Source organism: Cryptomeria japonica, chromosome 2 (assembly GCF_030272615.1).
Source record: "Cryptomeria japonica chromosome 2, Sugi_1.0, whole genome shotgun sequence".
Classification (NCBI taxonomy): Eukaryota; Viridiplantae; Streptophyta; class Pinopsida; order Cupressales; family Cupressaceae; genus Cryptomeria; species Cryptomeria japonica.
The window spans coordinates 106,136,282-106,424,639 of NC_081406.1; the positions used below are offsets into that span (position 1 = coordinate 106,136,282).

The 288,358-nt window shown below is 36.1% G+C and overlaps 8 protein-coding genes across 8 annotated transcripts; all 8 read right to left on the minus strand.

Moving 5' to 3' along the window:
- Positions 1-56,472: 56,472 nt before the first annotated feature.
- Positions 56,473-57,226, minus strand: LOC131859385 (putative germin-like protein 2-1). The gene is made up of 2 exons (XM_059213050.1): positions 57,100-57,226; positions 56,473-57,005 (listed from the first exon to the last, which is right to left on the minus strand). Exons 1-2 carry the CDS (start codon positions 57,224-57,226, stop codon positions 56,473-56,475), a joined length of 660 nt encoding a protein of 219 aa, XP_059069033.1.
- Positions 57,227-71,235: 14,009 nt separating this feature from the next.
- LOC131859386 (putative germin-like protein 2-1) lies at positions 71,236-71,989 on the minus strand. Its single transcript, XM_059213052.1, has 2 exons — positions 71,863-71,989; positions 71,236-71,768 (listed from the first exon to the last, which is right to left on the minus strand). Exons 1-2 carry the CDS (start codon positions 71,987-71,989, stop codon positions 71,236-71,238), a joined length of 660 nt encoding a protein of 219 aa, XP_059069035.1.
- Positions 71,990-86,002: 14,013 nt separating this feature from the next.
- LOC131859387 (putative germin-like protein 2-1) lies at positions 86,003-86,756 on the minus strand. The gene is made up of 2 exons (XM_059213055.1): positions 86,630-86,756; positions 86,003-86,535 (listed from the first exon to the last, which is right to left on the minus strand). The coding sequence occupies exons 1-2, from the start codon at positions 86,754-86,756 to the stop codon at positions 86,003-86,005; spliced, it is 660 nt and encodes a 219-aa protein (XP_059069038.1).
- A 14,005-nt stretch (positions 86,757-100,761) lies between these two features.
- Positions 100,762-101,515, minus strand: LOC131859389 (putative germin-like protein 2-1). Its single transcript, XM_059213064.1, has 2 exons — positions 101,389-101,515; positions 100,762-101,294 (listed from the first exon to the last, which is right to left on the minus strand). Exons 1-2 carry the CDS (start codon positions 101,513-101,515, stop codon positions 100,762-100,764), a joined length of 660 nt encoding a protein of 219 aa, XP_059069047.1.
- Positions 101,516-115,500: 13,985 nt separating this feature from the next.
- On the minus strand, positions 115,501-116,254 carry LOC131859391 (putative germin-like protein 2-1). Its single transcript, XM_059213069.1, has 2 exons — positions 116,128-116,254; positions 115,501-116,033 (listed from the first exon to the last, which is right to left on the minus strand). The coding sequence occupies exons 1-2, from the start codon at positions 116,252-116,254 to the stop codon at positions 115,501-115,503; spliced, it is 660 nt and encodes a 219-aa protein (XP_059069052.1).
- Positions 116,255-130,259: 14,005 nt separating this feature from the next.
- Positions 130,260-131,013, minus strand: LOC131859395 (putative germin-like protein 2-1). The gene is made up of 2 exons (XM_059213076.1): positions 130,887-131,013; positions 130,260-130,792 (listed from the first exon to the last, which is right to left on the minus strand). Exons 1-2 carry the CDS (start codon positions 131,011-131,013, stop codon positions 130,260-130,262), a joined length of 660 nt encoding a protein of 219 aa, XP_059069059.1.
- Positions 131,014-145,014: 14,001 nt separating this feature from the next.
- Positions 145,015-145,768, minus strand: LOC131054280 (putative germin-like protein 2-1). Its single transcript, XM_057988757.1, has 2 exons — positions 145,642-145,768; positions 145,015-145,547 (listed from the first exon to the last, which is right to left on the minus strand). Exons 1-2 carry the CDS (start codon positions 145,766-145,768, stop codon positions 145,015-145,017), a joined length of 660 nt encoding a protein of 219 aa, XP_057844740.1.
- A 14,034-nt stretch (positions 145,769-159,802) lies between these two features.
- On the minus strand, positions 159,803-235,920 carry LOC131054278 (putative germin-like protein 2-1). Its single transcript, XM_057988755.2, has 3 exons — positions 235,862-235,920; positions 160,430-160,497; positions 159,803-160,335 (listed from the first exon to the last, which is right to left on the minus strand). Exons 1-3 carry the CDS (start codon positions 235,918-235,920, stop codon positions 159,803-159,805), a joined length of 660 nt encoding a protein of 219 aa, XP_057844738.2.
- Positions 235,921-288,358: the final 52,438 nt, after the last annotated feature.

The window sequence follows — 288,358 nt, forward strand, 5'->3', positions numbered from 1 at the left end:
AATCACTGAGTTCAATGCAGATAAAACTGGACACCATAATAATATAGCGAAGCATTTTTTGAAAGTTCCTCAAAGGGGTGGCTCCAGGTTACCTAAGTATCCCAACAAGAATCACATGCTTCCCCACATCCATGATGTTATGTTACTGTTACACCGAGTTAGAGGTTCAGCTAAGGCCTATAGCTTTGATGATTGGATTTACTGTTATGTGCAACTGGTGTTGGAAAGAAAGCAGTATCTTCACTAGGCAAAGCTTATTACCGACTCCATGAGGGAACAACTGAGCATGGCAAAGAAGTTCAAGAAAAATTTCTTTATTTCCTCGTATTTGATATATTGCCTGGCATGTGTTAAAGAAATAGTGGGAATACCTAGGTAGCTTGCTGAGGGAGATGTTTCTATGTATGACTTTTACCCCATGATAAAAAAAGATAATGCATTGCAATATTTTAGGAGAGTACATAATGCTTTCCTGGGAGATTTGTGTTATGAGTTAAAGAACATGAAAACTAAGAGGATGTCTAAAGATGCCTAGGCATTAGTGAAAATATTTGGTAGTTTCTTTGTTCAATTTTATCATTTTTGTTATATAAGGGTAGGTGGTTTTAAAGAAGAGCCTTTCAGACTTCCTCGTTTTTGTTAAGATTGTTTTGTTCTTGCTGAGATATGTAGATAGTTATCTATTGTAATTAAGAAATCTCAACCCAGAGATAAATGGGAGGATCATTTTCCTATTCAATTAGGCATTATATCTTGCAGTTCAATGTCAGATGTGTTGAGCATAGGGGTTGACTTGAAGAATTTCAATTTTACACTGTATCATGAAAGAAAGGGCTTTGATAATAAAGATTTCTCATGAAGTATTGGTTTGATGCTGCACCTTCCAATCCCACACCTGTAGGAATTTTGGGAAGATTGTAACGATGAGCTTGAAGTATTCAAAAGAGTGAACATGAGAATGGTTCTGGAACTGGTAGTTTCACTACAAGTGAAACTTGATATAAGTGGGATCAAAGAGGATTATCTAGAGCTCTTTGAACCTGGATATCTAGACTGAGCTGAACCTGAAATGTCTTGCATTAATTGGGATGTGGAAGAAGAGGATGATATATAGATTAAAACAAAGAGAGTCTTGGAAAGAACTGCAGATTGGGTTAATAAGAGAAGAGTAATGAAAATAGGCATCAAGATTGATCCTGCAAGAGATAGTGAGGTTGCTCTACATCCCCCAAAATGTTTTTCTAACCCCACTTCTATGCCTGTTCATGCAGGTAAATATAAGAAGTCATCTCACACCAAGCACAAGCCTAATCCATCTCTGGACTTTTCTGCTCCTCCATATACAAGGTCATGGAGTGTTGCGCAGAAGAAAAAGTACCAGGTCAAAGACATAGAGGCAAAAGACAAAATCCTTGATACTGAGCAGATTTTCGAAGCCGAGGACCTTAGCAGAAACATTGTCAACACCATGGATTCTCATGCGATCACTGTAGCCATGACACCACCACCTAAAGTGACTGGAGGAACAGCTAGTTTAAGTGCAACTCCTAAATTGCTAACCACTTCAGTAAGCAAGAAACGGAATTTCATTCTAGTGTCCATCCCAATTCAAGACATGGTGGTTAAATACACGGAGAAAGGTTCCAAACAGAAGAAGTTCAAAACAACTGCCAGATTGGATGCTGATGAAAAGACTGGGAGGTGGGTTGCCGATGTCACTTCCTATAAGCCCAAAGATGAGAATAAGGAAGTAAATGCAGAGGATTTTGAGCTCACCAAAGTTGATCTCGGGAATATGAGCAAGGATTCAGATAATCAACTTTTCCAAGTATCGGCCAAGAAGATGCTCACCAGGTCAGAAAAAGATGGATAGGAGAAAAGAGAGCTGATACGACATATCAAGATTCTAGCTCAGTTCATTGATAGCATAGGCTATTTTGGAGCACTTTCTATATCGCATGCTTCAAAAAAATTTGACCCCAATTCATCATAGAACAAGATACTAATGAATCAATTTCAGCAAGCTAAGAGCATCATAGGGGCCATAGAGAAATGGATTGAAGGAGTGATTAGAGATGGTGAAAAATATATCACAAGCTCGAGGAAGCTATGCGATGAGATGCAAAACCTCACTATGGAGATTCAGAATGAGATTGTGCCATGAGAAAAAGAAGAGAATAAATGGGAAAATGTATTACCCATGCTCACCCAGATAGAGGAATACAGAGTTGCAAAGTTTTTAGCAGAAAACTCAATTAAATTGGTAACTGATGAGTGCCAGCTCTTCATGGTGAAGAAAACTATAGCATGGCGGGTAACTACATTCAAGTCTGTGATTTCTGATGCCAAGACTTCCATTTATGAGCTTCAAGAGCTTCAAAGTAGTTTGGTCATTGACAATAAAGTGGTTAACCCAGACCATGATTGGCAACTGGGACTCAGTGGACTGAACACGCAGGACGCAATAAAGGCATTTAGGCTGCACATGGAGAAAGTTAAGGCCAAAGGAAACTTCACTCCTGAAGATATAACATGAATCGCCCAAATTAAGTCCATGACATTAATTGGTAACGATCAGTTACCTAATCATGCCGAGAAAATGGTGAAACATAGATGGGAGAAAGAAGCCGCAAAAGTAAAGATCAATGCCATGAAAAATTCGAGTCACTCTATAATTTAGGAGCTTATAACAGCCCACGATGCCCAGAAACATGGAGAAGAGGATGATGATAGAGAAGAGGCATAGCATGATGCTAATGCTTTGTTTTTTATTTTATATGTTTTTCATAATCTTGCAATGACTTTGGGACATCTGTTCCCTAAATACTCTGTTGGTTTTTATAACTGTCATAGAGGAGGTTGAGTTTTCAGGGAGACCTCCTATGTTCTTTAAAAAGCTACTATAAATTAGATGAAGAAGGATAGAGAAGGGGTTAGAATGGTAGACTTAGATTTTAGAAATTTCAATTTTTGTTGGAAAGAAGTGATCAAGTCTTTCAGAATCTGAACTTGGAAAGAACTTATGTGTGTATTGTTAGGTCTTTGTTGCATGAAATATATATAAGATCATATGCATTTTGAGGTAGAAAATATTTGGGTTCGAATCCATGGAGTGGTATTTGTTTGCAAATTTTAGTCTAATAAAAATATCTATGATTACCTTTCTGATGGTGGATGTTCATACTAGTATGGAGCTTCTTTCCGTGTTGTTTACAAAGATTTTCAGCTGAAGAGAGACTTTGCTTTTCTTGTCTATTTTGAAGAAGTGCTGAAATCAGTGTTATTAAACTGTGCTTTGATTTCTTCTAATATTCGTAGTAAAGAATCTTGTAGAAAGTTATTTTGAATTATTTTACATATTACCTGGCCTCTCATCTAAGAATCAAGTAGGCAGCCTTACGTGCTTTAAGGTTAAAATCATATCAATTTATTTAGTTAGATTATTCCCTAAATAACTAATGGAGGGAGTTGTACCTATCTAAAATTCAGAGGGAAGTGATGTATGCCACACTTGCCCAATTGTTTAGTTGAACTTTTGTCTTTCAAAGGGGGTAACTGGTGTAGAAGCACCTAGACATCAAGACATCGCAGGAGATCTTGAGGGATATTTTAAATTTAAGATTTTAATCCATATGTTTGGATATGATATTCAATGTAATAAAATCAAATGTAATGCCTAAGGGCAAACAAAATTGTAAAATTGTCATTTAGTTGTCATTTTAAGAGTCATGTGATGTGTTTTGTAAAGCCATGAAGTCATTTATTCAAAAGGGTAAAAGTTGTCAACTTGACAATAAAATGTTGTCAAGCAAAGTTGCAAAAATGCAACAAAAGTTGAAAAGGGGTTAAAAGTTGGTTATGAGAGGTAGTTGTAAGGTCAAAACTGACCAAGAGTCTATAAAAATTAATTTTATGGTCGTTCCAAATCATAAAGGAAATAAAGGAAAGAAAGGAGAACATTTTGATACATTTTGGTGTATTCTATTATTGCTATTTTGATTGGCTTTCCAGTTTTTATGTTGGTTCTAGGTCTTGCACGACCATGTATGACCTGGAAACCTTTGTAAATGTATAATGAATGGTTAGATATGTGAAATACCTTTCTTTTCCATTTGGTTTGGAGTGATTATGTTTCTAAATGAAGAAATTATGGAAGTTTTGGTGAAAGTTGTTGTTTGCAGATTTGAGGTTTCCTGAGAACGGTCATGTTGCAGAATATGGTACAGGTTCATATGAAAGTTTTATGACCTCTAAATAGATTCATTGGAAATATATGTGAATCTTCTTTTGTTTCCTTTTTTTTTGAGTCATTTTTTTTTTATATTTGTAGAAGTTATGAAGATTTTGGTGAAAACTGGTTTTAAACTATCCTCAATGGAGTTGCAGGCAATGATTTGAAATTATCTCATGATTTAGCAATGGAAAAATTTAGTGGATTACATATTCTGAATCTATATTCATATATATTTCATATTAAATTGGTTTGGTGTTATTTGGTTATGTTTTGTGAAAGATATTTGATGCCATAGGCGGACTGGGCATGCACATGCTTTGTTTGGGAACAACAGTATTGGGTCTCGGTACAGAGGCCATAACTTCTAATCTAACCATTGGATTCTCCTAAGTTTTGGATATGTTTTAAGAAGTATAGTTATATACATTTTCACCAAAGGGATCTTTGAAATAATATCTGGGTCAAAAGTTATGAATGACAGAATACAGGTCTATGACTGGGAACTTTAAAGATTGAAGTGTGAACCATGAATATGGGTTATTGCATTAAGTTGATATTAATGAAGAGATGATTGAAAGAAGTTGTTATTTTGCCTCTAAAGAATGATTTTAAATGGATATTTATATTTTAATATGCAGATAGGGTCGAAGTCTTTGTTCCCTCTGCATCAGTAACAGAGCTTAGAATTAATTCAATTTAAAGAAAGATAAAATCTGTTCACTAACAGATTTTTGGCGACTTTGCTGGGGATCAACATCAATATTCAATAGATCAACAGTACATGAGTGTTAGAACTGAAACTCATAGCCAATAGTATCAACAATATTGCTTTGTTTTGGAAAGAGAAAAAGAAAAAGGTGGACGGTTGAGAAGAATTACCATAACCCAAGAACGTTGTTGTGATTGAAAGTGTTTTTTAGAGACCCTAGAAGAAATAGCATTGGATTCTCGTCCTTATACCAGATCACAAAGGAGAGAGGGAGTTGTTGATAGTTGTTTTAAAGAACTAAAAGAGTTATCATTTTCCATAAATTTCACTCCCAAGAGGAATGCTAAAAGTAGACCTTCTTCTCCTACTAAAGCTACTCCCAAAGTTCCTCTCTCTTCTAGCCATTGGCAAGCATTAACGCTTTCTGGAAATCAAGCACCTCCTCTTGTAACTATTTACCCTATTTTCATCATGGCCCAGTCGTGGGGTGCCACAGTCCGACCTCTTTCTCTTGGTGCTCATAATCCTATTCCAAAAGGGGCTAGGGATGTTTTACCTAAGTTCAATGGAGATGGGAAAATCTCAGTTGAAGAACATTTGAATTACTTTAATGTAGCTATTGGGATATTGGCAGTGCAACACAAGGATGTGGATGTCAGGCTTTTCACTCAAACCCTAACCAAGGGAGCAACAAATTGGTTTAGTCATCTGCAGGCAGGATCAGTAACTGATTGGCAAAGAATGAAAACTGCTTTTGAGAAATGGTTTAAGAGTATTGATGATGAACACTCACTTTTAGCTCAGTTCACACAAATGAAGAAGGAGATTCATAAGCCAATGAGAGATTATGTAGCTAGATATAATAAGATTATTCATAAAATTCCCCAGGCTAAAAGACCAACTGCTGATAACCAACAATGTTTCTTTATCAACTCTATGTCTCCTGATGTTGGTTTCCAACTCAGAATGAATAGACCAGCTGACCTTGACACTGCAAAAAACAAGACTATAGAGCTTGAAGATGATTTAATAATAGCTAGGAAGTGGAGAAAAGATGTTCAAATTCCTCAAGGTAAATCTCAAGCTTCCACCTCTTTGACTAATCCAGTTGTTCAAAGATTAGTCAATGATATGATTGCCTTAAAAAGGCAAATCCCGAAAACTAGAGGTTCTTACCCACAACCATATTAAGATATAAGTAGAAAACAACCAAACTAGTTTAATTATGGAAGAACTTTGCAACTTCCCGCTGCTCCGCAAAGATTGCAAATAGAGGCTGCTCTTGATAATGGTACTATGTGCTCTTTTCACCTTACCTCAGATCATGATGGGTATTCTTGTCTTGATATGATAAGGCATGTCCAAATGGGAAGCACTAAGGATGGACTCCGAGAATTCATTGGAGAAGAGAAGATTCAAGAAGTACCTGGTGACTCTGGATCCTTTTACCTTGAATATGAATCAGATTCAGAAAGAGGTGGAAATATTTTGGTAACTCTTGAAGACCCTGCATGTACAATTCTTACAAGGAATCAACGAACCTTCCAGCCTGCTCCTATTGCGAACTCTATTGGAACCAATTTCAGGAGTAAGGATCCCACAAGTAATGATTCTTCCTTTCATGCAAAGACTCCTAAAATTAAGATTTTACAAAGGAATATTGAAAATAAAAATAATTCTGCTCTCTCTTCCTCCTTTGACATAATTGAATTTTGCAAAGCTTCAACTGTTCAACTTTCCACTGCCGAATATTTGAAATTGAACCCGAGGGTATTAGACAAGTTGGTCAAATATGTAAAGGGAGATCCTATCTCAGAGTCCTTAGTGCATAAGTGTGGGGTTGATAATGATTTGTTTGTTGTTGAAAAATCTACATCTACTTCTTGCCCTCCCACTGATTCAATTAACCCCTATGCCTTTCACAATGTTGAACATAAGCTTGACACTGAAGTTCTGAAGCCCGAACCTTTTTATATCTCCCTTCTCCTGAATGGTCAGAAGCTTAGCAACTGTATTATAGATTCAAGGGCGTCAGATAACATAATGTCGTCATCTGTTGCTAGACCTTTAGGTTTAACACTTACTAAAATATTTGGGAGATGTTACTCAATGGATGGGAAGCAGGTCCCTCTCATTGGGCAGGTAAAGAATGCTCAGGCAGTGCTTGCAGCACATCCTGATAAAAGAGTAAAACTGACCATTTTGGTTGCTAATATTCTTGCGAGTTACGAAATGCTTTTAAGTAGGACTTTCTGTAAAGATCTTGGAGGAGAAATTAAAATGGATTGGTTAGAAGCTATCATTCCACTAGGGAAACAAAACGTCAAACTTGAATATGAACTGAAAAATAAATATATAGTATTTCCTTCTGATAACCCCAAAGCCCAAATTCTATTCCAAGAGTGTGAATTTGGAAATTATCTCATTCTTGCACTTGATAAAGAAGAATTAGAAGAAGCAGTTGATAAACAAGACGAATTGTGGCAAATGGAATTTGATGAAAGCTGTGCCAACTCTGGTTCAGGAGCAGGCATAGTTCTTCTTTCCCCTAAAGGTAATGTTTTCCCTTGTTCCTTTAAATTAGATTTCAAGAATACAAATAACACAACAGAATATGGGCATTACTTTTAGGGTTGAATGAAGCCAAATATAAGGGTATAAAATTGCTTAGAGTTAAAGGTGATGCGGAATTGATTGTTAAACAGGTAAGAAATGTTTATTTTGTTAAGAATGATACACTAAAACATTATAGAAATAGAGTTTGGGATGAGATAGAGTTTTTTGATGCTTTCTTGATTGAAGCCATACCAAGCGAGAAAAACACTAGGGCAAATTCATTGGTCATTTTAGCTTCTCTCTTGTTACCACACCCAGATTTTAAGAATGATTCTTATAGGATTGAAATGATTTATAGGCCTAGTGTCCCTGACAATGTGAATCATTGGCAAGTATTTGATACAGATGCTCATTTAAAGATTTCATGGTGTGTACCTGTTCCTTTGTCCAATCATATTTTGAGGGTTCTGAAGATATGTGTGAAGAATTTTGCCCGGATCCTGGTATTGATTTTGATAAGAATTTCATCTAGCTTAAGGGAAACAAAATCCCAAAATGTTTGGTGACTCTAGAGAGGATTTTCACCTGTAATGATGTGTTCACTGGAAAGAAAGTTCTTGATAATGATAGTAAGGTGGGTTGTGAAAAGATCAATCTGGGAGATGAATCTACCCCTAGATTGGTAACCATCGGCAGATGTTGTTCTTCTAAAGAGAAATGAATTCTCATTGAGTTATTGAGAGAATACATTGACGTATTCGCTTGGTCATATGAATATTTGAAGGAATTTAGGAGTGGACAGTTTCAACATCAAATTCCATTAAAGCCTGGTGTTTCTCCTTTTAGACAAAAACTAAGAAATTTCAATCCCATGATGGTAGACACAATTTTCAAGGAGGTAGATAAAATGCTTAAAGCCAAAATTATATATCCAATTCATCACTCTACTTGGGTGGCCAACATAGTACCTGTGAGGAAGAAAAATGGGGAAATTTGGATTTGTGTAGATTTTCACAATTTGAACCAAGCAAGTCTTAAGGATAACTATGCTTTACCCAATATGGACCATATTTTGTAGACAGTAGCTGGGTCAGAAATGATGTCAATGTTAGACAGTTTTTCTGGTTACAATCAAATTAGTGTTGTAGAGAATGAACAACACAAGACAACATTCATCACGCCATGGGGAACTTTTGCATATAATTGTATGCCATTTGGATTGATTAATGTCGGAGCAAATTTTCAAAGGGCCATGGATTCTTCTTTTAGGGATTATCGTGATAGAATTATTGTTGTTTACCTAGATGACTTGACCGTGTTTTCTAAAGATAGAAAGAATCATCTCAAAGATCTGAGGGCAGTTCTACAATGTTGTCGAGAACATGGTATCTCTTTGAATCCAAAAAAGTCAGTTTTCTGTGTAACTCAGGGCAAATTATTGGGGCATATCATTTCGAAGGAGGGTGTCAAGATTGATCTAGAAAGAGTCAATGCAATCCAACACCTCAACTTGCCTTCAAACCGAACTGGAGTAAGGTCATTTTTTGGTCAGGTAAATTTCTTGAGAAGGTCTATACCTAAATTTGCAGAAACTACTAAGCACATCATCAGCTTACTGAGTGAGAAGTTTCCTTTTAAATGGACTAATGAAGCCAAAGAAGTGTTTAAAAATATCAAGAGTTCAGTTGCCAATGCGCCAACCCTCATCAACCCAGATTTTAAAAAGAATTTTGTCATATATTGTTATACCTTAGAACATACAATGTCGGGAATGTTATTACAGGTAGATGAATCTGGGACTGAAGTGCCTATAGCATTCACGAGTGTCCCTCTTAAGAAACATGAGCTTAAGTATTCACTCTCATAAAAACAAGTCTTTGTCATGGTTAAAGCAGTTAAGCAATTCAGGTATTACATTCTGCATTCTCACTCTGTGGTCTTTGTTCTAGATTTTGCAATGAAAATTATTTTGACTCAGCAGGAAGTCAGACTCAATAAAAGAGCGACATGGGTAACCAAAATTGAGGAATTTGATATTTATATTCATCATACAAAGATGGCTAAAGGACAAAGCTTATGCAAATTAATAGTAGAAAATAAGATGGAGACTGAAAAAGAGCCACCATTATCTCTGTTCATTGGGTTGCAAGATACATGGTTTTCTGATGTAGCTTATTATTTGACCTATGGCAGTTGCCCGAGTTATTTGTCAACTAAAGAACAAAGGAATCTCAAATTTAAAGAAGCTAAGTGTGTTATTTGGCAAGACATTTTGTACAAAAAAGGCTTGGGTGGTACCTATTTGAGGTGTGTAGATAAGCCTAAACAACAAAAGCTTCTAGAGGTTTATGATGATGAAGCCTACGGTGGACAGTTCTCATCCTCAGTAACCGCTTTTAAGATTTTAAGAAATTTCTTTTATTCGCTTGGTATGTTTCATGATGCATTATCTTTTTGTACTTGACATAAAGAGGGATGAATCTTATCAGGATTAAATTGCATGCCACCATAACAACTCTTCAAGAATTCAACTTGTATGGGCTCATTAGAAAATGGTTTCTTTTGATATATATAGTCTTCATCATCACTTTCACTGTCACTTTCCAACTTTCCTTTGTACCAAACCATTGTCAGAATTCGATCTTTCAGACAGAGTCGCCAACCTTCATTCTGAAGAGGGTACCTTAAAATTTCTAAGGAACAAACCACACTAGTATTTCTCTCCCTAGTAGAGTTGCTAAAAATCTGTTGGTAAACAGATTTGTCACTACGATCATTTATTTGAAATTGACCCTATTTGCCCAATGAGCAGTGTCAAACGTTCCAATAGTTGGAAAGATTGGAGTGAAACCACAATCTTCCTCTGCGTTTGAGAGGGGCAACTCCCTCGTATGATAGGGATGTTTAGGATTTTTGTGTACTTTTAACCTGAAAGTACATCAAGGAGGAAACATAGAACTGAAACAAGATTAATAATAGAAACCCTACTAGAAGACATACGAATACCAAGTAGGATTTCATAAATGTTAACAATTACAACAGGGGTTACCACCAAATAGGTTAGTCATGCAACGATGATGAAAGAATTACAATAAACCTCAACACATGAAGATATAGGTTGTACTAGCACATGCAAGTCAAGATACCATGAAATTATGTGTTTCATCAATAGATTTTGCCAATACATAAAGGGATTACTAATTCAACATACAAGAAATTAGTGACAATAACTCATGAATACATTTAAGACACACGAACTCAATGCATTCTTCATGATTCTTTTTAAAAATATTCAAGTTCAAAAACCCCTTAGTACAAAGGTATGAACATCAAAAGATCTCACTTAGTTTCTCTACAAAATTCTACAGAGTTTTCCCACTCAATAAGAGTCTCCCCCCTTTACAATGCAAAAGCCTTGTATTTATAGGCTTGTAGGATAACTACCTTATAACCAACTTCAATCCTAAGTTAATAACTAGCTCTTTTCTGCATAATTTTCAATGATTTAATAACTTACACGTTTATCCACAAAAGAAGTCAACTTTCTAACCTTTGGTTACAATAAGCGACCTAAGTCACTTTTTACAAAAAGAATTTCAAACCCATTACATTGAAGAAATAATTACTTGTTGATTTTGTCAAGGTGTCCTCTATGTCTTCATCTGCATCTTTATCTTTGTAACTATTTCATCATAAACTCTCTGCTTACACTACGGAGCGTAGCTACATACTAGAAAATGTCAGACACTCATAGCTTTACACTCATTATCTGCACATTTGTATGAAATCCTTTGCATCTCCTTTCATCGAATTTTATTTTTGCAAGCATCCTTTCATGTTTGATGGATAACAATACTTCACTTTAGCCTGAGCTCCGAGGATGTTGACATAAGTTGTAGAATGAGCTATACACTTACTAATTTTGCTTCCATGAAGGTTTTTTTTAAACTTTTCAACCTTCAGTTTGATATTAATGTAAAATATGCATGCACCAAGAGACCATGTCTACACATATTGAAACATTTTAGGCCGATAACCTTCAATTCTTTGTCTCCCCTCTTTGAAAGAGCCATACACTGCAGGCTTGAAAGCTATCACATTGGAAATTGCATCATGACATGATTTTATTGTAAAGATATTGTTTGGCTATCATAAATTTTCCCACACTCATGCTTTGAATAGAAAATTCAAGTCCAGCAAGCTTATTAAGGTCCCTCCATCCCTTTCAACATTTCACACTATAACATGTTATCATCCTCATGTGTTTCTTTCTCTATTTTTGTCATAGTTGGTTTCACCCGTTTGATATCAGCCTATATTCTTCAACATCTTTCATTTGTACCAAAAGTTTTCGAAACATGCCAAGGGAGAAAATAAATCTCACATATCATGTGTAGGAGATCCCATGTCAAATAGAACATTGTGGTCGACCTCACTCAATTACTACCTTTTGAAATTATGTATTGTACGGAATGCCACTATTATCTATCAAATATATCACCTTCTAACATGCTCACACAAATCCTTTAAAATGTTGTTTGTGTATAGCTAAAACCCGAGTCTTGGCTTTCTCAAATTAATAACACGTCCATTTTCCTTCGAGTGGTCGTCAATGGATTATCTCTCATCCATGATGGATTATGAAAGGCTATGGAATTTTGACTCTCAATTTGCTAAGAGGTCATTACCTCTCAAAACTTAAATGATGGCATGTCGATTTGTAATTAAAGGTTCTAAGCCGAGCCTTTACCTTGGTGTTCATATGGAATTCCATAGCTCGCCATTATAATCAAGAAGTATCTCCTTTGCCATGTGGATGCAAACTGCGTACTTGGTGTATACAGGAAAGGAGGGAAGCGAGATTTATGAAATGGATGTTACACCTGCCAATTCCAGTTGCTTGATAGTTTCTATAGCATTTACAATCATTGCATTATGAGATGAGATTTATCCAAGGCATTCTGTAAAACAGTTATTGTGCAAGCATTATATCAAACAATTCATGTTCATTGTCTGTGCTTCCACGACGTCTATTGTCTATACTTTCATATTCTGCCTGAGCATTCTGTCAAATGCCACGTGCATTGCCAATCCAGCCACATTCTTTGAAGCATTCTGTCAGATAGTTGACTTGCCTTGGCTATGCCTCCACATTTTGCATACATGTCTACCGGAGCAGTTGCGACTACAACATCTGACGAAATTACTATATCCTTTATGGTTTGATGAATGTTCATACCATGATCAAAAGCTCCCATTTTGACACATACCGAAATGATGCTTGCAAAGGTCGCGGAATTCGGCTATACACCTACCGATTGCATTAGCTTGAAATTTTTTAATGTCTTTTAATAGATGCATTTCATGCCTCCCCTGCAATCATTGCCTTCAATGGGGTGACATCTCTGAGGAGCATTCTATTGAAACAAATCGCATGCATACTCTTCTCTCCACCTTTTGCATTAAGCGTTATGTTAAACAGTTTGCGTGCAATTTCTTATTCTACCATATTTTACATGCATGTATGAAATGCAAACTCCATAAAACCTTAACTAGATCCACTTCCCCTGCTACGAGACAAACCATGAGGAAAGCGCCACCCCTCTGATTGGTTCTTCAACTAGATAAAATCACAATGTTGTTGGCTATCAACCTGGAATGTCTATTAGGTGGGATGGTGACTCTCTATCTTTATCTATTACTAGGGTGTAGCTAATGATACTGTCAATGCCTCTGTCACCGTGGAATAGGTAGACTGGTGGCTGGGAAAGAAGCTAGAACCAACACCTCAGGTGCCGCATATCTTTCAGTCACAGAGACCTATTTAGAAGACTAGTAGCATATGCTATAGATTTAGCTCTCTTACTCCACCTCGCATCCTGGCCACCTTAGAATCTATCACCGTGAATGATGATAAAAGAACCCCTATATCAGTTCCATAATATGTCGCCTCCTTAGGGATCCAATCCATCACTAATAGTAAGAAATTGGTTCCTATATCTTCAGTGGTTAAATCCTTTATGGTATCCAATCCCTCAAAACAATTCACCCACCGTGTCTTATTCCGAGTAGTGATTTCAAGAATTGAATTGATTAAATTTGGATATTCACCGTTCGTTGTATACTTAATGCTAGAGACAGTTTTCCGGGCGTATGATATCATTTTTTTTTGGTACTGATCACAACGTTCTCTATCATCCTCTATTGCCTGCTAAAATAATATATTATCATGCCCTTGACCCGATTGTAGGTGCACCTTAGGAACTTAAGACATGAGATTCCATATTGCAGTCACTAGGCGAATATTGATGCACCAGCATCACCATATAAGATGGATCCATGTTTGGTGAGGGCAAGGACCCAGATGGATAGAACTCTCTTGTTCATCACCTACCTGAGCATACTTTCATTCAATTTGGATAGGCCACTCTCTAAGTGAGCGTGCCTGCACAGCAAGGCGGCACTCCGTCCGGTAGAGCTCTCGGGCAATTAACATACATCAAGGCGTCCCTCCTTCATGCTGATGTAAAATATGTGGAGAGATAAATTGTTGCATTGCAGATTTGCATTGCTACTCATTTTGTCTTTTCTTACATAAATCCACCAGACTGCATTTTATTTGTACATTTTCTTTTTAATTCTTATGGAGAAGGTTAAGAATGCTCCAAAATGGAGCATTTCTAACCTTCTTGACGAAGCGGGCCCATACAATGTTAGGAAATAAGGTTAGATATGTTCTATTCTCGAGCATTCTTATCTTTTTTTTCCTTTTTGAGGTTAGGAATATGGGTTAAAAATGCTCGAAAACGGAGCATCTTTAACCATTTGTTTCAAAGACTATGATCTCGACCTCTAGAAACAATCGAATACATAGCAGAATAAATGAGAAACGAAAATAATGTTTTTAGACAACTTTTTCCCTCAAATTACCACAATATTAAAATAATTTAAAATATTAAATTATCTTTTGAAAAATAATTTAAATATTTTAAATTTAATGCCCAAACTTAGGAAAGATGACCATATCTTCCAAACGGTAAGGATTTAAGCTCTAAAATGTGAAACACATATTGATGGTAGGTAAATGAGAAAAGATCATAATTTATTCCTCATGGTGATACCTAGGATGAGATATTTTCATCATTTTTGGGCGAGGGACATCAAAATTTGAAAATTGAAAATATGACAAACTATGAACTAGGTTCAAGCGAAAATTGGCCACATGACACAAAATGATGCTTAGAACATTTCTATAAAATGATTTCCCTCAATTCTTGGTAATTTCCAAAATTAATCCAATTTTGTTATATTTTGACTGGAAACAACCTTGAATCACGTGGTCATTGCTTACGCATAAACACCTATTGGATCTTCATTCAACATTGAGACTGATTTGAAGTTCCAATTTTAGGTATGCCAAATATGGGGTCAACAAGTTCACATCACATTCTTAGATAGTCGGCAAATTCACATTACATTTAATCGATTACTTATTTGAAATTGGCTTATTATTCATCGAGTGATATTTGGCATGGCAATAAGTCATCACATTCTTAAATAGTAGGAAAATTCACATTACATTTAATTAATTACTAATATGACAATGGCTTATTATTAATTGAGTGATCTTTGGCATGGCAATAAGTCGTCGATTTTAGGTTTCTAAATATATGCATGACAAAATTTTATGAAAGATATTTCATACTCTTCTATTGAAGCCTTGACACTTATAGGATATTATAATTTAGACTAGGTAGGTTGTGGAGATGAGAGAAAAATCTACTGAAGTTTGTGGTTTTACATTTTATTTTGGTGCAATTTCATGGTTTATCGAGAAGCAACCTACTATTTCCTTCTCAACTACAAATGAAGAATGTGTAGCCCTAGATTGGTTGCTTCTTTCCTCTAGACGTTGAAGAAGGTTAATGACCACGGTAAGCATATGGAGGAGGCTCACTATTAATCAATGTACAAGTGCTCATTCATACATATATAAAGCTATGAATATTTTCATAAGCTATATTGTCTTCTCTATTGTTCATGGTCTTGTGTCTTCTTTTAAATACAATCATGTGTAAATTAAACACCATCAAAGATTCTAATTAATTATTTCTTGAGAATGGCTCATGGGAATTTTATTTCAAGTAAGGAAGAGAATTTTTCACCGTTATTTTGTTTACCATTGCATAGATCTCCATTATTATGATCTCACATTTCACATTACACAAAAATAGCTTGAATGTTTTTCCCTTAGTCTACGTGTGTGATAATTGATCATTTAAGAAGGTGTAGTAACCATTTTAATTCTTTTCTAATATAATTCATGGAATTGGCCTCATAAATTAAATATCACTCTAATCAGTTTCTTGTCATGCTCTATCAAATTCATTTACGTTGTAATTCCCACATTTAATCATGTGCACATGGACATAAAATTCTAAAAAACAAAAATAATTCTCAAATAGAATATTAATCGCGCTACTTCACCTTAAAGGTTGGAAAATAGTGCATAGATTAAGGTGATCCATACAAGCCATGCCCAAACACTAATATGTTAACAAATCTCAAACTACTACCTCAATAATAAAAAGTTTGACAATTGTACAATTGATTTTCTAGAGTTCACATTACATTCTTAAATAGTAGGTCTACATATCTTTAGTATTTTATGGTCAATCTGATTTCTTCTCTTAGATTATAGCACAATATAATAGGCTTATATTTGCCATGCATTCATCTAATATCCTATGTGTCATTCTTCTATATTGAAATATGCATAATATAACTGCAAGCCATAGTCAAATTAATCCCATTAGAATGAGTCATAGATGTGTTAATCTAGTTTCATTTTTACATCCAATAGGTTGTAATACCATCTAGATCTCTAGAGAATACTTAAATCAAATTTATGCATCTAAATTAACATACCTAAACACTAAAAAATTTCTACTCTTACTATATATACGCTATCAGCCAATAATGTTACCCTTATATCAATAAATGTACTAGATATTGAAATTCCCTAGTTTTAGTTTGTCTCTTCAACTTCAAATTGTCCTCTTGTGAAATTTTGTATGAATTATAAGAGATATAAGATTTATTTCTAGGATCTTGTGAGTCTAGCTTTATCTATTAATTTCATGCTGGGATTTATTAGAATTTATTTTGATTGGAAAATTTTTAAATTATTCGTATATCCAAATTCTCTTACAACATGAGCACATTCTTTAAATGCATATGAATATACAAATAGTTCTCTATTTATTAAGTTCAAATTAATTTATTGGTGACACTTAGCTATCCTATATTTACCCAAGTAATAATTCTATACATTAAGGCCTTAGAGAAAAAATATCGAGAAAAAACATCGATTGACCTAGTGAATATTTCATTTCTCCTTCTTATCATTTTGGTTAAAATAATTTGCTCTTTTACATTGATCCTCTTCCCACCTTTCACACTGAAACTATGCTTGATAATAGCTAAGCGAAGGGAGGGTGGATGACTTCAGCTAGCATTTTTTGAAAGAAAAATTAAATAATTTTTTTAAATTTTTTTTTAACTTATATTGTTTAAATCCTTTAATTGCCAACCTTGTAAGAGGATATTTTGGGGGCCTAATAAGTAGCTACATGTGATCTCTTTACCCTAAATGATTTTTGTCACTTGTCTTTGATTTAAAACAGAGTATTTTCAACATAAATTTTGCCATCATTGAGTTTTACCACTTGTCTTTGATTTAAATCACTAATGTCTTTCTTCTCTTTTTATTCTCATTTGGAATTTAGACGATACATAGATAAATAAAAGGTGGTAACTTTCTTAAAGCATAGAGTGTAAAATCCTAGCATATGGTCTCAAATTATATCTCTTTTATTTATCTGTCTTCAGTGATATTTACTTTATTTTATTTCTATTTGTTGATGATTGATCTACTCTAAGTACAAGGTATTGTTGCACTAAACAGAGAAAATAATTGTAAGGGTAAATAGTAACCTTCTGAGAAAAGGTATATCTATAGAGGAAAACCATATAATTTAGGTTTATAGAGAAAAAAAAATCCATTTTAAGAGTTGGAAAAATTATTAGTGTCCATAGAAGACCATTAAATATTATTCTAGAATAGTTTCAAAGACTCAAGATAGATAAATGGGATGAATATAAAGAGGATGAGTGAGATGAAGTTGTTGAGTTGATTTACCTCAAGGAGGGCGGACGTATTGAATATTACAATATGGGAGGAGAAGAGTTGGGAGACAAGCATAAAGCTAGTGAATTGTGTTACCCCAAGGAAGGAAAGACATTCAAGACTACAATGCAAGATTATAATAAAAGGAAAGCAACCTATCACGATAAGAGGCCAATTTTTTAAAAAATAAAAATATTTGGATGTGAAGCGTTTATGCACCCAAATAATAAGATCAAACTGGATGAATTCGATACGACATTTTTTAGTTCATCTATCTTGTCTATGATTTTCAAAATGAAGGATACAAGTGGCATCATCCTAGCATGGAATAAATCAAGTATGAACTTTCGCAAGAGTATGTGAAAGTGTGTTACTAAATTCATGTTTCATGGAAGAAATGAGAAGCCTATACGATAACTAGTGACTAGAGAGCATAACTCAAGAGGAATGGATTGAGTACATAAAATATTTTTTATATACTTGTGACTACTATATAATTGTTTTCTCATTTCAATTGTTCTGGAAAAATCATGATTGAACCATTAGTACAAACAATCTACTCGTCAATAGACATATATTCTAGTCTCCAAGGTCCTCGATTTAATTATATATTTACAGTCTCTAAAATTCCTTATATTAATGTTAGAATAATCCATTTCCTTTGTATTTCATGAACTTGCCCATTTAATTTACAACACAATATTCATTACTTCAAAAATAGGATGTACACACATCCTCTCATAACTAAGAGTGATTAGAAATATCAATCTTCCTATTTACTACATAGCCTAATTGGACCAAACTAGTTGAGCCACACCATAATGAATCTATTTCTTTCATATTCTCAATATTGGGCTTGGCATAAGCATAAGGAAACAAAGGCAACAAGTTTCCCCACTTGAAGGGCATTGTAGATCTCATATTCTCCACAATATCTTTCAATAATCTTTTCTTGAGATTATCATAGTGCATTATTGAATGCATATTGTAGGGAGTCATCTTGATGTATGTCCCATGATGACTTTTCTACTTTGGTTGTGATGTATAATATATTTCTACACAATGAATTTCTTTGTGATATTTCACTTCCAACATCTTGTAATATTGGAAAACTTCAGAAGTAACCTATTAAAAATTATTTCAAGTGACCAACAACAAAAATACACTACATCCATACATGTATATATATTTTTAATTACAATTTGCTCTTATATAATAGGAGAAAAATGAATAAGCATTCAACTACACAAAATTTTCCATTGTATTATTTTTCTGCTAAAGTTAGTTACAAAGTGATAGGGTCAATATCGCTTGAAATGAAAGTAAAATCATGATATCTTTAAAACAGATTAAAGGCATAAATCCTAAACCTCTTTTATTTAATATTCAATATTAAGAAGTATAGAGAATAAGGAGTAGAACAAAATTGAGATAGAACCCATAATTGTCTCATCGATGCTTGATATGAGGACCAAGGTACAAAAATAAAAGGCCCTAGGTATCAAAGATCCATATATGATGAGGAGCCCACTCACAAAATATTTTCTAATATAAAAAAATCTATATATGCCCAAAACTTTCAAAAGACTCTAACTAGTATAAAGGTATAGACAATGAGATAACCATTTACAAAATCATCTCTACAACGTAAAATTTAAATAATCACATGATATTGACCCTACAACAAACTAGGGATAGACTTAATTTAGATAGAACATAAGGGGTGAAAAGGTAAGATAGAAAATCTTCTACTACTGAGCTGCTTGAGATTAGAACCAGATACAAATTCCCCATGATTTCTACACAAGAATGTTTTGAAATAACAAAATAGTGTACATATCAAACCTTTATTCCAAAATAGAGCATATATCAAACCCTTGTGCCTAGGTTGCATAGAGTCCTTCGTTGGATCCAAGGGTGGTGCGGAAATGCTTTCAATAGTGCTCAACAAGATGATTCTTGAGAAAGACTACTGCCTTTAAAACATCCACCATATTTGTCACTTAGCAGTATGCCCAATTCCTCCTTATGGGTTTTAATGGAAATAGCCAAAACTTGATCTTTATCCGCGTGAATTACCATCCCTATTGTCGTGTAAAAATTATTAAAACTAGACTACTTTCCAAATTGCAAGTCGAAGAAGAGATCACGCACCAAAGCTTTACCTTTTTTCATGTCATACTTCTCTAAAGATTCATAAAAATATTGTCCAGGATATGGCTATGCTCTACAAAGCCAATTGCAATTTGAACCACTTGACAATAAATTTGAATGTGGTTATTAAATTAGGAAAATAAACAAGGAACAAGTTGGGACATGGATACCAATTTGGACAAGGTGATCTCCAAGATATCTTCCCTAATTAAAACTTGAATTGCGTGCTCCACCCTATGACAGTGCACTTTAAACACCGATTTGATAATTTGTCATGTGATAACTCCAGATTCATGGTATTCAAATTTGAAAATAGGAATGGGCATCCCTTTGTTGAGATATCAACACTCTATTTTGAATAGTTACAAAGAAAAATGACCAAGCACTCGAATAGAGAAAAAGATGTAAAAATGATTGCAAGGCACAAAAAAGAGACAAATAATAACAATAGAATGGAGAAATAGGAGACTAAACAAAGATAAAAGGGCCATAAATAACTCAAAAAAAATTCACTTGTTAGACAATAATGACTGTAATTTCACAGAGATCGATTTTCACAATCAAATAAATGTTTCATAAGAAATATCTTTATGAAATTTTAAGGTTTTTCATATAGTTTTTCGAATACTGACACTAGGTCCACAATTTTTATTCCCTTTTTTATATTTAATTATACCAACACTACATGGAACAACCATATTCCTCCTAGTTTCTTTCTATCAAGCATCTCTCATTCTGAAATTCTAATGTGTTTGTTGGTTTTTCCCCTTTTTCCGCCCAACAGTAAGAAAGGATGATTCTAATATATATAGTCTTCCAATTTTATCTTCCATGGTTCTTCATTTTGGCCATTTAAATTTTCATCTTTAAATTGTCTTCTTCAACCATTGATCCCACATGAATCTAAAATATCATGTTAAATGACCAGAATACATCACTCTAATATCAATTGTTGGTGTTTAGATAGACTAAATCAAACAATAATATTAAATATAATGCAAAATAAAAAAAGGAAAAATGAGCAATTCACTACAATACAAATTTAACGTGTGTTCAATGAATGCAAGATACATCCATAGAGAAATAGTCATCCGCTTTCTTTTTTATTATGTAGTGAAGAGAAAATTACATTCTCATAGCTTTTCACATTCCACGACCACTTATTTATCAAGTACTTTTTGTAGTTCACAAAGGTCAATTTATATACTAAAATAATAGTAGACTCTTATATTAAATAATGGGTAATTATTTCTTTGGGGATACTTCCATCAAGCCCCCAACTAAGGATGTTGCCCCAGGAAACCCTTGTTGGGACTAGTGCCCCCAAATTACTACCATGGAGATTTACTAATAGCCGCATACTAAAATTTAAACCCAACAACATGATTAGTATAATACAATATTGTTTAATATAATACAATAGTTTTGAATTCTAGATCAATAACCTTCTCAAGATTTCTTAGCATACAATCTTGACCTTTTTCTCCTCAAATATGAGAGGAATTTGGTTGCAGATGATTATTGGAAGTCATTCTCTAACTCACGAGCATTCTTTTATTCTAGCTTCCCATAGATTTCTCTCAGGTTCTCTAAATTTTATAAGATATTTTTAAATATTCAATATGAAAGAGGAGTTTATGAGAGATTGGAAAACACAAAAAGTCCAAAATATTGACCTTATTTGTTGAACCCATTTACGTTAGTCTCATCGTTAACTTGTATTCAACCATAGTATTAATATTTTTTTTTGTAGTTAAATTATTGAATGGGTCAACTCCCTTTAGATTAGATTGAAAAATATTGACAGAACAAGTTTTTGTCCTGGATTGAACTAGGTGAGGCTACAAACAAGGAGCCCCCTCCCTACTCAAAATCCCTAAGGAATAAAGATCCATTAACAAGTTACGGATAAACCCTACATTCTAGCCTTATCTTTAGAGTGTGATCTAAGAAGTATGTCACAGCTAATGTCTTGTTTTTACCTCCTTTGTCATGCTTCCCTTTTACAACCTGCCAAATCTCTTCCATCTCCACATCCCCAGCCTAAATGTGCCCATCATTAGTTTGATCTTCATTCCCACTACCTCTCAAAGACACTAATTCTTTATGCTCTAACTGTTGGAACGCAAGAGGATTCTCTATTTGCCTCACATTCAAATTTTGGCCAGCATTATCAGCCAAGACTCGATAGAAAAGGGGCCTTATCCAATTCAATGAAAGCATCCATTCCACTCTTATACAACACCTCGCCTTTATCCTCAAGAAATGGAGAGCAATGAAAAACTTTCCCCCCTCCTTTTTGAACATTGAGCAACAATATGTCCAGTTTGAAAATATCTTCTACACCTGAAATGAATACCCTCATAGTCTAAGGACTGCACCCAAAAGCATTTCAATGTTTTGAATGGAATATCTTCAGGGAGATTCTCAGTGCCATCCACATCCACAAGAATCTGTGCATAAGTAAAGTGCATAAGATTTGACGAGCCCTCATTCACCAATAAGAAACTACTCAAAGAGTTCCGCAAGAAGGTTTTTGATGGTTTCAACTTAAGCATTTGATTACCCTTCTAGCTCCAATGGTAGTCTCAAAGCACCTTATTTCTGTCTTTCACATTTTTAGAAATAACAATGAAGAAACCTCAATCACATGGATAGATTTGAACACATCCTTCCACAATGAGTTCCCAGTTCTCGGAGATATATTTGTGCAGATCTCTAAGGCTTGGCCAAATAATTCTGAAATTCCTAATCAAGCCTAACTTGGAAAAACCTTCTCATTATGTTCCACCTCCTCTTCAACACCACCTGCAAGTTCCACACAAACTGATTTTGGAGGGGAAAGCATGTATCTTTAGTGATTATTGCCCCATTCCTCCCCATAGCCCATCTTAAGAACCCCTACCCTCCACTAGAAGAAGATGCCAGGTCAAGGGAGAAACCATTAGGGCATTCAAACAATGATTGGGAAGGTAAAATTTCCCGTCCCTTTTAATAATGGCATCCCTTCTATTCTAATGATCTCAGACACCAGCTTCCAAGGCCCCTATTATAACCCACATCCCTAAACCTCAGCGCTCCATTCTTCTCATCCATCCAAACATAGGAATTGACCATCCCACATGGGCAATCATGACCCATGGGCATCCTATCACTATGCATCTCAATCTGCGACACATCTAAATCTCCATTTTTTGGATAAACCCAAGCAATGAGGGATTTTTTATTTCCATTTTTGAAAAAGCCCTATTTTAAGAGTTGCGTATTTCCAGAGTATGATTCACCACAAAAGGAGAAACCATTGAGGTGTGCACATAGATGATTGGAGAGGCCTTTTTTTGGAATTAGGGATCACTGAGAGAGGGTGTGAATCAGTGATCGACCGGAAATTAAAGCCGCAAACTTATTCTTTATCCACCGATTAACAATGCATAACAAATATGAACATAAACATGCAACAACAAAAGTACAACTCCACAACACCGGAATTTTTACGTGCAAACCTGGAAAGGGAAAAACCACGGTGGGGTTGGAACACACAATATTAGTATACTATGGAAATGAGTACATAAATATTATATAGATGGGGAATGCACTTGCATTCAGGCTCACTGCCTAGAGCTTATTTCTCAATTACAATTGCCTAGAAGGCTACAACGTTCAAGAAATGCTCACTACCTTACAATTTGACTACAAAGTGAGTTTCTAATGAAATGAACTCTTAGAAAGCATCTGACGATGCAAAATTGAGTTTCGGTTAGGCTCTATATCACTGATTGTCTTTTCTCTATTGATTACTATATTTCGGTCTCAGTCAGTTACCGGTTGACCTGAAAGGAAAATGCACACGTGAAACTGTGCTCAATCACATCAGAATTGTTCATCAAACACTTAACACACCCTAACACACCAAAAATCAACCACTATAATGATCTTATATATTCAGTCTCACCACAAAAATTATTTCCTTCAAGTTGGCTCCAAGAGATGTAACGTGTAGATGAAGTTGGCTCCAATCTCAAATATACCATAGCACCGGACTAAAATATTACAACCACATGCTTCCAATAGGTCCTACCAAACACCGAGATCAAAAAAATAATCACCACAAACACCATAAACACTAGAGATGATTTTGGATCAACACATTACCAAGATACCTTGTTCTATCGGTTAACTGTTTACCGGTTACCTCCATCTTCCAGATAAGCTAAGTCATGACTATCGAATTGAATCACTATGAAGAGTTCACATCAATGATAAACCTAAACAACTAATCAACCACCAGAAGTCTCCTCAAATCACCGAATGAGTGTAAATTTCCAACACCCTTCCCATCCTTTCTCGAAGTGACTCTGAAGCCATTCCTACAACTAGACTAGAAGCTCTTGTTAAAATCAGCATCCCAGCACGTCATGAATCTCTGCTCACATGCCCAAACTGAGGCATTGGCCTTTCCATTTGGGAAACCACAAACAATGGATGCTCATTCAACACATTAATATGCTTGGATCTCCAACTATCGACAAAACCCTAGCAAGGGTAGGTCCTCAAAACCTTAGTATTAATAAATTTACCACATAAAGACATTTATTATTAAGCACAAGTTGTACTTTAATTTCCCATTCATGATAGTTAAAAGGTGTTTCAAATACATAGATCATTACTGTGAATTCATACTTTAATTAGAGAACTATCTGTAGAAAGGAAGTATAGAAGTTGTCTGTAAAAAGGAAGTCTAGAAATAAAGTGTGGAAGGAATATGGCATCAAATAAAGCATGGAACAATCATGCCCAAGCTTGATTTAGAATTAGGTTCCCCCTAGATTGTGGTTATTTATATTTTATTGCATAGGCTTACCCAATTAGAATGAAAAGTACCACTTTTTTAATTATATCAAAATTTTATGACTTGAACTCAAAAAATAAACACTTAAGTTGTCTTTCAATTATAAGTATTTGAATAAATATATTATAATTTATTTTTGTTGTTTTAATTACACTAAAAAAAATTCAAATTATTTTCCAAGTAATAAAGGAACTAAACCCTTTGTGCTTAGTTTCTAGCACCCAATTCACCTGCTAAAAATTTACCACAAATAATGTAACTCTGATTTAGTTCCATCTTGATGCCTTATAAAATGCCTTGAAGATTAAACCCTTCCCTAGCTATCAAAAAACTATGATTTTTAAATAATAATTCTCTAAAATATAGAAATAAAGCTACAAATAGCTCCTATAAGACAACAAATTCCTCCTAATAGTATGACAGGACAAAGACATCATTGTAGTTTCTCACTACAAGATATTCATGTCAAAAAAATTATACACAACAATAAAAAACCTCACATGCCTCTATAAAATGCATACAAAGAAATTCAAGGCCAACAAAAACCTCCATGCACCTACAGCCTAAAGATACTAACACTACTATACGAAGAAGCTTATGCCTTAAAAAACCCTATGGTTGCTAATGCCAAGAATGTGGTAGGAAAAAAGGCCCTCAAATATTACATGATTACCACCCAACCTTACATGGAGTGGGGAAAATAGTACAAAGAAAACCCTCACAACCTCTATAACAAAAATTGCAACTTTATTTCATTGTAAATTCTCTTCACATGTAATACAAAGAAAACATTTTTTTATAATAATGCAAACTAGAAATGTTTTTAATATTAAATATATAAAACCAGCCTAACCTTAAAATAATTAGTTTGTATTTGATACCAAGTCAGAAACCAAGATCCTTCTATCAAAATAGTTGCACAAGTTCGAGGGTAAGAGATGGACAATTGTGCACCTCACAAGTTATTAGATATGAAAGTATGCAAACTAGAAAATGAAAATATAGATAAATATAATTTAACTCCTAATTTATTAATCATAATAGATGTACATATTATTTTGCAGAGGAGAGCAATCAACACCTTGAATGTTAGCATGCAACTCCACGCAACTAAAAACTCCAGGAGATCAATAACAGAGTAATCCAAAAAAATACTGAGCTTTTGAAAGCTCCTACTTAGTTTTTTGGCTAGTGTTTCTTATTTCCATTGTTCTTTTTGTGGTTAGACTTGCTGGGGCACGTCCCCTGTTTTTGTTGTTGTTTAGCAGTTGGTTAGTTTCTGGTTAACACTTAATTAATGGATGGATTTGGGTTTCGGATCCCTGTAAAACTCATTTATCTTAATCAAAAGCATTACCGGTTGGCTAGTCTTGAAATTGGAAATAAGTGGTAATTTTTGTGTGTAAAGATATGCGCAGAAAAGTTTGACTTTGTATGTTTTTTCCTTTTCTCTTGAAGACATGGCACTTGTAAGATATTTTGATTTATATTGGGTACCTATTGTGAAGATGAAACAAATTCTACTAAATTATATTGGGTACCTATTGTGAAGATGAAAGAAATTCTACTAAATTTTATCTATCTTATTTATGAGACCATTTTATGTTGTGGCAAAAATCAACATACTATTGAATTCTCAATTATGGACAATGAATATCTAGTAGAAAGTGATGTAGATAAAGAAATAGATTTCTAATAATCGGTAAATTTATCACCCCAACGAAATCAAATAGGAACTATTAGCTCTCCAAATCATTCTCTACAATCCTACATATTGCATACAAAACCTCCAGCCATAGTCCCATTGTCAACCTAGGTTATTGAATCAAAATCATAATAAGAATGTAGGAAATTGAGATCCAAAAATTATGGTAGGTTCTCCCTTCATAGATTTATCCTATTCTAATCCTAGAAGGGAATTCCCTCAATTTCTTGTAGGACAATTTCAGAGAAATAATATGCATACAATGTGGCTTGAAAAAAGGCTTCGGCTTTCACATATGAAGCACAAAAAATAAAATCACCAAACTTCACAATAAAAAAAGCAAATGAAATATATAAAAAAGGGTAATAATACGTATAGAAACAAATATTTCTTGGAAGTAAAACTGAGAAAATAGTTATAACATACCTTTTTGTGAACTACTTTGTGTATGCGGGAAAAGCGGGTTGATAGAACTCAAAATGTGAAAAACGGAGCTCTAGGGAGCCTTGCTCACACACTCATAGGACTTTTTGCTCACACACTCAACTTCCCAAGGTTGGTCCCATGGTTCTCTATCTTACACAGTCCCTCAAACCAATGTTTTTTCTCTCAGATTACTGAGAAAAATGGTTTAGGGATGGCAAATGCAAGAATGAGAGATGTTTTTTATTGATTTAATATGAGATGCATCCTATGCTATGCATGATTCTAGAAATGCAATAAACTAACTATAAGATGACAAGGTTAGTAGCAATACTATCCTGGCATACTATATTAGTTCAATGATTTAAGCTAATGATAATATAAAGTATTCTAAACATGCATATTTAGACTAATTCCTAGTTAAAAGAGAGGCTAAAATGATGAGCATAAATGGTATATGAAAGTTGGAATGTATTTGAGCATAAGTATGATACTACAGACTTGGATTTTTTTAAATGGAGGAATGAGAGCTCTATTTATAGCAAAAATAGGGCAATGGATGGTCAGGATTGAAAAAGTTGATCAAGGGTTGAGTTTGAAAGTTGGGAATCCATGTTTGCAATTTGCACCAATGAAATGATGATAATTGTCAACATAGGGTTGGGTTGAGAGAAGGGGTTGGAGGCATTAAATGCCTGAGAAGACCTTATGGTTATCTAGAGGGTAAGGGTCAAGCCTAAGTTAAGATTACCCATTGGATTAAGAGTTAATCCAAGGATAAACTTTTGTGCAAATGATTAAGGAATAACCATGGTCAAAGCAATGAATGCTTGAAGAGACCCTTGGGTTGGATGAAGGTTAAGTTAGGCAAAAAGTCTCTAACCATGTAAGAGGGTTGAATTAACCATTAATGGTTTGGGAGACTTTGGAAAATTAAGTGGTTGAAGACTTGAAGCCTTTAATGGCTATCAAAGACTTTAAGGTTTTGAGAAGTGACTTCCCTTTGCTTAGGGATGTGACAAAGTTTAGAAGTTGGGTTAGCTTAATTTAGAAGTGATTAGAAGGGTCTAGAAGAAATTTAGGAATAGGTTTTAGAATGCAAGTGGGAGATGTAGGAAAATGCAAGTGGATGGAGGGATAATAGGATTTAATTGAAATAAAGTTAATTTAATTCAATTTGGTTGTAATCTGGGGAAATTAAATAAATTAGATTTATTCAATTTAGGATAACTATTTAATTAAATTTGAATTTAATTAAAAGTGGATAGGGGGGATTTAATTGAATAAAATGATTTATTCATTGAGTATAGTGAATTTAATTGAGTAATTTACTTAATTAAAATAGAGGAATGCGGGTAATTTAATTAAATTGGATTTAATTAAATAGAGAAATGAACATAAAATATTTATTTAGGAATATGGTCATTTTTATACGTCTACATTTTGCCCCTCTTTGAAGTGACGTGTGTGCACATGTTATTTCAAAGAAAATGATGTTTTATCGTGATTTATGATCAAATGGAATTTTTGCTTTTATGATTTTCAAGTCGTGCCCTAGATTTGATTTGATGCGTGATGCCCCCTCGGGAGATGAATCAATATTTTGACAATTTTGATTGGATTTTATGATTTGTGTTTGGTGTGTATGATTGTGTCTATGTGAAATTTTGAAATTGATTCATTTCTCGATAATTTACATGTTTTAGGGTATAAGGGAGACCGCGAGCAAATTACATGCCCAGTTCCCTAACCCTAATTTCATTTTTCTCCTATAAAAGGGGAAAAGTGGTTTGATTTGATTCATTTGTGCATTGTTGACTTTGGAGAAAGAGAATTTGGAGAGAAGTCAAAATGCCTATTTCGTATTCTAGGCATCGTTTTGAGGGCGTTCGGAGGTACCGAAGACCTACCACATATGGACCACCAGTAAGTCAACACTTTTGACCCTTTTTTATTTTTTATTTTGTCATTTTTGGTCACTTTTTGATTTTTGAAATTCGGTTTTAGCAGTTTAGCGTGTCAAAGTTGCAATTTAGTACATATGAAAATTTAGGTAGCGCATAAAGTTTGAATTTTAGGGCTGCATCCGAAACAAAATAGTGTAGCGTATAGAAGTTCTCGGTTAGCTCATTGAAGGAAAGTAGCACATGTCGAACGTAGGGTAGCACGTAAGGTTAACAAGATAGTGTGTGAGTAAGACCTAGCACATAGGGGTCACAGGGGTTCGCATGGGTAAGGGGTTTTAGTGCGTAGGGTAGACCTAGCGCATAGGGTCAAATAGGTAGCATCAGCAAGGTATAGGTTAGCGCATAAATAGGTTTTAGCACATAGGGTAGGTTGGGTGGCACATTGGGGAAAAAGGATAGCCCGTAGAGGTATTCTAGCGCATAGGGTAAATAGATTAGCGCATGGAGAAAACAGCATAGTGCATGGGTGTATTGTAGCGCATTAGGAAAAATTTTGTGCGATGGGGTGATTTGTGAAATTGTTGTGTTTTGCTGTCATGGTTTTTATTGATTTGTCCAATATGATTGTTTGATATAACTTGTTTTGATTTGCGATATTTCAAGTTATGCATAGATATTAATGTGTTGGTTTGATCAAAGCATGATTTGTTTTTGCACTTTGTTTCAAGTTCAATGTGTGAAGCCTGATTTGTGTTACAAGCTGATATGGGTTGGAAACTTGAGTTGTTTTACAAGCTGATATGGGTAGGAAACTTGAGTTGTTTTACAAGTTTATGTGATTTGGAGACTTGAGTTGTGTTACAATTTTTGATATGGTTTTTGATAACTTGAGTTGTTTTACAAGCTGATATGAAATGATAGGATGTTGAACTTGATGTAGATGAGCAATTTGTTTCATGTTGTTGATGTGATTTTGATTTTGATATCATTGTTTTGATGTGGAAAACTGATATTGGACTTGTTTTGCTAGTTGATAAGAGCGATTGGGCATGGTTCAGTCGCGTGAGCGATTTCCTAGGCCTTGGACTTTGATACCACGGTTGACACAAGCCGACCTAGATATTATTGAGAGATGCGGGTTGACATCCCTATTGGATATGCCTCGGTTCACTGTGAACAGGGGGTTACTTACAACGTTCACAGAGAGGTGGCACAGCGACACGAACACCTTCCACTTTGCCATGGGTGAGATGACAGTCACGCTAGAGGACTGTTACAGGATTTTGTGCATACTAGTAGTAGGTTCACTACTACCTTATGAGCAGTTGGAGGAGGGTGGCACAGAGGCACTTCATCGTATATTCCATGATGAGACAGTATGTGGATATGAGATCCCTTGGTAGGAGTTCCTGGACTTGGATTATGCACCGCTTCCATCAGTACTGGCAGGGTTTATAGGTGGATTCCTTTGTCCTGATCGCAGGTTAAAGGGATTCTCTGTGGGATGGGGGCTGGTGTTAGAGGACATGGTTACACAAGGCCATAGGTTTGCATGGGGATCAGCTATGCTAGCCCATCTGTACAGGGACTTGCATGAGGGGGTATACCTAGGTTACGGTAGTTTGTCAGCTGGCGTGATGCTCTTACAGGTATGGTGCTGGGAGCACATTTTGATAGCCAGGCCATTAGCAGATAGAGATAGGCCCGTTGGACATGCCTATGCCTATGGGTATAGGGGTCTAGTTGTCTAGCGGAAGCTGGGCAAACTAGAGCATTGGAGGAGAGTTTTAGATGACATTGATACGGTCACATGGCGACTGTATACAATGTGTGAGGTGTGGACGGAGGATGGGCTGGAGATGCCCTATGTGTTTATGATGAGATACCTGATTGGGAGGACCATATTTGTTACTGAGAGGTTCATGGTGACCAGAGTTTTGCGACAATTTGGTCGACAGCAGGGTATACCTTAAGGGGCCTGTTTATATGCACGGCGAAGGCAGGACATACCAGATTGGGGTCCAACGATTGATAGTGCGGTGGCTGTGGAGGAGTTTGTCGGTTTGGCCGGCCAGATATGGGATTATGCCCCAGAGATTTTGGATGCGGGCATGACAGATGAGTTTGCGAGATTGTTCGCTGTGGAGGCAGTGGCGAGGATTTCAGATCTAGAGGAGATGTGACTGGCATTTGATGATGATGATGATGGGGGAGGTGGAGATGACGAGGATGATGGAGATGGTGGAGGAGGACGATGAGGGAGAGGAGATAGAGGGAGGAGGTGAGATAGAGGGAGGAGAGGAGATAGAGGTTTGGAGAGAGCAGTTAGATGGGAAGTGATGGATAGGGGGAGAGGCAGTTTGGCCATTGGAGCAGGTGGAGAGGGGAGGATGGGAGAGGTTCTAGCTATAGTGGGGGGGACGGATGAGGTGATACGGCCAGCTCAGAGGAGGAGGACGGACGTGCTCCCACCTCCAGCACTGAGGACAGGCAGAGTTAGAGGGGATGCCCTTACACAGGTACCACTACAAGTTCGGATCCCCACTCATGTTGAGGATGCATAGATTCGGACCCTATAGGTGACTATACAGTAGCTGCAACCATAGGTATTGACCTATTAGCGGCAAATTGCGCAGTTGACCACTGAGCGAGACACGGAGATAGAGTGGCGGGGTCGAGCAGAGGAGCTTGTAGCGAGCGTACAGAGAGCAGCAGCGGGTGGTCTAATGAGAGACACCCTAAGAGAGCTATCTTTGAGATCTCAGGAGGTGGAGTACTACCATCGGCACTATGAGGCTATGGTACCTAGGAATCGCCGAGTACAGAGCTTCACACAATCGAGATCTAGTCGATCTCAAGATACTAGGTCGCGGTCCGAGAGCCGAGGTGTGACAGGGCCATCAAGACAGGATCCCCCTAGAGATCTAGGGGTGGGGACATCTGGAGCTAGACCATCTCCATCAGGGGACAGTCATACTTGAGAGACATGGTCTTTGTTGTATTTTGATCATTGTATTCTTTGTACTGGACACAGAGATGATAGATTTTGTACATTTTGATCATTTTTGGAGAGATATATATATATATACGACATCATTATCTTTGATCATGTGGTGTGTTATATGGATGTATGTGCTTATGTGTTCTTTTCTTTACCTTATGATGATGCAATGCTTAAATATATGATATAACGTATGATGCAGGATGTATGCTTTGATATGTTTGTGAGATGTATCTTGAAAATGAGATGTATGATTTTATGCTGTGAGATGTATCTTGAAAATGAGATGTATGAGAATGATATGTAACTAAGTGTAAAATGATATGCAACTAATTGTAAAATGATATGCAACTATGTTAAAATGATATGCAACTAATTGTTTTTTTGGTAGCATCCTCATTCTATATTTGCCATCCGATATAGCCATATGTTGTTTTCTTTCTTTGTAGGTATCATCATTGAGCATTGATTTGTTTAGGATATGTTGAAAATTTATACAAGCACAATGGTATAATTGAACCATAATGACCTAAGAAAAATTTACATGATATTTGATTTTGCAAGATAGCACAAGCATCAAGGTATAATTGAACCAGGACGACCTGAGTGCGGATTGCGTAAACAGACAAGATTAAATCATTTGTATGCATGAAGTGGAATCATGCCTTTAGTGATATTCGATGTATCACGTCTCGAGGCAAGTATCCACACAGTACAAGTGATCGCCTCCTAGACAAAAGACTAAGAAAATATTGGAGTTTCCCCATGATCTCTAGCTATGAAGCATTTTAGTGAGAAAAGGGAGAAAATCCAATAATTTAAAAAGTTCAATAATGCAAAAATAGTCAAGATTTTATGTGATAATGCAACATGTAGTACTTCAGAAAATCATCCATCCTTGGTTTTTTTTGTGTTTCTTTTTTTTACTTTGCGATGAAGTGTAGTTTTGGTTGTTGGTTGCAATGCTTCTGAATTTTGCAAATAGTTTTGATGTTTTGAATGTTTGCAAGTTTTGACGATTTATTGCCCCTAGCTGAGTGTGCCTCTTGATGTGAATATGTACAGTGATTTCCAAGCCATGGTGGAATGTGGTAAGAGGATATATATGGATAAACCAAGATAGTGACTATGCTAAGTATGTCCTGAATGGATATGTGCTAAGTTTTGGGTGATGGCTGATAGTGTTTTAAGGATACGGATAAAATGGTATGGAGATAGATAGAGGAGCCGTTCTTTCACAATAGCGCCTGTTACCAGGTTTTCACTAGTTGCTTTTATTGTACTTTGTTATTTGCTTTTTCTGGATTTTTTTTTTTTTTTTTCTTGTTTTGGCTTTTTCCATGCATTAGGCTACTTAAGTGTAGTACTTCTTTAGATGGATGTTGTTAGTTGGTTCATCGAGCACATCTTATTCTGAAGTTGTTAGTTGATAGGCACTTGATCCATAGACTGATATGATGACATAGGGACCCAACCAGTTAGGTTCAAACTTCCCTTTCTTTTCTCGATCTTGCTGATTTCTTAGATTTTCTTTGAGGACTAGGTCACCAACTTTGAAGTTGCGAGGGATGACCTTGTGGTTGTAGCTCCGGCACATGTGTTGTTGATATGCTTTGAGATGAGTGTAAGCATGTTGATGTCTTTCATCTAATAGTTTGAGTTCTTGCAGTCAGTTAACTCGATACTCTTCATCTGGGATTAAACCTTTCAAAGAGACTCTGAGAGATGGGATTTCTACCTCTAGGGGTAAAATGGCTTCTAATCCATATACCAATGAGTATGGTGTTGCTTCTGTAGGTGTACGGATGCTAGTTCTATATGCCCAAAGTGTTGGATTAAGTTGTACATGCCAATCTTTGCCTGCATCATTCACTGTTTTCTTTAGGATTTTTAGTATTGTCTTGTTAGATGCTTCTGCTTGACCATTTCCCTGTGGGTAGTATGGAGTAGAGAACCGATGTTGGATTTTGAATTTTTCACATAGTTCTTGTACATCTTGTTTTTTGAAAGGCCGTCCATTATCTGTGATGATTGAACTTGGAATACCATATCTGCAAATTAGATAATTTAGGATAAAAGAGGCAATTTGTTTCCCAGTTACTATGGTCATGGGAACTGCTTCTATCCACTTGGTAAAGTATTATGTTGCAGTTATAATGAACTTATGTCCATTTGAAGATGAAGGATGAATTTTGCCAACTAAGTCTAGTCCCCACTAATAAAAGGGCCAGGATGTCATGAATGGTTGTAGTTCCTGTGTTGGTGCATGTATCAGATTGCCATGGATTTGGCATTTAGGACATTTCCTAGTGAAGTGATATGAATCTTTCTCCATTGTAGGCTAGTAGTATCCCATCCTTAGAAGCTTTTTAGCAAGAGTAGTCCCACTTGAATGTGTTCCACAAATACCTTCGTGAAGCTCGCGTAAAGCAGAATCAGAATCATTACGATCAAGGCAACGAAGAAGAGTACCATCTAGACCTCGATGATACAAAGTATTAGTGGTAAGGGTATAACAGGCAGCTTGCTGAGTAAAGTTATGTTTTTGGTTTCTGGATAGGTTAATGGGTAAGATATTGTTCTTAAGGTAGTCATATATTGGTCCATATAACAGAGAATCTGAACCAGTCAAGGCATAGATAACATGGGATTCAGAGTGGTCATAAGCTGGGGAGAACAGTTGCTCTACCAGGAACTCATAATGACTTTTTTGCTCTGTAATTTGTAGTAATGAAGCGATAGTAGCCATGGCATCGGCTGCTTTGTTGTTCAACCTTGGTATTTGCTCGAAGGTGATATGCATAAAATAGTGTTTGAAGTCATCCACCATTCGCTTGTAGGGTAGCAGCTTGTCATCTTTTGTTTGATAGTTGTTGTTGATTTGATTGACAACTAGTTGTGAGTCACCGTAAACCTTTAACTCTATGATTTTCCATTCAATGGCCATTTTGATGCCTATAACCAATGCCTCGTATTCAGCCACATTATTTGTGCATGGGAACATAAGCCTATATGATCTTGGTATAGTGTGTCCTTCAAGAGTGATGAATAGAATGCCAGCACCTGAACCATGTTGTGTGTAGGATCCATCAAAGTATAGGGTCCATTGTTTGGTAGAGACAACAAGAATGTCCCTATCTGGAAATTCAATCTCCATAGTTTGTTTTCCTGGTAGCGGTGCTTCAACTAGTTGATCTGCAATTGCTTGTCCTTTGATTGCTCATCTTTCTATGTATTGGATGTCGAATTCACTGAGAATCATGACCCATTTAGCCAATCTTCCTATAAGAGCTGCCTTGTTGAGTAGATATTTGAGAGGATCAATTTTTGCCACTAGCTTAATTGTGTGTGCTAGCATATAATGTCGGAACTTCTGAGATGTGAAGACCACTGTTAGGCAAGCCTTTTCAATGAATGTATAGTTGAGTTCATAGCCATTCAATGTCCTATTGATATAGTATATGGCTCGTTCGTTCCCTTGTTGATCTTCTTGTGCCAATAGTGCCCCCAACGATATATCTATTGTTGAGATATAGAGGATAAGTGGCTTTTCTGCGACTAGTTGTACCAAAACTGGTGGATTCATCAGGTACTATTTGATTTGGTAAAAAGATTCTGCACATTTGGTCTCCCATCTGAATGGTACATTTTTGTGTAGTAAATGGTTAAATGGTAGACTTTTATCTGCTAGCTGAGCGATGAATCCCCTGATTGATTGAAGTCATCCTTGTAGAGATCTGAGTTGACTAATATTTTTTGGTGGTGGCATTTCTATAATGGCTTGTACTTTTGCTGGATCTACTTTGATACCTTTAGCTGAGACTATGTAGCCTAGTAACTTGCCTGATGTAACCCCGAAGACACACTTCTTAGGGTTGAGTTTGACTTGGAATTTCTCCAATCGATCAAAGATCTTTGTCAGGATGTTGAGATGTTCCACTCTAGTGAAGGATTTATCTAGTAAATCATCCACATAATCTTCCATAAATGTGTGCATCATCTCATGAAAGATTGTTGTCATTGCTCTTTGATAAGTGGTCCCTGCATTCTTTAAGCCAAAAGGCATAACATTCTAATAGTACGTTCCCCAAGGACAAGTGAACGCGGTTTTATCTTGATCTTCTGGGGCTATTTTGATTTGATTATAGCCTGAGAAACTGTCCATTAGTGAGAGCATTGTATGGCCTGTTGTGAGGTCTATAATTATGTCGATACTGGGCAGAGGAAAGTCGTCTTTTGGACAAGCTTTGTTGACATCTCTGAAGTTGGTGCATATTCTGATACTACCATCTAGTTTTGATACTAGAATGATGTTGGAAATCCACTCTGCATAATCAATGGGTCGGATGAATCCGACATCTAATAGTTTCTTTAGTTCAGTTTTGACCATGAGTGCCACCTGTGGATTCATCTTTCGTAGCTTTTGTTTGACTAGTTTAACTCCTGAAGAGATGGACAAGTGATGCATGATTAAGTGTGGATCTACTCCGGGCATATCAACATACAACCAAGCAAAGTTAATTTGTTGTTCTTTAAAGAAAATGATGAATGCTGATCTTTCTTCCTCTGTCAGAGATTCTGCAAGGTGTATGTTTCTGACTGCTTCTGTGGTACCAATGTTGATTGATTGAGTGGGCTCAATCAATATGGGTGATCGCTCATGAAAGTGCTCAGGAAGAGTGTCAAGTCTCCCATCGTTAGGTGCCTTAAAAAGGTTTTCACCCTCAGATGCATCCTTTATTTTTACTTTTTTGTGATATAGAGCTGCCATTGATTGGTTTTCAGCATCAAATCTTTTATTTGGTTTATTTTTGTGACTGAGAGACTTGGCACTCCTTGATTGGTAGACATCGTTACTTTGTTCACTGGTAGAGCCTATTTCTAGATTTACGGTACATAGGTAGTGGATAATAGATTCATCATCTGGAAAAATTGGTATATCATGGATTTCGGGTTCATCCCAGTTGATGAGGTCAAGAAAGACAAGCGGTAAGGTATCATTTGGTGGATTAAGTTCTGCTACTGTAAGTGTCAAGACAAAGATTTCATCGTGATTATTCTTGGTTGTAAAGAAGTTCAGGATTTTGTTGAGGTCTTCGATGGTATTATCTTCTGTATAGACTTGTTCATAATGTTTTTGTTCGCTTTCCTTGGCATCATAGATGTTCTGTGGTCCAAATTTAAGAGGTCTATCTTTTGTGTTATGCTCTTCCTGAGAAAGGGATATGGTGTCAGTATCATTAGGGATATCTGTAGTAGCATTTGAGCAGGTACCCCATTCATATTCATTGAAATCAGTCTCTGAGGCATCATCCCAGATTCTATCAGTGCTGTAAACTAGTATGTTGTATGGTGAAAATAAATCTTTGATGATGGATACCATTTTGATAGTTTTTGTTGATTCGGTGTCAGATCCTGCTTCTACTTTTTGTATTTGTTCATAGACTGTGCTTCCTCGGGGAGGAATAATGGTATCCGGAGATGATATTATTTGTTCTTGAGATATTGGTGTTTGAATATGAGCTACTGCTGCAGATATGGCCTTCTTGTGGCTTAGAAGCTTTCCTTGATGTAACTTTTGTTCTTGACGTTCCCATGCCTTGTGGATTATTTCAGCTGACTCAAAGAGTGCTTCCTGCCATAGTTCTTCTTTGTACTTCTTCTTTACTTTCCATTGAGGTTTTGCAGTTATGTGGGGCGACTTTCTTAATAGGAAAGTGAGCTTACAACCCAATCCTATTTTGTCTCTATTGGGTTATGAAGGAAGATCTATGGGTTTAGTGACTCCTTCTTTGCGTTTCCCAATAGGTCCTTTACCATCATATCCCATTTGTTGCATGATTAAGTATCCTTTTCCATATAGGTGTGTAGGTAGAACAATGTCCAAAGCAGCTGCTCTGTTATCTTCTTCCTCATCTTTGTATAACCAGCTAAGAATATCCTTATCTTCTGATTCATGTGCTAGAGTTCCCAATTGGATGAAGGTACCATCTAATTTGGTGATAGGCTGAGTGACCAGATGTGTTGATGTAGTAGGCAATCCATGAGATCTGGGTGATGTTGGCAATTTGGCCAAACATAAAGGCTCCAAAGAGTATTCTCCCATGCCTTGGTCTTTGATTTGCATTTGTTGCTTGAAATCTCTAGATAATGAGTTGGGCTTTGTTGTTTGTAGATCTAATGTTGAAGATCGCTGCTTTTCTCTATTATGAGGAACCAAACTGTCTTGGGCTGCCCCCATTGCGTTGCAATGTTGAAATGGATTGTGATCAGCAAATATGGATATTTCTTGTCCGTCATAAAGAAATTTGACACACTGGTGATACGTAGAGGGTACTGGTTGCATTTCATGTATCCAGGGTCGCCCTAACAAAATATTGTAGGTGAGATCTATATCTAAGACCTGACACATAGTATCTTTTTGCACTAGTCCCACTTGAATAGGTAACATCACGGTTCCTTTAGAGGACCTTTCCTTATCATCATATGCCTTTATGGTAATCTTCTTGCAGGGATCTATAGTCTCTTTCGAGAAGCCTAATGCATGGATAAGCTTTAAAGTACATATATTAAGTCCGGCTCCTCCATCTAGTAAGACTCTTTTTACTCAGTGTTTGCAAACAATGACTTCGATATGGAGAGGAGTGTTATGCCGATGACTCAAGGAAGCATTGTCATGCTCTAAGAAGGTGAGGTTATAAGGTCTGGTCATATGGGCGACCATGGCTTGAAATATGTCTGTATCTAGATTTTGAGGTACATTGGTTTCCAATAGCGCTTGTTCCAATATGTCTTTGTGCTTCGGTCATAGTTTCAGCAATTCTAGTATAGATATCTGAGCTGGAGTTTTGCATAGTTGGCTAACCAAGTCATATTGGATTTTTGGTATAGTAGTTATAGGCGCAGTATGCCCTTTTAAGACATATTTTTGAGTTCGGGTTGTCACATTGATAGATTCATGATCACGTTGATCTCGGATGGTGATGACATTTAGTTGATGATCTTCAGCTGATATGTGATTTATGGTGTTGTTGTAGATATGGTTGATACGAGCTCTACATGTATCATCCGAGGTTGAAGCTCCATCTTTGTTGTAATTTGGGAGAGGATTTTTAAAGGCTCCATGATCACCATTTGTTTTGAGACCATCTACTGTTAAGTCACCTTGATCAATTATGTCTTGCACAATGTGTTTCAATCTCATGCAATCGTTCATCTGATGACCCTTATTACGATGGAAATCACAATAGTGTGAATCATTCCACCAAGGTGGTTTGATTTGGGGTTCATAGTTGCTGATCGCAGGTAAGGAGAGAATTTTGTTTGCTAGAAGTTCTCTAAATGCTGATTCTAGTGATTGCCCCAGTGGTGTGAAGATACGCTTTTGGAAATTATTCGTGTTGTTGCATGAATTGTTGCTAGGTCCTCGATTCATGTTTTTGCTTTGAGTATCATTGGTGTTGTTTGTGTTGAGTTGTCCTTGATCAATGTTTGGTGCATATGTGCTAGTATTTGGATTAGCATTTTTAGGATTTTTCGTAGTCTGAGGATTTCCAGATAATGCAAGCACTGGTTGCTTAGATTTGAGATCATGTGAGTCATTGTTGCCTTTGTTTTTGTGTCGAGTCCAAAAATGAGATTTGTCTAAGTTGTTGTTGTTCTGGTTATTGTAGTTTGATGAGTTTGTTCCTTCCTTGTAGAATTTGAGTGTTCCCTTTTTGACACATGCTTCCTCTACTTGAATGCCATTTTCAATCAATTTAGCGAAAGATGGTATGCATTGAAGTTTTAGCCTGTAACTCATTTCAACATTCAAGTTGTCGATGAAGATCTTCATTTTCTCCTTTTTAGGAATATCTCAAGGATATCTGGATACCATACATCGCCAGTGTTGAAGGAATATCATGAATGTTTCGTTGTTCTTTTGTTTAGTGTTGCAAACATCTAGCATGGTTATGGCATGTTGGATGTTATAGGAGTATTGGGTTATGAATTTATTAACCAATTCATCAAATGATCAGACAGGTGGTATAATTTTGGATAGCCATTCCATTGTTTGTCCTCCCAGGCTTCTTGGGAATAACCACATCAGATAGGTGTCATCATGAGAAAACTCAAGACTCATGGTACAGAATTCTCTGACATGATCACGGGGATCACTTTTTCCATCGTATTTGTCAAATTTAGGCACATCTGAGTTTGGAGGAAAAGGGATCATGTGCACTATCCTGTCGAAAGGATAAGGGCAGATTTCGTTTAAAGAGTACCGTACTATTGTCCCTTGTTGCATGTCCTGTATTTGCCTTTGTAACATTTTCATTTGTTGAGTAAGGGCAGCCAAAGGTTCATTGTCTTGTCAAGGGAAAAGTTCTTCCCTTGAATTAGTTCTCAGCTAAAAAGGTGTGTTAAATGGTATATTTTGCTCTGGAGTTTCTAGCTCAAGTATACGCATTTATGGTATACGTTGTTCTAGAATGTGTTGTTCAAGGTTATGAGTTTCCTCTTCTCTTTGTTGTTCTTGATATGCATATTGTCCAGATCTGGTTCTAAAGATGTTTGTGTCTAAATCTTCAGGAAGTTTAACGCCTTTACTTGTGAGCATGAGCAAATATTTTTCTTTGTCATTTTCCATAAGCCTTTCTACAAGCTTTTGGAATGAAGGGTTTTCTTGACATTCCTAAAAAAGCGCTTTAGAAATTTCAGTCTCTTCTAGGTGTGGACCTTCAAAAGGATTTGACAACCTTCGATTCATACTAGACTCTGCATGTGTCTTGCTTTGTTGGTTTCTTTGAGAGCGAGTAATAGGCATTTTAGTAGAAACTTTCAGTGACGAAGGGGACAAAATTCTCGTTGATATGTTTCTTGGGGGTGGGTGGTTCTGGTCGAGATGTGTTATAAGTGATACACTCGTGGGGCAAGAATGTCGGATTGATCTTTCCTCCGCGGTTTATGATTTGATTAAAAGCGGACTTTTGACAATATGCCCTTGTTTTTAAAGGCTCTTTGTCAAATTTGTTGGATTTGTTTTGGATATAACGTTTGAGGTGATGAAGGAATACCCAATGAGATTTGAAGAGTTGACGATTGATGTATAAAAACTTATTTCTCTTGATAAATTTGGAAAAACTAGGTTGTTGTTTCTTCAACATGATGTTACGATAAAGGTACTTTCTTCTCAAAATATGGGGATTAGTCATGCATGAGTGATCAATGGTTTCCTTTGATTGGTTTGGATTCAGTTGATCTTGTTTGAAAAATTTCAAGTCCTACTCTATCAAAATGAAGGTTTAGATGCTCCTTCACGACAAAGTGTATCAAATGATATGGATAAAAGCCTCTTGATATGGAGACTTCATTTGACAACCTGAAATTTTTAAACAAGTGTTTTTGAGATGAAATCTGTAAGATGGTAAAGGATTATATTGATTCTTATAATGAGGTTTCCGGATTATGATAAGATAGATATGTTTTACCATGCGATTAGTTTTGAATTTTTACAACGTTTGTTTTGACACAAATTTAGCTCAAGAAATAGCTTTTAACGGTTTGTTTTCGCTACTCCACTTTGATGAAAAATGTTGTTGATAAAAAGAGGCTTCTGAAAATGTTTTCAAAAAATTTTAAAATTCCTCACTGTTTTGCCCCCTGTCTATATGTTTTTGGTCATGCGCTAAAATAGAGATGAAATGCACTACCAAAATTACTCCATGTGCTAAAAGAATGACCACACGTGCTAGGCTGCCCCCAGACATGCGCTAAAGTTTTGTTTGTTCAAAAATTTGTTTTTTGCTTGTTTAAAAAGTTACGCGCTAACCTAGGTCTGTGAAATGCTAACTTTTAAACCTGATGCGCTAATGTTTGGTTGCTACGCGCTAAGCTGATGCTTCCACATGCTAGACTGTTTTTGTGATGCGCTAAATGTTGTAACACTGTTTTGATTTTGGGATAAAACGCTACTGTTCGGAACAGACGCGCTAATTGGATGGTTTGATGCACTAACTGAAATACCCTATGCGCTAAGGAGTTGTCCTCATGCACTAATCTGCCCTGCTTTTTCCTTCAATTGGTTTTTCTACAAATTTTGGTTTTGATTGCAAGTTTTTCAATCTAGATGGATGATTTTCTGAAGTAATAAATGTAAGCACAACACAAAAAGTACAACCATTTTGCCTAATCTAACAAAAAGTGTATGTTCTACGAGGATGTTTTCAAATCCCCAATGTTTCAACAGGTTTGGATATGAATAATACACTTCAGAAAGACTCTTAATTCAAAGGTCATAAATAACATCATAGCCCACTAGTCTTGATACTCCGTCAGCTCAAACAGTCATGTCACCCCCTAGAGGGCACCCATTTTTTTGCCTTTTGCCAAAAATTAACTCAAAGTGAATCACTTCATAGTTGAGTAGTTATCTTGGGAGATATATGGTGAGTAATCTTGGGGGCGGATTCTTCCCCACCCTTGCACTATGATGTTATAAATGTTTGGTTATTGACTCGGTTCAAAGTTTCTATTTCTATGGCTCGTAATCAGGCTTCATGTTTAGCGGTCAGTGATAAACTCCCTTGGGAGGCTTCCCAACCTTTAGAACAAAGGCTTTACATATCTCGAGGATACTGGGGGAAGGCTAATCACTACGCGCAACTATTGAAAAGGACTTTCGTCACTTTTCACTTTTGATTATAGTGGGTTCGAATACTTGGCGTCAAAGTTGTTCCCCACTTAGGTCGTTCCCTTCACACCGGCCATAAACGGCTTTAAGAGTTGATTTCAACTCCTCGAAAAGGGAGGTCTGCTAAAGGATGTAAATGCTTTGAAGGAAAGAAAGATTTTTAAGAGAGGTCTGGTTTTTTGGATCACCTAGTTAAGGGGAAAGCATATACCTTCCTCTTTCGATTCAAGGCAATCACAAATTCTTTTTAAACCTTCAATTCAGTGATTTTCTAACCTCTACTGGGAGATGTTGCTCCAAGAAAAGCATGTTGTTTCTTTTAGTTCCTCAAAGCAATGATTATTTAATCTAAGGAAATAACCGAGTCAACAAAGCAAAAGGTTCGATTTGGTTAACAAATAAAAATTGTAAACAAAAGGGGAATAACTTCTCTCTTTAATTGCAACAAAGCTTTTTGAGGTGAGGTTCTTTCCTTTGCAAAATTTCAAAAGTGAATCCTTTTATGCACCAAAGGATGGTGAGGTTCTTTTTATAGCTCTATTTTTGCAAAAAGAAAATTTTTGTGTTGTTCATTTTAGAGCTTAAAATGAAGGTTTTCTCCTATGAAAGCAAGAAAATTTTTGATAGTGGTTCTTTTTATAGCCCAAAAACAAGGTGAGTTCAATTTTAAGAAAAGAAAATCAAATTTTAAACTAACCTAGATAAGTTAGTAAAAATCTAACTATCTTAATCCGAAGATGAAGCTCCTATCTGCAATGAAGTTTTAAGAGACCTACAAAATAACCAGTTAGATACCTCGATGGACTTCTACAAGTCTAATTTCGAACTTTCGGTTACAATGTTTGTTTTTCTTATTTCGGCCTGTGATGCGCTACAGAACAAACTATACGCGCTACAAAATCACAGTAACGCGCTAAAATAAGCCAGTGATGTGCTATACTGTCCTCGGGATGCGCTACTCTGTGCACCCCAAACACTGCTCTATTTTTCCCCCACGCTGAAACCTACAAGAAAAATTAGTAATCTTATGTGCTAATAAATGGACTTGAAGCACTAGATTACGGACTCCACGCGCTGAACAGTGAACCGAATGCACTAGGCTATTAACTGGATGCGCTAAACAGTTAACTCAACGTGCTAATTCATTTTTTCCGCGTGCCTGCAAAAGTGGATATATTTCAAAACCGATTAGATACGTGGATTTGAGCCCCACGGTGGGCGCCAGAAATGTATGCGGGAAAAGCCGGTCAATAGAACTCATAATGCAAAAAATGGAGCTCTAGGGATCCTTGCTCACACACTCTCAGGAATTCTTGGTGCAAGCTATGGAGTAATGAAGTATCACTCAGCTTCCCAAGGTTGGTCCCATGGTTCTCTATCTTACACGGTCCCTCAAACCAATGTTTTTGCTCTTAGATTACTGAGCAAAATGGTTTAGGGATGGCAAATGCAAGAACGAGAGATGTTTTTTATTGATTTAATATGAGATGCATCCTAAGCTATGCATGATTCTAGAAATGCAATAAACTAACTATAAGATGACAAGGTTAGTAGCAATACTATCCTGGCATACTATATTAGTTCAATGATTTAAGCTAATGATAATTGTAGACACCTAAAATTGTCATGTCTAATTAAATAAATATTTTATTTATTTAATTATCTAAGCTTAATTCTTCTATTAATTAAATAAATCTTTATTTATTTAATTAATTCATTTATCCTCTTCTAGCCTTATTTCTCATTTAAATAAATACATTTATTTATTTAAATTATCCTTTTCCTAAATTAAATAAATATCTTATTTATTTAATTGATCCCACTTCTTCTATTAATTAAATAAATTTTTATTTATTTAATTAATTCATTAACCTTTTCTACCTATGACACATGTCATTCATCTCTTAATTCATACACTACCTACCCCTCTCACTATTTTACTATTTCTTCTACCTACCCTCTAATCCTAGCCGACCTCCTTTTTACACCTCTCAATCTTATCCCTCCATTTCATATAGTGTCTTCTATTTAAGGAGATGCTTTCTTCATTATCAAACCCTAATCAAGCATTCTAATGACTTAATGCCCTAATGATCCTAATGAGCTAACAACTTGATCAATTGGCTACACTACGATCCTACTTGCAACCACATTCCGTTCTTTGTTGAGCTCTTGTGCACATAAAATCTGAAAGCAAATATATCAAGCAAGATCAATGGAGATAGGAAGAATGGAGATCAAAACCCTATTGGACATGTGATGGTATAATCTTTGTGATTTCATGTGATTTGCATTGTCTTAGGTAATCTTCATATGTTATGGTGGATCTTTGTTGATTGTTAGGCTAGGGTTTGGTGGTTGAATTCATTTAGCCTTTCAATATTGTTATTATTGTTATCCATTTTCACCATACACATTTTGGCACGCCCGGTGGGACTCTTGTCCCTTTGCATTTAACCTTTTTGTTGCAGATTTTGCGTTTTTGAAGTTGCAGATCGGACATTTTTCGACGACATTTTAGGTTTTTCCGCGTCTAAGAACTTTCGGATCGCGTCTCTGATTTTCAGGAGCGTCTGCGGATACTGGAGTCACGTCTGTGTTTTTGACAAGTTTTATTTTGCAGGTCTCAGATAGGAACATCTGTGTTTTATAACCGCGTCTGTGTTGTTTCTGATCACGTCTGTGTCCGAGAAGGGCGTCTGTGATTTTTGACTGTGTCTGTGAGTCACAGAACCGCGTCTGTGTCATACAGGCGCATCTGTGTCATACAGGCGCATCTGTGTCGTGGGTAACAGCGTCTGTGTTTTGAATGTTTCGGAATTTTCAAATTTTCATTGATTCGATTTTCGGATTTCGTACTTAGGGTTTCAGATCTGGTTTATTTTTGGACTAACCCTTTCAGATCTAGCTAACTAAGTTTGTGCAGCTTGTTTTGGAAGCAAAAATGTTTTGGTTGAAGGCCCCTCTTTCACAAAGTCTTTTGGGTTTCTAAAATTTACCTAACTTGTGTGCTTGCAGGAAGGGGTGATCATTTGAAACAACCCAAACTACTAACAAATTTTGTTGCAAGTCCTTGGCTAGGGTTTTGAAATTTTGTTGTGTGCCTTGTTTTTATAGACTAGAAAACACTTCCATTGGTGCACTAAAATTGAATCATTGTCTTTTGTGTCTTGAGCAATAGGCTCTTTTTGTTTAATCTTTAGAGGGCCTGTCTTCCCGTGTGGTCATTAGGACTACTAGTGAGAAGAGAACGACCCAAGTGGTAGTGAGGAAAACCCACCTCATCCAAACCACTATAATCAAATGTATTCATGGTGAAAACTATGAATAATGTGTGCTGATTAGTTCATACCGACACTATGTCTCCCCATAAACCCGTTTGATCAAATTTATTTGATCATTTGTAGGGCGTAACCCCTACCGGCTGGGAGCCTTCTGTATTTACAGAGCTGAAAGTGCCGCATGTATGGCCACATGAGCGGATGCCCTTACTAGCACCTTTTTGTTTTAGAAGCCCAAATCCTTCTAGTTGTTGGGGTAGGAGGTCGAACCTCTGGTAGCGGCCCACACACATACGGTTCTTAGTAGAGATACAAAGTTTGCCATGGGGAGTTTTCATGGAGACTGATGCTTGGCTGACCCAAGAAGTGAGTGCCGAGGGTGGAGCCAGTGAGGTCAAGCATCTAAGTATCTGCTCTGAATAGTGTAGCCTCGGGGGTAAAACCCTATGTGGGATCAACAACTATTGTCTTGGCCAGCCATAAGAATTGTGCTTGTCTTATGTTAAACATTCAAAACATTCAAGACCAAACAAAAAAACATTGTGTCTTTTGTGTCTTCAAGTGTATGCAAAACATTTTACATCAAACAACACACTTTTGGAGTCTAAACACTTGCAAACATTGAGTCCTCATCAACATTGTGTCCTCTTGTCACGAAAAACAGTCAAACAGTCGGATTTGGTCACAACAAAACAACTTCACAGATTGGAAAAATTGCACAAAGTTTACAGAAACGCGTCTGTGTCTGTTTTAACCGCGTCTGAGTCATCTAAGCGCGTCTGTGAAGGGTATAATAGCGTCTGTGTGTCTAGCAGCGTCTGTGTCGAACAGAGACACGTCTGTGTCTGGGAATCGCGTCTGTGAAGTATACAGAAGCGTCTGTGTCCAGGATTGAAAATTTTTACAGTCCGGCAAACAAGAGAAATCAGTTTCGGAATACTTGAGCTTCCTAGGTTGTTTCTTCAGGTTTCATCTAGCATTCAACCTGTCTCTGGGTCTCATACAGTCCATCATTGCTTCACATCTCATTTTACATTCATACTTGTCTAAACTTGGGTCAAAAGGTCACTTGCTTGTCCTCATCATACTTTGTCAACACACTACATACAACAACACTTTGCTAAGTGGTCCCTCATCAAGGTTTCTTACCTTTGGGTCTCATTTGGTCTTACTTAGAGTCAAGGTCAACTTACCTCATCAAGAGAAACTATCCTCTCTTTGGAAGTCACACCTACTCTACTACATACATACTTGGTCTTACACTTTGGACATTTGCAAGTACACCTCAGATTTATTTACACTCCATACAACTCTTGGTCTTCCATACTCTTTCCATTTTTCATCTAGTCTCTCACATCTTGGTCAAACACCTAGTTCATGGTTGAAACCCATCTTCAAAAATCTAGGAGAAAAGGTAAAGAAGCTCAAGAGTCCGCAAACATGAGTTCTTATGAGTATGACAATGATTTATTTTTCAATCCTGAGCACACTACACTGCCTGACATGGATGTTTATAGACACATTCCAAATGTGGAAAACGCAGACACTACAAACAACAAGGCTACACACAATAACAATGTGGACAACTTTTCAATACAATCAGCAGATGTAGAAGAATCCATAATGAATCCTCATTTCAATAGATTGGTTGAAGAGATAATGAAGAGGGATAGACAATACTTCTTACACATGATGGCACAAAGTGGAGCCAAAATACCTCATGACTTTGACATGTCTCAACTTATGGAAAACCGACCCTCGCAACAAACTCACTCCAACATGGATCAAAGGAGACCCAATAGTGGAGGAAATAGAGGACCGCATATGGTACCTGAATCACCATCAGCTTTGCTTCAAAAACCAGAAATCCCACATACACATGGTCAAACATATGATACTTACCTTCGAAGACCATTATGGAAGTCTTATGCAGATAGATATGCTCAATCACATGCTCAAGCTATGGATCAATCAAAACAAGTGGACATTCAAAGGCATGCTCAAAATTTGGACACAAGGAAACCTCATGTCAAATTTGGGGGCAACACAATAGAACATGACGTGCCTATAGAATATGGTATATATGCACAAAATAGATATGGGGTTCCTCAACATGAAGCTATACCAAGTGCTCCCTATATGCCGCATCAATATAAACCTCCTCCATATGAACATGTCTATGATCAATATCATCCATACATGCAACAAGCTCCTCCTCAAATTGGTGTCTCAAACATGGGGTATGCTACAAGAAATCAATCGCCACCTAAGAATAATTTGGAGCAACAAATCAGAGATTTACAAAAGAAAATGGAGGACATGAGTACACTAAAACCAACATACACTATGAGAGACATATGTCCTTATCCATTTGATAAGAGCATTCCAATGCCTCCATTCCCTACACACTTTGTGACGCCAAAATTTGACAAGTATAGAGGAAAAGGAGACCCCAAGGCACACATACGATAATTTTTCACAGCTTGCATAGAGGTAGCGGCAGAAGAAACATATTTGATGAGGTTGTTCCTGCAAAGCTTAGGCGATCAAGCTATGGAATGGTTCTCTCAATTACCTCCTGGTATTAAGTCATGGGGTGACTTAGCAGAGGCATTTATTTAGCATTTCTCCTACAATATTGAGACAGATATCTCAGTCACTACTTTGTACAATACTAAGCAAAAGGAGGGAGAATCTTTTGCGTCATTTTTACAAAGATGGAGAAATCTAGCTAGCAGATGCTCTTGTGAAATTCCATAGAAACAAATGGTAGAAATGTTCACTCAAAACGTTAACAAGGATATTGGCTATGATCTAAGGAAAGCTTGTTTGTCCACCTTCAAGGATGTTATTGAAAAGGGTTTAGCAACAGAAAAGGTCTTAATTGAACAAGGAGTCATTAAAATATTCAAGGAAAACAAAGATGACTTTAAAGGAAAAGACAAGCCAAGATTTTGGAATAAAAACAAGAACACAGTCAATGATGGTGTTGTTGATGCCAATACAGTGAGACCCAAGTTCATCTTTTCAGGATCAAGTTCTACAAACAATCAAGTGAATACTCAAACAACTTCTAGACCACGAAGGAAGTACACCCCATTGGGAGAACCACTTGAATCAGTCTTCAAAAAGCTAGTGGCAAACAAAGTGATCACAGTTCCAGATTTTCCTCCATATGAACCAAAGGTCAAACCAAATTGGTGGAATGATGATGAGTATTGTGAGTTTCATAAGAGCAAGGGTCATAAGACAGGAAATTGCCATCGACTGAAGAACATTGTGCAAGATCTCATTGATAGAGGTGACATTGAGATATAGGGACACTCATCCAATCAAGAACATGAGATGTTTAAGGAACCATTCCCAAAGCATGACAAGGGAAAAGCCAAAGTCACAGATGATCAAGCCAACTATACTAGAGCACCTTACAACTATGATTCAACTATCAATCATATCTCGATGGACAATCATATCTCTACTATTACCATCAAGAACAAAAATCCTGAGAATCCTCCTCAGAGACCCAAGATTGTTCTAAGAGGTGTTGGATCTTCTTCCGAACCTACCTCTGAATGTCCTATTACAACTCATCGAGGTAAGATTACGTTGCCAGGTGCCTCCACTAAAAATACGGCTTCTTCATCAACCAAACCTGAGTATGACCTTGTAGAACAGTTAGGGAAGACACCCGCGCTCATCTCCATCCTTGAGCTCCTACGTATATCCCCCGCTCATAAAGCTATTCTTGACAAAAGCTTGAGAGACACTGTCGTTCCTACTGATCTGAACGTGGACCAATTTCAAGCCATGGTGGGATACCTTTCCATTCCACATTCCCTTACATTCACAGAAGCTGATGACGCCTTTGTAAGTCAGCCACATAATGCACCTTTACATGTTGAAGCCTTCATACACAAACATCGAATAAAATGAGTCTTGATAGATGGAGGAGTAGGTCTAAACATTTGTACATTGAGCACTATTAAACAATTGGGATATTCCGACAAAGCTGTGAATTCTACAAACAAAATCACCATCAAGGCATATGACAATGAAGAGCGTTCATCCAAGGGCACAGTCACCTTACCTCTCAGAGTTGGGCCAGTTACAAAGGATGTGGTTTGTCAAGTCCTAGACATCAATCTCACATACAACATACTCTTGGGACGCCCATGGATTCATGAAATGAGTGCAGTCCCATCTACATATCACCGATGTATCAAGTTTCCACACAATGGAGTTGAAGTGACCGTCAAAGAGGATCCAAATCCATTCATATATTGCAACAATCTACGACCTAGATCAGAAATAACAATCCCAGTCAATCGCGATGCTGTTCCTTCATCGGCATATGTGGATCCTTAATCCTTAAAAGCTTCTACATCCAAACAAGCAGAGCTAAAAGAAAAGTTCAAGATTAAAGACCTAGGATGTGGTGAGTATATATTTCATGTTGACCAACTCCCATTATCTCCTAAGGTATTCTATCAACAAGAACAACCTACAAACAATTTTCAATGCCAAGGAATTGGGTGTGAACCACCTAGTGTTGTGGCTACTAAGTCTGAATGCAAATCTCCTCTAGCAGTGCAAGCAACTCTTGATATCAATAGTCCTAAGAGTGGTTCCAACAAAGAATCTACTGAGTCTATCGCCAACCCTCTGGAGAACTCACATAGCCTTACCATTTCATTCACTCCTTCCATTTCCACTCCACTTCCAGACTTGGATCAACAAGAATCACAAAAGCCCTCACTCATTGGGGATCAAAAATCAAGCGTTGAAAAGAAAAATCTAAAAGTCACTAATAAAGAAAAGTCCTTTAGTCCAAATCAAAATCAAAAGCTATTGGACTCTGCAAAAATCAAAGTCAAGGATAAAACTCCTATGAAGCAAAAAGAGCAAGAGATGATCTCCCCTAATATCAAAATAACTGGGGGCAAAAATTCTACAACTGCAAGTCAAAAAGCACACATGTTGATCTTAAGTCTCCATCATGCTATCCTACTTTCACTTCTTTTCACAATCATAAGCCTTCATCACTCATCCACTTGTTCCACACATCCATCCCCTTTTGGTGATACATCACGGACCTTGAATGGAGCTTCCTCGAAGGACTTTGCTATTAGTGATGCCCAAACTTCTTCAGGTGACACGCATACAGACCTGTGTAGTCCACACACTAGTAATTCTATCTCAATTCCTTCATCAAGGAAGACAGACACTCAAGCTACACATCATTCAGTCAAGGAACAGTGCATTGATTTTGGAGGGGAAAGCATGTAGCTTTAGTGATTATTGCCCCATTCCTCCCCATAGCCTATCTTAAGAACCCCTACCCTCCACCAAAGGAAGATGCCAAGTCAAGGGAGAAACCATTAGGGAATTCAAACCAATCATTGGGAAGGCAACATTTCCCATCCCATTCAATAATGGCACCCCTTCTATTCTAATGATCTAGTCTATCTAAAGAACCCCTACCCTCCACCCAAGGAAGACGCCAAGTCAAGGGAGAACCCATTAGGGCATTCAAACCAATCATTGGGAAGGCAACATTTCTTGTCCCATTCAATAATGGCATCCCATCTCTTCTATAAATAAAGCTACAAATAGCTCCTATAAGATAACAAATTCCTCCTGTTAGTACGACAGGACAGATACATCATTGTAGCTCATAGGTCTAGTCTATATTTTTTTTTGTGAATGTGTATCAACCTCTATCGTCCACAATATATATATATATATATATATATATATATATATATATATATATATATATATATATATATATATATATATATATATATATATATATCTATATATAGATATATATATATATATAGATATATATATATATATATATATATATATATATATATATATATATATATATATATAGATATATTACCATTGCGGTCACTTACAATAGAGTCATATGTGAAAATTTTTGTTAACTTCAAGTCGTTCTAGTAGAATAAGTCACTAGCAACATGGAAAGTTTCTCACTACAAGATATTGATATCAAAAATTTCATACACAACGATAACAAAACCTTACATGCCTCTATAAAATATGTACAAAGAAATGGAAGGCCAACTAAAACCTCCATGCACCTACAACCTAAAGATACTAAAACTACTATACGAAGAAGCTTATGGATTAAAAAACCTTATGGTTGCTAATGCCAAGAATGTGGTGGGAAAAAAGTTCCTTAAATATTACATGATTACCACCCAACCTTACATAGAGTGAGGAAAATGCTACAAAGAAAACCCTCGCAACCTTTATAAAAAAAATTGCAATTTTATTTCATTGTAAATTCTCTTCACATGTAATACAAAGAAAACATGTCTTTATAATAATGCAAACTAGAATAGTTTTTAATATTAAATATATAAAACCAGCCTAACCTTAAAATAATTAGTTAGTATTTGATACCAAGTCAGAAACCAAGATCCTTCTATCAAAATAGTTGCACAAGTTAGAGGGTAAAAGATGGACAATTGTGTACCTCACAAGTTATTAGATATGAAAGCATGCAAACTAGAAAATGAAAATATAGATAAATATGATTTAACTCCTAATTTATTAATCATAATAGATGTACAAAATTATTTTTCAAAGGAGAGCAATCAACACCTTGAATGTTAGGATGCAACTCCACGCAAATAAAAACAAAAAAACCGCAACTTAATAAGGTTATCTCATAACAAGGAAAAATCCAAGAGAGAATATATCGTTGAATGCTCTACTCTAACATTACCGGTTAAAGAAAAAATCCAAGAGAGAATATATTTGTGGCCTACATTGGGTTTAAAATGGCTATCTGTGGTAGATTCAAGAAAGTCTAGCTGGAAAGTGATTCGCTAAATATAATCAACTTCTTAATTAAAAAGACTATCCCAACCTGGACGATTAATCATTTAATGCGGGAGTGTTTTGATATGATTGCTGAATTTGAGCGAATTCAAATTTTGCAAGTTTTTAGAGAGGGTAACAAGTCTGCAGACCACGTGGAAAATCTTGGTGTTGCTAGAGATGATGAAAAGTGGTGGTGGGAAGGGGATTCCTTTCCATTTAAGTTGTGTGAATTGGTGAGGGGGGATGCCGAAAATCTCTCTCCGTATGACAACTTTTCACATGTGTAAAGCTATTCATATAAATCTATGGTGGTGACCTTTCCTATGGGTCTAGTTTGTTATCATCTTTCTGAAGCCTAGTTAAATAGTGTTACTAATAAAATGTAGAGAGGCAACAATCTTATGGGGGGAGACAAGAACAAATTGGAAGAGTCTTTAGGCGAGCTTTGGGAGAAAAATTAAGAGGTCTATAGGGAAGTTGGTGACAGAGGTATGGAACCTTTTTATCAGAAAACTCCATGGTCAGAACCACCAGCTCATGGATTTCTTTGTTAGAAATTGGAATAATGGGGTTCTAATTGTGTATGGGGCGGAGTTCAGGATTCATCAACCCTTCATCATTGAGATTTCTAGGCTTAGCATGGAGGGTAAAAAATTCTATTGGGAGAGAAAAAATTCAGACGAAGCCCTCTCAATCTTCTACGATAAAAAGAGTGACCGAAGCAGAGTCAAGAAGAACGAGGATGGAGGCTACAATCGAAAGGACCTTCTGAAGATCTGAGCAGATATAGCGAAATTTATTGTGAGGTACATAACCCTTGATGGCCACTATGCTAGTATATTTTCCTATCATTTTACTATTCTGAACCACTTGAGGCATGATAAAATATTTTCAATTCCATTTTATTTGTTGTCATCTCTGTAGAATTCCATCCATAAGAATTTTGAGAATGAGGAAAACCCAGTTCTACATGAGGGTTTAATCCTCCTGGTTGTGGAGTTTTCTAGGGCTCGTAAGGTTAGACCCTCCCCAGCTCAGAGAAACCCTAAACCCTTGGCCAACTAGGAGGTGCATGATATTTCACATACGGAGTTTGGCAAGGCGGAGGGCAGAGTTTCTATGGATTGGAATGACATCCATGTTTCGGATGATTCAGAGTATAAGACCTCAGAGGATGAGGGTCCCCCACAAAAGCCCACACCTGGCACAAATATTAGTGGGAAAAATCTACCTACATGGGTAGCAAAAATGTTGAAATCCCATCTGTCTCATCTCCAAAATCTCGGCCCCCAAAACCGTAAAAAACAAAAACTGGAAAAAAAGGTAGAGATTCAAGGAAAAGGGGAAAATGAAATATGACTTGATATTCCCCTTAATGTGGACCCCAATGAGATTAAATGTGACTAAATGTATGTTGACAAGCTTCTGGCCAATTTCTTGGTTAACCAGGAGAAATGCTTTTGATGGGTGTTTGATGAAATTTATTTACTAAAAAAGGGGATCAAGGATATTGTGGACTCTTTCACGGAGAATCTGACACCTGATAAAACTGACAAACTCCTGAAGTTGTCCCAAAAAATCTTGTAAGCCATTAAGGTCATGAAGACAAAATTGAGAACATGAGGCTAGGATTGATAGGTTGGAGGATGAAATCTAGGATTTAAAGAGTAAGCTTAAGGGTCTGGTGGAATATAGTAAGGAGGCGATGTATAACAGTGTCAAAGGCCTCAAAAGAGTCAACGAGGAAATCCCCTTACAGAAAGCTCACGTGACCAGATCTGTACTATCCTCAGACATTAACCGCGAAAAGGGAATCCAAGATATGCAGGCATCTACGAGGCCCACTACCAGGACTAGGACCAAAAAACAGGAAAGAGGCAGTTCGAGGTTCATCATTAAAGAACTCCAGGAGATCAATAACAAAGAAATCCAGAAAAATACTGAGCTTTTGAAAGCGCCTACTTAGTTTTTTGGCTGGTGTTTCTTGTTTCCATTGTGCTTTTTGTGGTTAGACTTGCTGGGCCGTGTCCCCTGTTTTGTTGTTGTTTAGCAGTTGGTTAGTTTCTAGTTAACTCTGAATTAATGGATGGATTTGGGTTTCGGATCCCCGTAAAACTCGTTTATCTTAATCAAAAGCATTACCGATTGGGTAGTCTTGCAATTGGAAATAAGTGGTAATGTTTTTTTGTGTAAAGATATGCGTAGAAAAGTTTGACTTTGTATGTTTTTTCCTTTTCTCTTGAAGACATGGCACTTGTAAGATATTTTGATTTAAATTGGGTACCTATTGTGAAGATGAGAGAAATTCTACTAAATTTTATCTATCTTATTTATTAGACCATTTTATGTTGTGGCAGAAATCAACGTACTATTGAGTTCTCAATTATGGACAATGAATATCTAGTAGAAAGTGATGTAGATAAAGAAATAGATTTCTAATAATCGGTAAATTTGTCACCCCAATGAAATCAAATACGAACTATTAGCTCTCCAAACCATTCTCTGCAACTCTACATGTTGCATACAAAACCTCCGGCCATAGTCCCATTGTCAACCTAGGTTACTGAATCAAAATCATAATAAGAATGTAGGAAATTGAGATCCAAAAATTATGGTAGGTTCTCCCTTCATAGATTTATCCTATTCTAATCCTAGAAGGGAAATCCCTTGATTTCATGTAGGAGATTTCAAGAGAAATAATATCCATGCAATGTGGCTTGAAAAAAGCCTTCGGCTTTCACATATGAAGCACAAAAAATAAAATCACTAAACTTCACAATAAAAAAAGCAAATGAAATATATATAAAAAAGGTAACAATACGTATAGAAACAAATATTTCCTGGAAGTAAAACTGAGAAAATAGTTATAACATACCTTTATGTGAACCACTTTGCATAATGCATATACATGTATAAATTACATTTAAATTAATACTAACCTTTATACATTTCATCAACTCAAGATCACTAAGGATTTCTAATTGCCGATATCAATCAAATCATGGTCGAAAGGAAAATACAACTTACGCTTACGCTAACAAGAAATAGTAGATGTTTGATGGAAATGATTTGATAAAAGGGAAACAAGATTGATGCCTTCCTAAATTGTAAATAAAGATAAAACGTGACAACAAATAGAGACCGATGTAAACCTTATGTATAAGGAAATAGAAATACAAATTTAAGCCAAAAAACTAAGAAACATTCAACATTTAATTCCACTTCATTATTCATTATGCATATAGAGATAAGTGATAGTTTACATTGAATGTATTTAGTTCAAACACGATAACTACTAGATATGTAAGGGGACATCCAAAAGTGAATGAATCATAATTAGCAATGCAGTTTCATTTCTAAGTCTTGACAATTGAAATCCTCATCTTTTAAGCATTTAAACATAAATTAGCTTCTCCCCTAGAAAAATCACAACCGGCCTACACAAAACAAACTAAAACAACCTATGTGCACAATATCTTACATCCACACATATGTATATTTTCAATTACAAATCAATCTCATGGCATACGACAGGACAATAATTAATAGAGTTCAAGTACACAAGGTTGCCTCCTATATTATTTTAGAGGGAAAAAGTAGTTGCAAAATGAAAGCTGCATAATTTGAAGATATTTTGGATTTGATATGTTATCGTAGCTTCTAATTACTATAAGAATAATTGGACATGATTATTCTCAAGAGAAAACACATAAAAATAAACAACATTGGTGATTCCATGAAGGCAAGAGCAGTATGACGTGTTCGTGTTGAAAGGTCAAGAGTCGCGAAGAACTTGACATTTTACCCGCAGTAGATACAAATTAATTGCTAGTCATTTGTTATTTTGGTAGCCTGGCAGGCCATTTGTACGAATTATTATCTTGGAATGATAAATAAAGAATGCGAGTTTGAGGGTGTGGGAGCCATATTACACGAACTTGTCCTGAATGGAATCGACAATTGTTTGATCGCTTCGGAAGGCCTTCGTCAATACAGAAACTGGGATAGCAGGATTCGCTGCAAAGAGAGAATTGGCAGAAACCTGAACTCCAGGATTCTGGCTGCTCAAGGCAGCGATGGCCACTGCATTTCGATGTCCCACATTCTGTTGGAAGTGCAGCAATCCCTTGGGAAACACAAACACGTCTCCTTTCATTAACATCTTGCTGTAAAACTTGTTTGTAGTATCGATGAAGCCCACAGAGAGGTGGCCTTCAAGCAAAACCAAGATTTCAGTGGCTCTTGGATGGGTGTGAGGAGGATTAATTCCACCCACAGCGAAGTCAATGCGGACCAACGATATCCCCAGTGTGTTAAGCCCCGCAATCTGGTTAACGTTCGCCGCTGTTACGTTAGAGCCTACAGCGTTGCTTGTATCTCCTTCTCGTCCCAGACCTCGGAAGAAGAAGTCCTCCGATGAAACCACTTTCGAGTCCTTGCAAGAGAAGCCGTTCACCAAAACTGCACATGTATTCATATTCGGTTAGTAATTTTACATGCACACACAGAGCTGAATTCAGCTAAGAAAGAAAGAAAGAATCAAAGAAATCTGTACCTTGGCCTTGCCTATCTGCAACACAGAAATCTTGCAAGGAGTCGGGATCTGCTCCCATCACATGCTCGCTGCAACAACATATAAATACACACAGGAAAATGAAGCTTAAGCGCAACCAGCTTGCCATTTCTTAATTCGCACAAGAGTTTATCAACACGAACACTCAGAGAGAGAGAGAGAGAGGGGCGTGAATTTGATTGAACTGCAAATCATGACATAACATTATATAGTGCAAATTTTGAACGAGATATACATAGTCAGGACGGCAACAGCGCGTAAATCCTTTTAATATCAATTAAACACCGAATCCATTCAAACTACCCCTAGATGAGTAGCTTCGTTACGATATTATCAGGGCAACTTTTAAAATTCAATTTGCCAAGAGGAGAATAAGTCCAAAATTTACGAATTTTGTCTATTGTCTTTGTTAAGACTTGATTTGTTTGCTCTTGGTGAAGAATTCACAGTGAGAAGCGATCAACCTTTGATCAGCAGTCCGCGTCTGTTTCTTAGTTTATATCTATTTAAAATAACTGCAATTTTGTATTAATTAAAATCCCACGATTGGTGGCTTCTTGGCTCAATATTAGAGGTCATTCAAACATGTAGAGAGATATCATCGCTCATAAACAAACGACTTTAAACTATTTTCTTGCTTCATTGATAAATCTATAATATCTGATTACAGGGCAGCGGCAGAGGTCAATTTCAAGCGTATGTAGAATATTTTGAAAATAAACGTGTACCACTGATCTAATCTCTGCGTTTACCGTTTTCACTACTCTTTATTGAATTGGCTGATCGGTACGGTGTCTTTGGTTTGCTTTGACTCACCTCATCACTGAAAATTGATTAGCATATTAGGTCACGTTGCTTCACCCCCAAAGGATGGGAAAAGAGCACATACCCTAGGCCTAGGTTAGGGTGATGCACTAAATCCATGCTTAAACACTGCTATGTTCACATCGCTCAAACCACATACAAACACTGAGCCGAAGTTCACATCACATTCTTAAATAGTAGGCAAATTCACATTACATTTAATCGATTACTAATATGACAATGGCTTATTATTAATCGAGTGATCTTTGGCATGCAAATAAGTCATCACATTCTTAAATTGTAGGCAAATTCACATTACATTTCATTGATTACTAATCTGACAATGGCTTATTATTAATCGAGTGAATTTTGGCATGGCAATAAGTCGTCGATTTTAGGTTTCTAAATATATGCATGACAAAATTTAATCAAAGATGTTCCATACTCTTCTCTTGAAGACTTGACACTTACAGGATATTATAATTTAGATTTAGACTAGGTAGGTTGTGGAGATGAGAGAAAATCTACTGAAGTTTATGGTTTTACAATTAATTTTTGTGTAATTTCATGGTGTATCAAGAGGCAACCTACCGTATCCTTCTCAATTACAAATGAAGAATATTCTAGCCCTAGATTGGTCGCTTCTTGCCCCTAAACCTTGAAGAATGTTAATGACGACGTTAAGCATACGAAGGAGGCTCAATATTAATCAATGTACAAGTGCTCATTCATACATATATAAAGCTATGAATATTTTCATAAGCTATATTGTCTTCTCTATTGTTCATGGTCTTGTGCTTTCTTTTAAATACAATCATGTGTAATTCAAAGACCATCAAATATTCTAATTAATTGTTTCTTGAGAATGGCTCATGGGAACTTTATTTCAAGTAAGGAAGAGAATTTTTCACCGTTATTTTGTTTACCATTGCATAGATCTCCATTATTATGATCTCATATTTCACATTACACAAAAATTGCTTGAATTTTTTTCCCTCGGTCTACAAGTGTGATAATTGATCATTTAAGAAGGTGTAGGAACCATTTTAATTCTTTTCTAATATAATTCATAGAATTGGCCTCGTAAATTAAATATCGCTCTAATCAGTTTCTTGTCATGCTCTGTCAAATTCATTCACGTTGCAATTCCCACATTTAATCATGTGCACATGGACACAAAATTCTAAAAAAACAAAAATGATTCTCAAATAGCATATTAATCATGCTACTTCACCTCAAAGATGGGGAAACAATGCATAGATTAGGGTGATGCATACAAGCCATGCCTAAACACTAATATGTTCACAAAGCTCAAACTACTACCTCAATAATAAAAAAATTTACAATTGTACAAATGCTTTGCCAGAGTTCACATTACATTCCTAAACAGTAGTTCTAGACAGCTTTAGTATTTTATAGTCAATCCGATTTCTTGTCTTAGATTATAGCACAATATAATAGGTTTATAGTTTTCATGCATTCATCTAATATCCTATGTGTCATTCTTCTATATTGAAATATGGATAATATAAGCAAGCCTTAGTCAAATTAATCCCATTATAATGAGTCATAGATGTGTTAATCTAGTTTCATTTTTACATCCAATAGGTTCTAATAGCATCTAGATCTCTAGAGAATACTTAAATCGAATTTATGCATCTAAATTAACATACCTAAACACTAAATTTTCTACTCTTACTATATATACCCTATCAGCCAATAATGTTACCCTTATATCAATAAATGTACTAGATATTGAAATTCCCTAGGTTTAGTTTGTCTCTTCAACTTCAAATTGTTTTTTTGTGAAATTTTGTATGAATTATAAGAGATATAAGATTTGTTTCTAGGATCTCGCGAGTCTAGCTTTATCTATTAATTTCATGCTGGGATTTATTAGAATTTTTTTTTATTGGTAAATTTTCAAATTATTCATATATCCAAATTATTTTACAACACGAGCACATTCTTAAAGTGCATATAAATATACAAATAGCTCCCTATTTATTAAGTTCGCATTAATTTATTGGTGACGCATAGCTGTCCTATATCTACCCAAGCAATAATTCTATACATTAAGGCCTTAGAGAAAAGAATTCGATTGACCTAGTGAATATTTCATTTCTCCTTCTTATCATTCTGGTTAAAAGAAGTTGCTCTTTTACATTGACCCTCTTCCCACATTTCACACTACAACTATGCTCGATAATTCCCAAGCAAAGGGAGGGTGGATGACCTCAGCTAGCATTTTTTGAAAGAAAAATTAAATAATTTTTTTTTTAAAAAAATTTAATGTATATTTTTTAAATCCTTCAAGTGCCAACCCTGTAAGAGGATATTTTGGGGGCCTAATAAGTACCTACACGTGGTCTCTTTGCCGTAATTTATTTTTGTCACTTGTCTTTGACTTAAAACACGGTATTTTCTACATCAATTTTTCCATCATTGATTTTTGCCACTTGTCTTTGATTTAAAACACTAATGTCTGTCTTCTCTTTTTATTCTCATTTGGCATTCAGATGATACATAGAGAAATAAAAGGGCGGTAACTTGCTTAAAGCATAGAGTGTAAAATCCTAGCATATCGTCTCAAATTATATTTCTTTTATTTATCTGTCTCGGGTGATATTTACTTTATTTTATTTCTATGTGTTGATGACTGATCTACTCTAGGTACAAGGTATTGTTGCACTAAATAGAGAAAATAATGGTAAGGGTAAATAGTAACCTTCTGAGAAAAGGTATATTTATAGAGGAAAACCATAGAATTTAAGTTTATAGCCAAGGAATAAGCTTGTTACAACACAAAACAAAAAAATCTAATCCCTTTTAAGAGTTGTAAAAATTATTAGTGTCCATAGAAGACCATTAAATATTATCCTCCAAGATTTTCAAAGAATAGAGATAGATAAATGGGATGAATATGAAGAGGATGAGTGAGATGAAGTTGTCGAGTCGATTTACCTCGAGGAGGGCAGACGTATTGAACATTACAATATGGGAGGAGAAGAGTTGGGAGACTGGCATAAAGCTAGTGAATTGTGTTACCCCGAGGAAGGAAAGATATTCAAGACAACAACAATGCAAGAGTAGAAGAGTTTGAAGATTGTAATAAAAGGAATGCAACCTATCACGATAAGAGGCCAATTTTTAAAAAAATTAAAATATTTGGATGTGAAGCGTTTGTGCACCCAAATAATAAGATCAAACAAGATGAATTCGATACGACATTTTTTAGTTCATCTATCTTGTCTATGATTGTCAAAATAAAGGATACAAGTGGCATCATCCTAGAAGGGAATAAATCGAGTAAGAACTTTTGTAAGAGTATGTGAAAGTGTAAGACTAAATTCATTTTTCATGGAAGAAATGAGAAGCCTATACGATAACTAGTGACTAGAGAGCATAAAATGTTTTTGATACACTCGTGACTATTATATAATTGTTTGCTCATTTTAATTATTCCAGAAAAAAAAAAATCATGATTGAACAATTAGTATAAATAGTCTACTCGTCAGTAGATATATATTATAGTCTCCAAGGTCCTTGATTTAATTATATATGGATAGTCTCTAAAACTCCTTGTATTAATGTTAGAATACTCCATTTCCTTTGCATTTCATGAACTTGCCCGTTTAATTTACAACACATTATTCATTACTTCAAAAATAGGATGTGCACGCATTCTCTGACACCTAAGAGTGATTAGAAATATCAATCTTCCTATTTACTGGATAGCCTAATTGGACCAAACTGGTTGAGCCACACCGTAATGAATCTATTTCTTTCATATTCTCCATATTGGGCTTGCCATAAGCATAAGGAAACAAAGGCTACAAGTTTGCCTACTTGAAGAGCATCGTAGATCTCATATTCTACACAATATTTTTCAATGATCTTTTCTTGAGATTAGCATTGTGCATTATTGCATGCAGATTGTAGAGAGTCATCTTGATGTATGTCACATGATGAATTTTCTACTTTCGTTGTGATGCATAATATATTTCTACACAATGAATCTCTTTGTGATATTTCACTTCCAACATCTTGTAATATTGGAAAACTTCACAAGTAACCTATTAAAAAATATTTCAAGTGACCAACAACAAAAATACGCTACATCCATACATGTATATATATTTTTAATTACAATTTGGTATTATAGAATAAGAGAAAAATGAATAAGCATTCAACTACACAAAATTTTCCACTGTATCATTTTTCTGCTAATGTTAGTTACATAGTGATAGGGTCAATATCGCTTGAATTGAAAGTAAAATGGTGATATCCTTAAAAAAAATTAAAGGGATAAATCCTAAACCCTTTCTATTTAATATTCAATATTAAGAAGTATAGTGAATAAGGAGTAGAACGGAATTGACATAGAACCCATAACTGTCTCAACGATGATTGATATGAGGACCAAAGTACAAAAATAAAAGGCCCTAGTTATCAGAGAGCCATATAAGATGAGGATCCCATTCACAAAATATTCTCTAATACAAGAAAATCTATATATGTCCAAAACATTCAACAGACTCTAACTAGTATAAAGGTATAGACAATGAGATGCCCATTTAAAAAATCATCTCTACAATAATAAAATTTAAATAATCACATGATATTGACCCTACAGCAAACTAGAGATAGATTTATTTTAGATAGAACACGAGGGGCCAAAATGTAAGAGAGAAAAACTTCTACTACTGAGCTGCTTGAGATTAGAACCAGATACAAATTCCCCATGATTTCTACACAAGAATGTTTTGAAACAATGGAATAGTGTACATATCAAGCCTTTATTCCAAAACAAAGCATATATCAAACCCTCATGCCTAAGCTGTATAGAGTCCTTCATTGGAGCCAATTGTGGTGCGAAGATGCTTTCAGTAGTGCTCAGCAAGATGATCCTTGAAAAAGACTACTGCCTTTAAAACATCCACCATATTTATCACTTAGCAGTATGCCTAATTCCGCCTTATAGGCTTTAATGGCAATAGCCAAAACTTGATCTTTATACACATAGATTACCATTCCTATTGCCGTGTAAACATAATAAAAACTAGACTACTTTCCTAATCACAAGTTAGAGAAGAGATGACCCAGCAGAGCTTTACCTTTTTTCATGCCATACTTCTCTATGGATTCATAAAGAATAGTGTCCAGGATAGGACTATGCTTTACAAAGCCAATTGCAATTTGAACCACTTGACAATAAACTTGAATGTGGTAATTAAATTAGAAAATAAAACAAGGAACAAGTTGGGACGTGGATACCAATTTGGACAAGGCTATCTCCAAGATATCTTCCCTAGTAAAAACTTGAATTGCATGCTCAGCCCTATGACAGTGCACGTTAAACACTGATTTGATAATCTGTCATGTGATAACTCCAGATTCATGGTATTCTGATTTCTAAAAAGGAATGTGTGTCCCTTTGTTGAAATATCCACACTCTATTTAGAATAGTTACAAAGAAAAATGACCAAGCACTCGAAAGGAGAACAAGATGTAAAAGTGATTGCAGGGCACAAAAAAGAAAAATAATAACAATAGAATGGACAAATAGGAGACTAAATAAAGAAAAAAGGGCCATAAATAACTCAAAAAAAATTCACTTGTTAGACAATAATGACTGTAATTTCACAGAGATCGATTTTCACAATCAAATAAATGTTTCATAAAAAATACCTTTACGAAATTTGAGGGTTTTTCGTGTAGCTTTTCCGATACCGACATTAGGTCCACAATTTTTATTTCCTTTTTTATATTTAAATCTACCAACACTACTTGGAACAACAATATTCCTCCTAGTTCCTTTCTATCAAGCATCTCTCATTCTGAAATTCTCATGTGTTTGTTGGTTTTTTCCCTTTTCCGCCCAACAGTAAGAAAGGATGATTCTAATAGATATAGTCTTCCAGTTTTATCTTCCATGGTTCTTCATTTTGGCCATTTAAATTTTCATCTCTAAATTGTCTTCTTCCACCATTGATCCCACATGAATCTGAAATATCATGATAAATGACCAAACTACATCACTCTAATATCAGTTGTTGGTGTTTAGGTAGACCAAAGCAAACAATAATATTAAATATGATGCAAAATAAAAAAGGAAAAGGGAGAAATTCACTACAATACAAATGTAACGTGTGTTCAATAAATGTAGGATACATCCATGGAGAAATAGCCATCCGCTTTCTTTCTATTATGTAATGAAGAGAAAAATACATTCTCATAGCTTTTCACATTCCACGACCACTTATTTATCAAGTCCTTTTTGTAGTTCACAAAGGTCAATTTATATACTAAAATAATAGTAGACTCTTTTAATAAATAATGGGTAATTATTTCTTTGGGGGCACTTCCATCGATCCCCCAACTAAGGATGTTTCCCCAAGAAACCCTTGTTGGGACTAGTGCCCCCAAATTACTACAATGGAGATTTATTAATAGCCGTATACTAAAATTTAAACCCAACAACATCATTAGTATAATACAATAGTGTTGAATTTCTGGATCAATAACCTTCTCAAGATTTCTTAGCATACAATCTTGACCTCTTCCTCCTCAGATATGATAGGAATTTTGTTGTAGATGATTATTGGAAATCATTCTCTAACTCGTGTCCATTATTTTATTCTAGCTTCCCATAGATTTCTCTCAGCCTCTCTAAATTTTATAAGATATTTTTAAATATTCAATATGAAAGAGGAGTTTATGAGAAATTGGAAAACACAAACAATCCAAAATCTTGACCTTATTTGTTGAACCATTTTACTTTAGTCTCATCGTCAACATGTATTCAACCATAGTATTAATATATATTTTTTGTAGTTAAATTGTTGGATGGGCCAGCTCCCTTTAGATTAGGTTGACAATCATTGACAAAACGGGTTTTTGTCCTCGACTGAACTAGGTGAGGCTACAAACAAGGAGCGCCCTCCCTTCTCAAAATCCCTAAGGAACAAAGACCCATTAACAGGTCAGGGCTAAACCCTACATTCTAGCCCTATCTTTGGAGTGAGATCTAAGAAGCATGTGACAGCTAATATCTTGTTTGTACCTCCTTTCTCATGCTTCTCTTTCACAACCTGCCAAATCTCCTCCATCTAGACATCCCCAGCCTAAATGTGCCCATCTTCAATTTGATCTTCATTCCCGCTACCTCTCAAAGACACTAATTCTTTAGGCTCTAACTGTTGCAACACAAGAGGATTCTCTATTTGCCTCACATTCAGATTTTGACCAGCATTATCAACCAAGACTCAATAGAAAGGGGGCCTTATCCAATTCAATGAAAGCATCCATTCCACTCTTATACAACACCTCGCTTTTATCCATCAAGTAATGGAGAGCAGTGACAAGCTTTCCCCCCCTCCTTTTTGAACATTGAGCAACAATATGTCTAGCTTGAAAATATCTTCTGCACCTGAAATGGATACCCTCATAGTCTAAGGATTACACCCAAAAACATTTCGATATTTTGATAGGAATCTATTCAAGGAGATTCTCAGTGCCATCAACATCCACAAGAATCTAGGCATAAGTAAAGTGCTTAAGATTTGACGAGCCCTCATCCACCAATAAGAAACTACTCAAAGACCTCCCCAAGAAGGTTTGTCATTGTTTCAACGTAAGCATTTGATTATCCTCCTAGCTCCAATTGTGGTCTCAAAGCACCTTATTTATGTCTTTCACATTTTTAGAAACAACAACAAAGAAACCTCGAGCACGTGGATAGATTTGAACACATCCATCAACAATGAGTTCTCAGTTCTCAAAGATATATTTGTGAAGATCTATAAGGCTTGTCCAAATAACTCTTAAATTCTTAATCAACCCTAACCCAAAAAAACCTTGTCATTGTGTTCAACCTCCTCTTCAACACCACCTGCAAGTTCCACACAAATTGATTTTGGAGGGGAAAGCATGTAGCTTTAGTGATTATTGCCCCATTCCTCCCCATAGCCTATCTTAAGAACCCCTACCCTCCACCAAAGGAAGATGCCAAGTCAAGGGAGAAACCATTAGGGAATTCAAACCAATCATTGGGAAGGCAACATTTCCCATCCCATTCAATAATGGCACCCCCTCTATTCTAATGATCTAGTCTATCTAAAGAACCCCTACCCTCCACCCAAGGAAGACGCCAAGTCAAGGGAGAACCCATTAGGGCATTCAAACCAATCATTGGGAAGGCAACATTTCTTGTCCCATTCAATAATGGCATCCCATCTCTTCTATAAATAAAGCTACAAATAGCTCCTATAAGATAACAAATTCCTCCTGTTAGTACGACAGGACAAATACATCATTGTAGTTCATAGGTCTAGTCTATATTTTTTTTTGTGAATGTGTATCAACCTCTATCGTCCACAATATATATATATATATATATATATATATATATATATATATATATATATATTACCATTGCGGTCACTTACAATAGAGTCATATGTGAAACCTTTTCTTAACTTCAAGTCGTTCTAGTAGAATAAGTCACTAGCAACATGGAAAGTTTCTCACTACAAGATATTGATATCAAAAATTTCATACACAACGATAACAAAACCTTACATGCCTCTATAAAATATGTACAAAGAAATGGAAGGCCAACTAAAACCTCCATGCACCTACAACCTAAAGATACTAAAACTACTATACGAAGAAGCTTATGGATTAAAAAACCTTATGGTTGCTAATGCCAAGAATGTGGTGGGAAAAAGTTCCTTAAATATTACATGATTACCACCCAACCTTACATAGAGTGAGGAAAATGCTACAAAGAAAACCCTCCCAACCTTTATAAGAAAAATTGCAATTTTATTTCATTGTAAATTCTCTTCACATGTAATACAAAGAAAACATGTCTTTATAATAATGCAAACTAGAATAGTTTTTAATATTAAATATATAAAACCAGCCTAACCTTAAAATAATTAGTTAGTATTTGATACCAAGTCAGAAACCAAGATCCTTCTATCAAAATAGTTGCACAAGTTAGAGGGTAAAAGATGGACAATTGTGTACCTCACAAGTTATTAGATATGAAAGCATGCAAACTAGAAAATGAAAATATAGATAAATATGATTTAACTCCTAATTTATTAATCATAATAGATGTACAAAATTATTTTTCAAAGGAGAGCAATCAACACCTTGAATGTTAGGATGCAACTCCACGCAAACAAAAACAAAAAAACCGCAACTTAATAAGGTTATCTCATAAAAAGGAAAAATCCAAGAGAGAATATATCGTTGAATGCTCTACTCTAACATTACCGGTTAAAGAAAAAATCCAAGAGAGAATATATTTGTGGCCTACATTGCTTTTAAAATGGCTATCTGTGGTAGATTCAAGAAAGTCTAGCTAGAAAGTGATTCGCTAAATATAATCAACTTCTTAATTAAAAAGACTATCCCAACCTGGACGATTAATCATTTAATGCGGGAGTGTTTTGATATGATTGCTGAATTTGAGCCAATTCAAATTTTGCAAGTTTTTAGAGAGGGTAACAAGTCTGCAGACCACGTGGAAAATCTTGGTGTTGCTAGAGATGATGAAAAGTGGTGGTGGGAAGGGGATTCCTTTCCATTTAAGTTGTGTGAATTGGTGAGGGGGGATGCCGAAAATCTCTCTCCGTATGACAACTTTTCACATGTGTAAAGCTATTCATATAAATCTATGGTGGTGACCTTTCCTATGGGTCTAGTTTGTTATCATCTGCCTGAAGCCTAGTTAAATAGTGTTACTAATAAAATGTAGAGAGGCAACAATCTTATGGGGGGAGACAAGAACAAATTGGAAGAGTCTTTAGGCGAGCTTTGGGAGAAAAATTAAGAGGTCTATAGGGAAGCTGGTGACAGAGGTATGGAACCTTTTTATCAGAAAACTCCATGGTCAGAACCACCAGCTCATGGATTTCTTTTTTTGAAATTGGAATAATGGGGTTCTAATTGTGTATGGGGCGGAGTTCAGGATTCATGAACCCTTCATCATTGAGATTTCTAGGCTTAGCATGGAGGGTAAAAAATTCTATTGGGAGAGAAAAAATTCAGACGAAGCCCTCTCAATCTTCTACGATAAAAAGAGTGACCGAAGCAGAGTCAAGAAGAACGAGGATGGAGGCTACAATCGAAAGGACCTTCTGAAGCTCTGAGCAGATATAGCGAAATTTATTGTGAGGTACATAACCCTTGATGGCCACTATGCTAGTATATTTTCCTATCATTTTACTATTCTGAACCACTTGAGGCATGATAAAATATTTTCAATTCCATTTTATTTGTTGTCATATCTTGAGAATTCCATCCATAAGAATTTTGAGAATGAGGAAAACCCAGTTCTGCATGAGGGTTTAATCCTCCTGGTTGTGGAGTTTTCTAGGGCTCGTAAGGTTAGACCCTCCCCAGCTCAGAGAAACCCTAAACCCTTGGCCAACTAGGAGGTGCATGATATTTCACATACGGAGTTTGGCAAGGCGGAGGGCAGAGTTTCTATGGATTGGAATGACATCCATGTTTCGGATGATTCAGAGTATAAGACCTCAGAGGATGAGGGTCCCCCACAAAATCCCACACCTGGCACAAATATTAGTGGGAAAAATCTACCTACATGGGCAGCAAAAATTTTGAAATCCCATCTGTCTCATCCCCAAAATCTCGGCCCCCAAAACCGTAAAAAACAAAAACTGGAAAAAAAGGTAGAGATTCAAGGAAAAGGGGAAAATGAAATATGACTTGATATTCCCCTTAATGTGGACCCCAATGAGATTAAATGTGACTAAATGTATGTTGACAAGCTTCTGGCCAATTTCTTGGTTAACCAGGAGAAATGCTTTTGATGGGTGTTTGATGAAATTTATTTACTAAAAAAGGGGATCAAGGATATTGTGGACTCTTTCACGGAGAATCTGACGCCTGATAAAACTGACAAACTCCTGAAGTTGTCCCAAAAAATCTTGTAAGCCATTAAGGTCATGAAGACAAAATTGAGAACATGAGACTAGGATTGATAGGTTGGAGGATGAAATCTAGGATTTAAAGAGTAAGCTTAAGGGTCTGGTGGAATATAGTAAGGAGGCGATGTATAACAGTGTCAAAGGCCTCAAAAGAGTCAACGAGGAAATCCCCTTACAGAAAGCTCACGTGACCAGATCTGTACTATCCTCAGACATTAACCGCGAAAAGGGAATCCAAGATATGCAGGCATCTACGGGGCCCACTACCAGGACTAGGACCAAAAAACAGGAAAGAGGCAGTTCGAGGTTCATCATTAAAGAACTCCAGGAGATCAATAACAAAGAAATCCAGAAAAATACTGAGCTTTTGAAAGCGCCTACTTAGTTTTTTGGCTGGTGTTTCTTGTTTCCATTGTGCTTTTTGTGGTTAGACTTGCTGGGCCGTGTCCCCTGTTTTGTTGTTGTTTAGCAGTTGGTTAGTTTCTAGTTAACTCTGAATTAATGGATGGATTTGGGTTTCGGATCCCCGTAAAACTCGTTTATCTTAATCAAAAGCATTACCGATTGGGTAGTCTTGCAATTGGAAATAAGTGGTAATGTTTTTTTGTGTAAAGATATGCGTAGAAAAGTTTGACTTTGTATGTTTTTTCCTTTTCTCTTGAAGACATGGCACTTGTAAGATATTTTGATTTAAATTGGGTACCTATTGTGAAGATGAGAGAAATTCTACTAAATTTTATCTATCTTATTTATTAGACCATTTTATGTTGTGGCAGAAATCAACGTACTATTGAGTTCTCAATTATGGACAATGAATATCTAGTAGAAAGTGATGTAGATAAAGAAATAGATTTCTAATAATCGGTAAATTTGTCACCCCAATGAAATCAAATACGAACTATTAGCTCTCCAAACCATTCTCTGCAACTCTACATGTTGCATACAAAACCTCCGGCCATAGTCCCATTGTCAACCTAGGTTACTGAATCAAAATCATAATAAGAATGTAGGAAATTGAGATCCAAAAATTATGGTAGGTTCTCCCTTCATAGATTTATCCTATTCTAATCCTAGAAGGGAAATCCCTTGATTTCATGTAGGAGATTTCAAGAGAAATAATATCCATGCAATGTGGCTTGAAAAAAGCCTTCGGCTTTCACATATGAAGCACAAAAAATAAAATCACTAAACTTCACAATAAAAAAAGCAAATGAAATATATATAAAAAAGGTAACAATACGTATAGAAACAAATATTTCCTGGAAGTAAAACTGAGAAAATAGTTATAACATACCTTTATGTGAACCACTTTGCATAATGCATATACATGTATAAATTACATTTAAATTAATACTAACCTTTATACATTTCATCAACTCAAGATCACTAAGGATTTCTAATTGCCGATATCGATCAAATCATGGTCGAAAGGAAAATACAACTTACGCTTACGCTAACAAGAAATAGTAGATGTTTGATGGAAATGATTTGATAAAAGGGAAACAAGATTGATGCCTTCCTAAATTGTAAATAAAGATAAAACGTGACAACAAATAGAGACCGATGTAAACCTTATGTATAAGGAAATAGAAATACAAATTTAAGCCAAAAAACTAAGAAACATTCAACATTTAATTCCACTTCATTATTCATTATGCATATAGAGATAAGTGATAGTTTACATTGAATGTATTTAGTTCAAACACGATAACTACTAGATATGTAAGGGGACATCCAAAAGTGAATGAATCATAATTAGCAATGCAGTTTCATTTCTAAGTCTTGACAATTGAAATCCTCATCTTTTAAGCATTTAAACATAAATTAGCTTCTCCCCTAGAAAAATCACAACCGGCCTACACAAAACAAACTAAAACAACCTATGTGCACAATATCTTACATCCACACATATGTATATTTTCAATTACAAATCAATCTCATGGCATACGACAGGACAATAATTAATAGAGTTCAAGTACACAAGGTTGCCTCCTATATTATTTTAGAGGGAAAAAGTAGTTGCAAAATGAAAGCTGCATAATTTGAAGATATTTTGGATTTGATATGTTATCGTAGCTTCTAATTACTATAAGAATAATTGGACATGATTATTCTCAAGAGAAAACACATAAAAATAAACAACATTGGTGATTCCATGAAGGCAAGAGCAGTATGACGTGTTCGTGTTGAAAGGTCAAGAGTCGCGAAGAACTTGACATTTTACCCGCAGTAGATACAAATTAATTGCTAGTCATTTGTTATTTTGGTAGCCTGGCAGGCCATTTGTACGAATTATTATCTTGGAATGATAAATAAAGAATGCGAGTTTGAGGGTGTGGGAGCCATATTACACGAACTTGTCCTGAATGGAATCGACAATTGTTTGATCGCTTCGGAAGGCCTTCGTCAATACAGAAACTGGGATAGCAGGATTCGCTGCAAAGAGAGAATTGGCAGAAACCTGAACTCCAGGATTCTGGCTGCTCAAGGCAGCGATGGCCACTGCATTTCGATGTCCCACATTCTGTTGGAAGTGCAGCAATCCCTTGGGAAACACAAACACGTCTCCTTTCATTAACATCTTGCTGTAAAACTTGTTTGTAGTATCGATGAAGCCCACAGAGAGGTGGCCTTCAAGCAAAACCAAGATTTCAGTGGCTCTTGGATGGGTGTGAGGAGGATTAATTCCACCCACAGCGAAGTCAATGCGGACCAACGATATCCCCAGTGTGTTAAGCCCCGCAATCTGGTTAACGTTCGCCGCTGTTACGTTAGAGCCTACAGCGTTGCTTGTATCTCCTTCTCGTCCCAGACCTCGGAAGAAGAAGTCCTCCGATGAAACCACTTTCGAGTCCTTGCAAGAGAAGCCGTTCACCAAAACTGCACATGTATTCATATTCGGTTAGTAATTTTACATGCACACACAGAGCTGAATTCAGCTAAGAAAGAAAGAAAGAATCAAAGAAATCTGTACCTTGGCCTTGCCTATCTGCAACACAGAAATCTTGCAAGGAGTCGGGATCTGCTCCCATCACATGCTCGCTGCAACAACATATAAATACACACAGGAAAATGAAGCTTAAGCGCAACCAGCTTGCCATTTCTTAATTCGCACAAGAGTTTATCAACACGAACACTCAGAGAGAGAGAGAGAGAGGGGCGTGAATTTGATTGAACTGCAAATCATGACATAACATTATATAGTGCAAATTTTGAACGAGATATACATAGTCAGGACGGCAACAGCGCGTAAATCCTTTTAATATCAATTAAACACCGAATCCATTCAAACTACCCCTAGATGAGTAGCTTCGTTACGATATTATCAGGGCAACTTTTAAAATTCAATTTGCCAAGAGGAGAATAAGTCCAAAATTTACGAATTTTGTCTATTGTCTTTGTTAAGACTTGATTTGTTTGCTCTTGGTGAAGAATTCACAGTGAGAAGCGATCAACCTTTGATCAGCAGTCCGCGTCTGTTTCTTAGTTTATATCTATTTAAAATAACTGCAATTTTGTATTAATTAAAATCCCACGATTGGTGGCTTCTTGGCTCAATATTAGAGGTCATTCAAACATGTAGAGAGATATCATCGCTCATAAACAAACGACTTTAAACTATTTTCTTGCTTCATTGATAAATCTATAATATCTGATTACAGGGCAGCGGCAGAGGTCAATTTCAAGCGTATGTAGAATATTTTGAAAATAAACGTGTACCACTGATCTAATCTCTGCGTTTACCGTTTTCACTACTCTTTATTGAATTGGCTGATCGGTACGGTGTCTTTGGTTTGCTTTGACTCACCTCATCACTGAAAATTGATTAGCATATTAGGTCACGTTGCTTCACCCCCAAAGGATGGGAAAAGAGCACATACCCTAGGCCTAGGTTAGGGTGATGCACTAAATCCATGCTTAAACACTGCTATGTTCACATCGCTCAAACCACATACAAACACTGAGCCGAAGTTCACATCACATTCTTAAATAGTAGGCAAATTCACATTACATTTAATCGATTACTAATATGACAATGGCTTATTATTAATCGAGTGATCTTTGGCATGCAAATAAGTCATCACATTCTTAAATTGTAGGCAAATTCACATTACATTTCATTGATTACTAATCTGACAATGGCTTATTATTAATCGAGTGAATTTTGGCATGGCAATAAGTCGTCGATTTTAGGTTTCTAAATATATGCATGACAAAATTTAATCAAAGATGTTCCATACTCTTCTCTTGAAGACTTGACACTTACAGGATATTATAATTTAGATTTAGACTAGGTAGGTTGTGGAGATGAGAGAAAATCTACTGAAGTTTATGGTTTTACAATTAATTTTTGTGTAATTTCATGGTGTATCAAGAGGCAACCTACCGTATCCTTCTCAATTACAAATGAAGAATATTCTAGCCCTAGATTGGTCGCTTCTTGCCCCTAAACCTTGAAGAATGTTAATGACGACGTTAAGCATACGAAGGAGGCTCAATATTAATCAATGTACAAGTGCTCATTCATACATATATAAAGCTATGAATATTTTCATAAGCTATATTGTCTTCTCTATTGTTCATGGTCTTGTGCTTTCTTTTAAATACAATCATGTGTAATTCAAAGACCATCAAATATTCTAATTAATTGTTTCTTGAGAATGGCTCATGGGAACTTTATTTCAAGTAAGGAAGAGAATTTTTCACCGTTATTTTGTTTACCATTGCATAGATCTCCATTATTATGATCTCATATTTCACATTACACAAAAATTGCTTGAATTTTTTTCCCTCGGTCTACAAGTGTGATAATTGATCATTTAAGAAGGTGTAGGAACCATTTTAATTCTTTTCTAATATAATTCATAGAATTGGCCTCGTAAATTAAATATCGCTCTAATCAGTTTCTTGTCATGCTCTGTCAAATTCATTCACGTTGCAATTCCCACATTTAATCATGTGCACATGGACACAAAATTCTAAAAAAACAAAAATGATTCTCAAATAGCATATTAATCATGCTACTTCACCTCAAAGATGGGGAAACAATGCATAGATTAGGGTGATGCATACAAGCCATGCCTAAACACTAATATGTTCACAAAGCTCAAACTACTACCTCAATAATAAAAAAATTTACAATTGTACAAATGCTTTGCCAGAGTTCACATTACATTCCTAAACAGTAGTTCTAGACAGCTTTAGTATTTTATAGTCAATCCGATTTCTTGTCTTAGATTATAGCACAATATAATAGGTTTATAGTTTTCATGCATTCATCTAATATCCTATGTGTCATTCTTCTATATTGAAATATGGATAATATAAGCAAGCCTTAGTCAAATTAATCCCATTATAATGAGTCATAGATGTGTTAATCTAGTTTCATTTTTACATCCAATAGGTTCTAATAGCATCTAGATCTCTAGAGAATACTTAAATCGAATTTATGCATCTAAATTAACATACCTAAACACTAAATTTTCTACTCTTACTATATATACCCTATCAGCCAATAATGTTACCCTTATATCAATAAATGTACTAGATATTGAAATTCCCTAGGTTTAGTTTGTCTCTTCAACTTCAAATTGTTTTTTTGTGAAATTTTGTATGAATTATAAGAGATATAAGATTTGTTTCTAGGATCTCGCGAGTCTAGCTTTATCTATTAATTTCATGCTGGGATTTATTAGAATTTTTTTTTATTGGTAAATTTTCAAATTATTCATATATCCAAATTATTTTACAACACGAGCACATTCTTAAAGTGCATATAAATATACAAATAGCTCCCTATTTATTAAGTTCGCATTAATTTATTGGTGACGCATAGCTGTCCTATATCTACCCAAGCAATAATTCTATACATTAAGGCCTTAGAGAAAAGAATTCGATTGACCTAGTGAATATTTCATTTCTCCTTCTTATCATTCTGGTTAAAAGAAGTTGCTCTTTTACATTGACCCTCTTCCCACATTTCACACTACAACTATGCTCGATAATTCCCAAGCAAAGGGAGGGTGGATGACCTCAGCTAGCATTTTTTGAAAGAAAAATTAAATAATTTTTTTTTAAAAAAAATTTAATGTATATTTTTTAAATCCTTCAAGTGCCAACCCTGTAAGAGGATATTTTGGGGGCCTAATAAGTACCTACACGTGGTCTCTTTGCCGTAATTTATTTTTGTCACTTGTCTTTGACTTAAAACACGGTATTTTCTACATCAATTTTTCCATCATTGATTTTTGCCACTTGTCTTTGATTTAAAACACTAATGTCTGTCTTCTCTTTTTATTCTCATTTGGCATTCAGATGATACATAGAGAAATAAAAGGGCGGTAACTTGCTTAAAGCATAGAGTGTAAAATCCTAGCATATCGTCTCAAATTATATTTCTTTTATTTATCTGTCTCGGGTGATATTTACTTTATTTTATTTCTATGTGTTGATGACTGATCTACTCTAGGTACAAGGTATTGTTGCACTAAATAGAGAAAATAATGGTAAGGGTAAATAGTAACCTTCTGAGAAAAGGTATATTTATAGAGGAAAACCATAGAATTTAAGTTTATAGCCAAGGAATAAGCTTGTTACAACACAAAACAAAAAAATCTAATCCCTTTTAAGAGTTGTAAAAATTATTAGTGTCCATAGAAGACCATTAAATATTATCCTCCAAGATTTTCAAAGAATAGAGATAGATAAATGGGATGAATATGAAGAGGATGAGTGAGATGAAGTTGTCGAGTCGATTTACCTCGAGGAGGGCAGACGTATTGAACATTACAATATGGGAGGAGAAGAGTTGGGAGACTGGCATAAAGCTAGTGAATTGTGTTACCCCGAGGAAGGAAAGATATTCAAGACAACAACAATGCAAGAGTAGAAGAGTTTGAAGATTGTAATAAAAGGAATGCAACCTATCACGATAAGAGGCCAATTTTTAAAAAAATTAAAATATTTGGATGTGAAGCGTTTGTGCACCCAAATAATAAGATCAAACAAGATGAATTCGATACGACATTTTTTAGTTCATCTATCTTGTCTATGATTGTCAAAATAAAGGATACAAGTGGCATCATCCTAGAAGGGAATAAATCGAGTAAGAACTTTTGTAAGAGTATGTGAAAGTGTAAGACTAAATTCATTTTTCATGGAAGAAATGAGAAGCCTATACGATAACTAGTGACTAGAGAGCATAAAATGTTTTTGATACACTCGTGACTATTATATAATTGTTTGCTCATTTTAATTATTCCAGAAAAAAAAAAATCATGATTGAACAATTAGTATAAATAGTCTACTCGTCAGTAGATATATATTATAGTCTCCAAGGTCCTTGATTTAATTATATATGGATAGTCTCTAAAACTCCTTGTATTAATGTTAGAATACTCCATTTCCTTTGCATTTCATGAACTTGCCCGTTTAATTTACAACACATTATTCATTACTTCAAAAATAGGATGTGCACGCATTCTCTGACACCTAAGAGTGATTAGAAATATCAATCTTCCTATTTACTGGATAGCCTAATTGGACCAAACTGGTTGAGCCACACCGTAATGAATCTATTTCTTTCATATTCTCCATATTGGGCTTGCCATAAGCATAAGGAAACAAAGGCTACAAGTTTGCCTACTTGAAGAGCATCGTAGATCTCATATTCTACACAATATTTTTCAATGATCTTTTCTTGAGATTAGCATTGTGCATTATTGCATGCAGATTGTAGAGAGTCATCTTGATGTATGTCACATGATGAATTTTCTACTTTCGTTGTGATGCATAATATATTTCTACACAATGAATCTCTTTGTGATATTTCACTTCCAACATCTTGTAATATTGGAAAACTTCACAAGTAACCTATTAAAAAATATTTCAAGTGACCAACAACAAAAATACGCTACATCCATACATGTATATATATTTTTAATTACAATTTGGTATTATAGAATAAGAGAAAAATGAATAAGCATTCAACTACACAAAATTTTCCACTGTATCATTTTTCTGCTAATGTTAGTTACATAGTGATAGGGTCAATATCGCTTGAATTGAAAGTAAAATGGTGATATCCTTAAAAAAAATTAAAGGGATAAATCCTAAACCCTTTCTATTTAATATTCAATATTAAGAAGTATAGTGAATAAGGAGTAGAACGGAATTGACATAGAACCCATAACTGTCTCAACGATGATTGATATGAGGACCAAAGTACAAAAATAAAAGGCCCTAGTTATCAGAGAGCCATATAAGATGAGGATCCCATTCACAAAATATTCTCTAATACAAGAAAATCTATATATGTCCAAAACATTCAACAGACTCTAACTAGTATAAAGGTATAGACAATGAGATGCCCATTTAAAAAATCATCTCTACAATAATAAAATTTAAATAATCACATGATATTGACCCTACAGCAAACTAGAGATAGATTTATTTTAGATAGAACACGAGGGGCCAAAATGTAAGAGAGAAAAACTTCTACTACTGAGCTGCTTGAGATTAGAACCAGATACAAATTCCCCATGATTTCTACACAAGAATGTTTTGAAACAATGGAATAGTGTACATATCAAGCCTTTATTCCAAAACAAAGCATATATCAAACCCTCATGCCTAAGCTGTATAGAGTCCTTCATTGGAGCCAATTGTGGTGCGAAGATGCTTTCAGTAGTGCTCAGCAAGATGATCCTTGAAAAAGACTACTGCCTTTAAAACATCCACCATATTTATCACTTAGCAGTATGCCTAATTCCGCCTTATAGGCTTTAATGGCAATAGCCAAAACTTGATCTTTATACACATAGATTACCATTCCTATTGCCGTGTAAACATAATAAAAACTAGACTACTTTCCTAATCACAAGTTAGAGAAGAGATGACCCAGCAGAGCTTTACCTTTTTTCATGCCATACTTCTCTATGGATTCATAAAGAATAGTGTCCAGGATAGGACTATGCTTTACAAAGCCAATTGCAATTTGAACCACTTGACAATAAACTTGAATGTGGTAATTAAATTAGAAAATAAAACAAGGAACAAGTTGGGACGTGGATACCAATTTGGACAAGGCTATCTCCAAGATATCTTCCCTAGTAAAAACTTGAATTGCATGCTCAGCCCTATGACAGTGCACGTTAAACACTGATTTGATAATCTGTCATGTGATAACTCCAGATTCATGGTATTCTGATTTCTAAAAAGGAATGTGTGTCCCTTTGTTGAAATATCCACACTCTATTTAGAATAGTTACAAAGAAAAATGACCAAGCACTCGAAAGGAGAACAAGATGTAAAAGTGATTGCAGGGCACAAAAAAGAAAAATAATAACAATAGAATGGACAAATAGGAGACTAAATAAAGAAAAAAGGGCCATAAATAACTCAAAAAAAATTCACTTGTTAGACAATAATGACTGTAATTTCACAGAGATCGATTTTCACAATCAAATAAATGTTTCATAAAAAATACCTTTACGAAATTTGAGGGTTTTTCGTGTAGCTTTTCCGATACCGACATTAGGTCCACAATTTTTATTTCCTTTTTTATATTTAAATCTACCAACACTACTTGGAACAACAATATTCCTCCTAGTTCCTTTCTATCAAGCATCTCTCATTCTGAAATTCTCATGTGTTTGTTGGTTTTTTCCCTTTTCCGCCCAACAGTAAGAAAGGATGATTCTAATAGATATAGTCTTCCAGTTTTATCTTCCATGGTTCTTCATTTTGGCCATTTAAATTTTCATCTCTAAATTGTCTTCTTCCACCATTGATCCCACATGAATCTGAAATATCATGATAAATGACCAAACTACATCACTCTAATATCAGTTGTTGGTGTTTAGGTAGACCAAAGCAAACAATAATATTAAATATGATGCAAAATAAAAAAGGAAAAGGGAGAAATTCACTACAATACAAATGTAACGTGTGTTCAATAAATGTAGGATACATCCATGGAGAAATAGCCATCCGCTTTCTTTCTATTATGTAATGAAGAGAAAAATACATTCTCATAGCTTTTCACATTCCACGACCACTTATTTATCAAGTCCTTTTTGTAGTTCACAAAGGTCAATTTATATACTAAAATAATAGTAGACTCTTTTAATAAATAATGGGTAATTATTTCTTTGGGGGCACTTCCATCGATCCCCCAACTAAGGATGTTTCCCCAAGAAACCCTTGTTGGGACTAGTGCCCCCAAATTACTACAATGGAGATTTATTAATAGCCGTATACTAAAATTTAAACCCAACAACATCATTAGTATAATACAATAGTGTTGAATTTCTGGATCAATAACCTTCTCAAGATTTCTTAGCATACAATCTTGACCTCTTCCTCCTCAGATATGATAGGAATTTTGTTGTAGATGATTATTGGAAATCATTCTCTAACTCGTGTCCATTATTTTATTCTAGCTTCCCATAGATTTCTCTCAGCCTCTCTAAATTTTATAAGATATTTTTAAATATTCAATATGAAAGAGGAGTTTATGAGAAATTGGAAAACACAAACAATCCAAAATCTTGACCTTATTTGTTGAACCATTTTACTTTAGTCTCATCGTCAACATGTATTCAACCATAGTATTAATATATATTTTTTGTAGTTAAATTGTTGGATGGGCCAGCTCCCTTTAGATTAGGTTGACAATCATTGACAAAACGGGTTTTTGTCCTCGACTGAACTAGGTGAGGCTACAAACAAGGAGCGCCCTCCCTTCTCAAAATCCCTAAGGAACAAAGACCCATTAACAGGTCAGGGCTAAACCCTACATTCTAGCCCTATCTTTGGAGTGAGATCTAAGAAGCATGTGACAGCTAATATCTTGTTTGTACCTCCTTTCTCATGCTTCTCTTTCACAACCTGCCAAATCTCCTCCATCTAGACATCCCCAGCCTAAATGTGCCCATCTTCAATTTGATCTTCATTCCCGCTACCTCTCAAAGACACTAATTCTTTAGGCTCTAACTGTTGCAACACAAGAGGATTCTCTATTTGCCTCACATTCAGATTTTGACCAGCATTATCAACCAAGACTCAATAGAAAGGGGGCCTTATCCAATTCAATGAAAGCATCCATTCCACTCTTATACAACACCTCGCTTTTATCCATCAAGTAATGGAGAGCAGTGACAAGCTTTCCCCCCCTCCTTTTTGAACATTGAGCAACAATATGTCTAGCTTGAAAATATCTTCTGCACCTGAAATGGATACCCTCATAGTCTAAGGATTACACCCAAAAACATTTCGATATTTTGATAGGAATCTATTCAAGGAGATTCTCAGTGCCATCAACATCCACAAGAATCTAGGCATAAGTAAAGTGCTTAAGATTTGACGAGCCCTCATCCACCAATAAGAAACTACTCAAAGACCTCCCCAAGAAGGTTTGTCATTGTTTCAACGTAAGCATTTGATTATCCTCCTAGCTCCAATTGTGGTCTCAAAGCACCTTATTTATGTCTTTCACATTTTTAGAAACAACAACAAAGAAACCTCGAGCACGTGGATAGATTTGAACACATCCATCAACAATGAGTTCTCAGTTCTCAAAGATATATTTGTGAAGATCTATAAGGCTTGTCCAAATAACTCTTAAATTCTTAATCAACCCTAACCCAAAAAAACCTTGTCATTGTGTTCAACCTCCTCTTCAACACCACCTGCAAGTTCCACACAAATTGATTTTGGAGGGGAAAGCATGTAGCTTTAGTGATTATTGCCCCATTCCTCCCCATAGCCTATCTTAAGAACCCCTACCCTCCACCAAAGGAAGATGCCAAGTCAAGGGAGAAACCATTAGGGAATTCAAACCAATCATTGGGAAGGCAACATTTCCCATCCCATTCAATAATGGCACCCCCTCTATTCTAATGATCTAGTCTATCTAAAGAACCCCTACCCTCCACCCAAGGAAGACGCCAAGTCAAGGGAGAACCCATTAGGGCATTCAAACCAATCATTGGGAAGGCAACATTTCTTGTCCCATTCAATAATGGCATCCCATCTCTTCTATAAATAAAGCTACAAATAGCTCCTATAAGATAACAAATTCCTCCTGTTAGTACGACAGGACAAATACATCATTGTAGTTCATAGGTCTAGTCTATATTTTTTTTTGTGAATGTGTATCAACCTCTATCGTCCACAATATATATATATATATATATATATATATATATATATATATATATATATATATATTACCATTGCGGTCACTTACAATAGAGTCATATGTGAAACCTTTTCTTAACTTCAAGTCGTTCTAGTAGAATAAGTCACTAGCAACATGGAAAGTTTCTCACTACAAGATATTGATATCAAAAATTTCATACACAACGATAACAAAACCTTACATGCCTCTATAAAATATGTACAAAGAAATGGAAGGCCAACTAAAACCTCCATGCACCTACAACCTAAAGATACTAAAACTACTATACGAAGAAGCTTATGGATTAAAAAACCTTATGGTTGCTAATGCCAAGAATGTGGTGGGAAAAAGTTCCTTAAATATTACATGATTACCACCCAACCTTACATAGAGTGAGGAAAATGCTACAAAGAAAACCCTCCCAACCTTTATAAGAAAAATTGCAATTTTATTTCATTGTAAATTCTCTTCACATGTAATACAAAGAAAACATGTCTTTATAATAATGCAAACTAGAATAGTTTTTAATATTAAATATATAAAACCAGCCTAACCTTAAAATAATTAGTTAGTATTTGATACCAAGTCAGAAACCAAGATCCTTCTATCAAAATAGTTGCACAAGTTAGAGGGTAAAAGATGGACAATTGTGTACCTCACAAGTTATTAGATATGAAAGCATGCAAACTAGAAAATGAAAATATAGATAAATATGATTTAACTCCTAATTTATTAATCATAATAGATGTACAAAATTATTTTTCAAAGGAGAGCAATCAACACCTTGAATGTTAGGATGCAACTCCACGCAAACAAAAACAAAAAAACCGCAACTTAATAAGGTTATCTCATAAAAAGGAAAAATCCAAGAGAGAATATATCGTTGAATGCTCTACTCTAACATTACCGGTTAAAGAAAAAATCCAAGAGAGAATATATTTGTGGCCTACATTGCTTTTAAAATGGCTATCTGTGGTAGATTCAAGAAAGTCTAGCTAGAAAGTGATTCGCTAAATATAATCAACTTCTTAATTAAAAAGACTATCCCAACCTGGACGATTAATCATTTAATGCGGGAGTGTTTTGATATGATTGCTGAATTTGAGCCAATTCAAATTTTGCAAGTTTTTAGAGAGGGTAACAAGTCTGCAGACCACGTGGAAAATCTTGGTGTTGCTAGAGATGATGAAAAGTGGTGGTGGGAAGGGGATTCCTTTCCATTTAAGTTGTGTGAATTGGTGAGGGGGGATGCCGAAAATCTCTCTCCGTATGACAACTTTTCACATGTGTAAAGCTATTCATATAAATCTATGGTGGTGACCTTTCCTATGGGTCTAGTTTGTTATCATCTGCCTGAAGCCTAGTTAAATAGTGTTACTAATAAAATGTAGAGAGGCAACAATCTTATGGGGGGAGACAAGAACAAATTGGAAGAGTCTTTAGGCGAGCTTTGGGAGAAAAATTAAGAGGTCTATAGGGAAGCTGGTGACAGAGGTATGGAACCTTTTTATCAGAAAACTCCATGGTCAGAACCACCAGCTCATGGATTTCTTTTTTTGAAATTGGAATAATGGGGTTCTAATTGTGTATGGGGCGGAGTTCAGGATTCATGAACCCTTCATCATTGAGATTTCTAGGCTTAGCATGGAGGGTAAAAAATTCTATTGGGAGAGAAAAAATTCAGACGAAGCCCTCTCAATCTTCTACGATAAAAAGAGTGACCGAAGCAGAGTCAAGAAGAACGAGGATGGAGGCTACAATCGAAAGGACCTTCTGAAGCTCTGAGCAGATATAGCGAAATTTATTGTGAGGTACATAACCCTTGATGGCCACTATGCTAGTATATTTTCCTATCATTTTACTATTCTGAACCACTTGAGGCATGATAAAATATTTTCAATTCCATTTTATTTGTTGTCATATCTTGAGAATTCCATCCATAAGAATTTTGAGAATGAGGAAAACCCAGTTCTGCATGAGGGTTTAATCCTCCTGGTTGTGGAGTTTTCTAGGGCTCGTAAGGTTAGACCCTCCCCAGCTCAGAGAAACCCTAAACCCTTGGCCAACTAGGAGGTGCATGATATTTCACATACGGAGTTTGGCAAGGCGGAGGGCAGAGTTTCTATGGATTGGAATGACATCCATGTTTCGGATGATTCAGAGTATAAGACCTCAGAGGATGAGGGTCCCCCACAAAAGCCCACACCTGGCACAAATATTAGTGGGAAAAATCTACCTACATGGGCAGCAAAAATTTTGAAATCCCATCTGTCTCATCCCCAAAATCTCGGCCCCCAAAACCGTAAAAAACAAAAACTGGAAAAAAAGGTAGAGATTCAAGGAAAAGGGGAAAATGAAATATGACTTGATATTCCCCTTAATGTGGACCCCAATGAGATTAAATGTGACTAAATGTATGTTGACAAGCTTCTGGCCAATTTCTTGGTTAACCAGGAGAAATGCTTTTGATGGGTGTTTGATGAAATTTATTTACTAAAAAAGGGGATCAAGGATATTGTGGACTCTTTCACGGAGAATCTGACGCCTGATAAAACTGACAAACTCCTAAAGTTGTCCCAAAAAATCTTGTAAGCCATTAAGGTCATGAAGACAAAATTGAGAACATGAGACTAGGATTGATAGGTTGGAGGATGAAATCTAGGATTTAAAGAGTAAGCTTAAGGGTCTGGTGGAATATAGTAAGGAGGCGATGTATAACAGTGTCAAAGGCCTCAAAAGAGTCAACGAGGAAATCCCCTTACAGAAAGCTCACGTGACCAGATCTGTACTATCCTCAGACATTAACCGCGAAAAGGGAATCCAAGATATGCAGGCATCTACGGGGCCCACTACCAGGACTAGGACCAAAAAACAGGAAAGAGGCAGTTCGAGGTTCATCATTAAAGAACTCCAGGAGATCAATAACAAAGAAATCCAGAAAAATACTGAGCTTTTGAAAGCGCCTACTTAGTTTTTTGGCTGGTGTTTCTTGTTTCCATTGTGCTTTTTGTGGTTAGACTTGCTGGGCCGTGTCCCCTGTTTTGTTGTTGTTTAGCAGTTGGTTAGTTTCTAGTTAACTCTGAATTAATGGATGGATTTGGGTTTCGGATCCCCGTAAAACTCGTTTATCTTAATCAAAAGCATTACCGATTGGGTAGTCTTGCAATTGGAAATAAGTGGTAATGTTTTTTTGTGTAAAGATATGCGTAGAAAAGTTTGACTTTGTATGTTTTTTCCTTTTCTCTTGAAGACATGGCACTTGTAAGATATTTTGATTTAAATTGGGTACCTATTGTGAAGATGAGAGAAATTCTACTAAATTTTATCTATCTTATTTATTAGACCATTTTATGTTGTGGCAGAAATCAACGTACTATTGAGTTCTCAATTATGGACAATGAATATCTAGTAGAAAGTGATGTAGATAAAGAAATAGATTTCTAATAATCGGTAAATTTGTCACCCCAATGAAATCAAATACGAACTATTAGCTCTCCAAACCATTCTCTGCAACTCTACATGTTGCATACAAAACCTCCGGCCATAGTCCCATTGTCAACCTAGGTTACTGAATCAAAATCATAATAAGAATGTAGGAAATTGAGATCCAAAAATTATGGTAGGTTCTCCCTTCATAGATTTATCCTATTCTAATCCTAGAAGGGAAATCCCTTGATTTCATGTAGGAGATTTCAAGAGAAATAATATCCATGCAATGTGGCTTGAAAAAAGCCTTCGGCTTTCACATATGAAGCACAAAAAATAAAATCACTAAACTTCACAATAAAAAAAGCAAATGAAATATATATAAAAAAGGTAACAATACGTATAGAAACAAATATTTCCTGGAAGTAAAACTGAGAAAATAGTTATAACATACCTTTATGTGAACCACTTTGCATAATGCATATACATGTATAAATTACATTTAAATTAATACTAACCTTTATACATTTCATCAACTCAAGATCACTAAGGATTTCTAATTGCCGATATCGATCAAATCATGGTCGAAAGGAAAATACAACTTACGCTTACGCTAACAAGAAATAGTAGATGTTTGATGGAAATGATTTGATAAAAGGGAAACAAGATTGATGCCTTCCTAAATTGTAAATAAAGATAAAACGTGACAACAAATAGAGACCGATGTAAACCTTATGTATAAGGAAATAGAAATACAAATTTAAGCCAAAAAACTAAGAAACATTCAACATTTAATTCCACTTCATTATTCATTATGCATATAGAGATAAGTGATAGTTTACATTGAATGTATTTAGTTCAAACACGATAACTACTAGATATGTAAGGGGACATCCAAAAGTGAATGAATCATAATTAGCAATGCAGTTTCATTTCTAAGTCTTGACAATTGAAATCCTCATCTTTTAAGCATTTAAACATAAATTAGCTTCTCCCCTAGAAAAATCACAACCGGCCTACACAAAACAAACTAAAACAACCTATGTGCACAATATCTTACATCCACACATATGTATATTTTCAATTACAAATCAATCTCATGGCATACGACAGGACAATAATTAATAGAGTTCAAGTACACAAGGTTGCCTCCTATATTATTTTAGAGGGAAAAAGTAGTTGCAAAATGAAAGCTGCATAATTTGAAGATATTTTGGATTTGATATGTTATCGTAGCTTCTAATTACTATAAGAATAATTGGACATGATTATTCTCAAGAGAAAACACATAAAAATAAACAACATTGGTGATTCCATGAAGGCAAGAGCAGTATGACGTGTTCGTGTTGAAAGGTCAAGAGTCGCGAAGAACTTGACATTTTACCCGCAGTAGATACAAATTAATTGCTAGTCATTTGTTATTTTGGTAGCCTGGCAGGCCATTTGTACGAATTATTATCTTGGAATGATAAATAAAGAATGCGAGTTTGAGGGTGTGGGAGCCATATTACACGAACTTGTCCTGAATGGAATCGACAATTGTTTGATCGCTTCGGAAGGCCTTCGTCAATACAGAAACTGGGATAGCAGGATTCGCTGCAAAGAGAGAATTGGCAGAAACCTGAACTCCAGGATTCTGGCTGCTCAAGGCAGCGATGGCCACTGCATTTCGATGTCCCACATTCTGTTGGAAGTGCAGCAATCCCTTGGGAAACACAAACACGTCTCCTTTCATTAACATCTTGCTGTAAAACTTGTTTGTAGTATCGATGAAGCCCACAGAGAGGTGGCCTTCAAGCAAAACCAAGATTTCAGTGGCTCTTGGATGGGTGTGAGGAGGATTAATTCCACCCACAGCGAAGTCAATGCGGACCAACGATATCCCCAGTGTGTTAAGCCCCGCAATCTGGTTAACGTTCGCCGCTGTTACGTTAGAGCCTACAGCGTTGCTTGTATCTCCTTCTCGTCCCAGACCTCGGAAGAAGAAGTCCTCCGATGAAACCACTTTCGAGTCCTTGCAAGAGAAGCCGTTCACCAAAACTGCACATGTATTCATATTCGGTTAGTAATTTTACATGCACACACAGAGCTGAATTCAGCTAAGAAAGAAAGAAAGAATCAAAGAAATCTGTACCTTGGCCTTGCCTATCTGCAACACAGAAATCTTGCAAGGAGTCGGGATCTGCTCCCATCACATGCTCGCTGCAACAACATATAAATACACACAGGAAAATGAAGCTTAAGCGCAACCAGCTTGCCATTTCTTAATTCGCACAAGAGTTTATCAACACGAACACTCAGAGAGAGAGAGAGAGAGGGGCGTGAATTTGATTGAACTGCAAATCATGACATAACATTATATAGTGCAAATTTTGAACGAGATATACATAGTCAGGACGGCAACAGCGCGTAAATCCTTTTAATATCAATTAAACACCGAATCCATTCAAACTACCCCTAGATGAGTAGCTTCGTTACGATATTATCAGGGCAACTTTTAAAATTCAATTTGCCAAGAGGAGAATAAGTCCAAAATTTACGAATTTTGTCTATTGTCTTTGTTAAGACTTGATTTGTTTGCTCTTGGTGAAGAATTCACAGTGAGAAGCGATCAACCTTTGATCAGCAGTCCGCGTCTGTTTCTTAGTTTATATCTATTTAAAATAACTGCAATTTTGTATTAATTAAAATCCCACGATTGGTGGCTTCTTGGCTCAATATTAGAGGTCATTCAAACATGTAGAGAGATATCATCGCTCATAAACAAACGACTTTAAACTATTTTCTTGCTTCATTGATAAATCTATAATATCTGATTACAGGGCAGCGGCAGAGGTCAATTTCAAGCGTATGTAGAATATTTTGAAAATAAACGTGTACCACTGATCTAATCTCTGCGTTTACCGTTTTCACTACTCTTTATTGAATTGGCTGATCGGTACGGTGTCTTTGGTTTGCTTTGACTCACCTCATCACTGAAAATTGATTAGCATATTAGGTCACGTTGCTTCACCCCCAAAGGATGGGAAAAGAGCACATACCCTAGGCCTAGGTTAGGGTGATGCACTAAATCCATGCTTAAACACTGCTATGTTCACATCGCTCAAACCACATACAAACACTGAGCCGAAGTTCACATCACATTCTTAAATAGTAGGCAAATTCACATTACATTTAATCGATTACTAATATGACAATGGCTTATTATTAATCGAGTGATCTTTGGCATGCAAATAAGTCATCACATTCTTAAATTGTAGGCAAATTCACATTACATTTCATTGATTACTAATCTGACAATGGCTTATTATTAATCGAGTGAATTTTGGCATGGCAATAAGTCGTCGATTTTAGGTTTCTAAATATATGCATGACAAAATTTAATCAAAGATGTTCCATACTCTTCTCTTGAAGACTTGACACTTACAGGATATTATAATTTAGATTTAGACTAGGTAGGTTGTGGAGATGAGAGAAAATCTACTGAAGTTTATGGTTTTACAATTAATTTTTGTGTAATTTCATGGTGTATCAAGAGGCAACCTACCGTATCCTTCTCAATTACAAATGAAGAATATTCTAGCCCTAGATTGGTCGCTTCTTGCCCCTAAACCTTGAAGAATGTTAATGACGACGTTAAGCATACGAAGGAGGCTCAATATTAATCAATGTACAAGTGCTCATTCATACATATATAAAGCTATGAATATTTTCATAAGCTATATTGTCTTCTCTATTGTTCATGGTCTTGTGCTTTCTTTTAAATACAATCATGTGTAATTCAAAGACCATCAAATATTCTAATTAATTGTTTCTTGAGAATGGCTCATGGGAACTTTATTTCAAGTAAGGAAGAGAATTTTTCACCGTTATTTTGTTTACCATTGCATAGATCTCCATTATTATGATCTCATATTTCACATTACACAAAAATTGCTTGAATTTTTTTCCCTCGGTCTACAAGTGTGATAATTGATCATTTAAGAAGGTGTAGGAACCATTTTAATTCTTTTCTAATATAATTCATAGAATTGGCCTCGTAAATTAAATATCGCTCTAATCAGTTTCTTGTCATGCTCTGTCAAATTCATTCACGTTGCAATTCCCACATTTAATCATGTGCACATGGACACAAAATTCTAAAAAAACAAAAATGATTCTCAAATAGCATATTAATCATGCTACTTCACCTCAAAGATGGGGAAACAATGCATAGATTAGGGTGATGCATACAAGCCATGCCTAAACACTAATATGTTCACAAAGCTCAAACTACTACCTCAATAATAAAAAAATTTACAATTGTACAAATGCTTTGCCAGAGTTCACATTACATTCCTAAACAGTAGTTCTAGACAGCTTTAGTATTTTATAGTCAATCCGATTTCTTGTCTTAGATTATAGCACAATATAATAGGTTTATAGTTTTCATGCATTCATCTAATATCCTATGTGTCATTCTTCTATATTGAAATATGGATAATATAAGCAAGCCTTAGTCAAATTAATCCCATTATAATGAGTCATAGATGTGTTAATCTAGTTTCATTTTTACATCCAATAGGTTCTAATAGCATCTAGATCTCTAGAGAATACTTAAATCGAATTTATGCATCTAAATTAACATACCTAAACACTAAATTTTCTACTCTTACTATATATACCCTATCAGCCAATAATGTTACCCTTATATCAATAAATGTACTAGATATTGAAATTCCCTAGGTTTAGTTTGTCTCTTCAACTTCAAATTGTTTTTTTGTGAAATTTTGTATGAATTATAAGAGATATAAGATTTGTTTCTAGGATCTCGCGAGTCTAGCTTTATCTATTAATTTCATGCTGGGATTTATTAGAATTTTTTTTTATTGGTAAATTTTCAAATTATTCATATATCCAAATTATTTTACAACACGAGCACATTCTTAAAGTGCATATAAATATACAAATAGCTCCCTATTTATTAAGTTCGCATTAATTTATTGGTGACGCATAGCTGTCCTATATCTACCCAAGCAATAATTCTATACATTAAGGCCTTAGAGAAAAGAATTCGATTGACCTAGTGAATATTTCATTTCTCCTTCTTATCATTCTGGTTAAAAGAAGTTGCTCTTTTACATTGACCCTCTTCCCACATTTCACACTACAACTATGCTCGATAATTCCCAAGCAAAGGGAGGGTGGATGACCTCAGCTAGCATTTTTTGAAAGAAAAATTAAATAATTTTTTTTTAAAAAAAATTTAATGTATATTTTTTAAATCCTTCAAGTGCCAACCCTGTAAGAGGATATTTTGGGGGCCTAATAAGTACCTACACGTGGTCTCTTTGCCGTAATTTATTTTTGTCACTTGTCTTTGACTTAAAACACGGTATTTTCTACATCAATTTTTCCATCATTGATTTTTGCCACTTGTCTTTGATTTAAAACACTAATGTCTGTCTTCTCTTTTTATTCTCATTTGGCATTCAGATGATACATAGAGAAATAAAAGGGCGGTAACTTGCTTAAAGCATAGAGTGTAAAATCCTAGCATATCGTCTCAAATTATATTTCTTTTATTTATCTGTCTCGGGTGATATTTACTTTATTTTATTTCTATGTGTTGATGACTGATCTACTCTAGGTACAAGGTATTGTTGCACTAAATAGAGAAAATAATGGTAAGGGTAAATAGTAACCTTCTGAGAAAAGGTATATTTATAGAGGAAAACCATAGAATTTAAGTTTATAGCCAAGGAATAAGCTTGTTACAACACAAAACAAAAAAATCTAATCCCTTTTAAGAGTTGTAAAAATTATTAGTGTCCATAGAAGACCATTAAATATTATCCTCCAAGATTTTCAAAGAATAGAGATAGATAAATGGGATGAATATGAAGAGGATGAGTGAGATGAAGTTGTCGAGTCGATTTACCTCGAGGAGGGCAGACGTATTGAACATTACAATATGGGAGGAGAAGAGTTGGGAGACTGGCATAAAGCTAGTGAATTGTGTTACCCCGAGGAAGGAAAGATATTCAAGACAACAACAATGCAAGAGTAGAAGAGTTTGAAGATTGTAATAAAAGGAATGCAACCTATCACGATAAGAGGCCAATTTTTAAAAAAATTAAAATATTTGGATGTGAAGCGTTTGTGCACCCAAATAATAAGATCAAACAAGATGAATTCGATACGACATTTTTTAGTTCATCTATCTTGTCTATGATTGTCAAAATAAAGGATACAAGTGGCATCATCCTAGAAGGGAATAAATCGAGTAAGAACTTTTGTAAGAGTATGTGAAAGTGTAAGACTAAATTCATTTTTCATGGAAGAAATGAGAAGCCTATACGATAACTAGTGACTAGAGAGCATAAAATGTTTTTGATACACTCGTGACTATTATATAATTGTTTGCTCATTTTAATTATTCCAGAAAAAAAAAAATCATGATTGAACAATTAGTATAAATAGTCTACTCGTCAGTAGATATATATTATAGTCTCCAAGGTCCTTGATTTAATTATATATGGATAGTCTCTAAAACTCCTTGTATTAATGTTAGAATACTCCATTTCCTTTGCATTTCATGAACTTGCCCGTTTAATTTACAACACATTATTCATTACTTCAAAAATAGGATGTGCACGCATTCTCTGACACCTAAGAGTGATTAGAAATATCAATCTTCCTATTTACTGGATAGCCTAATTGGACCAAACTGGTTGAGCCACACCGTAATGAATCTATTTCTTTCATATTCTCCATATTGGGCTTGCCATAAGCATAAGGAAACAAAGGCTACAAGTTTGCCTACTTGAAGAGCATCGTAGATCTCATATTCTACACAATATTTTTCAATGATCTTTTCTTGAGATTAGCATTGTGCATTATTGCATGCAGATTGTAGAGAGTCATCTTGATGTATGTCACATGATGAATTTTCTACTTTCGTTGTGATGCATAATATATTTCTACACAATGAATCTCTTTGTGATATTTCACTTCCAACATCTTGTAATATTGGAAAACTTCACAAGTAACCTATTAAAAAATATTTCAAGTGACCAACAACAAAAATACGCTACATCCATACATGTATATATATTTTTAATTACAATTTGGTATTATAGAATAAGAGAAAAATGAATAAGCATTCAACTACACAAAATTTTCCACTGTATCATTTTTCTGCTAATGTTAGTTACATAGTGATAGGGTCAATATCGCTTGAATTGAAAGTAAAATGGTGATATCCTTAAAAAAAATTAAAGGGATAAATCCTAAACCCTTTCTATTTAATATTCAATATTAAGAAGTATAGTGAATAAGGAGTAGAACGGAATTGACATAGAACCCATAACTGTCTCAACGATGATTGATATGAGGACCAAAGTACAAAAATAAAAGGCCCTAGTTATCAGAGAGCCATATAAGATGAGGATCCCATTCACAAAATATTCTCTAATACAAGAAAATCTATATATGTCCAAAACATTCAACAGACTCTAACTAGTATAAAGGTATAGACAATGAGATGCCCATTTAAAAAATCATCTCTACAATAATAAAATTTAAATAATCACATGATATTGACCCTACAGCAAACTAGAGATAGATTTATTTTAGATAGAACACGAGGGGCCAAAATGTAAGAGAGAAAAACTTCTACTACTGAGCTGCTTGAGATTAGAACCAGATACAAATTCCCCATGATTTCTACACAAGAATGTTTTGAAACAATGGAATAGTGTACATATCAAGCCTTTATTCCAAAACAAAGCATATATCAAACCCTCATGCCTAAGCTGTATAGAGTCCTTCATTGGAGCCAATTGTGGTGCGAAGATGCTTTCAGTAGTGCTCAGCAAGATGATCCTTGAAAAAGACTACTGCCTTTAAAACATCCACCATATTTATCACTTAGCAGTATGCCTAATTCCGCCTTATAGGCTTTAATGGCAATAGCCAAAACTTGATCTTTATACACATAGATTACCATTCCTATTGCCGTGTAAACATAATAAAAACTAGACTACTTTCCTAATCACAAGTTAGAGAAGAGATGACCCAGCAGAGCTTTACCTTTTTTCATGCCATACTTCTCTATGGATTCATAAAGAATAGTGTCCAGGATAGGACTATGCTTTACAAAGCCAATTGCAATTTGAACCACTTGACAATAAACTTGAATGTGGTAATTAAATTAGAAAATAAAACAAGGAACAAGTTGGGACGTGGATACCAATTTGGACAAGGCTATCTCCAAGATATCTTCCCTAGTAAAAACTTGAATTGCATGCTCAGCCCTATGACAGTGCACGTTAAACACTGATTTGATAATCTGTCATGTGATAACTCCAGATTCATGGTATTCTGATTTCTAAAAAGGAATGTGTGTCCCTTTGTTGAAATATCCACACTCTATTTAGAATAGTTACAAAGAAAAATGACCAAGCACTCGAAAGGAGAACAAGATGTAAAAGTGATTGCAGGGCACAAAAAAGAAAAATAATAACAATAGAATGGACAAATAGGAGACTAAATAAAGAAAAAAGGGCCATAAATAACTCAAAAAAAATTCACTTGTTAGACAATAATGACTGTAATTTCACAGAGATCGATTTTCACAATCAAATAAATGTTTCATAAAAAATACCTTTACGAAATTTGAGGGTTTTTCGTGTAGCTTTTCCGATACCGACATTAGGTCCACAATTTTTATTTCCTTTTTTATATTTAAATCTACCAACACTACTTGGAACAACAATATTCCTCCTAGTTCCTTTCTATCAAGCATCTCTCATTCTGAAATTCTCATGTGTTTGTTGGTTTTTTCCCTTTTCCGCCCAACAGTAAGAAAGGATGATTCTAATAGATATAGTCTTCCAGTTTTATCTTCCATGGTTCTTCATTTTGGCCATTTAAATTTTCATCTCTAAATTGTCTTCTTCCACCATTGATCCCACATGAATCTGAAATATCATGATAAATGACCAAACTACATCACTCTAATATCAGTTGTTGGTGTTTAGGTAGACCAAAGCAAACAATAATATTAAATATGATGCAAAATAAAAAAGGAAAAGGGAGAAATTCACTACAATACAAATGTAACGTGTGTTCAATAAATGTAGGATACATCCATGGAGAAATAGCCATCCGCTTTCTTTCTATTATGTAATGAAGAGAAAAATACATTCTCATAGCTTTTCACATTCCACGACCACTTATTTATCAAGTCCTTTTTGTAGTTCACAAAGGTCAATTTATATACTAAAATAATAGTAGACTCTTTTAATAAATAATGGGTAATTATTTCTTTGGGGGCACTTCCATCGATCCCCCAACTAAGGACGTTTCCCCAAGAAACCCTTGTTGGGACTAGTGCCCCCAAATTACTACAATGGAGATTTATTAATAGCCGTATACTAAAATTTAAACCCAACAACATCATTAGTATAATACAATAGTGTTGAATTTCTGGATCAATAACCTTCTCAAGATTGCTTAGCATACAATCTTGACCTTTTTCTCCTCAGATATGATAGGAATTTTGTTGTAGATGATTATTGGAAATCATTCTCTAACTCGTGTCCATTATTTTATTCTAGCTTCCCATAGATTTCTCTCAGCCTCTCTAAATTTTATAAGATATTTTTAAATATTCAATATGAAAGAGGAGTTTATGAGAAATTGGAAAACACAAACAATCCAAAATCTTGACCTTATTTGTTGAACCATTTTACTTTAGTCTCATCGTCAACATGTATTCAACCATAGTATTAATATATATTTTTTGTAGTTAAATTGTTGGATGGGCCAGCTCCCTTTAGATTAGGTTGACAATGATTGACAAAACGGGTTTTTGTCCTCGACTGAACTAGGTGAGGCTACAAACAAGGAGCGCCCTCCCTTCTCAAAATCCCTAAGGAACAAAGACCCATTAATAGGTCAGGGCTAAACCCTACATTCTAGCCCTATCTTTGGAGTGAGATCTAAGAAGCATGTGACAGCTAATATCTTGTTTGTACCTCCTTTCTCATGCTTCTCTTTCACAACCTGCCAAATCTCCTCCATCTAGACATCCCCAGCCTAAATGTGCCCATCTTCAATTTGATCTTCATTCCCACTACCTCTCAAAGGCACTAATTCTTTAGGCTCTAACTGTTGCAACACAAGAGGATTCTCTATTTGCCTCACATTCAGATTTTGACCAGCATTATCAACCAAGACTCAATAGAAAGGGGGCCTTATCCAATTCAATGAAAGCATCCATTCCACTCTTATACAACACCTCGCTTTTATCCATCAAGTAATGGAGAGCAGTGACAAGCTTTCCCCCCCTCCTTTTTGAACATTGAGCAACAATATGTCTAGCTTGAAAATATCTTCTGCACCTGAAATGGATACCCTCATAGTCTAAGGATTACACCCAAAAACATTTCGATATTTTGATAGGAATCTCTTCAAGGAGATTCTCAGTGCCATCAACATCCACAAGAATCTAGGCATAAGTAAAGTGCTTAAGATTTGACGAGCCCTCATCCACCAATAAGAAACTACTCAAAGACCTCCCCAAGAAGGTTTGTCATTGTTTCAACGTAAGCATTTGATTATCCTCCTAGCTCCAATTGTGGTCTCAAAGCACCTTATTTATGTCTTTCACATTTTTAGAAACAACAACAAAGAAACCTCGAGCACGTGGATAGATTTGAACACATCCATCAACAATGAGTTCCCAGTTCTCAAAGATATATTTGTGAAGATCTATAAGGCTTGTCCAAATAACTCTTAAATTCTTAATCAACCCTAACCCAAAAAAACCTTGTCATTGTGTTCAACCTCCTCTTCAACACCACCTGCAAGTTCCACACAAATTGATTTTGGAGGGGAAAGCATGTAGCTTTAGTGATTATTGCCCCATTCCTCCCCATAGCCTATCTTAAGAACCCCTACCCTCCACCAAAGGAAGATGCCAAGTCAAGGGAGAAACCATTAGGGAATTCAAACCAATCATTGGGAAGGCAACATTTCCCATCCCATTCAATAATGACACCCCTTCTATTCTAATGATCTAGCCTATCTAAAGAACCCCTACCCTCCACCCAAGGAAGACGCCAAGTCAAGGGAGAACCCATTAGGGCATTCAAACCAATCATTGGGAAGGCAACATTTCTTGTCCCATTCAATAATGGCATCCCATCTCTTCTATAAATAAAGATACAAATAGCTCCTATAAGATAACAAATTCCTCCTGTTAGTACGACAGGACAAATACATCATTGTAGTTCATAGGTCTAGTCTATATTTTTTTTTGTGAATGTGTATCAACCTCTATCGTCCACAATATATATATATATATATATATATATATATATATATATATATATATTACCATTGCGGTCACTTACAATAGAGTCATATGTGAAACCTTTTCTTAACTTCAAGTCGTTCTAGTAGAATAAGTCACTAGCAACATGGAAAGTTTCTCACTACAAGATATTGATATCAAAAATTTCATACACAACGATAACAAAACCTTACATGCCTCTATAAAATATGTACAAAGAAATGGAAGGCCAACTAAAACCTCCATGCACCTACAACCTAAAGATACTAAAACTACTATACGAAGAAGCTTATGGATTAAAAAACCTTATGGTTGCTAATGCCAAGAATGTGGTGGGAAAAAGTTCCTTAAATATTACATGATTACCACCCAACCTTACATAGAGTGAGGAAAATGCTACAAAGAAAACCCTCCCAACCTTTATAAGAAAAATTGCAATTTTATTTCATTGTAAATTCTCTTCACATGTAATACAAAGAAAACATGTCTTTATAATAATGCAAACTAGAATAGTTTTTAATATTAAATATATAAAACCAGCCTAACCTTAAAATAATTAGTTAGTATTTGATACCAAGTCAGAAACCAAGATCCTTCTATCAAAATAGTTGCACAAGTTAGAGGGTAAAAGATGGACAATTGTGTACCTCACAAGTTATTAGATATGAAAGCATGCAAACTAGAAAATGAAAATATAGATAAATATGATTTAACTCCTAATTTATTAATCATAATAGATGTACAAAATTATTTTTCAAAGGAGAGCAATCAACACCTTGAATGTTAGGATGCAACTCCACGCAAACAAAAACAAAAAAACCGCAACTTAATAAGGTTATCTCATAAAAAGGAAAAATCCAAGAGAGAATATATCGTTGAATGCTCTACTCTAACATTACCGGTTAAAGAAAAAATCCAAGAGAGAATATATTTGTGGCCTACATTGCTTTTAAAATGGCTATCTGTGGTAGATTCAAGAAAGTCTAGCTAGAAAGTGATTCGCTAAATATAATCAACTTCTTAATTAAAAAGACTATCCCAACCTGGACGATTAATCATTTAATGCGGGAGTGTTTTGATATGATTGCTGAATTTGAGCCAATTCAAATTTTGCAAGTTTTTAGAGAGGGTAACAAGTCTGCAGACCACGTGGAAAATCTTGGTGTTGCTAGAGATGATGAAAAGTGGTGGTGGGAAGGGGATTCCTTTCCATTTAAGTTGTGTGAATTGGTGAGGGGGGATGCCGAAAATCTCTCTCCGTATGACAACTTTTCACATGTGTAAAGCTATTCATATAAATCTATGGTGGTGACCTTTCCTATGGGTCTAGTTTGTTATCATCTGCCTGAAGCCTAGTTAAATAGTGTTACTAATAAAATGTAGAGAGGCAACAATCTTATGGGGGGAGACAAGAACAAATTGGAAGAGTCTTTAGGCGAGCTTTGGGAGAAAAATTAAGAGGTCTATAGGGAAGCTGGTGACAGAGGTATGGAACCTTTTTATCAGAAAACTCCATGGTCAGAACCACCAGCTCATGGATTTCTTTTTTTGAAATTGGAATAATGGGGTTCTAATTGTGTATGGGGCGGAGTTCAGGATTCATGAACCCTTCATCATTGAGATTTCTAGGCTTAGCATGGAGGGTAAAAAATTCTATTGGGAGAGAAAAAATTCAGACGAAGCCCTCTCAATCTTCTACGATAAAAAGAGTGACCGAAGCAGAGTCAAGAAGAACGAGGATGGAGGCTACAATCGAAAGGACCTTCTGAAGCTCTGAGCAGATATAGCGAAATTTATTGTGAGGTACATAACCCTTGATGGCCACTATGCTAGTATATTTTCCTATCATTTTACTATTCTGAACCACTTGAGGCATGATAAAATATTTTCAATTCCATTTTATTTGTTGTCATATCTTGAGAATTCCATCCATAAGAATTTTGAGAATGAGGAAAACCCAGTTCTGCATGAGGGTTTAATCCTCCTGGTTGTGGAGTTTTCTAGGGCTCGTAAGGTTAGACCCTCCCCAGCTCAGAGAAACCCTAAACCCTTGGCCAACTAGGAGGTGCATGATATTTCACATACGGAGTTTGGCAAGGCGGAGGGCAGAGTTTCTATGGATTGGAATGACATCCATGTTTCGGATGATTCAGAGTATAAGACCTCAGAGGATGAGGGTCCCCCACAAAAGCCCACACCTGGCACAAATATTAGTGGGAAAAATCTACCTACATGGGCAGCAAAAATTTTGAAATCCCATCTGTCTCATCCCCAAAATCTCGGCCCCCAAAACCGTAAAAAACAAAAACTGGAAAAAAAGGTAGAGATTCAAGGAAAAGGGGAAAATGAAATATGACTTGATATTCCCCTTAATGTGGACCCCAATGAGATTAAATGTGACTAAATGTATGTTGACAAGCTTCTGGCCAATTTCTTGGTTAACCAGGAGAAATGCTTTTGATGGGTGTTTGATGAAATTTATTTACTAAAAAAGGGGATCAAGGATATTGTGGACTCTTTCACGGAGAATCTGACGCCTGATAAAACTGACAAACTCCTAAAGTTGTCCCAAAAAATCTTGTAAGCCATTAAGGTCATGAAGACAAAATTGAGAACATGAGACTAGGATTGATAGGTTGGAGGATGAAATCTAGGATTTAAAGAGTAAGCTTAAGGGTCTGGTGGAATATAGTAAGGAGGCGATGTATAACAGTGTCAAAGGCCTCAAAAGAGTCAACGAGGAAATCCCCTTACAGAAAGCTCACGTGACCAGATCTGTACTATCCTCAGACATTAACCGCGAAAAGGGAATCCAAGATATGCAGGCATCTACGGGGCCCACTACCAGGACTAGGACCAAAAAACAGGAAAGAGGCAGTTCGAGGTTCATCATTAAAGAACTCCAGGAGATCAATAACAAAGAAATCCAGAAAAATACTGAGCTTTTGAAAGCGCCTACTTAGTTTTTTGGCTGGTGTTTCTTGTTTCCATTGTGCTTTTTGTGGTTAGACTTGCTGGGCCGTGTCCCCTGTTTTGTTGTTGTTTAGCAGTTGGTTAGTTTCTAGTTAACTCTGAATTAATGGATGGATTTGGGTTTCGGATCCCCGTAAAACTCGTTTATCTTAATCAAAAGCATTACCGATTGGGTAGTCTTGCAATTGGAAATAAGTGGTAATGTTTTTTTGTGTAAAGATATGCGTAGAAAAGTTTGACTTTGTATGTTTTTTCCTTTTCTCTTGAAGACATGGCACTTGTAAGATATTTTGATTTAAATTGGGTACCTATTGTGAAGATGAGAGAAATTCTACTAAATTTTATCTATCTTATTTATTAGACCATTTTATGTTGTGGCAAAAATCAACGTACTATTGAGTTCTCAATTATGGACAATGAATATCTAGTAGAAAGTGATGTAGATAAAGAAATAGATTTCTAATAATCGGTAAATTTGTCACCCCAATGAAATCAAATACGAACTATTAGCTCTCCAAACCATTCTCTGCAACTCTACATGTTGCATACAAAACCTCCGGCCATAGTCCCATTGTCAACCTAGGTTACTGAATCAAAATCATAATAAGAATGTAGGAAATTGAGATCCAAAAATTATGGTAGGTTCTCCCTTCATAGATTTATCCTATTCTAATCCTAGAAGGGAAATCCCTTGATTTCATGTAGGAGATTTCAAGAGAAATAATATCCATGCAATGTGGCTTGAAAAAAGCCTTCGGCTTTCACATATGAAGCACAAAAAATAAAATCACTAAACTTCACAATAAAAAAAGCAAATGAAATATATATAAAAAAGGTAACAATACGTATAGAAACAAATATTTCCTGGAAGTAAAACTGAGAAAATAGTTATAACATACCTTTATGTGAACCACTTTGCATAATGCATATACATGTATAAATTACATTTAAATTAATACTAACCTTTATACATTTCATCAACTCAAGATCACTAAGGATTTCTAATTGCCGATATCAATCAAATCATGGTCTAAAGGAAAATACAACTTACGCTTACGCTAACAAGAAATAGTAGATGTTTGATGGAAATGATTTGATAAAAGGGAAACAAGATTGATGCCTTCCTAAATTGTAAATAAAGATAAAACGTGACAACAAATAGAGACCGATGTAAACCTTATGTATAAGGAAATAGAAATACAAATTTAAGCCAAAAAACTAAGAAACATTCAACATTTAATTCCACTTCAATATTCATTATGCATATAGAGATAAGTGATAGTTTACATTGAATGTATTTAGTTCAAACACGATAACTACTAGATATGTAAGGGGACATCCAAAAGTGAATGAATCATAATTAGCAATGCAGTTTCATATCTAAGTCTTGACAATTGAAATCCTCATCTTTTAAGCATTTAAACATAAATTAGCTTCTCCCCTAGAAAAATCACAACCGGCCTACACAAAACAAACTAAAACAACCTATGTGCACAATATCTTACATCCACACATATGTATATTTTCAATTACAAATCAATCTCATGGCATACGACAGGACAATAATTAATAGAGTTCAAGTACACAAGGTTGCCTCCTATATTATTTTAGAGGGAAAAAGTAGTTGCAAAATGAAAGCTGCATAATTTGAAGATATTTTGGATTTGATATGTTATCGTAGCTTCTAATTACTATAAGAATAATTGGACATGATTATTCTCAAGAGAAAACACATAAAAATAAACAACATTGGTGATTCCATGAAGGCAAGAGCAGTATGACGTGTTCGTGTTGAAAGGTCAAGAGTCGCGAAGAACTTGACATTTTACCCGCAGTAGATACAAATTAATTGCTAGTCATTTGTTATTTTGGTAGCCTGGCAGGCCATTTGTACGAATTATTATCTTGGAATGATAAATAAAGAATGCGAGTTTGAGGGTGTGGGAGCCATATTACACGAACTTGTCCTGAATGGAATCGACAATTGTTTGATCGCTTCGGAAGGCCTTCGTCAATACAGAAACTGGGATAGCAGGATTCGCTGCAAAGAGAGAATTGGCAGAAACCTGAACTCCAGGATTCTGGCTGCTCAAGGCAGCGATGGCCACTGCATTTCGATGTCCCACATTCTGTTGGAAGTGCAGCAATCCCTTGGGAAACACAAACACGTCTCCTTTCATTAACATCTTGCTGTAAAACTTGTTTGTAGTATCGATGAAGCCCACAGAGAGGTGGCCTTCAAGCAAAACCAAGATTTCAGTGGCTCTTGGATGGGTGTGAGGAGGATTAATTCCACCCACAGCGAAGTCAATGCGGACCAACGATATCCCCAGTGTGTTAAGCCCCGCAATCTGGTTAACGTTCGCCGCTGTTACGTTAGAGCCTACAGCGTTGCTTGTATCTCCTTCTCGTCCCAGACCTCGGAAGAAGAAGTCCTCCGATGAAACCACTTTCGAGTCCTTGCAAGAGAAGCCGTTCACCAAAACTGCACATGTATTCATATTCGGTTAGTAATTTTACATGCACACACAGAGCTGAATTCAGCTAAGAAAGAAAGAAAGAATCAAAGAAATCTGTACCTTGGCCTTGCCTATCTGCAACACAGAAATCTTGCAAGGAGTCGGGATCTGCTCCCATCACATGCTCGCTGCAACAACATATAAATACACACAGGAAAATGAAGCTTAAGCGCAACCAGCTTGCCATTTCTTAATTCGCACAAGAGTTTATCAACACGAACACTCAGAGAGAGAGAGAGAGAGGGGCGTGAATTTGATTGAACTGCAAATCATGACATAACATTATATAGTGCAAATTTTGAACGAGATATACATAGTCAGGACGGCAACAGCGCGTAAATCCTTTTAATATCAATTAAACACCGAATCCATTCAAACTACCCCTAGATGAGTAGCTTCGTTACGATATTATCAGGGCAACTTTTAAAATTCAATTTGCCAAGAGGAGAATAAGTCCAAAATTTACGAATTTTGTCTATTGTCTTTGTTAAGACTTGATTTGTTTGCTCTTGGTGAAGAATTCACAGTGAGAAGCGATCAACCTTTGATCAGCAGTCCGCGTCTGTTTCTTAGTTTATATCTATTTAAAATAACTGCAATTTTGTATTAATTAAAATCCCACGATTGGTGGCTTCTTGGCTCAATATTAGAGGTCATTCAAACATGTAGAGAGATATCATCGCTCATAAACAAACGACTTTAAACTATTTTCTTGCTTCATTGATAAATCTATAATATCTGATTACAGGGCAGCGGCAGAGGTCAATTTCAAGCGTATGTAGAATATTTTGAAAATAAACGTGTACCACTGATCTAATCTCTGCGTTTACCGTTTTCACTACTCTTTATTGAATTGGCTGATCGGTACGGTGTCTTTGGTTTGCTTTGACTCACCTCATCACTGAAAATTGATTAGCATATTAGGTCACGTTGCTTCACCCCCAAAGGATGGGAAAAGAGCACATACCCTAGGCCTAGGTTAGGGTGATGCACTAAATCCATGCTTAAACACTGCTATGTTCACATCGCTCAAACCACATACAAACACTGAGCCGAAGTTCACATCACATTCTTAAATAGTAGGCAAATTCACATTACATTTAATCGATTACTAATATGACAATGGCTTATTATTAATCGAGTGATCTTTGGCATGCAAATAAGTCATCACATTCTTAAATTGTAGGCAAATTCACATTACATTTCATTGATTACTAATCTGACAATGGCTTATTATTAATCGAGTGAATTTTGGCATGGCAATAAGTCGTCGATTTTAGGTTTCTAAATATATGCATGACAAAATTTAATCAAAGATGTTCCATACTCTTCTCTTGAAGACTTGACACTTACAGGATATTATAATTTAGATTTAGACTAGGTAGGTTGTGGAGATGAGAGAAAATCTACTGAAGTTTATGGTTTTACAATTAATTTTTGTGTAATTTCATGGTGTATCAAGAGGCAACCTACCGTATCCTTCTCAATTACAAATGAAGAATATTCTAGCCCTAGATTGGTCGCTTCTTGCCCCTAAACCTTGAAGAATGTTAATGACGACGTTAAGCATACGAAGGAGGCTCAATATTAATCAATGTACAAGTGCTCATTCATACATATATAAAGCTATGAATATTTTCATAAGCTATATTGTCTTCTCTATTGTTCATGGTCTTGTGCTTTCTTTTAAATACAATCATGTGTAATTCAAAGACCATCAAATATTCTAATTAATTGTTTCTTGAGAATGGCTCATGGGAATTTTATTTCAAGTAAGGAAGAGAATTTTTCACCGTTATTTTGTTTACCATTGCATAGATCTCCATTATTATGATCTCATATTTCACATTACACAAAAATTGCTTGAATTTTTTTCCCTCGGTCTACAAGTGTGATAATTGATCATTTAAGAAGGTGTAGGAACCATTTTAATTCTTTTCTAATATAATTCATAGAATTGGCCTCGTAAATTAAATATCGCTCTAATCAGTTTCTTGTCATGCTCTGTCAAATTCATTCACGTTGCAATTCCCACATTTAATCATGTGCACATGGACACAAAATTCTAAAAAAACAAAAATGATTCTCAAATAGCATATTAATCGTGCTACTTCACCTCAAAGATGGGGAAACAATGCATAGATTAGGGTGATGCATACAAGCCATGCCTAAACACTAATATGTTCACAAAGCTCAAACTACTACCTCAATAATAAAAAAATTGACAATTGTACAAATGCTTTGCCAGAGTTCACATTACATTCCTAAACAGTAGTTCTAGACAGCTTTAGTATTTTATAGTCAATCCGATTTCTTGTCTTAGATTATAGCACAATATAATAGGTTTATAGTTTTCATGCATTCATCTAATATCCTATGTGTCATTCTTCTATATTGAAATATGGATAATATAAGCAAGCCTTAGTCAAATTAATCCCATTATAATGAGTCATAGATGTGTTAATCTAGTTTCATTTTTACATCCAATAGGTTCTAATAGCATCTAGATCTCTAGAGAATACTTAAATCGAATTTATGCATCTAAATTAACATACCTAAACACTAAATTTTCTACTCTTACTATATATACCCTATCAGCCAATAATGTTACCCTTATATCAATAAATGTACTAGATATTGAAATTCCCTAGGTTTAGTTTGTCTCTTCAACTTCAAATTGTTTTTTTGTGAAATTTTGTATGAATTATAAGAGATATAAGATTTGTTTCTAGGATCTCGCGAGTCTAGCTTTATCTATTAATTTCATGCTGGGATTTATTAGAATTTTTTTTTATTGGTAAATTTTCAAATTATTCATATATCCAAATTATTTTACAACACGAGCACATTCTTAAAGTGCATATAAATATACAAATAGCTCCCTATTTATTAAGTTCGCATTAATTTATTGGTGACGCATAGCTGTCCTATATCTACCCAAGCAATAATTCTATACATTAAGGCCTTAGAGAAAAGAATTCGATTGACCTAGTGAATATTTCATTTCTCCTTCTTATCATTCTGGTTAAAAGAAGTTGCTCTTTTACATTGACCCTCTTCCCACATTTCACACTACAACTATGCTCGATAATTCCCAAGCAAAGGGAGGGTGGATGACCTCAGCTAGCATTTTTTGAAAGAAAAATTAAATAATTTTTTTTTAAAAAAAATTTAATGTATATTTTTTAAATCCTTCAAGTGCCAACCCTGTAAGAGGATATTTTGGGGGCCTAATAAGTACCTACACGTGGTCTCTTTGCCGTAATTTATTTTTGTCACTTGTCTTTGACTTAAAACACGGTATTTTCTACATCAATTTTTCCATCATTGATTTTTGCCACTTGTCTTTGATTTAAAACACTAATGTCTGTCTTCTCTTTTTATTCTCATTTGGCATTCAGATGATACATAGAGAAATAAAAGGGCGGTAACTTGCTTAAAGCATAGAGTGTAAAATCCTAGCATATCGTCTCAAATTATATTTCTTTTATTTATCTGTCTCGGGTGATATTTACTTTATTTTATTTCTATGTGTTGATGACTGATCTACTCTAGGTACAAGGTATTGTTGCACTAAATAGAGAAAATAATGGTAAGGGTAAATAGTAACCTTCTGAGAAAAGGTATATTTATAGAGGAAAACCATAGAATTTAAGTTTATAGCCAAGGAATAAGCTTGTTACAACACAAAACAAAAAAATCTAATCCCTTTTAAGAGTTGTAAAAATTATTAGTGTCCATAGAAGACCATTAAATATTATCCTCCAAGATTTTCAAAGAATAGAGATAGATAAATGGGATGAATATGAAGAGGATGAGTGAGATGAAGTTGTCGAGTCGATTTACCTCGAGGAGGGCAGACGTATTGAACATTACAATATGGGAGGAGAAGAGTTGGGAGACTGGCATAAAGCTAGTGAATTGTGTTACCCCGAGGAAGGAAAGATATTCAAGACAACAACAATGCAAGAGTAGAAGAGTTTGAAGATTGTAATAAAAGGAATGCAACCTATCACGATAAGAGGCCAATTTTTAAAAAAATTAAAATATTTGGATGTGAAGCGTTTGTGCACCCAAATAATAAGATCAAACAAGATGAATTCGATACGACATTTTTTAGTTCATCTATCTTGTCTATGATTGTCAAAATAAAGGATACAAGTGGCATCATCCTAGAAGGGAATAAATCGAGTAAGAACTTTTGTAAGAGTATGTGAAAGTGTAAGACTAAATTCATTTTTCATGGAAGAAATGAGAAGCCTATACGATAACTAGTGACTAGAGAGCATAAAATGTTTTTGATACACTCGTGACTATTATATAATTGTTTGCTCATTTTAATTATTCCAGAAAAAAAAAAATCATGATTGAACAATTAGTATAAATAGTCTACTCGTCAGTAGATATATATTATAGTCTCCAAGGTCCTTGATTTAATTATATATGGATAGTCTCTAAAACTCCTTGTATTAATGTTAGAATACTCCATTTCCTTTGCATTTCATGAACTTGCCCGTTTAATTTACAACACATTATTCATTACTTCAAAAATAGGATGTGCACGCATTCTCTGACACCTAAGAGTGATTAGAAATATCAATCTTCCTATTTACTGGATAGCCTAATTGGACCAAACTGGTTGAGCCACACCGTAATGAATCTATTTCTTTCATATTCTCCATATTGGGCTTGCCATAAGCATAAGGAAACAAAGGCTACAAGTTTGCCTACTTGAAGAGCATCGTAGATCTCATATTCTACACAATATTTTTCAATGATCTTTTCTTGAGATTAGCATTGTGCATTATTGCATGCAGATTGTAGAGAGTCATCTTGATGTATGTCACATGATGAATTTTCTACTTTCGTTGTGATGCATAATATATTTCTACACAATGAATCTCTTTGTGATATTTCACTTCCAACATCTTGTAATATTGGAAAACTTCACAAGTAACCTATTAAAAAATATTTCAAGTGACCAACAACAAAAATACGCTACATCCATACATGTATATATATTTTTAATTACAATTTGGTATTATAGAATAAGAGAAAAATGAATAAGCATTCAACTACACAAAATTTTCCACTGTATCATTTTTCTGCTAATGTTAGTTACATAGTGATAGGGTCAATATCGCTTGAATTGAAAGTAAAATGGTGATATCCTTAAAAAAAATTAAAGGGATAAATCCTAAACCCTTTCTATTTAATATTCAATATTAAGAAGTATAGTGAATAAGGAGTAGAACGGAATTGACATAGAACCCATAACTGTCTCAACGATGATTGATATGAGGACCAAAGTACAAAAATAAAAGGCCCTAGTTATCAGAGAGCCATATAAGATGAGGATCCCATTCACAAAATATTCTCTAATACAAGAAAATCTATATATGTCCAAAACATTCAACAGACTCTAACTAGTATAAAGGTATAGACAATGAGATGCCCATTTAAAAAATCATCTCTACAATAATAAAATTTAAATAATCACATGATATTGACCCTACAGCAAACTAGAGATAGATTTATTTTAGATAGAACACGAGGGGCCAAAATGTAAGAGAGAAAAACTTCTACTACTGAGCTGCTTGAGATTAGAACCAGATACAAATTCCCCATGATTTCTACACAAGAATGTTTTGAAACAATGGAATAGTGTACATATCAAGCCTTTATTCCAAAACAAAGCATATATCAAACCCTCATGCCTAAGCTGTATAGAGTCCTTCATTGGAGCCAATTGTGGTGCGAAGATGCTTTCAGTAGTGCTCAGCAAGATGATCCTTGAAAAAGACTACTGCCTTTAAAACATCCACCATATTTATCACTTAGCAGTATGCCTAATTCCGCCTTATAGGCTTTAATGGCAATAGCCAAAACTTGATCTTTATACACATAGATTACCATTCCTATTGCCGTGTAAACATAATAAAAACTAGACTACTTTCCTAATCACAAGTTAGAGAAGAGATGACCCAGCAGAGCTTTACCTTTTTTCATGCCATACTTCTCTATGGATTCATAAAGAATAGTGTCCAGGATAGGACTATGCTTTACAAAGCCAATTGCAATTTGAACCACTTGACAATAAACTTGAATGTGGTAATTAAATTAGAAAATAAAACAAGGAACAAGTTGGGACGTGGATACCAATTTGGACAAGGCTATCTCCAAGATATCTTCCCTAGTAAAAACTTGAATTGCATGCTCAGCCCTATGACAGTGCACGTTAAACACTGATTTGATAATCTGTCATGTGATAACTCCAGATTCATGGTATTCTGATTTCTAAAAAGGAATGTGTGTCCCTTTGTTGAAATATCCACACTCTATTTAGAATAGTTACAAAGAAAAATGACCAAGCACTCGAAAGGAGAACAAGATGTAAAAGTGATTGCAGGGCACAAAAAAGAAAAATAATAACAATAGAATGGACAAATAGGAGACTAAATAAAGAAAAAAGGGCCATAAATAACTCAAAAAAAATTCACTTGTTAGACAATAATGACTGTAATTTCACAGAGATCGATTTTCACAATCAAATAAATGTTTCATAAAAAATACCTTTACGAAATTTGAGGGTTTTTCGTGTAGCTTTTCCGATACCGACATTAGGTCCACAATTTTTATTTCCTTTTTTATATTTAAATCTACCAACACTACTTGGAACAACAATATTCCTCCTAGTTCCTTTCTATCAAGCATCTCTCATTCTGAAATTCTCATGTGTTTGTTGGTTTTTTCCCTTTTCCGCCCAACAGTAAGAAAGGATGATTCTAATAGATATAGTCTTCCAGTTTTATCTTCCATGGTTCTTCATTTTGGCCATTTAAATTTTCATCTCTAAATTGTCTTCTTCCACCATTGATCCCACATGAATCTGAAATATCATGATAAATGACCAAACTACATCACTCTAATATCAGTTGTTGGTGTTTAGGTAGACCAAAGCAAACAATAATATTAAATATGATGCAAAATAAAAAAGGAAAAGGGAGAAATTCACTACAATACAAATGTAACGTGTGTTCAATAAATGTAGGATACATCCATGGAGAAATAGCCATCCGCTTTCTTTCTATTATGTAATGAAGAGAAAAATACATTCTCATAGCTTTTCACATTCCACGACCACTTATTTATCAAGTCCTTTTTGTAGTTCACAAAGGTCAATTTATATACTAAAATAATAGTAGACTCTTTTAATAAATAATGGGTAATTATTTCTTTGGGGGCACTTCCATCGATCCCCCAACTAAGGATGTTTCCCCAAGAAACCCTTGTTGGGACTAGTGCCCCCAAATTACTACAATGGAGATTTATTAATAGCCGTATACTAAAATTTAAACCCAACAACATCATTAGTATAATACAATAGTGTTGAATTTCTGGATCAATAACCTTCTCAAGATTTCTTAGCATACAATCTTGACCTCTTCCTCCTCAGATATGATAGGAATTTTGTTGTAGATGATTATTGGAAATCATTCTCTAACTCGTGTCCATTATTTTATTCTAGCTTCCCATAGATTTCTCTCAGCCTCTCTAAATTTTATAAGATATTTTTAAATATTCAATATGAAAGAGGAGTTTATGAGAAATTGGAAAACACAAACAATCCAAAATCTTGACCTTATTTGTTGAACCATTTTACTTTAGTCTCATCGTCAACATGTATTCAACCATAGTATTAATATATATTTTTTGTAGTTAAATTGTTGGATGGGCCAGCTCCCTTTAGATTAGGTTGACAATCATTGACAAAACGGGTTTTTGTCCTCGACTGAACTAGGTGAGGCTACAAACAAGGAGCGCCCTCCCTTCTCAAAATCCCTAAGGAACAAAGACCCATTAACAGGTCAGGGCTAAACCCTACATTCTAGCCCTATCTTTGGAGTGAGATCTAAGAAGCATGTGACAGCTAATATCTTGTTTGTACCTCCTTTCTCATGCTTCTCTTTCACAACCTGCCAAATCTCCTCCATCTAGACATCCCCAGCCTAAATGTGCCCATCTTCAATTTGATCTTCATTCCCGCTACCTCTCAAAGGCACTAATTCTTTAGGCTCTAACTGTTGCAACACAAGAGGATTCTCTATTTGCCTCACATTCAGATTTTGACCAGCATTATCAACCAAGACTCAATAGAAAGGGGGCCTTATCCAATTCAATGAAAGCATCCATTCCACTCTTATACAACACCTCGCTTTTATCCATCAAGTAATGGAGAGCAGTGACAAGCTTTCCCCCCCTCCTTTTTGAACATTGAGCAACAATATGTCTAGCTTGAAAATATCTTCTGCACCTGAAATGGATACCCTCATAGTCTAAGGATTACACCCAAAAACATTTCGATATTTTGATAGGAATCTATTCAAGGAGATTCTCAGTGCCATCAACATCCACAAGAATCTAGGCATAAGTAAAGTGCTTAAGATTTGACGAGCCCTCATCCACCAATAAGAAACTACTCAAAGACCTCCCCAAGAAGGTTTGTCATTGTTTCAACGTAAGCATTTGATTATCCTCCTAGCTCCAATTGTGGTCTCAAAGCACCTTATTTATGTCTTTCACATTTTTAGAAACAACAACAAAGAAACCTCGAGCACGTGGATAGATTTGAACACATCCATCAACAATGAGTTCTCAGTTCTCAAAGATATATTTGTGAAGATCTATAAGGCTTGTCCAAATAACTCTTAAATTCTTAATCAACCCTAACCCAAAAAAACCTTGTCATTGTGTTCAACCTCCTCTTCAACACCACCTGCAAGTTCCACACAAATTGATTTTGGAGGGGAAAGCATGTAGCTTTAGTGATTATTGCCCCATTCCTCCCCATAGCCTATCTTAAGAACCCCTACCCTCCACCAAAGGAAGATGCCAAGTCAAGGGAGAAACCATTAGGGAATTCAAACCAATCATTGGGAAGGCAACATTTCCCATCCCATTCAATAATGGCACCCCCTCTATTCTAATGATCTAGTCTATCTAAAGAACCCCTACCCTCCACCCAAGGAAGACGCCAAGTCAAGGGAGAACCCATTAGGGCATTCAAACCAATCATTGGGAAGGCAACATTTCTTGTCCCATTCAATAATGGCATCCCATCTCTTCTATAAATAAAGCTACAAATAGCTCCTATAAGATAACAAATTCCTCCTGTTAGTACGACAGGACAAATACATCATTGTAGTTCATAGGTCTAGTCTATATTTTTTTTTGTGAATGTGTATCAACCTCTATCGTCCACAATATATATATATATATATATATATATTACCATTGCGGTCACTTACAATAGAGTCATATGTGAAACCTTTTCTTAACTTCAAGTCGTTCTAGTAGAATAAGTCACTAGCAACATGGAAAGTTTCTCACTACAAGATATTGATATCAAAAATTTCATACACAACGATAACAAAACCTTACATGCCTCTATAAAATATGTACAAAGAAATGGAAGGCCAACTAAAACCTCCATGCACCTACAACCTAAAGATACTAAAACTACTATACGAAGAAGCTTATGGATTAAAAAACCTTATGGTTGCTAATGCCAAGAATGTGGTGGGAAAAAGTTCCTTAAATATTACATGATTACCACCCAACCTTACATAGAGTGAGGAAAATGCTACAAAGAAAACCCTCCCAACCTTTATAAGAAAAATTGCAATTTTATTTCATTGTAAATTCTCTTCACATGTAATACAAAGAAAACATGTCTTTATAATAATGCAAACTAGAATAGTTTTTAATATTAAATATATAAAACCAGCCTAACCTTAAAATAATTAGTTAGTATTTGATACCAAGTCAGAAACCAAGATCCTTCTATCAAAATAGTTGCACAAGTTAGAGGGTAAAAGATGGACAATTGTGTACCTCACAAGTTATTAGATATGAAAGCATGCAAACTAGAAAATGAAAATATAGATAAATATGATTTAACTCCTAATTTATTAATCATAATAGATGTACAAAATTATTTTTCAAAGGAGAGCAATCAACACCTTGAATGTTAGGATGCAACTCCACGCAAACAAAAACAAAAAAACCGCAACTTAATAAGGTTATCTCATAAAAAGGAAAAATCCAAGAGAGAATATATCGTTGAATGCTCTACTCTAACATTACCGGTTAAAGAAAAAATCCAAGAGAGAATATATTTGTGGCCTACATTGCTTTTAAAATGGCTATCTGTGGTAGATTCAAGAAAGTCTAGCTAGAAAGTGATTCGCTAAATATAATCAACTTCTTAATTAAAAAGACTATCCCAACCTGGACGATTAATCATTTAATGCGGGAGTGTTTTGATATGATTGCTGAATTTGAGCCAATTCAAATTTTGCAAGTTTTTAGAGAGGGTAACAAGTCTGCAGACCACGTGGAAAATCTTGGTGTTGCTAGAGATGATGAAAAGTGGTGGTGGGAAGGGGATTCCTTTCCATTTAAGTTGTGTGAATTGGTGAGGGGGGATGCCGAAAATCTCTCTCCGTATGACAACTTTTCACATGTGTAAAGCTATTCATATAAATCTATGGTGGTGACCTTTCCTATGGGTCTAGTTTGTTATCATCTGCCTGAAGCCTAGTTAAATAGTGTTACTAATAAAATGTAGAGAGGCAACAATCTTATGGGGGGAGACAAGAACAAATTGGAAGAGTCTTTAGGCGAGCTTTGGGAGAAAAATTAAGAGGTCTATAGGGAAGCTGGTGACAGAGGTATGGAACCTTTTTATCAGAAAACTCCATGGTCAGAACCACCAGCTCATGGATTTCTTTTTTTGAAATTGGAATAATGGGGTTCTAATTGTGTATGGGGCGGAGTTCAGGATTCATGAACCCTTCATCATTGAGATTTCTAGGCTTAGCATGGAGGGTAAAAAATTCTATTGGGAGAGAAAAAATTCAGACGAAGCCCTCTCAATCTTCTACGATAAAAAGAGTGACCGAAGCAGAGTCAAGAAGAACGAGGATGGAGGCTACAATCGAAAGGACCTTCTGAAGCTCTGAGCAGATATAGCGAAATTTATTGTGAGGTACATAACCCTTGATGGCCACTATGCTAGTATATTTTCCTATCATTTTACTATTCTGAACCACTTGAGGCATGATAAAATATTTTCAATTCCATTTTATTTGTTGTCATATCTTGAGAATTCCATCCATAAGAATTTTGAGAATGAGGAAAACCCAGTTCTGCATGAGGGTTTAATCCTCCTGGTTGTGGAGTTTTCTAGGGCTCGTAAGGTTAGACCCTCCCCAGCTCAGAGAAACCCTAAACCCTTGGCCAACTAGGAGGTGCATGATATTTCACATACGGAGTTTGGCAAGGCGGAGGGCAGAGTTTCTATGGATTGGAATGACATCCATGTTTCGGATGATTCAGAGTATAAGACCTCAGAGGATGAGGGTCCCCCACAAAAGCCCACACCTGGCACAAATATTAGTGGGAAAAATCTACCTACATGGGCAGCAAAAATTTTGAAATCCCATCTGTCTCATCCCCAAAATCTCGGCCCCCAAAACCGTAAAAAACAAAAACTGGAAAAAAAGGTAGAGATTCAAGGAAAAGGGGAAAATGAAATATGACTTGATATTCCCCTTAATGTGGACCCCAATGAGATTAAATGTGACTAAATGTATGTTGACAAGCTTCTGGCCAATTTCTTGGTTAACCAGGAGAAATGCTTTTGATGGGTGTTTGATGAAATTTATTTACTAAAAAAGGGGATCAAGGATATTGTGGACTCTTTCACGGAGAATCTGACGCCTGATAAAACTGACAAACTCCTAAAGTTGTCCCAAAAAATCTTGTAAGCCATTAAGGTCATGAAGACAAAATTGAGAACATGAGACTAGGATTGATAGGTTGGAGGATGAAATCTAGGATTTAAAGAGTAAGCTTAAGGGTCTGGTGGAATATAGTAAGGAGGCGATGTATAACAGTGTCAAAGGCCTCAAAAGAGTCAACGAGGAAATCCCCTTACAGAAAGCTCACGTGACCAGATCTGTACTATCCTCAGACATTAACCGCGAAAAGGGAATCCAAGATATGCAGGCATCTACGGGGCCCACTACCAGGACTAGGACCAAAAAACAGGAAAGAGGCAGTTCGAGGTTCATCATTAAAGAACTCCAGGAGATCAATAACAAAGAAATCCAGAAAAATACTGAGCTTTTGAAAGCGCCTACTTAGTTTTTTGGCTGGTGTTTCTTGTTTCCATTGTGCTTTTTGTGGTTAGACTTGCTGGGCCGTGTCCCCTGTTTTGTTGTTGTTTAGCAGTTGGTTAGTTTCTAGTTAACTCTGAATTAATGGATGGATTTGGGTTTCGGATCCCCGTAAAACTCGTTTATCTTAATCAAAAGCATTACCGATTGGGTAGTCTTGCAATTGGAAATAAGTGGTAATGTTTTTTTGTGTAAAGATATGCGTAGAAAAGTTTGACTTTGTATGTTTTTTCCTTTTCTCTTGAAGACATGGCACTTGTAAGATATTTTGATTTAAATTGGGTACCTATTGTGAAGATGAGAGAAATTCTACTAAATTTTATCTATCTTATTTATTAGACCATTTTATGTTGTGGCAGAAATCAACGTACTATTGAGTTCTCAATTATGGACAATGAATATCTAGTAGAAAGTGATGTAGATAAAGAAATAGATTTCTAATAATCGGTAAATTTGTCACCCCAATGAAATCAAATACGAACTATTAGCTCTCCAAACCATTCTCTGCAACTCTACATGTTGCATACAAAACCTCCGGCCATAGTCCCATTGTCAACCTAGGTTACTGAATCAAAATCATAATAAGAATGTAGGAAATTGAGATCCAAAAATTATGGTAGGTTCTCCCTTCATAGATTTATCCTATTCTAATCCTAGAAGGGAAATCCCTTGATTTCATGTAGGAGATTTCAAGAGAAATAATATCCATGCAATGTGGCTTGAAAAAAGCCTTCGGCTTTCACATATGAAGCACAAAAAATAAAATCACTAAACTTCACAATAAAAAAAGCAAATGAAATATATATAAAAAAGGTAACAATACGTATAGAAACAAATATTTCCTGGAAGTAAAACTGAGAAAATAGTTATAACATACCTTTATGTGAACCACTTTGCATAATGCATATACATGTATAAATTACATTTAAATTAATACTAACCTTTATACATTTCATCAACTCAAGATCACTAAGGATTTCTAATTGCCGATATCGATCAAATCATGGTCGAAAGGAAAATACAACTTACGCTTACGCTAACAAGAAATAGTAGATGTTTGATGGAAATGATTTGATAAAAGGGAAACAAGATTGATGCCTTCCTAAATTGTAAATAAAGATAAAACGTGACAACAAATAGAGACCGATGTAAACCTTATGTATAAGGAAATAGAAATACAAATTTAAGCCAAAAAACTAAGAAACATTCAACATTTAATTCCACTTCATTATTCATTATGCATATAGAGATAAGTGATAGTTTACATTGAATGTATTTAGTTCAAACACGATAACTACTAGATATGTAAGGGGACATCCAAAAGTGAATGAATCATAATTAGCAATGCAGTTTCATTTCTAAGTCTTGACAATTGAAATCCTCATCTTTTAAGCATTTAAACATAAATTAGCTTCTCCCCTAGAAAAATCACAACCGGCCTACACAAAACAAACTAAAACAACCTATGTGCACAATATCTTACATCCACACATATGTATATTTTCAATTACAAATCAATCTCATGGCATACGACAGGACAATAATTAATAGAGTTCAAGTACACAAGGTTGCCTCCTATATTATTTTAGAGGGAAAAAGTAGTTGCAAAATGAAAGCTGCATAATTTGAAGATATTTTGGATTTGATATGTTATCGTAGCTTCTAATTACTATAAGAATAATTGGACATGATTATTCTCAAGAGAAAACACATAAAAATAAACAACATTGGTGATTCCATGAAGGCAAGAGCAGTATGACGTGTTCGTGTTGAAAGGTCAAGAGTCGCGAAGAACTTGACATTTTACCCGCAGTAGATACAAATTAATTGCTAGTCATTTGTTATTTTGGTAGCCTGGCAGGCCATTTGTACGAATTATTATCTTGGAATGATAAATAAAGAATGCGAGTTTGAGGGTGTGGGAGCCATATTACACGAACTTGTCCTGAATGGAATCGACAATTGTTTGATCGCTTCGGAAGGCCTTCGTCAATACAGAAACTGGGATAGCAGGATTCGCTGCAAAGAGAGAATTGGCAGAAACCTGAACTCCAGGATTCTGGCTGCTCAAGGCAGCGATGGCCACTGCATTTCGATGTCCCACATTCTGTTGGAAGTGCAGCAATCCCTTGGGAAACACAAACACGTCTCCTTTCATTAACATCTTGCTGTAAAACTTGTTTGTAGTATCGATGAAGCCCACAGAGAGGTGGCCTTCAAGCAAAACCAAGATTTCAGTGGCTCTTGGATGGGTGTGAGGAGGATTAATTCCACCCACAGCGAAGTCAATGCGGACCAACGATATCCCCAGTGTGTTAAGCCCCGCAATCTGGTTAACGTTCGCCGCTGTTACGTTAGAGCCTACAGCGTTGCTTGTATCTCCTTCTCGTCCCAGACCTCGGAAGAAGAAGTCCTCCGATGAAACCACTTTCGAGTCCTTGCAAGAGAAGCCGTTCACCAAAACTGCACATGTATTCATATTCGGTTAGTAATTTTACATGCACACACAGAGCTGAATTCAGCTAAGAAAGAAAGAAAGAATCAAAGAAATCTGTACCTTGGCCTTGCCTATCTGCAACACAGAAATCTTGCAAGGAGTCGGGATCTGCTCCCATCACATGCTCGCTGCAACAACATATAAATACACACAGGAAAATGAAGCTTAAGCGCAACCAGCTTGCCATTTCTTAATTCGCACAAGAGTTTATCAACACGAACACTCAGAGAGAGAGAGAGAGAGGGGCGTGAATTTGATTGAACTGCAAATCATGACATAACATTATATAGTGCAAATTTTGAACGAGATATACATAGTCAGGACGGCAACAGCGCGTAAATCCTTTTAATATCAATTAAACACCGAATCCATTCAAACTACCCCTAGATGAGTAGCTTCGTTACGATATTATCAGGGCAACTTTTAAAATTCAATTTGCCAAGAGGAGAATAAGTCCAAAATTTACGAATTTTGTCTATTGTCTTTGTTAAGACTTGATTTGTTTGCTCTTGGTGAAGAATTCACAGTGAGAAGCGATCAACCTTTGATCAGCAGTCCGCGTCTGTTTCTTAGTTTATATCTATTTAAAATAACTGCAATTTTGTATTAATTAAAATCCCACGATTGGTGGCTTCTTGGCTCAATATTAGAGGTCATTCAAACATGTAGAGAGATATCATCGCTCATAAACAAACGACTTTAAACTATTTTCTTGCTTCATTGATAAATCTATAATATCTGATTACAGGGCAGCGGCAGAGGTCAATTTCAAGCGTATGTAGAATATTTTGAAAATAAACGTGTACCACTGATCTAATCTCTGCGTTTACCGTTTTCACTACTCTTTATTGAATTGGCTGATCGGTACGGTGTCTTTGGTTTGCTTTGACTCACCTCATCACTGAAAATTGATTAGCATATTAGGTCACGTTGCTTCACCCCCAAAGGATGGGAAAAGAGCACATACCCTAGGCCTAGGTTAGGGTGATGCACTAAATCCATGCTTAAACACTGCTATGTTCACATCGCTCAAACCACATACAAACACTGAGCCGAAGTTCACATCACATTCTTAAATAGTAGGCAAATTCACATTACATTTAATCGATTACTAATATGACAATGGCTTATTATTAATCGAGTGATCTTTGGCATGCAAATAAGTCATCACATTCTTAAATTGTAGGCAAATTCACATTACATTTCATTGATTACTAATCTGACAATGGCTTATTATTAATCGAGTGAATTTTGGCATGGCAATAAGTCGTCGATTTTAGGTTTCTAAATATATGCATGACAAAATTTAATCAAAGATGTTCCATACTCTTCTCTTGAAGACTTGACACTTACAGGATATTATAATTTAGATTTAGACTAGGTAGGTTGTGGAGATGAGAGAAAATCTACTGAAGTTTATGGTTTTACAATTAATTTTTGTGTAATTTCATGGTGTATCAAGAGGCAACCTACCGTATCCTTCTCAATTACAAATGAAGAATATTCTAGCCCTAGATTGGTCGCTTCTTGCCCCTAAACCTTGAAGAATGTTAATGACGACGTTAAGCATACGAAGGAGGCTCAATATTAATCAATGTACAAGTGCTCATTCATACATATATAAAGCTATGAATATTTTCATAAGCTATATTGTCTTCTCTATTGTTCATGGTCTTGTGCTTTCTTTTAAATACAATCATGTGTAATTCAAAGACCATCAAATATTCTAATTAATTGTTTCTTGAGAATGGCTCATGGGAACTTTATTTCAAGTAAGGAAGAGAATTTTTCACCGTTATTTTGTTTACCATTGCATAGATCTCCATTATTATGATCTCATATTTCACATTACACAAAAATTGCTTGAATTTTTTTCCCTCGGTCTACAAGTGTGATAATTGATCATTTAAGAAGGTGTAGGAACCATTTTAATTCTTTTCTAATATAATTCATAGAATTGGCCTCGTAAATTAAATATCGCTCTAATCAGTTTCTTGTCATGCTCTGTCAAATTCATTCACGTTGCAATTCCCACATTTAATCATGTGCACATGGACACAAAATTCTAAAAAAACAAAAATGATTCTCAAATAGCATATTAATCATGCTACTTCACCTCAAAGATGGGGAAACAATGCATAGATTAGGGTGATGCATACAAGCCATGCCTAAACACTAATATGTTCACAAAGCTCAAACTACTACCTCAATAATAAAAAAATTTACAATTGTACAAATGCTTTGCCAGAGTTCACATTACATTCCTAAACAGTAGTTCTAGACAGCTTTAGTATTTTATAGTCAATCCGATTTCTTGTCTTAGATTATAGCACAATATAATAGGTTTATAGTTTTCATGCATTCATCTAATATCCTATGTGTCATTCTTCTATATTGAAATATGGATAATATAAGCAAGCCTTAGTCAAATTAATCCCATTATAATGAGTCATAGATGTGTTAATCTAGTTTCATTTTTACATCCAATAGGTTCTAATAGCATCTAGATCTCTAGAGAATACTTAAATCGAATTTATGCATCTAAATTAACATACCTAAACACTAAATTTTCTACTCTTACTATATATACCCTATCAGCCAATAATGTTACCCTTATATCAATAAATGTACTAGATATTGAAATTCCCTAGGTTTAGTTTGTCTCTTCAACTTCAAATTGTTTTTTTGTGAAATTTTGTATGAATTATAAGAGATATAAGATTTGTTTCTAGGATCTCGCGAGTCTAGCTTTATCTATTAATTTCATGCTGGGATTTATTAGAATTTTTTTTTATTGGTAAATTTTCAAATTATTCATATATCCAAATTATTTTACAACACGAGCACATTCTTAAAGTGCATATAAATATACAAATAGCTCCCTATTTATTAAGTTCGCATTAATTTATTGGTGACGCATAGCTGTCCTATATCTACCCAAGCAATAATTCTATACATTAAGGCCTTAGAGAAAAGAATTCGATTGACCTAGTGAATATTTCATTTCTCCTTCTTATCATTCTGGTTAAAAGAAGTTGCTCTTTTACATTGACCCTCTTCCCACATTTCACACTACAACTATGCTCGATAATTCCCAAGCAAAGGGAGGGTGGATGACCTCAGCTAGCATTTTTTGAAAGAAAAATTAAATAATTTTTTTTTAAAAAAAATTTAATGTATATTTTTTAAATCCTTCAAGTGCCAACCCTGTAAGAGGATATTTTGGGGGCCTAATAAGTACCTACACGTGGTCTCTTTGCCGTAATTTATTTTTGTCACTTGTCTTTGACTTAAAACACGGTATTTTCTACATCAATTTTTCCATCATTGATTTTTGCCACTTGTCTTTGATTTAAAACACTAATGTCTGTCTTCTCTTTTTATTCTCATTTGGCATTCAGATGATACATAGAGAAATAAAAGGGCGGTAACTTGCTTAAAGCATAGAGTGTAAAATCCTAGCATATCGTCTCAAATTATATTTCTTTTATTTATCTGTCTCGGGTGATATTTACTTTATTTTATTTCTATGTGTTGATGACTGATCTACTCTAGGTACAAGGTATTGTTGCACTAAATAGAGAAAATAATGGTAAGGGTAAATAGTAACCTTCTGAGAAAAGGTATATTTATAGAGGAAAACCATAGAATTTAAGTTTATAGCCAAGGAATAAGCTTGTTACAACACAAAACAAAAAAATCTAATCCCTTTTAAGAGTTGTAAAAATTATTAGTGTCCATAGAAGACCATTAAATATTATCCTCCAAGATTTTCAAAGAATAGAGATAGATAAATGGGATGAATATGAAGAGGATGAGTGAGATGAAGTTGTCGAGTCGATTTACCTCGAGGAGGGCAGACGTATTGAACATTACAATATGGGAGGAGAAGAGTTGGGAGACTGGCATAAAGCTAGTGAATTGTGTTACCCCGAGGAAGGAAAGATATTCAAGACAACAACAATGCAAGAGTAGAAGAGTTTGAAGATTGTAATAAAAGGAATGCAACCTATCACGATAAGAGGCCAATTTTTAAAAAAATTAAAATATTTGGATGTGAAGCGTTTGTGCACCCAAATAATAAGATCAAACAAGATGAATTCGATACGACATTTTTTAGTTCATCTATCTTGTCTATGATTGTCAAAATAAAGGATACAAGTGGCATCATCCTAGAAGGGAATAAATCGAGTAAGAACTTTTGTAAGAGTATGTGAAAGTGTAAGACTAAATTCATTTTTCATGGAAGAAATGAGAAGCCTATACGATAACTAGTGACTAGAGAGCATAAAATGTTTTTGATACACTCGTGACTATTATATAATTGTTTGCTCATTTTAATTATTCCAGAAAAAAAAAAATCATGATTGAACAATTAGTATAAATAGTCTACTCGTCAGTAGATATATATTATAGTCTCCAAGGTCCTTGATTTAATTATATATGGATAGTCTCTAAAACTCCTTGTATTAATGTTAGAATACTCCATTTCCTTTGCATTTCATGAACTTGCCCGTTTAATTTACAACACATTATTCATTACTTCAAAAATAGGATGTGCACGCATTCTCTGACACCTAAGAGTGATTAGAAATATCAATCTTCCTATTTACTGGATAGCCTAATTGGACCAAACTGGTTGAGCCACACCGTAATGAATCTATTTCTTTCATATTCTCCATATTGGGCTTGCCATAAGCATAAGGAAACAAAGGCTACAAGTTTGCCTACTTGAAGAGCATCGTAGATCTCATATTCTACACAATATTTTTCAATGATCTTTTCTTGAGATTAGCATTGTGCATTATTGCATGCAGATTGTAGAGAGTCATCTTGATGTATGTCACATGATGAATTTTCTACTTTCGTTGTGATGCATAATATATTTCTACACAATGAATCTCTTTGTGATATTTCACTTCCAACATCTTGTAATATTGGAAAACTTCACAAGTAACCTATTAAAAAATATTTCAAGTGACCAACAACAAAAATACGCTACATCCATACATGTATATATATTTTTAATTACAATTTGGTATTATAGAATAAGAGAAAAATGAATAAGCATTCAACTACACAAAATTTTCCACTGTATCATTTTTCTGCTAATGTTAGTTACATAGTGATAGGGTCAATATCGCTTGAATTGAAAGTAAAATGGTGATATCCTTAAAAAAAATTAAAGGGATAAATCCTAAACCCTTTCTATTTAATATTCAATATTAAGAAGTATAGTGAATAAGGAGTAGAACGGAATTGACATAGAACCCATAACTGTCTCAACGATGATTGATATGAGGACCAAAGTACAAAAATAAAAGGCCCTAGTTATCAGAGAGCCATATAAGATGAGGATCCCATTCACAAAATATTCTCTAATACAAGAAAATCTATATATGTCCAAAACATTCAACAGACTCTAACTAGTATAAAGGTATAGACAATGAGATGCCCATTTAAAAAATCATCTCTACAATAATAAAATTTAAATAATCACATGATATTGACCCTACAGCAAACTAGAGATAGATTTATTTTAGATAGAACACGAGGGGCCAAAATGTAAGAGAGAAAAACTTCTACTACTGAGCTGCTTGAGATTAGAACCAGATACAAATTCCCCATGATTTCTACACAAGAATGTTTTGAAACAATGGAATAGTGTACATATCAAGCCTTTATTCCAAAACAAAGCATATATCAAACCCTCATGCCTAAGCTGTATAGAGTCCTTCATTGGAGCCAATTGTGGTGCGAAGATGCTTTCAGTAGTGCTCAGCAAGATGATCCTTGAAAAAGACTACTGCCTTTAAAACATCCACCATATTTATCACTTAGCAGTATGCCTAATTCCGCCTTATAGGCTTTAATGGCAATAGCCAAAACTTGATCTTTATACACATAGATTACCATTCCTATTGCCGTGTAAACATAATAAAAACTAGACTACTTTCCTAATCACAAGTTAGAGAAGAGATGACCCAGCAGAGCTTTACCTTTTTTCATGCCATACTTCTCTATGGATTCATAAAGAATAGTGTCCAGGATAGGACTATGCTTTACAAAGCCAATTGCAATTTGAACCACTTGACAATAAACTTGAATGTGGTAATTAAATTAGAAAATAAAACAAGGAACAAGTTGGGACGTGGATACCAATTTGGACAAGGCTATCTCCAAGATATCTTCCCTAGTAAAAACTTGAATTGCATGCTCAGCCCTATGACAGTGCACGTTAAACACTGATTTGATAATCTGTCATGTGATAACTCCAGATTCATGGTATTCTGATTTCTAAAAAGGAATGTGTGTCCCTTTGTTGAAATATCCACACTCTATTTAGAATAGTTACAAAGAAAAATGACCAAGCACTCGAAAGGAGAACAAGATGTAAAAGTGATTGCAGGGCACAAAAAAGAAAAATAATAACAATAGAATGGACAAATAGGAGACTAAATAAAGAAAAAAGGGCCATAAATAACTCAAAAAAAATTCACTTGTTAGACAATAATGACTGTAATTTCACAGAGATCGATTTTCACAATCAAATAAATGTTTCATAAAAAATACCTTTACGAAATTTGAGGGTTTTTCGTGTAGCTTTTCCGATACCGACATTAGGTCCACAATTTTTATTTCCTTTTTTATATTTAAATCTACCAACACTACTTGGAACAACAATATTCCTCCTAGTTCCTTTCTATCAAGCATCTCTCATTCTGAAATTCTCATGTGTTTGTTGGTTTTTTCCCTTTTCCGCCCAACAGTAAGAAAGGATGATTCTAATAGATATAGTCTTCCAGTTTTATCTTCCATGGTTCTTCATTTTGGCCATTTAAATTTTCATCTCTAAATTGTCTTCTTCCACCATTGATCCCACATGAATCTGAAATATCATGATAAATGACCAAACTACATCACTCTAATATCAGTTGTTGGTGTTTAGGTAGACCAAAGCAAACAATAATATTAAATATGATGCAAAATAAAAAAGGAAAAGGGAGAAATTCACTACAATACAAATGTAACGTGTGTTCAATAAATGTAGGATACATCCATGGAGAAATAGCCATCCGCTTTCTTTCTATTATGTAATGAAGAGAAAAATACATTCTCATAGCTTTTCACATTCCACGACCACTTATTTATCAAGTCCTTTTTGTAGTTCACAAAGGTCAATTTATATACTAAAATAATAGTAGACTCTTTTAATAAATAATGGGTAATTATTTCTTTGGGGGCACTTCCATCGATCCCCCAACTAAGGACGTTTCCCCAAGAAACCCTTGTTGGGACTAGTGCCCCCAAATTACTACAATGGAGATTTATTAATAGCCGTATACTAAAATTTAAACCCAACAACATCATTAGTATAATACAATAGTGTTGAATTTCTGGATCAATAACCTTCTCAAGATTGCTTAGCATACAATCTTGACCTTTTTCTCCTCAGATATGATAGGAATTTTGTTGTAGATGATTATTGGAAATCATTCTCTAACTCGTGTCCATTATTTTATTCTAGCTTCCCATAGATTTCTCTCAGCCTCTCTAAATTTTATAAGATATTTTTAAATATTCAATATGAAAGAGGAGTTTATGAGAAATTGGAAAACACAAACAATCCAAAATCTTGACCTTATTTGTTGAACCATTTTACTTTAGTCTCATCGTCAACATGTATTCAACCATAGTATTAATATATATTTTTTGTAGTTAAATTGTTGGATGGGCCAGCTCCCTTTAGATTAGGTTGACAATGATTGACAAAACGGGTTTTTGTCCTCGACTGAACTAGGTGAGGCTACAAACAAGGAGCGCCCTCCCTTCTCAAAATCCCTAAGGAACAAAGACCCATTAATAGGTCAGGGCTAAACCCTACATTCTAGCCCTATCTTTGGAGTGAGATCTAAGAAGCATGTGACAGCTAATATCTTGTTTGTACCTCCTTTCTCATGCTTCTCTTTCACAACCTGCCAAATCTCCTCCATCTAGACATCCCCAGCCTAAATGTGCCCATCTTCAATTTGATCTTCATTCCCACTACCTCTCAAAGGCACTAATTCTTTAGGCTCTAACTGTTGCAACACAAGAGGATTCTCTATTTGCCTCACATTCAGATTTTGACCAGCATTATCAACCAAGACTCAATAGAAAGGGGGCCTTATCCAATTCAATGAAAGCATCCATTCCACTCTTATACAACACCTCGCTTTTATCCATCAAGTAATGGAGAGCAGTGACAAGCTTTCCCCCCCTCCTTTTTGAACATTGAGCAACAATATGTCTAGCTTGAAAATATCTTCTGCACCTGAAATGGATACCCTCATAGTCTAAGGATTACACCCAAAAACATTTCGATATTTTGATAGGAATCTCTTCAAGGAGATTCTCAGTGCCATCAACATCCACAAGAATCTAGGCATAAGTAAAGTGCTTAAGATTTGACGAGCCCTCATCCACCAATAAGAAACTACTCAAAGACCTCCCCAAGAAGGTTTGTCATTGTTTCAACGTAAGCATTTGATTATCCTCCTAGCTCCAATTGTGGTCTCAAAGCACCTTATTTATGTCTTTCACATTTTTAGAAACAACAACAAAGAAACCTCGAGCACGTGGATAGATTTGAACACATCCATCAACAATGAGTTCCCAGTTCTCAAAGATATATTTGTGAAGATCTATAAGGCTTGTCCAAATAACTCTTAAATTCTTAATCAACCCTAACCCAAAAAAACCTTGTCATTGTGTTCAACCTCCTCTTCAACACCACCTGCAAGTTCCACACAAATTGATTTTGGAGGGGAAAGCATGTAGCTTTAGTGATTATTGCCCCATTCCTCCCCATAGCCTATCTTAAGAACCCCTACCCTCCACCAAAGGAAGATGCCAAGTCAAGGGAGAAACCATTAGGGAATTCAAACCAATCATTGGGAAGGCAACATTTCCCATCCCATTCAATAATGACACCCCTTCTATTCTAATGATCTAGCCTATCTAAAGAACCCCTACCCTCCACCCAAGGAAGACGCCAAGTCAAGGGAGAACCCATTAGGGCATTCAAACCAATCATTGGGAAGGCAACATTTCTTGTCCCATTCAATAATGGCATCCCATCTCTTCTATAAATAAAGATACAAATAGCTCCTATAAGATAACAAATTCCTCCTGTTAGTACGACAGGACAAATACATCATTGTAGTTCATAGGTCTAGTCTATATTTTTTTTTGTGAATGTGTATCAACCTCTATCGTCCACAATATATATATATATATATATATATATATATATATATATATATATATTACCATTGCGGTCACTTACAATAGAGTCATATGTGAAACCTTTTCTTAACTTCAAGTCGTTCTAGTAGAATAAGTCACTAGCAACATGGAAAGTTTCTCACTACAAGATATTGATATCAAAAATTTCATACACAACGATAACAAAACCTTACATGCCTCTATAAAATATGTACAAAGAAATGGAAGGCCAACTAAAACCTCCATGCACCTACAACCTAAAGATACTAAAACTACTATACGAAGAAGCTTATGGATTAAAAAACCTTATGGTTGCTAATGCCAAGAATGTGGTGGGAAAAAGTTCCTTAAATATTACATGATTACCACCCAACCTTACATAGAGTGAGGAAAATGCTACAAAGAAAACCCTCCCAACCTTTATAAGAAAAATTGCAATTTTATTTCATTGTAAATTCTCTTCACATGTAATACAAAGAAAACATGTCTTTATAATAATGCAAACTAGAATAGTTTTTAATATTAAATATATAAAACCAGCCTAACCTTAAAATAATTAGTTAGTATTTGATACCAAGTCAGAAACCAAGATCCTTCTATCAAAATAGTTGCACAAGTTAGAGGGTAAAAGATGGACAATTGTGTACCTCACAAGTTATTAGATATGAAAGCATGCAAACTAGAAAATGAAAATATAGATAAATATGATTTAACTCCTAATTTATTAATCATAATAGATGTACAAAATTATTTTTCAAAGGAGAGCAATCAACACCTTGAATGTTAGGATGCAACTCCACGCAAACAAAAACAAAAAAACCGCAACTTAATAAGGTTATCTCATAAAAAGGAAAAATCCAAGAGAGAATATATCGTTGAATGCTCTACTCTAACATTACCGGTTAAAGAAAAAATCCAAGAGAGAATATATTTGTGGCCTACATTGCTTTTAAAATGGCTATCTGTGGTAGATTCAAGAAAGTCTAGCTAGAAAGTGATTCGCTAAATATAATCAACTTCTTAATTAAAAAGACTATCCCAACCTGGACGATTAATCATTTAATGCGGGAGTGTTTTGATATGATTGCTGAATTTGAGCCAATTCAAATTTTGCAAGTTTTTAGAGAGGGTAACAAGTCTGCAGACCACGTGGAAAATCTTGGTGTTGCTAGAGATGATGAAAAGTGGTGGTGGGAAGGGGATTCCTTTCCATTTAAGTTGTGTGAATTGGTGAGGGGGGATGCCGAAAATCTCTCTCCGTATGACAACTTTTCACATGTGTAAAGCTATTCATATAAATCTATGGTGGTGACCTTTCCTATGGGTCTAGTTTGTTATCATCTGCCTGAAGCCTAGTTAAATAGTGTTACTAATAAAATGTAGAGAGGCAACAATCTTATGGGGGGAGACAAGAACAAATTGGAAGAGTCTTTAGGCGAGCTTTGGGAGAAAAATTAAGAGGTCTATAGGGAAGCTGGTGACAGAGGTATGGAACCTTTTTATCAGAAAACTCCATGGTCAGAACCACCAGCTCATGGATTTCTTTTTTTGAAATTGGAATAATGGGGTTCTAATTGTGTATGGGGCGGAGTTCAGGATTCATGAACCCTTCATCATTGAGATTTCTAGGCTTAGCATGGAGGGTAAAAAATTCTATTGGGAGAGAAAAAATTCAGACGAAGCCCTCTCAATCTTCTACGATAAAAAGAGTGACCGAAGCAGAGTCAAGAAGAACGAGGATGGAGGCTACAATCGAAAGGACCTTCTGAAGCTCTGAGCAGATATAGCGAAATTTATTGTGAGGTACATAACCCTTGATGGCCACTATGCTAGTATATTTTCCTATCATTTTACTATTCTGAACCACTTGAGGCATGATAAAATATTTTCAATTCCATTTTATTTGTTGTCATATCTTGAGAATTCCATCCATAAGAATTTTGAGAATGAGGAAAACCCAGTTCTGCATGAGGGTTTAATCCTCCTGGTTGTGGAGTTTTCTAGGGCTCGTAAGGTTAGACCCTCCCCAGCTCAGAGAAACCCTAAACCCTTGGCCAACTAGGAGGTGCATGATATTTCACATACGGAGTTTGGCAAGGCGGAGGGCAGAGTTTCTATGGATTGGAATGACATCCATGTTTCGGATGATTCAGAGTATAAGACCTCAGAGGATGAGGGTCCCCCACAAAAGCCCACACCTGGCACAAATATTAGTGGGAAAAATCTACCTACATGGGCAGCAAAAATTTTGAAATCCCATCTGTCTCATCCCCAAAATCTCGGCCCCCAAAACCGTAAAAAACAAAAACTGGAAAAAAAGGTAGAGATTCAAGGAAAAGGGGAAAATGAAATATGACTTGATATTCCCCTTAATGTGGACCCCAATGAGATTAAATGTGACTAAATGTATGTTGACAAGCTTCTGGCCAATTTCTTGGTTAACCAGGAGAAATGCTTTTGATGGGTGTTTGATGAAATTTATTTACTAAAAAAGGGGATCAAGGATATTGTGGACTCTTTCACGGAGAATCTGACGCCTGATAAAACTGACAAACTCCTAAAGTTGTCCCAAAAAATCTTGTAAGCCATTAAGGTCATGAAGACAAAATTGAGAACATGAGACTAGGATTGATAGGTTGGAGGATGAAATCTAGGATTTAAAGAGTAAGCTTAAGGGTCTGGTGGAATATAGTAAGGAGGCGATGTATAACAGTGTCAAAGGCCTCAAAAGAGTCAACGAGGAAATCCCCTTACAGAAAGCTCACGTGACCAGATCTGTACTATCCTCAGACATTAACCGCGAAAAGGGAATCCAAGATATGCAGGCATCTACGGGGCCCACTACCAGGACTAGGACCAAAAAACAGGAAAGAGGCAGTTCGAGGTTCATCATTAAAGAACTCCAGGAGATCAATAACAAAGAAATCCAGAAAAATACTGAGCTTTTGAAAGCGCCTACTTAGTTTTTTGGCTGGTGTTTCTTGTTTCCATTGTGCTTTTTGTGGTTAGACTTGCTGGGCCGTGTCCCCTGTTTTGTTGTTGTTTAGCAGTTGGTTAGTTTCTAGTTAACTCTGAATTAATGGATGGATTTGGGTTTCGGATCCCCGTAAAACTCGTTTATCTTAATCAAAAGCATTACCGATTGGGTAGTCTTGCAATTGGAAATAAGTGGTAATGTTTTTTTGTGTAAAGATATGCGTAGAAAAGTTTGACTTTGTATGTTTTTTCCTTTTCTCTTGAAGACATGGCACTTGTAAGATATTTTGATTTAAATTGGGTACCTATTGTGAAGATGAGAGAAATTCTACTAAATTTTATCTATCTTATTTATTAGACCATTTTATGTTGTGGCAAAAATCAACGTACTATTGAGTTCTCAATTATGGACAATGAATATCTAGTAGAAAGTGATGTAGATAAAGAAATAGATTTCTAATAATCGGTAAATTTGTCACCCCAATGAAATCAAATACGAACTATTAGCTCTCCAAACCATTCTCTGCAACTCTACATGTTGCATACAAAACCTCCGGCCATAGTCCCATTGTCAACCTAGGTTACTGAATCAAAATCATAATAAGAATGTAGGAAATTGAGATCCAAAAATTATGGTAGGTTCTCCCTTCATAGATTTATCCTATTCTAATCCTAGAAGGGAAATCCCTTGATTTCATGTAGGAGATTTCAAGAGAAATAATATCCATGCAATGTGGCTTGAAAAAAGCCTTCGGCTTTCACATATGAAGCACAAAAAATAAAATCACTAAACTTCACAATAAAAAAAGCAAATGAAATATATATAAAAAAGGTAACAATACGTATAGAAACAAATATTTCCTGGAAGTAAAACTGAGAAAATAGTTATAACATACCTTTATGTGAACCACTTTGCATAATGCATATACATGTATAAATTACATTTAAATTAATACTAACCTTTATACATTTCATCAACTCAAGATCACTAAGGATTTCTAATTGCCGATATCAATCAAATCATGGTCTAAAGGAAAATACAACTTACGCTTACGCTAACAAGAAATAGTAGATGTTTGATGGAAATGATTTGATAAAAGGGAAACAAGATTGATGCCTTCCTAAATTGTAAATAAAGATAAAACGTGACAACAAATAGAGACCGATGTAAACCTTATGTATAAGGAAATAGAAATACAAATTTAAGCCAAAAAACTAAGAAACATTCAACATTTAATTCCACTTCAATATTCATTATGCATATAGAGATAAGTGATAGTTTACATTGAATGTATTTAGTTCAAACACGATAACTACTAGATATGTAAGGGGACATCCAAAAGTGAATGAATCATAATTAGCAATGCAGTTTCATATCTAAGTCTTGACAATTGAAATCCTCATCTTTTAAGCATTTAAACATAAATTAGCTTCTCCCCTAGAAAAATCACAACCGGCCTACACAAAACAAACTAAAACAACCTATGTGCACAATATCTTACATCCACACATATGTATATTTTCAATTACAAATCAATCTCATGGCATACGACAGGACAATAATTAATAGAGTTCAAGTACACAAGGTTGCCTCCTATATTATTTTAGAGGGAAAAAGTAGTTGCAAAATGAAAGCTGCATAATTTGAAGATATTTTGGATTTGATATGTTATCGTAGCTTCTAATTACTATAAGAATAATTGGACATGATTATTCTCAAGAGAAAACACATAAAAATAAACAACATTGGTGATTCCATGAAGGCAAGAGCAGTATGACGTGTTCGTGTTGAAAGGTCAAGAGTCGCGAAGAACTTGACATTTTACCCGCAGTAGATACAAATTAATTGCTAGTCATTTGTTATTTTGGTAGCCTGGCAGGCCATTTGTACGAATTATTATCTTGGAATGATAAATAAAGAATGCGAGTTTGAGGGTGTGGGAGCCATATTACACGAACTTGTCCTGAATGGAATCGACAATTGTTTGATCGCTTCGGAAGGCCTTCGTCAATACAGAAACTGGGATAGCAGGATTCGCTGCAAAGAGAGAATTGGCAGAAACCTGAACTCCAGGATTCTGGCTGCTCAAGGCAGCGATGGCCACTGCATTTCGATGTCCCACATTCTGTTGGAAGTGCAGCAATCCCTTGGGAAACACAAACACGTCTCCTTTCATTAACATCTTGCTGTAAAACTTGTTTGTAGTATCGATGAAGCCCACAGAGAGGTGGCCTTCAAGCAAAACCAAGATTTCAGTGGCTCTTGGATGGGTGTGAGGAGGATTAATTCCACCCACAGCGAAGTCAATGCGGACCAACGATATCCCCAGTGTGTTAAGCCCCGCAATCTGGTTAACGTTCGCCGCTGTTACGTTAGAGCCTACAGCGTTGCTTGTATCTCCTTCTCGTCCCAGACCTCGGAAGAAGAAGTCCTCCGATGAAACCACTTTCGAGTCCTTGCAAGAGAAGCCGTTCACCAAAACTGCACATGTATTCATATTCGGTTAGTAATTTTACATGCACACACAGAGCTGAATTCAGCTAAGAAAGAAAGAAAGAATCAAAGAAATCTGTACCTTGGCCTTGCCTATCTGCAACACAGAAATCTTGCAAGGAGTCGGGATCTGCTCCCATCACATGCTCGCTGCAACAACATATAAATACACACAGGAAAATGAAGCTTAAGCGCAACCAGCTTGCCATTTCTTAATTCGCACAAGAGTTTATCAACACGAACACTCAGAGAGAGAGAGAGAGAGGGGCGTGAATTTGATTGAACTGCAAATCATGACATAACATTATATAGTGCAAATTTTGAACGAGATATACATAGTCAGGACGGCAACAGCGCGTAAATCCTTTTAATATCAATTAAACACCGAATCCATTCAAACTACCCCTAGATGAGTAGCTTCGTTACGATATTATCAGGGCAACTTTTAAAATTCAATTTGCCAAGAGGAGAATAAGTCCAAAATTTACGAATTTTGTCTATTGTCTTTGTTAAGACTTGATTTGTTTGCTCTTGGTGAAGAATTCACAGTGAGAAGCGATCAACCTTTGATCAGCAGTCCGCGTCTGTTTCTTAGTTTATATCTATTTAAAATAACTGCAATTTTGTATTAATTAAAATCCCACGATTGGTGGCTTCTTGGCTCAATATTAGAGGTCATTCAAACATGTAGAGAGATATCATCGCTCATAAACAAACGACTTTAAACTATTTTCTTGCTTCATTGATAAATCTATAATATCTGATTACAGGGCAGCGGCAGAGGTCAATTTCAAGCGTATGTAGAATATTTTGAAAATAAACGTGTACCACTGATCTAATCTCTGCGTTTACCGTTTTCACTACTCTTTATTGAATTGGCTGATCGGTACGGTGTCTTTGGTTTGCTTTGACTCACCTCATCACTGAAAATTGATTAGCATATTAGGTCACGTTGCTTCACCCCCAAAGGATGGGAAAAGAGCACATACCCTAGGCCTAGGTTAGGGTGATGCACTAAATCCATGCTTAAACACTGCTATGTTCACATCGCTCAAACCACATACAAACACTGAGCCGAAGTTCACATCACATTCTTAAATAGTAGGCAAATTCACATTACATTTAATCGATTACTAATATGACAATGGCTTATTATTAATCGAGTGATCTTTGGCATGCAAATAAGTCATCACATTCTTAAATTGTAGGCAAATTCACATTACATTTCATTGATTACTAATCTGACAATGGCTTATTATTAATCGAGTGAATTTTGGCATGGCAATAAGTCGTCGATTTTAGGTTTCTAAATATATGCATGACAAAATTTAATCAAAGATGTTCCATACTCTTCTCTTGAAGACTTGACACTTACAGGATATTATAATTTAGATTTAGACTAGGTAGGTTGTGGAGATGAGAGAAAATCTACTGAAGTTTATGGTTTTACAATTAATTTTTGTGTAATTTCATGGTGTATCAAGAGGCAACCTACCGTATCCTTCTCAATTACAAATGAAGAATATTCTAGCCCTAGATTGGTCGCTTCTTGCCCCTAAACCTTGAAGAATGTTAATGACGACGTTAAGCATACGAAGGAGGCTCAATATTAATCAATGTACAAGTGCTCATTCATACATATATAAAGCTATGAATATTTTCATAAGCTATATTGTCTTCTCTATTGTTCATGGTCTTGTGCTTTCTTTTAAATACAATCATGTGTAATTCAAAGACCATCAAATATTCTAATTAATTGTTTCTTGAGAATGGCTCATGGGAATTTTATTTCAAGTAAGGAAGAGAATTTTTCACCGTTATTTTGTTTACCATTGCATAGATCTCCATTATTATGATCTCATATTTCACATTACACAAAAATTGCTTGAATTTTTTTCCCTCGGTCTACAAGTGTGATAATTGATCATTTAAGAAGGTGTAGGAACCATTTTAATTCTTTTCTAATATAATTCATAGAATTGGCCTCGTAAATTAAATATCGCTCTAATCAGTTTCTTGTCATGCTCTGTCAAATTCATTCACGTTGCAATTCCCACATTTAATCATGTGCACATGGACACAAAATTCTAAAAAAACAAAAATGATTCTCAAATAGCATATTAATCGTGCTACTTCACCTCAAAGATGGGGAAACAATGCATAGATTAGGGTGATGCATACAAGCCATGCCTAAACACTAATATGTTCACAAAGCTCAAACTACTACCTCAATAATAAAAAAATTGACAATTGTACAAATGCTTTGCCAGAGTTCACATTACATTCCTAAACAGTAGTTCTAGACAGCTTTAGTATTTTATAGTCAATCCGATTTCTTGTCTTAGATTATAGCACAATATAATAGGTTTATAGTTTTCATGCATTCATCTAATATCCTATGTGTCATTCTTCTATATTGAAATATGGATAATATAAGCAAGCCTTAGTCAAATTAATCCCATTATAATGAGTCATAGATGTGTTAATCTAGTTTCATTTTTACATCCAATAGGTTCTAATAGCATCTAGATCTCTAGAGAATACTTAAATCGAATTTATGCATCTAAATTAACATACCTAAACACTAAATTTTCTACTCTTACTATATATACCCTATCAGCCAATAATGTTACCCTTATATCAATAAATGTACTAGATATTGAAATTCCCTAGGTTTAGTTTGTCTCTTCAACTTCAAATTGTTTTTTTGTGAAATTTTGTATGAATTATAAGAGATATAAGATTTGTTTCTAGGATCTCGCGAGTCTAGCTTTATCTATTAATTTCATGCTGGGATTTATTAGAATTTTTTTTTATTGGTAAATTTTCAAATTATTCATATATCCAAATTATTTTACAACACGAGCACATTCTTAAAGTGCATATAAATATACAAATAGCTCCCTATTTATTAAGTTCGCATTAATTTATTGGTGACGCATAGCTGTCCTATATCTACCCAAGCAATAATTCTATACATTAAGGCCTTAGAGAAAAGAATTCGATTGACCTAGTGAATATTTCATTTCTCCTTCTTATCATTCTGGTTAAAAGAAGTTGCTCTTTTACATTGACCCTCTTCCCACATTTCACACTACAACTATGCTCGATAATTCCCAAGCAAAGGGAGGGTGGATGACCTCAGCTAGCATTTTTTGAAAGAAAAATTAAATAATTTTTTTTTAAAAAAAATTTAATGTATATTTTTTAAATCCTTCAAGTGCCAACCCTGTAAGAGGATATTTTGGGGGCCTAATAAGTACCTACACGTGGTCTCTTTGCCGTAATTTATTTTTGTCACTTGTCTTTGACTTAAAACACGGTATTTTCTACATCAATTTTTCCATCATTGATTTTTGCCACTTGTCTTTGATTTAAAACACTAATGTCTGTCTTCTCTTTTTATTCTCATTTGGCATTCAGATGATACATAGAGAAATAAAAGGGCGGTAACTTGCTTAAAGCATAGAGTGTAAAATCCTAGCATATCGTCTCAAATTATATTTCTTTTATTTATCTGTCTCGGGTGATATTTACTTTATTTTATTTCTATGTGTTGATGACTGATCTACTCTAGGTACAAGGTATTGTTGCACTAAATAGAGAAAATAATGGTAAGGGTAAATAGTAACCTTCTGAGAAAAGGTATATTTATAGAGGAAAACCATAGAATTTAAGTTTATAGCCAAGGAATAAGCTTGTTACAACACAAAACAAAAAAATCTAATCCCTTTTAAGAGTTGTAAAAATTATTAGTGTCCATAGAAGACCATTAAATATTATCCTCCAAGATTTTCAAAGAATAGAGATAGATAAATGGGATGAATATGAAGAGGATGAGTGAGATGAAGTTGTCGAGTCGATTTACCTCGAGGAGGGCAGACGTATTGAACATTACAATATGGGAGGAGAAGAGTTGGGAGACTGGCATAAAGCTAGTGAATTGTGTTACCCCGAGGAAGGAAAGATATTCAAGACAACAACAATGCAAGAGTAGAAGAGTTTGAAGATTGTAATAAAAGGAATGCAACCTATCACGATAAGAGGCCAATTTTTAAAAAAATTAAAATATTTGGATGTGAAGCGTTTGTGCACCCAAATAATAAGATCAAACAAGATGAATTCGATACGACATTTTTTAGTTCATCTATCTTGTCTATGATTGTCAAAATAAAGGATACAAGTGGCATCATCCTAGAAGGGAATAAATCGAGTAAGAACTTTTGTAAGAGTATGTGAAAGTGTAAGACTAAATTCATTTTTCATGGAAGAAATGAGAAGCCTATACGATAACTAGTGACTAGAGAGCATAAAATGTTTTTGATACACTCGTGACTATTATATAATTGTTTGCTCATTTTAATTATTCCAGAAAAAAAAAAATCATGATTGAACAATTAGTATAAATAGTCTACTCGTCAGTAGATATATATTATAGTCTCCAAGGTCCTTGATTTAATTATATATGGATAGTCTCTAAAACTCCTTGTATTAATGTTAGAATACTCCATTTCCTTTGCATTTCATGAACTTGCCCGTTTAATTTACAACACATTATTCATTACTTCAAAAATAGGATGTGCACGCATTCTCTGACACCTAAGAGTGATTAGAAATATCAATCTTCCTATTTACTGGATAGCCTAATTGGACCAAACTGGTTGAGCCACACCGTAATGAATCTATTTCTTTCATATTCTCCATATTGGGCTTGCCATAAGCATAAGGAAACAAAGGCTACAAGTTTGCCTACTTGAAGAGCATCGTAGATCTCATATTCTACACAATATTTTTCAATGATCTTTTCTTGAGATTAGCATTGTGCATTATTGCATGCAGATTGTAGAGAGTCATCTTGATGTATGTCACATGATGAATTTTCTACTTTCGTTGTGATGCATAATATATTTCTACACAATGAATCTCTTTGTGATATTTCACTTCCAACATCTTGTAATATTGGAAAACTTCACAAGTAACCTATTAAAAAATATTTCAAGTGACCAACAACAAAAATACGCTACATCCATACATGTATATATATTTTTAATTACAATTTGGTATTATAGAATAAGAGAAAAATGAATAAGCATTCAACTACACAAAATTTTCCACTGTATCATTTTTCTGCTAATGTTAGTTACATAGTGATAGGGTCAATATCGCTTGAATTGAAAGTAAAATGGTGATATCCTTAAAAAAAATTAAAGGGATAAATCCTAAACCCTTTCTATTTAATATTCAATATTAAGAAGTATAGTGAATAAGGAGTAGAACGGAATTGACATAGAACCCATAACTGTCTCAACGATGATTGATATGAGGACCAAAGTACAAAAATAAAAGGCCCTAGTTATCAGAGAGCCATATAAGATGAGGATCCCATTCACAAAATATTCTCTAATACAAGAAAATCTATATATGTCCAAAACATTCAACAGACTCTAACTAGTATAAAGGTATAGACAATGAGATGCCCATTTAAAAAATCATCTCTACAATAATAAAATTTAAATAATCACATGATATTGACCCTACAGCAAACTAGAGATAGATTTATTTTAGATAGAACACGAGGGGCCAAAATGTAAGAGAGAAAAACTTCTACTACTGAGCTGCTTGAGATTAGAACCAGATACAAATTCCCCATGATTTCTACACAAGAATGTTTTGAAACAATGGAATAGTGTACATATCAAGCCTTTATTCCAAAACAAAGCACATATCAAACCCTCATGCCTAAGCTGTATAGAGTCCTTCATTGGAGCCAATTGTGGTGCGAAGATGCTTTCAGTAGTGCTCAGCAAGATGATCCTTGAAAAAGACTACTGCCTTTAAAACATCCACCATATTTATCACTTAGCAGTATGCCTAATTCCGCCTTATAGGCTTTAATGGCAATAGCCAAAACTTGATCTTTATACACATAGATTACCATTCCTATTGCCGTGTAAACATAATAAAAACTAGACTACTTTCCTAATCACAAGTTAGAGAAGAGATGACCCAGCAGAGCTTTACCTTTTTTCATGCCATACTTCTCTATGGATTCATAAAGAATAGTGTCCAGGATAGGACTATGCTTTACAAAGCCAATTGCAATTTGAACCACTTGACAATAAACTTGAATGTGGTAATTAAATTAGAAAATAAAACAAGGAACAAGTTGGGACGTGGATACCAATTTGGACAAGGCTATCTCCAAGATATCTTCCCTAGTAAAAACTTGAATTGCATGCTCAGCCCTATGACAGTGCACGTTAAACACTGATTTGATAATCTGTCATGTGATAACTCCAGATTCATGGTATTCTGATTTCTAAAAAGGAATGTGTGTCCCTTTGTTGAAATATCCACACTCTATTTAGAATAGTTACAAAGAAAAATGACCAAGCACTCGAAAGGAGAACAAGATGTAAAAGTGATTGCAGGGCACAAAAAAGAAAAATAATAACAATAGAATGGACAAATAGGAGACTAAATAAAGAAAAAAGGGCCATAAATAACTCAAAAAAAATTCACTTGTTAGACAATAATGACTGTAATTTCACAGAGATCGATTTTCACAATCAAATAAATGTTTCATAAAAAATACCTTTACGAAATTTGAGGGTTTTTCGTGTAGCTTTTCCGATACCGACATTAGGTCCACAATTTTTATTTCCTTTTTTATATTTAAATCTACCAACACTACTTGGAACAACAATATTCCTCCTAGTTCCTTTCTATCAAGCATCTCTCATTCTGAAATTCTCATGTGTTTGTTGGTTTTTTCCCTTTTCCGCCCAACAGTAAGAAAGGATGATTCTAATAGATATAGTCTTCCAGTTTTATCTTCCATGGTTCTTCATTTTGGCCATTTAAATTTTCATCTCTAAATTGTCTTCTTCCACCATTGATCCCACATGAATCTGAAATATCATGATAAATGACCAAACTACATCACTCTAATATCAGTTGTTGGTGTTTAGGTAGACCAAAGCAAACAATAATATTAAATATGATGCAAAATAAAAAAGGAAAAGGGAGAAATTCACTACAATACAAATGTAACGTGTGTTCAATAAATGTAGGATACATCCATGGAGAAATAGCCATCCGCTTTCTTTCTATTATGTAATGAAGAGAAAAATACATTCTCATAGCTTTTCACATTCCACGACCACTTATTTATCAAGTCCTTTTTGTAGTTCACAAAGGTCAATTTATATACTAAAATAATAGTAGACTCTTTTAATAAATAATGGGTAATTATTTCTTTGGGGGCACTTCCATCGATCCCCCAACTAAGGATGTTTCCCCAAGAAACCCTTGTTGGGACTAGTGCCCCCAAATTACTACAATGGAGATTTATTAATAGCCGTATACTAAAATTTAAACCCAACAACATCATTAGTATAATACAATAGTGTTGAATTTCTGGATCAATAACCTTCTCAAGATTTCTTAGCATACAATCTTGACCTCTTCCTCCTCAGATATGATAGGAATTTTGTTGTAGATGATTATTGGAAATCATTCTCTAACTCGTGTCCATTATTTTATTCTAGCTTCCCATAGATTTCTCTCAGCCTCTCTAAATTTTATAAGATATTTTTAAATATTCAATATGAAAGAGGAGTTTATGAGAAATTGGAAAACACAAACAATCCAAAATCTTGACCTTATTTGTTGAACCATTTTACTTTAGTCTCATCGTCAACATGTATTCAACCATAGTATTAATATATATTTTTTGTAGTTAAATTGTTGGATGGGCCAGCTCCCTTTAGATTAGGTTGACAATCATTGACAAAACGGGTTTTTGTCCTCGACTGAACTAGGTGAGGCTACAAACAAGGAGCGCCCTCCCTTCTCAAAATCCCTAAGGAACAAAGACCCATTAACAGGTCAGGGCTAAACCCTACATTCTAGCCCTATCTTTGGAGTGAGATCTAAGAAGCATGTGACAGCTAATATCTTGTTTGTACCTCCTTTCTCATGCTTCTCTTTCACAACCTGCCAAATCTCCTCCATCTAGACATCCCCAGCCTAAATGTGCCCATCTTCAATTTGATCTTCATTCCCGCTACCTCTCAAAGGCACTAATTCTTTAGGCTCTAACTGTTGCAACACAAGAGGATTCTCTATTTGCCTCACATTCAGATTTTGACCAGCATTATCAACCAAGACTCAATAGAAAGGGGGCCTTATCCAATTCAATGAAAGCATCCATTCCACTCTTATACAACACCTCGCTTTTATCCATCAAGTAATGGAGAGCAGTGACAAGCTTTCCCCCCCTCCTTTTTGAACATTGAGCAACAATATGTCTAGCTTGAAAATATCTTCTGCACCTGAAATGGATACCCTCATAGTCTAAGGATTACACCCAAAAACATTTCGATATTTTGATAGGAATCTATTCAAGGAGATTCTCAGTGCCATCAACATCCACAAGAATCTAGGCATAAGTAAAGTGCTTAAGATTTGACGAGCCCTCATCCACCAATAAGAAACTACTCAAAGACCTCCCCAAGAAGGTTTGTCATTGTTTCAACGTAAGCATTTGATTATCCTCCTAGCTCCAATTGTGGTCTCAAAGCACCTTATTTATGTCTTTCACATTTTTAGAAACAACAACAAAGAAACCTCGAGCACGTGGATAGATTTGAACACATCCATCAACAATGAGTTCTCAGTTCTCAAAGATATATTTGTGAAGATCTATAAGGCTTGTCCAAATAACTCTTAAATTCTTAATCAACCCTAACCCAAAAAAACCTTGTCATTGTGTTCAACCTCCTCTTCAACACCACCTGCAAGTTCCACACAAATTGATTTTGGAGGGGAAAGCATGTAGCTTTAGTGATTATTGCCCCATTCCTCCCCATAGCCTATCTTAAGAACCCCTACCCTCCACCAAAGGAAGATGCCAAGTCAAGGGAGAAACCATTAGGGAATTCAAACCAATCATTGGGAAGGCAACATTTCCCATCCCATTCAATAATGGCACCCCCTCTATTCTAATGATCTAGTCTATCTAAAGAACCCCTACCCTCCACCCAAGGAAGACGCCAAGTCAAGGGAGAACCCATTAGGGCATTCAAACCAATCATTGGGAAGGCAACATTTCTTGTCCCATTCAATAATGGCATCCCATCTCTTCTATAAATAAAGCTACAAATAGCTCCTATAAGATAACAAATTCCTCCTGTTAGTACGACAGGACAAATACATCATTGTAGTTCATAGGTCTAGTCTATATTTTTTTTTGTGAATGTGTATCAACCTCTATCGTCCACAATATATATATATATATATATATATATATATATATATATATATTACCATTGCGGTCACTTACAATAGAGTCATATGTGAAACCTTTTCTTAACTTCAAGTCGTTCTAGTAGAATAAGTCACTAGCAACATGGAAAGTTTCTCACTACAAGATATTGATATCAAAAATTTCATACACAACGATAACAAAACCTTACATGCCTCTATAAAATATGTACAAAGAAATGGAAGGCCAACTAAAACCTCCATGCACCTACAACCTAAAGATACTAAAACTACTATACGAAGAAGCTTATGGATTAAAAAACCTTATGGTTGCTAATGCCAAGAATGTGGTGGGAAAAAGTTCCTTAAATATTACATGATTACCACCCAACCTTACATAGAGTGAGGAAAATGCTACAAAGAAAACCCTCCCAACCTTTATAAGAAAAATTGCAATTTTATTTCATTGTAAATTCTCTTCACATGTAATACAAAGAAAACATGTCTTTATAATAATGCAAACTAGAATAGTTTTTAATATTAAATATATAAAACCAGCCTAACCTTAAAATAATTAGTTAGTATTTGATACCAAGTCAGAAACCAAGATCCTTCTATCAAAATAGTTGCACAAGTTAGAGGGTAAAAGATGGACAATTGTGTACCTCACAAGTTATTAGATATGAAAGCATGCAAACTAGAAAATGAAAATATAGATAAATATGATTTAACTCCTAATTTATTAATCATAATAGATGTACAAAATTATTTTTCAAAGGAGAGCAATCAACACCTTGAATGTTAGGATGCAACTCCACGCAAACAAAAACAAAAAAACCGCAACTTAATAAGGTTATCTCATAAAAAGGAAAAATCCAAGAGAGAATATATCGTTGAATGCTCTACTCTAACATTACCGGTTAAAGAAAAAATCCAAGAGAGAATATATTTGTGGCCTACATTGCTTTTAAAATGGCTATCTGTGGTAGATTCAAGAAAGTCTAGCTAGAAAGTGATTCGCTAAATATAATCAACTTCTTAATTAAAAAGACTATCCCAACCTGGACGATTAATCATTTAATGCGGGAGTGTTTTGATATGATTGCTGAATTTGAGCCAATTCAAATTTTGCAAGTTTTTAGAGAGGGTAACAAGTCTACAGACCACGTGGAAAATCTTGGTGTTGCTAGAGATGATGAAAAGTGGTGGTGGGAAGGGGATTCCTTTCCATTTAAGTTGTGTGAATTGGTGAGGGGGGATGCCGAAAATCTCTCTCCGTATGACAACTTTTCACATGTGTAAAGCTATTCATATAAATCTATGGTGGTGACCTTTCCTATGGGTCTAGTTTGTTATCATCTGCCTGAAGCCTAGTTAAATAGTGTTACTAATAAAATGTAGAGAGGCAACAATCTTATGGGGGGAGACAAGAACAAATTGGAAGAGTCTTTAGGCGAGCTTTGGGAGAAAAATTAAGAGGTCTATAGGGAAGCTGGTGACAGAGGTATGGAACCTTTTTATCAGAAAACTCCATGGTCAGAACCACCAGCTCATGGATTTCTTTTTTTGAAATTGGAATAATGGGGTTCTAATTGTGTATGGGGCGGAGTTCAGGATTCATGAACCCTTCATCATTGAGATTTCTAGGCTTAGCATGGAGGGTAAAAAATTCTATTGGGAGAGAAAAAATTCAGACGAAGCCCTCTCAATCTTCTACGATAAAAAGAGTGACCGAAGCAGAGTCAAGAAGAACGAGGATGGAGGCTACAATCGAAAGGACCTTCTGAAGCTCTGAGCAGATATAGCGAAATTTATTGTGAGGTACATAACCCTTGATGGCCACTATGCTAGTATATTTTCCTATCATTTTACTATTCTGAACCACTTGAGGCATGATAAAATATTTTCAATTCCATTTTATTTGTTGTCATATCTTGAGAATTCCATCCATAAGAATTTTGAGAATGAGGAAAACCCAGTTCTGCATGAGGGTTTAATCCTCCTGGTTGTGGAGTTTTCTAGGGCTCGTAAGGTTAGACCCTTCCCAGCTCAGAGAAACCCTAAACCCTTGGCCAACTAGGAGGTGCATGATATTTCACATACGGAGTTTGGCAAGGCGGAGGGCAGAGTTTCTATGGATTGGAATGACATCCATGTTTCGGATGATTCAGAGTATAAGCCCTCAGAGGATGAGGGTCCCCCACAAAAGCCCACACCTGGCACAAATAGTAGTGGGAAAAATCTACCTACATGGGCAGCAAAAATTTTGAAATCCCATCTGTCTCATCCCCAAAATCTCGGCCCCCAAAACCGTAAAAAACAAAAACTGGAAAAAAAGGTAGAGATTCAAAGAAAAGGGGAAAATGAAATATGACTTGATATTCCCCTTAATGTGGACCCCAATGAGATTAAATGTGACTAAATGTATGTTGACAAGCTTCTGGCCAATTTCTTGGTTAACCAGGAGAAATGCTTTTGATGGGTGTTTGATGAAATTTATTTACTAAAAAAGGGGATCAAGGATATTGTGGACTCTTTCACGGAGAATCTGACGCCTGATAAAACTGACAAACTCCTGAAGTTGTCCCAAAAAATCTTGTAAGCCATTAAGGTCATGAAGACAAAATTGAGAACATGAGACTAGGATTGATAGGTTGGAGGATGAAATCTAGGATTTAAAGAGTAAGCTTAAGGGTCTGGTGGAATATAGTAAGGAGGCGATGTATAACAGTGTCAAAGGCCTCAAAAGAGTCAACGAGGAAATCCCCTTACAGAAAGCTCACGTGACCAGATCTGTACTATCCTCAGACATTAACCGCGAAAAGGGAATCCAAGATATGCAGGCATCTACGGGGCCCACTACCAGGACTAGGACCAAAAAATAGGAAAGAGGCAGTTCGAGGTTCATCATTAAAGAACTCCAGGAGATCAATAACAAAGAAATCCAGAAAAATACTGAGCTTTTGAAAGCGCCTACTTAGTTTTTTGGCTGGTGTTTCTTGTTTCCATTCTGCTTTTTGTGGTTAGACTTGCTGGGCCGTGTCCCCTGTTTTGTTGTTGTTTAGCAGTTGGTTAGTTTCTAGTTAACTCTGAATTAATGGATGGATTTGGGTTTCGGATCCCCATAAAACTCATTTATCTTAATCAAAAGCATTACCGATTGGGTAGTCTTGCAATTGGAAATAAGTGGTAATGTTTTTTTGTGTAAAGATATGCGTAGAAAAGTTTGACTTTGTATGTTTTTTCCTTTTCTCTTGAAGACATGGCACTTGTAAGATATTTTGATTTAAATTGGGTACCTATTGTGAAGATGAGAGAAATTCTACTAAATTTTATCTATCTTATTTATTAGACCATTTTATGTTGTGGCAAAAATCAACGTACTATTGAATTCTCAATTATGGACAATGAATATCTAGTAGAAAGTGATGTAGATAAAGAAATAGATTTCTAATAATCGGTAAATTTGTCACCCCAATGAAATCAAATATGAACTATTAGCTCTCCAAACCATTCTCTGCAACTCTACATGTTGCATACAAAACCTCCGGCCATAGTCCCATTGTCAACCTAGGTTACTGAATCAAAATCATAATAAGAATGTAGGAAATTGAGATCCAAAAATTATGGTAGGTTCTCCCTTCATAGATTTATCCTATTCTAATCCTAGAAGGGAAATCCCTTGATTTCATGTAGGAGATTTCAAGAGAAATAATATCCATGCAATGTGGCTTGAAAAAAGCCTTCGGCTTTCACATATGAAGCACAAAAAATAAAATCACTAAACTTCACAATAAAAAAAGCAAATGAAATATATATAAAAAAGGTAACAATACGTATAGAAACAAATATTTCCTGGAAGTAAAACTGAGAAAATAGTTATAACATACCTTTATGTGAACCACTTTGCATAATGCATATACATGTATAAATTACATTTAAATTAATACTAACCTTTATACATTTCATCAACTCAAGATCACTAAGGATTTCTAATTGCCGATATCGATCAAATCATGGTCGAAAGGAAAATACAACTTACGCTTACGCTAACAAGAAATAGTAGATGTTTGATGGAAATGATTTGATAAAAGGGAAACAAGATTGATGCCTTCCTAAATTGTAAATAAAGATAAAACGTGACAACAAATAGAGACCGATGTAAACCTTATGTATAAGGAAATAGAAATACAAATTTAAGCCAAAAAACTAAGAAACATTCAACATTTAATTCCACTTCAATATTCATTATGCATATAGAGATAAGTGATAGTTTACATTGAATGTATTTAGTTCAAACACGATAACTACTAGATATGTAAGGGGACATCCAAAAGTGAATGAATCATAATTAGCAATGCAGTTTCATATCTAAGTCTTGACAATTGAAATCCTCATCTTTTAAGCATTTAAACATAAATTAGCTTCTCCCCTAGAAAAATCACAACCGGCCTACACAAAACAAACTAAAACAACCTATGTGCACAATATCTTACATCCACACATATGTATATTTTCAATTACAAATCAATCTCATGGCATACGACAGGACAATAATTAATAGAGTTCAAGTACACAAGGTTGCCTCCTATATTATTTTAGAGGGAAAAAGTAGTTGCAAAATGAAAGCTGCATAATTTGAAGATATTTTGGATTTGATATGTTATCGTAGCTTCTAATTACTATAAGAATAATTGGACATGATTATTCTCAAGAGAAAACACATAAAAATAAACAACATTGGTGATTCCATGAAGGCAAGAGCAGTATGACGTGTTCGTGTTGAAAGGTCAAGAGTCGCGAAGAACTTGACATTTTACCCGCAGTAGATACAAATTAATTGCTAGTCATTTGTTATTTTGGTAGCCTGGCAGGCCATTTGTACGAATTATTATCTTGGAATGATAAATAAAGAATGCGAGTTTGAGGGTGTGGGAGCCATATTACACGAACTTGTCCTGAATGGAATCGACAATTGTTTGATCGCTTCGGAAGGCCTTCGTCAATACAGAAACTGGGATAGCAGGATTCGCTGCAAAGAGAGAATTGGCAGAAACCTGAACTCCAGGATTCTGGCTGCTCAAGGCAGCGATGGCCACTGCATTTCGATGTCCCACATTCTGTTGGAAGTGCAGCAATCCCTTGGGAAACACAAACACGTCTCCTTTCATTAACATCTTGCTGTAAAACTTGTTTGTAGTATCGATGAAGCCCACAGAGAGGTGGCCTTCAAGCAAAACCAAGATTTCAGTGGCTCTTGGATGGGTGTGAGGAGGATTAATTCCACCCACAGCGAAGTCAATGCGGACCAACGATATCCCCAGTGTGTTAAGCCCCGCAATCTGGTTAACGTTCGCCGCTGTTACGTTAGAGCCTACAGCGTTGCTTGTATCTCCTTCTCGTCCCAGACCTCGGAAGAAGAAGTCCTCCGATGAAACCACTTTCGAGTCCTTGCAAGAGAAGCCGTTCACCAAAACTGCACATGTATTCATATTCGGTTAGTAATTTTACATGCACACACAGAGCTGAATTCAGCTAAGAAAGAAAGAAAGAATCACAGAAATCTGTACCTTGGCCTTGCCTATCTGCAACACAGAAATCTTGCAAGGAGTCGGGATCTGCTCCCATCACATGCTCGCTGCAACAACATATAAATACACACAGGAAAATGAAGCTTAAGCGCAACCAGCTTGCCATTTCTTAATTCCCACAAGAGTTTATCAACACGAACACTCAGAGAGAGAGAGAGAGAGAGAGAGAGAGAGAGAGAGAGAGAGAGAGGGGCGTGAATTTGATTGAACTGCAAATCATGACATAACATTATATAGTGCAAATTTTGAACGAGATATACATAGTCAGGACGGCAACAGCGCGTAAATCCTTTTAATATCAATTAAACACCGAATCCATTCAAACTACCCCTAGATGAGTAGCTTCGTTACGATATTATCAGGGCAACTTTTAAAATTCAATTTGCCAAGAGGAGAATAAATCCAAAATTTACGAATTTTGTCTATTGTCTTTGTTAAGACTTGATTTGTTTGCTCTTGGTGAAGAATTCACAGTGAGAAGCGATCAACCTTTGATCAGCAGTCCGCGTCTGTTTCTTAGTTTATATCTATTTAAAATAACTGCAATTTTGTATTAATTAAAATCCCACGATTGGTGGCTTCTTGGCTCAATATTAGAGGTCATTCAAACATGTAGAGAGATATCATCGCTCATAAACAAACGACTTTAAACTATTTTCTTGCTTCATTGATAAATCTATAATATCTGATTACAGGGCAGCGGCAGAGGTCAATTTCAAGCGTATGTAGAATATTTTGAAAATAAACGTGTACCACTGATCTAATCTCTGCGTTTACCGTTTTCACTACTCTTTATTGAATTGGCTGATCGGTACGGTGTCTTTGGTTTGCTTTGACTCACCTCATCACTGAAAATTGATTAGCATATTAGGTCACGTTGCTTCACCCCCAAAGGATGGGAAAAGAGCACATACCCTAGGCCTAGGTTAGGGTGATGCACTAAATCCATGCTTAAACACTGCTATGTTCACATCGCTCAAACCACATACAAACACTGAGCCGAAGTTCACATCACATTCTTAAATAGTAGGCAAATTCACATTACATTTAATCGATTACTAATATGACAATGGCTTATTATTAATCGAGTGAGCTTTGGCATGCAAATAAGTCATCACATTCTTAAATTGTAGGCAAATTCACATTACATTTAATTGATTACTAATCTGACAATGGCTTATTATTAATCGAGTGAATTTTGGCATGGCAATAAGTCGTCGATTTTAGGTTTCTAAATATATGCATGACAAAATTTAATCAAAGATGTTCCATTCTCTTCTCTTGAAGACTTGACACTTACAGGATATTATAATTTAGATTTAGACTAGGTAGGTTGTGGAGATGAGAGAAAATCTACTGAAGTTTATGGTTGTACAATTAATTTTTGTGTAATTTCATGGTGTATCAAGAGGCAACCTACTGTATCCTTCTCAATTACAAATGAAGAATATTCTAGCCCTAGATTGGTCGCTTCTTGCCCCTAAACCTTGAAGAATGTTAATGACGACGTTAAGCATACGAAGGAGGCTCAATATTAATCAATGTACAAGTGCTGATTCATACATATATAAAGCTATGAATATTTTCATAAGCTATATTGTCTTCTCTATTGTTCATGGTCTTGTGCTTTCTTTTAAATACAATCATGTGTAATTCAAAGACCATCAAATATTCTAATTAATTGTTTCTTGAGAATGGCTCATGGGAACTTTATTTCAAGTAAGGAAGTGAATTTTTCACCGTTATTTTGTTTACCATTGCATAGATCTCCATTATTATGATCTCATATTTCACATTACACAAAAATTGCTTGAATTTTTTTCCCTCGGTCTACAAGTGTGATAATTGATCATTTAAGAAGGTGTAGGAACCATTTTAATTCTTTTCTAATATAATTCATAGAATTGGCCTCGTAAATTAAATATCGCTCTAATCAGTTTCTTGTCATGCTCTGTCAAATTCATTCACGTTGCAATTCCCACATTTAATCATGTGCACATGGACACAAAATTCTAAAAAAACAAAAATGATTCTCAAATAGTATATTAATCGTGCTACTTCACCTCAAAGATGGGGAAACAATGCATAGATTAGGGTGATGCATACAAGCCATGCCTAAACACTAATATGTTCACAAAGCTCAAACTACTACCTCAATAATAAAAAAATTGACAATTGTACAAATGCTTTGCCAGAGTTCACATTACATTCCAAAATAGTAGTTCTAGATAGCTTTAGTATTTTATAGTCAATCCGATTTCTTGTCTTAGATTATAGCACAATATAATAGGTTTATAGTTTTCATGCATTCATCTAATATCCTATGTGTCATTCTTCTATATTGAAATATGGATAATATAAGCAAGCCTTAGTCAAATTAATCCCATTATAATGAGTCATAGATGTGTTAATCTAGTTTCATTTTTACATCCAATAGGTTCTAATAGCATCTAGATCTCTAGAGAATACTTAAATCGAATTTATGCATCTAAATTAACATACCTAAACACTAAATTTTCTACTCTTACTATATATACGCTATCAGCCAATAATGTTACCCTTATATCAATAAATGTACTAGATATTGAAATTCCCTAGGTTTAGTTTGTCTCTTCAACTTCAAATTGTTTTTTTGTGAAATTTTGTATGAATTATAAGAGATATAAGATTTGTTTCTAGGATCTCGCGAGTCTAGCTTTATCTATTAATTTCATGCTGGGATTTATTAGAATTTTTTTTTATTGGTAAATTTTCAAATTATTCATATATCCAAATTATTTTACAACACGAGCACATTCTTAAAGTGCATATAAATATACAAATAGCTCCCTATTTATTAAGTTCGCATTAATTTATTGGTGACGCATAGCTATCCTATATCTACCCAAGCAATAATTCTATACATTAAGGCCTTAGAGAAAAGAATTCGATTGACCTAGTGAATATTTCATTTCTCCTTCTTATCATTCTGGTTAAAAGAAGTTGCTCTTTTACATTGACCCTCTTCCCACATTTCACACTACAACTATGCTCGATAATTCCCAAGCAAAGGGAGGGTGGATGACCTCAGCTAGCATTTTTTGAAAGAAAAATTAAATAATTTTTTTAAAAAAAAAATTTAATGTATATTTTTTAAATCCTTCAAGTGCCAACCCTGTAAGAGGATATTTTGGGGGCCTAATAAGTACCTACACGTGGTCTCTTTGCTGTAATTTATTTTTTTCACTTGTCTTTGACTTAAAACACGGTATTTTCTACATCAATTTTTCCATCATTGATTTTTACCACTTGTCTTTGATTTAAAACACTAATGTCTTCTCTTTTTATTCTCATTTGGCATTCAGATGATACATAGAGAAATAAAAGGGCGGTAACTTGCTTAAAGCATAGAGTGTAAAATCCTAGCATATCGTCTCAAATTATATTTCTTTTATTTATCTGTCTCGGGTGATATTTACTTTATTTTATTTCTATGTGTTGACGACTGATCTACTCTAGGTACAAGGTATTGTTGCACTAAATAGAGAAAATAATGGTAAGGGTAAATAGTAACCTTCTGAGAAAAGGTATATTTATAGAGGAAAACCATAGAATTTAAGTTTATAGCCAAGGAATAAGCTTGTTACAACACAAAACAAAAAAATCTAATCCCTTTTAAGAGTTGTAAAAATTATTAGTGTCCATAGAAGACCATTAAATATTATCCTCCAAGATTTTCAAAGAATAGAGATAGATAAATGGGATGAATATGAAGAGGATGAGTGAGATGAAGTTGTCGAGTCGATTTACCTCGAGGAGGGCAGACGTATTGAACATTACAATATGGGAGGAGAAGAGTTGGGAGACTGGCATAAAGCTAGTGAATTGTGTTACCCCGAGGAAGGAAAGATATTCAAGACAACAATGCAAGAGTAGAAGAGTTTGAAGATTGTAATAAAAGGAATGCAACCTATCACGATAAGAGGCCAATTTTTAAAAAAATTAAAATATTTGGATGTGAAGCGTTTGTGCAGCCAAATAATAAGATCAAACAAGATGAATTCGATACGACATTTTTTAGTTCATCTATCTTGTCTATGATTGTCAAAATAAAGGATACAAGTGGCATCATCCTAGAATGGAATAAATCGAGTAAGAACTTTTGTAAGAGTATGTGAAAGTGTAAGACTAAATTCATGTTTCATGGAAGAAATGAGAAGCCTATACGATAACTAGTGACTAGAGAGCATAAAATGTTTTTGATACACTCGTGACTATTATATAATTGTTTGCTCATTTTAATTATTCCAGAAAAAAAAAAATCATGATTGAACGATTAGTATAAATAGCCTACTCGTCAGTAGATATATATTATAGTCTCCAAGGTCCTTGATTTAATTATATATGGATAGTCTCTAAAACTCCTTGTATTAATGTTAGAATACTCCATTTCCTTTGCATTTCATGAACTTGCCCGTTTAATTTACAACACATTATTCATTACTTCAAAAATAGGATGTGCACGCATCCTCTGATACCTAAGAGTGATTAGAAATATCAATCTTCCTATTTACTGGATAGCCTAATTGGACCAAACTGGTTGAGCCACACCGTAATGAATCTATTTCTTTCATATTCTCCATATTGGGCTTGCCATAAGCATAAGGAAACAAAGGCTACAAGTTTGCCTACTTGAAGAGCATCGTAGATCTCATATTCTACACAATATTTTTCAATGATCTTTTCTTGAGATTAGCATTGTGCATTATTGCATGCAGATTGTAGAGAGTCATCTTGATGTATGTCACATGATGAATTTTCTACTTTCGTTGTGATGCATAATATATTTCTAAACAATGAATCTCTTTGTGATATTTCACTTCCAACATCTTGTAATATTGGAAAACTTCACAAGTAACCTATTAAAAAATATTTCAAGTGACCAACAACAAAAATACGCTACATCCATACATTTATATATATTTTTAATTACAATTTGGTATTATAGAATAAGAGAAAAATGAATAAGCATTCAACTACACAAAATTTTCCATTGTATCATTTTTCTGCTAATGTTAGTTACATAGTGATAGGGTCAATATCGCTTGAATCGAAAGTAAAATGGTGATATCCTTAAAAAAAATTAAAGGGATAAATCCTAAACCCTTTCTATTTAATATTCAATATTAAGAAGTATAGTGAATAAGGAGTAGAACGGAATTGACATAAAACCCATAACTGTCTCAACGATGATTGATATGAGGACCAAAGTACAAAAATAAAAGGCCCTAGTTATCAGAGAGCCATATAAGATGAGGATCCCATTCACAAAATATTCTCTAATACAAGAAAATCTATATATGTCCAAAACATTCAACAGACTCTAACTAGTATAAAGGTATAGACAATGAGATGCCCATTTAAAAAATCATCTCTACAATAATAAAATTTAAATAATCACATGATATTGACCCTACAGCAAACTAGAGATAGATTTATTTTAGATAGAACACGAGGGGCCAAAATGTAAGAGAGAAAAACTTCTACTACTGAGCTGCTTGAGATTAGAACCAGATACAAATTCCCCATGATTTCTACACAAGAATCTTTTGAAACAATGGAATAGTGTACATATCAAGCCTTTATTCCAAAACAAAGCATATATCAAACCCTCATGCCTAAGCTGTATAGAGTCCTTCATTGGAGCCAATGGTGGTGCGGAGATGCTTTCAGTAGTGCTCAGCAAGATGATCCTTGAAAAAGACTACTGCCTTTAAAACATTCACCATATTTATCACTTAGCAGTATGCCTAATTCCGCCTTATAGGCTTTAATGGCAATAGCCAAAACTTGATCTTTATACACATAGATTACCATTCCTATTGCCGTGTAAACATAATAAAAACTAGACTACTTTCCTAATCACAAGTTAGAGAAGAGATGACCCAGCAGAGCTTTACCTTTTCTCATGCCATACTTCTCTATGGATTCATAAAGAATAGTGTCCAGGATAGGACTATGCTTTACAAAGCCAATTGCAATTTGAACCACTTGACAATAAACTTGAATGTGGTAATTAAATTAGAAAATAAAACAAGGAACAAGTTGGGACGTGGATACCAATTCGGACAAGGCTATCTCCAAGATATCTTCCCTAGTCAAAACTTGATTTGCATGCTCAGCCCTATGACAGTGCACGTTAAACACTGATTTGATAATCTATCATGTGATAACTCCAGATTCATGGTATTCTGATTTCTAAAATGGAATGTGTGTCCCTTTGTTGAAATATCCACACTCTATTTAGAATAGTTACAAAGAAAAATGACCAAGCACTCGAAAGGAGAACAAGATGTAAAAGTGATTGCAGGGCACAAAAAAGAAAAATAATAACAATAGAATGGACAAATAGGAGACTAAATAAAGAAAAAAGGGCCATAAATAACTCAAAAAAAATTCACTTGTTAGACAATAATGACTATAATTTCACAGAGATTGATTTTCACAATCAAATAAATGTTTCATAAAAAATACCTTTACGAAATTTGAGGGTTTTTCGTGTATCTTTTCCGATACCGACATTAGGTCCACAATTTTTATTTCCTTTTTTATATTTAAATCTACCAACACTACTTGGAACAACAATATTCCTCCTAGTTCCTTTCTATCAAGCATCTCTCATTCTGAAATTCTCATGTGTTTGTTGGTTTTTTCCCTTTTCCGCCCAACAGTAAGAAAGGATGATTCTAATAGATATAGTCTTCCAATTTTATCCTCCATGGTTCTTCCTTTTGGCCATTTAAATTTTCATCTTTAAATTGTCTTCTTCCACCATAGATCCCACATGAATCTAAAATATCATGTTAAATGACCAAACTACATCACTCTAATATTAGTTGTTGGTGTTTAGGTAGACCAAAGCAAACAATAATATTAAATATGATGCAAAATAAAAAAGGAAAAGGGAGAAATTCACTACAATACAAATGTAACGTGTGTTCAATAAATGTAGGATACATCCATAGAGAAATAGCCATCCGCTTTCTTTCTATTATGTAATGAAGAGAAAATTACATTCTCATAGCTTTTCACATTCCACGACCACTTATTTATCAAGTCCTTTTTGTAGTTCACAAAGGTCAATATATATACTAAAATAATAGTAGACTCTTTTAATAAATAATGGGTAATTATTTCTTTGGGGGCACTTCCATCGAGCCCCCAACTAAGGATGTTTCCCCAAGAAACCCTTGTTGGGACTAGTGCCCCCAAATTACTACAATGGAGATTTATTAATAGCCGTATACTAAAATTTAAACCCAACAACATCATTAGTATAATACAATAGTGTTGAATTTCTGGATCAATAACCTTCTCAAGATTGCTTAGCATACAATCTTGACCTTTTTCTCCTCAGATATGATAGGAATTTTGTTGTAGATGATTATTGGAAATCATTCTCTAACTCGTGTCCATTATTTTATTCTAGCTTCCCATAGATTTCTCTCAGCCTCTCTAAATTTTATAAGATATTTTTAAATATTCAATATGAAAGAGGAGTTTATGAGAACTTGGAAAACACAAACAATCCAAAATCTTGACCTTATTTGTTGAACCATTTTACTTTAGTCTCATCGTCAACATGTATTCAACCATAGTATTAATATATATTTTTTTTAGTTAAATTGTTGGATGGGCCAGCTCCCTTTAGATTAGATTGACAATGATTGACAAAACGGGTTTTTGTCCTGGACTGAACTAGGTGAGGCTACAAACAAGGAGCGCCCTCCCTTCTCAAAATCCCTAAGGAACAAAGACCCATTAACAGGTCAGGGCTAAACCCTACATTCTAGCCCTATCTTTGGAGTGAGATCTAAGAAGCATGTGACAGCTAATATCTTGTTTGTACCTCCTTTCTCATGCTTCTCTTTCACAACCTGCCAAATCTCCTCCATCTAGACATCCCCAACCTAAATGTGCCCATCTTCAATTTGATCTTCATTCCCGCTACCTCTCAAAGGCACTAATTCTTTAGGCTCTAACTGTTGCAACACAAGAGGATTCTCTATTTGCCTCACATTCAGATTTTGACCACCATTATCAGCCAAGACTCAATAGAAAGGGGGCCTTATCCAATTCAATGAAAGCATCCATTCCACTCTTATACAACACCTCGCTTTTATCCATCAAGTAATGGAGAGAAGTGACAAGCTTTCCCCCCCCTCCTTTTTGAACATTGAGCAACAATATGTCTAGCTTGAAAATATCTTCTGCACCTGAAATGGATACCCTCATAGTCTAAGGATTACACCCAAAAACATTTTGATATTTTGATAGGAATCTCTTCAAGGAGATTCTCAGTGCCATCAACATCCACAAGAATCTAGGCATAAGTAAAGTGCTTAAGATTTGAGGAGCCCTCATCCTCCAATAAGAAACTACTCAAAGACCTCCCCAAGAAGGTTTGTCATTGTTTCAACGTAAGCATTTGATTATCCTCCTAGCTCCAATTGTGGTCTCAAAGCACCTTATTTATGTCTTTCACATTTTTAGAAACAACAACAAAGAAACCTCGAGCACGTGGATAGATTTGAACACATCTATCAACAATGAGTTCCCAGTTCTCAAAGATATATTTGTGAAGATCTCTAAGGCTTGTCCAAATAACTCTTAAATTCTTAATCAAGCCTAACCCAAAAAAAACCTTGTCATTGTGTTCAACCTCCTCTTCAACACCACCTGCAAGTTCCACACAAATTGATTTTGGAGGGGAAAGCATGTAGCTTTAGTGATTATTGCCCCATTCCTCCCCATAGCCTATCTTAAGAACCCCTACCCTCCACCAAAGGAAGATGCCAAGTCAAGGGAGAAACCATTAGGGAATTCAAACCAATCATTGGGAAGGCAACATTTCCCATCCCATTCAATAATGGCACCCCTTCTATTCTAATGATCTACTCTATCTAAAGAACCCCTACCCTCCACCCAAGGAAGATGCCAAGTCAAGGGAGAACCCATTAGGGCATTCAAACCAATCATTGGGAAGGCAACATTTCTTGTCCCATTCAATAATGGCATCCCATCTCTTCTATAAATAAAGCTACAAATAGCTCCTATAAGATAACAAATTCCTCCTCTTAGTACGACAGGACAAATACATCATTGTAGTTCATAGGTCTAGTCTATAGTTTTTTTTTGTGAATGTGTATCAACCTCTATCGTCCACAATATATATATATATATATATATATATATATATATATATATATATATATATATTACCATTGCGGTCACTTACAATAGAGTCATATGTGAAACCTTTTCTTAACTTCAAGTCGTTCTAGTAGAATAAGTCACTAGCAACATGGAAAGTTTCTCACTACAAGATATTGATATCAAAAATTTCATACACAACGATAAAAAAACCTTACATGCCTCTATAAAATATGTACAAAGAAATGGAAGGCCAACTAAAACCTCCATGCACCTACAACCTAAAGATACTAAAAATACTATACGAAGAAGCTTATGGATTAAAAAACCTTATGGTTGGTAATGCCAAGAATGTGGTGGGAAAAAAGTTCCTTAAATATTACATGATTACCACCCAACCTTACATAGAGTGAGGAAAATGCTACAAAGAAAACCCTCGCAACCTTTATAAGAAAAATTGCAATTTTATTTCATTGTAATTTCTCTTCACATGTAATAGAAAGAAAACATGTCTTTATAATAATGCAAACTAGAATAGTTTTTAATATTAAATATATAAAACCAGCCTAACCTTAAAATAATTAGTTAGTATTTGATACCAAGTCAGAAACCAAGATCCTTCTATCAAAATAGTTGCACAAGTTAGAGGGTAAAAGATGGACAATTGTGTACCTCACAAGTTATTAGATATGAAAGCATGCAAACTAGAAAATGAAAATATAGATAAATATGATTTAACTCCTAATTTATTAATCATAATAGATGTACAAAATTATTTTTCAAAGGAGAGCAATCAACACCTTGAATGTTAGGATGCAACTCCACGCAAATAAAAACAAAAAAACCGCAACTTAATAAGGTTATCTCATAAAAAGGAAAAATCCAAGAGAGAATATATCGTTGAATGCTCTACTCTAACATTACCGGTTAAAGAAAAAATCCAAGAGAGAATATATTTGTGGCCTACATTGGGTTTAAAATGGCTATCTGTGGTAGAGTCAAGAAAGTCTAGCTGGAAAGTGATTCGCTAAATATAATCAACTTCTTAATTGAAAAGACTATCCCAACCTAGACGATTAATCATTTAATGCGGGAGTGTTTTGATATGATTGCTGAATTTGAGCCAATTCATATTTTGCAAGTTTTTAGAGAGGGTAAGAAGCCTGCAGACCACGTGGAAAATCTTGGTGTTGCTAGAGATGATGAAAAGTGGTGGTGGGAAGGGGATTCCTTTCCATTTAAGTTGTGTGAATTGGTGAGGGGGGATACCGAAAATCTCTCTCCGTATGACAACTTTTAACATGTGTAAAGCTATTCATATAAATCTATGGTGGTGACCTTTCCTATGGGTCTAGTTTGTTTTCATCTGTCTGAAGCCTAGTTAAATAGTGTTACTAATAAAATGTAGAGAGGCAACAATCTTATGGGGGGAGACAAGAACAAATTGGAAGAGTCTTTAGGCGAGCTTTGGGAGAAAAATTAAGAGGTCTATAGGGAAGTTGGTGACAGAGATATGGAACCTTTTATCAGAAAACTCCATGGTCAAAACCACCAGCTCATGGATTTCTTTTTTAGAAATTGGAATAATGGGGTTCTAATTGTGTATGGGGCGGAGTTCAGGATTCATGAACCCTTCATCATTGAGATTTCTAGACTTAGCATGGAGGGTAAAAAATTCTATTGGGAGAGAAAAAATTCAGACGAAGCCCTCTCAATCTTCTACGATAAAAAGGGTGACCAAAGCAGAGTCAAGAAGAATGAGGATGGAGGCTACAATCGAAAGGACCTTCTGAAGCTCTGAGCAGATATAGCGAAATTTATTGTGAGGTACATAACCCTTGGTGGCCACTATGCTAGTATATATTCCTATCATTTTACTATTCTGAACCACTTGAGGCATGATAACATATTTTCAATTCCATTTTATTTGTTGTCATCTCTTGAGAATTCCATACATAAGAATTTTGAGAATGAGGAAAACCCAGTTCTGCATGAGGGTTTAATCCTCCTGGTTGTGGAGTTTTCTAGGGCTCGTAAGGTTAGACCCTCCCCAGCTCAGAGAAACCCTAAACCCTTGGCCAACTAGGAGGTGCATGATATTTCACATACGGAGTTTGGCAAGGCGGAGGGCAGAGTTTCTATGGATTGGAATGACATCCATGTTTCGGATGATTCAGAGTATAAGCCCTCAAAGGATGAGGGTCCCCCACAAAAGCCCACACCTGGCACAAATAGTAGTGGGAAAAATCTACCTACATGGGCAGCAAAAATGTTGAAATCCCATCTGTCTCACCCCCAAAATCTCGGCCCCCAAAACCGTAAAAAACAAAAACTGGAAAAAAAGGTAGAGATTCAAGGAAAAGGGGAAAATGAAATATGACTTGATATTCCCCTTAATGTGGACCCCAATTAGATTAAATGTGATAAATGTATGTTGACAAGCTTCTGGCCAATTTCTTGGTTAACAAGGAGAAATGCTTTTGATGGGTGTTTGATGAAATTTATTTACTAAAAAAGGGGATCAAGGATATTGTGGACTCTTTCACAGAGAATCTAACACCTGATAAAACTGACAAACTAATGAAGTTGTCCCAAAAAATCTTGTAAGCCATTAAGGTCATGAAGACAAAATTGAGAACATGAGACTAGGATTGACAGGTTGGAGGATGAAATCTAGGATTTAAAGAGTAAGCTTAAGGGTCTGGTGGAATATAGTAAGGAGGCGATGTATAACAGTGTCAAAGGCCTCAAAAGAGTCAACGAGGAAATCCCCTTACAGAAAGCTCACGTGACCAAATCTGTATTATCCTCAGACATTAATCGCGAAAAGGGAATCCAAGATATGCAGGCATCTACGGGGCCCACTACCAGGACTAGGACCAAAAAACAGGAAAGAGGCAGTTCGAGGTTCATCATTAAAGAACTCCAGGAGATCAATAACAAAGAAATCCAGAAAAATACTGAGCTTTTGAAAGCGCCTACTTAGTTTTTTGGCTGGTGTTTCTTGTTTCCATTGTGCTTTTTGTGGTTAGACTTGCTGGGTCGTGTCCCCTTTTTTGTTGTTGTTTAGCAGTTGGTTAGTTTCTAGTTAACTCTGAATTAATGGATGGATTTGGGTTTCGGATCCCCATAAAACTCGTTTATCTTAATCAAAAGAATTACCGATTGGGTAGTCTTGCAATTGGAAATAAGTGGTAATGTTTTTTTGTGTAAAGATATGCGTAGAAAAGTTTGACTTTGTATGTTTTTTCCTTTTCTCTTGAAGACATGGCACTTGTAAGATATTTTGATTTAAATTGGGTACCTATTGTGAAGATGAGAGAAATTCTACTAAATTTTACCTATCTTATTTATGGGACCATTTTATGTTGTGGCAAAAATCAACGTACTATTGAATTCTCAATTATGGACAATGAATATCTAGTAGAAAGTGATGTAGATAAAGAAATAGATTTCTAATAATCGGTAAATTTGTCACCCCAACGAAATCAAATAGGAACTATTAGCTCTCCAAACCATTCTCTGCAACTCTACATGTTGCATACAAAACCTCCGGCCATAGTCCCATTGTCAACCTAGGTTACTGAATCAAAATCATAATAAGAATGTAGGAAATTGAGATCCAAAAATTATGGTAGGTTCTCCCTTCATAGATTTATCCTATTCTAATCCTAGAAGGGAAATCCCTTAATTTCATGTAGGAGATTTCAAGAGAAATAATATCCATGCAATGTGGCTTGAAAAAAGCCTTCGGCTTTCACATATGAAGCACAAAAAATAAAATCACTAAACTTCACAATAAAAAAAGCAAATGAAATATATATAAAAAAGGTAACAATACGTATAGAAACAAATATTTCCTGGAAGTAAAACTGAGAAAATAGTTATAACATACCTTTATGTGAACCACTTTGCATAATGCATATACATGTATAAATTACATTTAAATTAATACTAACCTTTATACATTTCATCAACTCAAGATCACTAAGGATTTCTAATTGTCGATATCGATCAAATCATGGTCGAAAGGAAAATAGAACTTACGCTTAGGCTAACAAGAAATAGTAGATTTTTGATGGAAATGATTTGATAAAAGGGAAACAAGATTGATGCCTTCCTAAATTGTAAATAAAGATAAAACGTGACAACAAATAGAGACCGATGTAAACCTTATGTATAAGGAAATAGAAATACAAATTTAAGCCAAAAAACTGAGAAACATTCAACATTTAATTCCACTTCAATATTCATTATGCATATAGAGATAAGTGATAGTTTACATTGAATGTATTTAGTTCAAACACGATAACTACTAGATATGTAAGGGGACATCCAAAAGTGAATGAATCATAATTAGCAATGCAGTTTCATTTCTAAGTCTTGACAATTGAAATCCTCATCTTTTAAGCATTTAAACATAAATTAGCTTCTCCCCTAGAAAAATCACAACCGGCCTACACAAAACAAACTAAAACAACCTATGTGCACAATATCTTACATCCACACATATGTATATTTTCAATTACAAATCAATCTCATGGTATAGGACAAGACAATAATTAATAGAGTTCAAGTACACAAGGTTGCCTCCTATATTATTTTAGAGGGAAAAAGTAGTTGCAAAATGAAAGCTGCATAATTTGAAGATATTTTGGATTTGATATGTTATCTTAGCTTCTAATTACTATAAGAATAATTGGACATGATTATTCTCAAGAGAAAACACATAAAAATAAACAACATTGGTGATTCCATGAATGCAAGAGGAGTATGACGTGTTCGTGTTGAAAGGTCAAGAGTCGCCAAGAACTTGACATTTTACCCGCAGTAGATACAAATTAATTGCTAGTCATTTGTTATTTTGGTAGCCTGGCAGGCCATTTGTACGAATTATTATCTTGGAATGATAAATAAAGAATGCGAGTTTGAGGGTGTGGGAGCCATATTACACGAACTTGTCCTGAATGGAATCGACAATTGTTTGATCGCTTCGGAAGGCCTTCGTCAATACAGAAACTGGGATAGCAGGATTCGCTGCAAAGAGAGAATTGGCAGAAACCTGAACTCCAGGATTCTGGCTGCTCAAGGCAGCGATGGCCACTGCATTTCGATGTCCCACATTCTGTTGGAAGTGCAGCAATCCCTTGGGAAACACAAACACGTCTCCTTTCATTAACATCTTGCTGTAAAACTTGTTTGTAGTATCGATGAAGCCCACAGAGAGGTGGCCTTCAAGCAAAACCAAGATTTCAGTGGCTCTTGGATGGGTGTGAGGAGGATTAATTCCACCCACAGCGAAGTCAATGCGGACCAACGATATCCCCAGTGTGTTAAGCCCCGCAATCTGGTTAACGTTCGCCGCTGTTACGTTAGAGCCTACAGCGTTGCTTGTATCTCCTTCTCGTCCCAGACCTCGGAAGAAGAAGTCCTCCGATGAAACCACTTTCGAGTCCTTGCAAGAGAAGCCGTTCACCAAAACTGCACATGTATTCATATTCGGTTAGTAATTTTACATGCACACACAGAGCTGAATTCAGCTAAGAAAGAAAGAAAGAATCAAAGAAATCTGTACCTTGGCCTTGCCTATCTGCAACACAGAAATCTTGCAAGGAGTCGGGATCTGCTCCCATCACATGCTCGCTGCAACAACATATAAATACACACAGGAAAATGAAGCTTAAGCGCAACCAGCTTGCAATTTCTTAATTCGCACAAGAGTTTATCAACACGAACACTCAGAGAGAGAGAGAGAGAGAGAGAGAGAGAGAGAGGGGCGTGAATTTGATTGAACTGCAAATCATGACATAACATTATATAGTGCAAATTTTGAACGAGATATACATAGTCAGGACGGCAACAGCGCGTAAATCCTTTTAATATCAATTAAACACCGAATCCATTCAAACTACCCCTAGATGAGTAGCTTCGTTACGATATTATCAGGGCAACTTTTAAAATTCAATTTGCCAAGAGGAGAATAAATCCAAAATTTACGAATTTTGTCTATTGTCTTTGTTAAGACTTGATTTGTTTGCTCTTGGTGAAGAATTCACAGTGAGAAGCGATCAACCTTTGATCAGCAGTCCGCGTCTGTTTCTTAGTTTATATCTATTTAAAATAACTGCAATTTTGTATTAATTAAAATCCCACGATTGGTGGCTTCTTGGCTCAATATTAGAGGTCATTCAAACATGTAGAGAGATATCATCGCTCATAAACAAACGACTTTAAACTATTTTCTTGCTTCATTGATAAATCTATAATATCTGATTACAGGGCAGCGGCAGAGGTCAATTTCAAGCGTATGTAGAATATTTTGAAAATAAACGTGTACCACTGATCTAATCTCTGCGTTTACCGTTTTCACTACTCTTTATTGAATTGGCTGATCGGTACGGTGTCTTTGGTTTGCTTTGACTCACCTCATCACTGAAAATTGATTAGCATATTAGGTCACGTTGCTTCACCCCCAAAGGATGGGAAAAGAGCACATACCCTAGGCCTAGGTTAGGGTGATGCACTAAATCCATGCTTAAACACTGCTATGTTCACATCGCTCAAACCACATACAAACACTGAGCCGAAGTTCACATCACATTCTTAAATAGTAAGGCAAATTCACATTACATTTAATCGATTACTAATATGACAATGGCTTATTATTAATCGAGTGATCTTTGGCATGCAAATAAGTCATCACATTCTTAAATTGTAGGCAAATTCACATTACATTTAATTGATTACTAATCTGACAATGGCTTATTATTAATCGAGTGAATTTTGGCATGGCAATAAGTCGTCGATTTTAGGTTTCTAAATATATGCATGACAAAATTTAATCAAAGATGTTCCATACTCTTCTCTTGAAGACTTGACACTTACAAGATATTATAATTTAGATTTAGACTAGGTAGGTTGTGGAGATGAGAGAAAATCTACTGAAGTTTATGGTTGTACAATTAATTTTTGTGTAATTTCATGGTGTATCAAGAGGCAACCTACTGTATCCTTCTCAATTACAAATGAAGAATATTCTAGCCCTAGATTGGTCGCTTCTTGCCCCTAAACCTTGAAGAATGTTAATGACGACGTTAAGCATATGAAGGAGGCTCAATATTAATCAATGTACAAGTGCTCATTCATACATATATAAAGCTATGAATATTTTCATAAGCTATATTGTCTTCTCTATTGTTCATGGTCTTGTGCTTTCTTTTAAATACAATCATGTGTAATTCAAAGACCATCAAATATTCTAATTAATTGTTTCTTGAGAATGGCTCATGGGAACTTTATTTCAAGTAAGGAAGAGAATTTTTCACCGTTATTTTGTTTACCATTGCATAGATCTCCATTATTATGATCTCATATTTCACATTACACAAAAATTGCTTGAATTTTTTTCCCTCGGTCTACAAGTGTGATAATTGATCATTTAAGAAGGTGTAGGAACCATTTTAATTCTTTTCTAATATAATTCATAGAATTGGCCTCGTAAATTAAATATCGATCTAATCAGTTTCTTGTCATGCTCCGTCAAATTCATTCACGTTACAATTCCCACATTTAATCATGTGCACATGGACACAAAATTCTAAAAAAACAAAAATGATTCTCAAATAGCATATTAATCGTGCTACTTCACCTCAAAGATGGGGAAACAATGCATAGATTAGGGTGATGCATACAAGCCATGCCTAAACACTAATATGTTCACAAAGCTCAAACTACTACCTCAATAATAAAAAAATTGACAATTGTACAAATGCTTTGCCAGAGTTCACATTACATTCCTAAACAGTAGTTCTAGATAGCTTTAGTATTTTATAGTCAATCCGATTTCTTGTCTTAGATTATAGCACAATATAATAGGTTTATAGTTTTCATGCATTCATCTAATATCCTATGTGTCATTCTTCTATATTGAAATATGGATAATATAAGCAAGCCTTAGTCAAATTAATCCCATTATAATGAGTCATAGATGTGTTAATTTAGTTTCATTTTTACATCCAATAGGTTCCAATAGCATCTAGATCTCTAAAGAATACTTAAATCGAATTTATGCATCTAAATTAACATACCTAAACACTAAATTTTCTACTCTTACTATATATACGCTATCAGCCAATAATGTTACCCTTATATCAATAAATGTACTAGATATTGAAATTCCCTAGGTTTAGTTTGTCCCTTCAACTTCAAATTGCTTTTTTGTGAAATTTTGTATGAATTATAAGAGATATAAGATTTGTTTCTAGGATCTCGCGAGTCTAGCTTTATCTATTAATTTCATGCTGGGATTTATTAGAATTTTTTTTTATTGGTAAATTTTCAAATTATTCATATATCCAAATTATTTTACAACACGAGCACATTCTTAAAGTGCATATAAATATACAAATAGTTCCCTATTTATTAAGTTCGCATTAATTTATTGGTGACACATAGCTGTCCTATATCTACCCAAGCAATAATTCTATACATTAAGGCCTTAGAGAAAAGAATTCGATTGACCTAGTGAATATTTCATTTCTCCTTCTTATCATTCTGGTTAAAAGAAGTTGCTCTTTTACATTGACCCTCTTCCCACATTTCACACTACAACTATGCTCGATAATTCCCAAGCAAAGGGAGGGTGGATGACCTCAGCTAGCATTTTTTGAAAGAAAAATTAAATAATTTTTTTTTAAAAAAAATTTAATGTATATTTTTTAAATCCTTCAAGTGCCAACCCTGTAAGAGGATATTTTGGGGGCCTAATAAGTACCTACACGTGGTCTCTTTGCCGTAATTTATTTTTGTCACTTGTCTTTGACTTAAAACACGGTATTTTCTACATCAATTTTTCCATCATTGATTTTTGCCACTTGTCTTTGATTTAAAACACTAATTTCTGTCTTCTCTTTTTATTCTCATTTGGCATTCAGATGATACATAGAGAAATAAAAGGGCGGTAACTTGCTTAAAGCATAGAGTGTAAAATCCTAGCATATCGTCTCAAATTATATTTCTTTTATTTATCTATCTCCAGTGATATTTACTTTATTTTATTTCTATGTGTTGACAACTGATCTACTCTAGGTACAAGGTATTGTTGCACTAAATAGAGAAAATAATGGTAAGGGTAAATAGTAACCTTCTGAGAAAAGGTATATTTATAGAGGAAAACCATAGAATTTAAGTTTATAGCCAAGGAATAAGCTTGTTACAACACAAAACAAAAAAATCTAATCCCTTTTAAGAGTTGTAAAAATTATTAGTGTCCATAGAAGACCATTGAATATTATCCTCCAAGATTTTCAAAGAATAGAGATAGATAAATGGGATGAATATGAAGAGGATGAGTGAGATGAAGTTGTCGAGTCGATTTACCTCGAGGAGGGCAGACGTATTGAAAATTACAATATGGGAGGAGAAGAGTTGGGAGACTGGCATAAAGCTAGTGAATTGTGTTACCCCGAGGAAGGAAAGATATTCAAGACAACAATGCAAGAGTAGAAGAGTTTGAAGATTGTAATAAAAGGAATGCAACCTATCACGATAAGAGGCCAATTTTTAAAAAAATTAAAATATTTGGATGTGAAGCGTTTGTGCACCCAAATAATAAGATCAAACAAGATGAATTCGATACGACATTTTTTAGTTCATCTATCTTGTCTATGATTGTCAAAATAAAGGATACAAGTGGCATCATCCTAGAATGGAATAAATCGAGTAAGAACTTTTGTAAGAGTATGTGAAAGTGTAAGACTAAATTCATGTTTCATGGAAGAAATGAGAAGCCTATACAATAACTAGTGACTAGAGAGCATAAAATGTTTTTGATACACTCGTGACTATTATATAATTGTTTGCTCATTTTAATTATTCCAGAAAATAAAATCATGATTGAACGATTAGTATAAACAGTCTACTCGTCAGTAGATATATATTATATTCTCCAAGGTCCTTGATTTAATTATATATGGATAGTCTCTAAAACTCCTTGTATTAATGTTAGAATACTCCATTTCCTTTGCATTTCATGAACTTGCCCGTTTAGTTTACAACACATTATTCATTACTTCAAAAATAGGATGTGCACGCATCCTATGTTAACTAAGAGTGATTAGAAATATCAATCTTCCTATTTACTGGATAGCCTAATTGGACCAAACTGGTTGAGCCACACTGTAATGAATCTATTTCTTTCATATTCTCCATATTGGGCTTGCCATAAGCATAAGGAAACAAAGGCTACAAGTTTGCCTACTTGAAGAGCATCGTAGATCTCATATTCTACACAATATTTTTCAATGATCTTTTCTTGAGATTAGCATTGTGCATTATTGCATGCAGATTGTAGAGAGTCATCTTGATGTATGTCACATTATGAATTTTCTACTTTCCTTGTGATGCATAATATATTTCTACACAATGAATCTCTTTGTGATATTTCACTTCCAACATCTTGTAATATTGGAAAACTTCACAAGTAACCTATTAAAAAATATTTCAAGTGACCAACAACAAAAATACGCTACATCCATACATGTATATATATTTTTAATTACAATTTGGTATTATAGAATAAGAGAAAAATGAATAAGCATTCAACTACACAAAATTTTCCACTGTATCATTTTTCTGCTAATGTTAGTTACATAGTGATAGGGTCAATATCGCTTGAATCGAAAGTAAAATGGTGATATCCTTAAAAAAATTAAAGGGATAAATCCTAAACCCTTTCTATTTAATATTCAATATTAAGAAGTATAGTGAATAAGGAGTAGAACGGAATTGACATAGAACCCATAACTGTCTCAACGATGATTGATATGAGGACCAAAGTACAAAAATAAAAGGCCCTAGTTATCAAAGAGCCATATAAGATGAGGATCCCATTCACAAAATATTCTCTAATACAAGAAAATCTATCTATGTCCAAAACATTCAACAGACTCTAACTAGTATAAAGGTATAGACAATGAGATGCCCATTTAAAAAATCATCTCTACAATAATAAAATTTAAATAATCACATGATATTGACCCTACAGCAAACTAGAGATAGATTTATTTTAGATAGAACACGAGGGGCCAAAATGTAAGAGAGAAAAACTTCTACTACTGAGCTACATGAGATTAGAACCAGATACAAATTCCCCATGATTTCTACACAAGAATATTTTGAAACAATGGAATAGTGTACATATCAAGCCTTTATTCCAAAACAAAGCATATATCAAACCCTCATGCCTAAGTTGTATAGAGTCCTTCATTGGAGCCAATGCTGGTGCGGAGATTCTTTCAGTAGTGCTCAGCAAGATGATCCTTGAAAAAGACTACTGCCTTTAAAACATCCACCATATTTATCACTTAGCAGTATGCCTAATTCCGCCTTATAGGCTTTAATGGCAATAGCCAAAACTTGATCTTTATACACATAGATTACCATTCCTATTGCCGTGTAAACATAATAAAAACTAGACTACTTTCCTAATCACAAGTTAGAGAAGAGATGACCCAGCAGAGCTTTACCTTTTTTCATGCCATACTTCTCTATGGATTCATAAAGAATAGTGTCCAGGGTAGGACTATGCTTTACAAAGCCAATTGCAATTTGAACCACTTGACAATAAACATGAATGTGGTAATTAAATTAGAAATTAAAACAAGGAACAAGTTGGGACGTGGATACCAATTCGGACAAGGCTATCTCCAAGATATCTTCCCTAGTCAAAACTTGAATTGCATGCTCAGCCCTATGACAGTGCACGTTAAACACTGATTTGATAATCTGTCATGTGATAACTCCAGATTCATGGTATTCTGATTTCTAAAAAGGAATGTGTGTCCCTTTGTTGAAATATCCACACTCTATTTCGAATAGTTACAAAGAAAAATGACCAAGCACTCGAAAGGAGAACAAGATGTAAAAGTGATTGCAGGGCACAAATAAGAAAAATAATAACAATAGAATGGACAAATAGGAGACTAAATAAAGAAAAAAGGGCCATAAATAACTCAAAAAAAATTCACTTGTTAGACAATAATGACTGTAATTTCACAGAGATCGATTTTCACAATCAAATAAATGTTTCATAAAAAATACCTTTACGAAATTTGAGGGTTTTTCGTGTATCTTTTCCGATACCGACATTAGGTCCACAATTTTTATTTCCTTTTTTATATTTAAATCTACCAACACTACTTGGAACAACAATATTCCTCCTAGTTCCTTTCTATCAAGCATCTCTCATTCTAAAATTCTCATGTGTTTGTTGGTTTTTTCCCTTTTCCGCCCAACAGTAAGAAGGGATGATTCTAATAGATATAGTCTTCCAATTTTATCTTCCATGGTTCTTCATTTTGGCCATTTAAATTTTCATCTTTAAATTGTCTTCTTCCACCATTGATCCCACATGAATCTAAAATATCATGATAAATGACCAAACTACATCACTCTAATATCAGTTGTTGGTGTTTAGGTAGACCAAAGAAAACAATAATATTAAATATAATGCAAAATAAAAAAGGAAAAGGGAGAAATTCACTACAATACAAATGTAACATGTGTTCAATAAATGTAGGATACATCCATAGAGAAATAGCCATCCGCTTTCTTTCTATTATGTAATGAAGAGAAAAATACATTCTCATAGCTTTTCACATTCCACGACCACTTATTTATCAAGTCCTTTTTCTAGTTCACAAAGGTCAATTTATATACTAAAATAATAGTAGACTCTTTTAATAAATAATGGGTAATTATTTCTTTGGGGGCACTTCCATCGATCCCCCAACTAAGGATGTTTCCCCAAGAAACCCTTGTTGGGACTAGTGTCCCCAAATTACTACAATGGAGATTTATTAATAGCCGTATACTAAAATTTAAACCCAACAACATCATTAGTATAATACAATAGTGTTGAATTTCTGGATCAATAACCTTCTCAAGATTGCTTAGCATACAATCTTGACCTTTTTCTCCTCAGATATGATAGGAATTTTGTTGTAGATGATTATTGGAAATCATTCTCTAACTTATGTCCATTATTTTATTCTAGCTTCCCATAGATTTCTCTCAGCCTCTCTAAATTTTATAAGATATTTTTAAATATTCAATATGAAAGAGGAGTTTATGAGAAATTGGAAAACACAAACAATCCAAAATCTTGACCTTATTTGTTGAACCATTTTACTTTAGTCTCATCGTTAACATGTATTCAACCATAGTATTAATATATATTTTTTGTAGTTAAATTGTTGGATGGGCCAGCTCCCTTTAGATTAGATTGACAATGATTGACAAAACGGGTTTTTGTCCTGGACTGAACTAGGTGAGGCTACAAACAAGGAGCGCCCTCCCTTCTCAAAATCCCTAAGGAACAAAGACCCATTAACAGGTCAGGGCTAAACCCTACATTCTAGCCCTATCTTTGGAGTGAGATCTAAGAAGCATGTGACAGCTAATATCTTGTTTGTACCTCCTTTCTCATGCCTCTCTTTCACAACCTGCCAAATCTCCTCCATCTCCACATCCCCAACCTAAATGTGCCCATCTTCAATTGTATCTTCATTCCCGCTACCTCTCAAAGGCACTAATTCTTTAGGCTCTAACTGTTGCAACACAAGAGGATTCTCTATTTGCCTCACACTCAGATTTTGACCAGCATTATCAGCCAAGACTCAATAAAAAGAGGGCCTTATCCAATTCAATGAAAGCATCCATTCCACTCTTATACAACACCTCACTTTTATCCATCAAGTAATGGAGAGCAGTGACAAACTTTCCCCCCCTCCTTTTTGAACATTGAGCAACAATATGTCTAGCTTGAAAATATCTTTTGCACCTGAAATGGATACCCTCATAGTCTAAGGATTACACCCAAAAACATTTCGATATTTTGATAGGAATCTCTTCAAGGAGATTATCAGTGCAATCCACATCCACAAGAATCTGGGCATAAGTAAAGTGCAAAAGATTTTATGAGCACTCATCCACCAATAAGAAACTACTCAAAGAACTCCCCAAGAAGGTTTGTCATGGTTTCAACGTAAGCATTTGATTATCCTCCAGCCTCCAATGGTGGTCTCAAAGCACCTTATTTATGTCTTTCACATTTTTAGAAACAACAACAAAGAAACCTTGAGCACATGGATAGATTTGAAAACATCCATCAACAATGAGTTTCCAGTTCTCAAAGATATATTTGTGAAGATCTCTAAGGCTTGTCCAAATAACTCTTAAATTCTTAATCAAGCCTAACCCAAAAAAAACCTTGTCATTGTGTTCAACCTCCTCTTCAACACCACCTGCAAGTTCCACACAAATTGATTTTGGAGGGGAAAGCATGTAGCTTTAGTGATTATTGCCCCATTCCTCCCCATAGCCTATCTTAAGAACCCCTACCCTCCACCAAAGGAAGATGCCAAGTCAAGGGAGAAACCATTAGGGAATTCAAACCAATCATTCGAAAGGCAACATTTCACATCCCATTCAATAATGGCACCCCTTCTATTCTAATGCTCTAGTCTATCTAAAGAACCCCTACCCTCCACCCAAGGAAGACGCCAAGTCAAGGGAGAACCCATTAGGGCATTCAAACCAATCATTGGGAAGGCAACATTTCTTGTCCCATTCAATAATGGCATCCCATCTCTTCTATAAATAAAGCTACAAATAGCTCCTATAAGATAACAAATTCCTCCTGTTAGTACGACAGGACAAATACATCATTGTAGTTCATAGGTCTAGTTTATATTTTTTTTTGTGAATGTGTATCAGCCTCTATCGTCAACAATATATATATATATATATATATATTACCATTGCGGTCACTTACAATAGAGTTATATGTGAAACCTTTTCTTAACTTCAAGTCGTTCTAGAAGAATAAGTCACTAGCAACATGGAAAGTTTCTCACTAGAAGATATTAATGTCATAAATTTCATACACAATGATAACAAAACCTCAATGCCTCTATAAAATATGTACAAAGAAATGCAAGGCCAACTAAAACCTCCATGCATGTAAACCTAAAAATACTAACTCTACTATACGGAGAAGCTTATGGATTAAAAAACCTTATGGTTGCTAATGCCAAGAATGTGGTGGGAAAAAAGTTCCTTAAATATTACTTGATTACCACCCAACCTTACATAGAGTGAGGAAAATGCTACAAAGAAAACCATCACAACCTTTATAAGAAAAATTACAACTTTATTTCATTGTAAATTCTCTTCACATGTAATACAAAGAAAACATGTCTTTATAATAATGCAAACTAGAATAGTTTTTAATATTAAATATATAAAACCAGCCTAACCTTAAAATAAGTAGTTAGTATTTGATATCAAGTCAAAAAACCAAGATCCTTCTATCCAAATAGTTGCACAAGTTAGAGGGTAAAAGATGGACAATTGTGTACCTCACAAGTTATTAGATATGAAAGTATGCAAACTAGAAAATGAAAATATAGATAAATATGATTTAACTCCTAATTTATTAATCATAATAGATGTACATAATTATTTTTCAAAGGAGAGCAATCAACACCTTGAATGTTACCATGCAACTCCACGCAACTAAAAACAAAAAAACCACAACTTAATAAGGTTATCTCATAAAAAGGAAAAATTCAAGATAGAATATATCGTTGAATGCTCTACTCTAACATTATCGGTTAAAGAAAAAATCCAAGAGAGAATATATATGCGGGATACATTAGGATTAAAATTGCTATCTGTGGTAGATTCAAGAAAGTCTAGCTGGAAAGTGATTCGCTAAATATAATCAACTGTTTAATTAAAAAGACTATCCCAACCTGGACGATTAATCATTTAATGCGGGAGTGTTTTGATATTATTGCCGAATTTAAGCCAACTCAAATTTTGCAAGTTTTCAAAGAGGGTAACAAGTCTGCAGACCACGTGGCAAATCTTGGTGTTGCTAGAGATGATGAAAAGTGGTGGTGGGAAGGGGATTCCTTTCCATTTAAGTTGTGTGAATTAGTGAGGGGGGATGCTAGAAACCTCTCTTTGTATGACAACTTTTCACATGTGTAAAGCTATTCATATAAATCTGTGGTGGTGACCTTTCTTGTGGGTCTAGTTTGTTTTCATCTGTCTAAAGCATAGTTAAATAGTGTTACTAATAAAGTTTAGAGAGGCAACAATCTTATGGGGGGAGACAAGAACAAATGGGAACAATATTTAGGCGAGCTTTGGGAGAAAATTTAAGAGGTCTATAGGGAAGTTGGTGACAGAGGTATGGAACCTTTTATCAGAAAACTCCATGGTCAGAACCACCAGCTCATGGATTTGTTTTTTAGAAATTGGAATAATGGGGTTCTAAGTGTGTATGGGGCGGAGTTCAGGATTCATGAACCCTTCATCATTGAGATTTCTAGGCTTAGCATGGAGGGTCAAAAATTCTATAGGGAGAGAGAAAATTTAGACGAAGCCCTCTCAATCTTCTATGATAAAAAGAGTGAATGAAGCAGAGTCAAGAAGAACGAGGATGGAGGCTACAATCGGAAGGACCTTCTGAAGCTCTTAACAGATATAGCAAAATTTATTGTGAGGTACATAACCCTTGATGGCCACTATGCTAGTATATTTTCCTATCATTTTACTATTTTGAACCACTTGAGGCATGATAAAATATTTTCATTTCCATTTTATTTGTTGTCATCTCTTGAGAATTCCATCCATAAGAATTTTGAGAATGAGGAAAACCCGGTTCTGCATGAGGGTTTAATCCACCTGGTTGTGGAGTTTTCTAAGGTTCATAAGGTTAGACCCTCCCCAGCTCTGAGAAACCCTAAACCCTTGGCCAACCAAGAGGTGCATGATATTTCACATACCCAGCATTTCTCATTTTGAAATTCTCATGTGTTTGTTGGTTTTTTCCCTTTTCTGCCCAACAGTAAGAAAGGATGATTCCAATATATATAGTCTTCCAATTTTATGTTCCACGGTTCTTCATTTTGGCCATTTAAATTTTCATCTTTAAATTGTATTCTTCCACCATTGATCCCACATGAATCTAAAATATCAAGATAAATGACCAAAATACATTACTCTAATATCAGTTGTTGGTGTTTAGGTAGACCAAAGCAAACAATAATATTAAATATAATGCAAAAGGATAAAGGAAAAAGGAGAAATTCACTACAATACAAATGTAACATGGTAAAAGCACAAAATTGTGCCATGTTTCAGGCCAACTTATCAGCACAAGTGAATTTAAGTAATCCTAACTAAAAAATAATTTTAGCAAAACATATGGTCTATATAGATTCATTCTATCTAAGCTATATATGGGTCACAACGTTTCCGATTGGAAGTGTCTGCTGAATATATCTTTTATACCACTTTGGATCTATTTACCAAAAAAATTAAAACATTAAAAAAACTCAATGTTTCAACAACTCCTACTCTCATAAATAAATTTTTTTTTAAATGTCAAAATACCCTTTTATAGATCTATAAGTGAATTTCCAAAATATATGTCTCTTAATATTTTACTTATTTTTAATATTTTATAATTTATTTTATTGAAAGTAGGCCATCAACACTAAAATATAAGGTTGATTATCTTATCAAGAAAAAATACTAAAATTTATTTAAAATTTATGAAAAAAAAATGATGCAATAGAGATAAGAATCTAAATCAAGATGATATAATTCTTTTTAATTTGGATAAATAATTAAGGAAAAAGGTGGTAGCAATTGGAAAGAGTTATATTTCAGCATACGCAACTTTTCAAATTTTTTGAAAAATATATATTTATAAAAAATAGTAAAAAATATATCCATGCACTAAAGTTCCAAATTATGAATATACACAAAAAAATTGAAGAAAAAAAAGGTAAAATTTATTAAATAAAGTGTGATGGCTTATGTAACTTCAATTTCAGCATTTTATCAGCAACTGAATTATATTGTTTACTTTATTAAAAACTGCATTCAAATAATTTTTTAAATATATTAAATAGATAAAATAATATAAGTTTAATTAGTTTACATCATTCCAAAATTTAAAACATATATTTCTCTTTTGAGGGTTTAATTGGCTTATGCAGCAAGAGTAACACAACAAAATCAACAAGAAAACATAGCAAGATCACTGAAACAAATCATTTTATTGTCTTAGAACCTCTAGTAACCAACCGATTATCATAGAACATTCGGTAGTTAACCGGTTACATGCAGGCTACAAGCCAGATACAATCCAATTGGGACTCTCAGAATCAATCGAATCACTAATCACCTTCCCAATCCTTATCTTGATTTCTACTTCCTTTGTCCTCCAAATGATTACATAATACCCTATATATACCCTTCGAAACATATCCAGGTCAACCACAAAGGATTACATTTACCAATGCAGGAAAATGAAACATTTAACTAGGTCGGTGTTAAGAATGAAAGAAATTCTTCCAAAAAATAACAACCAAGAAGTGCGGATCAACAGGAAGGTCCGCCACATGCCAAAGAACATCAGACAAGACCCCAAATAGATCCACATGCTAAGAACCACTCTGGAAATGAAGGAAGACTAACCGGTAAGCATAAGAATTGTCCTGGAACCCAGAAACAGTCAACCGAGAGCGATAACTAGTCGAAAAAGAATCCAAATGGACTAAAAATATGGAATTAAGCACATGAACCATCCTAGAGACCGAAAAATAGGATCTTTAATGAAAAGCAAGAAACTACCAGTACCTACCAATAGGAACACAGAAACTGCACACTGAACTGAACAAAAACTAAATTGAAAGGAAATAGTTTTGGTTGATGCAAGATTGCTCATAGACCAGGGATGCTCCTGCATCAGACACTCCAAGGAGAAAGAGATGTTCCATGAGAGGCAACTCATGAACATCGAAAAGGATTTGGTTTAAAGACCCCATGCTTATTTCTAATCCAAACATCTTCCTTATCTGCCAAACTCCTCTTTTACTCCTTCGAGATCTCAATCGGCTTCTCTAACCCCTGACTCTCTTCTTTTCTCTTCCTTTGCTTCAAATCTTCACATTGTCTCTTCTTACTACTCTCTTTCTTTTGCAACTCTGATTTGCTTCTGCCATAATATCTCATCCGGTTTTTTACCATGAACTCTTTGTCATCCGGTTATATCTGTTCATCAGGCTTATCTATCATATCCATTTGTAGACTCATGCCATCTTCCGATATAACCTCAGCAACTAGTTTCTCAATACTGCAACTTTTCCCAAGACTCAGATTCTTCACCTCCTTCTCTTTCTCCTTCAAAGAAGTCAATGTGAACTTTTGCCCATCTTTCTCAGTAGTGATTAGGTTTCTTCTACAGTCGTAAATAGCTCCTCTATCAAACTACCAAGGTCTTCCCAACAATACATGACAAGCACTCATAGATACAAAATCACATAAAACCTCATCCCTAAAAGGCCTAAAATTAAAATTTACCAAACAATGTTCCCTTACTTTTATCTTTTGATCATCTTGTAACCAACTTACCTTGTAAGGACAAGGATTTTCAAGCCTCTTCAACCCAAGCTTCACTAGCATCTCTTCAGATACCAAATTATCAATACTTCCACTATCCACAATAACCTTGCAACACTTACCACCCAATTTGCACGCAGTCCAGAAAAGACTCTTTCTCTAAGTAGATCTGGTATCCTCACTGCTCTGCTCCATCATGACTCTTCTAAACATAAGGGATTCTCCTTGCTTTGGTGTATAGTCAATTCTAGTAACTTCACTTTCTGGTTCCTCATTTGCCACACAAATTCTTGCCATTCCCTGCTTACATTCATAAAATATATGTCCGGTTTCTCCACACTTGATGATCTCTTGGTTATGACCTCTTGTAAAGGGCTTTGGGTCCCTTCAAAACCTATTTTTTATGTAATCAAAAACTTGGTGGACAAATTCCTTTTGTGACCTCCTTACTTTTCCTACATAGATTGTTTCTAAGTATTTAGAATTATTCACTCTTGGTTCCTCTCCTCCTAGTTCAACCGATGTGTCTAATGATCTATGGTCATCATTGCTCCAATTGTTTCTAGTCCCCTTCATTCTGTTATCATTTTATTTTATGGTTTTATTTACTCTAAATCTACTTCTTCCAAAAAAAAAAGGTAGATGTTGACTTTGATGTTTCTTTTGATGTTTATCTACGTGACGTTTTCCAAACTAAATCCGATTTGAATATATTAATGGTTGCTTTAAATATTCATAGTGGTGTCAAGGGTTCTCCTATTGTTTCTTCACTTAATTTTGGTCACCCTAATATTGTTGTTTTATCTCATTTTTGTTTGCTTACCCACATTCTTCGTATATGGCTTGATGTTGTTCTATATGTAATGATAGGTCTACCTAGATAGTTGTTTAATGTAATATAAAAATTCTTACTAGAAAGTCTCCACCTTCTCAGGTCACATTGTTAGATAAGAAGCCTTGAAACTCTAATCTAAAGTTGGGTGTATTCTAATCGAATCTAGACCTCTTTTACTTAGTTGGTTGCCTTATTTTGCTATGTTTGTGACCATTTTTCTTCTAATACTAGTTTTTTACTATTCGTGTTTCTGATCTATAATGGGTTTGAGGCATTTCCCTCTTAAGTTAATATAAATAAATAAATATTAGATGTTTTATTGAAATGAGATGTCGGAAGGAAAACAAGATTGGTGCCTATCCAGCTTGTATCCAAAGATAAAACACGATAACATATAGAGAGCAGTGTGAATCTTAAATACGAAAATACAAATGCAGATACAAGATAAAAAAGGAAATATTCAACAGTGAGGTATGTTATATTAATTATCTTTGTTAAATAAATAATAATCATTTGATTAATTATTCAGGAGGTATTATTAATAGTATAATACTTGGCACAGGTAATAACTGATCAACTTTAGCTCTTTAAAGATATGCATCACAAACTATGAGTAGAGATGTTTCTTACACTTCTCTCGAAGACTTGACACTTGTAGGAAATTATTATTCAAATTGGTTGGTCTATGGAGATGACAGAGTCACCAAAATTTTATTCTTTATGTCTTAGTTGTGGCCTAATTTTATGGTGTAACAATCTAAGAAACTTGGTATGGAGTAGAAAATGAAGGATCCAATGAAATAACTTGCAAATTTTCCATAGTTTTATTATTTCAATAACATGAAGTACGACATGTTAACTCTTTAAAATGTTATCCATAATCATAGATATTGCACATAAAACCTCATACTAGAGTTACATTGTTAATATGTTTCAATAAAAATCAACCCATAACAATAGTCTAGGTAGTTTAGAATAGATCTTTAAGGTATTTTTTCCATTCTTCATTTCACCATACGATAATCCTAGTATGATGATAACTCAAAATCATGTTTGATAATTAAATAGAAATAAGATAAATATAAATGGCCTTGAGACAAGCCAAACACTATGCATATTGAGCTCCCAAAAATATTACTAAACTTTATAATCCAAACATCTAGATAAAAGGTGATAAAATAATTCATGTATTTTTCTATGTAATAAAGATGATAAAATCATATATATCCATTTCTATGAATTTCCTCACACCATGCATGCACATATGAAATATAATGAAAATTCTTACAAGCCCTTATATCTTGTATCAACTTAAGCTCATTAAGTATTTAACATTACCAATCTTGGTTGAATCATAATACAAAGGAAAGTATAATATACTCCTACACTAATAGGGCAAAAGATATGTTTGATTGAAATAATTTATTAGAATGGCTACAATATTGTTGGAAATAAAGCTAAAACATTGATAATGTAGAGATGCCAATATCAATTTGACATATGGAAAAAGAAATAAAAATGCAAACCAAAAAAAAAAGAAACACTAAACACTCAGGTGTACATCAATAATTCTTGTGAAAATGGTTATAACCAATATTTTGCATAATAAATATTCACAAAAAATGTTTTGTAATGGTTTTAAATTTACTATCATAACAACTAATCAAGTGGTGGAATTCATGCACTTTTTTCCCCCACATGGTGCAAAGGTTTTCATCATTGTCATCTCATTATCTTTTCTAATACTTCAAACACTGACTTCATGTACTCTAAATATCCGGTGCCTTTCCCCATTGTAGTGTGAGTTGGGGCTACCTTAGTTGTTGTTCATGTTGTTTCCTCCTCAACTAGGGACTCAAGTACCTATCAAAGTCTGATTGTGCTTCTCGACTCACCTTTTTTGTATTTTAGGGCTTCCCACCTTCTCGTGGAGTTTTTCAGTGAGGTTTGTTTGTCTATTTGAGAAATGCCTCCTCCCCTTCACCTGATGGATCTACAACTAAAGATGATGATTCCTGGATTATTATGTATCAAAAGAGGGAAATCTAGTCTCTCACAATTCCTAGCTCATATATTATCTAGATAAGGCTGAAGTTGGGCCCCAAATCCAAGTTTAATATCTTTGGTTTTGCTAGCTACCCCTTTGATATGCATCTTACTTCATAACAGGATTTGGATACTATCAAAAGCCCACTTATCTTAATCAAATTCAACTAATGAACACAATTAAAACATGTAATTATGGTTGTTTATGGTAAAAATGGAAACAACAATATTGAAAGACTAAAATAGATTCAACCACAAAACCCTAGCCTAATCAACAATAAAGATCCACCATAACATATGAAGATTACCTAAGACAATGCAAATCAAATGAAATCACAAAGATTATACCATCACATGTCCAATAGGGTTTGGATCTCCATTCTTCGTATCTCCATTGATCTTGCTTGATATATTTGCTCTCAGATTTTATGTGTGCATAAGAGCTCAACAAAGAATGGATATGTGGTTGCAAGTAGGCTTGATCGCATGTGAAAGTTCAAAAGCATAGTTGAGGGTTGATAATGAAGGAAGCATCTCCTTATATAGAAGACACTGTAAGAAATGGAGGAATAAGATTGAGAGGTGTAAAAGATAAATGGCCGGCTAGGATTAGAGGGTAGGTAGAGAAAATTAGAAAATAATGAGAGGGAAGGTAGTGTAGGAATTAAGAGATGAATGACATGTATCATAGGTGGAAAAGGTTAATGAATTAATTGAATAAATAAAGATTTTTTTAACTAATAGAAGAAGTGGGATCAGTTAAATAGATGAAATATTTATTTAATTTGGGAAAAGGATTATTTAAATAAATAAATGTATTTATTTAAATGAGAAATAAGGCTAGAAGAGGATAAATGAATTAATTAAATAAATAAAGATTTATTTAATTAATAGAAGAATTTTGGCTTAAATAATTAAATAAATAAAGATATTTATTTAATTAGATAGGACAATTTTAGGTGTCTACATTTTGCCCCTCTTTGAGACAATGCAGCTTGTCGTGTTGTTTTAAAGAAGATGAGATGAACTGATACAAAGTTTCCCCAAGATGGGAATGATATGCCCCCTTGAGAGATTGGATGAAAATGCCTAAAAAGATCGCAGACAATCTCTCGATAAGAAAGAAATGCTAGAAAGGACTGACAAGATAGGATAGAGTGACAGAGTCACAGAATAAAGAAGACTGAGTCAAGAGATTAGGGCGAGGGTAGTATATAAGATAGACTATGAGGGGAAACGTCCTCATTGTCATCCACACACCTAAGAGATCAGAGTGCAGAGAGAATGGAGAGCAGTCAGCACTCAGCAGCGATGGCATGGGTGCATAGATTCGATCATGTTCGCCGATTTCAAAGGCCAACAAATGCAAGAGAGCCGGTAAGTACCACAAAACCTCCTTGTAATTTGTTGCATTAATTGTTGTCATAAATGCATGCTAGGTAGAGTAATAAATGCGCTATAGAAAATGTCAAGCGGGGGGGAATAAATGCGATTTACAAATGCACTCTAGGGAAAAAATCTGCGTTGGTGCCAGGTGCATCTGGGTAGGATAGGCGTGTCTGCATTTGTGCTAGACACGTCTACGATTCCAGTAGCGTTTGTGCTCAATGCGAGCATGTATGTGCCTTGCAGGCGCATTTGTGAAGGACAAGCACGTCTATGCAAAGCAAAGGCATGTCTATGTGTGTTAGGTACATCTGTGCATAGCAGTTGTGTTTAGGAAGGATGCAAGTACATTTGTGTCATGAATGCATGTTTATGTCTTCAAGGCCAAATCGGTAGTTTTGTGATAAACATACACTGTCGATTGGATAAATTGCTGAGAGGATAAACTCAAGCAGGTCCTCTAGGAAAGACTAGGGTAGCAGATAGGGCTAGGATTGACAATTATGTGATAGAACATACGTTGCCAATCAGGAAACTACTCAAGAGGATAAACTCAAGAAGAGGCACTAGAATAGGATAGATTGAGACACTTTGTGATGAATAGGGAGTACCAAATATATTGACAATTTTGTGATAGAACATATGATGCCAATTAGATCAGGCTAAAATTGACAATTCTGTGATAGAACATACGTTATCAATTGGATAAGCTACTCAAGTACGTGCCCTAAATATAGGATAAAAGAAGCACTTTGTAATGAACAGGGAATGCTACTAGGATACAAATCAGCACTTTGTGATGAATAGGGAGTACCACTAGGATAGGAAGCAGCACTTTGTGATGAAAAGGGAGTACCACTAGGATAGGAAGCAACACTTTGTGATGAACAGGGAATGCCACTATGATTGGCACAGTTGATTTTCTTAACTACAGGAGGACCTATCGGTGCTAGAGTCATAGGAGAGATTCCCTTCGACTCAAATTTTACGACCAGAGCTGACATGCGAGGATAGAGCAGCAATTGAGGTCATGGGACTGCGATATATTTTGTATGTGCCTGAGTTTTGGGTGAACATGGGATTGCTGACTACGCTAGCTGAGAGATGGCACTCAGAGACTTGCACATTTCATTTGCCAATGGGTGAGATGACAGACACCTTGGAGGATGTATATAGGATATTGTGGATACCGATTGATGGGGAGTTAGTTCCTTACAATTGAGAGGGAGACAAGGATGCACTGAGATGAGTGTTTCAGGATCCAGGACTGGAGATGGGGGTTGGACATGTGGCTTGGGATACCATGACACAGACAGGATTGGCACTATCGGTGGTGTTGGCAGGAGTTATTAGTGGATTCCTCTGTCCGGATAGGGCGACATGAGGGTTGGTTGTGGAATGTGGGAGGACTCTAGAGACATTGGTGATTGAGCACACCAGATTTGCATGGGGGTCGTTTCTACTGACATACTTGTACTATGAGCTACATCAATTTGTGTATCACAAATCAACAGGATTGGGATATAGAGTGACACTATTGCAGGTGTGGGCATATGAGCATCTGTCGATTACACGATCAATCAATTTCAGAGGCAGAGGACATGGGCATAGCTATGTACATTTATATGATATGACTACTTCTCAGCCACGGATTAGGAGGCTAGAGTATTGGCGTCGGGTTATGGACGAGATAGACAGTGTGGTATGGAGGCCATATCGAGACTATGAGGAGTGGGAGAATGATGCAGTAGAGCTGCCATATGTATTTCGAAGTAGGTATTTGATTGGTCAAACACCATATATCATTGAGCGGCAGTTGATAGATAGAGTATGCAGGTAGTTCAGCAGGATACAGCGGATGCCACAGGGGGTCAGGGATGTATACACGAATAGTGAGGGATCAGGTGCATTTGGGGCCATTATTATCTTATGATCAGGCAATGACACAGCTGCAAGAGATGGTTCCCATGCCTTGGGACATATAGGCAGATGTAGAGGATGCAGGGATGGATGCAGAGTACACTGCATATTGGGCAGAGCATCCATTTCCACGACTGATGGATCCAAGGGAGTCGATAGATGGAGACAGTGGAGGTGATGGAGATGATAGTGGAGACAGTGGAGGTAGAGGCCAATGGCGAAGGTGGGGCGCAGTGGTAGAGAGGAGAGTGGCTCTAAGGAGAGATGACGAAGAGGAGAGAGGCTCAGCAGGATCATGTAGTGAGGGGTCGAGGTGGATTGTCATTACAGGTGCCAACAGTACAGGTTCCTAGATAGGTATAGGCTCCTAGATAGGTATAGGACAAGGACAGGAGCAACCACAGGAGCAGCCATAGGGACAAGGTGAGGGGAGAGAGGAGGAGAATGAGCTACTATCCTTGAGGGAGATCTGCCAAGGACAAGTGGAGGAGATACAGGATCTGGAGAGGGATACAGCTAGACTCGAGAGACAGTTGAGGGATACTAGCCAGGACAGGGATCAGGCTATTCAGCACTATACAGAGGTTGAGGTAGCACTAAGGGCAGGGAGGTAGGCAGTAGAGGACACAGGGGCTGGATACACCTATGTTCTGCGAGTAGGGGAGGAGATAGCCTACTAGAGAGACTTGTACTATGGAGTGGTACCACCAGATCAGCAGGCTAGGAGCTTCTAGAGACCATCGTGGACTGTGATGACCTCTGAAGGGAGAGACAAGAGACAGGCGTCGAGTGGTGGGGTCATGGGTCCTCCACCACCACTAGATAGAGGGGGCAGGAGAGATGATCCTAGGATGGGTCCTTCCAGGGCTCAGACTCCGTCAAGGCCAGCCAGCTCCGAGGGAGGGAGTTCATCATAGCCTTAGAGGGCTCCCTATGTATCACTTTTGTACCATTTTGTATGATGACACCTTCGGGTGACTGTAGCCATATGTATTTTGACATCATTGTATCATGACACTTGTGATTTTTGAGATATATATATGAGATGATTCATCGTTGTGGTAGCTATATGCATGTGTACCTATGTGATGTTTCTATGTGTCAATGCATGATTTCTATGTGATGCTTATGATATGAATGCAAATATGTACATGATGCAATGCAATATTTTTGTTCTTTTATGTTTTATATGTTTATGCAAATGCAAATGTGAAAGTATGAAATGCAGATGAATATGATCATGCAAATAACTATTTACATGATGAAATTGTAAAATGTGCTAACATGTGTTGTGTGCAGGATATGATGCAATTGTGATATCTATATGCATGTATGAAATGCTAATATGTGGTAATGCAGGTGCAAATTACATGAAATGCAAATGTTTTTTGTGTGTCATTATACTCAATCATGTGATAACAGACTACACAGACTCAAGAAGGATGATGGAGGTCAATCAAGAAGGGGGGATGAAAGATAGAAGATATGGAAGTGAAAGAACTTATTGTGCTATTATCATCATTGAGCTTTATTATGGCAAATAGGTTATGACAATTCAGATATATGTTCGACCCAGAAAGTCACTATACCTGTTTGCATGGACATCAAATAGTTGCAAACAAAGAATGCCCTAGTTCATACTAGACTCATAGTGTACTCATATCCTTGGACAAGTCATAGCATTATTGAGAGACAATCCACAGACAACAAAGAAAAATAGGTGACGATACCCCATCCTCGCCTTTCTCATCAAAGACATCCTAGAGATAGAATCTCTAGTTAGAGACATCCTGGAAAAGCTAATAGACATGTCACCAAAAGATAAAATCAAAAGAAAACCAAGACTCGACACCAACATCCACTGTAGTCCTCAAGTTTAGTGTTTCTTGTCACTTGTATAACTCTATTTGATTGTGGTCACAATGCTTTCATTCACAAAAGGATAGATAACACTTAACCATAATGTTGTCTAAGTCTATTGAAAGAGTTGATTTGTTGAGGCCAATTGTTTTTGTGTCTCATCTGAAACTAACCAAATCCATGAAAATGATACTTTATGGCGGAGAAGATGGGACTTTATTGCAGATTTGTGATGCAAGTGTGGCTTTATTGTGGATTGTGCACAAATAGACTGAAGAAAATTGGAAGAAATTATACTCCTCGGAACGTGTGATGCTCTCAGTTCCACACCCATCACTAGATGTAGGATTTACCTTAGCCATAGATAGGAGCTGATTTATTATGGATGGAAAGGTTGTGAGTGTGTGCAAAGTGAAGGGATGAGATTGAATCCTGAAGGAGGGAGGAGCAATGTCTCTACATATGGCGTCGATGACCCGGTTTTCACCATGTTACTTGCCCAAGGTGCCACCAAAGTGGTTTTCACCATTGGACGAAATGCTTTTTTCTTTACTTTTTTTATTTTTCAATTTTTTTGTGTCACAAGGCGCTTGTTTGCCAAGTTTTCACCAAGTAATGATTTTTTTATTTTATGATTTTTTTGTATATTTGATTTTTTTTTTTTGTATTTTTGAATTAGGATACTCTGAAGAGCTATGTGTAAAACCTGCGAAGGTGCATGTTGTAGATAGGATCCTCCAAAGGTTCACCCTATGTGATTGAGAGCTGATATGCACCGAATCCATAGGTTGCGGTAATGATGTAAGGACCAAGCCAATTTGGTTCGAACTTGCCCTTCTTCTCTCTATCTTGCTGATTTTTGGGATTTTCTTTGAGAACTAAGTCACCTACCTCAAATGTGTGAGGCTTTACCTTGTGATTGTAACTGTGACTCATTCATTATTGATAAGCCTTGAGATGATTAAAAGCATTTTTTCTTCGTTCATCCAATAGTTCTAGTTCTTGTAAGCGAGAGACCCTGTAGTCTTCATTACTAATAATGTTATGCAAAGAGACTCGTAAAGATGGCAACTCGACCTCAATAGGAAAGATATCTTCAGCGCCATAGACAAATGAATAAGGTGTGGCTCCTGTAGGTGTGTGAACACTTGTGCGATAAGCCCAAAGTGCGGGATTAAGTTGGATATTCCAATTTTGGCTAGCGTCATTGATGGTCTTTTTGAGGATTTTAAGGATAGTTTTATTAGACGCCTCAACTTGACCATTACCTCGGGGGTAATAGGGAGTGGAGAAATGATGAGTAATATGGAAGCGATCACAAAGTTCACGAACATCATGGTTTTGGAAGGGATGTTTGTTGTCAGTGATGATGGAAAGAGGAATACCGTATCGACAAATGATATAGTTGAGAATGAATGTAGCAATTTGTTTTCCAGTGACATGTGTAAGAGGCATGGCTTAAATCCATTTGGTGAAATACTATGTGGTAGTGATAATGAATTTGTGGCCATTGGAAGAAGGAGGGTGATTCTTACCTATGAGATCAAGTCCCCATTGACAAAAGGGCCAAGGAGTCGCAATCGGTTGAAGTTATTGTCCTGGTGCATGAATAAGGTCTCCATGAATTTGACATTGCTTACATTTCTTGACAAACTGATATGAATCTTTTTCCATGTTAGGCCAGTGGTATCCAGTCCTGATGAGTTTCTTGGCTAAGGTAGGACCACTAGAATGTGGACCACATATTCCTTCATGAACTTCACATAATGCAATCTGAGCTTCATCCCTTTCTAAAAATCTAAGGAGAGTTCCATCTAGTCCTCGATGGTATAGGATATCAACTAAAATGACATATCAGGAAGATTGGCGAATGAAAGTGCGATGTTGGTTGTTGGATACGTCAAGAGGAAGGGTGTTGTTACAAAGGTATGTGAAAATGGAACCATATAACTGGGAATCAAGACCAACAACACATATCATATCAGTAGGAGTGATCTTGAGGGAACCAAAAGGTTATCCACCAAGAACTCATAGCGGGTTTCATTTTGTGGTAGATCAATCAGTGAAGCAATAGTACCCATGGCATCTGCGGCTCGATTCTACTCTCTTGGTATCTACTCAAAGGTTAACTTCATGAAGTGTTTCTTGAATTCATCTACCATTTTCTTGTAAGGAATTAATTTTTCATCCTTTACTTGGTAGTCATCAATTGCTTGACGAATTACTAGTTGAGAGTCCCCAAAAACATGAAGTTCCTGGATCTTCCACTGAACTGCAATCTGTAATCCAGTTGTTAATGCCTCATATTCTACTATGTTATTAGTGCAAGGAAATGATAATCGATATTATTTTGGAATGGAATCCCCTTGAGGTGTGATAAAGAGGATGCAAGCTCCTACACCATGCTACATGTATGAGTCGTCAAAGTATAGTTGCCAAGGCTTTGTGTGTGATACCGTCAAGATGGATTCATCTGGAAATTTTGAAATTAGAGGAGTATCATCTATCATGGGCACATCTGCTAATTGATCGGTGATAGATTGTCCCTTTATTGCTTTTCTGTCCACATATTCAATGTCTAACTCACTCAAGAGAATCACCCATTTGGCTAGTCTGCCAATAAGCGTCGCCTTATTGAGAAGGTACTTCAATGGATCAATCCTTGCAACCAACTTAGTTTTATGAGTTAGCATGTAATGTCATAATTTTTGCGAAGCAAAAACCATAGCAAGACACGCACACTCAATTGGTGTGTAGTTTAGCTCATAACCGACCAAAGTATGACTAATGTAATAGACTGCCTTTTCTTTGCCCTCAGCATTTTGTTGTGCTAAGAGTGCCCCTAGTGCTGTTGATGTAGCTGATATGTAGAGTAATAGGGGTTGTTCTAGGATTGGTGGCATCAAGACTGGTGGATTTAGAAGATAATCTTTGAGTATCTAAAAATCCTATTGACAGTTATCATCCCATTTAAATTTGATGTTTTTGTGTAGAAAATGTTGAAAAGGATGACATTTATCTGATATTGTGCTATGAACTGTTGTATGGATTGGAGTCTTCCTTGTAAAGATCAAAGTTGACTGATATTTCTTGGTGGTGGCATTTCTAGGATCATTTTGACTTTTGTTGGATCGGCCTCAATCCCTCTTTTTGAAACAATGAATCCCGGGAGCTTCCCGGAGGTTACTCCAAAGACACATTTCTTGGGGTTTAATCTTGCTTTGTGTTTTTCCAACTGATCAAAAATGACTGAAATGATGTCCAAATGTGTATATGTGTCTATTGACTTTCCCAAGAGGTCATCAACATAATCTTCTATAGTTATGTGCATGAGATCATGAAAGATAGTAGTCATGGCTCTTTGATATGTAGCGCCTACTTTCTTTAGCCCGAAGGGCATGACATTCTAGTAGAAAGTTCCCCAGGGACAAGTAAATGTTGTTTTATGTTGATCCTCAGATGCAATTTTGATTTGATTGTAGCCAGAGAATCTGTCCATCAAAGATAACATTACATGACCTGCTGTGAGATATACAATCAGGTTGATGTTTGGCAATGGAAAGTCATCCTTAGGACAAGCTTTGTTAATGTCTCTGAAATCTGTACATATTCTGATGCTGTGATCCAGCTTACTGACTGGTACCAAGTTGGAGATCCATTCAGGATAATCAATTGGGCGTATGAATCTGACATCCAATAATTTTTCAAGCTCCACCTTGACTAATATTGCCACTTGTGGATGCATCTTTCTTAACTTTTGTTTTACTAGTTTTGCCCCCGGTTTGACTATCAAATGATGCATTACTAAATCCGGATCCATTCCAAGCATATCGGCATATGACCATGCAAAATTGATTTGTCACTCTTTGAAGAAACTTATGAAATTTGATCTTTCTCCCTCTGTCAGAGATTGTGCCAAGAATATGTTATGTGGAATCTCTTTTGTACCAATGTTTGTTTTGATGGTCTCCTCTACTAACATAGATGATTTTTCTTCATATGATTTCAGGAGAATGTTGACCCTTCCATCTTCGGGCGCCTTAGAGAGGTTTTTACCCTCAGATACATCCTTTCTTTTTACTTTTTTGGGGTCAGACAGTTCCACACTATGGTTTTCACCGTAAAACCCTTGATTTGTTTTTATTTTTACATTTTTGCAACTGGAAGACTCAACGCCCTCACCAAAATATGCCATGTTGTTGAGTTCTATAGTGTATCCTGCCTTATGGTCCCCAAGTGGAAGATCATCTCGTATGCTTAGATAGTCAATAAAGTCTTCATCATTTTGGAATGTGTCAAACTATATAGGTCCTTCATGGTCCCAGTCAATAAGTTGGTGGTGAACAAGGGGAAGGCCTTGACAAACTACATCCTTCGTAACTGGCCCAACTCTGAGAGGCAAGGTGATTGTTCCTTTGGATGAATGCTCTTCATCATCATATGCCTTGATGGTAATTTTGTTTGTAGCATTCACAGCTTTATCAAAATATCCCAGTTGTATTATTGTGTTCAAAGTACATATATTGAGACCAGCTCCTCCATCTATCAAGACTCATTTTATTCGATGTTTGTGTAGGACAGCTTCAATGTGTAAAGGTGCATTATGTGGTTGTCTCACGGAGGCATCGTTAGCTTCTATGAATGTAAGGGAGTGTCAAATGGAAAAGTATCCCACCATGGCTTGAAACTGGTCCATGTTTAGATCAATGAGGATAGTAGTGTCTCTCAAAGTTTTGTCAAGAATGGCTTTATGTGCGGGGGATATGCGTAAAATCTCAAGGATGGAGATAAGCACGGGTGTCTTCCCTAACTGTTCTACCAAATTGTACTCAGGTTTGGCTGATGAGAAAGCAGTGTTTTTAGCTAGAGCACCTTGAAAAGTTACCTTACCTCGATGAGTTGTAACATTACATTTAGAGTTAGGTTCAGAAGAAGATCCAATTCCTTTTAGGACAATTTAGGTCTTTGGGCATAATTTTCAGGCGTTTTGTCCTTTATGATAATGGTAGAGACATAATTATCCATCAAAATGTGATTGACAGTTGAATCATAGTTATAGAAAGCTCTAGTATAGTTGGTCTACTCATATATGGCTTTATCTTTTCCCTTGTCATGTTTTGGGAATGGTTCCTTAAACATCTCATGTTCTTGATTGGATGAATATCCTTCGATCTCAATGTCACCTCTATCAATAAGATTTTGTATGATGTTCTTCTGTCGATGACAATTTCCTATTTTATGTCCTTTGCTCTTGTGAAATTCACAATACTCGTCATCAATCCACCAATTTGTTTTGACCTTTGGTTCATATGGAGGATTGTCAGGAATTGTTACTATCTTGTTTTCCACTAGCTTCCTGAAAGCTGATTCAAGTAGTTGTCCCAATGGGGCATATTTCCTTCATGGTTTTGCAGTTGTTTGAGTATTCACCTGATTATTTGTAGAACTCGATCCACAAAGAATGATTTTGGGTCTTACGGTGTTAGCATCAACAACACCATCATTGACTGTGTTCTTGTTTTTGTTCCAAAATCTTTGCTTTTATTTTCCTTTAAAGTCCTCTTTGTTTTCTTTGAATATCTTAATTACTCCTTGTTCAATTAGGACCTTCTTTGTTGCTAAACCTTTTTCAATGACGTTCTTGAAAGTGGACAAGCAAGCTTTTCTCAAGTCATAACCAATGTCTTTGTTGACATTCTGGGTGAACATCTCTACCATTTGTTTTTGTGGAATTTAACTAGAGCATCTATTGGCTAGATTTCTCCATCATTGCAAGAATGATGAAAAAGACGCCCCATCCTTTTGTTTGGTGTTGCACAAAGTGGTGACTGATATGTCTATCTCTATGTTATATGAGAAATGTTGGATAAAATTTTCTACTAGATCACCCCAAGATTTAATTCTAGGTGGAAGTTAGGAGAACCATTCCATAGCTTGATCACCTAAGCTTTGTGGGAATAATCTCATCAAATATGTCTATTTTGATGCTACCTCAATGCAAGCTATGAAAAATTGTCTTATATGTGCCTTAGCGTCTCCTTTGCCTATGTACTTATCAAACTTAGGTGTCACAAAATGTTTAGGAAAAGGAGGCATTGGAATGCTTTTGTCAAATGGATAGGGACATATGTCTCTCATTGTGTAAGCCGGCTTTGGTGTATTTATGTCCTCCATTTTCTTTTGTAAGTCCTTTATTTGTTGTTCCAAATTGTTCTTAGGTGGAGACCGACTTCTTGGACCATATCCCATGCCTGAGGCACCGGGTGGAAGAGGAGCATGTTGCATATATGGATGGTATTGTTCATACACATGTTCATATGGAGGAGGTCTATAGTGATGTTGCGTATAAGGACCATTTGATATAGAGTCATGATGAGGAATAGAATATCTATTTTGTCCATGTATACCATACTCTACAGGCATGTCATGAGTTTGTTCTAGTGTGTTGCCCCCAAATTTGGCATGGGGTTTCCTTGTGTCTAAATTTTGAACATGCCTTTGGATATCCAATTGCTTTGGTGGTTGGTCCTGAGCATTGGTATGTGATTGAGTATATTTTTCTACATAAGACTTCCATAATGGTTTATGAAGGTGACTATCATATGCTTGACCATGTGTATGTGGGACCTCAGGTTTTTGAAACAAAGATGATGGTGGTTCAAGCACAAGATGCGGTCCTATATTGCCTCCACTATTAGGCCTCCTTTGATCCATGTTGAGTTGAGGTTCTTGCAAAGGTTAATTTTCCACTATTTGAGACATGTCAAAATCATGAGGTATTTTGGCTCCACTTTGTGCCATCACTTGTAATAAATATTGTCTATCTCTCCTCATTATTTCCTCAACCAATCGATTAAAACGGGGATCCATAATGGAGTCTTCCACTTCTACTGAATGTACGGAAAAGTTGTCCATATTGTCATTGTGTGTATCATTATTGTTTGTAGTGTCCATGTTCTCAATATTTGGAATATTTCTATAGGAATCCATGTCAGGTAATGTGGTATGATCATAATTGAAAAATACATCATTGTCATACTCATAGGTACTCATGTTTGCAGACTCTTGAGCCTCTTTAGCTTCTCTCCTAGATTTTTGGGAACGGGTTTCAACCATGAACTAGGTCTTGACCAAGATGTGTGAGACTAGATGAAAATGGAAATAGTATGGAAAACCAAGAGTTGGATGGAATGTAAATTAACCAGAGGTGTACTTGCAATGTCCAAAGTGTAAGACCGAGTATGTATGTAGTAGAGTAGGTGTGGCTTCCAAAGAGATGATAGATTCTCTTGATAAGGTAAGTTGACCTTGACTCTAAGTAAGACCAAATGAGACCCAAAGGTGATAGACCTTGATGAGGGACCACTTAGCAAAATGTTGTTGTATGTAGTGTGTTGACAAAGCAAGATGAGGACAAGAAAGTGACCTTTTGACTCAACTTTAGACAAATGTGAATGTAATGCAAGGTGTAAAGAAATGATGAACTTTGTGAGACCCAAAGATAGGTTGAATGCTAGATGATAACTGAGAGAAATAACATAGGAATCCCAAAAAATATGAAGTTGATTGCTCTTGTTTCTTGGACTGTAAGTCTTTCCAATTCTAAACACAGACATGCATGTATACTTCACAGACGGGGTTAAATGACACAGATGTCATTTAACACTGCACAAACGTGTTTCTAAGATTTTGTGAATGTAATGTTGCTTAAGAGAAAATAGACGTGTTTTTTCCCTTCACAGATGCGGCTAAATGACACAGATGTGGTTCTATCAGACATAGATGCGTTTCCAGAAACTAAGTGCAATTTTTCCAGTTTTGTGAAGTTGTTGTTATGACCAAATCTAAATTTTTGACTATTTTTTTCATGACAAGAGGACACAATGTTGATGAGGACTCAATGTTTTCAAGTATGTAGACTCAAAAATGACTCAAAAATGACTCCAAAGAAAGTGTGTTGTTTGATGTAAAAATGTTTTGCATACACTTGAAGACACAAAAGACACAATGTTTTGATGTTTGATCTTGAATGTTTGAATGTTCAAAAGAAGACAAGCACAATCCTTATGGCTGGCCAGGACAATAGTTGTTGATCCCACATGGGGTTTCCCCTAAGGCTACACTATTTAGAGTGGATACTTAGATGCTTGACCCCACTCGCTCCACCCTCGGCACTCACTTCTTCAGGGCAGCCAAGCATCAATCCCCATGAAAACTTCCCATGGTGAACTTTGTATCTCTACTAAGAACCGTATGTATGTGGGTTGCTCTAGAGGTCCGACCTCTTGCCCCAACAACTAGATTGATTTTGGCTTTTTGAAACAAAAAGGTGTTAGTAAGGGCATCCGCTCATGTGGCCATACATGCAGCACTTTCAGCTCTATAAATACATAAGGCTCCCAGCCTGTAGGGGTTATTACACCCTACAACTGATCAAATAAATTTGATCAAACAGGTTTATGGGGAGACATAGTGTTGGTATGAACTAATCAGCACATGTTACCCATGGCTTTCACCATGGATACAGTTATTTATAGTGGTTCGAAAGAGGTGGGTTTTCCTCACTACCACTTAGGTCGTTCTCTCCTCACTAATAGTCCTAATGAATACACAGGGAGACAGACCCTCTAGAGATTAAACAAAAAGAGCCTATTTCTCAAGACACAAAACACACTGGTTCAATTTTAGTGCACCAATTGAAGTGTTTGGTAATCTATGAAAATAAGGCACACAATAAAGATCAAAAACCCTTGCCAAAAATCTGCAACAAAGATTTGTTAGTAGTTTTGCAATAATACCCCTCCTGCAAGCACACTAGGTAAATTTTAGATCCAAAAGACTTTGTGAAAAGGGGGCCTTCGACAAGACAATTCGCTTCAAAGACAAGTTGCACTAATTTTGTTAGCTAGATCACAAGATGTTAGCCTGAAATAAACTAGATCTGAAATCCAAATGACAAAATAAAGCCTCAAAAATGGATCAAAAACTGAAAAAATGCAAAATCTGAAACACATAAGCAATTAAACCTAACGCAGACGTGGCAGAAAAGCACAAACGCGCCTAAATCCTTTGCAGACGCAAACCTGCAATCTACAAAATAAAATAAATAATGTTGAACACAGACGTGATTACGGAGATCAAAGATGCGGCAGAAAAGCAAAAATGTGGTTCCAGTATGCGCAAACGTGGAAATGTCAATTTTTTGTCAAAAATGTCAGATCTGCAACTTTGAAAACACAAAATCTACAACAAAAGATGTTAACTACAAAAGGGACAAGAGTCCCACCAAGCGTGCCAAAATTTTTATGGTAAAAATGGAAACAACAATATTGAAGGACTAGAATAGATTCAACCACAAAACCCTAGCCTAATCAACAACAAAGATCCACCATAACATATGAAGATTACCTAAGACAATGCAAATCAAATGAAATCATAAAGATTATACCATCACATGTCCAATAGGGTTTGGATCTCCATTCTTCCTATCTAAATTTATCTTGCTTGATATATTTGCTCTCATATTTTATGTGTGCACAAGAGCTCAATAAAGAACGGAAATGTGGTTGCAAGTAGGCTTGATCGCATGTGAAAGTTCAAAAGCGTAGTTGGGGGTTGATAATGAAGGAAGAATTTCCTTATATAGAAGACACTGTAAGAAATGGAGGAATAAGATTCAGAGGTGTAAAAGATAAATGGTTGGCTAGGAGTAGAGGGTAGGTAGAGAAAATTAGAAAATAATGAGAGGGTAGGTAGTGTAGGAATTAAGAGATGAATGACATGTATCATAGGTGGAAAAAGTTAATGAATTAATTAAATAAATAAATATTTATTTAACTAATAGAAGAAGTGGGATCAATTAAATAAATGAAATATTTATTTAATTTGGGAAAAGGATTATTTAAATAAATAAATGTATTTATTGAAATGAGAAATAAGGCTAGAAAAGGATAAATGAATTAATTAAATAAATAAAGATTTATTTAATTAATAGAAGAATTAGGCTTAAATAATTAAATAAATAAAGATATTTATTTAATTAGACAGGACAATTTTAGGTGTCAATAATGGTTACAAGAATTTACAAATGAAATAAATACTACGTACACAAGACACATACTAAAGTGTAAGAATTATTAACATCAGCAGTAAGAATTATTAACATCAGCAGGCATAAAGATATTAGCATCCTATTCTTTCTCACGTCCACCTAAATCCATATGGGGTTCTTTTCGCTTTTTTACAGACACCAAAGAAGAATTAGCGTCCGTGGACCCAGAAATCTTAGACTTCTGCTTTGCACTGGCAACAAAATCCCTATCTCCATTGTTCCCCTTCACATCACTATTAGGGTTCATAGAATTAGGAACAAAATCAAGGTCATCATCCTCGTCCGAGAGCATGATCTTCCTACCCCTGGAATTAGGGTCCTAGTTTTTATAGAAGAGAAACCTTCTCTTCTCGATCTATATTTTGCTTTAGGAATTTTTCCAACAACATCCCTAGACATAATTATGAGAGAGATAAAATGCATAAACCAACAAGATGGATGATGCTATGCAGGTATAGCGAGCATGGTGAAATCATGTTGAAATTTGAAGAGTGGTCTTAAAATTGATTATGCCCTAGTACTTGAATACATGTAGTTATTGATAGGACCATTTTAGAAGATAACCAATGTTGCTTCCCAAATCAATAGATCCTAAATCCTAGAGAAATAGCCATTGACTCATAGGCAGATCTAGGATTGGTTTTGGCCAATGAACAAGATTCAGCACAAATGTTGCAATCTTCTACTCTTTAGGCTCTACAAGACTTAGGTGGATACCCCTATTGTAATTTTTTACAGTATTTTAACTTTATATAAACAAACATTGTGGTGTATAGCGGATGCTTTCAATGAAAATATACCAAGGAAAAGTATGATATACTAAAAATTATGGCTTGAACCTTAGCTTGTATCACTTTGCTTGCATTGAAATCTGGCTCTAATCTATTCTACTCCTAATGCAGAAAAATTGAGAAATTAAATATAAAACATGAAATAAGGATGTTGAAATTATCCTAAAAATCAAAAAAGCATGACCAGTGCATGTTCAAGGGAAATATAGAGTCAAATAATAGGCTGAAATACAAACAATATCATGGTATCAGTATTAAGATCCAATACTAAACATTCAAGACTTGCTTAAAATGCTCAGATTGAGAATTTAATTCATTTTACTTGAAATGAAACCCATCAAGACATACACATTCTCCATTAGAGAAGACAAGTTGATCATGTCATTAACATAACAACTCATACAACACAATACAAGAGATATGAGAAAAAAATGAATGTTCTCTTTATTGATTTTTAGAATAAAATTGATACATTCATGATAGATTGCTATACACAAGAAACCTGTAAAAGACTAACTGTCATAATATTGATTCAAAGCTATCCTAGTACATACTAAGAAAAATTTTAGAATCCTTCTTCTTGGCCCTAAATTCCCTTTTATAACACAAGGGAACAAAACAAGCTTCAGGCCAACAAGACACATGTCAAAAGTACAATGTATTACAATTCGCCCTAAGGCCTTTTGTCCTTGTTACCCCGCATGCACACTTCTTTGTTGCATTAAATGCAGGGGGTGCTAAAAGGGCGTCATTATAGAAGCTTCTCGCTGCAGGTCTGCGAAATTGCCCCTTTACTGGTACCTTAACGCATGCTCTTGTCTGGATCTGCAATGCATCTTGGCATCTAGCAGCATGTAACCTATAGAATGGTCTTTGATAATTTAAAACTTCTATCAATTCTCCCCAAAATCAGCAACCTGCACAAAAATCAAAGTAACAAAATAGAAGGAAAAAGACTAGTCTTCTCTTTCAAGTTGCTCTTCTTCCAAGAAACAGTACTTTCTATGCAGGGCTTCTATCTCTTCCAATGGCCAAGTGAAACCTCTCAAACTCTGCAATTTATTTATTGCTTCCTTGGTTTTATGGGTTAGCAATATTGTGGCCTCCAACATAAATTTGTTGTACATAAAATCCACCTCCATGATTTTATCAATGATATTAAAATATAAATCGCTTTGGGCCATATCAGTAGCCAAGGAAGCCAAAACTGCATTTATGGCATCCTGGAAGCCTTACTTCCACTCCTCTAGGCTCCTGATTTGTCCTTTGCCTATCAAAATTGTGAGAATATCCCACTTTTTCAAACCTTGGAAAGAATCAATCATTTTAACCAATGCCTTTTTGTCACCCTCAATGTTTCCCAATTCTTTAATCAATAAATTATAATTCTTCCAAGTCACCTCTACAACTTGGGGTGGAGAGACCACATTCTTAACTACCAGTGTGACTTCTTTTAAGTCTTGTCCTTTTGGCATCCAAGTGGTCCTAATTGGTTGAAAGAATGAAATAATTTCATCCAAATGGCTATGGAGCTATGAAGTAAAAGAATATGAGGTGTGCACCTCGCTAAATTTTTCAATAACTTTATTTGCCACCTTCAAAATTGAAGCTTTCCTCATTTCAAAATAATTATTCTTAGCTTCATCCTTGACCCTCTGCAATTCCTTGTTCATCTTTTCTAATTCCTTGGGTCTAACTCCTCCTGAAGAATCTGTTGTTACCTTCTTTATTTTCTCTTTCAATGCACAATTTTCAATGAATAATTTGTTGTAATTTGCATTCAGAGATACATGCATATCCTTCAATCTTAAATGCTTTTACTCAAGATCATCTACTACTAACTGAGAAAATTGGACTGCATGTGATATAATGGCTACAACCTCTGATGCAATAGTGTCTTCAAGTGTTATTACTACTGCATCCCCTATTTTTTTGTTGTCCACCTTGTAAACCTATAGGCTTCTGGACATTTGGGGCCTTTGACCATAGAGAAAAAGCCTTTAGGCCTATGCTCACCCTAGACCGATGATCTCCAAACTCCTTTGCCAAATTTGGGTCTTTCTGCCGCATAATATGATCTAACAAAAAAATTCTCTCAAAGTCCCGGCAGGGAACAAGAAGCATGCCACTATTTCTAATCATTTCCCTGCCTTCTTCAAGAGTGCATCTAAAACTATTCCTATCAAAACTTCTGATCTCTTCATCAAATAAATCCTTCAACTTTTCCCTAAGCCAAAAATATTTGAACTCGAGAGAGTTCACAAAACTGTCATCTACTATGAAGTTCTTTATGTTAGATAGTTCAAATAACTGGAAGACAACTGAGATAGGGGGTGAATCAGTTGTTACAGATTACCGGAACTATTAGCAATTGAAACTTTAATAACGGAACCCAAAACATTAATACTGGAATAGTAGTTAAACCAATTAAGCATAAACAATAATCACATGAGACGGGGGGTGAAGCAATTGTTACAGATTACCAAAACTATTAGAAATTAAAACAATAAGAGCCATCCACATGCCACCAAGATTTATAAGTGGAAAACCTGGTAAAGGGAAAAACCATGGTGGGAAGCCTACCCATAGTTAGATAATACTTCTGTAGTAAGTATGTGAATTACAATTGAGGGACTTGCACTTGTAGGAAGGTCAACAGCCTAGAGCACACTACTCATCACAAAAGGAGCCTCATTGACTACATAGAAATCCAGACTACAATTCGGAGAAGTGTTGAACTGCAAAAGATAGCATCTCTTCTACCTGAGTACAGTTCTGGTTAAGCTCAATGCCAGAGGACTAAATCCTATTACATAAACCCAATTTGATCTCCAATGATCGACCAACTCCTCTGCCTAAATGATATTACATTATTTGCACATCACATTCCTTGACCATGACCTCTAATGTAACCATGATAATCTACAATAAGATCTTACATCTATATATACAAACCCTCGACCATAAACACTTAGGTCGGCCACCAGATAATAAACCAATTACATAATTATAAACCATGTCGCCCTTAGACCAAACAAATAATATCCAACACATAAGACATCCTGAAAATACATCGAGAGGTCTAATCCACACGTTACATTAAAGTCGGTCCATAACCTAGATCAACTAGGACCCAGTATAGGTCCACATGCTATAGCAATGATCTCCATCCGACAAGTCTTGAGCATGATCACCAACAGAATCCTGAAACTCCACCAGAAGCTGCACCAAAACCGCTTATGCAATTCATCAAAGATCTTCATTAAAAGCTTTTTCGATGAAACCCTCGCCGGAACCAGAAACTAAGCTTCTAAGCAAGCAGGATGGCATCCGATCACTAGACCAAAACCAAAAGACCAAATATGAGCATGATTATCATGATTAAGCCAATTCCATCACCAAACTATACCAGAGCCTACTAGATCATGTTGGATCCAAATCGACCAGAAACGACTCAACCTACCGGGACCAGAAGGGTGTCGGTAAAGCATCCAAACAGCTAGTGTTGGCATCAATGAAAAAAAATCAATGCAACACATATTCAATTCCACCAAATGGCCAACATTTTGAGACAATGATCCTTTCATCATCCACCTCCTCAACAAGGATTGTACTTGAGATGATAGCTCTGTCTGAGTCATTTAGGACTTCAGCAACCTCATCTTCATGGAACGTTTCGCAAGGGGGAGAAGGTGGTGGCACACTTGTATCAAAATCATCTTGTATATCTACAAAGTTAGACATTTTTTCCTTTCCCCTTTCAATCTTTCTGACTTGTTCAGCAACTTGCTTAGAGTTGCAAGAGATGTTGCTTTGATTGTTACTGTATGCTCCTTCACCTTGTACACTATAGGGGCAGGTTCAATAGGCCTTCCTTCAAATTTAACCCCTTTATCCCTGGCATCCCTTCTCTCCATTTAAAGTTTTATTATATCATCTTCCTTTCTTATCATGAAAGACATTTTGGAAAAATCTTTCTGAAATTCCCTTTAAAAACCTTCAAAATTGTGATCCTCTTGCTTCCTTTCCCTCTCAAGCTTCTTCATGAGCTCCCATTTCTTCTTGTTCTGATCTACCTTAGAAGAGGTAGCATTTCTAATCAAATCCTCTCTTTCATCAAAAGAGTGAAAACATCCCTTCTCTTTTATCTTATGTATCCAAAGGTCATTTATACATCCCTCAGGGTCAAAATGCCTAGCTTGGGCAACCTTCAATATACCTCACCAAGAGAAGAGAATATCAACTCATATAAATGAGCAATCATATAATAAGAAAGATTAAATACTCGACTCTCTAAAGGCTATACTTAATAGGTTTGGGAAGCTCATCAAATCACACCCCAATCGAGAGGAATCAATAACAGTTTTGTCACAACCCATATTAGAGAGGCAATTAGCCAATGCATTACCTTCATGATAAACATGTGAGATGATGAGGTGCTCAAATGTATCAAGAAGAGTCCATATTTGTTTAAGAGTATACTGGAAATGCCAATTATGAGCTTTTCTTGCCTTGCAAGCATTAATGACAATAGTCGAATCACCTTCAATATGAAGGTATTTGAAATTCAAATCCTTAGCCATAACAAGACCTTCTAAAAGAGCACAAGCCTCAGCCATATTATTTGTGCTAGAAGAAATTTGCATAGCTTTTAATGCTAATAAAAAACCCAAATGATCACAAAAAACTATCCCTATTCCTGAATCACAAGGATTTCCACGGGAGGAACCATCAAAATTCAATTTACAAAAAGGGGCATTAGGAGGATGCCATTTTATGGAATTTCTGTCTACAAGTGTTTTCCGAATCCTTGGAAAGGCAGGTGATTTATATATTATATAATATAATATAATATAATATTATATTATATATTATAATATTATATAATATAATATTATATTTTATAATCTTATATTATGTATTATATAATATATTATTATATTACATTATATATTATATTATTTATTTTGTAATTTAAAATTACCTATAAAAATTGGATATCTGATTTTATCCGATATTCAATTTGCTTAGGTGTTTACCATGCCAAGGTGTATTGACATCCAGGCCAAGCAAAAACTCAACATGAATTTTTCACTTTTTTAGGTGAGTGGAAAAGGCTATTTTTTTCACATCGCCACTTTTTGGCCCCCCATGATCCTGCACTAACCCATGGGTATGTGCAGGATCATGGTGTGTCAAAAAGGCCCTTAAGTGGCAATGAAATTTCAAAAAATCAAGGTTATGCAACTTGACATGAAAATTTGAATAAGTTGTGAGCATTATTTTTAAAATATGTAACAAGAGAATATATATAAAATTGAATGTAGTTTCTAAGATACTAGCTGTTTTTTGGAGAAAAAAAATCCTATTTGATGAAAATTTCAAATTTCAATGCAGTGGTACTAAAATTTCAGGAAAAAAATAAGAAGTAGACGTATGTCTAACCACCCTAATCACAATCAAATCATAATTTTTTTTTATAATATTTATAATATATGTATTATACTCATGTCCGGATGTGACACATTTTTTTTTTAATTTTTTATAAAGTAAATAATTATTTATGAAGTTTTTACTACAGCTTTTCAGAAATTCAAAAACTCCTACGTCTGACCACCTTAACTTGGTCAAAACCTTATGAAATTTAATTTTTTTTAATTTTTCCCTATAGTAGATGAAGCATAGGATGTGACGCATGTTTTAGATTCAAAAAATGTTATACTGTTTGAAAGTTATGAGTGTTTTTCAATCAGTATATCAATCAGGACTATTATTAGAATTCAATTAGAAAATAAATAATAATTATTTATTAAAGTCGAAATAAGACAAGCCTTATATTGTTGGAAAACTGGGAACATCCTTAAAAAACCCTTTTCATTTTATCAATTTTGGCTACAAAAAAAGTCGTCAGCCACCAGTGTAAAGTCTAGAAAATCAAGGAATACTAAAAAACACATTTTTTCAGTTGACTTTCTAGGCTTGTCACTTCCAAGCCAAACACCAAAGCATTCCTGAGCTGAAATTTGAAATTTGAAAATTTGACTAAAAAATCGGATATCCGATTATAATGTATAAATTTGTGGTCCCCAAAAATTTTCTCATTGCCGCCTTTTATTTACTGAACTACCACATTAATGGCGATGGCAGAAATCCGATATCTGATTATATCCGATATTGGATTTTATTAGTCATATTTTAGAGAGAGAGAGAGGCAGAGAGAAGGAGAGAGAGAGAGAGAGAGAGAGAGAGAGAGAGAGAGAGAGAGAGAGAGAGAGAGAGAGAGAGAGAGTGTTAGGATTCCCACAGATACTGAGAGGGGGGGTGAATCAGTATCTAACCGGTGAATTGAATTTCTTAACTTAAAACATGTAGAACATATTATAACAGTGTACCGGTATGCAAGAAATAATGCAATAAATAGAATTAAAAGCATCCACATGAAAAACACACCATAACACAATGTTTTAACAAGGAAACCCGGTGTGGGAAAAACCTCAGTGGGATTTGTGACCCACAATATTCACTTACTGGCCAATAAGAGAATATTACTTACAAGAGGGGCCTGCACATGCAGGAACGCCAAGTGCCTAGAGCTCACTGCTCAATGGGAAGTCTCACTGACTTACAATGATGGATTATATAAATCCAGTATCTTGTACTGCTTCAGAATAGCATCTATGATGCCAGATCCAGTACCAGTTTCTGCTCTGCTTCTTACATCAACCCTTAACCTATATTTCGCATAATAGGTCTGCCTAATTATATTCTACCATTTTTCTTTTTTCCTTTTGTTCGTTATTAAATGTCCTACAATGATCTCTTATATATATGAGTCATTGTACAATGATGCCAAGTCGGCTTGCAAAGATTTTACAATAATAAACAAAATATAATCTAACAAAAATCTTGGTGGCCTTTGTGTCGGTATGCTTCCTTTCTCTGCCAGTGCCAGTGGTCTGAGTGCCACTGTAGAGTCTAATCTTGCTAGTGCTAGTGTAATGCCTTGCCAGTGCCATAGGATTGTAAGATTGCCATCAATGACAAAACCTTCAATCACCTACAATGTCTCATTGGAGTGTGCATATGCCAACAATCTCCCCCTTTGGCATTGATGGCAACACTCATGAGAAAATTCAAAAGTGTATCCAAAACTTGTAATCCAAACATGTTTCCAAAAATATGTTACCAAAAATATAAGAGCTCCCCCAGAGTAGATAATTCTTCTGCCGATTATTTTCTCATACTACTACTCCCCCTTTGGCATCAATGACAAAGGTTGTCAAGATGTCAGTAGAGTTGTAGTCTCAACCTTGTAACTGGGTGGTTACAATTTGAAAAAGATCTCCCAAAATCAAGTTTATACTTTCCATAAACTTCTTGGTGTCCTTTATTGTTGTCCCTGTTCTTTGAATTGTACCGGTGAGGTGCTGCATATGCTCTGTCGGTGTTCTCTGTCCCTGTACTAGTGCCTCAGATATTTCCTCCATAATGATGCTAGATAGTCCAATCTTGGACTCAGTCTTAGTCTCAAATTCTTTGCCTTATTTACTATTCTCTCCTTTTCTCTTTCTAACTTAAGTAACTCTTCCTCAAAACTTGTTATCCTTTGTTCAAAAACTGATAATGTATCAGGTGAGTTAACAAAATTGTCAGCAAGTTTATTGATTTCATCCTGTACCTTGCTCATTTTCTTATCTATGTCTACTCTCAAAAATTTTGTCTTGCAAGTATCTTTGTATAGAGTTTTAAATTCCTTCAATAAGTGACATAGTTCCGATAGAAGTGTGTCAAATTCCCTAGTACACTTCTTTATCTGATCTTCAAAGAATTTTTGCTTTTCAATTTCTAACTTATCCTTCAATGCCTCTTCCTTTATTTGCTCAACAATCACTATGTTCTTAGTGATGTATTTACACTAAGTGTCAAGTTGGCTTAAAGAATCCTTATTGTCTATGTTACAGTTAGGAGCTATCATCCTCAAAATTGGGATTGTGTCATCTATAGCTTTATAAGCTTGTGAACTGCAATTAGTTATTTTCTTCAAAGAATCTAAAAGAACTTTAGTTACATTGGTTGATTTGTAGCCTGCTAAGGAGGAACCAACATTCTAAATTCTGCCAATGGAGGAAGTAACCATGCTTTTAGTGACCTCTGGTAGGTCAGTCTGTGTTTCCATTTTCTTAAGAAATGGTTTTAGATCTTCTCTTGTTGCCGGTGGCACTATTTCTATGTGAATTTGTTCCTGTTCTAGAGCCTGTTGCTTTGCTTGTCTTTCTGTTTGTTGCTTTGTTTTAGTCTCGGTCTGAGTCTCTACCTATTGCTCTGTGTTATCAACTTCAACTTTTCTTTCAGTATTGTCAATGATGTCAGTTGTCGGTGGCTCACTAGCCATATCTGTCTTGCCGGTTGTATCTTTGTCTATCATAATGTTGACCTTTTGTTTATCAACATCAACTGTGTATAGTACCTCAGGGTTAGGATTTGTATCCTCTATGTCCATACTCTCATCTGCCAGTTGATCTCCAGTAGTTGTTACCGGTGATGTAGTTGGAGGCGGTGGGAGTAAGTTGTCTTTTACTTTGATGCTCAAAAGTCCACCAACCTTTCTTTTTCCTTTTTCCTTCTCCTTCTGGTATACCTTTATTGGTTTGGGGTTCCTGTACTCTTCCTATTTTTCTTTCTCAACAAGGAATATGTCCCATGCATTTTTTGTTTCCTCTATTACTTCATTCACTCTTCCAACCATTAATGCAATATGCTGGTGTGCAGTAGAGAATACTAACCGGTTGGCTTCTGCAATTAAGTCATCTATCTCCTTAGGTGAGTTTACTGGGTAAACAACAAGTAACTTTTCAATTTTGATTTTCTTATCAAGCTCTACAATAGCTTGTCTTCTTGCTTCCAGTATTTTGAACAATTCATCTAGTATTTCATCTATCACTTCCATTAAGAACTTCTTATAGATGTCCATGTGTAAAATGACACTATTTTCAACTTGTTCTTTTTCATCTGCTGACAGTGTATCATAGACCTTTCCTATGTTCTTGAGTTTCCCTTCCTCTATGATTTTATTTAGTGTAAAGTGAAAAATCGCAATCGAACCCTAGTTGCTCTCCCCTCTTCCAACTCCGAGGAGAGAGAAGGGAGGTCGCTAGGGTTGATGGTTTTCACTTGGGAGACTTTACATTCAAAAGAGGGTTTGAAACTCACAAGATCCAATCCCACGCAAGGCAAGATTGGATGCTAAATGAATTTCAAGGGGTTAAGACAGCAAGGCTACCCTCTTTTGTAAAGAATGTTGATAGGAAGATTAAGCTAGGAATGCATAGAAAGTGATAAAGATTTGCTTATAAACTGAGTTAGGGATATAGTATGAAGCTGCGGACCTGGAATTACCAGTAAGATGTCGATACGGTGTTGTCCTGCAAATTTGAGCAAAAGTTGTCGAGACGATGGCGCCCGGCGCCACGGTCCTCCGAAAAATCCGTGAAACGAAGGGGGATCTGTTCGTCTCTGCACAAGGATTCCAGATCTTCAATTTAAGCCGCGTACCTGCAACCTACACACAGAAAAGCGAAGACGATTGGGGGGTTAGGGATTAGGGGTTTGCCTTTAGGTTAAACCCCAGTTTTGGAATTAACCAAGAAATGAGAAATTGTTGTAAATGTAAATGACTGTAATGTAAAACAAGTACTAATACCTTGTTCTAAGGATGTTTGTATCCTTATGTGCGAAGGTTTAGATGTTTTTGTTTGTTGTATGTTGTAGTAGTATGTAGTAAGTGATCTCCTCTTCAATGGTTGAATCCTTGACATGAATGCAACACTTAGCCTTGAATGGAGACTTAGAAGGAATGCTTGAATGTTTGAATGCTTGAGTGTTTGAATGCTTGAGTATAGTTTCCATGCTTTGTACACATATCCTCTTCATGTCAAATGAGAGAGAAAAATGTAGTTTATATACTTGCCAATTAGGGTTAAAAGACTGATTTTCCCGACCTTAGGCCGACCAGGGAAGTTTATTTCCAAATTGCAAACAAAAAGACCCGAAGTCCCCTTAGGAGACCGGGCCCAAAATAGGCCCAGGGACCAGGGCACTGGGCGCCATGGTCCTGGGGGACCAGGGCATTGGGCACTCTGGTCCCACCTCTCGGGACAGCAGGGTGCAAGGAGGTTCAGGCCAGGGTGCTTGAAAAATGCAGTTTTTGGTGTCGTGAACAAGTTTCGGGGTCTCCATTCAGGTTGCGTGTTGCGTCGCCATCGTGAAGACCAAAATGCAGTCGAAATTGCAAGTGTCACAATTTTAGGACGCTACATTTAGCCCCCACTTTAGCGGGAGTATGTATGCTCATACTTCCGGTAAAGTACAGGGAAACAACATTGAAAGACTTTCACCACGTCAAGGAGGCAAGATACACCAAGCCCCTAGTGGACTAGAGATCTTACGACTTCAATTGACAAAGTAAAAGGGAAGATCACGAGGGAGAACCATGACTGTCAGTAGTAAGGTTCCCTCACTATGAGTCATGCAAGAGAAATACCAAAAATTTTCAAGGCAAAGCTAAGTTCGCCAAGAAACTTTTAAGTATCTTGAAAGGATAGACAGGGTGTATGCCCCCCTACGTTAAAGCGATCACACACGCCTCAACGGGGGTGATTGTTTTAATGTAGTGATACACATAAGAAATGAGAAGGGAAAGGAGCACGTTATCGCAAAGATTTAGCCCCCAAGTGTGAGATAAACCCAAGGATAATAGACACAAAACACAAAGCACAAGGTGACTTCGCTTTCCTCGGGGTCAGTATGCTGTATGATAATTCATGTATATATATCATATGTATGTATGCATAATTGTTCTTCATTCCCCAATCAAGGAAGGTCACCTAGAAGAAGGGAACACATGTGTCTTTTGAGTCAACATGAGAGAGACCAAAAGAGATCTCAATGCTTTGCATTGTCCTCAAGTAGACAACACTAAGGACAACAAATAGAAGAATGTGAATAACATATAGAAGAATTAACACAAGAGAGGAGGAGAGAATCTGCTATGCTAATGTAACTAGTCTAGCACGTCATCTACCCCCCGATCTTGCTGATCAATGTTTCAGGAAGGCAGGGAACACGCTAGAGGAGGAACATCCAACACAGTAGATGGAGCTATCACAAGATCCAAACAAGGGCTATGTTCATGTTCCGAGCCACATTGTTCTTGTCTAGGAGCTAGGATAAGTGCTTTAGAAAATTCATTAGATAAATGGTTATCAATATCAACAAGTTCATATTCACTATCAGAAGCAAGAGGAGTAACATGTTCATCATGAATAACATTTTCATCTATATCATCATCAAGATTTATAAAAATAGGATCTTTAACTCGCACAGGGTCAAGACCATCATGCATCTTATGTTTAGGAGATTTAGGCTCAATGTCCGGCTGAGGAGAAAATGGAATAATGCTTGTTGAAGGTGTTTTTGGAGATTGTAAAGTTTGAGAAGCAGCTGCTTGAGCTCTAAGATGACGCTTTCGTCGGCGTTCACGTGCAGAACGATTTCGTCTAGTCTTAGTAGGAAGTGGAGAAGATTGAGGAGGAGGAATGTTCTCATCCTTATTACATGGGTGTTTAGGTTGTGGTCTCTTAGGCTGGATAATAGGAGAAGAGGAAGGTCTCTTCTCTCTATAAAAAGAAGGAGGAGGAACTGCTCCATATAAAGGAGGAATTTTTGGTTTAGGAAGGAGACCAATTCCATCATGACGAGGAGGTATAGGTCTACTTTTAGAAGGTTTATTCGGCATAGACATAGTCACATCCATAGGAATGGGTTGAGAATCTTCTTGAGGAAAGACATTAGTTTTATCTTTCAAAGGAAGAACTTCCTTGTCAAGAACGATAGGAATGTCAAGTTTAGGTGTTCTAGGTTCACTTAAAGATAGGATCATATCTGTTTTCCACTTTTGATAAGATTTGAAAAGATGATCACTTCGCGGAGGAAGAGATTGGAATTGTTTAGGCCAAAAGTAATCAATAGGAACACTAGAAGTTCTTTCAGCTGGTTTAAAGAGACTATGATTGACAGTAACAACTTCACCATTATGGGGAAATTTCAAACACTTATGAATAGGAGAAGCAATAGCTTTCATGGAAGATATCCAAGGATAGCCAAGCTTCACATGAAATTGTTCGGATGAAGGAATAATAGCAAAGTTCACATCAAGAGATTTGTTATGGACTTCAATAGGTAATGTAATAGAACCAATTGCAGGAGAAGAAAATGCATCAAATAATTTCACAACCACATCTGTTTTGTCATAGATCACTTGATTCAATTGCAAAGTAAAAAGAAATTCTTCAGTAATAACATTAACCATGCACGAAGGATCAATAAGCACTCCACAGCAGGGTGTATTCTTGACTTTTGCAACTATGTATAAAGGACCATCAGGTGCTCTAATGGTTTCACTAGAATCAAATGTGATGGAAGGTTCTTTAGGGATTTCTTGCTACTCTACAAAGTTAATCACATTCGGAGTCATAGACACAAGACCATCAGATGAGAGAGAGGAATCATTAGCCTCAATCGCATTAGAGGTATGAGAAGGTAATGGATCAGTAAAAATCTAAAGATTTTGGTTAGGAGGAGCTACAGTTGTGTTGCCTTTATCATTCACTCCAAAAATAGAGATAGTATTATTATCAATCAAATCTTGAATTTTACCCTTTAAAGAAAAACATTTCTCAGTATCATGCCCAGGCTGACGATGAAAGTGACAAAAAGATTTGTTATCAAAATAAGGTGAAGTAATCTTTGCAGGATCAATTTGTCGTACAGGAGGAAGAGTAAGCAAATTTTGTTCCAATAACTTATTCATAATACTATGCAATGATTCATTCAAAGGAGTATACTTTCTTTCTTTCTTGAAAAACTTAGAAATAGGAGGCACACCTGATGCTGCATTCACATTGTTTTTGATGATGTTTTCATTGAATTTGATAGAATCTTTGTTCGGTTTAAACTTCCCAAATGGTTGTTGACTGCTATCACCCTTATCACTCGGAGCCATAGGATGTGATTGTTCCATTTGACTCACAGTCAGTTGATAATTGTGAAGAGTGGCACACAACTGTTGGAAAGAAGTAAACTCAGAAAACAGAAGTTTGTCTCGAATATCTTTTTGCAAATTAGAAATAAAAATTCTTTGAATATCATTATCAGGCACTGGAAAAGAAATTTGAGCATACAAATGTTTATATCTACCAATGAAATCAGTCACTTTTTCTTTAACACCTTGTTTACAATGCATTAAATCAATCAAAGTAACTTTAGGACTTATATTGTTTTGAAATTGTTGAATGAAAGCATTTGCAAGTTGTTCGAAAGAAGTAATAGAATAAGAAGGCAACGAGCAATACCATTGTAGGGCTTTGTCTCTTAATGTTCTAGTAAACAATTTCGCAAGCAACCTTTGGTCATAAGCAAAATCGGTACAAATTGTTTGAAAAGTCTTAACATGTGTTAGAGGATCACCTTTACCATTATAAAGCTCCAAATGTGGGATTTCAACATGTTTAGGAGGGATAGCTCAAACAATGTCAAGAGAAAGTGGGCTCGCAACATCAAATGTGGGCGCACTAAACTTAGATTGATTCATAGAGGCAATTTGTTGCTGTAAAGAAGAGACAGTTTGTGCAAGATTGTTAATGGTCGCTTCAATCGAAGAATTCATATTAGGTGTGTTAGATTGAGATGGAGGTGTGATGTTATTGAAAGAAGGTAAAGAGTAAGGTGGTGGGACTCTATGATAGTCAATCATAGGGGATGATTAGACAAGAGGAACACTACAAGGAGGAATGGAATGGTTAAATGAATTGCCCCCTTGCGTCATGTTCATTTGTGAAGATGTAATAGGAACACTCATTGAAGGAATGAATGAAGAAGTTGGATTGAATGAAGGAATAGGGTTAATTGAAGAAGAGGGATTGCCCCCATGACTGGTAATCATAGGAGGAATGTCTTGTATAGAAGTAGCCATTATGTTTGATGTAAAGGTAGGTATGCTAGCAATGGAAGTTGTCAAAGGAATAGAATGATTGACTTGTGTAGGAGGTTGTGTATAACCTAAAGTTTCAGCACAACTCTTCATAGGCATCACATTCGAATTCACAATGTGTGAAATACCACGCAAAATATTAATTCCATTCTTATCACTTTGAAGCATATGTTTTAGACCCTCAATTAAAGGAAGAGCTTGACTATCGGGATACTCATGAGACATCCATTGGTGAAAATCATCAAATTGGTTATCCAATTTCGAAAGTTGTTCTACAGAAACCTCATGGAGAGCTTCTTCATCATTAGGAGGATTAGAGGAATTACCCATGTCCTCGTTAAAAAGGCTATTCAAATTAGATTCCATCTCCTCAGTAGTTAAACCTCGGAAAGACTTAATTCTACGGTTTCGTCTAACGGGAATAGTGTAAGTAGGGCTTATTGTTGTAAAACTCATGCACTAGAAAGAGAGAGAAGATTTTGAATTTAGAGGTAGCAATTTTCAGTAAAATCAGCCAATCTTCTGGATTTAAGCTGTTAAATGCAATCACGACAGTCTCCCGAAATTTCGGAAAAAATGTCCGGGACCATGGCGCTCGGAGTGCAACACGGTCCTTGCAACTTTTTTCGAAATTTGCAGGGATGAAAGTTATGATGATTTTAGAGCTAATCTAAAAAAATTGAGTGATTTTACGATCTGTAGATAGGCCAAATTAAAGTTGCAATTTCAAAATTGAACCCTATCAAGATTGTTGAAAAATGCAAAAATTTGAATTTTGAAAAAGAGAGGGAAACTGAAATTTTGAATTTTATGATTTTAGAGGGAATGCCAAAAGCAATGCAAATTTTGAAATTCAAAAATTGACTCAATTTCACACAAAATTCAATTTTGAAAGCGGAAATCAAAGTTGTTGTAATTAAGCACTTAATTTCAAAAGTCACAAATTGCAAGAATTTGAATAAAGCACTGAACTTTCGAATGAATGTAAACACACTTTTCAGATTTTAGGACAGTAAAAACACAATTTTGACACAAAATTTCAATTTCGATGATTTTTTGAATGTTTAGAAGCCTTAATCCAAGCAATCACAAGACCAACTTTGACTGTAATTTTGAAAGTGTTATAATTGATAAAATCAGCCAAAATTTTGGATTTTAGCAGGAAAATATAGTAAGATCTCGCTCCCGAAATTTCAGAAAAAATGTCGGGGACGATGGCGCTCGGAGTGCACACGGTCCTCGCAACTTTTTTTCAAATTTTCAGGGATGAAAGATATTGTGATTTTATTGCAGAATCCAAAATTACAGCTGAATTGGAGATGTTTTGATCAGTGAAATTGTCGGACAAAGGTTGAATCAAGAGGGTTTCAAAAATTAGGGTTTTGACACTTAACCACTTAATTTTCAAAATTAAAGCACAGACATGAATTGATAATTTGTAATAAAAGGGCAGATCTGAAGCAAGCATTAACAATTAAGTATTTCACAAGTTCAATTTTCAAAAAGAAAATTTAGGGTTTTTATGCAATCACCTCTAAAATTTTGCAAAAGATCAAACATGGAAATGTAATCACGGAATCAATTTTCAGATCTAACCATGAAAAATCAGAAAGGATGTTCACGTCGGGTTCACCAAAATGTAAAGTGGAAAATCACAATCGAACCCTAGTTGCACTCCCCTCTTCCAACTCCGAGGAGAGAGAAGGGAGGTTCGCTAGGGTTGATGGTTTTCACTTAAGGGAGAGACTTTACATTCAAAAGAGGGGTTGAAACTCACAAGATCCAATCCCACACAAGGTGAGATTGGATGCTAAATGTGTTTCAAGGGTTAAGAAATCAAGGCTACCCTCTTTTGTAAAGAATGTGCATAGAGGAATTAAGCTAGGAATGCATAGAAAGTGATAAAGATTCGCTTATAAACTGAGTTAGGGATATAGTATGAAGCTGCGGACCTGGAATTAGTAGTAAGATGTTGATACGGCGCTGTCCTGCAAATTTGAGTAAAAGTTGTCAGGACGATGGCGCCCGGCGCCACGGTCCTCCGAAAAATCCATGAAACGAAGGGGGATCTGTTCGTCTCTGCACAAGGATTCCAGATCTTCAATTTCAGCCGCGTACCTGCAACCTACACACAGAAAAGCGAAGATGATTGGGGGGTTAGGGATTAGGGGTTTGCCTTTAGGTCAAACCCTAGTTTTGGAATTAACCAAGAAATGAGAAATTGTTGTAAATGTAAATGACTGTAATGTAAAACAAGTACTAATACCTTGTTCTAAGGATGTTTGTATCCTTATGTGTGAAGGTTTAGATGTTGTTGTTTGTTGTATGTTGTAGTAGTATGTAGTAAGTGATCTCCTCTTCAATGGTTGAATCCTTGACTTGAATGCAACACTTAGCCTTGAATGGAGACTTAGAAGGAATGCTTGAATGTTTGAATGCTTGAGTGTTTGAATGCTTGAGTATAGTTTCCACGCTTTGTACACATATCCTCTTCATGTCAAATGAGAGAGAAAAATGTAGTTTATATACTTGCCAATTAGGGTTAAAAGACTGATTTTCCCGACCTTAGGCCGACCAGGGAAGTTTATTTCCAAATTGCAAACAAAAAGACCCGAAGTCCCCTTAGGAGACCGGGCCCAAAATAGGCTCAGGGACCAGGGCATTGGGCGCCATGGTCCTGGGGGACCAGGGCACTGAGCGCCCTGGTCCTAAAGGACCAGGGTGCTGGGCGCTCTGGTCCCACCTCTCGGGACAGCAGGGTGCAAGGAGGTTCAGGCCAAGGTGCTTGAAAAATGCAGTTTTTGGTGTCGTGAGTAAGTTTCGGGGTCTCCATTCAGGTTGCGTGTTGCGTCACCATCGTGAAGACCGAAATGCAGTCGAAATTGCAAGTGTCACAATTTTAGGAGGCTACATTTAGCAATTTGTCAAGAGGGGCCATGGTTTGTTTAGTCTTCCTCTTCTTTGGTGTCAACTTTTTCTTTGGTGTTGTCTTTCTAACCGGAGACCTCACTACCTATTGTTTTTGTCTAGTCCTTTTAGGCGAGGGTGTGGATGCCGGTGAAGGATCCCTTTTCCTTACAACTCTTTTGAAAGTTGCAAGCATGTCATTCTCTGAAGAAGTAGCTATCCGTGATAGGTGAGTCTCAGGCTGTAGAGTTCCTAACTCATCCTCAGTGATACCGGTTTGTTTCAGTACATCTTCTTTAGTAGCCTTAGCCTGTCTAGAACCTCTTCTCACAACTGCTTCAACCTTTTTCACTCTCTTCTTAGATTGAATTTGACTTTCTGTGGTCTCAACACTACCAAATACTTCTCCCTTTGGTTCCCTGGGTGCTTCCAAAATTACTTTAGCATAAGTCTCAATGATATGATCATCGGTCTCATAACCCATCTCTATTACCCAAATTGTTCTTGGGATAACTGCTTCCATCTAGATCTCATTCTTTTTTATCACAAAACATATTTCATCCTTGTATTTGTTGACAATCTTTTGTAACAGTCTAATCCTTTTCTTCATCCTAACCTTTAGTGCTTGAAAATAGTCATGAATATTCTTTTCTTTGTTTTCACCCATGTTGTTGAATAGGTCTGTTAACTATTTTCCTACCGGTATATCAAATACAAGGTTCTTATTGCCTATACCGGGAACCTATTTGGTTATGTGTAGCATCAAGCATACAAGTAGATTCCCAAATCTAAAAGTTCCTTTCTTATCCTTCTTGATTTTGCCTAAGTTATCAATCAACTCATCTTTTAACCATTCACACACATAAATGTCATAAGCACTCTTAATGCATAAACTGGAAACTGAGTTAAGTCTATTTGCATGAGTTGCTTTGTACCCTAAAATCATGCTAACAAATATCACATTTATATCGGTCACATCATTAACCCTTAGAGACCTTATGTTTGATGTTGCACCAGTTAAGTTCATTACTAGGTCATTGAAGACCTTCTTAGTCTTGTCTGGTTTGTTACCGGTGGAAGGTAACTCTGTTACTGCTTTCACAGCTTCCTTTGTAATTTTGTGAATTGAATCAAGCCAAAAGAATGAACCATGTACCCTACTTAAAACTATCCTAATCACTTCCTTGGGAAATTCAGGAATGTGGAGGATTTCAGTGAATCCTAGGGTTTTAACAACTTTATGTTCAGGTTTTACATTTTCAGAATTGTCACATATAACAGTTTTATACATTTTTTTAATTTCTTCATCTCCTAATTCCTCTATGTTGCAATGAATGTATATTCTGGGATCTTCTGCAAAAACAACTCCTTTTGGAATTTGGGAAAAAACACCTATATTGCCATCTTTTTTAGCTACCTCAGGAACTAGCTGAAATATGAGCCTAGGGAATTTTATAACCTCGACTACTATAGGGTTTGCTATGAATTCAGGTGCAGAGGAGGATTCCATGATGATAAATACCTTTTTCTGCCTTTGGATGGATTGATTGCTGAAGTGCTTTGCCTCTTTGCTTGAAATGCCTTAGCTCTGCAAATTTCATGCTCTTCGAATGTTTGAAATCTCATGAAATGAAATGGAGCCAAAACCACAAATTTATAATGTTTGTTTGCCATCTACCACATTTAATGTATGTCGGTTAAGTAGTCACTTAACATTGTCTGTCGGTATAGAAGTAATTTCCAACTTCTCACCATTAACCGAGGGAATTATAGCATATGCCTCATTTGATTGCCAAACCCTCAAGGAAATTTTCTTCAATTTGATGAAGAGCTTCCTATCGGTGGAGTATTACTCTGTCCTACCGGTGAAGCATTACTATGTCCTGTCGGTGGAGTGTTGATTGGTTCTACCGGTGGAGGAGTATTCCCAACAATATTTAGGTCTGACTTTCTAATCCATTCTTTTGAGAATTATTGCTTAACCTCTTCAACTTTTTCTTTTCCTTTCAAGCTAGGACCTTTGTTGTCTGCCGGTGAGGACTTGCTTCTACAAAATTTAGCAATATGCCCAATTTTGTTACATGCATAACAAGTCACATTATTCTTCTGAATAGCTTTCCCATAACCTATGTCAGTTTGTGTTCTGCATTGATTAGATAGGTGTCCAAATCTTCCACAAACATAACATCTCACATTCATTCTGCAATTTTCAAAGTTGTGACCAACTTTGTTGCATTTTGAACATTGACCGGTGGCTGTGTTGATATTCTGATAATTTATAGATCTAAATTGATTTTCTCTATGACCATACTTATTACAGTTAAAGCATTTTCCATTTAATTTATAAGCATTAGGTTGCCTTACCGGTTTGCTATGATCCTGAGTGTTTGCAGTACCGGAGCTTTCACCAACTTCAAAGCCAATTCCAGAAGTGTCACCTTTAGGTTTTTGATTCTTCAGCAAGTTACCAAGTTCTTCTGAGCTTTTCTTGAATTTCTCTTTATGTTGATTTGTAGTATCTAGTTCTCTTTCTAAGACTTCTTTCTGCCTCATCAGTTCATTTGAGTCATTCTGAGTGTGCATCAAATCTGTCTTCAACAAATCATTTTCATAGCTAAGTCTTGTGTTCTCATTTGTAGCATCACTTAGTCTTCTGGTCAAATCTTCTTCATTCTTCTTCCTATCTTCAATTTCCTTACAAAATCTCATAGTCATATCCTGCATATCATTCTTTGTTGTCATGTTCTCTTGTTTCAGCTTGTTTATCATATTATTAAGAGTTTCTTTTTCATCATTCTCATTTTGCATCTTTTCACATAATTCTCTTCTCTTGTTTATTGCAATGGTAAAATTTTCTTGAAGTGCCTGAATGATATCCTGGGCTGCCTTTAGATCATCTTCTAGTTTGATGTTTTTCAATTTATCTGCATCATAGTCTGAGAGAGCTGCTTCTAGTTGCTTCATCAGATTTTCCATCTCTATCGGTGTCAAGATCTTCCTCAAGCTATTAGGCTTCTGAAAATAGAGGACCAAGCTCTGATACCAATTGTTAGGATTCCCACAGATACTGAGAGGGGGGTGAATCAATATCTAAACGGTGAATTGAATTTCTTAACTTAAAACATGTAGAACATATTATAACAGTGTACCGGTATGCAAGAAATAATGCAATAAATAGAATTAAAAGCATCCACATGAAAAACACACCATAACACAATGTTTTAATGAGGAAACCCAGTGTGGGAAAAACCTCAGTGGGATTTGTGACCCACAATATTCACTTACTGGCCAATACGAGAATATTACTTACAAGAGGGGCTTGTACATGCAGGAAGGCCAAGTGCCTAGAGCTCACTGCTCAATGGGAAGTCTCACTCACTTACAATGATGGATTATATAAATCCAGTATCTTGTACTGCTTTAGAATAGCATCTATAATGCTAGATCTAGTACCGGTTTCTACTCTGCTTCTTACATAAACCCTTAGCCTATATTTCGCATAATAGGTCTACCTAATTACATTCTACTGTTCTTCTTTTTTCCTTTTGTTCGTTATTAAATGTCCTACAATGATCTCTTATATATATGAGTCATTATACAATGATGCCAAGTCGGCTTACAAAGATTTTACAATAATAAATATAATATAATATAACAAAAATCCTATCGGCCTCTGTGTCGGTATGCTTCCTTTCTCTGTCGATGTCGGTGGTCTGAGTGCTGGTGTACAGCCTGATCTTACTAGTGCTGGTGTAATGCCTTGTCGGTGCCATAGGATTGTAAGGTTGCCATCAATGACAAAACCTTCAATCACCTACAATGTCTCATTGGAGTGTGCATATGCCAACAGGGAGAGAGAGAGAGAGGGGGGGGAAAGAGAGGGAGAGAGAGAGAGAGAGGGAGAGAGAGAGAGAGAGGGGGAGAGAGAGAGAGAGAGAGAGAAATTAGGGGAGAGAGAGAGAGAGAGAGAGAGAGGAGAGGGAGAGAGAGAGAGAGAGAGAGGTAGAGGGAGAGAGGGAGAGAGACACAAATTGTGTCATTATGGGTAATATATTGTCCTAAGAGGTCGTAAAACACAATATGACCCCTTAGGACACAATATGACCCAAAGCGACCCATTAGGACAACATATGATGTCATATGGTGTCATTAGGGGTCATATGGTGTCCTAAGAGGTCATAAGGGTTCATGAGACACAATATGACCTCTTAGGACACCATATGACCCCTAATGACACCATATTGGGTCGCTTTGGGACATATCATGTACTAAGGGGTCGTAAGACACAATATGACCCCTTAGGACACAATATGACCCAAAGCAACCCAATATGGTGTCATTAGGGGTCATATGACCCCTATGGACACCATATTGGGTAGCTTTAGGTCATATTGTGTCCTAAGGGGTCGTAAGACACAATATGACCCCTTAGGACACAATATGACCCAATGTGACCCAATATTGTGTCATTAGGGGTCATATGGTGTCCTGAGGGGTCATATGATGTCTTAAAGGGGTCATATGATACAATATGACCCACTAGGACACAATATGACCCATAGCAACCAAATATGATGTCTTAAGGGGTCATATGGTGTCCTAAGGGGTCGTAGGACACCATATGACCCCTATGAACACCATAGGACCCCTTATGACACCATATGGTGTCGTAAGGGGTCATATGGTGTCTTAAGGGGTCGTAGGACACAATATGACCCCTTAGGACACAATATAACCCAAAGGGACCCAATATGGTGCCATAATAGGTCGTATGGTGTCCTTAGGACACAATATGACCCCTTACGACACCATATGACCCCTAATGACACCATATTGGGTTGCTTTGGGTCATATTATGTCCTAAGGGGTCATATTATGTCCTATGACCCCTTAGGACACCATATGACCCCTAACAACATGATTTGGTGTCTTAAGGGGTCCTATGGTGTCGTTAGGGGTCATATGGTGTCTTGGGACACCATATGGCCCCTAATGACACCATATTGGGTCACTTTGGGTCATACTATGTCCTAAGGGGCAGTAAGACACAATATGACCCCTTAGGACACAATATGACATAAAGCGACCCAATATGGTGTCATTAGGGGTCATATGGTGTCCTAAGGGGTCATATGATGTCTTAAAGGGGTCATATGACACAATATGACCCACAGTCTGCATATTCTATTTTCTATCGAGGATCACGGGTTTTCAGACAGATTCAGATAAATTTGTGCTTTTGGGAGATTCTTAAGGTCAAAACTTACAATGTCAATCACGTAGGAGCATATGTGTGTGGAGGGGAATGGGGAGTAGTAGTCATGAGAAGTCTAAGTACAAAAGAAAACTTTCAAATGACCAAATTGAAGTGTATAGAGAAAGAGATAGAGAATGTCATAGGAGGAGAAGACAAGGTATGTTAAATATTGATAATGTTACTTCAAGTGAAGAGGAAATTGAATCTAAAAATGTGCCACAAGTTATTGAAAATGAAAATGTAGATTTTGAAAGTGAAAATATTAAAAATTTTGAAAATTTCGAAAGTGATAATGAAAATGCTCAACATGTGGAAAATTTTGACATAGGAGGTGAAAATGTGGAAAACTTTAACATTAAAGGTGGAATTGCTCAACCACGTGAACCATATGTAACACCTAATTACTTTAGAAATGAAGACCCTCTCATGGATGAAAGACAAATTCCAAATCCAAGACCTTCAAGAACCCCAAAATGGTTATTTGAAATCGATGAGAACATTATTGTGAATCTTGAATGCAAGAGGTCAACAAGAACCATTCGGTTGTGGGCTACACAACTTTTCAACCAAAATTTTAACAATAAGACATTGACCGAGCAATGCCAACTCTTTGTTCAATTGCTAAAGATGATAAAGATGAGACCATTGCTAAACAAATTGAAGATTCGTATGAACAAGAAGATGGAGAGACATTCTATCATTGCAAAATATCTATTTGACACTCTCAATTCTATTGGAAAGAATACCAAAGAAAGAGATAATAGAGCCACTCAAAGAGTGATTACAACCTCCTTAGTAAGCCATCAATTGAGGAAGGCTCGTCAAATGAGACAAACTTGTGTTGATTTTAACATAAACCGTAAAACTTTGGATAGAGCACTTGCACGAAGACAAAGACTTGACGATCCACTTCAACAAGATACATGGGCATTTGATGGGAGGCTTCCATGTGTTGATACAAAGTTGACTGACAATATGAAGGAGGAGATTCAACAATTTTGGCACTCTAATTCTAGAGTGTCACCCAATGTAAAGGATGTTTTGAAATTAAGAATCGGCAACCGAGACCGCACACTGCATCCCAAACATTTCTTGGAATCAAGCCAAATAATGTTGTACAAAAAAAATTTATGAATTACATCCAACTTTGCAAATATCACAAAGGGCCTTTGAATCTTTGAAACCATTTTATTGTGTTCCTCTTAAGATTCGCAATACTTGTTTTTGCAAGTACCATGTGGAGTTTTCAATGTACCATGAACTTTTATGTCATATTTGTTCTACAATGCATACTAATGAGATGTTGCAGGAGTGTGGTGCAATGCTATTTCCGAGATCATCAAGAGACTTGCAAGATCTATTTTTATGCCCTAATGATGATGGCTGCTATTTCTATAGAAATGATTGTTTGAATTAGAAGTACTCAGAATGTGGTGGGTTGTCATAGTTTGTTTCATGTTTTCATGAGGGCAGTGAACACGAGTTTGGAAAGAATTATGTTGAGAAAAAAAGATACAAGACAGTGAAATATACTTTGAAGAGTGGAGGTGAAGGTTCTAGATGTGAATTAGTCTCAAGAGAAGTGAGTATTGCTGATTTTATTTTGGATTTTAAGGAAAATATTTTCTACAAGTATGTAAGGCACACCCATAGGTCTCAATGGTTGGAACAACAGTTCAGGATGTGTAAGAACTCTTTCCCGATTGGCACTATTGTATCAGTGGTTGATTTTGTAGAGAACTATACATTGCAACCACAGAATGAGGTACACTCTCAGTACTACAATTCGGTCTAGATTGCTATTTTTGTTCACATTACATATAGACATGCTCCTGATAGTATAGAAGAGGATAGGAAGATAATCAAGAAGTATCATTTTTATACGAGTGATGATAGATCACACTCCTCCGAGTATGTGCAACATTCTTTCGAGAATTTTTTTGAGTTCTTGCATGAGAAAGATATTGCAATTGACCGACATATAATATGGTCAGATAACTGTACGGATCAATTCAAGAATGCCCGTATGTTTTATTGGTTGAGTAGAATGCATGTAGAGAGGCGTAGACCTCATATTTGGTCTTTTTTTTAGGCAGGGCATGGGAAGGGAGAGCATGATGGAGCAGGTGCATGTTTGAAGAGAGCTCTAGTTAAGGAGCAATTGAGGACTTCAGGTGCAAATTTCTCTAATGCACATTCTATTGTTGATTGGTGTAGTTCAGCATTGTCACATGGAGGTACTCTTGATTCAGCAGTGAGCAGATTCTTTTGGTTGGTTGAGGAGGGAACAGTGGGAGATGTTGTATTTGTATATGGATGTGAATTGATGTAACATTGTTATGATGATATACAATGTCCATGAGCAAATCGGTTTAGTTATATTAATGATAATGTCCATGTATCTGTACATGAGTACATTGGTGTAGTTGTATTGATAATGAAAAAAAAAATCATGTTTACATATCCCTTCATGGATGTCACATGCAAGTGTAATGGTAATTATGCGTATACAATACATGGAAATATTGATGATCATTATGTGTCTACAGTGTAATGCTTGTTTATATATAATTTTAGCACATAGGGCACTCAAGGGATGACACCAGTACGGTATGACCCCGAGCATTCGATCGAGTGGGGGGGTAAAATAGGAGCATGCATAGGGTAATAATGCCTAACTGGACATGTCAGAGCCAATGGTTCATCATCGCGATGAGCTGAATGAGAAATTGGCCACACAACAACATTTGATTGAGTGAGACTCACGATTTTTTCACGAACCGAAAAATTGCTGCCCTAATAAAACCATAGCACAACTTGAAAAACCAAGATAGGATTTTGTAGGGACCCCTCTCTTGGCCTCGTAGGTTCAAATGGATCATTTGCAAGTGCCACAAATTTTGAGTTAGGGCCCGTCAAAGTTTGACAATTTTGAGCACTTAGGGCGCTCAAGGGACAACACTAGTAGGGTATGACCCCGAGCATTCGACCAAGTGGGGGGGGGAAATAGGAGCATGCATAGGGTAATAATGCTTAACTGGACATGTCGGAGCTGACGGTTTGTCATCGCGATGAGCTGAATGAGAAATTGGCCACGCGACAACATTCGATTGAGTGAGACTGACGATATTTTTGCCAACCATAAAATTGCTGCCCTAATAAAACCGTAGGGAAACTTGAAAAAATGAGATAGCCTTTTGTAGGGACCCCTCTCTTGGCCCCATAGGTTCAAATGGATCATTCATAGGTGCCACGGATTCTGAGTTAGGGCCCGTCAAGGTTTGACAATTTTGAGCACTTAGGGCGCTCAAGGGACAACATCGGTAGGGTACGACCCCAAGCGTTCGGCCGAGTGGGGGGGAAAAATAGGAGCATGCATAGGGTAATAATGCGTAACTAGACATGTCGAAGCCGACGGTTTGTCATCGCGATGAGCTGAATGAGAAATTGGCCACGCGACAATATTCAATTGAGTGAGACTAACGATTTTTTTGCCAACCGAAAAATTGTTGCCCTAATAAAACTGTAGGGAATCTTGAAAAATTGATATAGGCTTTTGTAGGGACCCCTCTCTTGGCCCCATAGGTTCAAACAGGTCATTCACAGGTGCCATGGATTCGGAGTTAGGGCCTATCAAAGTTTGACAATTTTGAGCACTTAGGGTGCTCAAGGGACGACGTCGGTAGGGTATGACCCCGAGCGTTTGACAAAGTGGGGGGGAAAAATAGGAGCATGCATAGGGTAATAATGCCTAACTAGACATTTCAGAGCCAACGGTTCATCATCGCGACGAGATGAACGAGAAATTGGCCACGCGACAACATTCGATTGAGTGAGACTGATGATTTTTTCTCCAACCGAAAACTTGTTGCCCTAATAAAATTGTAGGGTAACATGAAAAACCAAGATAGGCTTTTGTAGGGACCCCTCTCTTAGCCTCATAGGTTCAAACGGATCATTTGTAGGTGCCACGGATTCCGAGTTAGGGCACGTCAAAATTTGACAATTTTGAGCACTTAGGGCACTCAAGGGACGACGTCGGTAGGGTATGACCCCGAGCGTTCGACTGAGTGGGGGAGGGGGAAATAGGAGCATGCATAGGGTAATAATGCCTAACTGGACATGTCAGAGCTGACAGTTTGTCATCGCAATGAGCTGAATGAGAAATTGGCTATGCGACAACATTTGATTGAGTGAGACTGACGATATTTTTGCCAAACAAAAAATTGCTGCCATAATAAAACCGTAGGGAAACTTGAAAAACCAAGATAGGATTTTGTAGGGACCCCTATCTTGGCCTCATAGATTCAAATGGATCATTCGTAGGTGCCATGGATTCTGAGTTAGGGCCTATCAAAGTTTGACAATTTTGAGCACTTAGGGTGCTCAACGGACGACGCCAGTAGGGTATGACCCCGAGCGTTTGACCAAGTGGGGGGGGAAAATAGGAGCATGCATAGGGTAATAATGCCTAACTGGACATGTCAGAGCTGATGGTTCATCATCACGACGAGCTGAACGAGAAATTGGCCATGCGACAACATTTGATTGAGTGAGACTGACGATTTTTTTGCCAACCGAAAAATTGCTGCCCTAATAAAACTGTAGCGCAACTTGAAAAACTGAGATAGACTTTTGTAGGGACCCCTCTCTTGGCCTCATAGGGTCAAATGGAATGTTCACAAGTGCCATGGATTTTGAGTTAGGGCCCGTCAAAGTTTGACAATTTTGAGCACTTAGAGCGCTCAAGGGACGACACCAACAGGGTATGACCCCGAGTGTTCGACCGAGTGGGGGGGAAAAATAGGAGCATGCATAAGGTAATAATGTCTAACTGGAAATGTCTGAGCTGACGGTTTGTCATCACAACAAGCTAAACGAGAAATTGGCCACACGACAACATTCAATTGAGTTAGACTAACGATGTTTTTGCAAACTTAAAAATTGTTGCCCTAATAAAACCATAGGGCAACTTGAAAAACTGAGATAGCATTTTGTAGGGACCCCTCTCTTGGCCTCGTAGGTTCAAACAGATTGCTTGCAAGTGCCATGGATTCCGAGTTAGGGCCCGTCAAAGTTTGACAATTTTGAGCACTTAGGGCGCTCAAGGGACGACGCTGGTAGGGTATGACCCCGAGCGTTCGACCGAGTGGGGGGAAAAAAAGGAGCATGCATAGGGTAATAATACCTAACTGGACATGTTGAAGCCAACGGTTCATCATCGCGATGAGCTGAACGAGAAATTGGCCATGCGACAACATTCGAGTGAGACTGACAATTTTTTCACCAACCGAAAAATTGCTGCCCTAATAAAACTGTAGGGCAACTTGAAAAACCAAGATAGGCTTTCGTAGAGACCCCTCTCTTGGCCCCGTAGGTTCGTTTGCAGGTGCCACAGATTCTAAGTTAGGGCCCATCAAAGTTTGACAATTTTGAGCACTTAGGGTGCTCAAGGGACGACGTTGGTAGGGTATGACCCCGAGCATTCGACCGAGTGGGGGGGGGAAATAGAAGCATGCATAGGGTAATAATGCCTAACTAGACATTTCAAAGTCGACGGTTCATCATCACGATGAGCTGAACGAGAAATTGGCCACATGACAACATTCGATTGATTGAAACTGATGATTTTTTTGCCAGCCGAAAAATCTCTGCCCTAATAAAACTGTAGGGCAACTTGAAAATCTGAGATAGGCTTTTTTAGGGAACCCTCTCTTGGCCTCGTAGGTTCAAACAGATCGTTTGTAGGTGTCACGGATTCTAAGTTAGGGTCCATCAAATTTTGACAATTTTGAGCACTTACGGCGCTCAAGGGACGACATCGGTAGGGTATGACCCCGAGCATTCGATCGAGTGGTGGGAAAAAATAGGAGCTGCATAGGGCAATAATGCCTAACTGGACATGTCAAAGCCGACGGTTCGTCATCGTGACGAGATGAACGAGAAATTGGCAACGCGACAACATTCGATTGAGTGAGACTGACGATTTTTTTGCCAACCGAAAAATTGTTGCCCTAATAGAACCATAGGGCAACTTGAAAAACCAAGATAGGCTTTTGTAGGGACCCCTCTCTTGGCCCCATAGGTTCAAATGGATTGTTTGCAAGTGCCACAGATTCTGAGTTAAGGCCCGTCAAAGTTTCATAATTTTGAGCACTTAGGGCGCTCAATGGACAACGCTAGTAGGGTATGACCCCGAGCGTTCAACCGAGTGGGGGGACAAAATAAGAGCATGCATAGGGTAATAATGCCTAACTAGACATGTCGGAGCTGACGGTTCATCATCACAACGAGCTAAACGAGAAATTGGCCACATGACAACATTCGATTGAGTGAGACTAATGATTTTTTTGCCAATCGAAAAATGGTTGCCCTAATAAAACCATAGGGCAAATTGAAAAACTGAGATAGGCTTTTGTAGGGACCCCTCTCTTGGTCCCGTAGGTTCAAATGGATCATTCACAGGTGCCACGGATTCCGAGTTAGGGCCCGTCAAAGTTTGACAATTTTGAGCACTTAGGGCACTCAAGGGACAACGTCGGTAGGGTATGACCCCGAGCGTTCGATCAAGTGGGGGGAAAAAATAGGAGCATGCATAGGATAATAATGCCTAATTGGACATGTTAGAGCTGATGATTCATCATCGCAACGAGCTGAACAAGAAATTGGCTACGCGACAACATTTGATTGAGTGAGACTGACGATTTTTTCGCCAACCAAAAAATTGCTGCCCTAATAAAACTGTAGGGCAACTTGAAAAACTGAGATAGGCTTTTGTAGGGACCCCTCTCTTGGCCCCGTAGGTTTAAACAGATCATTCACAGGTGCCACGAATTCTGAGTTAGGGCCCATCAAAATTTGACAATTTTGAGCACTTAGGGTGCTCAAGGGACGACACCGGTAGGGTATGACCCCGAGCATTTGACCGAGTGGGGGGGAAAATAGGAGCATGCTTAGGGTAATAATGCCTAACTGGACATGTCGAAGCTAACGGTTTGTCATCGTGATGAGCTGAACAAGAAATTGGCCACGCGACAACATTCGATTGAGTGAGACTAACGATTTTTTTGCCAACCGAAAAAATTGCTGCCCTAATAAAACCCCGAGCGTTCGACCGAGGTGGGTGGTAAAATAGGACCATGCATAGGGTAATAATGAATTGTATCAAGTATTTTTCATTAAATAAATTGTATTGTATTGTTCATTAAATGAATTGTATTGTTCATGGATTGTATTGTTCATTAAATGAATTGTATTGTATTGTTGATTAAATGAAATGTATTGTTCATAAATTGTATTGTTCATTAAATATTGTATTGTTTATTAAATGAATTATATTATTCATTATACAAACAATACTTATGATGAAATGAAATGAATTGTATTGTTCATTAAATAACCATTATTAACCATTGTTAATTATTGGAATGAAGATTAAAGATTTCCATGATAACACCACGCATAGATGAGCAACAATTTATATGATTGAATATCAACTTCTGTATATATAATAATGTCAAATGATTACAAATGTATGTCCATACACAAATATGGCATAAATGCCAACTGAAACAAGATGTATGTCTAAATACGTGAATGTATGTCCATATACAAAATATACATGCCAACTAGACATGTAAGCATCCCAAAACTATCTATAACATCCTAAGTTGTTGATGGATCATCAAAATTGATCCTCTTCGCCACACTGCTCGGCTTTGAAGGATCCTGCACAAGAAAAACAAACCATGATTAGTATTAGTTATATTATATAATTCACATTCAAAAAGTTAACATAAAAATGAACTATAATTGAACTATTATTGTATTATATAATATATAATATTATATTATATTATATATTATATAATATAATATAATATATATAATATATTACGTATTATATAATATATTATTATATTATAATATAATATAATATAATATATATTATAATATAATAATATATTATATAATACGTATTATATAATATATTGTTATATTATATATTTATATAATATATTATTACATTATATATATTATATAATATAATAATATATAATATATTTTTTAAATTAAAATTACAAATAAAAATTGGATATCCGATTTGCATAGGTAATTACCAAGCCAAGGTGTACTGACACCCAGGCCAAGCAAAAAGTCAACACAGATTTTCGTGTTTTTAGGTGAGTGAAGAAGGCTATTTTTTTCACATTGCCACTTTTTGGCCCCCTTGATCCTACACTAACCCGTATTTCTTCTCATAATTCCATTTGGTTTTGATTTGAGGAACTTTGCTTTACTCGATCATCACTTGGCATTCATTAAAGATGAGTTGGTTGTTATTGATGTTGTTCGTGTGTTTGGTACTCTCTTCTAGTGCGAAATCTGGAGATATTTATTTTCACATTGGGAATCCGTCCTTCATATGCCATTTAAAGTTTGGCATGGCGTTGTTTTCATGATTATCTCTGTATGCCACTTCTTTTGGTTTGTCAGATTTTTTATGATATATCTCCTCTTTCTTTTCATTTATAGCATAAAAACTTTGGGCTTCATTTCTCTCTAGCATTTCCGCATTTACCTCTTCTCCTTTGGCATTTGTCTATAATGGTGGACCGCAAATCTCATGTCATTGGTGTCAGTCACGTTTTGGACCCTTGTGTTTCTTGTAAATTCTCTGCGTTATGTAGTGTATATATATATATTGGTTGCAGGCGTTTTGGGTGTAGGGGCAAGTCAATTTTGGTTGCAGGAGTTCTTTGTTGTAGGGCCTTCAAGATATCCGAGGAACTTATTTTGTAAATAAGCTTGCATGCTCCTATTCTGTAAAATGAGCTTGCATGCTCCTTTGCTTATCTCTATTGTGTAACTAGCTCCGGCTAGAGGATTGTTCACTAGTTCTCTTCTATAGCCATGTTGATGAGCAATGACCGGAGTTTTTCTTGTTGGTTCTTTTCTCTGGGAGCTTAGTTTGAATCAGTTTTTAAATATATTGTAAAATTTATATATTATAATTAAAATATATCAAGTGGCATTGCCACCTTGCCTATATATATATAATTATATATTATATATTATATATTATATATTATCTAATTATATATTATATATTATATATTATCTAATTATATATTATATATTATATAATATGTAATATATAATATATTATTATATTACATTATATAAAATTTAATATATAATATAATATAATATTAATATATAATATAATATAATATTAATATATAATATTAATATTAATATATAATATTATATTATAATATATATTACATAATATATAATATATAATATATAATATATTATTATATTATTATATAATATAATAGTATATTATATAATATTATTATATTATATAGTATATTATTATATTGTATAATATATTATTATATTATATAATATATTATTATATTATATAATATAATGTTATTCTAAAATAATTGAAGTATAAAAAGCGGATATCCGATTTTCTAAGACAATATAAGTGGTCTATGACAACCCGTGAGTTATTTTTCACCCACGGGCTGCATGATTTTTTAAAATACGTTATCCGGTTGTTTGACCCAATTTTGCTAAAAAATACATTAAAAGGTAGGATTTTTATTGTTTTTCATCATTTTCATTCAAATTTTTGTTTTTTTTTTAATGTTTATTTGTTTTTTCATTCAAAATATGTTTTTTTCATGAAAACTAGGTTTTTTAAATCAAATACAAAATTGTTCAAATTTGTTAACTAAATTCAATTGCTTACATTCAATTAGGGTAAAAATGGGGGATAACAGTGAAAACATTGATCAACCACAACCGCAACTGCAACCAAACCCTCCTGCACAAAACCCTCCTTTGTCAAAGCCCCCCTCAATTCAGGATATAACTGCACAAAATTTGAACCAATTGAGGGGGATTGCAGATGTCTATCATAGGATCCCTCGCCTGAACCCAATGTTTGATCCCCTCACGTCGATCATAAAGAGTATAGAAACCGTCACTGAGGAGCACAATGTCGTTCTTTTGTGATGAGATTCTATGAGGGAAAAATATGGGGATGGCTTGTCCTATAAGGAGATCAAGGATCTCGAGATATCCAAAGCTGCAATCATCGCATTGTTTGTGATTCCCCACACTGGTCAACCCATAGACCCCCAAAAAAAAAACTTTCTATTAAATGGTGCACAAATGATGGTATTGTGAAAAAAAATTGGATCATTGGTGGATGGTTTTCGATAAACCACCCAACAACAATCTTGATGTCCCCTTCTACTTCATCAAAAAATTGTATGTTGAGTTTGTTTTATGAAAACATATGAACTACTTTGACATCCAAACTTTCCAGGGTGTGGGTTTAGGTATGCCCCAAAATAGACCTGAGGCAATCAGAGTAGTCCAGGGCCCATATGTCCCCCCTCCTCCTATTGATCCCCCACCTCCAATGCAGCATCCAGATATCATCTGTGAGGTGGCATCACAGACCATATCGGCTATTCACTCTTTGAGTAGCCTTTTGGTTTCTCAGGCTGGGGCATTAGCTTTGTCTACTTTTGATGGTAGCAGTGCATCTATAGGCACTCGCATGTACTCTTCGGCTCCACACATTTGCATGCCCCATAGTTGTGTCATGTGTGGGCACGTATGCTTGGGTCCAGTTGGACAGCCTATTGATCCTCCTGCACACACTGCAAATTATGAGGTGCATGAGATGCACGATGCACCAGATGTTATGACACAGACCAGAGGATACCCTGGAGAGTCCTCGCATGCTAGAGGCGAGGAGGCACCTTCATCATACATTAATGATGTAGTGGTAAGATTTGTATTTTCAAAGTTCATTCTATATTTTAAATGAATATTTATAATCTAGATAATATTAAGTACTAATTTTAATTTACATGGTCTATTTAATATTTGATAACAAAGGAGAAGTTGACACAGATCTAGGAGGGAACCTTGACAGTCATTTCATTTGGCCTTGATAGCTTTACAGTACATATATTATTGCACCTAGTTGTTTGTATTATATTGTACATACATGCTCATCATTTATATTGGTATTAATTATATTATGTAGTAACTTGCATGTATATCTTATTTTACTCTTGTAGGGCATAAGTAGCATGAGTGCAGGGTTGTGTGATTCAGGATCTGGTAGTGCAGCTGGAGACAAGGGAAAGGTAATTGAATGCAAATATGATTGAATGAATATTTTAAATAACTTATAATGATTATACACGTCTAGACATAGATTGATAGTTTCATATACTTGTTGTGTATATGTACAGAGAATTCTTGGCTTCACATCCTTGTTGACTACACCCACTAAAGAAGAAGAAGAAGAAGAAGAAGAAGAAGAAGAAGAAGAAGAGATGTCTCGAGTACATGTGTGTTTATTTTATTTTGTGTTTAGTAGATATAATTCATTATTATTAGTGACAATTATATGCTAACTTGTCTCAATGTCATGTTTGTGAACATATGTAGGTTGTGTATGAAAATATTGAAAACATACCTCCTCTACCGAAGACATACATCAAGAGTCCTGCAAAGCTGAAGAGAAAACGTAGAGATGAGGTAAACAAGAATAGTTCAATTATAGTTCATTTTTATGTTAACTTTTCGAATGTGAGTTATAGAATATAACTAATCTTAATCGTGGTTTGTTTTTTCTTGTGCAGGATCCTTCAGAGCCAAGAAGTGTAGTGAAGATGATCGATTTTGATGATCCATCAGTAGCTTAGGATGTTATAGATAGTTTTGGGATGCTTACATGTCTAGTTGACATGTATATTTTGTATATGAACATACATTCATGTATATAGACATACATTTTGTTTGAGTTGGCGTTTATGTCATATTTGTGTATGGACATACACTTGTAATCATTTGACATTTTTATATATACAAAAGTTGATATTTGATAATATAAATTGTTGCTCATGTGTGCATGGTGTTATCATGGAAAAATTTAATCTTCAATCCAATAATTAACAATGGTTAATAATGGTTATTTAATGAATAATATAATTCATTATTACCCTATGCATACTCCTATTTTTCCATCCCCACTCAGTTGAATGCTCGGAGTCATACCCTATCGGCGTTGTCCCTTGAGAACCCTAAGTGCTAAAAATTGTCAAACTTTGACGGGCCCTAACTCAGAATCTGTGGCACCTGTGAATGATCCATTTGAACCTATGGTGCCACAAGAGAGATCCCTACAAAATCCTATCTTGGTTTTTAAATTTTACCTACGGTTTTATTAGGGTAGCATTTTTTTAGTTGGCGAAAAAATCATCAGTCTCACACAATCAAATGTTATCGTGTGGCCAATTTCTTGTTCTGCTCGTTGTGATAACGAACCATCGGTTCTGACATGTCCATTTAGGCATTATTACTCTATGAATTCTCCTATTTTTCCACCCCCACTCGGTTGAACGCTTGGGGTCATACCCTACCGGCATCATCCCTTGAGCACCCTAAGTGTTAAAAATTGTCAAACTTTGACGGGCCCTAACTCAGAATCTGTGGCACTTATGAATGACCCATTTGAACCTACAGGCCATGAGAGGGGTCCCTACAAAATCCTATCTCAGTTTTTCAATTTTCCCTACGGTTTTATTAGGGCATCATTTTTTGAGTTGGTGAAAAAATCGTCAGTCTCATTCAATCAAATGTTGTCACGTGGCCAATTTCTCATTCTGCTCGTCGTGATAACGAACCGTCAGTTCTAACATGTCCAGTTAGGCATTATTTCCCTATGCATGCTCCTATCCACCCCCCCTACTCGGTCGAAAGCTCAGGGTCATACCCTACCGATGTCATCCCTTGAGCATCCTAAGTGCTAAAAATTGTCAAACTTTGATGGGCCCTAACTTGGAATATGTGGCACCTATGAATAATCCATTTGAACCTATAGGCCATGAGAGGGGTACCTACAAAAGCCTATCTTGGTTTTTCAATTTTCCCTACGGTTTTATTAGGTCAACATTTTTTCAGTTGGTGAAAAAATCGTTACTCATTCAATGGAATGTTGTCGCGTGGCCAATTTCTCATTTTGCTCATCGTGATAACAAACCGTTTGTTCCCACATGTCTAGTTATGCATTATTACCCTATGCATTCTCCTATTTCCCCCCCCCCCTCAAACTCGGTCAAATGCTCGGGATCATACCCTACCGGTGTCATCCCTTGAGCACCCTAAGTGCTAAAAATTGTCAATCTTTGACGAGCCCTAACTCAGAATCCGTGGCACCTACAAATAATTTGTTTAAACCTAAGGGGCCATGAGAGGGGTCCCTACAAAATCCTATCTCAGTTTTTCAATTTTCCCTATGGTTTTATTAGGGCAGCATTTTTTCAGTTGGCAAAAAAATCGTCACTCATTCAATCGAATGTTGTCGCGTGGCCAATTTCTCATTCTTCTCATCGTGATAATGAACCATTAGTTCCAAAATGTCTAGTTAGACATTATTACCCTATGCATGCTCCTATTCCCCCCCCCCCCCCCCCCCCCCCCAACTCGGTCGAACGCTCAGGGTCATACCCTATCAACGTCGTCCCTTGAGCACCTTAAGTGCTAAAAATTATAAAATTTTGATGGGCTCTAACTAGGAATCTGTGGCACCTAAAAATGATCTGTTTGAACCTACGAGTCCATGAGTGGGGTCCCTACAAAATCCTATCTTAGTTTTTCAAGTTTCCCTATGGTTTTATTAGGGCAGTATTTTTTCACATTGTTAGTCAACTTTCTATCAACACGTGGAAGCCTCCCACCAAAAGCCCATGTATCATGTTGAAGTGGATCGTCAAGTCTTTGTCTTCGTGCAAGTTCTCTATCCAAATTTTTATGGTTTATGTTCAAATCAACACAAGTTTGTCTCATTTGACGAGCCTTCCTCAATTGATGGTTTACTAAGGAGGTTGTAATCACTCTTTGAGTGACTCTTATCTCTTTCCTTGGTATTCTTTCCAATAGAATTGAGAGCATCAAATAAATTTTTTGAAATAATAGAATTTCTCTCCATCTTCTTGTTCATATGAATCTTCAATTTGTTTAGCAATGGTCTCATCTTTATCATCTTTAGCAATTGAACAAAAAGTTGGCATTGCTCAGTCAATGTCTTATTGCTAAAATTTTGGTCAAAAATTTGTGTAGCCCACAATCGAATGGATCTTGTTGACCTCTTGCCTTCAAGATTTGTAATATTGTTCTCATCAATTTCAAGTAACCATTTTGGGGTTCTTCAAGGTTCTGGATTTGGAATTTGTCTTTCATCCATGAGAGGGTCTTCATTTCTAAAGTAATTAGGTGCTACATATTGTTCACTTGGTTGAGCAATTCCACCTTCAATGTCAAAGTTTTCCACATTTTCACCTCCAATGTCAAAATTTTCTACATGTTCACCTCCTATGTCAAAATTTTCTACATTTTCACCTCCAATGTCAAAAAAAATTATATTTACACCAAAATTATGGACACCTTCATTGTCAACTCCCAAATTTTCACTTTCCAAATCTACATTTTTCATTTTCAATAACTTGTTCAACATTTTCAAATTCAATTTCCTCTTCACTTGAAGTAACATTAGCAATATTTAACATTCCTTGTCTTCAACTCCTATGACCTTCTCTATCTCTTTCTCTATACACTTCAATTTGGTCATTTGAAAGTTTTGTTTTGCGTGTAGACTTCTGATGACTACTACTCCCCATTTACCTCCACAAAGATGCTCCTAAATGATTGACAATGTAAGATTTGACTTTAAGAATCTCTCATAAGCATAAATTTTTCTCAACCTGTCTGAAAACCTGTGATTGTCAACAGAAAATAGAATGTGAAGAATGTGGGCCGTTGGAATCCACAAAATGGCCCACAAGGCTCCTTTTTATTTACAAAAATCGGATATCCGATTTTAATGTATAAATTTGTGGTCCAAAAAAATTTCCCATTGCCGCCATTTTTTTATTGTTGCCATATTAATGGTAGTGGCAGAAATCGGATATCTGATAAAATCCAATATCCGATTCCAGTACTCATATTTGAGAGCGAGAGAGAGAGAGAGAGGGGGGGGGAAAGAGATTAGGGGAGAGGGGGGGAGGGGGTAGGGGGAGAGAGATAAAGATTAGGGGAGAGGGGAGAGAGAGAGAGAGAGAGAGGGGGGGGGGGAGGGGTAGGGGGTAGGGTGAGAGAGGGAAAGATTAGGGGAGAGGGGAGAGATTGAGAAATTAGGGGAGAGAGGGCCGATTCAGGAGAGAGAGAGAGAGAGAGAGAGAGAGAGAGAGAGAGAGAGAGAGAGAGAGAGAGAGAGAGAGAGAGATGGGGAGAGAGATATAGAGAGAGATTAAGGGAGAGGGAGAGAGAGAGAGATTAGGGGAGAGGGGGGAAGGGGGGTAGCGGGGATAGAGAAATATTAGGGGAGACAGGAGAGAGAGAGAGGGGGGGGGAGAGAGAGATTAGGGGAAGGGGAGAGAGAGACATTAGGGGAGAGGAGGGAGGGGGGAGGGGAGAGAAAGATTAGGGGAGAGAGGGAGAGGGGTCAAATTGTGTCCTAAGGGGTCATATGGTGTCTTAAAGGGGTCATATGACACAATATGACCCCTTATGACATAATATGGCCCATAACGACACAATTTGGTGTCTTAAGGGGTTATATGGTGTCCTAAGGGGTCGTAGGACACAATGTGACCCCTTAGGACACCATAGGACCCATAATGACTCAATATGGTGTTATAAGGGGTCATATATTGTCCTTGGGGGTCATATGGTGTCCCATGACCCCTTAGGACAACATATGACCCCTAACAACACCATATGGTGTTATAAGGAGTCATATGACCCATAACGACACCGTATAGAGTAGTAAAGGGTCATATTGTGTCTTAAGGGGTCATATGGTGTCTTAAAGGGGTTATATGACACAATATGACCCCTTAGGACACCATAGGACCCATAACGACTCAATATGGTGTCATAAGGGGTCATATGTTGTCCTTAGAGGTCATATGGTGTCCCATAACCCCATAGGACACCATATAACCCCCAACAACACCATATGGTGTCATAAGGGGTCATATGACCCATAACGACATTGTATAGAGTCATAAAGTGTCATATTGTGTTCTAAGGGGTCATATGGTGTCTTAAAGGGGTCATATGACATAATATGACCCCTTAGGACACAATATAACCCATAACAACACAAATTGGTGTCTTAAGGGGTTATATGGTGTCTTAAGGGGTTATATGGTGTCCTAAGAGGTCGTAGGATACAATATGACCCCTTAGAACACCATAGGACCCATAACAACCCAATATGGTTTAAGAAGGGGTCATATGTTTTCCCTAGGGGTCATATGGTGTCCCATAACCCCTTAGGACACCATATGACCCCTAACAACACCATATAGAGTTGTAAAGGTTCATATTATGTTCTAAGGGGTCATATGGTGTCTTAAAGGGGTCATATGACACAATATGACCCCTTAGGACATAATATGACCCAGAACAAAACAATTTGGTGTCTTAAGGGGTTATATGGTGTCCTAAGTGGTCGTAGGGCACAATATGACCCCTTAGGACACCATAGGACCCATAACAACTCAATATGGTGTCATAAGGGGTCATATGTTGTCCTTGGGGGTCATATGGTGTCTCATGCCCCCTTAGGACACTATATGACCCCTAATGACACCATATGGTGTCATAAGGGGTCATATGACCCATAACGACACTGTATAGAGTCATAAAGGGTCATATTGTGTCTTAAGGGATCATATGGTGTCTTAAACGAGTCCTATGACACAATATGACCCCTTAGGACACTATAGGACCCATAACAACCCAATATGGTGTCATAAGGGGTCATATGTTGTCCTTAGGGGTCATATGGTGTCTCATGACCCCTTAGGACACTATATGACCCCTAATGACACCATATGGTGTCATTAGGGGTCATATGACCCATAACAACACTGTATAGAGTCATAAAGGGTCATATTATGTCTTAAGGGGTCATATGATGTCTTAAAGGGGTCATATGACACAATATGACCCCTTAGGACACAATATGACACATAACAACATAATTTGGTGTCTTAAGGGGTTATATGGTGTCCTAAGGGGTCGTAGGACATATTATGACCCCTTAGGACATCATAGGACCCATAACGACCTAATATGGTGTCATAAGGGGTCATATGTTGTCCTTATGGGTCATATGGTGTCTCATGACCCCTTAGGACACCATATGACCCCTAACGACACCATATGGTGTCATAAGGGGTCATATGACCCATAATGACATCGTATAGAGTCATAAAGGGTCATATTGTGTCCTAAAGGGTCATACGGTGTCTTAAAGGGGTCATATGACACAATATGACCCATAACAACATAATTTTGTATCATAAGGGGTCATATGGTGTCTTAAGGGGTCATAGGACACAATATGACCCCTTAGAACACCATGGGACCCATAACGACTCAATATGGTGTCATAAGGGATCATATGTTGTCCTTAGGGGTCATATGGTGTCCCATGACCCCTTAGGACACCATATGACCCCTAACAACACCATATGGTGTCATAAGGGGTCATAGTGTGTCATAAGGTGGCAAGATGAACCATTATTACAATAGAAAAAGTAGTTCCAATATTGCTTACAAAAATTTGACACCTTAGGGGTCATATGGTGCTCTAATGGGTCATAGGACACAATATGACCCTTCCCCCTCCCTCTCTCTAACTCTTTTTCTCCCTTTCTCCCTTTCCCCTCTGTCTCTCTCCCCCCTCCCCCCCTCTGTCTCTCTCTCTCCCCTAATCTCTCTCTATCTCTCTCCCTTACCCCTCCCCATCTCTCTCTCTCTCTCTCTCTCTCTCTCTCTCTCTCTCTCTCTCTCTCTCTCTCTCTCTCTCTCTCTCTCTCCTAATCTCTCTCCTAATCTCTCTCTCTCTCTCCTAATCCCTCTATCTCTCTCCCCTAATCTCTCTCTCTCCCCCACTCCTCCCTCTCCCTAATATCATATACTAATTTATTTATAAATTAATATATTGTATATTAATATATTAATAAACCATAGATTAATTATATGCAAATTTAGTTAGTGAATTTACTTATTAAAATCGGATATCTGATATAATTGGATATCCAGTTGTACCGGATATCCGATTTTATTGGATATCTGATTTTTGTTGTACAAATTTTATATTTCAAATTTTGGCTTGGGAATGCTTTGGGATTTGGTTTGGAAGTGACAACCCTAGAAAGTCAACTAAAAAAAATGTGTTTTAGTATTCCTTGATTTTCCAGACTTTACACTGGTGGTTGATGACTTTTTTTATAGCCAAAATTGATAAAACGAAAAGGATTTTTTAAGAAAGTTTTCATCTTTCCAACAATATAAGGCTTGTCTTATTTCGACTTTAATAAATAATTATTATTTATTTTCTAATTGAATTCTGAAAAAAAATCCTAATTGATAGACTGATTGAAAAACACTCATAACTTTCAAATGGTATAACATTTTTTAATCTGAAACATGCGACACATCCTATGCTTCATCTACTATAGGGAAAAAAATTTAAAAAAAAATCATAAGTTTTTGACCAAGTTAAGGTGGTTAGACGTAGGAGTTTCTGAATTTCTGAAAAGATGTAGTATAAAATTCATAAATAATTATTTACTTTATAAAAAAATATGTGTCACATCCGGACATGAGTCTAATACTTATATTATAAATATTATAAAAAAATTATTATGATTAGGGTGGTCAGACATACGCCTACTTCTTATCTTTTTCCTGAAATTTTAGTACCACTGCATTGAAATTTGAATTTTTCATCAAATGGGATTTTTTTTTCAAAAAACAACTAGTATCTTGGAAACTACATTAAATTTTCTATAGATTCTCTTCTTACATATTTTAAAAATAATGTTCACAACTTATTCAAATTTTCATGTCAAGTTGCATAACTCTGATTTTCTGAAATTTCATTGCCACTTAAGGGCATGTTTTGGCACACCATGATCCTGCACATACCCATCCATAGTTCTTTACTAAGATTTCCTACACTTTCTCCAAGGTTTCACATCCCATAGTGAATTCTTCAAAATTGATCACCCTAGGGAGGAACCTCCCCTTATTATATGTTGTAATTTGTGCCCTTTCCATCCACATCAATTGCCAAATTAACTCAAGGAACGTTAGCCTGGGAGAGACAAAAAGCGACAAAACATGGGGTGCTTGCTCACACCTCTGTACCTTGATGAGAGTGCAGTTGCCATACAAAAATAAATCCCCAAAATTGTGGATGAATGCCCCCTCTAGATATATCATCCCATTAGCTCTACAACTCCTTATTCTTAGAATTTTAATGATATTCTTGGGTAGTCTGGACAGCCTAACTCCAAGTCTTGACAAAAATTTCATGACAAAATGGTCAAAGAAAACAAAATAATTGTCAAACCTAGATCCTTTATGCCACACCTGTGTCCATCTTTGTACTTGTCATGGGAAACCTATGTGGGGGTCATTTGTCCTGATACTCAATTCTTGACCCCAATAAGCCTTGTTCTAGTAAAGAATCAGATGGCACAACAAAGAATAATGTTTGAATTCCAGCTTATGATTCTTTTTCCTTGCTCCCATTAACCCCTCATGAAGCTTATCATGAATAATAGATGCAATTTCATATAGCTAATTTATTATGGGGTGTTGGATGTTGATGGCAATCATCATGAAATCTATGGGCATCTGAGTAAGCCCACAATCTACCCCAAGTACCTGCCCTAATACATAGTAGGTTTTAACAAAATAGGGCTCAAAGTACTCCAATCTAAATGACTCCTTTTTAGATGGTAAGACATAATTCTATGAATTTTTGAAAATTTTCTTCATAAAATGAGGAACAAAGTCCTTTCTATACCTGTCCCTTTTATATTGGTAGTTTCTTTCCAAATTATTTCTATTGATTCCCTTCAAGGCAGACCCATCCAGACAAAAACATCGAACAAGGGCCATATGTGAAATGTCCAATAGGACATAGCCATCTGTAGTTCTTACAGTCTAGCTTGGGGGATTATAAGAAATGGCATGCTCTCTTATCAACATTGGCTCTACAAAAAAAATTGTCACTACTAACTTCCTCAAGCTCAGTGTCCAATGATTTGACACTGGGAAAGGTTTGTCTTTGTTGCCATAAAAGGAATAAAATATATCCCACCCTCTCTCTTTTGTGAATGCATCTCTTCATCTTGCTTATTTGTCATTGAAGGCAAATCTGAAGCTCTCAAACATGGAGGATCCCTCAAACAATTCTAATAGGTCCTGATGAAGGCTTCTTGTTTGTCTAGTTGACCTCTTCACAACTTCTTCTAACTTCTGCTCAACCTCATGCTGCAATTCTTTTGCAGTCATTGTAGGGACAAGAGGGGTAGTAGGTATTATTGTTGGTTGCTCTGCTTGAGCTGATAATTCTCCCTTAGATGGATTTCTAGTTTGTTTTGCAACTTTGGGAGTTGGCCTCTTTGCAGGAGAAGTTTCCTTGACTTGCTTAGGAGGGTTTTCTTTCTATGGGTTTTTCTCTTGAGGAATTCAAGCTTCCTTAGTGGGAGGGTTTTTTGCAGCATGGGCACTTTCTACAAGAGGAGGGGTTTTGGTGGTAGGTGCATCAACACAGGCTTTACAAACAGCCCTTCTCCTCTTTTGAATTGGTTTCCTAGCTTTAGGAGGAGGGTCAGGCTCATCCGAAGACTCACTATCAGAGACAATAGTGACAGTCTTATGAATTGTCTTTCTCTTTCTCTTCGCAACCTTTTCTTTGGGAGGGGAGCTTGCTTTGACCTCCTCAGAAATTTGCGAGGCAATTTGAGGGTTTGGCTCAGCAATGAGAATGCTTTCAATTACTAGCACGAGTGGAATTACATAAAGGGGAATGACATGGGTAATCTCTGGCATTGCATAACTAGTGCCAGCTTTAGGGACATTCTCAATAGTGAGAGTAGCAGAGTCTTTAATAGGGGAAGCCATTTTAATTCCTAAAAACAAAGGAGAGCTTAGAAAATTTTAACACATATGCAAACCCTACATACTCTAGGGCACACACAAAGAGCTATACGCAATCACAACTACAACAGCCTAGCAAATGCACAAGGATGGTAGAATAATAAACTTACAAGTTTCCTTTGTTGGGCCGAATTTGCTGGAGGGCACGTTAATTTTCTGAAATTCAATCTTCTTCTTGCTCAAGGATGCTCTGAATTCTTTTTTGAATGAAAAGTATAGGATAAAATCAATGAATTTCTCTTTTATGGAGACACCATTAATTCATTTATGTCGGGCAGAGCTAGTCGTTGGCGCCAAATTTGAATTTCATCCATTGATCAGGAAATGAATGGTCGAGATTGCCTTTGACAACCCTTGAATGATGGCATGGCATTTATTAGACTCTCTTGGCAACCTCAGACTTGTCAAAATTTTTGTCATTTTAATTTCTTTTATCATTTTATGGACTTCACCGTCTCTGCGGGATAAGCCTTCCTTGTTCTTCTCTTTATTTCCTTATCTCGCACCATCTTTTTCTCTTCTGACTATCCCCGCGGGATAAGGCCCTCATGTATTTTCTTTTCTTTTTTATCCCATGACACTCAGAAGCATCCTTTTTATCTTCACATGATAAGGCCTTTCTACCTTTTCTTTATCGCCATTCGTCTCTCCTTATCCCGCTGCACAACTGTCATCCTTGCTTCTCCTCGTAGGATAAGATTCTTAGTATGTCCTCTGAGTATCTTCTTAAATCCTGTGTTGCTCATAATTCCCTCTTGTCTCTTGCTTGAAGTCACTCCTCCTTGTATGTTTTCTTCACATGGGATGTCCCCCTGAAGCTTATATCTCCTATCCCGCGACCCATCTCTTATCCTCATGGGAAAGGCATGAGATAATAGATCCTATTGATCTCAGCATGTAACCCTTATCCAGTGTCCATCTTTTGAGTAGATGAAATTCCCTGCGGGATAAGGCCTCTTCAAAATCCTTCATTACCCCTTATCCCATGGGAACAACCTTAGTAAACCTTCACACTTGTTATTTCTTCTGCTACCTCATATCCTGCACCATCTTTCTATCAGCCTAGGAACCTCGCGTGATAACATTCTCTTTAAAATTATAAGTTATTTCTTATCCCACAACCGCATCTCGGTGCCACAAAATAACCACGAGATAAGACCCTCTTATGTGCTCTTTATCATCTCTTATCCCACGTGGTAACAATACATGCCGAAAATTGTTGCCACCCCTGTGAATGCTCCTTATCATGTGTGATATTTTTGTTGCTATGAAATTACTATGGAATAAGGATCCCTTTGCTACTTATGTTTCCTTATTATCCCACAGTGCTTGATTACCACTTCAAATTTGTTGCGAGATAATTTTTTCTCTGCAAGCCTTGCTACTTCCTTATCCTGCAAGGTCAAAACCCCCTGCTAAAAAGCCTACGAGGTAAAATTTATTTGTGTTTCCTTTGACATGCTTATCACACACAACTATGAAACTAAATCGGGCACTTAGGTGGATCCTTTTGAGCTCCTAGAAACCTATCAAGGGTAATATGATCATGCAAGGGTGTCATCCTAGGGAATTTTAAAAGGCCAAACTATGGGCACTTCTTAACACTTAGGAATATGATAAAAAATTAAAGCAATGGCTATTACTGGTGATTCCTAGCATGTGGGGCTAGTGAACAAATGACAAAGGACCCTTCTGATGATGACTTAAAACTAGGTCAATGGTGATCATAAGTCAACTGACAAACATAACATTTCTCGCGAGAATAAAGGAAAACCTTAATAGGCATAAAACCCTTTCAAAAACCCTAAACCCTAAGTTCCAACACAGAGGCAGGGCATAAATAAAACCATTTTTTTAAAAACACTTCCAACAGTGGCTCTAGATAGGGGACGTTTGACCACCTGAGTCAAAGCGAGGATCTAGATCAATAGGATAGCAGACCAATCAAAAAACATGGGAATATTTACAAAACCCTAATCTAACCTATATACAAACCCTAAACCTATTGTGCATGGAAAACATCAAGCAAAGAAATGCTTAAGTAATTGTCCATGCACTGGTAGCTCCTTCATTGTATCATTTATATCTATGAGGAAATATAAATCCTCACCATTCTTCTCTACAACAACAAATGGCCCCAACCACAAGGCTTCAAATTTGCCATGCTTGCCTTTATGTTGGTCTTTGGCACTCCAAAGCAGTACCAAATCATTGATTTAAATTTTCTTTCTGATGTTTTTTTGTCAAACATGTACTTACTTTTTTGTTGCAGCTTCAGGTTCCTCCTATGAGAATTTTCTCTAGTTTCATCCAATTGTGCAAGCATCTCCATCCTTTCCTCCAGCGGATCGAACATTTCCAGGTCATTTTCATCAATGAACTTGTAGACAGGTAGAAGATTGTTTATTGGCATCCTTGATTTAGATCCATATACCAACTCAAAAGGAGATGTCCTTATGGTCTTCTTAACAGTGATCCTATCTGCGCACAGTGCCATTTTCAACTTAGAGTCCCAAGCTTTCTTGTTTTTTCTTAAGTGTTCTCTTCATGATCTTCATGATACTCTTGTTACTAGACTCAGCTTTCCCATTTCCTTGCGGGTGGTATGGAGATGCATATGAGATTCTTATCTCATATGATTTTTAAAAATCTATGAATTCTTCAAATCTGAAGCACATGGCATTTTCCATGATGAGTCTCAATGGTACTCCAAATCTGGTCACAACAATGTTTGCCAGGAAATCAGTAACCACTTCATTAGTTGCTTGTCTTGTGGGGATAGTCTATAGCAACCAATATCAATTTATGTCCACCACTATACCTCTCAGTGATCTCTCCAATAAAATCAATACCTCATTGATGAAAAGGGGCCTCTACTTGTATAGGCCTGAGAGGTAGTGTTCCAACATATTTCAACTTACCTGAGAACTTCTAGCAAGGCTCACACCTTCTTATATAGGTGTGTGCATCCTTGAATAAAGATGGCTAGAAATATCCTACCCTTAATACCTTGTGAGTTGTGGTCTTTGTTGTGAAGTGCCCTCCACATACCCCATCATGCATTTCTCTCATCACAAGCTAAGCATGTTGTTCATCTAGACAAAATAATAGAAAACCATCTTTGTCTTTATTATATAGGTCTCCAACAGTAAACACATACCTCTGTGATTTCATTTTTAAGGTTCTTTTTTGGCTTTCTATAGAACCTTCTAGATATACGGAGTCTGTAAGAAAAGGAATGATATCAGCATACCACGAGGTTCTTTGCAAGCTGCAAATGATGCCTTTTGAAATAGATGGAACATTTATCTAGGCAACCTCTAGGTTCTCTTCAGCCATAAGCTTTGCCAAGCCCATTCCTCTAACCAACTTAGTGATTTGAATTTCAATATTAAACTCTTGGATCTTGTTGATCCACCTACACCTTTTGTCTATTTTCTCTGATTGGATAGAGATGTCTTTCACTACAGCATTAGGCACATAAGCTATTACTTGGGCACCTACAAGGTAAGGCCTGAAATTTTTTACAGCCTTGACTAAAGAATATGATTTCTTTTCCACAATGTCACATTTGAGTTCGACTGCCTGGAGGGATTTTTTGTAGAAATAAACAAGTTGTTCATACCCCTCACTATTCTTTTGTAACATAATAGCAGCTACAGTGTGAAATGAAGCAAAAGAAAAGACCTAGAAAGGCTTGTTGAAATATGGTGCCTTTAAAATAGGGGCTTGTTTGATAGCCCTTTGGATATCCACAAAAGCCTCTAAAGCTTCATTTGTCCAATTGATTATAACCGCTTTCTTTGGCATCTTGCAAATAGGTTTTACTATCTCAATAAAGTTAGATATGAACCTACAGACAAAGTTTATCTGGCCAAATAAAGATAGAATGGCTTTCACAATTCTAGGGATAGGTATTCTATCAATGGAAGCCACTCTCTCAAGATCTATTCTTACTCCATCCTTGGACACAATATGCCCTAGCAATCTACCTTCAGTTACAGCAAAGTAACACTTCTTAGGATTAAGAGAAATCCCATACTCCAGTGCTCTGGTGAATACCTTTTCTAGGTGTAAGCAATGCTCTTCTATTTTCTTGGAGAATGTTGTTAAATCATCTTGATAGACAACCATAATGGTCTCTATAATGTCTGAGAAAGTTGCATCCATAGCTCTCTAAAATATTTCTCTAGCATTAGTGAGTCCAAAAGGCATTCTAACATAAATATAGGTTTCCCATGGGGTAGTGAAGGCAGTCTTGTATTGTTTTTATTCTTTGACCTTCACTTGGTTGTAACTAAAAAATCCATCCATCATAGATAGTAAACCACAACCTATGACCTTCTGTAGCATTGCTTCCATGTTAGGCAGGGGGTAGTTATCCTTCAATGATGACACATTTAAATTCCTGAAATCCACACATAGTCTAAATTCACCATTTTTCTTCCTAACAGGAACAAGATTAGAAACCCATGATGAATTCTTGATGGGTTTGATAATACCACCATCTCTGAGCTTCATTAGTTTATCTTGCATTTTGGGTCTAAGCACTAGGTTGATTGGCCTTTTCTTTTGTCTAAAAGGCCTAGCAACTGGGTCCAAAGGAATTTCATGTTGGAACAAGTCCTCTTTGTAAGCCTTCAGATCATCATATGACCATGCAAAAACATGCTTATATTTTCTGAGTAAAGTGATCAACATGAATTTGATTTTCGAATTGATCATTCTACCAATGTAGACCTTTCTAGGAGATGAATCCGTTCCTAAGTTAATCTCTTCAAGATCATATTTTTTTATGGGGGACTGATTCATTGTTTGACTGTCCTAACTATCAAATACTCTTTCTAGAGCTACCAATCCTTTTGGGATTTTGTTTGTCTTTAGTTTCACTATCTCATTCCCAAAAATAGTGTCTTTTCCATCTATAGTTTCCACAAAAGTATTAAAGTCATTTTCTTGACTATCATACTCATCTATGCAATGCAAGAACTTCAACAGGTCATCACCATCATTAAAAACTTGTCAATTGCAAATATTATCAAGTATGGCAGGCTTGGTTTTTAATTCCACCTTTGAAATTCCAGCCAAAGTGATATCATCACTCTTCAAAGCAATATTTGCTAAGAAGTATGTCATAATGTTCTTTAATCTTTCTATCCAATTAATATTGAAGGCATCAAAAAATTCCAATGAGTCCGACACAGCTAATCTATACTGCTTCAATCTGTCATTCTTGGAAGATTAAACTGATCTAACCTATTATACAATCAACTCTGAATCCCCCCATATTGATAGTTGCTTTATCCCATGCTTAGTGGAAAGATTTAAACCTAGTAATAATGCCTCATACTCTACCACATTGTTAGTGCACTTAAAATAAGTTAGAAAGAATACTTAAATTTCTTTCTACTAGGTGCAATAAAAACTACTCCAGCACCTGACCCTTCCTTGTTGCAAGCTCCATCGAAGTACATGTGCCATAGATCCTCCTTACTATTCTTAATTTCAGCTATAACAGGGTTTGCAACCTCTAGGGATGATTGAATAGGTTCAACTTTGAAGTTCCCCATATCAAAGTCACAAAACATCACCATGTTATGTAGGTCAGCTTTCTCAATAGTACTATCGGACCTAGGTTCTCTTTCCAACCTAACATATTGTCCATTGACAAGGATTGTAGCATAAGACAAATCTAGCTGAACATTTCTGCTAACTACAGTTGTCTACTGACGTGATAAAAGAATACCATATTTTGGTGGGACATCTACAACCGTTACATCCACCTTATAAGAAGCTTCTAGAAAATTTTCTATCTTGACGTCTATATTTTTCAGGATGCCTATCATAGGTATGGATCTATTATCCATGGCATAGTATTTCCCATAGTTACAGTCAACGTTTAGCTCGTTCCCTCATGACCCCCACAAGAATGATATTAATGGCATCCCCAGAATCAATCACACAATTTTTTACATGCCTACTATCAAAGTCATATAGAAGGGATCTACTTGGGAAGGGATTTTAGTGATAGTATCTCCTAGGTAGACCTCAGGAGATTGCATTGTTCCAGAGTGTTCCCCTTATGTATAATTATTTTCATTTTCTAAAACAACATTGTTATGCAAAGCCTCTTAGGGAAAACTAGGAACTCCATTTATCAAAGATAAAGCATTATTTCTATGTTCTGGGATTTTCATCATTTCTAACAAAGGAACATAAATTTTTATCTAGGACAATTTTTGCATCATATCAAAAGAAGGTGTTGTAAAAGCACCTGGATTAACCTCCTTCTGATTTTTTGTCTTTGGTTGCTTCTCCTTGTCAACTACTTCTGTTTTGGGGGGGAGCTTCAGTTGTGATCTCTTTTTCAGTCTTCTTGAACTTTGTGCTCCATTTTGGCACATACTACTAGACAAGGGTGGTCTTTGTCACCTTGTTCTTTTCTTCTGTAGATGATGGAGGATTCTATTGCTTAGGTTTTGGCTTCTTGTCCTTCATGAACATTCCACTAGGTTTTCCTTGGTTGGGAAAAGCACCTCTTGGCCTCAAATTTCTCCCACTCTTAATTTGGGTGATAGCAGCCATAATAATTCTTTTGATTTCTTCCTTAGAAGGTCTCCTCAAGCTGATGTTTTCAAATTGGTCATTAGAAGCATTAACCCTACATTCTTCCCTGTCGTCTTAATCGGAACACACTTCTTGGTGATGGCTTCTACTCCACAGTATCTGAATATTTACATCTATTTCTACTTTATTTTCTTCAAAAGCTGAACACTGACTCATTATCAGCTTGAAAGGAAATCATATTCACCATGTGATTAGTGAATCTGTCCTCCCTGTAGCTAGCATAGACATCTTCATATTCTTCCATAGCTTTTGCTAATGCACATTGGGCTTGTGTATTTGGCAAATTACATGCCATACACCATCGGTTGTCTTCTACAAGATGAGCACCTAGTCTCTTTAATGGATCAGGTGTTTCTTTGTTTGTAGGCCTTTGATTCCCAGCTACAAGTCGCCCGTCTTTCCAGTTTGTGTTATAAGGCATATCATGCAGCTTGGGTCTATCATGCCTTTGAAAACTATTTCTATCATGAGACATACCCTTCTCATTTCTAGCCACTTTGTAGCTTAAATCCTTTAAGTTAAATCCTTTAAGGCACTCATAAACTTATCCAATTTATCCTCCTCTTTGGGCACTTTGATGTGATGTCCCTTGAGATTTTGCAAGATCCTAACATCATCTCTTCTTGATATTTTTCCTGAGGCTTTTATATTGTTCTCTATGGTCTGAGAAATTTTAAAAGTAGTTCCAAAGTTGGAGGATTATTTGACCTTAACTCATACCCTATCTTAAGATCAAAAGAATCAAAATAGAAAACCAAGTTCATATTATTACTTGGTTTCAGAAAAAGATATTTTTTTAAGTATCTTGATAAACCTGTTATTAAAACATGCAACATCCTCATTTTGATTTTTTCTAATACTTGTTAGCTCATGCAAAGAAAACTTGGGATTTGAATGATCACCATACTGATCTCTAAACATTCTTTTGAAATCCTTAAATGATCTTATAGATAAGTCAGGAAGACTTTTGTACCATTCTCCAGCATCATCAGTTAAAGATTGCATAAACTTTTTCATGAAAACATCTTCACTTTCTACTTGAAAGTTATCCATTACGTTTTGGAATGTTCTAAGATGATCTCCTCTGAGATAGCATTGTTTCCTAAGAACTTAGGCAATGTATCTATAGTGTCATAAAATTGTGACCCTAGCAATTTTTGACTGCATTAGGGTCCTCATGCATGCGAACTTGAATCCTCTAGCCTGATCGGAGACCGAAGAGTGCTCGGCTTGCAAAAATAGCTTCTTCCTTGGCCTCTGCATCACCTCGTCCGCATTCTTCCCTGGAGAAAGGGGTAGGACAGGGGTGTGGCGCCACTATCCCCCCTTGGACAGGGGCGTGGTGCCCTTTTCCTCCCAGGAAAGGGACGTGGCACCCCTATCCCTACCCTATTTTAGGGTAGGACCCTTCCTAGAGCATGCCTTGCGGGTTGTGCCTCGAGTGGGAAACCTCCCCAATGTCACCCTGTGACGAAATTCAAATCTACCAAACATGTATTTAAGAGGGCATTCATCCTCTCATTTTCATAAGTTGAAGCTGGATAATATTGGAGTATGCGCAAGCGATCAAGCATTAAAGAGAATTCAAGAGCATTCAAACATTCAAACATTCTTTTCTAGCATTGAGAATTTTCAAGTCTCCCTTCAAGACTAGGTGTTGCATTCAAGTCAAGGATTCAACCATTAAAGAGGAGAGTGATTTCAACATACAATTCCACACAAGTATTTCTATCAACATTACTACTACAACCTCCCTTGAGGTGATTTACAATTCAGTCTTTCATTACTTGGTCAATTCCAAAACTGGGGTTTGACCTAAAGGCAAACCCCCAATCCCAACCCATTTTCCTCTCTTCTCTGTGTATAAGTTGTAGGTGTGCAGCTGTACTTTTGAACTCGGGCTCCATTTGCAAAGACAGAAAAGCCCTTTTTGTTTCATAGATTTTTCAAAGGATTGTGTACATTCCCACCACAGTCCAGACAACTTTTCACCAAATTCATAGGCCGACTTCATCTCAACTTTTTACTACCAGATCCAGGTGCACAGCTTCATCCCATATACCTATCTCAAGTTATAATCAATTCTTTGTCACTTTTACACTACACAATTCAATCAAATTCCTTTCCATTTCAAACAAGGAAAAGGGGGATCATCCTAACATTCTCAATTCATTCAAAATGTAGTCTATCATCTTTATGTGGAGATTTAATCTAGTGAATTATCTCATCCCCTTCTTCCTATTGTAATGGTGAAAAGTGCTTGAAGGATAATCAATAGTGAAACTCTCATCTCTCTTTGAGGGAAAGGGTAGTTTCCTCTTCATCCATCACTCATCATTTTCCCACCATTACAATTTGGTGAACCCGACATCTTGCATTCTTTATTTTGGACAATATTGCATATTTTCCATTTACAAGTTTCAAATTTCTACAAACTTAGTGGTTAAATCATTCAAAACCCTAGTTTTAAAATTTAAAATTGAACTTGTGATTTGTAAAAATCACTTGTGGTTATCTTAGATCTAAAAATTATTTTTTTGCAAATTCAATTTTCTCATTGTCTTGTTCAATTTACAAAATTAAGAGGTTACTTGCTAAAACCCTAATTTTCTAAAATCATCTTGAACTTGTGCAAAAAATTGGATTTCAACTTAATTGTCAGATTTTTCACTGTTCTCAGATTTGTCTTTAATCCTACAATTTAAATTTTCAATTTCCCCCCTTTTTTCCCAAAATTCAAATTTCAAAATTAAGTGGTTAGGTCATCAAACCCTAATTTTTAAAATTAATTGTATTTTGTGTGAATTTCAAATCAATTTCAGTTACGTTCAGATTTATAAATATTTTCCAAAGTGTCCCTATCCATTAGGTTTGACCCTTTTCAAAATTACAATTCAATTCTTCTTTTTTTTTTCAAAACCCTAATAAGGTCCTATTTTCACCTTTGTGCCTTCATTTCGCCCATCTAGAGATTGTAAAATTTGCCAATATTTTGGGGTTAGCTTTAAAATCATCATAATATTCATCCCTGAAAATTTTGAAAAAAGTTGGTCGGACCATGTGCGTTCCCGCCACAGTCCTCGGTTTTTTTCTCGAAATTTTGAGAGACTGTTATGACTCTATTTAATAGCCTAAATCCATAAGATTGGCTGATTTTATCGATTTTTGATCCCTCTAGAATCGGAAATACCTTCAAAATTCAACATTTCAACTTTCAAGAACATTTTCAAAATTAAGAGGTTAATTAAAGTCTGCCCTGATTTTAAAAACTTCTAATTTTAAAATTAAGTGGTCTTCCCTTGGCCCTAATTTTAAAATTCCAGTTTCCTTTCCTTTTTGGAAATTGTGTCATCCTCTTCCCCCAACAGAGTTCAAATTGTGTAATCATTATTTTCTTTAATTTTGCATTACTCAATTTTGTAAGCTTTGTTTCACAATTCAAAATTCAATATTTTCCCTCTAGTGCATGAGTTTTATCCCTATTAGTCCTACCTATCCTATCCTCGTTTGACAAAGCATAAGAATTAAGGCTTCCCAAGGTTTAATTCCCAAAAGATGGAGCCTAGTTTGGGTGACTTCTTTAATGAGGATCATGTTAATTCTTCCAATCCTAATCATGTACCTATTGATGGATCTCATGATGAAGGAGAATCTTTAACTAGGGTTTCTTTAGATCAACTTTCTACTTTGGACAATCAATTTGATAATTTTCAACAATGGATGTCCCAAGAATACCCTAATAGTGAAGCTCTTCCATTAATTGAAGGTCTTAAATGCATGCTTCAAAGTGATCAGAATGGAATTGATATATTGCATGGCATTGCACATATTGTTGATTCTAATGTCATGCCTATCAAGAGTTGTGCCAAAACCCTAGGTTATTCACAACCTTCGACACAAGTCAATTCCTCTATTCCTTTGACTAATCATATGACTATTATTCCTACTTTCACATCTAAAATCATGGCTACTTCAACTCAAAATGTCATTCCTACAACCATAGGTCATGGGGGAAATCCCTCATCTTCATTTAATCCTCCATCGTTACCTATGACTTCCATGAGTATTCCTACTATTCCTCAACAAATCAGTGTGACACAAGGGGGCAATTCCTTCAACAACTTTATTCCTCCTTTAAGTGTCCCTTTTCCTACCCAATCATCACCAATGCCTACTTATCATAATGTCCCACCGCCTTATTCTCAGTCCATGCCTTCTTTCAACAACATCACACCACCTTCTCAATCACCTATGTCTAACATCAATTCTTCTACTGAGATGACAATTAACAATCTTGCTCAAACCATGTCTTCCTTACAACAACAAATTGCTTCTATGAGTCGATCCAAGTTTAGTGTGCCCACCTTTGATATTGTGAGCCCACTTTCTCTTGATATTGTCAAATTTGTGCCACCTAAACATGTGGAAATCCCTCAATTGGAACTCTATAATGGAAAAGGTGATCCTCTTATGCATGTCCAAACATTCCAAACCTTGTGTATTGATTTTTCTTATGATCAACGACTGCTTGAAAAATTGTTTACAAGAACACTAAGAGATAAGGCCTTACAATGGTATTGCTTTTTGTCTTCTTATCCTATCACTTCTTTTCAAAAATTGGCAAATACTTTCATCCAACAATTTCCAAACAACATTGGTCCTAAAATCACTTTGACTGATTTAATGCATTGTAAACAAGGTGTTAAAGAAAAAGTGATTGATTTCATTGGTAGATATAAGCATTTGTGTGCTCAAATTTCTTTTCATGTGCCTAATAATGATATTCAAATAATTTTCATTTCTAATTTACAAAAAGATATCATGGAAAAGCTTCTTTTGTCCGAGTTTACTTCCCTTTCGCAGTTGTGCGCAACACTCCACAATTATCAACTGGTTGTGACTCAAATGGAGCAATCCACTCCTATGGTCTGAGTGATAAGGGGGAGAGTTTTCAACAACCATTTGTAAAGTTCAAACCAACAAAAAGCTTTATCAAGTTCAATGATCCAATCAACAACAACCATGTGAATGCTACAATAGGTGTGCCTTCTATTTCTAAGTTTTTCCAAAGAGAAAGATAGTTTACTCCTTTGAATGAATCTTTGCATAGTATTATGTCCCATTTGTTGCATATAAATGTTATCAAACTTCCTCCTATAAAACAAATTGATCCTTCCAAACTTGCATCTCCTTATTTTGATAACAATTCTTTTTGCCAATTTCATCGTCACCCTGGTCATGATACTAAGAAATGTTTTGCATTGAAAAATAAGGTTCAAGACTTGATTGATAATAATACTATATCTGTGGTAGGTGTGAATGATAAAGGGAATAAATCAATTTCTCCTCCTAATCAAAATCTTAAAATTTTCTCTAATCCCTTTCCATCTCATACCTCTAACGTTATTGAGATTGTGCCTAATTCTCTCATTTCTAAAGAATTCACCTCTATGGCTCCAAAATTGGATAATATGGTAGAAACACAAGATATGCCTAAGGATTCTTGTATTACATTTGACTCTAATGAGACCATTAGAACACCTGATGGTCCTTTATACATAGTTGAAAAGGTTAAGGACATCCCTTGTCATGGTGCCCTGATTGATCCCTCTTGCATGGTTAATGTCATAACTTAAGAGTATCTTTTCACTTTACGATTACATAAACTAATATATGATGCTTCTAATGTGGTTGTGAAGTTATTTGATGGCTTCTCTTGTCTTACCATTGGCTCTATCACCCTTCATGTTGAAGTTCATGCTAAATCTATGGATGTTGACTTTGTTATCATACCTTCTTCTAAGCAATTTTGTGTGAAGTTGGGCTATCCTTGGCTATCTTCCATGAAGGCTATTGCTTCTCCAATCCACAAGTTTCTTAAATTTCCTCACAATGGATAAATCATAACCATGAACCATAGCTTATTTCGTCCATCCGAAAGAAGCCCCAATGTTCCTATTGATCTATTTTGGCCTCAACAATTTCAATCTCTTTCATCAAGGAGTGATGCTCTTTTTAAATCTTATCAAAAATGGAAGAATGATATGATCTTATCCTTAAGTCAACCTAGATTACCAGCACTTGACATTCCTATTATTCTTCAAGATGAGGTTCTTCCCCTCTCGGATAGAACTAATCTCCCTCTTAAGGAAAATTGTCCACCTACTCCTATGGATGTGACTTTACCTTCTTTTAAGGAGAACAACAAAATTCCTCCTAAGGTTAGACCTATACCTCCTCTTCATGGTGGACATGTTCTCCTCCCTACACCTAATATTCCTCCTTTCTATGGTACAATTCCACCTCCTTCCTCTTATCAAAATAAAAGGCATGCTTCTCCTATTGTTCAACCAAAGAGACCTCAACCTAAACCTTCCACTACCAAGGAGAGAAACATTCCTACTTTTTCAAGTGTTCCTCCTCCTTCTCAACCTTCCACTAAGACTCGACAGAATTGTTGTGCAAGAGAATGTTGATGAAGACACCAGGTTCGATCTTGTGAAGCTATCCCTCAAAATACTCAGTCTCCTCAGAATCCAACAGTTGACATGATTCCCTTTTCTCCTAAGCAAGATGTTCAACCAACATCTCCAAATCATAAGTTGCATAAAACATGTGATGGTTTTACTCCTATTCATGTTCTTGCTCCTCTTGCTTTAAACTTTGATGAAGAAATGTGTGAAAATGTTATTCATAATGGAAATACAACTCCTAATGCTTCTAATAGTGAGTATGAGTATGTTGATGTGGACAAACATTTATCGGATGAGATTTCACAAACCCTAATCCTTGCTCCTAGAATCAAACAAAGTGACTTACAACATGAGCATAGTCCTTATTTGGAACTTGTGATAGCTCCATCTATTATGCTCGATGCCACTCCTCTGGCATGTTGCTTGCCTTCCTAAAATAGTGATAACCAAGATTAGGAGGCAGATGTCATGCTAGATTAGCAATATTAGCATTGCATCTCTTTCTCTATCTCCTTTCTTTCTCTTTTATGACCATTCTTCTATGTGTATCCCTGTTCTTCTATTGTTTCCTTAATGTCTACTTGGGGACAATGCAAAGCATTGAGATCTTCTCTTGGTCTCTTTCATGTTGACTCAAAATGCATCCTCTCTTCCCTTTCTTCTAAGGTAGTGTCCTTCTTTGGGGAATGAAGATTATTATATGCATATACATACATGATTTATCATACAACATACTGACCCTGAGGAAAGTGACACTACATCGTGTTTTGTGCTCATTATTTTTGGATTTATACCTTGATTGGGGGATAAACCCTTGTGATAATGTGCTCCCTCCTTCTCTTGGGTGTATCCTATTGTAAAGCAATCGCTCCCGATAAGGTGCGTATGATCGCTTTAATGTGGGGGCATATATTCCGATCATATTTTCCTTCTTGTGATACTTAGAATTACTTAGTGAAATTTTGTTTTGCTTTGTAATCATTATATCCTTGCTTTCATGATTCATAATGAAGGGAACTTTTCTACTTGCAGTCATGGTTCTCCCCTTCTTTATCTTCCCTTTTACTTTTCCAATCAAAGTCGTAAGATCCTAAGTCCAATGGGGGCTTGGCGCATCTTATCTCCTTGACATGCTAAAAGTCTTTCAATCTTGTTTCCTTGTACTTTACCGACAGTATTGGCGTACGCTTATACTCCCGCTAAAGTGGGGGTTAAAAGTAGTATCGTAAAATTCTGACCCTAGCAATTTTTTACTGCATTAGGGTCCTCATGCATGTGAGCTCGAATCCTCTAGCCTGATCAGAGACCGAAGAGTGCTCGGCTTGTGAAAACAGCTTCTTCCTTGGCCTCTGCATCACCCCGTCTGTATTTTGTCCTGGAGAAAGGGGTAGGATAGGGGCTTGAACCATTGTCCCCCCTTAGACAGGGGCATGGCACCCTTGTCCTCCCAGGAAAGGGGCATGGTGCCCCTATCCCTTCCCTATTTTAGGGTAGGACCCTTCCTAGATCATGCCTTATGGGTTATGCCTCGAGCAAGAAACCTCCCTGATGTCAACCCGTAATGAAATTCAAATCCACCAAACATGTATTTAAAGGGGCATTCGTCCTCTCATTTGCATAAGTTGAAGTTGGATAAGATTGGAGTATGCACAAGCGATCAAGCATTCAAGAATTCTTTTCTAGCATTGAGCATTCTCAAGTCTCCCTTCAAGGCTAGGTGTTGCATTCAAGTCAAGGATTCAACCATTGAAGAGGAGATTGATTCCACACAATTCCACACAAGCATTTCTATCAACATTACTACTACAACTTCTCTTGAGGTAATTTACAATTCAGTCTTTCATTTACATCTACTTGCAAGTACTTTCTTTCATTACCTGGTTAATTCTAAAACTAGGGTTTGACCTAAAGGCAAACCCCCAATCCCAACCCATTTTCCTCTCTTTTCTGTGTAGATTGCAGGTGTGCAGCTGTACTTTCAGATTTGGGCTCCATTTGCAAAGGTGGAAAAAACCCTTTTCATTTTGTGGATTTTTTGGAGGACTGTGTACATTCCCGCCACTGTCCGGACAACTTTTCATGAAATTCGCAGGGCGACTTCGTCTCGACATTTTACTACTAGATCCAAGTGCACAGCTTCATCCCATATTCCGATCTCAAGTTATAATCGATTCTTTGTCACTTTTACACTACATAATTCAATCAAATTCCTTTCCATTTCAAACAAGGAAAAGGGGGATCATCCTAACATTCTCAATTCATTCATAATTTAATCTATAATCTTTGTGTGGAGATTGAATCTAGTGAATTATCTCATCCCCTTCTTCCTAATGTAATTGTGAAAAGTGCTTGAAGGATAATCAATAGTGAAACTCTCATCTCTCTTTGAGGGAAAGGGTAGTTTTCCTCTTGATCCATGACTCATCATTTTCCCACCATTACAACATCGCTTAATTCATTACTTACTAGATTTGGGAAACCTATGATCCCAGTGAAATCAATACGTTTATATCTATCCAATTGCATTAGCCTTCTAGCAAACTAATTTTGCATTTTTTGTTGGTGTGTATTTGCTTGATTAGGAATTTGGTTTTCTTAATGGTGTTGTTGTTGTTTTCGTTGTTGTTGTTGTCATTGTTGTTGTAAGGGTATCTAATACTATTGTTGGTATAGTCCTACCATTTGTTGCTGAAATTGCAGGAACTGTAGATACTACTGGTAAGGATTATTTGCTCCCATTTGGTTATTACTCTGATATGTTGGCAGGGGATGATACTATGGGAAAAAGTAATATTGTGGAGGTGGTGGGCCAAACATTTGGCCTGATGTGTTGTATTGACTTTGTGCACCATAATGGTGCTACTGAGCTCTGTGGTGTTGACTAGTACTTGTCTGACCACTGTTTCTATTTTGGACATTAGCAAGGGGTATACTTACACTTGCAGGAACAGAAGATAAACTAGGCATTCTGGTTGTCCATGAATGTGACATTATCACAGTACTGACTATAGTACAAGAAATATTTTCTCGAGTATTATCTTGAGCAGTAGTTTCTACACGTGTTGAAACAACACTCACAATAGGGGCCTGAGCAGTAGTACTTGTGATGACAGGGGCTGGCATTAATGGTATTCACATAAGAAGACATGGGTGTAGAAGTGACTAAAGGGCAATTGGTATTACTAGGGACACTAGATTTCTGACCAGACATTCCATGGGCAGGGATTTGCATAGACTATTGAATGGCCAGATTTAACACTTCCTACGCCATCATATCCCTTTCTCTTCTTACTTGTTCCAACTATCTCTACCGCTCCTTCATTGATCCTCCAGTTGCATTGCCCAAGGTGGATCATATATTGGACTCATTGAACTGAGGTTGAAAAAGATTTTGTGTTGAGGGAAAGTTCATAGATACAGGGTGGCTATAGTAAGTTCTGGACCAAAGTTAGACTGTGTGTTAGCTATCTAGTTAGTATACCTAGCTTCATCTTCTCTTTACAACCTAACCCTCTCAAAATTTGCATACAACTTATCATAGTAGGCCGGTCCTAAGCATGACCTTCATAATAGGGATTATGTAGGTTTTTATCCATGTTTGGGAAATTGTGACTAACACTAAGATTCTCTCTTGAAAGGGAATCGTCACTACTTGTATCCTCCACTTTGTATGCAAACCTATAAGTGTCACTATGATAACCCTCTAAAATACCCTTCCCTCTTAAATCAATATGCAATTGATTTTGTTCCTCTATTCTTGTTAGAATCAGAAATCACTAAGAGGGGGGGTGAATCAGTGATCTACCGAAAGTTAAAACCACAAACTCATTCTTTATCCATCGATTAGCAATGTATAGCAGAAAAGAACATAAACATGCAATAAGGAATACACAAATCCACAACACCAGAATTTTTACGTGGAAACCCAGAAAGGGAAAAACCACGGTGGGGTTGTAACCCACAATATTCATATACTATGGCCAGGAGTATATAAATATTATATAGATGGGGAATGCACTTCCATTCAGGCTCACTACCTAGATCTCACTGCTCAAATAAAGTTGCTTGGAAGGCTACAAGCTTTAGGCAAGTCTCACTAACTTACAGTTTATTTGCAATGAGTAAATACAATGAAATAAACTCTTAATCAACATCTAACTATGCAAAAATGAGTTTCGGTTAGGCTTTGAATCTCTGACTGTCTTTGCTCTATTGAATACTTTGTTTATGTCTTAGTTAGCTACCGGTTGGTCTGAAATAAAAATGTGCACATGAAGCTACACTCAATCACACCAAAACAGATCACCACATCTCTAAACATACTGAAAATCAATCACCAAATCTATCTTATATATTTGGTCTTAACACAAAAACAATTTCCTTCAAGTTGGCTTCGAGAAGTGTAACATGTAGCTCCATGTCGGCTTCAATCTCAAACAAAACATAACATCAAATAAAATAATATGATCAAACAATTTCTAAAGGTCTTCCCAATCACTGAGATCACAAAAATAATCACCAAAAACATCACAATCACCGAAGATCATTGTGGATCAAATCATTACTGAAATACCCTGTTTTACTTGTTAACTGCCTACCGGTTACCTCCATCTTCCACATAAGATGAGTCACAATTGTTGGATCAAACCACCAAGAATATTTTCCATCAATGACAACCCTAAATAAATAATCAACCACCGGAAGTCACCTGAAATCATCGGATGAGTGTCAATTGCCAACAATCTCCCCCTTTGGCATTGATGGCAACACCTGTGAAAAATGGCTAAGTGTTGAAACCTGTATACCAAATGAAAGAATAAAATTATTCTAAGGCTCCCCCTTAGATCAACAATGCAAGAATCTTTAATACAGTGGACTGTACACTCCATACATTATTGGTCTGTACATTTTTCACCTCATCTCTCCCCCTTTGACAGTAATGTCAAAGATAGGGTGTGCATCAAAATTGTTTGTACATATATACGCATTCACCGAAGGATTAAATCTATACATGTTTCTATATATCTACATATGCCATCTTAAGGAACCCAAGATATGTGTTCCAACCTGCTCACAACTTCTACAAAATTGAAACAAAACCATTCAAAACATAAGCCTGAAATTCTAGAGTTGCAATCTCAGTAGGAGTCTCTTGAGACATGTTATGAATGCAGTTCATCTTATAATACACTAAAGTGTCCAACTGGGGACCAATTAAGTTCTGGAGTTTACCTGATCATCCTCTCCTTCTCCTTCTCAAAATTTCTAATTTTCTCAGTGATATTCAAAATTAATCCTCAAATACTACTGGTTAAGTTAGTTGTGGGATCATAGGCCTGAGAAATCTGAGCCAATTGCCCTCTATGATTCTCTATCTGCTTGTCTATCTCAGTAGTAAAATTGGTCAAAATTAGACAAGACTTGTAAATTTTACTACCTTCCACTAAGGCCTGATCAATTAGTTTTAACTCTTTATCTAGTCGGGCCTTATCATTATTAATCATTTGAAAAAATGTTTGAACTTTAGCATCTTTAAATTTCTCCATAGCTTGTCAGGTTGATGCTTTTGTTAAAGAATCAAACTGGGTGGGTATATGATCAATTAAGTTCTGAAGCTTACCGGATGAACTGGTGCTTGCATCAAGTTGCAGTTCTGGTACCACTTGTTCCAAAACTTTAACCGATTTTTTAATATCTCTTCTCTTCATATTCTGATTGTGCTAACTCTTGATAGGCTTGTGCCTGAAGAGCAGCAGTAGCTATCATTCTCTTTGTCAGAGACATTTGACTAAAGGGTTTACCAAAACTGATATTGAACTGTGGAAAACTCCCTAGGCTCTGGGTTTTTGCAGTGTCAATTGCCACAAGTACTAGATTCTCCATTCCCTTACCCTTAACTCTATTTGGTTCATCATGTTTCACCTCTTCTTTCTTCTCAACCTCAACAGGTTCGGATTTAACTTCTTTAGGTGCCTTTTGTGCATCGGCATCACCACTTGGTGCACCATCCTCTACCTCTGTCGATTTATCATTTTCTTTTGTAGGCTCAACCTCAACAGATTCCAAAATCTGTTGTTCTCCATCATCTTGAGTATCCTCTTCTTTATTTACATCATCTGCAGGAGGATTTTTTGACTGAGTGGCATCATTTTAAGAGACAATATCTACAAGTCGGTTCTCAGTAAGAAATTTTTTCCAAATTTCACTGGTTTCTCTCCTTATTTCTTCAACTCGACCAACCATCAGACTGTTGACCCTATGTTTTCTTCTGAATTCCTTTTTATTCACCAACAAAATTAATATATCAATTTCTTCTATAGTGATATTGGTGCACTGATTAACCAATTCACTCTCCTTTATTTTTCTATCCATTTGACTAGCAAATTTTCTCCTAGCATCAATTAGGTTGTACAAATATTTGGGAAGATATTTTTCTAATTCAATCAATGCTTTACTAAATAAATCCATGTATAAAATTACAACTTCCTCAATCTACCTTTGATCCTTATCATCCATATTTACATAATATACGGGGATATTCTTTAAATTTCCATCTTTACTAATTTCATCAATTAATTCCTGAGTAGATAATGGAGGAACAATATGATACTCTGTTTTAGAAGATTTCATCTTGCTGGATTCTATAGCCTCATCCAGATCTGATTTTATCTTCTTTCCTTTCTTGGTCTTTCCTGTCGATACACGATCGGATCTTGCCTTCTTCTCCTTTGGCTCTTCCTTCTCACCACCGGATTAGGGTTTTCGGATCACTCTAGCAAATTTGCCTTTCATCTAATTTTATCTTCTTTCCTTTCTTGGTCTTGCCTGCTGATACACAATCGGATCTTTCCTTCTTCTCCTTTGGCTCTTCCTTCTCACCACCGGATTAGGGTTTCTGGATCACTCTAGCAAATTTTCCTTTCTTTGGTGCCTTGTGAATGTTTGAATCTGATTCAATCTCTGATTGCACCAGAGTGACTGCTACATACTCTCTTTAAGTCTTCTTCTTTTTCCTCAAAATTCTTTTTCCCTTTGAAAATATACCAGAGGGTTCAGGTTCAGTAGGAGGTGTCTTCACTAGAGTGGGAGAAAGTCTTGTCACCTTTATTTTAATGAGAGAAGGTGTAGTCTTTTCTTTCTTTTCTTTTTCAACTACATCCCTTGCTTCCCTAGAAACTCTGACTCTCTCCCAGGGATGACCTTCCTCAACAAGAATATCTTCTATAATATTTGTCACCTTCCTCTTCATCGCCGGTTCGGAGAACTTGGAGCGCAAATCCATTGATTTCTCTTTGCATGTTCTGAACCTCTACTCCTTGGTGTCTTCTGGAGCATTCAGCAAGTGTTGTGCATAAGCATCCAAGGTAGCCTCATCAACCTCATGACCCATTGGCATTATCCATATTGTCTGGGGTTGAACTACTTCCATCAGACATTCATCCTTGTTTACCTTAAAACATATTTTCCCCTCATATTTCTTAACAATTTCCTTGGGGATTCTCACTCTTCATTTCATTTTATCTTGAAAAGTATTAAAGAATGCCCACAATGTAGCATTTTGATTGTCTTGGTTCCCAATTCTATCAAGTCCTTTCTTTATTTGTTGCACAATGGGTCTATCATAAGCTCATTGTACTCTGTCGGTTCTGGGGATTTGGTTCATGAAATAGAGGGACACACTGTTGGTATTACAATAAGTTTGTTAGTATGATGATATTGAGAAGGTTGTTGGAGATTGATGATATAATTGATAAAGGATGATTACTATCTTAATAATATTATTTTATCATTGATGTCAAGCAATTGACTTTTTGATTCAGTATGATGTTGTCATATCTTAAAGAGTATGTTTTGATGAGTATAAAGATGTCAGTAAGTGACACAGAAAGAATGTGAAAATGAAGGGGAGTAATAAGTTATTCAATGGGAAACTATTACCGAGTTAGATAATGATGAGATTATGATATTTTGATTGTTTTGATATCCTATATATGTGTATTTGAAGACTAAATAAGAAGGAGAAAATATTTCATGCAACAGAATGAGTAAAGGTTTGATACTGTTCTATTTTACCAAGCAAGGAGCTAGTCGGTAAACACCAAGGTTATCAGTGTCAGTTAAAGAAGAAAGAAGTTACCGAGTAAAGTTAAGTATTTACTAAGTATCAACCGAGCAGTAACAAAATGCATTGGATGAATAAATACATTATTAAATGAAGGATGCCAATGAGCTGGAGATTTATAGAAGATTGGAATGTCGTGCAAGAAGTTTGTTAAGGATCAACGGCAATGAAAATTCAAGAGTTGGATCTACAACATAGATTTAACGGTCATAACCGAGCACAAGTACCAAGGAAGGAATACAAGTTTCAAGGCAAGATAAAAAGTTTTTCAGTTTGAAGGATTCAATGAACCTAGTCAAGTTTGAAGATCTGATGGCTAAGATTAATCATGGGAAATGTGATTAAGGAGATTAAACAGTTAGGAATTGCTTATAAATAAAGAAAAGTTGATGAACAAAGTATGCGGGCAAATAGAAGAGCAGCGATACTGCAGAGGTGATTACTGAGTACAGAAGATTGAAGATTTGATTGAAGAACAGATTGAGAAGCCCAACAAGGAGGAAGATAGGTCTTTTGACAAGATTATTTTGAGCACATAGAGTCTGCTTTAACATTTCAGATGTGAAGTTGCAGATATATTTTATTACTGTTATTTATTTTTTTAAGTGACAGGAAATCTCTTAACCGAGTGAACCTAACAGTTTTATTTGTAAATCCTCTAGCAAGGTAACATTCTGAATGAGTGTTTGAAATCCTTTGACAAGCTCACTTCTAACAAAGTGCAAGATTTTGATAAATCTGAGGGAAATCCCTTGACCGGGTCACATCTAGCAAATGTGTTTATGTAATCTTTAACAGGATTGGCTTTTAACCGAGCATACTCTAGAAGAGTATATTTTCTTTGTGGGTCCGAAATCCCACAGTGGTTTTTCCCTATTTGGTTTTCCACGTTAAATCTGGTGTTAAATGTGTTTTGTTGTTTCAAGTTTATCAGTTTATGAGTTTGAATGATTTGCAATCATAGTTGCATATCAAGTAAGTTCTGTCGAGGTTGAATCTGAAGAATATTTTGAATTGTGAGTTTATCTGATTCAACCCCCCCCCCCCCCCCTCTCATCTATCTAACAATTGGTATCAGAGCTAGAACTCCGAAAGAAAATTTTAAAGGAACTTGAGGCAAGATCCGAAGATGTATAAAAGGGATGCACCAAAGTTGAACAAGTCAAGTTTCACCACATGGCAGAAAAGGATGAAGCTGCACTTATCAAGAATTGGATAATATGCAACATATTATCTGGGGAATGATTACACTGCACCTAGCACCTACCCGATGAAAATGGAAGAGATAAAGGAAAAGCAAGAACATATTCAAGCAATGATTGAAATAACATCAGCATTGACCGACTCGGAGTTTAATGATCTAGAAGGTTGTAATGATGCCAAAGCTATGTGGAATAAGCTTACATCTGTGTATGGTGATGAACATGTTCAAAGAGCAAAAGTAGAAAGTCTAAGAGGACAACTTGAATCCATGAGAATGAATGAAGGTGAGAACATAATCCAATACAGTACAAGGTTAAAGGAAACTATCAATCAAATCAAAGGAGCGGGAGGAACTATTGAAGAAAAGGATGTAACAAGTAAGTTGTTGAGAACACTTCTACCTTCTTATTAAATTCGTGTCTCTGCAATTAATGAATTAAGGTCTGTACCAAACATGCCAGTCTCTTTGGATGCTACTATCGGTAAGCTACATGCTTTTGAGTTAAGTAATTTTGATAACAATGGGTCTTCGGTTAACAAAGTTGAATCTGCATTCAATTCTTTTCATCTTGGTGAATCTAATGATTACAATGATAAAATGTATAAGTATGCTGAAGGAAATCACAGTGGAGCAAGTGAGAGATTTCACAAAAACATGGAAGAAGTACACAAACTATGAGGAAATTAGAAAGCAAGAAGAGTTTGAAGCATTATTGGCCAGAAGGTTACCGAGAGGCAAAGGTAAGTATAAAGGAAAGTTACCTTTAAAATGTTTTAATTGTGATAAAATTGGACATATGGCTTCTAACTGTCCTGACAAAGAATCTAGTGAAAAGAGAGAATACCGATATGACAGATAGAAAGACAACCAATACAGAGGGCATCGAGACTTCAGAAGGAGAGATAGAAAGACATGACTAGTAGCTGATGAGGAATCCAATGATGATAAATCTAATGGGACTGAGACAGAGGAAGTTGTATATGTAGCTATCAAAGATGGATCAGATGAAGAAAGGTATGAAGAAAAAGCCTTAATATCACACATAAATAATAATGATTCTTGGATCATAGATAGTGGATGCTCACATCACATGACAGGTGATAAACACTAGTTTGTTAAATTAGAAGATTATGATGGAGGTTATGTAAGAATTGGTAATGATGCACCATGTCTTGTGAAAGGTAAAGTTTCTATCACACTTCTTGACAATGCTAAATGTGATGATGTATATTGGGTTGAAGGTCTGAAATACAATTTGTTGAGTGTAGCATAGCTAAACAATACAAGATACCGAATAGAATTTCAGAATGGAACTGTCAAAGTTCATGACAAACATGGAAAGTTGGCTGCTACCAGGACTCAAACAAGAGGTAATACATTTCATCTTGACTCAACTCGGAACAATTGTCTGTATGCAAAAATAGAAGATACCTGGTAATGGCATAAAAGGTTTTGTCATGTAAATTTTGATAACCTGATCAAAATAAGTAAGAAGCACCGAGTAAGAGGTCTACCGAGCTTGGAAAAACCTGAGAATGCAATATGTTGAGGATGTCAGATGGGTAAGATAACAAAATCAAGCTTTACAAGTAAGTCTTACACTTCTAAAGGAATTTTAGATCTTGTACACACTGATCTTTGTGGTCCTATGAAAGCTCAAAGTTATTATGGTGATAAATACTTCATATTATTTATGGATGATTACTCAAGGATGATGTCAGTTATGTTTTTAAAAGAGAAATCAGAAGCCTTTCAAATGTTCAAATGGTACAAGGAAAGAGTTGAAAATGAAACAGGAAGACAATTGAAATGTCTAAGATCTGATAGAGGAGGAGAGTTCATTTTAGATGAATTTAACTTATTCTGCAATGATCATGGTATAAAGAGACAAGTATCTGCACTGAGAACACCACAACAAAATGGGATAGTTGAAAGAAGAAACAGATCAATTGTAGATTGTGCCATAACTTTGATGATAGAAAAGAGTGTACCTCAAATATTTTGGAGAGAAGCAATAAGCACTGCAGTTTACACCTTAAACCGAGTACAACTGAAGAAAGGAACTATGAAGACACCGTATGAAATCTGGTATGACAAGAAACCAAATATAAGTTATTTTAAAATATTTTGAAGTAGATGTTGTGTTCACAAAGATGACAGAAATGAAAAATTTGATCAGAAAAGCGAGGAAGGAACATTTCTTGGTTATTCCTCTAGGAGTAAAGCATTTAAATGTCTGATCAAATCATCTAACAAAATAGTGGAAAGTGTAAATGTGAAAATTGATGAATTTGTAGAAAGGAATGATGAAGGAAACTCCAAAGAACCAGAAGATTATGAAGAGTTTGTATATGTACAATCGAGAAGTTTTACCGAGAAAGTCGATGAAGAAAATAATCAACTACCGAGTGATGAAGAAGATCATATAGAGCCTACCGAGCTTATATTAGCAAAATATGTCAGAAGAAATCATGCATCAAGTCAGATTATAGGAGATAAGGATGATCCAGTGATGACAAGGAACAAACTGAGACAAAACACATGTCTGATATCCGAGTTTGAATCGAGGATAGTTAAAGAGGCATTAAGCAATGAAGATTGGGTATATGCTATGATAGAAGAGATTGAACAAATCAAGAAAAATGAAACATAGACACTTGTCCCAAGACCAAAAGAGAAAAATGTAATCGATACAAAGTGGATTTTGAGAAATAAGCTAAATGAAAAAGGTGAGGTCATTCGGAATAAAGCAAGGCTAGGTTGAAAAGGTTATGCTCAAGAAGAATGAATAGACTATGGTGAGACTTTTGCACCTATGGCAAGACTTGAGGGAGTGAGAACATTGTTGACATATGTTGCTTACAAAAATTTCAAGGTATATCAAATGGATGTTAAATCTGCATTTTTGAATGGTATACTAGAAGAAGAAGTCTATATTGAACAGCCTAAAGGATTTATTGAAGAGAAGAATAAAGATCAGGTATGTAAGTTGAACAAAGCTTTATATGGCCTAAAGCAAGCACCTAGAGCATGGTATGAAAGGTTGCACTCTTACTTAATCAAGATTGGATTTATGAGGACTAGTGAAAACAGCAACATGTATATGAAGAATGATGAGGATAATGGAATACTGATTTCAGCCATATTTGTTGATGATATTATTTTTTGTGGAAATGATTCTTTATGCAAGAAATTTGGAAATGAAATGTGAAAAGAATTTGAGATGTCATTAATTGGTGAAATAAAGTATTTTATAAGTTTACAGATACTGCAAATGAAAAATGGGATTTTCATTACACAATCCAAGTATATAAAGGAAATCTTGAAGAAATTTGGAATGGAGGATTCTAAACCTGTAAATACTCCTATGACTACTAATTGTAAATTATCAAAGAATGATGAATCTACATCTATTGATGAGACACTTTACCGATTTATGATTGGAAAGTTGCAATATGTAGCTCACAGCAGGCCTGATATAGCACATGCAGTAGGTATAGCTGCAAGATTTTTCGCAGATCCCAAAGAAACCCATATGACAGCAATCAAGAGAATTTTCAGATACTTGAGAGGCACTGAAGATTATGGTTTACTATATAAAAAGAGGAATGATTTTGACTTAAAAGTCTATACTGATGCTGATTGGGTAGGAAATATTGATGACAGAAAAAGCACAAGCGGTGGAGCTTTCTTTTTAGGAGAAAGACTACTGAGTTGGCTTAGTAAGAAACAAGGATGCATTTCACAGTCAATAGCTGAAGCTGAATATGTCATTGCAGCATTGAATTGTACCAATATAGCATGGATCAAACAATTGTTGGAAGGTATGAATGAGAGTTACTGAGCCAGTAACTATATTTTTGTGATAATACAAGTGCTATTAACATTTCAAAGTATCTGGTAATGCACTCTAAGACAAAGCATATCTCTATAAAGTATCATTATGTAAGAGAAGAGGTTCAAGAAAAGAAAGTTATGCTAGAATATGTTAGCACAAAGGAACAAATAGCAAACATCTTCACAAAGCCACTGCCAAGGGACACTTTTGAGTATCTCAGAAGTAAGTTAGGGGTCCTACCCCTATCTAGTACTCACTGACCGAGTTTGGTGAAAGCATCAATTCTATGACTCTACAAAATACTATTTGTGAGTTGATGTTGATTTACACACTTTAGAAGGTTGTCTAAAGTTGTGCAGGAAACAGTGAATGAAGACAAGATGCTCTGACCGAGACTAAGATGATACATTTGTATATGTTTTAACAGCAAGGAAATTACTTCACAGGGGAAGTAATCATGAATCAGTTTTACTTTTGGCATTGTTGTCAAAGGGGGAGAAGACTAATGACAGGGAGAGAAGATTACATGAGAAGTTTATAGCTCAAGGATAACAGGAGAAGAATAACAGCAGCCTGAATCAATTGGAATAAATCAAGTTGGTATTGCCATCAATGTTAAAGGGGGAGATTGTTGGCATTACAATAAGTTTGTTGGTATGATGATATTGAGAAGGTTGTTGGAGATTGATGATATAATTGATAAAGGATGATTACTGTCTTAATAATATTATTTTTTCATTGATGTCAAGCAATTGATTTTTTGATTTAGTATGATGTTCCCATATCTTAAAGAGTATGTTTTGATGAGTATAAAGATGTCGGTAAGTGACACAGAAAGAATGTGAAAATGAAGGGAAGTAATAAGTTATTCAATGGGAAACTATTACCGAGTTAGACAGTGATGAGATTATGATATTTTGATTGTTTTAATATCCTATATATGTGTATTCAAAGACTGAATAAGAAGGAGAAAATATTTCATGCAACAGAATGAGTAAAGGTTTGATACTGTTCTATTTTACCGAGCAAGGAGCTAGTCGGTAAACACCAAGGTTATCAGTGTCAGTTAAAGAAGAAAGAAGTTACTGAGTAAAGTTCAGTACTTACAGAGTATCAACTGAGCAGTAACAGAATGCATTGGATGAATAAATACATTATTAAATGAAGGATGCCAATGAGCTAGAGATTTATAGAAGATTGGAATGTCGTGCAAAAAGTTTGTTAAGGATCAACAGCAATGAAAATTTAAGGGTTGGATCTATAGCATAGATTGAACGATCATAACCGAGCACAAGTACCAAGGAAGGAATACAAGTTTCAAGGAAAGATAAAACATTTTTCGGTTCGAAGGATTCAATGAACCTAGTCAAGTTTGAAGATCTGATGGCTAAGATTAATCATGGGAAATGTGATTAAGGAGATTAAGCGGTTAGGAATTGCTTATAAATAAAGAAAAGTTGATGAACAAAGTATGCGGGCAAATAGAAGAGCAGTGATACTGCAAAGGTGATTACCGAGTACAGAAGATTGAAGATCTTATTGAAGAACAGATTGAGAAGCTCAACAAAGAGGAAGATAAGTCTTTTGACAAGATTATTTTGAGCACATAGAGTCTACTTTAACATTTCAGATGTGAAGTTGCAGATATATTTTATTATAGTTATTTATTTTTGTAAGTGACAGGAAATCTCTTAACCGAGTGGACCTAACAGTCTTATTTGTAAATCCTCTAGCAAGGTAACATTTTGAATGAGTGTTTGAAATCCTTTGACAAGGTCACTTCTAACAAAGTGCAAGATTCTGATAAATTTGAGGGAAATCCCTTGACCGGGTCACATCTAGCAAATGTGTTTATGTAATCTTTAACAGGATTGGCTTTTAACCAAGCATACTCTAGAAAAGTATATTTTCTTTGTGGGTCCAAAATCCAACTGTGGTTTTTCCCTATTTGGGTTTCCACGTTAAATATGGTGTTAAATGTTTTTTTTTGTTTCAAGTTTATCAATTTATGAGTTTGATTGATTTATAGTTATAGTTGCATATCAAGTAAGTTCTCTCGAGGTTGAATCTGAAGAATATTTTGAATTGTGAGTTTATTTGATTCACCCACCCCCCCCCCCCTGCCCTCTCATCTAACTAACACAAGACAGATATTCAAAGATCCAAATTTAAAGACATGATTCTTATCCTATTTAATTTTCTTCAAATTTATCAACAATTCTTTCAATAACCCACTGCATAGGTCATAATGACCATCTTCCTTGACCATTTTATAAGCTGCATGGATAGAAGTGTCAGATATTGAATTCAGTCTATTAGACTAATACACCTTGTAACCAATAACCATTGCTGCAAATTTAACATCATCCTCTTTTATTGTGTTGATATTCATTGATCACCCATCAAACTCTGAACCAATTAGTTTGTTCACGGTAGGGTTTGTGACCTTCCATAACCCTGACTTCTCACTGGTTTGATTCAAACAAGTGATTTCCCTAATCTCATCAATAATGATCTTGCATGGTTGGTCTAGCCACATGAATCTAGTGTGGATCCTTCTCAGCACATATCTTACCTATTCCTTCTCATCAAAAGTTGGAAAGTTCACAAATTAGGTGAAACTTTTGTGATAGGGAGATTGCTAAGAAAGTGCTCAAAAAGCCAATTTGCTCAAGTAGTTCAATTTGTTACCCAAACACTTGTTTAGTCTATTGTATGTGTTTACATAATCTATCTTGATGTTATAGTCCCAAGTACTTCATGGTTCACTTGTCTAATAAACTCCCTTTTAGGTGATGGCTCACACCCATGCTCAATCTACTCAAATTACTCACTCCACCCAACTACTCATTCTCGAACCCTTCTCTTGGCATTCAAATTGATGTTTACAATTCACATTAGCAACTCTAACATGTTCATGTAGGGACAACAAGGTTGTCTTCAAGGTTTTGGCAATCAAACATTGTTTATGGTTCATAACCCTTAACTTACTCACATTCGCCAACTAAGGTCAAAAACCCCCAAATGAGGCTGCACACTACCCAAGGCACCAGATAAGACTTGTTTGACTATTTTTTAACATTCTTACAAAGTTTCATAAGCCCCAAACTTCTTGTAATCAGGTCTAAGCATTTTGGCAAAAACTGTCAATTGTGTGTTATGCAACCCAAAAAGGCTACTAGCCCGTGGAGGCCTAATTGGAACTTTTTTGCTTACCCTGCACAATGATGGGCTTCTTGACCATGGAGGATGATTTGGTTAGTGTGGATTAGGTCTAAGCAAAGAGATTTGTTTAGTTTTGGACTCCTTCAAAGTGGTTTAATGACTGTCCACCATTTTAGGCTTAAACATAGGGTTTCATGAGGGTTTGGGTGCTTCCACCATAGATTCTCTCCATCAAACTTGTTTCATCCTCCCATACTACTTGGAGACCTCTGCCATAGAAAATTAGAGCTTCCCCTACCTTTTTTGGACCATCATTAAGCCAAACACTTGGCAAACAATTGAAAAATCAGTAAAACTGTCACTATGACAGTCAAATCACTACCCTTTTACTAGTCAGCAAACATTACACTTTGAGACCTGCAAATTGAAGAGTTTTGAGTTGTAAAAACACATCAATGAGGTCTTCAAACATTTATTTATCTCCTATTGCAATTCCTTCTTAGTTACAAGGCTTGGATGATGCTTTTTAAGCATTTCATAAGCAAATTTACAACAAAATTCAGAAAAATAGTGAACTCACTGTTTTGTTTACAAAGTGAGAAAGATTAAATGGAACAAGCCATTATAGCACATCAAGATGATGCTTCACACCCTTGGTCTCATTCATTTTTTCACTCCAAATTGCTTTTGGGTGCAAATCTTGAGTTTTTGCTCATGCTACTAGCCAAATAACCAATACTTGCCTAGTATTCGCTCAAGTTATTCTTCCAACCACACTTTTGGCACAAAATATGGCATATGTACAGTATATACATGTTTTCCAACCTGAATAAATTCATTATGTGGGATCCCAGGCCTAGATTAGTCAAGTAGTGACATTTTAGACCTTCAAACCCTTGACAGGGCAGCGAGCACACAATTTGCAAATATTTTTGTACAATCCAATTTACAAGAGAAAAAAATACCACAATAAATTAGAGAGAATAATACAACTATTATTAACACCTCCCAAAGGTACAGTATGGACTATGGAGCTACAGTACGAACTGTTTTGCAAAGGAAGGAAAAACCAGTCATAAAAGCCAAAATTTCATGTTTCTATTAAAAAGTTCTTGCTCATTCAATCACCAATCTTATTCAAGGAAATGGGAGGTTTTTTTATATTCCATCCAATTATTTATCAAGCCCTATATGGATAGGAGGCTTTCACAACTACATTTTGCAAGAAAAACCCAAAAATGACAACTTTGACAACTTTTCAAGCCAAATGACAACTTTTCTTGCTCAATGAGGCAAATTTGAAAACCTAACCTTGTAAACTTGTCTAAACAACTTAGACATGCTTAAAAAAACCTAAAAAACATGTTTCAATTCTTTTGAAGGCATTAGAAGACCTTTTTGGCAATTTTGCACATTTTTGCCAAAAATTGCCAATTCAAAGCCCGAAAGGCAAAACTTGATCTCTAGAGCCCAAAATGAGATCAAAACCACTAAAAATGACAAAAAACAACCTAAAAAAACATTAAAAACCTAAGACAAGACATTACAAACATAAAAGCATTAAGTACTCAAAAATGGGAGTTTTTACTCAACTAGGTGCTCCTGCACCATACTCCCCAAAAAACAAAGAAGTCATGTGACTCCTTGAGGCAGCAAAGAAGAAGGTATGCCAAATTTATAAAAGTAAGCTTCAGGTATCCATGTGGCCTTTGAGATAGGCTGATCCTTCCATTTGATTAGATGCTCCATGTAGGTGAGATTCCTTGTCTTTTTTAGAATCCTGGAGTCTAGAACCTGTTCTGCTAAGGGAAAAGAAAGAGAAGGGAGAGATAGATCAGAAAGGGATTTGGAAACATCTAAAACTCATTGAATCTCCTCAAGTGGCTACCCTTTGAAAGCAATCAGATCTGCAACATTAAAAATGGGGGACAAAGAAACATTAGTAGGCAAATCAACTTTGTAAGCATTAGACCCATACTTAGCCAAGATCTTGCAAGGGCCTATCCTCCTCATCTGAAGTTTCTTGGAACTCCCTTTTGTAGCCTTGCCTTGTTCAAATTAACCATCACATAATCACCTATGGAAAATTGAACATCTCTCTTTGTAGCATCCACTCTTGCCTTGACCTTTTGAGAGACATCTTGGAGAGCTTGTCTCACTTGCTCATGAACTTCCTTCATGGAGTGTGCCATGTCATTTGTTGTTCCACTCTTATGCTGCAAGTTAGTGATATCCCTCAACTCCATTATACCCCTTGGATGCATACCATAAACAAATTCAAATGGACTTTTACCTATAGACTGGTTAACACTGTCATTGTAGGCATATTCTTCTTGATGAATGAGTTGATCCCAACTCTGTCCATATTCCTTTGTCAAGCACCTAAGCATGTTTCCAAGAGACCTATTCACAAATTCGGTTTGGCCATTAGTTTGTGGGTGATAAGCTAAACCAAAAGAGAGATTAGTACCCAATCTCTTCCACAATGTTTTCCAGAAATGACCAAGAAACTTAATATCCCTATCTGAAATAATGCTAGTAGGCAAACCATGAATTCTGACAACTTATTTGAAAAACAAATAAGCAACATGACTTGCATCATGTGTTGTCTTACAAGGAATAAAGTGAGCCATTTTGCTAAATCTGTCAACTACTACAAAGATGCTATCAAATCCTGCTTGAGTTCTAGGTAATCCTACCACAAAATCCATACTAATGCAATCCCAAGGCCTATGTGGAATGGGAAAAGGCTGATATAAACCAGCATTAGAGGAATTACCTTTGGCTTTGTAACATACCAAGCACTGCTTAACATACCTCCTAATGTCTTTCTGCATCTTAGACCAATAATAGAACCTTTAAACCAACTCTAAGGTCTTGTTGAGGCTGAAATGTCCACTTAAGCACCCATTGTGCTTCTCTTGAATGAGGTTCTCTCTCATAGAACCTTTTGGAACACACAACTGTCCACCCCTAAATAATAAACCATCCTTCAAAGTGAAATCAGCATATGCACCATGGAAATTATTCTCAAAAACTTGACAAACTTTGTAAGCTTTAGCAAAATCATCATCAGTAGGATACATGTCTTTGAAACTATCAATACCAATGCTCTGAACTTGAATCTCATGAATAGTTAACAACCTTCTAATCAAAGCATCTGCTACTTTATTAAACCAACCCTTCTTATGCTTAAGAGTAAAAGTATAAACTTGCAAGTATTCTACCCATTTAAGATGCCTATGATTCAGTTTATCCTGTGAGTTCAAGAAACTTAGTGCCTGATTGTCTGTAAAATACAACAAACTCTTTAGGAAGAAGATAGTGTCTCCATTTCCTAAGTGCTTGTACTAATGCATAGAGTTCCAAATTATAGGAAGAGCACTTTTTCTTTTCATCATTCAGCTTCTCACTAAAGAATGCAACTAGTTTATTTTCTTGACTTAAAACAGCTCCTACAACAATATTACTAGCATCACATTCAAGAGTAAAATGTTTGTCAAAACTAGGTAAAATGAGCACTGGTTGAGTAGCTACTTTAGTTTTCAATAATTCAAACCCCTTATTGGCTGCACTTGTCCACTGAAATTTTACCTTTACACCCCCTTTGATGGTGTCTAACATTGGAGCACAAATCTCACTGAATCCCCTAATGAACTTTCTATAAAACTATGACAAACCATGGAAGCTTCTGACATCACTGGTTGTCCTAAGAGTTAGCCAACTAGTTATTGCTGCAACTTTAGACTGGTCCATTTTCAGATTGCCTCCTGATACAACAAAACCAATGTAGACCAATTCTTGCTTCAAGAAATCACATTTTTCTAGATTGATGGTTAGTTGTTCCTCAGATAACTATCTCAAAACAATAGCTAAATGCTTCAAATACTCATCCTTAGTCTTACTAAAAATAAGAATATCATCTAAATACACAACAACAAACTTGCCAATGAAATCATGTAAAACTTCATTCATGAGTCTCATGAATGTGCTAGGAGCATTAGAAAGTCCAAAAGGCATGACAAGCCACTCATAGAGACCCTCATTTGTTTTGAAAGTTGTCTTCCATTCATCCCCCTCTTTGATTCTTATCTGATGGTAACCACTCTTCAAGTCAATCTTACTGAAATACCATGCACCCCCCAAACAATCCATCAAGTCCTCTATCATGGGTATGAAAAATCTGTATCTGATGGTGATCTTGTTTATGGCTCTGGAATCTATACAGAGCCTCCATGTTCTACCCTTCTTAGGTGTCAACACTGTAGGTACTGCACAAGGACTAATGTTTTTCCTAATTAGCCCTTGGTCTAAGAGTTCTTGTATTTGTCTTGCTACCTCTTCATTTTGTTCAGGGGTCATCTTATAGGCTGCCTTATTTGGGAAAGAGGCTCCAGGTATGAAATCAATTTGATGGCTAATGGCTCTAGGAGGTGGTAAGGCTACAAGTGTACCATCACTGATTATGGCTTTAAAGTTATCTAGGATTTGTTGCACCTCATATGGTATCTCAACTTTCCTTTCTACCTTTTCTTCCTTGGGTTTCACTATGAGTGCAAATCCTACTCCTTCACCTTCTTCTAGTGTTTTTATGAACTCTTTCTCATTCACTAACAAGATGTTAGGTACTTTGTTGTTGCTCTCTCCTTCTTCAATGAGGGATTGAATCTGATAGGTTACTCCATCTTTCTGAAATGAGTAGGAGTTTCTTTCCCCATCATGTTGTGCTTTTTGGTCAAACTGCCATGGTCTACCCAACAGCAGGTGGCAAGCATCCATAGGAAGGATGTCACATAGGATCCTATCCACATATACACCTATGTGGAAATCTACCCAGGCTTTCTCATTTACTAACACATGTTGTCCCTTATTTAACCATGTGACCTTGTATGGCTCCTTGTGTTGTATCCTACATAGTTTCAATTTGCTTACTGATTCCAATAAAATGATCCTGAATCTATGATCACCTTACACACCTTTCCCATGATTTTACACTTAATCCTAAACAATGCTCTTCTCTGTGAGGCCTCTGCACTATGTGGCTTCTTCATTAACACTCTCTTAATCATTAAACTCTCACCATCTTCTGAAGCTAGGTGGTTCAATGTTGAAGTTCTGGTATTACCTCCATCTTCCTAAACATAGTCTACCCTCTTTTCACCACCATAGGATGAACTAGGCTTCTCTAGGCATCTATAGGCAGGGTGGCCCAACTTTTGGTAGTTATAGCACTTCATGGTTGAGAATTAGGACCCTCTCCCTCGTCCATTAGATCTACCCCTACTTGTGTTGCTTGATCCCCTACCCCTATAGTTGGGTTTGCCCTGAGAATCCCCACTTTGCTCAATAAGTTTAGACTCTCCCTTGGATCGTTGATCTATGACCCTTCCCCCAAAACTGCCTCTATGGCCTCTACCATCTCTTCCCCTACCTCTTCCTCTATTGTTTTTCTCTTTCTTTCTCCTACCTTTTTCTTCAACCTTAAGTGCCAATTGATAGCACTTGTGTACTGTTTGTGGGCATAACAAGTTCATCTCTTCCTGGATGTTCCATCTTAACCCATTCAAGTACCTTGCCACTTTTATGCTCTCATCCTCCACTACTCTGGATCTCATGCACATTTTTTGAAACTCTTCAGTGTAGCTACTGACATCTAGGTCTTTTTTTCTTAAATTTTGTCTTTTCCGGTGAGGTTGTATTTCATAGTCTTCAAGAAGGTAGGTTTCTTTGATTTTGGCTACCATTGCTTTCTAGGTGGCTAGTGGTTGCTTACCTCCTTTCACCCTTTCCTCTTGGATGAACTTCCACCAAGTTAAAGCTGCCCCTCTCAGCCTTGATTTTGCCACCTTAAGCTTTTGTGCTTCAATCACTCCATCACATTCAAAATGGTTTTCTATCCCTTCAATCCACTCTATAAGGGCATCTGGATCCATCTTCTCACTTAAAAGAGCCACTCCCTCTAAGGTTTTACCACTCATAGCTCTCAAGGCTTTCAAGAATGGTTCTTGCTCAATAACAAGGTCAGGCATGGGGACCTCATCCTCTATTGCCATCATTTTACCCTGATCTCCAACCTTATCATGGACTTCTTCAGTTTTGACTTCTACTTAAGCTGATTTCATTGCTAGTTGATCTAATCTTTCTCTGAGTGCCCTATTTTCCTCTTCTTGGTGCTCAACCTTCTTATCTAATTCTGCATTAGTCACCATGTTTTCCTAATGTTCCTTTCCTCCTGAATCTTTTGTTGGCTCGGATACCACTATGATAGGGAGATTGCTAGGAACGTGCTCAAAAAGCCAATTTGCTCAAGTAGTTCAATTTTTTACCCAAACACTTGTTTAGTCTACTGTATGTGTTTACACAATCAAACTTGATTTTATAGTGCCAAATACTTCATGGTTCACTTGCCTAATAAACTCCCTTTTAGGTGATGGCTCACACCCATGCTCAATCTACTCAAGTTACTCACTCCACCCAACTACTCATTCTTGACCCCTGCTCGTGGCATTCAAATTGTTGTTTCCAATGCACATTAGCAACTCTAACATGTTCATGTAGGGATAGCAAGGTCTTCTTCAAGGTTTTGGCAATCAAACTTTGTTTATGGTTCATAACCCATAACTTACTCACATTCGCCAACTAAGGTCAAAAACCCCAAAATGAGGTTGCACACTTCCCAAGGCACGAGATAACACTTGTTTGACTATTTTTTAATGTTCTTACAAATTTTCATAAGCCCAAAACTTCTCCTTGTAATCGGGTCTAAGCATTTTGGCAAAAACTGTCAATTGTGTGTTATGCAACCCAAAAAGGCTACTAGCCCGTGGAGGCCTAATTGGAACTTTTTTGCTTACACTACCCAATGATGGGCTTCTTGACCATGGAGGATGATTTGGTTAGTGTGGATTAGGTCTAAGAAAAGATATTTGTTTGGTTTTGGACTCCTTCAAAGTGGTTTAATGATTGTCCACCATTTTAGGCTTAAACATAGGGTTTCATGAGGGTTTGGGTGCTTCCACCATAGATTCTCTCCATCAAACTTGTTTCATCCTCCCATACTACTTGGAGACCTCTGCCATAGAAAATTAGAGCTTTCCCTACCTTTCTTGGACCAGCATTAAGCCAAACACTTGGCAAACAATTGAAAAATCAATAAAATTGTCACTGTGACAGTCAAATCACTGTCCTTTTACCAGTCAACAAACATTACACTTTGAGACCTGCAAAATGAAGAGTTTTGAGTTGGAAAAACACCTCAATGAGGTCTTCAAACATTTATTTATCTCCTATTTCAATTCCTTCTTAGTTAAAAGGCTTGGATGATGCTTTTTAAGCATTCCATAAGCAAATTTACAACAAAATTCAGAAAAATAGTGAACTCACTGTTTTGTTTACAAAGTGAGAAATATTAAATGGAACAAGCTATTCTAGCACATCAAGATGATGCTTCACACCCTTGGTCACATGTCCAGACCTCTACCTCATTCATTTGTTCACTCCAAATTGCTTTTGGGTGCAAATCTTGAGTTTTTGTTCATGCTACTAGCCAAATAACCAATACTTGCCTAGTATTCGCTCAAGTTCTTCTTCCAACCACACTTTTGGCACAAAATAGGGCATATGTATAGTATATACATGTTTTCCAACTTGACTAAATCCATTATGTGGGATCCCAAACTTGGATTAGTCAAGTGGTGACATTTTAGACCTTCAAATCCTTGACAGGGCAACGAGCACACAGTTTGCAAATATTTTTGTACAATCCAATTTACAAGAGAAAACAATACCACAATAAAATATAGAGCATCATGTTGGCATTACAATAGAAAGGAGATTGTTGACATTTCATTAAGGATATTGAGAAGGTTGTTGGAGATTATTGATATAACTAAAGAAGGATGATAACTATCTTTATAATATTATTTTGTCTTTGATCTCAAGAAATTGACCTTCTGATTCAGTATGAGGTTGCCATATTTTGAGAAGTATGTATTGATGAGAATTGTGATGCTGGTAAGTGACAGAGAAAGAATGTGATAATGAAGGGGAATAATAAGTTATTCAATGGGCAACTATTACTGAGTTAGACAATGATGAGATCATGTTGTTTTGATTGTTTTGATATCCTACATATGTTGTTGATTGTAAGGATAATACTATACTATGTCACCGAGAAAAGAACCTAGTCGGTAAACCCTAAGGAACCTAGTCGATAAACCCTAAGGTTATCGATATCGGTTAATGAAGGTGGAATGTCTACCGAGTAAAGTTTAGTATTTACCGAGTAACAACTGAGTTATGATAGATCGCATTGGATGGATAAAAGCATTATTTAATGAACAATGCTGATGAGCTGGAGATGAATAGATGATTGGTATGTCACGCATGAAGTTTGTTAAGGATCTACGACAATGAAAATATAGAGGAAGATCTATAGCACAAATTAAACCGCAATAACCTAGCACAAGTTCCTAGGAAGGAATGCAAGTTCCAAGGTGAGGTAAAACATTTTCAGATCGAAGGATACATTGAACCTAGTCAAGATTGATGATCTGATGGCCAAGATTGATCATGGGAAATGTGATCAAGGAGATTAAGCAGTTAGCAAATTGATTATAAATGTAAAGCGGAAAATCGATCGAACCCTAGTTGCTCTCCCCTCTTCCAACTCCAAGGAGAGAGAAGGGAGGTTACAAGGGTTGATGGTTTTCACTTAAGGGAGAGACTTTACATTCAAAAGAGGGGTTGAAACCCACAAGATCCAATCCCACACAAGGAAAGATTGGATGCTAAATGAGTTTCAAGGGTTAAGACAGCAAGGCTACCCTCTTTTGTAAAGAATGTAGATAGAAGAATAAAGCTAGGAATGCATAGAAAGTGAGAACGATTCGCTTATAAACTGAGATAGGGATATAGTATGAAGCTGCGGACCTGGAATTAGCAGTAAAATGTCGATACGGCGTTGTCCTGCAAATTTGAGCAAAAGTTGTCAGGACGATGGCGCCCAGCGCCACGGTCCTCCGAAAAATCCGCGAAACGAAGGGGGATCTGTTCGTCTCTACACAAGGATTCCACATCTTCAATTTCAGCCGCGTACCTGCAACCTACACACAGAAAAGCGAAGACGATTGCGGGGTTAGGGATTAGGGGTTTGCCTTTAGGTCAAACCCTGGTTTTGGAATTAATCAAGAAATGAGAAATTGCTGTAAATGTAAATATATGTAATGTAAAACAAGTACTAATACCTTGTTGTAAGGATGTTTGTATCCTTATGTGTGAAGGTATAGATGTTGTTGTTTGTTGTATGTTGTATGTTGTATGTAGCATGTAGTAAGTGATCTCCTCTTCAATGGTTGAATCCTTGTCTTGAATGCAACACTTAGCCTTGAATGGAGACTTGGAATGAATGCTTGAAGGAATGCTTGAATGCTTGAATGCTTGAGTATAGTTTCCACGCTTGTACACATATGTCCTTCTTCTTTTTCATCTACCCAAATGGGAGAGAAAAATGTCGTTTATATACTTGCCAATTAGGGTTAATAGACTGATTTTCCCGACCTGAGGCTGACCAGGAAATAATAATTTCCAATTTGCAAACAAAAAGACCTCAAGTCTCATAGGAGACCGGGCCCAAAATAGGGCCAGGGACTAGGGCGCTGGGCGCCCTGGTCCTGAAGGACCAGGGTGTTGGGCGCTCTGGTCCCACCTCTCGGGACAGCAGGGTGCAAAGGAGGTTCAAGCCAGGGTGCTTGAAAAATGCAGTTTTTAGTGTCGTGGACAAGTTTCGGGGTCTCCATTCAGGTTGCGTGTTGCCTCGCCATCGTGAAGACCGAAATGCAGTCAAAATTGCAAGTGTCGTAATTTTAGGACGCTACATTTAGCCCCCACTTTAGCGGGAGTATGTATGCTCATACTTCCGGTAAAGTACAAGGAAACAACATTGAAAGACTTTCACCACGTCAAGGAGGCAAGACACACCAAGCCCCCAGTGGACTAAGGATCTTACGACTTCGATTGACAAAGTAAAAGGGAAGATCATGAGGGAGAACCATGACTGTCAGTAGTAAGGTTCCCTCACTATGAGTCATGCAAGAAAAATACCAAAAATTTTCAAGGCAAAGCTAAGTTCGCCAAGAAATTTTCAAGTATCCTGAAGGGATAGACAGGGTGTATGCCCCCCTACGTTAAAGCGATCGCACATGCCTCAACGGGGGTGATTGTTTTAACGTAGTGATACACATAAGAAATGAGAAGGGAAAGGAGCACGTTATCGCAAAGATTTAGCCCCCAAGTGTGAGATAAACCCAAGGATAATAGACACAAAGCACGAGGTGACTTCGCTTTCCTCGGGGTCAGTATACTGTATGATAATTCATGTATATATATCATATGTATGTATGCATAATTGTTCTTCATTCCCCAATCAAGGAAGGTCACCTAGAAGAAGGGAACACATGTGTCTTTTGAGTCAACATGAGAGAGACCAAAAGAGATCTCAATGTTTTGCATTGTCCTCAAGTAGACAACACTAGGGACAACAAATAGAAGAATGAGAATAACATATAGAAGAAGTAACACAAGAGAGGAGGAGAGAATCTGCTATGCTAATGTAACTAGTCTAGCACATCATCTACCCCCCGATCTTGCTGATCAATGTTTCGGGAAGGCAGGGAACACACTAGAGGATGAACATCCAACATAGCAGATGGAGCTATCACAAGAACCAAACAAGGGCTATGTTCATGTTCCGAGCCACGTTGTTCTTGTCTAGGAGCTAGGATAAGTGCTTTAGAAAATTCGTTAGATAAATGGTTATCAATATCAACAAGTTCATATTCAGTATTAGAAGCAAGAGGAGTAACATGTTCATCATGAATAACATTTTCATCTATATCATCATCAAGATTTATAAAAATAGGATCTTTAACTCGCACAAGATCAAGACCATCATGCATCTTATGTTTAGGAGATTTAGGCTCAATTTCCAGCTAAGGAGAAAATGGAATAATGCTTGTTGAAGGCGTTTTTGGAGATTGGGAAGTTTGAGAAGCAGCTGCTTGAGCTCTAAGACGACGCTTTCGTCGGCGTTCACGTGCAGAACAATTTCGTCTAGTCTTAGTAGGAAGTGGAGAAGATTGAGGAGGAGGAATGTTCTCATCCTTATCACTTGGGTGTTTCGGTTGTGGTCTTTTAGGTTGGCTAATAGGAGAAGAAGAAGGTCTCTTCTCTCTATAGAAGGTAGGAGGAGGAACTACTCCATATAAAGGAGGAATTTTTGGTTTAGGAAGAAGACCAAGTCCATCATGACGAGGAGGTATAGGTCTACTTTTAGAAGGTTTATTAGGCATAGACATAGTCACATCCATAGGGATGGGTTGGGAATATTCTTGAGGAAAGACATTAGTTTTATCTTTCAAAGGAATAACTTCCTTCTCAAGAACGATAGGAATGTCAAGTTTGGGTGTTCTAGGTTCACTTAAAGAGAGGATCATATCTGTTTTCCACTTTTGATAAGATTTGAAAAGATGATCACTTCGCGGAGGAAGAGATTGGAATTGTTTAGGCCAAAAATAATCAATAGGAACACTAGAAGTTCTTTCAACTGGTTTAAAGAGACTATGATTGATAGTAACAATTTCACCATTATGGGGAAATTTCAAACACTTATGAATAGGAGAAGCAATAGCTTTCATGGAAGATAGCCAAGGATAGCCAAGCTTCACACGAAATTGTTCAGATGAAGGGATAATAGCAAAGTTCACATCAAGGGATTTGTTATTGACCTCAATAGGTAATGTAATAGAACCAATTGTAGGAGAAGAAAATGCATCAAATAATTTCACAATCACATCTGTTTTGTCATAGATCACTTGATTCAATTGCAAAGTAAAAAGAAATTCTTTAGTAATAACATTAACCATGCACGAAGGATCAATAAGCACTCCACGGCAAGGTGTATTCTTAACTTTTGCAACTATGTATAAAGGACCATCAGGTGCTCTAATGGTTTCACTAGAATCAAATGTGATGGAAGGTTCTTTAGGGTTTTCTTGCTGCTCTACAAAGTTAATCACATTTGGAGTCATAGACACAAGACCATCAGATGAGAGAGAGGAATCATTAGCCTCAATCGCATTAGAGGTATGGGAAGGTAATGGATCAGTAAAAATCTGAAGATTTTGGTTAGGGGGAGCTACAGATGTATTGCCTTTATCATTCACTCCAGAGACAGAAATAGTATTATTATCAATCAAATCTTGAATTTTACCCTTTACAGAAAAACATTTTTCAGTATCATGCCCAGGCTGACGATGAAAGTGACAAAAAGATTTGTTATCAAAATAAGGTGAAGTAATCTTTGTAGGATCAATTTGCCTTATAGGAGGAAGAGTAAGCACATTTTGTTCCAATAACTTATTTATAATACTATGCAATGATTCATTCAAAGGAGTATACTTTCTTTCTTTCTTGAAAAACTTAGAAATAGGAGGCACACCTGATGCTGCATTCACATTGTTGTTGATGATGTTTTCATTGAATTTGATAGAATCTTTGTTCGGTTTAAACTTTCCAAATGGTTGTTGACTACTATCACCCTTATCACTCGGAGCCATAGGATGTGATTGTTCCATTTGACTCACAGTCAGTTGATAATTGTGAAGAGTTGCACACAACTGTTGGAAAGAAGTAAACTCAGAAAACAGAAGTTTGTCTCGAATATCCTTTTGCAAATTAGAAATAAAGATTCTTTGAATATCATTGTTAGGCACTGGAAAAGAAATTTGAGCATACAAATGCTTATATCTACCAATGAAATCAGTCACTTTTTCTTTAACACCTTGTTTACAATGCATTAAATCAATCAAAGTAACTTTAGGACTTATATTGTTTTGAAATTTTTGAATGAAAGCATTTGCAAGTTGTTCGAAAGAAGTAATGGAATAAGAAGGCAACGAGAAATACCATTGTCAGGCTTTGTCTCTTAATGTTCTAGTAAACAGTTTTGCAAGCAACCTTTGGTCATAAGCAAAATCAGTACATATTGTTTGAAAAGTCTTAACATGTGTTAGAGGATCGCCTTTACCATTATAAAGTTCCAAATGCGGTATTTCAACATGTTTAGGAGGGATAGCTCGAACAATGTCAAGAGAAAGTGGGCTCGCAACATCAAATGTGGGCACACTAAACTTAGATTGATTCATAGAGGCAATTTGTTGCTGTAAAGAAGAGACAGTTTGTGCAAGATTATTAATGGTCGCTTCAGTCGAAGAATTCATATTAGATGTGTTAGATTGTGATGGAGGTGTTATGTTATTGAAAGAAGGTAAAGAGTAAGGTGGTGGGACTCTATGATAATTAGTCATAGGAGATGATTGGACAGGAGGAACACTACAAGGAGGAATGGAATGCTTAAATGAATTGCCCCCTTGCGTCATGTTCATTTGCGAATATGTAATAGGCACACTCATTGAAGGAATGAATGAAGAAGTCGGATTAAATGAAGGAAGAGGATTGATTGAAGAAGAGGGATTGCCCCCATGACTGGTAATCATAGGCAGAATGTCTTGTATAGAAGTAGCCATTATGTTTGATGTAAAGGTAGGTATGCTAGCCATAGAAGTTGTCAAAGGAATAGAATGATTAACTTGAGTGGTAGGTTGTGTATAACCTAAAGTTTCAGCGCAACTCTTCATAGGCATCACATTCGAATCCACAATGTGTGCAATACCACACAAAATATCAATTCCATTCTTATCACTTTGAAGCATGCGTTCTAGACCCTCAATTAAAGGAAGAGCTTGACTATCGGGATACTCATGAGACATCCATTGGTGAAAATCATCAAATTGGTTATCCAATTTCGAAAGTTGTTCTACAGAAACCTCATGGAGAGCTTCTTCATCATTAGGAGGATTAGAGGAATTACCCATGTCCTTGTTAAAAAGGCTATTCAAATTAGGTTCCATCTCCTCGGTAGTTAAACCTCGGAGAGACTTAATTCTACTGCTTCGTCTAACGGGAATAGTGTAAGTAGGGCTTATTGTTGTAAAACTCATGCACTAGAAAGGGAGAGAATATTTTGAATTTAGAGGTAGCAATTTTCAATAAAACCAGCCAATCTTTTAGATTTAAGCTGTTAAATGCAATCCCGACAGTCTCCCGAAATTTTGGAAAAAATGTCCGGGACCGTGGCGCTCGGAGTGCACACGATCCTTGCAACTTTTTTCAAAATTTGCAGGGATGAAAGTTATGATGATTTTAAAGCTAATCTGAAAAAATTGAGTGATTTTACGATCTGTAGATAGGCCAAATTAAAGCTGCAATCTCAAAATTGAACCCTACCAAAATTGTCGAAAAATGCAAAATTTGAATTTTGAAAAAGAGAGGGAAACTGAAATTTTGAATTTTATGATTTTAGAGGGAATACCAAAAGCAATACAAGTTTTGAAATTCAAAAGTTGACTCAATTTCACGCAAAATTCAATTTTGAAAGCGGAAATCAAAGTTGTTGTAATTAAGCACTTAATTTCAAAAGTCACAAATTACAAGAATTTGCATAAAGCACTGGAATTTCGAATGAATGCAAACACACTTTTCAGGTTTAGGACAGTAAGAACACAATTTTGACACAAAATTTCAATTTCAACAATTTTTGAATGATTAGGAGCCTTAATCCAAGCAATCACAAGACCAACTTTGACTGTAATTTTGAAAGTGTTATAATTGATAAAATCAGCCAAAATTCTGGATTTTAGCAGGAAAATACAGTAAGATCTCGCTCCCGAAATTTCGGAAAAAATGTCGGGGACGATGGCGCTCGGAGTGCACACGGTCCTCGCAACTTTTTTCCAAATTTTCAGGGATGAAAGATATTGTGATTTTATTGCGAAATCCAAAGTTACAGCTGATTTGGAGATGTTTTGATCAGTGAAATTGTCGGACAAAGGTTGAATCAAGAGGGTTTCAAAAATTAGGGTTTTGACACTTAACCACTTAATTTTCAAAATTAAAGCACAGATATGAATTGATAATTTGTAATAGAAGAGCAGATCTGAAACAAGCATTAACAATTAAACATTTCGCAAGCTTAATTTTCAAAAAGAAAATTTAGGGTTTTTTATGCAATTAACCTCTAAAATTTGCAAAAGATCAAACATGGAAATGTAATCAAGGGATCAATTTTCAGATCTAATCATGAATAATCAAAAAGAATGTTCACGTCGGGTTCACCAAAATGTAAAGCGGAAAATCGATCGAACCCTAGTTGCTCTCCCCTCTTCCAACTCCAAGGAGAGAGAAGGGAGGTTACAAGGGTTGATGGTTTTCACTTAAGGGAGAGACTTTACATTCAAAAAAGGGGTTGAAACCCACAAGATCCAATCCCACACAAGGCAAGATTGGATGATAAATGAGTTTCAAGGGTTAAGACAGCAAGGCTACCCTCTTTCGTAAAGAATGTAGATAGAAGAATAAAGCTAGGAATGCATAGAAAGTGAGAAAGATTCGCTTATAAACTGAGATAGGGATATAGTATGAAGCTGCGGACCTGGAATTAGTAGTAAAATGTGGATACGGCGCTGTCCTGCAAATTTGAGCAAAATTTGTCGAGATGATGGCGCCCGGCACCACGGTCCTCTGAAAAATCTGCGAAACGAAGGGGGATCTGTTCGTCTCTGCACAAGGATTCCACATCTTCAATTTCAGCCGCGTACCTGCAACCTACACACAAAAAAGCGAAGACGATTGGGGGATTAGGGATTAGGAGTTTGCCTTTAGATCAAACCCCGGTTTTGGAATTAACCAAGAAATGAGAAATTGTTGTAAATGTAAATGTATGTAATGTAAAACAAGTACTAATACCTTGTTGTAAGGATGTTTGTATCCTTATGTGCGAAGGTATAGATGTTGTTGTTTGTTGTATGTTGTATGTTGTATGTAGGATGTAGTAAGTGATCTCCTCTTCAATGGTTGAATCCTTGTCTTGAATGCAACACATAGCCTTGAATGGAGACTTGGAATGAATGCTTGAAGGAATGCTTGAATGCTTGAATGCTTGAGTATAGTTTCCACGCTTGTACACATATGTCCTTCTTCTTTTTCATCTACCCAAATGGGAGAGAAAAATGTCATTTATATACTTGCCAATTAGGGTTAATAGACTGATTTTCCCGACCTTAGGCCGACCAGGAAATAATAATTTCCAATTTGCAAACAAAAAGACCCGAAGTCTCATAGGAGACCGGGCCCAAAATAGGGCCAGGGACCAGGGCGCTGGGCGCTCTGGTCCCACCTCCTGGGACAGCAGGGTGCAAAGGAGGTTCAGGCCAGGGTGCTTCAAAAATGCAGTTTTTAGTGTCGTGGACAAGTTTCGGGGTCTCCATTCAGGTTGCGTGTTGCGTCACCATCGTGAAGACCGAAATGCAGTCAAAATTGCAAGTGTCACAATTTTAGGACACTACAATAAATAAGGAATTGTTGATAAACAATGTATGCGGGCAAGTGTAAGCACAGGGATGCTACATAGTGATTACCAAGCACAGAAGCTTGAAGACCTGTTTAATTAATAGAGTAGGGAGCCTAGCAAAGGACAAGATAATTCCTATGACTAGATTGTTTTGAGCAAACAAGAATCTGCTTTAGCATTTTAGATGTGAAGTTGCAGATATATTTTTATTACTGTTATTTTGTAAAGTGACAGAAAATCTCTTAACCGAGTGGACTTAACAGTCTTATTTGTAAATCCTCTAGCAAGGTAACATTCTAAATGAGTGTTTGAAATCCTTTGACAAGGTCACTTCTAACAAAGTGAAGATCCTAACAGATCTAAGGGAAATCCCTTAACCGGGTCACATCTAGCAATGTGTTTGTAATCTTTAACAGGATTTGCTTTTAACCGAGCATACTCTAGAAGAGTATATTTCTTAGTGGGTCTGAAATCCCATAGTGGTTTTTCCCTATTTGGGTTTCCATGTTAAATCTAGTGTTATATGTGTTATGATGATTATGTGTTTATGAGTTAGCATGTTTAGCAGTTTTTGGTTATATTGCTGAAGTATAAGTTACCGAGGTTGAATCCGTTGATTTTATGGAAGATTAAGTTTGTATGATTCACCCCCCCCCCCCCCCTGTCTCATCCTGTTAGCTATTGGCATTAGAAATTTACACATCATACAACTATTATGAACACCTCCCAAAGGTACAGTACAGACTATGGAGCTACAGTACAGACTGTTTTGCAAAGGAAGGAAAAACCAGTCATAAAAGCCAAAATTTCATGTTTCTATTGAAAAGTTCTTGCTCATACAATCACCAACCTTATTCAAGGAAAAGGGAGGTGCTTTTATAGTCCTTCCAATTATTTATCAAGCCCTGTATGGATAGGAGGCTTTCACAACTACATTTTGCAAGAAAAACCCAAAAATGACAACTCTGACAACTTTTCAAGCCAAATGACAACTTTTCTTGCTTAATGAGGCATTTTTGACAACCTAACCTTGTCATCTTGTCTAAAAAACTTAGACATTCTTACAAACACCTAACAAACATGTTTCAATGCTTTTGAAGGCATTAGAAGACATTTTTTGGCAATTTTGCACATTTTTGCCAAAAATTGCTAATTCAAAGCCTGAAAGGCAAAACTTGATCTCTAGAGCCCAAAATGAGATAAAAACCACTAAACATGACACAAAAAAACCTAAAACAACATTAACAACCTAACACAAGACATTACAAACATAAAAGCATTAAATACTCAAAATGGGAGTTTTTACTCAACTAGGTGCTCCTGCACCACCTTGCTTTACAGTTGCACAAATTCTGGCTTAGGATTGATGATCTCATCCATGACCCTATCAATGTACAGGTCCAAGATGTCCTCCGAGTTTATTTCTTCAATTTTTTAGTGAATGTAGGCTTGAACATCATCGACGTGCAAGACTCTGTACAGAATGAAAGAAAATATTTCATGGACTTGTAGGGGTGTTTCTTAAATATAGGATAGGTCTTGTCCTTAACCTCAACCACCAGTGGAGTAGCAATGGAAGATACATATGCCATTTTAAAATCTCAAAAAATCAGACTTAGAAAAATTCCCTTCGAGAAATACCTTAACCAACTAACAGATGCCCTAGATCGCTTCATCGGATTTCTTATATCTCTTTAATCACCTATAAACTTTGATTGCCTTGTTCTTCAGCTTGAAAACATTATTCGCAAGGTGAAGAATGATTCTCATATGTTCCCTTTTAATTTTACAAACCCTGATTTCACTTTAAAATAAATGCACCTCAAATATTCAACTAGATGCCCTAATTCACTACCGGATGCTCAAATCAGCCGTCTGAGTTTCGGATATCAACTAAAGCTCAATTTCTACCATCTGTAATCCATCAACTACAGATCTCATCAAGGGTTACTATAAGATTTACATTGGTTTTCCTCTCCCTAAGGCCAAGCCCTATTTACGGAATGAAGACTCTGCACTGGATTCATGTACAGATCCATTATGTGCCTTAGATTCATCCTTCTTTACCCACATCTTCTTATGTTGATCTCTGATCTCATCAACCTTTGACTTTCCCTTTTCATCTAATTTGTTCTTTTCAACCGGAGCGCTATTTTTGCTTCTACATAATTTTTCAATATGACCGGTTTTGTTGCATGCTCTGCAAAAAATATTATTATTCATAGGTCTGAAGTTCATCTGGTTTTGTCTTGTCCTGCACTGATTAGATATATGTCCAAACCTTCCACAAGCATAGCATCTTTTACTCTAAAAGTTATTTATTATTTCTCTACACATATTTGACTTGTGTCCAAAATTATTATATATGAATCACTGACCAGTAAAGGTAGGAACATTATTCATGTTGTTCATCATATTGTTATTGTTCATTATTCCATTATTCATCCTACTTTTGCACTGACTTGCCATATGACCAAACTTGTTGCAAGTAAAACATCAACCATTGAATTTATGAGCATTAGGTTGTCTTACCAAAGGATTCCTTCTCTTCTTCTAACCAAGTTTAGCATTGCCTTGTCCAGATCCGGAGGATTCACCTTTCTCAAATCCTAGACCTCACATATCCTTTCCATGTCTCTAACTTTCAAGCATCTCATCAAGCCTTGCTGAACTAGCTTTGAATTTGTCTTTATATTCATTGGCAGTAGCAAGTTCATCCCTCAAGGTACCTATATGTCTTTCAATTTCTTGACCATTGTTCCTTGATTGTGTCAATTCAAGCTTCAAGTGATCATTCTCATAGGTAAGCCTGAAGCATTCATCGGCTCTTTCCTTCAATGATTGTGATAGATTCTCTTCATTCTTCTTTCAAACCTCAATCTCCTTAGTGTTGGCATTATATGAACTGGTATGTGAACATAATGACATTGTATGTTGTCATTGATGTCAATATGTTGATGAACCGACATATGTGAGAACCGGTATAACACTGTGAACTGGCATTTGTGCCAAAGTGAAGCGGTGTGCTTGTTCAAGGTGAACCGGCATATGGTTATGAGAACCAGCACATGGAAGCGTTTTATGACTATCGGTTGGTAGTCTCAACTTCAGGGTTCTCGGTTGAAGTGTTTCAAGCCTGTATGGCTCAACCGGTGATATTGTGTGATGAGTTAGCATTGTAATGAAGAACAGATCATGTTGCCACATCAGCCTTGTGCACGTGAAGGATCTTGCATAAAGGAGATTGTTCCTATCTACCTCAGGAATGTGCGAAGTTTGTAAATGGTGATAACGTGTGATGGGTTATCAGCCGCCATGAAATTGGTTGAAAACAAATGATGAAGAATGTCTTGAGATTGGATCAAGATTATTGCATTCAATACAGTATGATCAACGGTCAGGATTGAACCATTTGAATTCCTTAACCTAACAAGTTTAGGGTTTATACTTCCCACCTAACTGTTTTCTATAAGGTCAATGTTGTGACTCTTTCTAGGGTTGTTGGCAAAAGTTGTGTGTGAGTATCCAAGAGAAGGGATACGTGATTCTTGCTAGACCATAGGAGAGAAGTGATACCTGCAGAGTGTAAGTGCAGAAGGTGAAGAGGAGCTTAAGTGGATCTGCATTGGCATTGAGTGCTATTACCAGATCATTGTAATACCTATTGATCTCTAACCACCTCAACAGTTGGAAAATCCCCTAACAGGGTAGCCTTAACTGGCTTGTTGTAAATCCCTTAATAGGGTAACTCAAAGTTATTGAGATCTGGAAAGCTAGAGAGCTTTAGAAATCCTTTAGCTATTGAGTTCTTAAAATCCTCTAACAAGGTACCCTTAACAGGGTTTAACCCTTAACCGGGAATTGTATCCATCCCTTAACTGGGTGATCTCTAATAGGATCGGTTCCTAGCAAAACCTTTTGTAATGTCTTTAACCAGACAAGGCTTCTAACAAAGTGGACTTCCAAAGAGTTCAACAACAAGCTTGTGGGTATTCATCCCCACCGTGGTTTTTCCCAGTTGGGTTTCCATGTGAAAAATATGTGTGTCATATGTGATGCTTTTATCTTGTGATTCTTTGTTATTTCCTGTTAAGCATATGATGGTTCTGTGTTTTATACCTGTCAATAAAACATGTTCAACTAGTTGTTGTAAAGATATGATGATAGATTACCTATTCATGCATAAGGGTGAAATGGTAGTGTAGTTTTGAGTTGAGTGGAAAGCTAAGTGAGTAACCGGTTTATGATTGTTTTAGTTGTTCTGGGTTTTGATCGGTTGCACTGTTTCAAACCGATGTCACTGTTTGCCAGTCAGTTGGAGTAATTGTTGTTGAAATGGTTTAGGTCTATATTTTGTCTATACTGATTCACCCCCCTCCTCTTAGTACCGGTTTGGTACTATTCGTTCATCATTGAGTTATCAATTGGTATCAGAGCCTCCTCTAGGTCCTCTGTGTTATAAGCTTAACCGCTTGAAGTAAAGATCCCAATCAAATGATGAAGAGGGAAGGTCCAAAGTTTAACAAGGAAAATTTTTATATATGGAAAGATAGGATGAAGATATTCATCAGAAGCATGGGTGCTCAACACTGGAGTTATGTTGAGAATGTCTATGTTGTCCCTACCGGTACTCTCACCCATGACCAAAAGAGAGAGATACAAGAAAATGGGCAAGTCATGGAAGCCCTTATTAGTAGTCTATCTAACATTGAGTTTGTTGATGTTTAGGACAAGGTAAATCCCAAAGAGGTATGGGATGCTCTTGAAAATATCTATGGTGGTGATGAACATGTAAAATAGGCTAAGGAAGAAAGCCTAAGAGGGAAGTTTGAAGATATGCAGATGGTTGAAGGTGAGACCATTCAGCAGTATGGAATAAGAATCAAAACAGTTGTTGGAGAAATCAAGAGTGCAGGTGGTAAAATAGAAGATTCCACTGTGGTAAGCAAAGTCCTGAGATCCCTATTGTCGGTCTATGCAATAAGGGTTGCTGCTATTCAGGAGATGAGATCAATAGACAAGACTAAGGTATCCTTGGACTCCATCATAGCCAAGTTGACAGCCTATGAGCTAAATAATTTTGATAGCAGTGTTCAAAAGAATGAATCAGCTTTTAAAGCCTCTGCTATACCATCCAGAAAAGGAAAAGAAGCTAGCACTAGCAGTGAACCTAGACAGAGCAGAGAAATGGATGATGAGGAGATTCTAGTGGCATTTCAAGCTCTCCTTGCCAGGAAGCTTCCTAAAGGAACCGGTAAATACAAAGGTAAGCTACCTTTGAAATGCTTTTCTTGTAATTGGATAGGACATATTGCTAAAAACTATCCTAATGGCGATAAGAAGGACAAACTGGAAAGGTTCAGGAAATTCAAAGGAAACCGAAGAAATTGTTTTATGGCAGTTGATGAAGGTGTCACAGATGAAGAATCAGAAGATGAAGAAAATGAAGATATTATGCTTGTTGTTGTCAAAGAAGATGCGTCAGACAAGAAGGATCTTGTCCCCGGATTTGATAATTCCAATGAGTGGATCATTGACAGTGGCTGTTCTCACCATATGACTGGTGACCGGAGAAAGTTTTTATCCTTGGAGGAGTATGATGGTGGTGTGGTTTGCTTTGAAAATGATTCACCATGCATGGTCAAAGGCAGAGGGTCCATCTCCCTAAATGGAAAGAGTAGTGCTGACAATGTGTACTGGGTTGATGGTCTCAGACACAACCTTCTGAGTGTTGCCTAGTTGAATGACAATGACCTCACTCTGGAATTCAAGAATGGAGTTTGCAAAATCAAAGGAAAAGATGGTGAATTGGTGGCCACCGGCATACAGACAAAAGGTAACCTATTTCATCTGATTGCAAATATAAGTACATGTCTTATGGCTAAATTTGATGACA

Bases quoted from the DNA above. Each gene is read 5' to 3' on its own strand.
- LOC131859385 (XM_059213050.1), bottom strand. From the start codon at position 57,226: ATGGCAAGCTGGTTGCGCTTAAGCTTCATTTTCCTGTGTGTATTTATA. The intron at 57,006-57,099 runs GTACAGATTTCT...ATACATGTGCAG, and splicing joins TGCAGATAGGCAAGGCCAAG to TTTTGGTGAACGGCTTCTCT.
- LOC131859386 (XM_059213052.1), bottom strand. From the start codon at position 71,989: ATGGCAAGCTGGTTGCGCTTAAGCTTCATTTTCCTGTGTGTATTTATA. The intron at 71,769-71,862 runs GTACAGATTTCT...ATACATGTGCAG, and splicing joins TGCAGATAGGCAAGGCCAAG to TTTTGGTGAACGGCTTCTCT.
- LOC131859387 (XM_059213055.1), bottom strand. From the start codon at position 86,756: ATGGCAAGCTGGTTGCGCTTAAGCTTCATTTTCCTGTGTGTATTTATA. The intron at 86,536-86,629 runs GTACAGATTTCT...ATACATGTGCAG, and splicing joins TGCAGATAGGCAAGGCCAAG to TTTTGGTGAACGGCTTCTCT.
- LOC131859389 (XM_059213064.1), bottom strand. From the start codon at position 101,515: ATGGCAAGCTGGTTGCGCTTAAGCTTCATTTTCCTGTGTGTATTTATA. The intron at 101,295-101,388 runs GTACAGATTTCT...ATACATGTGCAG, and splicing joins TGCAGATAGGCAAGGCCAAG to TTTTGGTGAACGGCTTCTCT.
- LOC131859391 (XM_059213069.1), bottom strand. From the start codon at position 116,254: ATGGCAAGCTGGTTGCGCTTAAGCTTCATTTTCCTGTGTGTATTTATA. The intron at 116,034-116,127 runs GTACAGATTTCT...ATACATGTGCAG, and splicing joins TGCAGATAGGCAAGGCCAAG to TTTTGGTGAACGGCTTCTCT.
- LOC131859395 (XM_059213076.1), bottom strand. From the start codon at position 131,013: ATGGCAAGCTGGTTGCGCTTAAGCTTCATTTTCCTGTGTGTATTTATA. The intron at 130,793-130,886 runs GTACAGATTTCT...ATACATGTGCAG, and splicing joins TGCAGATAGGCAAGGCCAAG to TTTTGGTGAACGGCTTCTCT.
- LOC131054280 (XM_057988757.1), bottom strand. From the start codon at position 145,768: ATGGCAAGCTGGTTGCGCTTAAGCTTCATTTTCCTGTGTGTATTTATA. The intron at 145,548-145,641 runs GTACAGATTTCT...ATACATGTGCAG, and splicing joins TGCAGATAGGCAAGGCCAAG to TTTTGGTGAACGGCTTCTCT.
- LOC131054278 (XM_057988755.2), bottom strand. From the start codon at position 235,920: ATGACTGCAAAAGAATTGCAGCATGAGGTTGAGCAGAAGTTAGAAGAA. The intron at 160,498-235,861 runs GTCAACTAGACA...ATGTTGTTGCAG, and splicing joins TTAGAAGAAGTTGTGAAGAG to CGAGCATGTGATGGGAGCAG. The intron at 160,336-160,429 runs GTACAGATTTCT...ATACATGTGCAG, and splicing joins TGCAGATAGGCAAGGCCAAG to TTTTGGTGAACGGCTTCTCT.